We start from the raw sequence: 266,338 nt of genomic DNA on the forward strand, positions 1-266,338 counted from the left end.
ATCCGGTATGTTCTGTCACCTGCAATATGAACGCTCAAGCATGATTGCTAATTTCGTCCAAAGTTCAAATCGGGTGTGGTTCATTCTTTTGTTAATTGAGACGATATCTTCCTGTTCTCTTTTGCTATTTTGACCATCATGTTGTGCTTTAGAAAGACTGCTGTAACCTCGATTCTTGTGGTGGAATGTCTGAATTTTGGTCAAACTCGGGTCGAGATCGTGGTGGGACGTGCACGTTCGCCCGCCTTCGAGTCCTCGTGTCAGAACATTCCTGTCATGTCTACTTCCCGCCTCGACCTTGTCAAATTGTGATACACACGAACGAACGAGAGAATCTGGCTTCTGCTCTAGAGGATAGCGATAATGGCATCGATATTGAGCCGCAAACGTGACATGGCGTACCTCACTTTCTTCCTCATCCATATCCCAGTCATGTTCTGTATGCAAGCCCACGAAGTCATCTGGATTCCAGACCTTACGACAGTTGACTGATGAAAGGCCGCAGGCGTGGATCTCTACCCACTGTATCCAACTTCACTTCGGCCACCTTTCTTGGACAAAATCCGACATTTCTACATCGAAACGTACCATGATCAGTTCTTCATCAGTCCGCCGGCATGGTTCACGATGTACATGTGGATGGAGCTGCTGTATCACACGCCATTGAGCGTTTGGGCTATCAGTGCCCTTTGGAGAGGTGCTCCGACTTCAAAGCTCATTCGTGCAGACCGTATTCTGACCTTGTGACAGACGACAAGCGATTGCGCATTCACCTTTTGGCCTTTGCTGTACAGACTGCTATAACGACTAGTACCTGCATCGCAGACTACCTGAGTTGGACCACCATTAGTAATGCTCAAAAGCTTGAGCTGGGCAAGCTATATGTGCCGTACCTGGCCCTGTGTAAGTACAGTAGCGAACTTGATGATGCTGTTGCTTTGAGCTGATGACCACTTTGACAGCAATCTTCATGGGCATCGACATGTACGGCCGCCTGACGAAGGCTATAGTCGGGAGGATACCACCGGTGGACAAGAAAGTGCTTTGAGTATAGAATACTAGGAGCTACATAATGGCTACGATGTCTACTAAGACTAATATGTATCTAGGATAGGTTAGTCTCGGGGCATTGGGGCCTCGAGGGACGTATATAGTTGCTAATCGTACGCATATTAAGATATCCCTTCTTTCGAATATATCTTTTCGCTATCGTAAGGGAAGCCTTAGCTAGAGAATTAGCCTACGTAACGGGGAACGGGGAATGAGTGAAATATAGCTTCGAGACAGGCGATAGACGAACTCGAGATAGCAAAAGACATCTTCAAAACAGGTGATAGAGGACCTCGAGGTACGGTATAACTATGAAATTTCGTGTACTCGTACTAGTAGCTGCTGACTTGCGGCGGACAAATGTTAAAGTAAGGTACATGCATGTCAATATATCTACGGTTGCTGGAAAGGCCAGTCGACATACCATCAATTGGCTGACTCAAACGCTGTTGTTCCATGCTGTACAAAGAAGAAAAGGAAATTATATCATGAATGCTTCGTGGGAAAAGCACGTCGCATTTCTAGTAAGGTGTCACGCCTTGGTATTGAATATTCCCATCTATATCCATTTCGATGTTGTTGCGTTCGTCGAGTGTGAACCGATCAATGGCCGCGACCACCGGATGCCTGACCACGACCGCCGCCGAACAAGTTGTTGAAGAATCCTGAAATCTGGCCGGCGATCGACTGGATCTCGGCTTGGCTGGGACGACCTTGGTTCCCTCCAAAGCCAGGACCACGGTTGCCTTGGCCAAATCCGGGAGGACCAAAGCTGGGCCTACCGTTGGCGCCGGGGCCGAAGCTGCCAGGGCCTGGGCGACCAGGGCGACCAGGCTGGACTGGTGGGCCGAAGGGACGGGCGGGCTGGGGCTGGGGCTGGGCGGGCGCAGGTGCGGGCGCAGGTGGTGTCGGCGTGGATGCCTGATCTGTCGTGGATGTGACAAGAGTGCTTGGGGACTGGCTGGTGGTAGATGAAGACGATGTGGATGCAGAGGTGGTGGTTGGGACGGCAGAGGGACTAGATGAGCTTGAGGTCTGCGAGGTCGTGACTGGCGCGCTAGTGCTGGAGGAGCTGGTCTGGCTTGTGGACCGGCTGGTTGTGGTCTGGGCCGCTGTGGAGCTTGCAGAAGATGACGTGGCAGCCGAAGCAACCGATGTGCTGGTTGAGGCCGGGCCAGCAACATTGCTGGTTGAGGCAGAGCTGACTGAGACGGGGCTCGCAGATACAGTGCTGGTAGAGGCGGGGCCAGCGACGTTGCTGGTCGAAGCAGAGGATGTCGCAGCAGTGCTGGCGGATGCCGAACTACCCGAGGACATTCCAGTTGAAGCTGTTCCAGGCGACACAGTGCTGGTTGAAGCTGGACCGGCAACATTGGTGGCCGAAGCAGTGCCGGTGGATCCTGAGATAGTGCTGACGGAAGCTGTGACGCTTGCTGTGGAGCTGGTTGAAGCAGGTCCAGCAACATTACTCGCCGTCGCAGTAGACGCAAGTGAGCCTGAGCTGGATGTGCCAGACGCGGCACCCCCGATAATGGTGGTAGAGGCAGATGCGCCACTAGTAGTTGTAGCGACGGAGCTGGGAGAGGCTGATACCGATCCGCTGAGTGTCGGAGATGCAGTAGCTGAAGCAGAGACAGAGACTGTTGCAGAGCCAGAGGCCGCGCTGGTAGAGTCCGAGCTGGTAGTGTTCGTGCTGGTACCGTTCTTTGCAGCGACCAAGGCTGCAGTAGCTCCAGTCAAGGGGGACAAACCAGTAACAGAGCTGAAGAGCTGACACTCGCCTGAGGTGACAGTGATGGCCATACAGTCCGCATTACCGTCACAGGAAGCCATGCAGGAGGTGACTGAAGCACTATTATCACGGATCTTGAGCGAGCTGGCAATCTTGTGGCCAGTGTATGATTGATCACAAGCTATGGAGTACACACTACCCACAGCGTCGGTGTAGTTGCCGCCATTGCTGCCTGGGCAGACGAGGTTGTTGGCAGGCGTCGCTGTCGAAGTAGCTGACGTAGATGTCGAAGTTACGTTGGCCGAAACCGACACGGAGACAGAGGCGGAGGCACCGCTCGCATCGGTGGCAGAGATTGATGCCAGATCGGAAGATGTCGTCGTAGCAGCGACGGAGGTGATGTTGGCCGAGTTTGAGGCCGACGCAGAGGCAACATCAAGGCTTGACACAGTCGAAACAGCCCCAAGCGTGATCGTGGTAGGGCCAGTCAACGGGATAGACACAGAGGTGGTCGAACCACCAATTACGGTCGTAGCGTTCGCGCTGTTGACAGGGATATCGGCACTGGCGGATGCCGAGACTGTAGCAGGGTCGGCAGCAGGTGTAGAGGCGGAAGTGCTAGTCGCCGTACCGTTAACGCTATTAGCTGGGACAGTCGCGCTGGCTTCCGACGAGCTCGTGGTGGAGTCGCCTCCAAGGACGATAGTCGTTGGGCCAGTAAGCGGAATGGAAACGGATGTGGTCGAGCCGTCAAGGGTAGTAGTAGCGTTGGCACTGTTGACTGGCACGCCGGAGCTGGCCACTGGCACATCAGAGCTTGTGGTGGTGTTGCCGAAGACGGCGGATGTTGGGTTAGTGATGGGCGCCGAACCAGTCGTGGTAGGATCTCCAAGCGTAGTGGTAGAGTTAGCGCTGTTGACCGGGACTCCAGAGCTAGGGGCAGCGATGATGGAGTCGGTAGGAAGAGTAATGCTTCCGCTGTCTGTGGTTGTCGCATTGGCGCTGTTGCTGGGGATCGAGGAGCTGACTGTTGTTGTGGCGTTGGATGCCGGATCGTCGGTAATGATAGCGGAGTGGGTGTGGACTTCAGTCGTACCATTGGTAGTACATGTGGTCGTGAATGTCGTGTAAGTGTTGTCCGCAAGACTTGTCCCGTTCGCGCTGACTGGGGAGCTGGTGATTGTAGGATCACTGCCAGTGCCCGTGGGTCCAGCAGCATCTGTGGTGCCATTCGCGCTGTATAGTGGGCCAGCACTGATTGGTGCAGTCGAAGAGGCAACGGTTGCATTTGCACTGTCTGTTGGGATAGCGCTGGCGCCAGTACCGGTGATCAATGGTGTAGTTGCGTTCACAATAGGGAGGCTGGCTGTGACATTGGCACTGTTGGTGGGCTCTGCACTTGGGTCAAGAGTAGTTGTGGCGTTCGCCGAATTGATCGGGCCGGCGCTGGCGCCAGTACCGGTGATCAATGGTGTAGTTGCGTTTACAATTGGGAAACTGGCCGTGACATTGGCGCTGTTCGTGGGCTCTGCACTTGGGTCGAGAGTTGTTGTGGCGTTGGCTGAATTGATCGGACCAGCGCTGATCGTTGGGGAGGTGCTGTTGTCGGTCACTGGTGCAGAGTGGGTGTGGACTACCGCAGTGCCGTTGGAAGTGCACGTGGTCGTGTATGTGGTGAAGCTGCTCTCGTACGGCGTTGTGGCATTCGCGCTGTTTGTCGGCAGAGCGCTGACACCAGTTCCCGTAATCGCCGGCGTAGTGGCGTTGATGTAAGTTGGATCGGCGAGTGCAGCCGTGGTCGTGGCGTTTACGCTGTTGATTGGGCCAGCGCTTATCGTGGCATTCACCGAGTTGATGGGGTCTGCGCTCACGGTGGAAGTGCTGTTGTCAGAAACAACCGCAGAGTGCGTGTGAATTGCCGTGGTGCCATTCTCGGTACACAAAGTTGTGTAAGTGGTATAGCTCGTCGCAGCGGGAGTAGTGGCGTTTGTGACGACAGGTGCGAAGACTCCCGTGCCAGTTGGGCCAGCAGTTGCAGTAGCATTTGCAGAGTAAATTGGACCAGCGCTGACAGTGGCATTAGCAGAGTTTGTTGGATCACTGCTAGCAGTCACGGTTGCATTCGCCGAAACAATAGCCGAGTGAGTGTGGATAGTTGTTGTGCCATTTTCGGTACAAAGGGTTGTGTACGTCGTGTAGCTCGTGTCCGCAGGAGTAGTGGCGTTGATATTGCCTCCCAGAGTCGCATTGCCAGTCGCAATAGGGTCAACGCTTGTAATGGTGGCGTTGGCGGAATTGCTCGGGAAACCACTTGTTGCGTCCGCTGTGGCATTTCCTGTGACGACAGCGGAGTGGGTGTGAATGGTTTCAGTACCGTTCTCCGTGCATAGGGTCTGCATGTGTATTAGTATTTTGGATGTGCATGGCTCAAGGGAACGTACAGTGTAGGTAGTATAGCTTGTCGGATCGGCGACGACTGGTCCAGCAGTAATGGTGGCGTTCGAGCTCAGTGTCTGCGATGCAGTAACCGTGGAGTTGTCTTGCGCTGGGCCCGCGACGGGTGATGTGATCGTAGCATTAGAGCTTGCAGGTGTGGTGTTGGCATCCACGGATGCCGTAGTAGAAGTCGTGGAATTATCAGTTATCGTTACCAGTTCGGAATGAGTGTGAACCACCGCCGTGCCATTTTCGGTGCCTGTAGCCCACCATCAGATACTGTTCAAGCCTTTGCCTGATGAAGATTCTTACACGTAGTGGTGTATGTAGAAACAGATGTATACGTATCCCTCTGATACACTCTTGCCTGGCCCAATGCCGCCAAACCCAACACCGCAAATCGATACATCTTGTTGTTAAGAAACGACGGTGGTGACCTGAAGCGCTCTCCTCACCTTGCACAAACTTGCAAGTGGCGAAGAAGTACGCTGTGGTGAGAGAAACGAAGGACTTTGCAAACGAGTGACAGGACTATGCCCAAACAACAATACAGAAGAACAAGACGGACAACGTCGAAGCAGAAGGGCCAGATGTGAACGAGAGTATATCCTACACGGAGATCCAAAGATGGGTACGGACTGGGGCGACTGCAACGGCCTGTCGTCAACGACATCCAATTAGCAAACGGCGGCTCTGCTACCGCCGCCATAAGGAGATGAAGCCTCCATGCAAGACCTGCTGCTGCTGCCGAACGCGAAGTGGGTGCTTGCCATATCGAGCTTGTGGACGCTGGAGTGGACTCAAGAACAGGGGCCGTGAATTGATGATTTTTCGATCCAGATAGCTGACACAGGGTAGTCCGCATGGCATGAAGTCTGTGCTGTCGTCAGAAAGAGATCAGTGTGGCACCAAGCTAGCCTGATTCATGCGTGGTCGCGATCCAGGTACCTGAAGTAGACCGCGTCTAGAGACTTTAAAATAGGTTGCACGGACTAGTATGTGTGGAGCTACAGCAGACCCCATCATGATGGCCTGGACGAGGATCTACGCGAAGATCTCGAAATCTGTTCAACATCAGATTTTCATCTGCTTCGGCTGATCTTGAGGATGTCATTACGAAGATGGCACTATCCTGCCGCCTACACCACGATGACAGCTAAAAGATGCTGCGTGCGCGGCACCTAGGCAGATAGCGGGAGGAGAGATGAAGGGGCTTGAAAGTGGGTTCTGCTGCGAAAGGTTGAAAGCCACAGCTCCCGAATTCGGGTGAGGTGAGGCGATTATAGTACGGGATGGACCCGAGCGCGCCGCCTCCCGCCGAATGATCTGCAGGATGTCGCGAAGTCTTGCACATGCCAAATCTTCGCCCAGCGAAAACATTTCTTTGCTTTCATGTCTTGTCAGGCTTGTATCAGGATCTCGTGTCTTGCATTCTACTAATCGTCGGTGGCACTCTAACGCTGTGCAAACAGACTCTTCCTGAACAACGTTTCGTACCACCAGCTTGTCATTGGAACGTGCCTCGCACAACGTCTGCCCCCTGGTTCGGCCGGAGCAAAACGCTCCGACTACCTGGGCTGGCTCGATGTAGAGCGCCACCTGAAAACCACGCTCCTCGGTCTGTCCACCTTGGGCGTCACTTGGCAGGAGATACGCGAGCCCATCACGCCAAGCAGCAGTGTCGCTTGAAATCACCCTTCGAAGCATCTTGTCCTCCTCGGCATCATTCCACCGGCGCGGTGTCAGCACAGTGGCGTGCACAGCTTTGTCGCACAGGAAAGACATGCTGGTATGAGCCTCAGACACGTGTGATTACTTTCAGACATTAATGTCTTTCGCCATTCCGAATCAACATTTCGCACTTCAGCTTGACCCGTCGTTGCAGCTCTGCATTCACGATTTCTGGATATGGTGATGATGATCATCATAAAGCCATTGTTATGTCTACTTCGTTAGCAACCTTATTAATTCGGCTCTCGCTCAATCTCGGCTCTGGTGCAGTCTGATACAGCCGAAACAGACACAAGGAGGATCAGAACGTGCAAAGCTGTCCCATCCTCAGCCATCTATTGACATTGAAAACAGCCCCGATACGACATCACAGTCGAACGCTGGCTGACCTTTCAATTGTCGCAACACATCAAGGTAGACGTACTTATGCCGTCTCGTTGGCTGCCAACATAGGACGGAACCGAAATCCATATGCATGACCCAGGGTACAAGAGAAACTTCCGCCAAGCTCACTCGCCACCTGAGACGTCCGAAGTGAATACCTTCACGAACCGTTGGCAGAGCGTTCGCCATCTACGTTGGCTGTTCCACATCATTTCTACAATAGGTATGTACATGAAGTCGTAAATTACAAGGTACAACCGATCAAGCCGTACATGCTGGTGCGTTCTTACTGGTCTTGGTGGACGTCACGAAGATCGTGGATGTGCTCTTGAGAGTTGTCGTTTTTGTCGAAGGAGGAGGCGTCACTACAATCATGTCAGTGCCATAATGGGATGATGGGGCAGGAGGAATAGCTCACCAGTAACAGTTGCACTCTTCAGGCTGGACGTCTTTGTAGAGTAAACAGTACTTGTAGTCGGATCGATGGTCGAAGTACTGGTGACGGTGGTGATTGCTGACTTCACCACTGTTTTCGTCTGACGAGCCGCAGTGACCGTTGATTCGATCGTTGAGGTCTTGTAGCTCGTACTCGTCCCGACACCGCCACTTACCGTCACTACAGAAGACTTCGTGGTAAAAGATGTTATCGTGGAAGTGACGGTGCTCTGCTTGAGAGTCGTGAGCTTGCCAATCGTACTCGTACGTGTGACAGTCTGATAGTCAGTCGATCCAGCGAGACTGACGGAGCTCGTCTTGACGTATGTGAGGAGAGTGGTATAGACTGTGCTTGTCACATGTCCTGCAGCTTGGTTGGCAAGCTGTCGGCGGACTTTGGAATCCACAGAAGGAATGCACTTCAGCGTTGTTGTGCTTGCTTTGGTCGTGGTCTTGATGCTCGTAACTGTGACGCTTATGGTGGATGCTTTACCATCTACAGTCTTCGTTGCCGTGGGCGCAATTGTGATGGTGGTGCTAAGCGTAGTAGTTGAGCCTTGGAAATGTTAGCATGGCTACCTCAGTCATACAGAACAACCATTACCTTTGGGCGAGGAAGTCACAATGATAGTGCTGGTACTGCCCTCGTCATCGGTGATGGTGATTGGCGCTGGCGTAAGGGTCGATACCAAGGATATGGTAGTCGTCGCCTTGACTGTAGAAGTCTTCCCAGCCACGGATGTTGTGGAAAGTACGGTCGTGGACTCTTTGCCTGTTATAGTGGTTGTAAGAGCAGCTGGCGTAATCGTGCTGCCAGCGTCCTGAGTAATTACGGTCGTTGCAGTTGATGTGACATCGGCGGAAGTGAAGCTGGTGATGAGCGTCTCCTTGTCTGTGACCGTCTTGGTAGTGTAAATCGTGGTCAAAGGCAGAGTGCTTGATGAGATCGTGCTGGACGATACAGAGCTGGTGCTGGTAGAAGTAATAATGGTAGCTGTAGACGAGACCGTGGTGCTGGCGCAAGGCGCAGGTGCAGAACCGATTCCCGGGACGAATGGCTGAACATCAATACGAGTGAAATTGATCCAGTTGGTCGTGGTGAAGAAGTTGCCAAGTTGGAATTGGGCCACAGAGCTATCAGTCAGTTGCTCAGAGAAATTGGCTCTGTTGCAAACCGTGGCGCCTGGCCCATAGTTATGGTACTCCGCAAATGTGACTTGATCCGTCTGAGGCGAAGACGTGGACCACTGATTCCAGCCAGCAGCTTCGATCATGCCATCCAAGTACGAGTCGATGTAAGCCACACGCGCGAGATCGTTCCAGGGACGACCAAGGCCAACGCGCTTCAAGCCAGACTGACCAGTAGCAGGAACAATGCTACATTGATCGAAGACAAAGCCTGCTTGCGTGGTATTGGTGGCACGCTTGTCAGCTGTGATGTTGATGTCATCTTCGTTAGCCGCAATAGTAGAATTCAAGAAGTAGCCACTTCCAGAGCCCCAAATGAAGTCGATAGAGCCTGCAATATAGCTCTGGAAGGCAAACAGGTAGCCATTGATGAGAAGTGTGTCCTGGTTACCGTATACTTGGCAGGAGTATAGCGAAGCATACTTGCTGCTCTTGACGGCAAAGCCGAGACTTGCGATGTCCTGCTGAGTGCCGTTGTCATTACGGAAGTTGATGTTGTAGGCGTAGAAGTAGTTGCCAGTAGCGTAGACCGTTGCTGAATCAGAGTTGCTCTCATCACTTTGTGTATCGACACCGTAGGAGAAGGTAATAGTGACTTTGTTACTGGAGTAGTCGGCCGTGGATTCACTGTAGCCTTGGAAGATGGTCGTGCCAGACTTGTTGACGACCAAGTGCTCTTCGTACGATCCCGGATGGATGAAGATGGTGGCATTAGTCTTGCTCGAAATTGGAGCTGCATCGAGAGCAGCTTGAATAGTATTGTAGGTCGTGACACCATCGATAGGGGTCTTCGAGACTACGAGCGCGCCAGCTGGTGGTGTTGTGCCGTCGTAGGTAGAGTTCCCGGCGACAGTCACATTATTGCTGCCTGTGCCACTTCGGATTGATCCCTGGCTGAGGCGTAGTGATCGAATTAAAGTAGGTCAAGTCGATCCATGAGGTACTGTCCATGACGGAAGCCAGAGGATACGTGTCTGTCGTGAGTAGGGTGCAATTCTGGAAAGCTTGACGAGCGGGAACATTGTTCTGCCAAGCTCCAGGACCGACATTAGCATACTCAGCAAAGGTAATGTGGTCGGTACGAGGGTCGGTGGTACTCCAGACCTTCCAGCCAGAAGGCTGAATGCATTTGTCGAGGTAGCTGTTCTTGACAACCACGAGAGCATATGCGGAATACGGCCTGCCGAGGTAGATAGACTGGGTCAAGTCGACCGTAGCATCGGCAGCAGCTGTGAACAAACATTGGTCGAAAATGTAGCCGCCGATTGCAGTTGCGGAGGCTCTACTTTGTGCTGTCATGGCGGAAGATGCCCTCTTGCCAGCTATGGTGCAGCCCTTGAAATACGCCTTGCTGTAGCCCCAGATGAAATCAATTGCACCTACACGATTAGTATTAGCAAACCGAGCTTCGCGAGCATATGAGTAAATAGTACCCACCCTCGATGTAAGAGTTTTCATAGTACTGATAGCCATTGGTGGCGCCCGTCAGTAGAGTATCCTGCCACCCAATCATTGATACCGCATAGAAGCCAATATCGTTGCCATAGATTGAAGCTGCTAGAGTGACATAGTTTGACTCGAGGCCATCCAGATTGTCCGAGTTAATCATGTTAATGTTATACCACGAGATCCTGTTGGACGCAGTCGAGATGGTGGCGGTCTCTGCATCTGAATGACCTACTGGCAGGGGCGATACAGACAGTCCGCGCGAGAAAGTAATCGTCACCGTGTTGTTCTGGTACGAGTAGCCTGGATTGGCTGTAGTATAACCGATGAGTCGGACAGCGCCGGGACGGTTGATAGAAGGCACTTGCTCAGTGTAGGCGCCGGCATAAATGAACAAGGTCTGGTTTGTATAGTCGTTCGGCAGTGATGCTAGGGCTGCTGTGATGTTGGCGTAGGAGTTCTTTACCTGACCATTGGGCGAGACGAGAACGGCGCCGGCTGGAGCCTGAGTACCACTGTCGGGATGAGCGTTGATGGAAGCGGTCGCAGACGGAATAGAAGTGGTGGAGTTCGAGCTGGTATTTGTGGTTGTTGATGGTCCAGTCAAGGTGTATGATGGTATATAGTTGTAAGCGGTCTGATCCAACCAGCTAGTATCGCCAATCCAGGCTCCCAGTGTGTAGCTTTGAGCCTGAGCAGAAGTCAAGTTGGTGGCGAAGGGAGCTCGTTGGGTACTGGACTGCCACGAAGATGGTCCGCTATTGTTGTACTCTCCAAATAAGACTCCATTAGTTTGTGGGTTGTTAGTCTGCCATACAGACCAGCCAGCACTGTTGATCTGAGAGTCAATGTAGCTGTTCATGTAGACTGCGATGGAGAAATTGCTATAAGGCCGTCCGAGGTAGCTCAAACCCAACGTGCTACCATATGTTTTCGTGCCAGTAATGTAGCACGAGTCAAAGACATAACCTCCGGGAGAAGTGCTGGTAGATCGCGATTGAGCAGAAATGCAAGCACCTGGCGTGTTGATGGCGATGTAACACTGATGGAAATATGCTGTCGAGAAGCCCCAAACCTATAATGTGTGTTAGGATACGCTCGGCCAAATGTGGTATTGTGTCATCTTACAAAGTCAATACTGCCTTCAATGTAGCTGTTGCTGAGTACTTGTATGCCCTTGTTGGCCAGAAGCGTATCCTGGAACCCGACAAACGAGCAGCCATAGGCGGCAATATTGTTACCATAGAAGTCAGCTGCAAGTGCTGCAGTATTCTTCGTCTGAGGATAGGTGTTCACGAAATTGATGTTGTACACTGCCAAGCAACTGTTATCGTTCGTCTTCTTCGCATTGATGACGGGTGTTGTCTCATCTAAACCAGCTGAGGTAAGCTGACCATTACTGAACTGTATGGTGACGTTGTTGGAGGTATAGTCCTGGGGCGCAGATGTCTCTCCAATCAAAGTCACTTTGCCGTTCCTACTGATGGAGACTTGCTCGGTATAGACTCCAGCCTTGATCTCGATGGTCTTTGCCTGATTATCGTTCGGAAGAGCAGCAATAGCGGCAGAGATATTGCTGTACTCGCAAGCGCCTGGGAACTTTGACACGACCAGTGTTGCGGACGGAGCACATGCTGCAGAGCTCGTCGTGGAGACGGCGATAGATGATGCAGTGATGTTATTGGCAAAGACCGATGATGTCGTCAAGAAAGCAGTGGACGTGATGGTCGACGATACGCTACTAGTACTGCTGGAAGTGCTAGCAGAGGCGACCGACGTTTGGGTGCTCTCGCTGTTCTGGATCGCAATGAGGACGCTTTGATCGATCCACCCGAGATCCGACGTAGCGTAAGGAGGAAAGCTGTCAGCAAAGACCGAGCCAGCAGTCCATTGACTCATCTGATCTGCGGTCATGAGATGGTCATAGGAAGAGCGAGACGCCGAGTTGGCGGAGAATGCACCGTTGCCAGTAGTCTCAAACTCGCCATAGTAGTCGACATAGCTTGACGAGGTTGGGTGCACGCCAGCTGGCGCAACAAGAGCAGCCATCGACGTATTTCGAAAGATCGCTTGAGAGCCGGCACCATTAGGTGCGGCTAGATAGACGTAGCCGTTCGACGAGCCACTCTTTTGCACAATGGAGCACGTATCGAAGACAATGGTGGAATTGTAGAAGACATTGTTGATCTAAGACACTGTTAGCGAGAGCACTCAAAGTCATAATGATGCGTTCGTCCTATACCGAGGCGCCCTTGGTGTACACGAGCAGAGCATTGCTGTTGAGCGCTGTTATTGTAGTGCCATACACGTACATCCCGGGGTAGCTGTAGAAGACTTTGTCGGCGCCTTCGATATAACCGCCCGAGATCAAAGTAATGCCTAGGGAAGAAGTGATAGCACCCTGTCCGGCGGAGACGAAGCTGCAATCGTAGAAAGCGTTTTTGGTGCCACGAATGGACACAGCATAGGCAGTACCTGTGGTGTTGCTGTTGACGAAGTTGATATTGCGCCATGATATGCCTTGTACGTTGTTGCTCGCGACTGTCAAAGGACCAAGTGGATGGCTAATGGTAACGCGGTTCTGCGAGTAGTCGCCAGGAGAGGAGTTCTCGCCCACGATAGTCACGGTCTGGGTGGCCTGTACGGAGACTGTCTCTGAGTATGTGCCGGCTTTGATTGTGACGGTAGGGTAGCCAGAGTTTTGGGCATAAGATAGCGCTGGGCTAATCGCGGTGAACTGGCCTGAGCCATCTTGTGCTACTGTGATGGCTGTGGTGGATCCAGGTATCGAGGACGACGACAGTGAAGTCGAACTGGTCAGTGTTTGAGAAGCGACTGTGTTATTACTTTGTGCTGCTGCATAGGAGAGGAAAGCCGAAGCAATGAGAAGAAGATGCATGATGAACGAATGTTAGGTCGCAAAAGCGACAATGAGCACACAAGCAGACGAAGTGATGATCGAGCAGTCCTTCCTGGTAGATGGATCAGTCAGTCAGTACATATAGTGACTCAGTCAGTGTGCACATCGACCAATGCCGCGGTTCCTGATTAGCGACCACACTATTAGATCTGGCGATGATCCACCACCACGTGGAAGAACATGGTGCCAAATGCAGACGTGACAGGCCTTGTCCGTGCAGTCTAGCCGTGATTCTGCGTGATGGCAGGCATTTTTACGCAGGTACAAGCTTGTACAAGGCGGCACCCAAGACGGAAGCTAGTCTGGCTAATGGAAGATCAGTGGCGAAAGGTCGATTCGTCCGCTGCCAGGGATAGCACCCTCATGCTGGCGGAAAGTGGTGCCGGCTCTATCTTGCCATCTCGACTGCTGTCATGGGTTGGGACATGACATTATGTGCCGCGAGGCGTGAAATGCCGTACGTACAGCAATCCTCACCATGACCCCAATGACTCCCATCTTCTGATCTTGTTGCAGCGAATGCTCGTAAAGATGGTCGAGACAGCATCCGCGCCTGCTGTATCTGACTCGTGAGCACAGAGTCTCTCGATTGGTGGAAAAAACCCACGTCCAGTGCCGCCATCTCAGTTCGCTTGCGCAGGCCCCAGTAAACAGCCCGAACAAGCTTCCATTTTGAGCCTCACAAATGACCGAACGGCACAGCGGCAGTCCGTCGGCGTCAGATCCAGGCTCCTGAACGTGAGGTCGGGGGCGACATCAATCTGCTGTGGTTCCCTTTCGTACGTTGTGGAGTCGAGCTAGAAGGAAAGTAGAAAGTGGGCACGGACGAGTAAGTGGACGAAGCGTAGGGCTGATAATCCGATCCTTAATCGAGGCCGTGGCTCATGAGCAGACGGAGTTGACGAAAGCGAATAGTGTGGGATCGGTATTTCTCGAGACACATTAATAGGTAGTGGCAGATTATACACATACAAAACTCCACCAATCTCTATACCGTAATCTTGGCCGACACTACTCTACATGCCAAAGAATCGTCTGCGCCGTTCAGTCCTGTCGCCTTCTCGTTGAGCTTTCTTGCTCGCACGCCTGCCCAGACGAGCCTCAACTTCCCTGTCGTCCAAATACTCAACGTTAGGTCCCTCCACGGCCGTATCACCCAAGACATAGCTCAGCCGACGCGAAGCATGCTGTGTCCTCCTAGAGGCACCTTGATGGGCATCCCGACGGTCCCCTTCATCACGCATCTGCTCGCGTGCAATAACTGCCTCGCCATGTTCGTGGAAGCTGCTGTTCCGGCGTGATGCTGCCGGATAGTGGTGGACCGTGACTGGCTGGGATGGTGGTGGATGTGTTGCAGAAGGCGACCTTACATCTTCCCGATATGTTCCACTTCGTCCTTCAGTCGCGCCTGTTGTTGATGCGACATAGCGAGCGCGAGCATCAGCATCCCGCCGAAGCTGGTCGTCAGCATATCTCGCAGCTTGATCCTGCTGCTGCGCTCTTGCTTCCGCCTCTGCACGTTCTCGAGCCATCTGCGCGAACTCTGCATCAACGAGGGGATCAGACTCAATCCCAGCTGGGCTCTTGTCACGCTGGCCGAGTAGTCTTGCTTCCGCCGCTGCTCTATGCCGCTCACGGGATGCGTCTCGTCTGGTTTGTTGTCGTCGCTCCGTCTCGACGAGCCGGGCGCGTTCGATGCGTGCTTGGCGTTCCTCCTCGCTGTATGAGCTCTGCCTGCTGTCGCGAGATCCGCTCTGATCAGAGCGTGGCCGTACATTGCTCAGCCCGACATCACGTCTGAGGTTCGAGAACTTCGGCAGCGAGCTCAAACCAGGCGATGCAGATGTGCCGCTGGTCGATGATCGTGGTGATCGTTCTTCTGTAACGATGCTAATGCTAGGACGTTGTGGCCGCCCGGATGGTGTCAAAGGCTCGTCGAGCTCGACGGTCGTGCTCGACAAGGACGACCGTCGGGTGCTTTGTGGTCTGAACTGTGCAGACCGATGGCGTTCGTTTTCCGTGGCTCGAGGAAGTTCGAGTGATGGCACCCTATCGTATACAGCGCTACCATCTGCCGCTACTGTCCTAAGGGGTGTGCCATAATCCGGACCCATGGAACGAAGTGGGCTATCCCTTCTCGTTGGCATTAGGGAGGGATGTAGCGGTGGCGAGGGTGCTTGCGGGCGACGCTCGACATAAGAGATTGGCGAAGACGAAGAGGAGTACTCGGCGGGCGACTGGCCACCATAGGTTTCACTCCTGCGAGTTGAGCCGCGCCTGCTTGACCGCCCAGTAACTTCTCTGTACGTATTGCGGCGACCGTTGAAGCCCTCCGTGACCAGTATAGCATCGTTGTTGGAGCGGCTCGATTGGCTGGGGCGACGTTCGACAGTAGTGGCACTTTCGACGTCACGCATCTGGACGTTGCCGCATGTACCAATAGCGCGAGCTTGGGTGCACCTGATGGTCCTTTCGTACACACGAACAGTATCGCCAGACTGGTAGGTCCTCCTCTCGATAACGCACATCAGTACTTGTTAGAGGTACTGAAGGTGCCTAGATGTTGTCGAGTGTGGTTGTGCAGGCTGCGGCTTATTAGGTCGATCTGCTAGTGGTGTGCTCTGTTTCGAGAGTGGTGTTGTGGCTTTCCGAGTCGTCAGTATTGTTAATGAGTTGCTGTGAGCAGTGGAAACGTCGTCGATGTGTTCTCTGGTTCCTAGTCTACTCCGCGGATGCTGGAGGAGGTCAGGCCTTTCTTATATGGCGAGGTGACCTTGGTGACTTTGGGCACTGTGTACTGAAATCGATATGCTTGTAAGCTGAATCAGTGGTATGTATGTCAGAGTGGAGGATGTGTATGTACAAAGGAACTAAGCAATCACAGTGAGAGGCGTATATGCACAATGTATGCAGGTCCCATGAGGCTCTTATGAAGATTCACGAGTCGGAGCCTGGCGTCAGTAGTACACCATGTGAGCCATGACACCACAGTACACTTACTGTGGGCCACTGGGGCCGACATCATCGTAGGGCTCGGGTCGTTGACGGGAGGCCATGCTGTGCAGGAGAGTTTGCATCTCAGACGTTTGCACTGCCCGGTGTCCTGTCTGTGCGGGCTAGAGCTGAACTACAAGTGCATTGTTATTTCGACGCCAGTCGTAGTCGGCGTGTCGCTTAACAATCCTCGGCATGGATTTCATGATCCGATGCTGGTCACAAGAAGGTGAATTCAGTTGAGGCCGCAGGGAAAAGAATCTCGTGCCTGAGTAGACCCTGTGTTGGAGACAGAAACCCGCATGTCCATCGCAGCGTGGCGTCCTCACCAGGCACGCGCTTTTCGGTAGCATAAACATCCTGTGGCACGGTCGTAGAGTTCGACAGTGCCATCACGAAGCCGAGAAGTGATGGTCGGAGTGTTTCGAGAAATGGCATGGTGGGTTAAATGACGGTAGGGTGCTTTTTAGGGATTGTTCTTGTGGAGGCGGAGCTCGACTTTTCGAGGCTGAGGCACTCACGCCTCTCAACTTCACCACAAGCGAACTCTCACAATCTTCACTTCCACCCGCATGAGCATGCACACTACATTGGTAAGCTACACTAACAATACTCGCACTGGTGGACGTGCTACACTTGTGGCCCTACGACCATGCCTTCACTCTTCTACGACCTTGTTGCCTCGCCACACCTCCATCGTCAAGCGAGTACGCGAGTCTGCTGGCTTGAGGCGCATTTGCGCACGGCTTGTTAGTATCTCTGCTCCATCAGCATGACTTTCACTCACCAGCCACATCTAATACCCATGACCGAGCAATGTTTGCGTTGAGGTCATTACCAAATCGTCTGTGACCCATGACCAGCTGAAGTGGCTACCCAGACATGTAGGATTGCATGTTGCACGGGCAGTTATGAGGCTGATATGCATGAGGAGTCATCCTGCCGCCACTCGCACGGCTTGTGGATGTGTGCATGAACTGCTGGGCCTTGCGCTTTTTGCTCTCACGTGCTATTGAGATAGTTGGGCTGTTCTTATACATGGTCCAAGGTACTCTGTTGTATCAAGATTGGCTTGTGTGCTTTGACAAAGAGTGACACGCATCGGGTACACTGTCACGAGTGATTCCTCAGCTCTGAAATTGAGGCAGCTCGCGAGTCCACGCGTACAGGATGCTCTGGACCTCAACATTGCCATGCACAGTGGCCTGGGTCAGAGAATTTCAGCCGAACCGTTCTTTGCAGTTCTACCATGAACGATGATCCTCAAGAACTCAGCTTCCCCACCTCTCATATGACACCCAAGCACATAACAAAGCACGTGGGTATCCTCTCAGTCGCCAAATGCTTCAACGCTTTTTGCACAATCAGATATCACGAACCAAATGTCATCCTTCTTATCCTCGCAGGCAATTTCAATCGAAATTCTTCATTCAGGCGACCTCGCGTGCTTAAGCCTTGCCTTCCCGCCTGTTGAAGTAAGAAAATCTTGTTCGCCAACATTCTATCGTTGACACCCAACTCAAAGTCAAGCAAAAAGCATAATGAGACCTCCAGATTCATGAGCTGGACCCTGCTCACACCACCGACCTTCGAGTAGCGCTCTTGCGTCCACTTGTTGTCCTCTATTGCCTTAGCTGCAACCCGAATAGACGCCAGTGCCAATCGATGTACCGTGCGGCTGGTCGAGGGCACCATAATATCTGCCACACAAAGTCGATGACAATATGCAGCAGCCGCCAGGTACACGCCTGCAGAATGCGGGCAGAAGTGATGTAGTCGTAGAAGGTAGTCAGAGAGCGTGAATTGTGGTACGGTCTTTGAGAAGAATCGTCTCGCTATGGCAATCCTCTGGACCGTGGTGTCCTCGGCATCTGCACCCACTGTAACCGTGATGGGCTCATGCGGATGTGCTTCAGGCGAGCCGATGATCATGGCACATGTGGTCTCCGGTGATGATGCACGTCGAAGTATGTCATCGTCTTGCCTCGGCGTCACTGGTCGAGAGACTGGTGGAGTTGGCGGGACATCGCCCATTGCATCTGCCAGAGTCTGCAGAGCATTGACGAGCATACGCAGCGCTCCAAGGCCAGATAATGAAGTGATGTCCCAATCGCTGCTCTCCAGCTCCAATGCTTCGTCGGACTTCTCAGTCAATGGACACTGGGCGTCTTGTACATTCTCTTCAGCCCTTGGCTCAGGTGGAGGTGGTGGAGCACGAGCAGCAGCCTGCTCTCTCGCATCTCGGTCCGACCTGCCATCTTCCATGCCTCGTTCAGATATCACACAATGCCGGCCGGCAGATCTCACGTGTCCATGAGCTGAGCCTGATCATCTGTCAAGCTAGACGTCGCGTGGAGGTAGTGTTGATGAATCGTCCTCGATAGCCTGGATGAACACATTGGAGTACCTGCAAGACATTCGAAGAACGCGAAGAGGCAATCAAAGTACACTCTTCACCTTTTAATGAGGTTCGGTACTTGCAGGGTTATGTAGCTGTCGTCCAAACAGCGATAGGTAGCTAGCTGATTCGCGCCGTCGAAGCACCGCAAGACCGAGCTGGCTCAAGGCTTATTATTCTGCGGGAAGGTGGGATCATCGCCGGTGAGGTTTCGGCAGAATGTGACTTCACTTCACTTCATTTCGACATATCACTAATTACTCGGTTGCAATATCGCGCGCATTCTGCCAGAATCTATCGCAGTACTCTGCCATAATTGTGTGCGCGTGAGACATCGAGGCGATGAAACCCTCCACCTGCCGGCGTCGCGTGAGTAGCAGAGTTTCTCTCGAGCCGAAACACGACGCCACATGCGACCGCTTCTAGCCTTCTGCATACACCCACAGGGTTCATACGCCATATATCGTAGAGATTGTTGCGGGGTTCCTTAGGTCTGTCTTCGAGCCGTCTGACGTTGCAATTGCAGTCAGTCGCCGAAGCTCCCTTCCTATCGACTCAACATCCGCCAGGTGGCTCTGGACAGGAGTTGCTCGATGCATGGTGAACGCGTGGGCAACCATAGCATACACGGAATGGTTGACTCACGAGCTGATCCATTCCAACTGCTTCTGATAGAAGGCTCACCTGTTATTAATGAGGCTACGGCATCTCAGGATAACATGTACTCCAGGAAAGCATCGATGGCCATTGTGTCAGCTCGCAGACGTCCTTACAGCCCAGGAGTCTCAATCGACGCTGGCTAGGCCGCTCATCGTATGAAGGCATCAGGATCTTGGCCTTGGATTGCGAATCCTTTAGATTGCAAATCCTACCCTGCGTAGGATCTTCTGATGGATGTCAAGCAGAATGCTCTCTCACTGTTGGCTCACATGCTACACCGCCGCATCTCTTTTTGGATGATAACAGCTTAGCCAACCTCGCAGATACCTACGTCATGGGCTTGCTTCCGCCCCCCCCGTAGAGGGTAGCAGCACAGCTGTACGCATTCCGGACCGCGCCCAAGGCACACTTGGCAATACCGTCTGGAGATCTGTCGGAGTTTCCATCCAGCGAAACGTTGCACACTACTGTCTTTTAAACGACCATAACATGTCGACAGAATGCAGCAAGCAAGGCTACTCTGACGCAGCGACTGGCCGATTGCCACGCCTCGACTGTATGCCAGCACATAATCCTGTCAAAACCAACTTCGGGCGGGTGGCTCATAATCTGCCAGACGAATGATGCGCACACATATAGCGAGGATGCTATGAATACAGAACAGCAGTACTCACGTGAGCTGCTCCGAGTTTACATCCACGGCGGCTGCGGATACGAGCCGCACACATGCAGAAGCCGCTAGCGTCGACGTGCCTTCCTGCAAAATTAGTGTGACCTTCGCGACCCTAACACACGCGTGCTTCTTGCATATGCCGCCATAACCACCATCAATCAGTCTTGTCGTCACCAAGATGGCCGACTCACTGCAGCGCTTTAGTGAGCACATGGCACAATTCGCAGCACAGTGTGATGCCCTTCGCAAGAAAGGCGCCTCCGTAGCGGAAACCGCTCGAGTCCAGCAAACAGAAATCGAAGACCAAATTTCCGCGATCGAGGCTCAAGCCACCGGACCTAATTGCAGCTCGAAGGGCGGCTTCGTGGACAGACGTGGACATTATCAATAACCTTGCTACAGGCTCTGGCTCGATCATATTGTGCGACAGGTCCGGCACAGACACCTACCGCGGCCCCTAAGCGTCTTCCTTCTCCCGCCCTTTCGAAGCACGTGCCCACCACTGGCTTTCAGGAACAGCAAGCAAGAAGCGCTGAGAGTGTCACCACCCCGACCCAAGTGGACACCAGGTACGACTCACCGCTGACTGGCGCCCCTGACGCACACTCTGGCGACTTCGACGATGAGATCATTGTGAGCTCACAGAATGCACTTCCCGCAGCCACGGCATATCCGATCATCCACGAGAACTACCCCACTGTTATTCTCCTCGAAGCAGGCTGGACAGAGATCTGGTGCGGTGACTGCGGTGCCAATTTCAAGGCTCATCATCACAAGTTCCTCCCGGGCTTGCGTGGACTGCATGGCCATTGGATCAAAGCGCACAGAGATCAGCATGTGGATCACTCAAAACTCACGTGCCTAGCAACCTGCCGTAAGCGCCTTGTGTCGCCTATGGACGTTGAGCTCATGCGGCGAGGGGAAGAGCCGGATGTCGTGATCCTGGCTTGACGTGGCCTTATCGTCAGCGCAAAGCTACCTGGCACGGCCAACGCAGCTACGTCGCAGAAGCCGGCTGTTCACCTTCCAAGCGCCAGTAGTGATGGAGCACGAAGGCCTCAACCATCATCCAGACAGCAAGGTCTTACTGCACGCGAGGCTATCACAAACAATGAGCAGGTTGCATCGAAGGAGGGACTCACGGAGTACGAGGCTTATCAAAATATCATGGCACACGCTGGTGCCGAGGGCAACCCGCCAACTAAACGGAGGCGCACCACTGGGAGGAAAATCTTGAGCGTACAGAAGTGATGCGCACAGTTCCGAGGAAGTGGCAGGGGGGACTTGACCGGGCTTTAGCCATGATCACTTCCGTCATGAATCGTAGTACACGCATGCGATTCCAATGAGGAGATTTGGAGGATCCCGACTGGTCTACCAGATCTGGACATATCGAGGCCGATGCATGGACGAAGTGCGTTCAGCTTGGCAGTGGAGATGTAAGGGATCATGGTTGGCGGAGACCACCCCAGGAAACGAGCAAGAGAGAGCATCAACCGGACACCGGGCAGTACTCCGGTCTTGCTTCGTATGTAAACATCGTAAATTGACCACGGTACATGTCTTCAGGCCAGTCGCCGCGACGAAGCCTGCTCTGCATCCTGTCAAGACCCATGAGATCAAGGGAAGACCAGTCCACACCGCGTGCCACCCGGCATGCTACTACTAGACAAGGCTACTGTTACTGCGAACATAGCGATGCATCATCGCTCGTGAGGACAGTTGGTCTCAGTCTCAATCGCTTGTGACATCGTGACAAGCGCCCTTGACCCCCATGGCCCAATCATGTCTACACTACAAGTGCGAAGAGCACCCAGCCACTCCCACACATCCGGAAGGCACGACCAGGAAGACTTGCCCAGGTGGCATGTGATCGCGTCCCTTTCCCCCAAACAAGTCCATGCGGTACATATAGCAAGCAGCCTGTAGTTCCTCGCCACACCATATCCCGCCATAAACTGTGCTGCCGACAAACAGACAGGCAGTAAGCAAGTGTGAACCGCATGCTTTACCACGCCATCGGACAGGACATCCGACGTGCGACAACAAGAGCGCAATTCAGGGTTAGAGAAATTCACAATCTTCCTCCAAATCATATCTTCGACGACGAGAATGTGCAAGAGGGCATGCAATCAGCTCGTAGGTGTGCGCACAGGTCGTCACGGTATGAACGTCGTATGAGAGCCAAGGTAGAGAGAGACAGAGCCTTGTGATTGACTCAAGTACACCATGACCGTCAAAATCCACGAAGATCAAATGAACGACAAAAAGACACGAATGCGCGGGAATTAAATCTGGTTCGGGTAAGGAAGTTGGCCGATCAAGCATGCACACACCAATTAGCAATTGGCCGAATAAGCAGCAGGTGACGTTCCACGGAACATCTTGCACTCGGTAATCTGCCTGGGAGAGCTCGCACGATCGGGCAGCTGATATGGAAAGGGGAGTGCTGTTCCATATTTGTAGATAAGGTAGCTGCTTCCGTTCAATCTACCTATGCGTGCTTGTGGTGCGGACGGGCGAGCTACATTTCTAGCGCAGCCGTATCACACCACCACAAAGCCGCAGATGATGACTCTCCGGCGCATGTGAGGACAGGCCTTCACGACCTCCGGCCCAGCGTAGTGTCGGTCGGGCGCCGCACAAACGCCGGCTCGTCCCATGTCCACTCACCCATGCTATGACCTCCCACCCCACCTCACCTCCACACAATCTCACCGCCATACCCACCCCTCACTCTCTTGTTCCTTAGACTTCTCAAACCAACCCCCTCGCCCCCGCCTCCCCCCAAAAAACCCCCATCCGCCAAACCTTCCTAACCAATACCTCCGCCTCCTCCCCCAACGCCATCTCCAACCCCCCCACGACCTCCCTCGCTCCTTTTCTCTCCCTCAAACCCCCTAAAACAGCCTCCACCAACATCGCCTCCCTCACCCCCAAAAACCCCTCCACCAACCGTCCACAATACGGCCGGATCTCCTCCTCCAGCACCCTCTCCGTCAGGAACTCGTACTTCAATGGCGTGGCGAAGAGTTCGTCGACATTATTCGGGATTTCGGCCGCGAGGTCCCGGCGTGCGGCGGCGCGTTCAGAGTCCGTGAGGTCTTGGCCGCGGGTGGGGACGTTGGTGTAGTCGGCTGCGGAGATGGGTTTCAAGGTGGGCCGTTTGGAGGTGGAGTTTAGAGCGGCGTCTTCTTCGTCTTCGAGGAGACCTTCGACGTCGGCTAGGGCGGTGCCACCGCGTTTGTTGTTCGTCATGGTGGTCGCGGTGGCTTGCGCAGTGCGTTGTCGAGCTGCCACGTTGCCGAGGGAGATCTTGAGGCCGGGAGCCGCAGTCGCCTGAGCGCTGCCACCGGCGGCGCGCGCCGCGAGATCCTGAGCCGTGCGGTCGAGGAAGTCGTCAGCCATGGCGTTGCTCTCCTCTCGTCTCATAGCCAACTCCTCTCTCTCTTCCTGGCGATCACTCGCATCCCGATACTCCTCTTGCTGACGATAATTGCCGCGTTTGCGCAACCAAGACGAGCGATCGAGATAGTAGTCTTCCCTCCCCATCCGCTCCTCCTTCGCATCATCCCATTCCGCCAGACGCCGCATGACATCGTTCTTCTCCTGCGTCTGATTCCTCGCCTCTCGAGCGTCGCGTTCGCGCTCTCGAGCCAGGGCTGTGGCGCGCGAATTTTCACGACCCTGGTAGCGACGCTCGGCATTTTGGAACTTCTCCTCCCAGACATCCTCCTTGAGCTTTTGTTTGCGCTCCTCGACCGCTTCATCGGGCTCGGAATCGTCTTCGGCTTCGTCTTCGGCAGGTTGTTGCCCGTTTGTGGAGCCGTTGGCGCCGACGAAAGCCACGCCGTTCGCATAATCAGATGGGAGCTGAGCGCCTCGGTAGCCTTTGGGTCCAGACGGGACTTGCTGACCTCGTGGCCCAAGCGGTATATTGCTGTTCAACTCTGCCACGGGCTTATCCGGATCTCCATTCCGATAACGTTGGCGCGCGTGCTCAGTACCCTCGTCCCTTGCCATGCGCTCGAAATCCTTGCGGCCTGAACGATCACGAAATCTCTTGATCTCGGCAGCCACGGTGGCGCGCATCTCGGCAGGGATATCCGAGAGCTCATCTTCGGATGCTACGGGAATGGTAACAATGTCCTCTTGGTTTGCGAAAGAGTCACCGTTCGTCATGTTGGTATCGCCATTGGCATCATGTCCATGCATGACCATAGCATTGGCGACGAAGGCGTTAGCGTTGGTGATGGCGGCCAGACACTGTCGAAGATCCTCTTTGCACCCATCCAGTCGGAACTGGCGAGCGTCGTCATCTTCTTTGCGCTTCCCCTTCCACTCACTAATGTAGTCCCGACTCTGCTCGTCCACTACCACGAGCAGTCTCATCATCTTCGCCTCACCTTCATCGTTCTTGACCACTTCCCCCTTTTCTATCACCGGGACCTCAATCCCATCACTATAAATAGCGTTGGCCGCCTCCAACGACTCCACGTCCTCGTACTCGGCGAAGCCAAACCGACACAGCTGATCGGCCGAGTCTCTCGCCCTCGTCCAGCGTCGTAACTTGCCCGCACACCTCAGCACCTCCTCGATTTGACCATCCCCGGGCGCACCTTCCTTCAACCCTCCGACAAAGATGGTCCGAGCGACTTCCTCGCGAGTGGGTGGGTGAGTAGCCTGCATACTATCCCTGACTGCCTGCCTATCCCTCTCGACATCTCGTCCGCCTCTATCTCGGTCATCTCTGCTTGCACCCAAGCCTAGTCTTCCTCTCCCGTCGCCGTCCCTGCCTCTCCCGCCTCGTCCGCCTCCACGATCGTCACGTGCTTGTGGGCCATCCACGCCGAGACGGATGGTGGAGGCGTTCCAGTTAATGTTGGCGGGCATGTTGGGTGGAGGTTGGAATTGATTCGGCATTGCGCCGGGTGAGTTGGCCGGCATGCCGCCGGGTGGTGCGAAGCCAGGAGGAGCGCCGTACTGTGCCTGTTGACCACCACCATATGCGCCTGGTGGAGCTCCGTAGTAGGCCATCTTTGAGGTGTGCTCGGATCAGGCAGGCTCGCGTACGTGTGACTGTGCTACTGCTCTATAAGATGATGTGACCAGTATGAAGCCTTCTGGACCTACATGGACAGTGAGTGAGTGTTGAGGGCACGTGGTAGGTAGCGGATCAGTCCAGTCGAGTCGTCCAGCAGAAGTTGTATTGTGTTTTGTGGTCGACCTCACGATCTTCAAATGTTCAGCTTGGAGCTTCAAGCACGGCGCGGAGAATCATTCTGCCGAGCACTCCCGGTCGTTTGACATGTCCGCAACGCTGCATACAGCGATGTAGCATTCGTGCCTTCCCTTTCAATAGTAGGCAGGTCTGATACAATGGAGCTCTACAAAGTCGGCGAAGCGTTCATTCGCTCCTCGCAACCGCTCCTTCCCTTTCTAGCCCCAGCAGCATATCCGCGCCTTCCCCAGCGAAAAGCCATCGAAGCCGTAACCCGACACTGCCAAACAGCACGCCGACCCTTGAGCACCACCCCTCCTTCCCGAGACGACCGCAGCAAAGCTCCACGGCGTTCACCAGATGATTCCGCACCCGACTTCGACATCGCCGCCCTCCTCGACGGCGCTCTCGACGGCACCAAAGGCACCCCCTCCGCCCCGGCAACCCGAACCTCGCACTTCAAATCCAACTCAGCGCAGCAGAAAGACAACCCTCCCTCCACCGCCCGCTCAGCCTCAATAGACCGCTACGCCCCACCACCCGGCGACTCCATGGACGACATTTTCGCCGCCATGAATAAACAAGCCAATCAGAGCACCCGTATCAGCTCCTCAGCTGGTGGCCGTCGAAGCACCGCAGACTACGCCTCCCTACTCAACCCCCGGGACACCTCCGGCCGCTCATCTCGGAGCTCGGCCTTATCATCATCCATCAACATGGACGCCAATGCCCCCCTACCCATAAAACTCGGTCCGAGTGTAGGCCGGACAGTAATTGTCGACCAAGCACGCGGAATGGACATCGGTCGTGCCTTCCGAAGCTTGGAAGTGCAGTGCGCGCGGAATTCCGTGCGGAAAGACTTCAACCGACAGAGATTTCACGAACGGCCGGGCTTGAAGAGGAAGCGGTTGAGGCAGGAGCGGTGGCGGAGGAGGTTCAAGGAGAACTTCAAGGGGGTCATTGGATTGGTGCAGAGGATGAGGGCGCAGGGGTGGTAGATCAGGATCAGAGGGGTGTGGAGTGGAGTGGAGGGGCTGTACATCTGTGCGAATTACTGTAGGACATGCAGAGGAGATGATTGGTAATGGCTGTGTACATGTACATCACAACCGATGTCTAGCGTGTACACCACATCGCTGTACATCACACTCAGCCTGTTGACCACCACATCTTATAGCTACTTTAATCGAGCGGTTGGTCTCCTTCCGACATCCCGCACGCTCACACTCAAACCCATGGATTGCTCTTTCAACAACAAGGTACATAACAAGGTGTCGAGTGACTAACGACGGGTGAGTCGAGGCGAGCCTCCACATTTCGCAGTCGTCTTTGCCATCATCTCTCTACAATGCTCGTCCGGCCTCTGCGGCCTTTGGAGCTTCGAGTCTTGGCATGAATTCAGCCAATCAGCATCGACCTTCCGGTCTCTGTGGCCTCTGCCATATCCTGATGACGATGAGGTTGAGGAATGGCGAAAGTGACCTCTGCAACTCGCTGGGGTGGCGTATATAGACCTGCCCCCTTCCTTCCCAGTCATGACCACGCATCCATCTCATCTTCAAAGTCTCTCTCGTGATCCAACAAGCGAGCGATCTGTCCCCTACCATTAAAGCAAAAGCCATGCCGACACCACACGATATCGCCCGCTTCCTCAGCTGTCAAGCTCTGGGCACAACCACTCTACCTCAAATCGATCTCAAAGGCAAGACCTTCCTCATCACGGGCGCGAACACCGGTCTTGGCTTGGACGCTGCGAAACACCTGCAAGTAGTCCCATCCACCCATCATAACGGTGACCAAAGCCGCTGATAGATGGACTCTTCACACACAGAGCCCGTCTGCACGCCTCCAATCTCATTCTCGGCTGCCGCAACCCAAAGAAAGGCGAAGCAGCTAAATCCTCCATCCTCAGGGAGACGAACTGCGAAGGGACCACAACAATCGAAGTCTGGGAAGTCGATCTCGATCACTACTCCTCCGTCCGCGCCTTCACATCGCGCCTCAAATCGCAGCTCCAACGTCTCGATGGCTTCATAGCGAACGCCGGGATCGAACTCACCGCTTTCGAGACATCGGAGGGATTGGAACGAACACTGACGATTAATGTCATTTCCACGTACCTCACGATCTTATCCCTCTACCCACTCTTGCAGTCGACAGCGGAGAGGTATAAAGTCGACACCCATCTGGCGATCGTAGGGTCTTTGATACACTATTTCGGTCCAGACACCCAGCTCGATGTCCCCGCGGGGGAAAGTGTGCTTGATGCTCTGAGTGATCTGAAGACAGCGGATATGGGGTCCCGATACCCCTTGAGCAAACTCATGGTCCATTTAGTCTTCCAAGGCATGCTTCGACACCTCCCCTCCCCTTCCCGTACAGCAGACACGAACGGCACCATTGTCAACCTCGTTAACCCAGGCTGGTGCGGTACCGAGCTCGGCCGCAACAAGGATGGTAATATGTTCGAAAAGGGTATGTTCGCCATGATCGGCCGGACGGGGGAAGAGGGTAGTCGGACACTAGTCCATGGTGTCATCGCTGGTCGGGAAAGTCATGGTCGCTACTTGTCTGAGTGTAAGGTCAAGCCGCAGAGCTCTTATATGGATAGTGAGCGTGGACAAAGAATGGCCGAAACGCTATGGGAGGAGGTCGTGGGGCGGATTGGAAGGATTGATTCTGAGGTTGTCAAGCCTTTCCTGTAGAGACTTGTGCTTTTCCTAGATGGATGTGGCTCGGCTTTGTCGTTGATCAGGGCGTCCCAGTCCAGCCAGGAGACACCGTGCTCGGGGTTCAGATCAAAAATTGTCGTAGCCGATCCACCTTCGTCTTGTGCTGCTGGTATTGTACTGTCGCTGAACAGAGCATTGTTCTCATTCAGCCAGGCATCTAGATCATCCATACCATAGATCCTCGGCACATCAACGTCGGATGCACGACCATCATTCCCGTCAAAGGCCAACTGTACCGCATCGAGCTGAGCTGGGTTTGACAGTCCCTTTGGCGGTAGTGCTAGATGCTCACTACGCAGTCTCGTGACCCTCCTCAGCAACTTTGCAATCGGCTTCCAAAGCATCCCCTGATCAGGATCATCATTCGGCAAACACGAATACCTCCTGAAGATCCCACACGAAGCGACAAATGTCCTATTGGCTTCCGGACCAGACGGGCTTCGACACAATTCAGCTAGAGCCACAGCTAGTGCGTACAACGGCGGCCATTCCTTCCACGCCCAGGGTGCTAGTTCACGGTACTCGAATCGCAGATGCCGTTCTAGCACGTCTGTCGCGGCGAGCATGGGGTTGAAGTCATCCCAAGGTGGGATGGCGTTGTATTGTTGGATGAAGGGTGGTCGACGGAGAAGGAGGCGTGTACAGGCGAGGATGGTTTCGGCGGCGTATCGAGTCAGTATCTCGATCGGACGGGCACTGCTGAGGTCGATGGAGAGGTAGCTGCGATCGTATGAGGCTTCGAGGTCGTTGAAGATTTGCAACTTTTTGTTCCAGCTTTCCCAGTCTTGTTCGTTGGTGCATCGAACATCACATAGTCTCTTATGGCAGACCATGGCTTGATTCGTCATGGTCGTGAAAGTCATGTCTGTGAACTTAGGACCATATGATGGCTTGGCTGGAGGCGTGATGATCGACATGCATTCCACGTCGTCATTATCTAGGGGTGGCGGACCAAGAGCGCTTGCCCTTATCATAGGCGCGGATCCTCGATCGAGCGTGGCCTGTGTGTCCATGATGCATATGCTATACCACAGTCGTCTACGAGACTCCAGCGTCTCAAAGTCCATTGTGTTAGGATCCTCCTTCCCAAGCTGTAATGCGCTTGCCAGGCGTACGGCTACAGCAAGCAGTGTCCAATTCAGCGCATGACCTCGGCGTGTCCTCAGTGCTTGCAGATAGATCACAAATGCCTGTAGGCCTCGTACGGTTGGCGCTTCGAGTATCCTCGCTGCGGAGATCGCAGATTCCGTAGCATGCCGGTAGCTATCGAGGACGATATCTTGCTTTTGCCCCAGCAGCTGCACGCACTCGAATTCACTAAGACTGCATACTGCCATGTAGCGGATGGCGACCATGAGAGCTTGTGGCGACGACTGATCTTGAGTACCGATCAGATCTTGCATCACTCTGGGAAATATCACAGGCTTGAAGACGCTGTCCACGCGTTCTCGATACACCTCGAACAGCACATCCTTCAAGCGGGAGTCCTGAGAGAGGCTGTGACATGGACTCAGTCGAGGTGCGGGAGAGAGCAATGATATCATTTACGCTCCTGGCAGGCAGTGGATATGTTCAGCTTCATCTGGTCGCCCGACATAACAGCCATCATCCTCGTCTGGCGTCTCGAGAGCCGCTCGTACAGCCGTCACTTCCCGTGTCAGTGCCGTCCAGAAATCTGCTGCGACAGGATACTCATTGTCCGTCCGGAGATCAGGCACAGGACACCGTCCAGCAGCGATCACGTCCTGTTCATCTACATGCGGCCCAGGAGCTGACCTGTGCTTCAGCAACACTTCCAATCGAGCCAGACGAGTCTCCAGAGTCGCATTCGCGGTTTGGAGTCGCCCGCTTCGCCCTCGTGGCAGACGTGCTCGCTGTGTGGCGTTGCATTGAAGACCGGCACTTTTGCACGCCGAACAGCATGGCGAGGTTTTGTCACAACGTGTCTTTCGTTGCCGACATTGCTCACAGTTAAGAAGTGGCATTGGCTCGATGAATCAAACGTGTTGGGTTGATATATCGTATCGATATGTGCTTACAATCGGCTTTGAGAAGCTTGATAGTGGTATCTTCTGTACCGTCTTGGGGATATCCCCGCAATGGAAAGCCTTGTTACGGTGCGGAAGGCTGGATTGAGCTGGAGACTAGGATGTCTTCATTACTTTAAAAACACCTATATGCATTAGGGCCGACTTAAGAACGGCAGGCGTCCTGTCAACCGTCCAACGCGTGTTGACTCTGACTAGTCACGTAGGTCATGCATGCTATTGATCAAGGAGTGAGTAGAAGACGCACTACGATAATTTGACGATCACAGCCATCATTGTTGATCTCGCATGCCATGCAAACAAGACAATGCATAATAAACGACATCATGGCTCTCGAGCAGCCGCCTCACCTCCAACATCGCCCTCTCTAGGCTCCTCCACAGCTAAACACACCGCAGTAGCATACTCGCCGTCATGACTAATACTAATTTTTGCTATCTGCCCGTCCACGTCGTCATTTTGCAGCTCACCAGGAATCGGGTCAGTGGTGAGTATAGATCTGTTGCGCCCGCTCGGTGTCTCATTTGGCGACAGGCTGTCATCGGGCGACTCCTCGCTGTCGGAACCATCCTTCTGCACGGTCCTGTTGTACGCCGAGGCAGGTTTGTCCAGAATAAGTGCATACAGTGGTCCTGATCTTGGCGGCGGCAAGCTGGGTAGGATCTGGACATGTCGAAAGGACAGTCTGCGATGCCCAACAGCTTTAATCGCCGCCTCTTTCGCCGCCCATCTACGCAAGGTCAAAACGGGCCTGTATCATGGCCACTGGCTTACCTACCTTCCACTCAGATACCTGACCGCCATTGGCAAGTCATCATAGACAACCTCAGGGCCTTGGTGGAACACCTGCCAGAAGATTGCTTGTTCGCGCCACGAAAGAAAGCCTCGGAGGAAACGATAGAGGTTCGCGTGGCCGGGTTGCGATTGTCCTTTCAGTAATATCCCTCGGATGCGCCGCGTGTCCACGATGTCTGTGCCGATGCCTAGCGGGAACGGGAAAGGTCGAGGCGGCATTGCTTTGTCCGTATATATGTACCGATGGATCAAAGTATTCAAGGATGGAGAAGGTCGAGGAGCGACGCGTAAGGTATGGCCATGGTACAGACTGACTGACAGAAGTCGTGTCAAATTTGCAAGGACGAAGAGGAAGGGCGAAATATGAAATGGAACTTGGTGATGAGGAGGACAGGGGCAGAAAAGTGGTGGCGAGAAGATGCCGAGTCGAATAAGAAACGCAGCGACCGAACTATTGCGTACGCACTACGTTGTCAAAACGACAACAGATCCCCCTCCCCATTCTGTACATGTTGAGTCGGCTGCACCGTCCCCAAACCCTGCCCCTGGTTAACAATGTACATCTGTCCACCCTGCTCGCCATGCGTGGCAGCCGTCGGACTTCCACCAAAACCATCATTATCGTTAAGTTGCATGCCATGCATCGAAGCGAACAGCGCATCCGCCTCATCCAGCACATCACCATTCCGCCCGTTGGCAGCGCCGTTCGATTGTATAGCCATCTGTTGCTCAGTCAAGAGTCTCGCTTGCTGCGCCGCTTGCCACGAGGGCATGTTGTGTTTTTGGAGTGCAGGACTATCGATCAAGCGTCTTGCTCGAGCGGAGCGGAAGACGGTGTGCACGGGCTTGAGGTAGACTGTAGCCAGTGTGCCGACCACGAGGCACATTTCCTCCAGCGTCACGGGATCCAACTTCTCGCTCTCTGCGGTGATCGCAGGCTTACCTCCCATTACAATATCCTTCGCGGCCGTGGGGTTGCTGGAAAGGAGACGCCAATACATATAGCCTCTGTCCCGCAAGTCCGGGTTATCCGTGTCCTCAGTCGCCCATCTCAGAACTTTGGGGACCATGTCTTGCCCCTTCGTCGGCCGTTGTATGAAGAGCTTCACCGTTGCTGTCAGAAGAGCAAGCTGCACTTCATGTGTCTCGTCTGGCCAGCTATCCAGGAAGTCCTCAAGCAAGACCTCTGAATTATCTATTCGATCGGCATACTGCCCAATGACCCAGATCATAGCTGCTTTAGCTTCCGGTTCGTCCAGACTATCAAGGTTCTCGCAGAGCGTAGAGATGATCGACTCATACTGATTTGGATATTTTCGAAAGATATTCTTGATCACGACGGTGGCCTCTTGCACGATATAGCTGACCTTTGTCGCCACCAGCTCCAGCAATGTTGTAATACATAGCTTTGCCGCAGGTTCGATCTTGATGGCCAGCTTTCCTATCGCTCGCACAGACTTTCTCACAAAATGCACGTCAATTTCGGTCGCGTATTCTCGTAGCTCAGTCAGTACCTCACGAATGTTCTTCTCAGAAGCAAGCATGAAGATGAGTTCTAGTTTAGTCACCTTGACATAGATCGGATCGTTGTACTTGCAGAAGAAGACTCGGATGTCATTTCGAAGAACCTCTGGTCTTCGCTGTAGAATCAAGAGTGCGTTCCGTAGTGCCAAATACTGAATTTCTGGTCCCTTGCTGAGTAATGTGACCAAAGGCGGACTGAGCTTTGCACAAAGTGATGCAATGGTTTTGTCGGAGTCGATGTAATTCATCAGGTAAAGTATTACGCGTATGCACGTGAGTACCACAGCGGAGTTCGTATGCGATAGGCGTGGCGTTATGCGATCAGCGAGGAGTGCGGCTTCCGAGATGTCTTGAGGGACGTATGATGTGAGTGCTTCCAGAATATATGTTTGACCCCACTCCGAACAGTCGGGCAAAATCTGGACGATCTTACTGGCATTGGCGTAGTCGATAGTCAGTTTGATGCTTTCGCTACGTTCCCAGATGTCCATGAGTGCAGCAAGAGCCGATGATACAACAGTCGGGTTTTCGTCTCGCAGCATCAGATTGAGTCGATCTATTAGATCACTGCTCTCTACCAGCGTGCGGTCGTGATCGTATAGCTTTGCAACGCAGAAAGCTGCAGTCTTCCGCACGTACGGATCTGAGTCTTTCAATAACGACTTCAAGGGTTGTAGCGTCGATTCGACGAATTGTCGCACGTGTATGTACGATAGCGTTCGTAAAGCTAGCGCGCGCATAAGAGGATTTGAGTCTTCAAGGTCCTGCATCAGTCGTCAGCTAATCAGTATCGCCATTAGCACTAGAATTCTATACACACATTGATCAAGATGGGAAGGGCCTTGAGCGCAATCTCGGGCTTCGCTCGTGCGTAGTTCACGAGATAAAGGAAGCACCTGGAGTCAATTAGCCACAATGCCTCGCCGTCCCAAAATCAGCATCTTTGCTTACATCTTCTTGATCTCGAGACTACTGACACCCATGACGCCAATGATATCTGGGAACAGCGCCACCATATCATTGTTGCTCATCGTCATATTAGCCACAATCTTCTTCAGCGCAATCTTCTTGCTACTAAAGTTCTTGTCCTTTTTGCCACCGCTACTGTTGAGCTCGAGGCGAAGCTCCGCTACTTTGCCCTGACGTTGTTGGGTGAAGAGTAAGTTATGGTACAGGGTAGGGATGGGTGGGTGATCGTGGTAGGAGGCTTGGTGCACGGCGTAGGTGTAGGGGATGAACATGGTGGTGGGTATGGCTGCTCGACTTGCGACTCATGCAGGCCATACGATGGGTGCGCATAACCTCCGATAGCTTCAAGGTCTCCAAGCCGTACTTCGACCTCCAATCCGTACTTCGGGTATGCTGATAGGGATGTGTGTATGCAGAGGTGCAGAACTTACTCTAGCAAAGAGCTTCGCATCCTGCCCCGAACTCATCTTGTCCTACTCGACTCCCGCCCAGTAGGACAGGGCAATCACACCCTAATCCTCTCAATCGATCATGCGCCTCTTCTCACCTATCCAGCCAATGCCCTCGAGAGTTGCACCCTACGATAGTGCTTGTACGGATCGCTCCAAAAGCGGGGCTATGCAGGCGCGGGGTGGTCGGCGGTCGCACGGGAGATTGCTCGTGCTATCTCTACGGATGTCGTTGTTGTGGGAGGAGGGATGTGATTCTGCGAATAATGTGTCGAGGCGTCTGGGGAAGGCGCTCGGGATGATGTGGATCTTTACTCTGAAGCTTGCCCATTTAGCGGTAGACGGAGGTGAATGGATTAACGCCGGCACGGCTTGGCATTCGCTGTTCTCACGGCGTCGACCTTGTAGTTCAGAATGCATCCTCTACATCACCAATTACTGCAAAACAGTCCGCCATGACAACACAAGTCACAGTTCCACCGCCGCAATGGCTTGTCGACATGACATCAACCTCCACCGCCCTCACCAAACCTAAAGCCAACATCGTCGACCCACCAGGCTTCACAACCCTTCAATCCAAACAAAAGTCCTCCAAGACCGCCGCTGCACCCGCTCGTAAACAACCCACACCCGAGGAGATGGACACTCTCAAATTGAAGAAAGCTTGGGAGCTCGCGATAGCTCCCGCCAAACAACTCCCCATGAACGCCATAGGCATGTACATGACAGGCAACAGCCTGCAGATCTTCAGCATCATGATGGTATTCATGTTGTTCAAGGGTCCGATCACGGCCATGTTCAGCATACAGAGTACGTTTCAGAGGTTGGAGACGGATAGCAATCGCGGTCAGATGCTGCTTGTGAAGGCGGCGTTTGTTGGGTGTAACTTTCTGGCGCTGGCGTTGGGGATATGGAAGGTCAATGGGATGGGGCTGTTGCCGTATGTCCTTTGCTCTTACTATGGCTTGAATACTGTGCCTTATGCTGACCTACAAACAGGACTACTAGATCAGATTGGCTGGCCTGGGAAGCGGCGAGAGATCCGTTGGAACGGGCTTATTATGTACCGTCCTGATAGCATCGACAGTGTGTTTGAACAGCGGCGAACGGAATAACGTACTTGCAGCACATGCTTTGCAAATCCCTATAATCCACATATCTCCTTGTTGACCTGCAGTTCTATATCGCTGCTCAAGTACACAAGGGTCTATCCTGCGCTCTACTACTGCCCTTTCAATAGAGCGCCCTGAGAGGGAGCAGAAGCATGGAATACACAGTCTAGGCTTTGGAGAATTGTATGAAATTGGAGCCGATGTTGTGATTGAATGTACTTGGAACGCAGGACGAGTACACGCACCCGGTCCTGGTCTTCCAACATTCTTCCCAAGAAAGAGCGTAGCTTGGAACACTGGCAAAAATTGTCACTCCCTATCAGTAGTCTTATCGAAACTAAGTCTGAAATCTGATGCTGATGGCCAGGCACACAGTGGATCAGAACTGCAAAAGGGAAGGCACACCAAGGTATTTTGCCATCCTTACGATGGACTTTCGGATAGTTAGATTTCAAGCTACTTCCCCAAGAATCGTCAGTCCGTCAAGTACAATAAGTATAGTGCAATGCTATCCCGGCCTCTGACCGGCTGCTGCCTGTCCTTCTGGCAGCTGCCCGCAGCGGTGTCTCTTCTTGACTCGGAACATGGGGGTCCACCAGGATCTCGGCTTGGCTCCTACACTGCATCTGCAGACAGGAAATCGTGGTTAGATCACATGAGGGCAACGGGGTTTCCGTTAGATGGCATTGTGTGGAGAGTGAGACTTGACTGTGTCTTACTGTGTTAGGCTGCCCATGTCTTTCCTGCTCTACTATGGCCCAAATGCTCTTCATGAGCCAATCTGCTCGAGATGGGTGAATACGTGCAAGTCTCCATCGTTTTCACGCCGGGTGTCTTAAAGCCTGAGACGAAGCTCCCATCGATTTGAAGAAGGCAGACACGTTCTATTAGGCGTGCTGGTGGGACTTCGGGAAGCCACGATTTAGACGCCACCGATGCCGGCCACGTGAAGGGAGAAACATTATTGCCGTCTAACGCCCATAACTCCCGCGCCGACACCTCCGTCATCAGGCACATTGGCGTGACTCCGTCATCTTCCAAACCAACTTCTTCCCGCAGTTGGTGTATATGTAATACATCGCCAGCCATAGGACAAACGGAATTACAAGTCAGCAACACCACACATGCGGCAGACAAAACCGCTCGGGTCCAACGAATATGGTTGCCGGAGTAGGAGAAGCAGCGGCCACAGGGAGCCATGATGTTCCCTTATCAGGAAGAGGACAAACACAATCGAAGCCGCTGGGAGAGGCGCCAAAGGCATTGAAGGGTGTCAAGGTGGTGGAGAAGAGCACAGGATGGAATACCAAGAATCTGAGCAGTAGGATCATGGTGGATGCTGCTTGCGCCGCGACTGCAGGTGGTATGGTTGCGCCGTTGATTAGTATGATCGATAAGTGAGTAGAGTGCAGCAGTCTTGCTTGAACGCGATGTGCTAAGATTAAGCCCCAAGAGCTATCATCGAGAATGCATCCGGTAAACGCCAGATGATGGACTCGCTCAAAGCATCCTTCTCAACACTACTCTTCCGACCACATCGGTATCTTACTGGCAAACCCTTCCTTCTCATCCTCATGCTGTACAGTGGAACATATTTGACGGCCAACACACTCGATACGTACAAATCGACTGTCAAGAATAGACCAGCGTCGAAAACCACGAGTGGACCTTCCAAGTTCGCAGCCACAAGCGCCGCAAATTTAAGTCTCTGCCTATACAAAGACAGTCAATTCACGAAGATGTTCGGCACAGCCTCTGCTCGCCCAATACCGCCAGTTACATATGCGCTCTTCGCCATCCGCGATTCACTTACGATCTATGCTTCTTTCAATGTGCCACCGATGCTTGCGCCAACGTTGCCACTGTCTGAAGCGGCAGAGAAGTACATCAGTCGTGCGTCCGCAGCTCAATTCCTGGCTCCGGCGGCTGTGCAGCTCATAAGTACGCCTTTCCACTTACTTGGTTTGGATTTGTATAACCGCAACGGTGGGACACCTTTTAGCGACAGGCTGAAAAAGGTTAGACTGGACTGGATGAAGAGCAGTATTGCGCGTATGTGCCGCATTGTACCTGCTTTTGGATTTGGAGGGGTGGTTAATAATGGTATGAGGTCCAGGATCATGAAGGGGCTGGAATAATAAGCGTTCAGCCCTTCTGACCTGAGGATAAAGTCTGAGCCGGGGTAACATGCCGCCTCTTTTGCGCGACCGACTGAGACGCGCATGCCGCGATGACTCTTCTCGAGTTGGGTCTGATCGCGCGAGCGGCATGTGGGCTGGAATTGATTGATTGACACATTGCAGCATCACACCATCAGCGTCTACATAAGCGGGCATCATAGAGGGACGGATAGACTTGTTCATTGAGCGTGGCGAACATTAGAAGGCTATCTGCATGGTGTTGGTGCATGATAATGCAGCGTATTGTGCAAGACGCTGAGAAACATATCTCCTGCTCATTTTCACCTATTCATGATCGCATCCTTCCCCTCATATGCATTTATCAAAAGCAAATAGTTGCAGTAACGTGCCTGATTGCTCATGCGAGTCACTGACAGCCCGTCCAATCGAAATTGCTGCCGTTGCGAGCCGGATAGGCCTGGCAGTCTGGGGATGCATCTCCGGAACCCTAGTCATCGTAGTCGCCGTTAGCGACAGCTTTGTTAAGCCTCTTATGTTGCGCAAGAAGTCAAACATATACACATTTGAAATGGCTGATCCCCGCAGTAGGTATGCGCAGGCTCAGGCCCCGTAGCTGGTCTTAGATCGTGCATGACAGCCCGTCTATCATAGCGGTATCTGACCCGTCATACGACCAATCACTTGTCGACCAGTGCATCGCGAACAACGCGGCATGCCCACATGTCATGGTCAAGCATTCTGTCATACGGTTGATCTGACTTCACTCGTTACCAAGGTGTCGGAAGCCCGAGAATGTGGTTACGCGCGAAGCTTTTAGTTTGCGGCAAGTTTTGTGTTTTTGTGCTTCAATTGACTTCACTTCCTTCTACCTCACTCGATCTTACTCCGCTTCACTCCAAATACCTCATTCTATCTCACCCCTTCCACTCCAACTTACGCTTGATGTCCCCTGTGGACGTCCTGGTCGTGTGTCCAACTTTTTCCACGGCCCCGCATCGGTCTATCGTCCAAGGCCTCATTCAGCGGGTCTATCACCTCAGTACAGCTCAGCAGCTTATGCGTCAGAGGCCGTCGTTCTCCCTCCGCTCCGGACGTGCCAGTGTTCTCACGCAGGCTACGAAGGGTTCGCAGCTACGAAGCAGTCCTCTTTGTCGTGCCGGCCTACCGCTGTACTTTTGGAGTCGTCTACACGATCCGACGACACCCCGAGTCTAATGAGACACCACGGCTCGTCAAGCATTACCGCCGACGTGCGGATTCTTGCAAAGGCTTGCGTCCAACTGCTATCCAGCTGAATTCGATTTAGCCACACAAATATTTGACATGTCAGTACAAGTACAACTTACGCCGTATAGTATAGCTTCAGGCTCTCATCGCGAATCTGTCTTTGTGCTCCGGCTACGAGTTGGGTATAAGATGCAGCTGGCATTGCTGGTGACTGCCCATGGGGATGACCGACACAGGGCCAGAGCAAGACCGTTTCCAGGGTTCTGTGCAAATTGTTCTGGATATCTTCTCCAAGTGATGCGGAAGCTGAGAGTGGTAAGCTTCTGCCATGACTTTGCTGTTCCCACATTAATCTTACTTGGGTTCCAACTACCGACAAATAAATGTCGTCGATGATGCTGAATCTCGTCGAATCCAGCAGAATAAAGATATCCACGTAGCCGCGAGCCGGCTCGAGGGTCCCGATTACTTTGTCGCATAGTGGTGTCGTACCACTCGGTCCATAATCGCAAAGGCTCGGTGAGGTCCAACGAAAGTCGCCCACTGTGCGACTGGAACAGGAACTCCAGTTCAATCATCTGCAGCCAACCGCCTGGCTTTAGGAGTCTTTTCAAGTCCATCACATAGGAGGCCCATCGATCCGTATCAATGCCCTCCGACAGGAAACGACTGTTGATCAAGTCGAAGGACTCAGGCCTCAGACGATCCGCACTATGGTCGGCACTGAAGCGTGCGTTCAGGTTCCATCTCTTTTTGACGAACTCTTGAACTGTTTCCGCATCGCTATCATCATCGTCCTCGTCATCGTCGTCGTCGTCCTCCTCGGCACTATCGCCTAGATATAGGTCAACACCCGTGACCTGGGGACAATAAGTCATTAGTTGCTGGCGGACAATTCGACACAAATTTCAGAGTCTCACATACATCGCACTCATAAGCTCCGTACTGTTCGAGCAGATCATCGATCCAAGCTCCCTTCCCGTATCCACAGTCAAGCACGGCAGGCTCATCGACGCCTGGCGGTGGGAAGTGCTCTTGCGGAAGGACGACCCGATCACCGCATACCTCACGCAGAATACGATTCAATTCATCGAGTCTGTTTCCCTCAGCCTAGCGGATAGCTCAGCACCTGGCGCTCAGCAGGGATAAGGAGGTCTCGGGTTTGTGTGACATACCTCATCGACAGGTATGCAATAGACGTCGTTGAGGAGCGAGAACTGCGCAAAGGTGCGATTTCCACGGGACACTGTTCGATCGTCTCTTGGCTGTTGAACGGTCGACATTCTTCGTGCTCGTGCGAAATATTCGGAGGCTCAGCTTGGTGTCACTCCTGGCACGTCACTTTACGATGTGCAGCCACGTGGTATACATTGTGCTCCCGAACTGTGCCGGGCCTTATGTCCCTACCCGCCCAATGAATGTGACTAACTTATGGTCGAGCGCATTCACTATTTTCCAGGCAGTCCGAACCTATCGCAATAGTGTTCCATGGCCCAGCCACTAATGCAGCGTCTAAAGCTAATTCTCAAGCTGATCGTGCTATGCTAGATACGAGAACCGAGAACTTGGTCAAACACAAACTTATTGGTCAGACGACGAGCTTGCGAGGATGCTGGCAGCTGCTAGCTATTCGATCACAAGGGCATGCGTCTCAATGGCGTATCACTCCTTGGGTGCCTGGATAGCTTGCCCTGGAGAGATTCCCGGAACTCGGTCGTACTAGCAGATAGCAGATACGAGCGGACGATGTCCCAGGACTGACCTTCAATGGATGTGCTGTGTGGTGGGCTGGTCACGCCACGTACAGCTGCGAGTGTGACGCTTCACGACAAAGGTCTTACAGCCAGGTGACATCGGTTATCATACTCAATTATAAGGGTACGCGTGGCGCCAAAAGTGGCCCATTGAAGACGATCGGGCCGCAGCAGTGTGACAGTCTGTCATCTTTTAATCTACGGGCCGCAGGAACCCACTGATGAAGGCCGGAGCTGGAAGCGGTACGTACTTTCTTACCCATGCCTCCGGAAATGTGGTGTACTACTACGTCAGATCATTGGCTCGCTCGACTGCATCCGACGACTGCCTAGCGTGCGTAGGGCGAAGGGAAGCACGGATACGGGGGTTGCACAGCTTCGAGCCCATGACTTTGGGTCTAGGTTTGTTAAACCGAGCAATGCCGCCTCCTTCAATCGTCAACAGCTGTACGAGTCAGCAGCGAAAGCGCACTCCTCTGACCTCGGCGACTTATTCTGAAGACAACGATCAATTCTGGAAGAAATCAGAGCAGCCTGGCTACCTTGCCTCCTGCTAGCCTCCCTCCTAGGTGTCTGCTCGCGCAAGCCAAGGTCCGAGTGTGCTGGTCAATGAGACGCTTGGCCATGCACGACTGAATCAAGCTAGAAGGATTCGGTATACATGCTGTGATCTCACGGAATGAGTCCGCTGAAGACGTGGCCACCGCACGTCCGTATTCTAACCCACAGGAAACAAGCGCCCAAGATGAATGACGATAGTAGCTTGTGCGTTAGTCTTCCCGGCACTTTGCACTGTGCTCTGCTACACAATGTAGTATTGCCTCAGGTTAATGCTCGCAGCGGAGTCTAAGTGAATGAAGTCTACCATCAATGCTAGAGGAATTTGCATTGAGATCTATGGTACGACCTTGTGCTCACGGCGACAAGCGAACAGATCATATTCACGCGAGTATTGACAAAACCTGCAGGATGTTACCGGCAAGCTAAATCGCGTAAGCCGACCACAAGCGAACGTCTTGGAAAGTCATATGATGCGCTTCGATATGACACTATAAGAGTGAACAGCGTCATCCAAGATCAGTAGTGAAGCTGTTAGTCATGGCGCTACTGCGTGACTGCCCGAAACGGGAAGCTAGTTTATGCTTTTGGCACCAGCGGAGCAGAGTGAAAGTCTACTCACAGAGGACAGTCTGTATGTCGCACCTGGTAGCGGGTAGACCGCGTTGTCACGAATTGTATGAATGTTCGCGCTTCGAAGCCGGCGTTCGCATCCCCGAAGCGAATCTTGAGATGAGAAGCAAGTGTGTTCGCTGGCGGTAGGTGATGCTTTAGATCGTGAGGCGCTGGAGATATGCGCACATGACACGTAGAGATAGGCCTCTGCTGCATCAGGATCATGGACACCGTTCTGTTACTGGCGATGCAGGGTTCGGTCTACTCGCAGCTTGGACGACCGCCTGCAGGCTCGCGTGCTCGCTTACTATCACAGAGTCCGCAGAAGCTCTCGTCCTCGAGCGACCTCGCTGGGTGATAGCCCGAAGCATCTATGAGAGCGCCATCTTCGCCTTCGCCACCACCTTTCCACTCTCCACAAGCTCCTCCGTCCATGCCTAAACTCCACTTCAGGAATCTACCCAGCTTCGCCTGCATCGTCTCGATCCGCTCGATAGTCGTATTGTTGATCTTGTGGAGCTCCGTCAAAGGCTTCTGACCGCAGTCGGCCTCAAGACGTCGACGGAGCTCGCGTTTCTCTGGTGTCGCCCACCATTTCGCCCGATCTGTCTCGAGTGACTCGACAGCGGCCGCCAGCAGACGTAGAATCTCCAGCAGTGCTTCTGGGATGCTTTCGCGGTTGGTACTGGCTGCTTCGTTCTTGGCGTACTCGTCGTGAGATGCTTCGACTAGGAAGTTGATGTCCGTGATTTATGCCTCGAGTGGCTTTGGCCAACGTGCTTGCGCAGCGGCCAGCTTGATACCACAGATTTGACACATTCTGCTTGGGAGTGAACACGCTTCTGTGTGGTCGAGTCGCCAATATGTGCTAATGCTTCGAGGCGTCGAAGTCGACTTTCGAGGTCGATTACGAGGGCGAGATCCTCTTCTCCTGAAGTAACGGCCATTTGAAATACCACGGCTGCGGAGTCAGTCACTTACGAGGCACCTACTGCAGAAGAAGAACGGCCAATGACGGATTTCGTATGGTTGCGTCAGAGACCAAGACTGTAGTGGCGAGAGATAAAGTTGTGAACAAGAAGTGCTTGGACCTGCGCCTGCGGTAAGGCAGCACGCGCATATTCACTGTTTAGCCCTGACATACACTCGGTCTATCTAAACATTCACCTACGCTGGCTAGCACACCACTGCCCAAAGCGGCCTGGGCATTTCGCCTTTGTTCAGACTCGGTCGCCGTGTCTGCGGATCAAGTCTCAAGCCAACATATGCTTCACGCCGCGCCGGATTGCCGGTGGTGACGGACCAGGTCTGCAGGCCGTAATAAGCGGCAATGCTGTGGACGAGGTAACGACTGCAACATGAATCAGCGGATGTTCGAGGACGTTCAACAGTGGATCTCCCATACCCGAAAGCTGCACCATGATCATCAACCAGACTCTGGAAGATGAGCTTGTCTTTCTCCAGCGTCTCCTCGTCCTTTTCCCGCTGCCTCTCATCACTCATCACACCATTGCGACCAACGAACACAATCTCCTCGTCTTCACTATCAGGATCTATCAACCCTTCCTTCTCTAGCTCCGCTTGCTTGGCTTCCCACTGCTCGATGAAGCCTCTTACTTCCGCCTCAAGGTCCTGCAATAGACCCTTCGCGCCACGAGATTTCTTGAGCTTCGTGCGCAACTCACGCGTCACCTTCTGCACCTCGGCATCTTCTTTGCTCTGCGGTGCCCTGGCGGCTTCTGCTCGCTTTTGCCTTTCTCGTGCTGTGCGGGCGTATTCGGCGTCCCACAGTGGGGCAAGGAAGTACGGTACTGTCTGACGTGGGTGGGTAGGTTGGACTTCCCAATCGCTAGGGAGCGGCGGCTCTGCCCAGGGATTGGACAGCAGTCGATCGTTCTCCCATTTCTGCCTCCGTCTACTACCTTCTTTGCCCTTTAGTAGCGCATCTCGGCGATTCAAGCTGTCGCGTCTAACGGGCTGGCGCCGCTTGTATACTGTGTGGACAGCTTCAGCTCGAGAGCGAGGAAGTGGGTCCTGGTCGACGCTGTCGTCTAATGGTATATCGATCGTCACCGTCGCACCGCGTGGCGTTCGTGCTTTCGGCGTAGGCGATTCGATGGAGACGGCGCCGACAGCATCCGCAACTTGCGATACGGCCCAAGCCTCGACTCGCTCAATGGATGAAGGGGCCGCCACGCGTTCTGGCGTCTCGAGCTTGGTTTGGAGGCTCATGATGGATATCTGGATTCGAACAACTTGCGGGACTATGGATGCAACAGTCTATACAAGGACACAGCGATAGAAGAGTATGATGGTGAAAGATGCCTGGGACAAACACCTGATGGTCATAGTCACCATCTCGTATCGTCATCTGGAGGGGCCGTTTACGGGTCAGATTGAGATCTCCGGGAGCCAATCAGATCTCGTGCTGGCCACATGTTGGCGGATGTCTCTTCCGTCTCATCTTTGTGACTCGAGTCCCTGTCTCCAGAGTCATCTGTATAGGGATTGTTGGGAATGATGGCAAGACTCACACAGACGGCCACGCTCGCCCTCATACACGAGACCAAGTCACCTCGCGGCCTCGAGGAATTACAGCGTCTGCTTCATCTTCGACACTAAGCTATGCGGGTGACGGTGCATTATTACAGCATGCTATTGCTGGAAAGGAGGGCTTTCGACCTTTAAAACCCTCCCAGGCACCACTACCGATCGAAAATGCGGTCCTAGGCAGTATGCAAGGCACGACTACGGCGCGTGTGCACGTTTGGCCGGCCACTGATCCTTCTGTTATCTTGCCGTTCGTTCCGAGAAGATCGTCTCCACGTGGTTCCAACTTGGCAAGCAATTCGCTCGAGAGTCGAAAGTATAGGGTGCGCATCGTTTGTGTAGCGTATGCAGAAAGAGCTTTCGCAACCATGAATCGTGGTAAGCTGCGCAGTACTTATATGAGTGCCAAGTACCGCCAAGGTAAGCTTGTTCCCTCATTATTGTACGCGGCACACGACACTTGCAGTGCGAATTACTCGTCATTATGGCGTTCAGTTCAGATGACCAAGACTATGCGGGCGAGAAGAGGTTCGCCGGACGAGATGTCCAACCTGCTCCGGACAATGCTGTCGCCAATATTGACGACCCAGAGGCACCCTCCAAAGAAGTCTCGTCCAAACGGCAAAGTATCAGCGATCTGTTCACGATATTCTGCGCCGGATTTGCGCTCATCAGCGATGGCTACCAAAACAGCTTAATGACCATGACGAATGTTGTCCTCAAGGCCGAGTACGCGAAACAATACACCTCCAAGTGGAGCACCCAAGTCTCTAATGCTCTTCTTGTTGGCGAGATCTTTGGTCAGATCATCATTGGCTTGACGTGCGACTATCTTGGACGAAAGACTGCGATTATTGTTACGACGCTGATGATTGTCTTCGGCGGTATCCTGGCTACTGCTTCGAATGGCCATACCATCTACGGCATGTTCTGGATGTTGACTGTGGCTCGAGGCATTGTAGGTTTCGGGACGGGGGGTGAGTATCCTGCGTCATCAACTAGTGCTTCGGAAGCTGCGAACGAGAGCCGCTTGTCACAGCGTGGACCTATCTTCATCCTGGTCACGAACCTGCCATTGTCCTTCGGAGGTCCCTTGTCGGTCTCGATCTTCCTGATCGTTTTGTCGGCCGCTGGCCAAGCCAGGTTGTCCACGATATGGCGGGTCTGCTTTGGTATTGGTATCATCTTCCCATTTACCGTCTTCTACGTAAGTGATCCAAGGCATGTCGACCGCACGCGTTGCTGATCATACGTGAATAGTTCCGCTTGAAGATGCTTAACAGCAAGCTCTACCGCCGTGGAGCCATCAAACGTAGAGTACCATACCTACTTGTCTTACGCTACTACTGGAAGTCTTTGATTGGTACTTGTGGAGCATGGTTTTTGTACGACTTTGTAAGTTCAGAGCGGAGCTTTTTGCTTCACAGACAAGGGCTGATATCTGGGAATAGGTCACGTTCCCCAACGGTATCTTCTCTGGCCAGATTATCTCGTCCGTCGTCAACAAGCACGACAATATTCGATCCACCGCGGAATGGCAGCTTCTTCTGGGCACCCTCTCATTGCCAGGTGTGTTCATTGGCGCTCTTCTCTGCAACCGTCTTGGGCGAAAGAACACCATGATGCTCGGTTTCGCGGGCTATCTTGTCTTCGGCCTCGCCGTCGGCTGTTCTTATGATAAGGTCACCAAAATTGTACCGCTCTTCGTCATCCTGTACGGCTTGATGCAGTCGAGTGGCAATCTTGGACCTGGGGATATGCTTGGCCTGCTATCGTCCGAGTCTTACGCTACTGCTGTAAGAGGGACATGCTATGGTATCTCTGCTGCCCTTGGAAAGACTGGCGCAGCTGTTGGCACGCAAGCATTTACGCCAATACAAACCCATCTCGGCAAGCGGTGGACATTTATCATCGCTGCTATTTGCGGTGTGGCTGGTATCCTGGTCACCTTTTTCTTCGTGCCCAATATCAAGGGAGACGATCTGGCAAATGCAGACGAGAAATTTCGACTATACCTCGTCAGCAAAGGCTGGGATGGCGAGATGGGAGAGGACGATCTTAAAGCTCTCGCGGATCAGGGCATACCCGAGAGCGTTATGGAAGACGCGGAACGAGAAGGCAGCATTGCCAAAGCCATGTAGATGATCTGACATGAGATGGTCTGATTTCAACACTACGCCTTGTGCGCTCCACCACTCATTGCCTCCTCATACTCCAGATCTGGCTGAAACTCCCAGTACAGAGCCTCAGGGTCACTGGCCATCTCGAATGTATACTTCGCCGCCTCTTCAGGCACATAGACCTTCGGTATGCCATTTGCGGCAGCAGCGTCAACTAGAAGCTGGACTTCGCAGCTTCGCTCCATCAATGTGTACATGTAAGCGGCCTCGTCCACCGTCGAACCAACCGTGAGTAGACCATGGTTCCGTAGAATCATGCCTTTGCCGCATGGTCCGAGCGCTGCAGCTAGTCGCTCACCTTCTTCAGCACTGAATACGACACCTCCGAACTCTTTGTATACTGCCTGAGCGGCGCCATAGAAGTAGGTAACATCTTGATTTAGCATCTCGAGAGGTCGTGCAAAAGCTGAGTAGGCTTTCCCTGCTGGACTATGGGTATGGCATGCAGCAGTCTCCAATCGTCAGCCGCAATCAATAGCTTCGAGGAATACCGGTGCGACTTACAACGTCAGGACGTGCTTTGTGGACGGCGCTGTGAATCAGGAAGCCCGCAGCATTAGCTGGCCGCGACATGTTTCCACCAATAGCTTTTCCATCATAGTCTACCAGTATCATATCATTCGCTTTGAGTAGTGCAAAATGTCGTCCGAGACTGAAGTGGCGAGACGTATGTCAGTTGCAGGTCTCGTCAAGACGAAAGTCGTACTGACGGGTTTGTCCAAAAAGCATGAGGATGTTCTGGATCTCGAACGCTGATGTGGCCGGACATGCCTTCTGTGTATCCTTTGCGAGCGAACACTCGGAAAGCAAGAGCCATATGCTCTAGCATCCACTCGCGATGACCTGCAAATGTGGGATGCTTCGGGATACCTTGATCACATTAATTTTGACATTCATGCTCTTATGGCTCGATCTGGTCTACCTGGCAACGAGACGCCTTGTGAGATCATCTCTAGCGCAGACTTCTGCTTGGGCTGAACTTCATTATTCTTCGTAGGTACAGATTTGGCCGTGATATGAGAGTCTGATTCGGTGTATGTCGACACCGCTGATGGAGCCATTTTTGATGGTGAAAACGAGGATAAAAACTTCGCAGTGAGTCAACAATGAGGTATTAGCAGCTGTTGGGTTTCAGCGTTCAGGAGATGTCAATGATGAAGTAGGGAAGAGCTTGATTTGTTGGTCGTCGAAGGGCGTCGTTTAACGAAGTCTTGGTATGGGGTTGACGACCGGGCCGGTCGAAATGTGGAGCTCATGCATGCTGCATCTTCACTATGTTCGTCAACACTCACGTAACGGTAACTCTGCCAGTATCTCCATCCTATGAGACATGAGGAGCGCAAGTGGGTGGTTGGCGACATACGTGCCTCGATGAGTTGCTCAAAGCACAATTCGACTCGTCCAATCTGCATATCAATCCCGTGCCGAATAGACAACTGACATACTCAACACTCATCGAACCCAGAAGATGGTAGGCAAATTCGTGTGACAGCCATCATGCTACGCTGACTGCTCAGAACATCGTCGAAGCCAGCATTGGCGACCTGCAGCATGCCTTGACGACGGGGTCGGTAACCAGCGTCGAGCTTGTAACAAAGTATCTACAGCGCATCGTCACATATGACACTCGCGGACCTTGCCTCAACTCGATAGTACTATTCAACCCCAGAGTCTACGATGAAGCCGCTGCCTCTGACGCCAGACGCATGTCTGGGCAGGTCGTTGGCCCGCTCGATGGCATACCTTACACGCTCAAGGACAGCATGATGTATGTAGGCATGACTTGTGCTACTGGCTCGCCTGCTTTCAAGGATCTCCAAGCAAGTCGAGACTCCTTCGTCGGCCAGCAACTTCGCAAGGCAGGAGCGGTGCTTATCGGGAAGACCAACACGCCACCCATGATGGCTTCCGGCATGCATCGTGGGCTCTTCGGTCGGGCAGAAAGTCCATATAACCTCGACTACCTTACCGCTGCTTTTTCATCCGGATCATCGAACGGTTCCGCAACTTCGACGGCTGCCAGCTTTGCAGCGTTCGGACTTGGATCGGAGACAGTGTCTTCGGGCAGATCCCCTGCATCGAACAATGGCCTTGTTGCATACACGCCGTCGCGGACAGTGATCTCGCCGCGTGGCATCTGGCCTCTATATCCGACCTGCGATGTTGTGGTCCCCCATACACGGACGGTCGCAGATATGCTCGCGGTATTAGATGTTCTGACAACAGAAGATGCCATCACTGAAGGCGACTTCTGGCGTCAGCAGAAATTTGTCGATGTGCCAAGAGTGGATCGGCCGCAGTCATGGTCTACGCTCAAAGAGGGTTCTACAAATTCATTGCAAGGCAAACGCGTCGCAGTCCCGGCCATGTACATCGGCGGAAAGATTGCAAATGCCAAACCAGTAACGACGTCCCCTGAGGTACTGGAGCTGTGGAAGCAAGCTCGTCTTGACTTGGAAGCATTGGGTGCCACAGTGATCGAAACAGACTTCCCTCTAGTTACAAAGTACGAAGATGACTCGGCTTCAGGACACGCAAACAATGTGGAAGGATTCAAGCCCGGCTGGAACAGTGTGGAACGCGGCGAGCTTGTAGCATATCTTTGGGATGACTTCTTGAAAGCGAACGGCGATCCTGGTTGTCCTGATCTCAGTTCTGTTGATGGCAGCCAAATGTTCCCAGCTCGTCCCGAAGGCTACCTTCCGGATCGTTGGCTAGAGACAAAGAACTTCATTCACTATCCTTCCCTGGTAGAGCTGGCACGGAAGCGTCATGGCAAGTCGATATGGAGCATCGATGGTATCGCTGAGGCGCTTCCAGCTCTCGAGGCGGGACGCAAGCGTGACCTCGAGGACTGGATGGATGCCAACGGTATCGATCTTGTTGTCTTCCCAGCGAATGGTGATGTTGGTAAGGCTGATCTGGAGAGCAACGGAGAGAGTGCAAGGCATGCGCTCCAGAACGGTGTCAAGTACAGCAATGGCAATCGTGCTATCCGACACTTCGGCGTGCCGACCGTGTCCGTCACGATGGGTCTCCTGAGCAAGTCTTGTATGCCGGTCAATCTTACATTCGCGGGAAAGCATGGCCAGGATAGTGATCTGCTTCGTTATGCGTACGCGTTCGAGCAGCGAACCAAGCGGAGAATAATGCCTCCTGTAACACCAGCCTTGACGTCGGACCATCTCGATCTCGGCCGGAAGGAAATGAATCCCAGCTCGCATCGTCCGCAGCTTAGCCTGTCCATGGTCGCTGCCCGACGAAGCGAGCCTGAAAAGGCCAGCGTATCAGGGGAAGTGCAAGGTCAGCTCGATGACGATGATCTAGTACACGTGTCCCTGTACGTAAAGCATGCTGACAAGGATATGAGCCTTCCGTCGGTAGAGCTTGATGGTGTGAAAGGTCGCTGGAATGTCGACGTGGACATAGTGGAGTTCATGCCATCTCGGCCAATGTATGGTGGGTATGGTGAAGGTGTCGAAAAAGTCGTCATCGTTGTCATGGCGAAGAGCAAAGCAGGAATTGCAGGCAAGTTGATGCTGCTCGAATGAGGTGCAGCAGTGATAGCACGACAGACACCGAAAGCGATCTGGCACAGGTGTGGGATGGAGATGATAGAGTACTTCAACAAGCAACGGTAATTGAGGCAGCACTTGCGCTCATCTATTGTACTTCGAACCATAACCACGTATCTATCGTTACAATTCTGAAAAGTAAGCCTAAGGCTTATACAAGAAATCCCAAAACTAGCAGGGGTATAGAAGTCGAAACAGATCTTTTTACGATGAAGGGCCAACATTGATGCCGGGGCCAACAAGGTTGACAACAGGGTTGAAGTTCTGGTAGGTGCAGTAGCCTTGTACCACTTGCGAGCTCTTGCCGGACTGGACGGCTTGGCCGTTGCGCATGATGGCAACTTCGGGTGTGACACCGTTGCCAAGATCAGATGGGAAAGGAACCATACCGGTGGCGGGCCCGTTGTTGTCGGCCTCGAAGGTCCAGTACTGGTTGCTGCCAACAGACATGGAGATTGTAGACTTCTCCTTCACAAGAGCCCATGCGAAGACGGCATCGTCAGGGTATTGAGCATTGCGCACAGCCGTGGAGGAGCCGCCGGAGCAGGTAGCACCCTTCGGATGAATGCGATGCCAGAAGACAACCTGGTCCATCGTGATGGCAGGTGGCGAGCCGTTCTTCCACCACGAGATGTAGTACTTGGCGATGATACGCCATGGTGCGTGGTTCTGGCCCCAGACGTATGTACCCATGTCTCCGAGCACCACGTAGTCCTTAGCAGAGGTATCTTGCTGGTTGGGCAGATCGCGCAGGTAGTGCGACTCGCAGAAGTCGTTCCAAGTCAGAAGTTCAATGATGTCTGGCTTGACATCATCACCAGTGAGCTGCTTGAAGCGATCGTCGAAGAGGGTATCGCTGTAGGCAACCCACGTATCAAGCGGGTTGCCGTTGTTCAGATCCTTGTACTGCCAAGGTGAGACACCTGAGACATGTATTAGCCCAATCTCCGCTGCTCTGGACTTTCTCGCTTCGACTCACTCATGATGTACGGTCCGGTCTTGCCTTTAGACTTTAGCGCAGACTGGAAAGCCTGGTCCGGAGTGGCAGTGATGTTGTTGCCAGTGTTCAACGGCCAAGCCTGCCAGTCGAAGTATCCATCAATGGACGAATAGTCGTTCATCAACTTATTGGCAGCACCCGTGGCATCGTCCTGGGCAGCTAGAGAGTACGTTGTAAGGGCGGGCGCGAGTGTAATTGCGTTAGATCCGGACAGACTGCTTTTGAGGCCGGCGAAGAAGTCATTGCCATACTGCTGGACTTGGTCGCCACCATAGGTAGACACCAAGATGTTGCTGTTCCAGCGGTAGGTTGCCGAGTTGCCAGCGTACTTCGAAATCATCTCGCCCATGAAAGTCTGATTCCAGTAGATGTTGCACGTGCTGTAGCTCATGTCGAAAGAGTACATGAGCTTGAAGTTCATGGCGGCGGCAGCAGTGAATGCATCATCAATGCGGTCCACTGTCCAGCCAAGACCACCCTGGCAGTCCGGTGGAATCCAGTTGAGCGCAAACCCGTCAATACCGATCTGTTGCGCAGAAGCGATATCTGTCTTCCATTGGCCGACATCGTATGCGTAGGCATTCTGAACCATGAAATGCGCGAACACGTCGGCGGCGGAGGCAGCTCGGACGACAAGCGCCGCCGCGGCAGCTACGTTAAGAGTAAACATGATGATATTGTGATGTGCTGTATGTTGATTCCTGATGGCGTTGAGCTGAAGGCTGAAGGTTGACCGGTAAATGAGTGTAGTTTCGAATCTGAGAATGAGTGTTGTGAAGGAATGGACTGCTCTTCAGAGCATAGAAAATGAATGTTAGTGAGGCAACCAGGCCCAACCTTCCAGAGGCGCGAGTATCGCCGTGAACGATGGTGTGAGTGCGTGAGGTCCAGGTGGTAGGAAGACAAGACAGAAGAACCAGCGGAAGAGGCAGAAGTAAAGGTACCAGTGGTATCCACACGAGTCACGCTCGGGTCGCCAACCAACAGACCGGGGTGGCCAGCCCTGTTCATCATCACGCTGGTGCTGTTACAAAACGGTCTTTGTTATCTTCCACAAAGATAACTCTAATACTGCGTGGAGGCGCAAAACTGGTTTCTCGGCTGATAGTTTCCTTGTCAAGCCTCTTTGTTTCTAGCGACGCGTTGGCGTACGAGAGCAGTTCGAGGAAGCTGTGGGCCTGTCGTTCACGGGGCTTCATCATCAACATCATGCCTGGATCACGCCTTGATGAATCGAGGGTAATACTCATTGAGATGTAAATTAGACACTTCCGTCCGCCACGATAATCACCGATTAGGCCCATCTAAGCATCCTCCAGGAGTAGAATGCCCTCCAATATCCCACGCCCCACCCGTCCTGCCTCCTTGTGTTCCCTAAGATCCGCATACCAAAATTGCACGGGATTCAGAGCGGCGAGACTGCATGAATCTCCGCCACACCATGCTGAAGAGAGTTGAGATCAGGGGCAAGACATGCAGCGGTCCGTCCCTTCGGCGGCTGCAAGGACGCGGATCCTGGCTGGACAGCAAGTAGCGCGGTTTCAGCTAAACGCCTTATACAAACATAAATCGGCGGCTCGGTGCAACCAAGAAATGAGCTCCACGAGTGAGACCGCCCAGGTCGTAGCTGCATCGACATGTGATTGCTGCAGACTCGCACAAAGGCGCATCCGCCAGTCTTCACGAGTGCAGCAAGCATCGCACCTTGCATGCCATGTGCAAAAAGTGTGTTACGAGTGACACTTTTGTACTAATGTTCAAAGTCTATCTTTCAGAATCTATTGTCGGACGTGAAGAGCAGGAGGGCTAGACTGTGCCGAGCCCACAGCCCCAGCAGACCCACCGTAGTCTGCATGGCAAGGATTTCCATCGCCAGCCGATCCTCACGAAGAGGACCTCTCCAAACCAGCCACAGATTGAGTATCGTAAAATTGCTGGTTTCAGTCACCCGGCTCTTGTCATCGACAGCCACACGCACGATGTTGGCCTTGTCCAGTAGCTTCAGTATTTCCCCGACGACCGGTCTCAACGGCTTGTCTTCGGTAAATGTCGCGACTGAAGGTTCTAGTAGTCCTGTCCTTGCGTTGAATCTTGGCAGGCGATGCCTTGGACAGGGTACAATCTTGAATAGCTGTGGCGCGGAGTAGATGAAGTTGAAGATTTGCGGGATGAACAGCAAGAGTAAAGTCTTGCTGAAATGCCCAAGTATTCCGACGACTGCAAAAACCATGCCAGCGAAGTAACAGTAAGTGTCTCCGACGAAGACTTTGGCTGGGAACCAATTGTGCCGAAAGAGTGCCAATGAGACACCAACGAACGGCAGCAAAAGATAGATGCTGAAGAGATGTGAGTCTGCCGCAGGATGCGGCTGGTGCACTGTTGGTGAAAGGTATAACACATCGTTCAGTAAGATCAGGCATGCTATGACGATCGATTGTCCGACTTCGATGCCGTTGACTCCAGCAAGAATGTTGATGCAGTTCGGACAGAAGATCGAGACAGCGCCCATGTAGAGGTAGTATAGGCCACCGAGATCGATCAACTCTCCCACTCCTAGATATTGACGTAAAGGTACCGGCACACTGACATGCGTTACGCCAAAGTCGACGAAATAGAGTGCCAGCATTGGAAGTGCTGCAAAAGCCGGGATGAAGAACTTGTGTCGCCATCGCATGTCGAACAGATCGTCCAGGATACCCAGGATCGTGATGGATGCAAGCGTTGCATACGCGAAGCCATATGAAGCCAGCTACAATTCGTGTCAGTACAGTATGTGTGGCTATCGTTGTCATCTAGCATACCTTCTCAAGTGGGAAGCGATGCAGGAATCGACCATTATCAACGCTGCCCTCCTCCAGTATGCGCTGCTTGTCACCATTCCCAGATGTAGATTCAACGATATGTTGCTTGAAAGCAAAAGGCAAGAAGCTCACGAGCACTAGTAGATACACAAGTGCGCATATCAGGCCCATGCACTCTGGTCTGCTAGGTGATCAGCTCATATCGTTGACATCTCCTTTGCATAACAACCCACATCTCTACAGCATTCTTCTTCGATAGATCGCGACCCTTGAAGCCTCGCTTCATGAATACATCGCCACTCCATCGTATGAGCGCATACGCGAATGCAAATGCAATCCCGCTAACGGCCAATGAGGCGAACAGGGGCTCGCCATCATTCTGCCAGGTGTTGACGAGGACTGCAAGACAAGCTACTGCAAGAAAACCGAGTGAGTATCCCTCGGTACGGCTCAGCTCTTGCATTCTTGCGTTCCGCACTTATGACCCGCAGGCAAAATATGAATGCATTGGGTAGACAAGTGTCCAATTGTGGATGGAGAAGTAAGGTTGATAAGGATCAGCCACGAACTAACGCACGGTGCAGCTCACACGTCAGATCTGGGGACTGTATGTGCACGTCCATCGTCAAGATCATGGATGCGTGCCTATGTCAAACGAATAAACACCATCGGTCGCAGTCCAGAAGATATGGGATAGTATCGCTCATGCTACGCTATAAAACAAGGCAGATTCTGGAAAACGGTATGGTAGCGACCATAGCATGACCATGACGCTCTTGTTTCTCCCAGGCCATATTCCAACCTGCCATGGCGGAACATAATGGTTTCCACCGTCTATCACATGGCCATAACGATCTAGTGCTTGCAACTGCCTTTAACCTGTATGGAACTCGCATGGCCACAGCCTCTTCGGACCACCGCGTCAAAGTCTGGGACTTGCACGAAGCCACAACTCAATGGATCGTGACCGATGTCTGGACAGCTCACGACGCCGAAGTCACGGACGTGAGATGGAACGGTCCCTACGTAGGTGAACACATAAGCACCATTGGCGAAGATGGCCTACTGCGTCTGTGGGAAGAGGATCTCACACAAGCTCCTGGGTCTGGAAGGAGGTTCAAGAAAGTCTTCGAGCTGGTTTCCCCGACGGGCGTACCATTCATGTCCCTGGACCTCAAAAACATTGGAACCGAGACTTATCTGGCGGCCGCCACGCGAGATGGCTATCTGATTGTCTGTGAACCTGAAGACCACGATGACCTCTCTGCTTGGAAAGTGCTTTGGTCAGAATACCTCTGCATGACACCTTCACGCGCAGAGGAGACTGGCTTCAGACTAAGCTGGCATAAAGAGAAGCTGCCAGCCTGGCCCGCAATCCTCGCCGGTCTGGATCGCAAGAGTCTGAGTCTTGCGGTGGCGGTGGGGAACGTTGTCAAGATCTTCCGTTCCGACCACGACCGCAAGCTCTACACTGCTGCTGTGCTAGAAGGCGCGAAAGATCTGGTACGAGACGTCAGTTGGGCGAACGGCAGCTGTCGTGGTCACGACCTCATAACTTCCGCTAGCAGAGACGGCTGCATAAGGATCCATGAACTGCATACGCCTGGGGCCGTATCGCTGCCGAAGTCCGCCACTATCACGTCCGTGGCGAGCCGCCAGGAAGCAGGTGTTCGCACACCGACGACGAAAGCCACCACTACCTCTGGCATCGGTGCAGGACTCGCAGGAGCAAGAAATAAGCGGAAGGATGTCACTGCCCAGCCTGCTGGAGTGGTGAAGCAAGAAGCCAAGCTCGTTGCAGAACTGTCAACGCATAGCGGAGCACCCTGGCGTGTGAACTGGTCTCCAATGGGCGATCTACTGATTTCGAGCGGTGATGACGGGATGGTGAAAGTATGGAAGAAGGCTATGGATGGGAAGTGGTTGGAAGCTGTAGAGATAGACGCACTAAGGGATATCTGATCCCATCCAAGCGAGTTCACCTAATCAAGACGAGCGGGATCTCATTACCCGGCTGAAATGTTGACACCGTGTACGTAAATGGAGAAGTGCTGACACGGCCATGATTTCATGCTCTACCTGACAATTTTCCTATTCCAAGGATGTGCTTACAAGCAAACACATTACAACGCCTCGCTAAACCCTGATCAACTTACACACACCTCTCCATTGTTCCTGTTCTGCCCCCACCAAAGCCTCCTACGTACGCACGCGACCCGTATCACCTTCCCCCAAGCACACCCAAAACCTCCTCCGCCTCCCTCCTCTTCTGCTCCAGCAGATCCTTTCCCCGAACAAGACTAGTAAGGCAAGAAACCACAACCTCCACATTCTCCTCACTCCCCAATACCATCCTCTCCCCCTTCCTCTCGCTCTCCCTCACCCACACAGCGCAAACAAACACCATATCCCCCGCCACAACCCTCCTCTTCGTGCCAACAAACGGATGATCGCCAGAGAAATAAATGCTCTCCAAAGCCGGAAGCAACATCTCACACGGCACGCCCACACCGAGCAGAACATCCACAGCCCAGTGCATTGGAGGCGAATGCTCCTGCGGCTCAATCGCAAAGCGCTCCAACATCGTCAAGATCTTCGAGACAGGAAATGTAGCCTCCGCAAGGTCGAGACGACGACCCATCTCAATAACCTTCGATCCAACCCTCTCCCACGGCAAAGGCCCACCCGAAGGCGCAGAAGCGACAGCGCGATCCCGTTCAGACCGAATCAGTTGTTCCCAGTTCGAGTCCACATCCCCCGGATTCCTATGATCCGCGACATGGAAGATGAGGAGATTGATATCATAGTAACCCGCCTGATCAGCGAACTGATGGAAAAGGTCCGTTACGCTTAGAATCCCTTCCCCTCGCTCCAAGCTTTCGAGGACGGCCTGGCGGCGTTCACCCTGTAGCCGGGAATCGGCTTTCATGCGCTGCAGGATATCGTCTTGGATGTTGGCTACGTCGAGAAGATCCGAGATCTCACGCAAGAGTTGTTGTTTGCTCTGCCGACTATCCATCAATGCTGACGAGCGCGTGGAAGCGTTCGTGCGGGCGCGGCTGAGATAGCCTATTCGCTCTTCTAACGTAAGGTCGAAGTAGCCCTTGGCGAGATCTAGTTGCGTGGCGGCGGCTTGCAGGTAGTCGTTGTGATGGGCGTAGTAGTGCCAGAGCAGATCGGCATGCTCTCGATCGTCCTGGCTCTTTCGTTTGAGGTAGTCGATGACGTGTTGCGTGTCGATGTTGAGGAGGCGGTTTGATTGGCCGTTGGAGACGTACCAGTCGTATAAACACGTCTGGAAGACAGAGTCGTCCGAGCTGTTCACCACGTCGTACGCCTCGCTTCGCCGTCTCGCAGCCAGATTATGCTGTCCTTCCGCATCCGCCGGCACGTTCGCAGTCTGCTGATCCAGTATCTTGATTGTCTCGAAGATGAGCTGATAGCATGCCTCCCTTTTGTCGAAGTCAGCCTTCCGCGCATCTCCATCATTCGAACCATCCCGCAACCAAGCCAATGCTCTCTTCGCTCGGTCCCGCTCCTGCGCGACAATAAGACAAAGCTGGATAGCACCAGCATAAAACGACATCTGGATATACTGCTGCACAGCCCACTGCAAATGCTCCCCACTCAGATTTGCAGCGACCTTCTGGAACAGCCTCTGACTCTCATTCAGCAGCACTCGGCCCGTCTCGCTCTGCCCACCAGCCTCCGAAGCACGCTTGACTTGCTCTTGAGCCTTGAAAATGATGACATCCTCCGCACTACAGAAGGAGCCGCAGCGTCGGCGCAAAGCCTCCGCAACAGTATCAACGTTACTACCATTGGCAATATTGCGGTTGACAATAGCTTTCACCAGCTCCTTCGCCAGCTCACGGCCCGAGGCGAAGACGAAGAGTTGCTCGAACGTGAGTTCCATAGCCTTTCTCCTGCTCTCCTCGGACAGTGCGGCCAGAATATCCTCCAGCCGCTCGTCGAAAAGGACGAGAGTGAAGGAGATACCTTCGACGATACTGCTGATGAGCTGCACGAGGCTGTTCATGGCTCGATGTTCGCCATGAAGTGCGATCTCTTCTTGTCTCGAGCCAGGACGACCCATGGCTTGCGGTCCAGCCAGACCTTCGATGAGCGATCGATTGCGTGCTAGGAGCTCGGACAAGGTGTTGAGTTCACGCTGTATACTTCTCAGCTTGTCCAGCGCGATGGTAGAAACCAACTGAGGTGGCTGCCCAGGTTTGATTGCCTGAACAATGACCCTCGCGGGCCAAAGCGAACGCACGAGTCGCGAGATATACAGTGCCAGGCCTTCATGTCTCGGACTCGGTCGTACACTATCAATGGGCTCTGCATTGCGGTCGACGACAGCATTAGAATTATACTCTGCTTTCCCACCATGGTCAATGAAAGCCTTCCGCGCAGCCTCAATAACGTCGGCATCCGTCACAGCGGTGACTCGCGACTCGGACGTGACGTCCATACCCTGCCCGCATGCAACGGCTAGGGCGGTCGCAGCCGTCTCGCCGCGGCCATAAGCTCGCACGAAACGCTTGATATCGCCATCTCGACCCTCGTCGTCTGTTGAGGCATATCGCATCATGCTAGCGAAAATGTCGACGAGTCGTCGCCGTCGGATCGTCTGTACACCATCTGCCGTCATAACAGCGATCTCTGCCGAAGACTTGTCGAATTGCGTTGCTAGCTCGTTGCCGAAGCCCAGGGGCGAATTCGTGGCGGCGAAGGTAGGTGTGACGACTGAAATCATAGAGTGAGGTGATGGAAGGTCGATCCACTGTCCGAACTCCACGAATCGTGAGCTAAGTGCTGAAGTGTCCTGTGGATTCTTGAGGCGTGCGAAGTCGGGCGCAGCGCAGAAGACACGTTCTCGTCGTGATTGGTTCGGATCTTGCTGCTGGAAGGCTAGAAAGTAGCCAGGTGGTAACCGATGTGCTGCTTGTGTTGGGCAGAGCATCTTTGACGAAGTGTCAATAGTGCCTTGTGGGCCACTATAGGGCTGCACAGCGGTCGAGCTGGAGGCCGCTTGCTGCTGTGACGGGGGTGCGTTCGGATCTCTGGGCGGGAAGCGGATGTGTAGAATCTGCATACTGCTCGGTGCATTTTGTGCATCGGCCTGTCCGCCATAGCCACGAGTAGCTGACAAGTACAACCTGCAGCCAGTGTTTGTAGTGGCCATCACACTCAGCTTCGACGCCTCGGTCGCTGGGATGGTGCTCAAATCGACTATCCGCACATCTTGCGAGTATAGCAGATCCGTCCGTCCAGTAAAGTGTCCAGTATTCTGCAGCAAGCTAGCCAGCGGTCTCGAAAGCGCATGCTTAACACGCTCCTGGACCAGCCAAACCTTGATCTCGCTGTTGTCGCTAAGGGTGTAGAGAAGATCGCGGGTATCGTCAAGCACCAATCTCCTCAGAATTTTCTGTCTCGAGCTCGGTCCAAAGTACTGCCCGACCGTCTTGATGGGCGCAGGCACGAAATCGTAATTACTCCTCGTATGACAGATCCTTGCACACTTCCCTCTGAACCAGCCTTCCTCCTGTTGATACTGAAACTCGTAGATATCCTCACTCCCAGCATCGAGGAAGAAGATCCGGCCAGTCTTGGCTGAGGCCTCAATCTCGCGCACATTCAGGCCCTTGGTATGGATCGACATACGCGTGTTATAGAGTGCAACAGTCTTCGCACCGGTAGAGGTCACCTGAGTGGCCACACCGAGCAAAAGCATAGTATCACTCGTCGCAACCACGAGCAGATGGCTGATATCCTTGACAAAAACACCAGGCTTGGGCTTGATGAGCTTGACGGCCGTGATGGGATGGGTGTTCTCCTCGTAGCCTATCAGTTCTGGGTTTTGTACTGTGTAGTCCCATAGGTACAAGCAGTTGTCCATCACCGCCCAGCAATGGCTCAACCCCGGCATTACTCCCATCTGTAGGCCACCCACTGTCTGATTCGCCTGCTCGATGACGGCAGTGGGCAAGTCGTACATGCGCAACTTTTGAAAGGGAAGCCATGCTGGATTTATGGGCAGCTCATATTCTCCACTCATGCCCTGCGATACCAGGCTCTCGAGGTCAGGGAAGCGCTGCTCCTGTGCCAATGTCTCATTGACTGTCCGAGCCGCGCGCTCGATGGGCGAGATCTGGGGTGTGGTCGAGTGGCCGGCATTGGGATCCGCTGCCGCTGGGGCTTGGAAGTTTTGGCGCAGAGTCGCTGCTTGTGGAGCGAATATTGTGGGTGCTGGCGCTGGTGTGTTGATGAAGCCACCCGGGAGGGGTCGCTGTGGGGTCTGTGGCACCACGACAGCAGCCATGGTGTGTGTCTGTTGGGCGAGTCGTCTCCTTTGCGCTATGCAGCGGTGGTGGTGGTGGAGGAAGTGATATCTTGGTGCCAGAAGCGCATTACCAGTCACTCGCTATTAGCATGTGGTGAATGAGTGTGTTATCTGTACAAAGGGAAGGGCGGGACAGGATTTTCGTAAGAAGCCGGTGGCTGGCTTATTCTACATGTATTGTACGTGTCTGCGACAATAGCAGCACAAAAGTTCACTTCCAAGCTCTTGTCGGAGTCGCGTGGATCGCGTTCACATTCACGCACGGACCAGTATGGAGAAAGCTATACAGTGCACATTGGTAAGACTACTGAGCATTCACTCACACCCATTGCATCTCAACACCGCTGAAATGGCTTCCATCATGCCTCGCTCGCTCTTGCGCCTCTCCACCCGCCGTCCAGCCTACATCTGCGCCCACTGCCGCCACTATGCCACCCCATCGGACACGGCAACACCAGCACCAGCCCCAGCACTCCTCCTAAAACTCCGCTCCGACCTCAAAACAGCCATGCAGCAAAAAGACAAACCCCGCCTCAACGTCCTCCGTGGGGTCCTCGCCGAAGTCACAAACGCAGCAAAAACAAACAAACCAATACAATCCGATATGCAACTGCTCTCCCTCCTCCGCAAACGTGCCGCGGCAGCCAAGACAGCGAGTGCCGAGTTCAGTAGTGCAGGACGGCAGGATCTGGTAGAGACGGAGGAGCAGCAGGCGAGGATCATGGAGGACTATGCCGGTGGGGTGGAGGTAATGAGTGGGGAGGGATTGAGGGAGGCTGTGCAGAAGGTCGTTGAGGAGGTGAAGAGGGCGGCGGGGGGGAAGGCGACGAGTATGGGGGATGTGTTGAAGAGGCTCATCGGACCGGGTGGGACGCTGGATGGGAAGCCGGTGGAGAAGGTGGAGGTGTCGAGGTTGGTCAAGGAGATGATGGGAAAGGCTTCATGAGAAGAGGACGAGTAGCTTGGGGCAGCTTGCGACTGTTCACTTCACTCTCCCCTCATTGTCAAAGCTTAGTCCTTGAAACATTACGCCCGTGGCGAAAGATCGCGCAGACGGGTCACCACTCCAAGCGCTTCTAAGGCCGGTGTCTGCGTCACTTGGCCATCCTGTCGGACTACTACGGATCTCCCGATGTGACGATCTCTCTGGCCCAAGGCGTAAGAAACTCTGTCATGATCAAGACAGATTACATGGCGCACTGAGACGATCGAGCTACGAGTCCTATGGCAGGCCGTGGTTGACATGAAAAGCGGAGAGCACCGTTTCGTGAGCTTTGCGGCAATTTAACACATGGATTGCGAACATCGCTTTCCGCGAGATCGGGAAGGCAAGATTATACTGAGAGCGTCTGCAAGGACTTTCGGAAGATCGTTCGGTGGCGGTGTGGGGTTGCTGTTGTGTATAAGATGGATATTGAACAGAGCGAATAGATATCGCTCACTGCAGTCCGTCTACGAGCATCGCATGTCATGGAGAAAGAACGTCTGAGCACATCATTCTAACCATATCGTATCTCAATGCCTCTTGGGCTCCCAACGCTATGTCATGAGAACACGGGCAAATCATCAAAGCAATTGGCTTGTCCCCTTCCAAAATTCAATTGTTGCGATTACAACCTCACGCTTCTCACACAGCTTCAACTTACAAACAGCCACTTACCTGACCATCAGCCACAACATCTTCCAGAGCGCATAATGCATCATGGCTCCGAAGGCGAAGACGAAGAGGGTATGTCGCGCTCTTTAACCTTTGCCCCTAACCACGCTGATAACTTGACGTAGCCTGACCTTAATTTCCCAAAGCCAAGCCGTGTTGGCAGAGGTCACAAGACTGCGCGCAGGCCTTGGAAGTCATGCATCAGGAGTGAAGCAAACGTCTCCGTTCGACGACTGGAGCAAGAACGTCTCAAAAGGTCGCTTCAAATCGTCGCAGAAGGAGAGAGGCAGGCTCGAAGATCTAGCTTTACATATGCTGCGTGAGGGCACTCTACCCGATGCACCTGTTGATGTGAGTGCTTCTGCCATCATATGTTCTGGTACCCGTGTTGCTTGCTGACGATGTCGAAGAGTGTGCCGGACGCTTCTTCGAGAAGTGCGGCGATACGAAGTGCAAATTACTCGACTTGCCACGCGAGCTGAGAGAATGGATCTGGCGCTTGGCAGGTTGTTGAAAGTAAGCTACTACCGATCTACATGCAGCGACGTGTGTGCCTGTCCACAGCCGACGAGATCAGCGAGCGAGAAGAATACTACCCCGAGCATAAAGGTCGGCGCACAACACGTGAGATCAAGGGCCTTCCGACCCGTCCAGCTGTCGCCTTCATCAATCACCAAGTCAGAGGAGAAGTTCTACCAATATTCTTTGGCGGTAATTGCTTCGTGCTCAACATCAAGCAAGCAAGCGACTGCATGATCATACCTTGGCTCTCACGGCAAAACCATTACTTGAACTATCCTATCAGCCACATAGTGATTGAGCTCGACGTCCGCTCAGACCTACCTAGCACTCAGATCCAGCACGGCGAAGTTGTGTTGAGCGGTCGGCGTGGTGAAGATGTGCAAACGATTTGTGGGAGGGCATTTGGCCGAAAAATGCACGTGCATGTTGCGAGCACGGGTATCTTCAAGCCAAAGCCCTGGTGCAGATGTCGCGAGGTCCGCTTTTCTTGTCACTGCAGATTGTTTGCTTGAATTTCTGTGCTGGCAGAAGGCAAGAGCTGCGAAGACGTGTCTCAGCTGCGGTAGACCGTGCCGTCATCAGGCGCGGCGGGGTCTAATAGGCAGTGGGATGGTTCAGACGAAGAGTGAAAGAGCGCTCAAATGCTAATCATGGCGTGACCGGACATTGCGTTCAGTTACCTTAGCCCATGCAAAGGTGTATATGTCAGGCTAATCAGGCAAAGCACTCGGTACTGATTTCACGTCAATGAGACTCGGCTCTTATCATGAAATGTCTTATTATGTGAAGATCTACGTCTGTATGTATCTGTATATGAACACCAATCGAACAACAGATCCCTCTAAATACCAGAATCATGCTGCAAGTAAGCAGGGTTATTGCTGTAGTAGCTCTCCCAAGCGTTACACTGGCTGTCAAAGTCGGATGGAATATTGCCAACATTCTGAATTTGACTAGCCGACTCCAGGAACTGGACGGCGAGACCCTCGTCTGCGTGCCATGCGATATGGCAGTGCATCAACCAAGCACCGGGATTATCTGTCTGGAAAGCAAGGGCCAACCAGCCATTTGTCGGCAGCATGGCGACGTCTCTCCTGGTTGGGTTGTTGTAGTTCAAACTGTTCGCGTCAGCAGCGGTCCAGGTCGTGGTTCCCGTGCCTAGGACGTAGAAGTCATGGCCGTGGAGATGGATGGGGTGAGGCACAGCAACGTTGTAGGGGTTGCCTGCGACTTCCTGGATGACCCAATATGTCCACACGTTCGCATTGGGCAGCTGGATCAGGTTGGAATCTGATGGAAAGCCGCTGCTACCTGTCCTGACGTACTCCAAGGTCGGTTTGTCCCAATCGATGGACAGAGCCGAGCCGTTGATCTGCCAGTACACTGTGATCGAGCCATCATTCTCATTCTGCTGGAGCTGAGATGTGGTGAGCTCGGTGAAGGTACCGGTCTTGCCAATCGGGACATAGGAGTTCCAGTGAGGCACAAGACCTGACTGATCGTTACATGTCTGCGTGTAGCTGTGGGCGGTGCTAATCGGGTTCTCGGTCTCGTGACCAACATAGGCGAACACGGAACGAATGTTGCCGTTGTTGAAGTTGCTACCGCAGCCGGCCTTGTCCTGAATATCGGCACGGAACCAGTATGCGCCAGGTGATTGATCCGCGGTAATGATCACATCGTATCGCTGACCGATACCAATGAACAGAGTATCAACCATGAACGGCTCCACAGGCACAAAATCAGATGCAATCACTTGCATCTGGTGACCGTCCAAGCTGACCACGAAATGGTTGTCGACGGCGGTGTTCATCAACCGAACACGGTGCTTCTTTCCCTGTGTCAATGGCGTAAGAGCGTACTTGCCGCCAGAGTTGCTGGTCATGGAGCCATTGATCAAAGCGTTATCAGCTTCTGGGGGAAGAGCGTTCTGATGCTCAGCAAGCGAGGCGTGGTAGTTAACGGTCTGGTAGTACCAATCGGTCAAAGGAAGCGGGCCAAGCTCAATATCGTAGTTTGCCGTTGCTGGACCGTGGATCATGATCTGGCCAACAACGCCATCACCGTATTGGCAGGAGAAATGGGAGTGGTACCAGGAGCTACCATACTGCGTAGCCTGGAAAGTGTAGGTCTTGGATTGGCCAGGTGCAAGAGGACATTCAGTTACACCGGGCACGCCATCCTGACCATTGTTGTGGTACTGTCGGATACCGTGCCAATGGATCGAAGTACCATTGTTTTGGAGCTTGTTGTTGACGGTCACTGAAATCATGTCGCCCCAGTTCGCCTCAATAGTTGGGCCAGGATATTGGCCATTGATGGCCAAGACGGGTCGTGTGAAACCATCTGGCGCAAGAGTAACATTTGTAATGTCGAAATTGTAAGAGACAGTGCGGCCAGTGTTGGGCCAATTTGTGTCGAAATCTGTTTCGACAGAAAAGCCGCCGGACCAGCAGTTTCTGGAGCTTGGGCTGTTGGTACAAGTCGAAGTTGGCGCAGCTGAGCTGGTCGTGGAAGCCGTGATCGTTCCGGAAACAATGCTGGACAGCGATTTGGTTGCGCTCGGCGTTGCAGTGCTGAGTTGTTGCCATGTGTCGCTGATAGTAGTCGAACAGGCGGAGGGCACCACAAAGCTGTGGTTCGGGTCTGCCTCCCAGTTGATGGTACCGTCACCAGCGACTGTCACATACTTGTATTGTACGGTAGTACCTGCTGGAAGGTTCACCGTCGCTGACCACAATGGGTTGCTGTTGCTGTACTGGTTGGCACTGAGAGCAACGCCGAGTCCTGGACTCCAGTTCCCAAGCTGGGAGATAGATCCGGTGAGGTTCACACTCTGACCCCATGTCGTCGTGACCAACTCGTTGAAGGTCACAGCTACAGAGGAGCAAGTGCCAGAACCGGAGCCCGAGGTCGCCGAGACCTTCACAGCATAATTGAAGCTTGAGTCGTAGACGTAGCTCCCCACTGTCGGCCCAATGAACGAGCATTGGTTAACCCCAGTGTGGAAGTTCGCAGCCACACAACCCGACTGATTATCGCAAGCCTGCATGCATTCTGCTAAATTCGTCGCCGAGTTCGTTGTGGCGATTGTTGGGCCATTGGTGAACCCCGGGCAGTATACTGTGTATTGCACATTGTTGCTGTCGGTATAGACCTTGTTCGCGTAGGTGGGACAAATGGGGGTTCCGGCGCGTTCCTCCAATGCTCCCTGTGGAATCGCAGACGCCAAAACGGTCGCAGCGAAGGCAGAAACGCGAAGACATTGAGAAGGATGCATAATGAAGGTGATTACAATGGACAAACGATAGGGAGTGTGAGCGCAGAGAAATCTGCGAATAAGAAGGACGACCTCGAAAAGGTCCGCAATGGAAGGCCGAGCGGGAGAGAAGCCAGAGAAGAAGGTTGGAAGTTCATGTATAGGGATCTCATACCTGGACAGTGCGATCCACCTAAGCCTGTCGTTCAAGGTCGCTCCCGTATAGTGCAGCAGGGTTATCGGCCGCCGTCGATGCGCTTGACATATAGCGTCTGCTGGGTAAAGTGGGTTTCACATGGCTAAGCTCGGTGACACGAGCAGGAGGGTGGACAAAAGATGCCAGCCACCCCGAGGTGGCACAAGCGATACGAGCGGTGCGGCCCACAGGAAGCGGTCAAAATCAAGAATCATCTCGGAAGGTAAAAGTTGAAGAAGTATTGCAAGGAGGGGTTGGCCTCTGCGAAAGATAGGAGCAATTTGCGAGGAGATCGCTGCTGGCATATCGACCAGGGGCCCGTATCCGAGATTGGCCGGGTCCACTACTGCAGGAACGAAAACATCCCGCTGCGGAAGGTTTGCCGTTTGAGCCGCGTCGCCACCTCTGTCATCTTCACATCTCGAGTCTGTAGCAGAAAGACGTGCAAGGCGCGCCAGAATGACGAAGACGAGGAGGCGACAAGGCAAGAAGAAGGTCGGTGTGACCAATATGGCTGTTGTGCAAGGACAACCACGCGTGAGATACCAAGGCAAGGCCCATAAACCGTCCATCGTATTAGAGCTTCGCGAATACGCCAATGCAAATAGTAGTAAGACACACTCCACCGCACTGCTGCGAGAGTCACAGACTGCATGTCTCCAAACTTCCTACATCGAGGGATCAATTTTCGAATCGCATGAGCACTAAAATCATCGGCGCTATACCATAACGCCTCGCTCGTAGGGAGACGCAAATCATGCAGGAACAAGAAACCACCCATGACAACCCACAAACTACCCCTCTCAGCCCTTGATGAGCATTCGCACAGCCTCCCTAGCAACATTCGCAGTCGCATGCTGCACAGCTTCAGCAGTACCACTCCCTGTTCCTGCTTCCGCACTGCTCGTACCGCCCTCAAGCTCAGGATTAGGGTAGTACCACGCCGTGACCGCAATCAAGATATAAACCATGACGCAGAGCGCGCCTTCAAGATAGTCCGACTTCTCGTCTCTAAGGAAGTTGCCGACCACGATGATGGCGAGGATGAGGACTACAGCGTCGAAGAGCTCGAAGTTGAGGAGCAGGTCTCGGCCGAGTCCCCAGCCGACAAGGATGACCAGGGGCGTGTTGAGTAGAGCTGTCTGAATGCTGGCGCCCAGGACGTGGGAGAGCGCAAAGTTCATCTGGTTGTCGTACGCTTCGTCCACGGCCGTGAGATGTTCTGCAGCTTTTTCAACCAGAGGGATCAGGATGAGACCAATAAAAGCGTCGCTTAGATGGCGCTCCGCCACCATGAAGTCGATCTGCTGCACCAAGAACACAGCCATGAAGCTGACGAACGTGAGTGCAATGAGCACAGCAATGATAGCCTCAGTAGCCGTGAGCTTCGCCTTGGCAAGATCCTTGTGACGATCATGATCGCGTTCTTCGTCGGCCTCGAGGATGTCTTCGTACAAGCCATGATGGCTTCTAGACTGGAACCAGACGTATACGAAGAAAGCGACTAAGAGGATGATAGCGGCCGCGCGTGAGATTCGAGCCGTCTCCATTGTGAGTCGTTCTGGCGTGACTCGACCTCCACTGAGAGAGGTGTAGTAGATCGTAGGGATGACGAGGCCGACGGCGGCGACGAGCATGAGATTACTACCCACTTCGCTGATCGCCTCGTGGAATGTCTGTTGTGGGTGGAAGATGCCGCCGACGAAGAAGCACATGCCTGGACACGAGTTAGTATCCGCATATATAGTTGCATTTATGTGTTGCATACCAAGACAGAAGAGCAGGTTAGCAAGTATCGATCCCAGAATGGCAGCACGAATGACAGCAAAATTGCCGCCATTGGTGGAGATCAGCACCATGAACAAGATGATCTCGACTATACTGCCAAACGTCGTCTCCAGAATCACGCCCAAAACCTTCGGAATCTTCCTCGCCAACTCCTGTCCACCAAAGCCCACCAAGTTCGCGGCCGGTACCATGCCAATGTAACAGGTGATGAAGACCCAAAGCTGATGCTGCGGGAAGCCAAAGTGCATCACCATGGCAGCGATCGTAAATGGCCAGAGGATATTCGTCCATTTCGAAGCAGTCGATGTGGAGCGGTAGCAGATCTGGACGAACTTGAGAGGATTGAAGCCCTTTCTTCCAGACTCTCCATCAGGCTGAACCCAAGGATGTACTACGTGGCCGGCATGATTGATCTTTTGTCCGTTGTCGTTGTAGCGCGGTAGCTCTTTCTCCTTCGTCTGCTTCTCCCTTGAGCCGTCGTAGCCATTACTATAAGGGGCCTCTATCGTGTCGGGGTGGGCGTCTTTCCTGGTGAAAACTTTTGCACGACCTGGCTTTCGTTGTTTCGTCCCGCCGTATCCCTGCTGCGAGGGTGGTCCGTAATTTTGCTGTGGAGGCCCTCCGTTCTCGATTTGAGGGTGTACGCCGTCCATGGTGGTAGGTAGAGGTCGACAAGCTCACGATATTGTCAAGGAGTCTTTGCTGTGGTGAGCTTAAAAGTTGGTCACCACCTCCGCGGATACCAACTCCTATACGATGTATGCTAGGAAGTCTCACGAGTCAAGGAGCGTAAGGGGAATTGTGAGAGGAGGGTGACTCTCAGGTGGAAGGATGTGTTGTCGATGGCATCAGCGTACCATGTTGAAGGAGTGTAATGTGGAAAAGAACAAACGTGGAACGTGATTTACTGTCATCTCTCTCGCTGGACGCTTTGGGCGCCTGGACAGCGTACTGCATGCGTTGCCAAGCTGAGCCAAGAGGAAAGGCTGATGAGGTTTGCCATGTGGAAGCTCCAGACCGCGCGAATCGCTCTCCCCTGAAGGCTGCAGCCGGTGGCATGATCGGGCAACAACGATCTTGAGACATGATGCATCTCATCATAGTCAGTATTGCATCCGCCTACAGTACACATATATCTACGTTAATGATTTCCTACGTATATCTTGTCTCGACAAGCGATGGGTCCATCGAGCTTGTCCCTCGTAGCTTCGGAGCTTGTAAGAGAGAGAGTTTGGTGACAACTCATGCTGCAGACTTGGCGTACGGCAGCCAAGTGCAACAAGCCTCGAATAACAGGCTTCGGGAAACAACAATCAAGGCAACGAGCATATATAGTGAAACGGAACGACTGCAGGCTGGCAGTGCCATCGTGCTATGATCCAGCATGTTTTTGTCACATCGAAGAGATCTATCCAACTGTGTATCTCATAAACCTATCGTACAGCTCCACAGATTGAACTAGTACAAGCGCAAGGACGGCTGAATGTCAGCGCACAGCATATATGTACCACTTCTGAGTTGACTGCCCTCGCGCAGAACGCAGGCACGGTCGTCCCTCACTCAGGTCCCATCATCAGGCTTCGCACTCCCGTATCCAACATTACCACAGAGCGTCCCAACGAACAGTCCACTACCGGGAGCCATAGGATGATTGGGTCCCGCATCATAATACACCAAAGCACCCTCTCCACAGTTTAGCTCCCCAGAGTCGAAATCAACCGGAAACTCGAGCGTACACTTCCCGGTCCGAACATCCCAAAGACTGGCCGCACATCGATCTGCTTCCGCGCAAAGTTGACAACACTGCGAAGCATCGTCCGCAGTGGTCACGAAAGCCGCACCTCCGGTGGGCGTATCGCTCGCATATTCTAGTCCGAACCCATTCGATGCCGATACCAGAGCTGTAGGCGCACAGCGGGCGTCCTGCGTCACGGTCGAGGAAGCAGTAGCCGTGCATGTCACGGTCGAGCCACAGACGCCTTCTGTCGTTGCTGTGGCAGTGGCGATCGCGTAAGCAGAGCCTCCGGATCTCGTGCTGGTCACAGTGATCTGGGAATAAGCGGTATAGTCCGTGTAGGTGCTCGTTACGCCAGTGGCTTCGATGAAGGTATAAGTACCGCCATATGTTGTTGTGAAAGTTGTGGTGGTCGTGCAGGGCGTGGCTCGAGGCGAAAGACCGAGTGCTCGCCTGCTGTAGCCTGTTGGACTTTTGCCGGAGGTCGTGTAGACTGTGTGGTGCGACTCCTTGTAGCTGTTGAGAAGGTCAGCAAGGTCATCCTTCGGAAAGGCTACGCTGGTTTTCTTACACAGTGCCTGATGCTGTGCAATCAGTGGTAGTAGTGGTCAAAGTCGCCAAGGTCTTCGTGCTGCTCTCGATCGTCAAGAAGGTGAAGGTGCCTAAGTCTTTGGGCGTGGTGGCCGTAATGGTCGACACTGGCGTGGTAGTGTATGAGTCCTGCATGTATCGTTAGTCAAGGTCGTCGAACACCACGATCGTCTGAAGACCATACCGTATAAGTTGGGATGATGACTTCGGTAGTGACGGTGACGCAGCTTGCGCCGTCTTGTGGCAGAGCGTACACTCCTACACCGGCCAGTAGGGCCGCAATAGCAATAGACTGCATATTTGGTAGTAACAAACGAATGACTTTCTCTGTCCAAGGGTCGAACGGCGGAGCACAGAGGGAATGCTTTGTACTTGATGTGATTATGTCGTATCGCAAGTCGGGCCCAATACAAGGTAAATCGCTGATCTACCTAACATGAAACCGAATGCTTCCGGCTCTCAATCAAGCGGATGTACGAGGTCGTCGGACAGTGAGAGCGAAGATAAAATCAACCGCAGTAGTGAATGTATAGATAGAAAGAAGAATCGAGCCTCCTGAAGGTTCACAGTCGTCCTCACCTGTACGAGAGCCTTGCCTCCAACAGCAATACTTTTCTGCAGACCGCAATACTCGTGAACCAATGATGAGGAAAATCTTGGTTGCGTTGGTGCAGCCTGAATTCACCCCAGTGTGTCGATCATCGCAAGGTCGTGCAGATCTTCGTCAGGAACAGGAAGTGTCCATGCAGGCACAACACGAGCGCGGCAAGGACCTTACCGCATGCACAATTTTAAAATAGAAACGGCGTGGTTTACAGGATGATGGCATGGATATCATTCTAATACCTATCTCTATTGCCGTGAAATGTGAATCGAGATGGATCATGGATGGCTGTGAGTAGTCTCACTGCACTCCGACACAGCCCTCGCAACCGGCCTCGTATCAGAGCCTCTACTTGATTCGGCTTCACCGACGGCCTACCATCCCAGTTCTTCAACTGCTCCTGTACTCGACCATCCAACCTCTGCTTCTCAGCCAAGCTCTTCACTTCCCACCGCTGCTTGAACGCCTCTTCGCGTTTCTGGCACTGTCCAATCTGCTCTGCCAACCACCTGCTCGTCCCTTCCGCAGTCCCAGCTACATTAGTCATGGGCAGGAAGTGACCTCCCGGAATTGTCACGGACTTGACTCTCCCGGCTGTAATGCCCCCACTACCACCAGGAGCGGTTCCAGTGGCATTGGTGCGGTCGACGAGCTCCTCGGCATCGCATAATTGACTGCCTTCGCCTAGCAGGAAAAGCGCAGGTGGTCGTAGTGTGGAGAGGAACCTGTATGCGACTTGAGAGTGAGGGCTGTAGAATGGCCAGGTCACAGGGGCTGTAGGCTGGATATCAGGATGCGTATACCGTTGGTCCTCGTCCACGGGTTGTGCGACCGTGATGTGATCAGGATTCGGCTTGATCAGTCCTCGAACCTGCATATGCAGTGGCGTTGTAGGTTTGGTCGAGTTGTCATCAGGAACCGTGACTGTCGGACCGTCTCCCCAGACCGTCTCGAGAAACCTCTGCAGAACTTGTTTGTCCCAGGTCTTGAAGAACGGGCTTCTTCTCGTCGCCTCCTCTGCAGCTTGTCGAGGTGCATACGCTTCGGGCTTGCGGAAACAGTACCTAAGCATTGCTTTGGTGGACGGAGATCGTGTCATGAATATCGGCGGGTCCACCATAACCAGCGCGTCAAGCAGTCCAGGATGAAAGTGAGCCGCTGCCACGAGCTGCGACGCTCCCATTGAATGCCCGATGCCGATGATCGGTTTCGTCATGCTTAAGCGGAAAGTATCGACCATACAGAGGATATCTCTGGAATGGTCGAACCAATGCGGTTCGTTACCGAGCATCTCATCATTGAGCACAGCACTCGTGCCTTGAGCAGTCTGATCAGCTATCCAAATACTGCTGATCGTCATCCTTGAAATGTTGGCATAGCTCTTCGAAGAAAGGTTCGTAAACCTCTTTGTGGGTCGCGTTGGCGTGAGCGGCGATGATGGTGACATCGCCTCGAGCACGTCCTGTGTGTACTTCGCGCGGAGTATAGCTTTTGGTATGGAGCCGGAGGATGTCTTCATGCGAGAGAGCAGTCGCAGCAGGACACTCGCGAATATGTCGGCCCTCGAAGACGTGCTCGGCGACGACAAAGGGTGAATCGAAAGACATAGCGAAAGAGAACGATATGAGGTGATGGCTCTAGAAGTGCTTCAAGACTCACCAGCCTTGGCAGAGTACTCTTACATGGTCACTTTGAAGTAGCTGGCCTTTTCAAAATGCATTCGATGTCGACCGTGTGTGCACTCAGGTACGGCCTCTCGAGTTGGTCGATCTCAACCGGCGACGCAAGCACTGTGTTAGGCAAAAGCAACAATATCTTCCATCGAAGCCAACGCACCACGATGACCTACGCCATTGTGCTGGTTACGTGTCTGGACGTGGGTGAGAAACGGTTTCCTAAATTCTCCTTGAGAGCTTCCAATGGACGCGCCTGTGATCGAACATCGGCCAGAGTCTGTCTCCAAAAGTAGCTTCTCCTACAGTCACCCTTTCGAGTATGTGCACGACTCGCGGCGCCTGACAAGATATCGTATCAAATTTCGATCAGCACACGGAACCAAACGAGCGCTTACAAAGATCTCACGAGGATGTCCACTGGTAACATGCCAGCTTCTTGAGCGATAATAACAGCCTCATAAGAGGTCGTCTCCAACGTACCAGAGCTCGGCCCAAGACGAAGGTGCCTTGCGTGTGGTCAACAGGTGCCGTCCATAGACACAGCAGAGAAAGCAGCTCGTGAGTTACTCCGGTACTACGACCACCTGGTTGGACACATTCCTCAATCGCAACCGTGTAAGTGTGTTTCCCCAAGGACGTGAACATCATATACCATAACTACATACCCACAACACCCCCCACCCACACCTCCCTAAACCAACTCATACCGACCCCCCTTACCACTCCAACGGCTCCGTCTTCTCCTCCCCCCGATTCGTCTTCGGCACAGCCGCAGCATCAACCTTCACCGCCCCCTGCCGATGCCGAGTCAAATATCCACTCCCATCCAACCACGGCATCTCCTCCGTCCTCTTCCGCTCAAACCTCTTGATCTTCTCCTCCTTCTCCAACGTGATGCCAATATCATCCAATCCATTAATCAAACAATGCCGTCGAAACGTCTCCGCCTGGAACTCCGCCAAAACCACCCCCTTCGCATCCTTGACTTGCTGGGCTTCAAGATCGACTTCGATTTCCCGCCCTGCTTTCGCTTCGTCCGCGATCTTGTTCAAGGCGGCTGTGTCCGTGATTTGAAGCGGCAGCATACCGTTCTTGAAGGTGTTGTTGAAGAAGATATCGCCAAAGGAAGGGGCGATGATACATTTGATCCCGAAATCTAACAGAGCCCAAGGAGCATGCTCGCGACTACTGCCACAACCGAAGTTGCGGCCCGTGCAGACGAGGATCTTGGCTTTGTCGTACGGTGCCTGGTTGAGCACGAAATCCTTGTTCAGACTCCCATCCTGATTGAAACGGGCAGCGTGAAAGAGACCCTTGGACAGCCCGGCCCGCTTGATAGTTTTGAGGAATTGTTTAGGGATGATGGCGTCGGTGTCGATGTTGGTCTGTTCCATAGGGGCGGCGATGCCCTTCCATTGGGTGAATTTGGGCATGCCGGCTGTGCTTGAGGGGGCCTTGGATTTGACGCTGTTGCCTTGGCTGTCTTCGGCTAGGTCGAGGATGTTGTCGAGATCTGCATCGCTGTCTGGTTCGTCGACTTGGGGCGGAGGAGCGACATCTTTGGGTGCTTTTTTGGAGGAGGGCAGGGCTTGTTCGTAGCCGGAGAGGTTGCGAACGTCTGCTAGTTTACCGACTAGAGCTGCGGCGGCAGCCATGGCGGGGGACATCAGGTGTGTACGACCACCAGCTCCTTGCCGGCCCTCGAAATTGCGGTTACTGGTTGAAGCACAGCGCTCGCCGGGAGACAGGATGTCTGGGTTCATGCCTAGACACATCGAGCAACCGGCTTCTCGCCACTCGAAGCCGGCGTCCTCGAAGATTTGATTCAGGCCTTCATCTTCGGCTTGACGCTTGACCAGACCGGAACCAGGCACGATCATAGCGCGCTTGAGGTTCGGTGCGACCTTCTTACCCTTGACGATATGTGCAGCGATCCGGAGATCCTCGATACGGGCGTTTGTGCAGGAGCCGATGAACACTTTGTCGAGTTCGATATCGGTCATTTTTGTGCCCGCGGTCAAACCCATGTACTCCAAAGATCTCTTGCAAGCTTTCTTCTTGTCTGCGTCCTCAAAATCATCCGGACCTGGTACAACTCCAGTGATGGGCACCACATCCTGCGGGCTCGTACCCCATGACACAGTCGGTACGATATCCTTGGCGTCGATTTGAACGTCGATGTCGTACCTGGCATCCTCGTCGCTTTGTAAGCTCAGCCAGTACTTGCATGCCTTCTTCCACTCTGCACTGTCGACCTTCGGTGCCAAGGGCCGACCCTTGAGGTACTCGAAAGTGGTCTCGTCCGGAGCAACCATGCCTGCTCGTGCACCTCCTTCGATAGACATGTTGCAGATGGACATGCGAGCCTCCATCGACAGTCCTCGGATGGCAGACCCGCAGAACTCGATGACATGGCCAGTACCTCCAGCGGTACCAATCTGACCGATCACGTGCAAGATTACATCCTTACTACTGACACCATCCGCCAAATCGCCATTGACTTGCACTCGCATATTCTTGCTCTTCTGCGTCATCAGAGTCTGTGTCGCCAAGACGTGCTCCACCTCACTCGTGCCGATACCGAAGGCCAGAGCACCAAAGGCTCCGTGTGTGCTGGTATGCGAGTCGCCACATACTACAGTCGTAGCAGGTAAAGTGAACCCCTGCTCAGGTCCAATGATGTGCACGATGCCCTGTCTCTTGTCACCGAGACCAAAGTATGTAAGCTTGAAATCCTTGACATTCTGCTCTAAGGTCTCGCACTGCAGTCTGCTATCATCCTCTTCCACGAACTGGCTGACGTTCTTGAAGTTCTTCCGTGGCGTGGTGGGGACATTGTGATCAGTGGTTGCAAGAGTGCAGTCTGGTCTTCGTACCTTTCGTCCAGCGTTCTTCAAGCCTTCGAAAGCTTGAGGTGATGTGACTTCGTGGACCAGGTGGCGATCGATATAGATGACGATGGTGCCATCGTCCTGCTCGTCGACGATGTGGTCTTCGAAGACCTTGTCGTATAGCGTCCGCGGACCTTTGACTGCTCCAGGCATGTTGTGGCAAATCTTATTGAGGCCGTATGAGTGTTGGTCTGCTCTCGGTATTTGCGGTAGTAAATGAGCTGGCAGGAGGAAGAAGTGCCTCTCTCGTCTCTGGACACACCTCTGTTGATATTCCTCGACTTCGAAGCTGTTTCACGCCGACACCGGCCTTCTTACAAACATGCTTCTCCTCATTGGCTGTGAGCCATAACCCCGCCTTCTCGTACCTGCGCAACGGCACTTTCGGACGCCGAGCACCTCCGATGATGACGATGGCTGGGGCCAGCTCGCGTGCGCGACAGATCAGCTCGAATCAGGTAGCAACCATAATGATAATACACATTAACACCTTCATTTCTACACCACCCACATAGCAAGGCATCATGAAGGTCACCTCAGCCATCACAGCGCTCACAGCAGCCTCCCTCTCCCAAGCATTCACCCTCCCTTCCACCCTGCGATCCGCTGTCAACCAAGTCGCCTCAGGACAAAACCCTTTGGTACAAGCTGAGCGCTTCCTGATCGAGCTCGAACCCGGCAGCACACAATGGGTGACGGAAGAAGACAAATGGGAGCTCCGAAGCCAAGGCAAGAACTTTTTCGACATTACTGGGACGCCTGAATTAGGTCAGACCCTGGCTGCGAGCGACAAGGCGACAGTCAAGTATCCATCTAAGACGGCTTACAATGATACCATCAGCCCGCTGCTCAAGAACCTGGATAAGAAGTTGATGAAGAAGCACCTGGAGAAGTTCACGAGCTTCCATACCCGATACTACCGCTCCGATTACGGCAAGCAGTCCTCGCAGTGGTTGTTCGACCAGGTCAATGAGACATTGACGGAAGCGGGCGCTGGTGTGGTACAGTTCTTTGAGCATCCATGGGGCCAGAACTCGATTATTGCTACTCTTCCCGGTAAAAGCGAGAAGACGATTGTGATTGGCGCGCATCAGGACAGCATCAACCTCTTCTTGCCGTCCATCTTGGCTGCGCCAGGAGCAGACGATGACGGCTCAGGCACGGTGACTATCCTCGAAGCCCTCCGCGTCTTACTCCAGGACAAGGATATTCTGCACGGCAAGGCCGAGAACACCGTCGAGTTCCACGTAAGCCGCAGCCACCCCCTCAAACTCATCCGCGTAAACCTTCACTGACAATTTCGTAGTGGTACTCAGCCGAAGAAGGCGGCCTCCTCGGCTCCCAAGCCATCTTCTCCTCCTACGAGAAAACCGGCCGGGACATCAAAGCCATGCTCCAACAAGACATGACCGGTTACACCCACGCCACGCTCGCGGCCGGCGAACCCGAATCCGTCGGCGTCATCACCGACTTCGTCGACCCGGGCCTCACGATCTTCATCAAAGAAGTCGTGTCCACATATTGTTCCATCCCATACATCGAGACGAAATGCGGCTACGCTTGCTCCGATCATGCGAGCGCGAGTAAGGCGGGGTATCCCAGTGCGTTTGTCATTGAGAGTGATTTCAAGTATTCGGATAAGAAGATTCATACGACGGAGGATAAGGTGGAGTTTTTGGATTTCGGGCATATGTTGCAGCATGCGCGGTTGACTTTGGGGTTGGCGTATGAGTTGGCTTTTGCTAAGTTTGATTAGAGCGTGGTGTGTGGGGAGGGTATGTGTTGGACACTTAGATACCATTGTGCTGATAGCTTTTGCCAAGTTTACAACATGATCGACCACCTGTCACGTTCTCACATCACTCCTATTGAAGCTTCCTTCATTACGGACCGCTGTCAGCATCATTCACTCGCTTACTCAACTCACCTGCTCACGAGTCAGATACAGCAGCAGATATGGCCGAGCCCTTGATCAGGGCACATGCACTGCATATAAAAGCACGACACATCGCTGCATGATCGACTACAAAGCTTCCATCATCCCACCGCTTATATCTCGATCCCGCGATCCCCACGGAAGAAACACATCTCCCAACATCGAGCATGGCAGCTTTGAATTCAATCGGGCTCTTCACGCAGGCTGGCTGGCTCTACGAAGGCAACTACCCGGAATGGCGGTCGCGTATCGCAGCTCTGGACGCGCTGGAAAATCGCGCGCGCGGGAGTACTTACCAGGAGTTATTCTTCGAGCGGGAAGACCGACTGAAGGCCTTGATGCTCGAGAATCTTTCGCCTCAACTCCTGGATCGTGTACCAGACCAAGATCGCGACACATTTCAGTGTCTGGAAGCCGCCCTGCTCGCTCGTTGCCGGCCTTTTCAACTCTTTGGCCTGCCGGTCGAGATCAGAAGCGCGATGTATGGGTATAATATGCGCATACGCTATGACCTGCAGCATGGGCTTGCCAAGGTCAGTGGGCGAAAGGCCTTCTTCCCGCCACTGCTCTATAGCTCGAGCGCCGTACGGACGGAAGCACTACCGGTTTTCTTTTCCCAAACCCTGTTCTCTCACCAAAACCTCGTCCCTCACCAACCCAACATTATCAACGAGGTGGTGCGCTTCTTTGGAGTCATCGAGAAGCGCTGTTACAGACATCTGCGACGGTTTATGGCGCGGTGTTACATCGACGATTACATGATTTGTTTCGATGTTACGATCACCTACCATCCAGGGGTGGGGCTGGACGTGAAGTTCTCTGACGATGAAACCCGTGAAGACGGCGAAGAAGTCATGGACGAGGCGTTGAGGGAGAGGATCTGAAAGCATGTTGCTGATGTGGAGGGCACGAGAAATATTCTGGGTCTTCAAGGAGAGGCTATTGTTATTGCTATAACTTCTTGCCCGGAGTTGTGGGCGAGTGAAGGATGAGAGGGCGTCTTCAAGGTCAGGAAGATAGGGGCAGTGGTCCGCCCATTCGAGTCCGCTGCTGCCGGTACTTTATGCGAAAGCCGTGCGGATGCTATCTTCTCCCTCATCCACACACAAACAAGTGGGTAGTTCAAGGTCGATATCCGGATTGCTGGTCATCTCAATCCTTCACCAGGATATGCCTTAGTCAAATGCTTTGTTCACAACTTTTGCTTCAGTGTGAAGCCTTCACTTGCACACAGAGCACTCATTCGGTAGCTATCAGCAGCGCCTCAATATTCGTTGTCCACGGAAATGATCTCGTGATCGATAGATCCAATGACATACCTATAAGACTAGGATCGTAAGACTTCTCTCGGTACAGACTCGACCTTACCACTACCACTTCACACCAAGGATGAACTCTCACAGCCGGCTCACAGAAGCGGGCTGGCTCTACGAAGGGAATTTTCGGGAGTGGGAGGAACGCATGATGGCTGTCTGCATCGCAAGAGGTTTCACCGCCTCCCATTTCGGAACGCTGGGCCGTCTGATGGAATTGCCATTCCTGCTTCCACGCCACGAAAACCAGCGCCTAGAGTCTATTCGGCTCCTGATGCTGCACAAAGTCAGTCTGGCGCTGCGTGCACGTATACCGCAGGCCTCCTGCGAAACCGCTCGGTCCCTGCACGCTGCACTGTCTCGCTTCGCTCGCCCCTTTCGTTTCCTGGACCTCCCTGTAAAGATTCGATCGATGATTCACGAGTTCGTCGTTAACGACAAACGTGTAAGAACACGGACGGTGAATAGAGTATGCTATGGTACGGAGTTCTACCCACCTCTTGTCTACGCCTCTAGTCAACTACGAGCTGAAGCGCTCCCAATCCTCTACCAGGGATCAGAATTCAGGTTCTACCGGCCTGGCCGTGGAGAATTGAGCTTGATGCGGGTGTGCAAAAGTGGATTGCGATCGTGAATGCCCAGTATCTCAAACATCCACGGCGTTTCACTTTGAGATATTCGAGCAGCGACGGCGCCCGGGTTTTCTCGCCTTAACATTACATTCTCGCGCAGGACGGAACTGGAGTTGGGGTTTGAACGGCCCAAAACGATTGCAAGCTGTGGGAGGGAATGGAAGAACGCATTGAGAAGCATGTCGCGAGGGTCGAGATGACAAGGAAGGCGCTTGGTCTCGAGGGTGAGGCTATTGCCATGGCATTGACTTGTGCTGCCGGATTGTGGGATGTGCCGGAGTGGGAAGATCTTGAGTAGATCTTCGGACCAGGAAAAGCTTCTACGTGTGGGTGTGAGATATGAGCTCTACGTAACGATCTCGACGAGATGTATGTGAGGGCTAGCGGTCACGCCAGCTAGCCGGTCGCCCATGAACGGTGGCCGTAAGGGACATTTGTGGATGAGCCGGCCATGCTCGCTCGTGCAGTTCGCGGCCAGCTGTGATAGTAAACATCGGAGAAGCAGCAAAGGTGTTCGTATCCGTCTATCACGTCGGTGTAATTGACTCTTCTCATGCATGTCCTGCCCGGATTGTGTTTTGCGCGACCGAGGTCGAGAAATGGGACGCCAAAGCTCATAGGTGGGGTCCAAAAAGCATCTTCTGCGTATCCTGCACGATAACATTGATCGACCTCCATATCCATGCCGAGGTCACATGAATCCCAGGCATGCCTGCCACAAGCGAGACTGGTTGATCTAAAGATGCATAGTCAGATGGTGTAGACAAGAGGAAGGCGCCCTGAAGACACCCCTAGGAGGGAGTCGTAGCGCCACCAGCAACGTCCACTTCTAGACTTTTCATTAGGGATCCGACTGAGTGGTGGAGCCATAGTCCATCAACCAACCTACCTGGACTAAAGCAGCACAAAGATGGAGAAGCGTAGAGTCTGCCGCCATCAAGCTTAAATATCGGCAGGATCCCGTATCTAAGCATATCCTGAGCATGTCCTCCTGCCTATTTCGGACACGCACCCACACAACAGTATTGTTTGGGATGGACTCCGACGCCGCTGTCGTAGTGTTGTCGATCAGCACTAGATACTTGGCTGGCGACCACCCATAGGTCGGCGTACGTCTCCATGATCGTTAAGGATCGACACACAAGCGTATATACTATCTCTGGCCTTCACGGGACCGAGGAAGCAACCTCACGATGCATCACAAGCTGTTCAGGCGTCTGTGGGAAGCTCATATATGATAGTAAGTGGTTCCCGCCAGGACCTCGTTCTGCAGACCCAATGCAAGCCCTTCCTCTCCCTTGCCCTCATCATGCATCTCCTTAGCTTTGTGGCTCTGGGCCTTTCCTCAGCAGCAGTATCGTTCGCTGCACCAACACCTGGCCATGTCTTGCACGAACGTCGAGAGCCGTCATCTCAGTGGACGAAACTTGATCGGCTCGATGGCGACGTGAAGCTACCCATGCGCATTGGCCTCACGCAAAGCAACCTTGACCAAGGCCATGATCTGCTTATGAAAGTAGCCCACCCCGACTCTCTATCATTCGGCAAGCACTACACCTCAGAGGAGGTCGCCGACATCTTTGCGCCTGCGGCCAAGGCAGTCGATACTGTCCGAGCATGGTTGGAATCCGCTGGTATCGAAGCCAACAGGATCAGTCAATCCGCCAACAAGCAATGGCTTCAATTTGACGCCAAGAGCTCGGAAGTAGAGGAGCTACTGAAAGCCAAGTATCACTTCTACGAACACTCTACGTCTGGCAAAGCCAGTATTGCTTGCGATGAGTATGTGGCCTGGTAGCTACGAGACTCACCTATGGCACTGACACCTACGCAGATACCACCTGCCATCACACATCCAGGAGCACGTCGACTACGTCACGCCGGGCATCAAGCTCTACGCCACTCGTGCGCGCAAGCCAGCCTCCGGCGAGATGGAGAAGCGTACCATGATTGGCAGTGGACATAAACCAATCCCACCACCAACCCTACCATTGCCAGGTGGCCTACCCACGCTCGCCACTCTTGCCGATCTTTACTGCGACAAAGTCATCACACCGAATTGTATCATGTTAATGTACAACATCACCAAGGGCAGCACCAGCACTCCAGGCAACGAGCTCGGCATCTTCGAGGATCTGGGTGACTACTATTCTCAGACCGACCTCAACCTATTCTTCCTTACCCTGGCTTCTTACATCCCGCAAGGCACCCATCCTACGCTTGATGGCATCGACGGCGCAACCGCACCAGTCACTGTCGCCAACGCCGGTCCAGAATCGGATCTCGACTTCCAGATCTCCTATCCATTGATCTACCCGCAGAAGTCGATCCTGTACCAAACAGATGATTCTGTCTACGAGGCTAATTACATATACAACGGCTTCTTGAACAACTTTTTGGACGCAATTGTAAGTATCTGCTTTGCGCACATCGACCGCATCTCGCTGACCATAGGGAAGGACGGCTCGTACTGCACCTATTCTGCTTTCAACGAGACTGGCAATAGTCCACTTGATCCTCCTTACCCGGACCCTGCCGCTGGTGGCTATGTGAGTACAATGCCAGAGCCGTGTGTTAGTCCAAGTCCTAATAAACTCAACAGAAAGGCTCGCTGCAATGCGGTGTGTATAAACCCACCAACGTGATCTCCATCAGCTACGGCGGAGGAGAGCAAGACCTCCCTGTGAGCTATCAGCGTCGGTATGCATGTCTCCGCCACTGTACTAGTTCTAGCAGCTGATGACCTCTCCAGTCAATGTAACGAGTTCATGAAACTCGGTATGCAGGGTGTGTCCGTCCTGGTCTCCAGCGGCGACTCTGGTGTTGCACAGCAAGACGCAAGCGGTGGCGCTACTGTCTGTCTCGGGCCACAAAACAAGATCTTCAACCCCGACTTCCCAGCCACCTGCCCATATATCACCACCGTTGGGGCAACATATCTTCCTCCTGGCGCTAAGGCTTCGCAAGATCAGGAAGTCGCTGTCACCCGCTTCGCATCTGGGGGTGGATTTAGGTGTGTACCGATTGCAGGGCGGCATGTACTTCTGACTAACCTGATCAAGCAACATCTATCCCATTCCAAGCTACCAGTCATCGGCTGTTGCAAATTACTTCGCTACCGACAACCCACCATATCCGTACTACAGCTGCACATACAACACAAGCTGTTTCGGCAACAACGGCATCTATAACCGCATTGGCAGAGTAGGTCATTATCCAGCTCATGACCATTCTATAGCTAACACGCACACAGGGATATCCAGATGTCAGTGCTGTTGGTGACAACGTCGTCATCTTCAACAAGGGCCTTCCGACCCTTATCGGCGGCACTTCCGCATCCTCGCCAGCTTTTGCAGCTATCCTCACTAGGATCAACGAAGAGCGTCTGAAAGCGGGCAAGAGCACCGTAGGCTTCGTCAACCCGACACTCTACAGTAATCCAGGTGTACTCCATGATATCACCACTGGTTCCAACCCGGGTTGTGGCGAGGCAGGATTCACGTGCGCCAAGGGGTGGGACCCAGTAACTGGCCTCGGTATGTCGTAGACTTTCTTACCGCCTTTAAGTGATAGGTACTGACGATATCTAGGCACACCAAACTACCCAGCTATGCTCACGCTATTCATGGGTCTATAGGGTGTGAGACTCTTGGAGCGGTATGGCTAGGGGCTATTGAGCTATGCATAGATGTATAGCTACGAATATCAAGACCATGAAAATAAAACAATCACGTTCACCTACAGTCACGTGGAATCCAATAACAATAGCCACAAAGCAGACTGCACAACGTCGTTATCAGTCATATTGCCAGCTATCCTGGTCGTGCTTCTCGCTGCTCGAGCTTCCTTGCTCCCGATGTCTCTAACAAGTACCACGAAGGACACCGTGTGTCAAGTGTCAACGTCTAGCAGCACGTGTGAGACGACAGGAATGATAGTACCACATCTGTGCGACAACATGCCCACATGATCTGTTACAGATGGCACCAGATACCCTCGAGTACTACTGGAAGTATCGTCGAAAATAGTCACACACCGAGGGCGAAGATATATAGCACGGCAGAATCGACGATGGCTCGCGCTGCGCAACTGGAGCCACAAGTCAATCACCATTGCGCTATTGCTGCTCGATGTCTTCCAAAAAAGCTGTTGATAGAACAGCAATGCAACTCATTCTCCTTCCCCTCACGGCCGCCGCCATGGCTATCAACACCACCGTCTCGCGCCTGGGGATCAACTGCAAAGGCTCATCAGAATGCGGCACGAATTTTAATCTGCCAGAGAGGCTATACAATTGTATACACCACCCCTTCTCGAACCCGCAAATCAACATTACCACCGTCCAAGCTAACTTAAGAGTCAGAAATCTCGAATCTCTACAGCGACATCCCAGTGGCTGATGGCGAGCAAGTCGCCTGCTGGGAGCTCATATGTGTCTTCCCACAAAAGACCTCGGGCTGTACGATGGGGGACGTGCAAGCTGGTATCGTCAACATATACAATCATGGCTGCAAGTCGTGTGGAAGCGCGCCACTGGACTGGCCAGTTGGGAATGATGTCAAGACTGGGGAGATCACGATCAATTATGTGCATCGTACTTGCTTTGGTGACAAGGCCAACGGGGTGTGTCCCAGTTTTGCTTGAACAAGGGCTACTGAGTGGCATATACCAAGGGTCCAGTAGCTGTCCGGAAGTAGCTCCAGGTGCATGGGAGAAGGTGTCTCGCTCGTATCATGTTATCAGACGACAGGCGTAAGTCGTAGGTCCCGGATGAGCTCTGTCATGCAAAGAATGGCCCAAAGCATCCCTGCTCGAGACATTTCAATCCTGCGGCATCGATCTCTTGCTCACGACACCATACCTGGACCGTCACACCCCAAGCTTCCTGCCCTGGTATGCAGTCAGTGGAAGACCAGAGCCGGGTATCTTTCATACACTCACAATTTGGTACCCCTGCCGGGACACGACTCCAGTCCAAGCCGACAGGTTTTTTTTTGAACTTCTGAAGGCCGGACTCAATCAGTGTCTGTGGGAACGCAAAGCTCATGAGACCGATCATCAGTGGTAGCTCGCCAGTCAGTCCACCCTCGCCTAGTAATGCCGACTTGCGACTGGTACGATGCCAACCTGGCAGTACTAATTGAGGCCAGACTTGATCTACACGCTCTACCATAAGACGCGGGAACGTGCCATTAGCAGCCATGCGTGATACCATACTGGATCCCGATTGGACACTGAATTTTGCTTCTTGCCACTGCAGTCTGTTGTGGTTGTCTGCCTCATTTTCGCGTTGTTCAGTGTGACCTTCATCGTACATCAATGGCTGCCGCAGGATTGCTTGTCTCGACCGTAGAAAAACTGAGTCTGACTGCTAGCAAATTCAAAAATTATGCTCTGATCGTCAAAGGCTACCGATCGAGATTGAAGGCCACTGAGCAGAGTTATAAGAATTGGAAACAAAAGTGGAATCGCGAGCATGGAGTACTACTCCCAAACGAGGAACTGGAATACGTCCTGGGTGCCCAGCATCTTAGAGATCGTGCCTCAAATCTCGAGCTTCTCCGTTACAGAAACATCAAAGTGGCGACAGCAATCTCGAAGAACGAGGAGCCAGACATAAATGATGGGTCGTACAGTGTTACGGAGGACGACGACCAGAGCTCCTCGGAGCATCGACGCAAGAAACGGCGAGCAGTCAGCAGTGAAGGCCCGATGAAGGAGGACTGGGAGACCTGGGATGTTGCCTGCACGACCGCCAGCATGGTCAGTCGTTCTGTTGCAAGGAAGATCATCGGCGTGCTGTGGCGGAGCGAGCACCTTTCACAATCACTGACCGAGCTCGAAAGAGCCATGAACACACTGGACACACTCTCGAGTGGTGCACTAGAGGAGTTGAGGGCCAAGCTAGACCTAACTTCTACCATATCGCCTGGAGAGCAAGTGCATGCCATATGGTCTATGCGAAACCATAGGGAGAAGTTCTCGTCCATACTCACCCGGTTGCATCAAGAAGTCACCTGGACATCACCAGGCTATGGCGTTGTACTGAGTGAGCCACAAGGTGACGATTGGTTAGACTTGAAGTGTCTGGAACACGAGCGTGTCTTGGCCACCGATCTGCTAACAGCCCAACCACCTTGTTCCGACTCGCCAATCTCCCAACGAGTGCGAGTTCCGTATCCCCTCCAAGCACGTGCATACGTTAACGAAGCAGCTTTGCATATCAACGAGATTCTAAATGGTGCGCTTGGAGGTGAGTCTCTTCTCGAGTGTGGTTTGGCGAAGGCTAACGGTGAAATGACCTGCCGGATCGCAGCGGCACCAGAGCGCCATGGAAGCGGTGCGCGGCACAGGACCTTCGGTCTCTGCACGAGAAGAACGCAGCTCGTGAGCCTGCTCTGCGGCGGCTCGAGCGTGCTCTCGATGCCGTCCGGCTTACATACTGGATGCTGCTCTTGTGGACCACGCCGTGGTCCGAGAGTATATGCACATGTCGAATCACATGATATGAAGACAATGGCACGGCGCCTCTTATGCTGACAAAACAAGCTAGACACAAGAATTCCAGAAGCACGACAAGACTGGACACAGATGCAGATCTGTGGTTTGAGAATCACATTCCAGCGTATAGCAACCAAGACCAGGCTCGAGAGAACGCGAAACTTCGAGCTGAACCCGTCAAGGCTCTGAATGATAACCAGCATCGTCTATTGTGTCTCGGTATGTCGCTATGCGAGATTGCTCTTGGTATGCCAGTCCATCTGGTCCTATTCGCGAGTAATGGTCTCCGTTTCTCTGTTCGCGGCGAAGACACGGACGAGGAGCACTTGCTCGATCTGGTATGGTGGGCGACGTCAAACCATACCAGAGCCGCGGTCGATTGGTGCTTCGCGCATGCGAAGAGCCCCGATGCTGAAGACTTCCGACAAGAAGACATCCTGCTCTTCTCTTCTAGAATTCTTCGACAGCTTCAGGATTGCCACCGAAATGCTACGAAGAACGATCGTCAGATTACGCCAGCGATGGATGAGATCAAAAGCTCTGACGATTCACCACCGTACACCCTCAGCACGCAGTGCAATCATGCTGAGGAACCGCTCTTTCGAGACTCTGTGCTCGATCAAGCCACTCGAGGCGCAGAACGACTGGGAAGTGGAATACACAGACATCACCAAGATCATAGGAATCGAGAGAGCCGCACCGATTCTAGGGGCGGACTCCCAGGAGGGCGCCTTCCAATCCGTGCAGAAACAACTCTGCATGAGCAGTATAAGTCACAAGAGCCGCGATGACGTTGAATAAGCTGAGAGCGGTCGGAATGGACGGTCTTCATGCGTGCCACAGCCCTTCGAATGCGTCCGAATATGAGGCAAAGCTATGAATGAACAGCCACTGGAATGTGTCCAAGTTTGGAGAATTGGTCTGAGCGGCCCCAACAACAGATTGTTGATGGCCTTGAAAATACTCAGCGAGGGCTGGAGCGGTGTAGGAGCTCATGCAAGCATTGGGACGAAATGGGCTCATACAGGACCTTGATAAGTAGCCGCAAATCTACGATGATGAAGCCGCTGACCGCAGCATGCTCCCACCGTTAGGACTTTCTCATTTATCTTGCCGGTTGTTCGATAAAGCGCAAGCGACAAACATGCTCAAGTGGTCCCTCTAGTCCTCTTCGTAGTGCGCGAAGGCTGGACAACCTCTTCCTCAGACTCATCGTCATCGTCGTCGGCATCATCCTCCTCGCCCTCTGGCGCGTCAGATTCGCTTGCAGCGAAGTACTGGCTCTTCAGCGGCGTAGCCTTCTTCGGCTGTCTGGCTCGGGTCTTCGGTGTCGTCTTGGAAGACAGCAGCACGACTCGGGGGGAGAATGGCGTAGATTTGACCTCGTCATCGTCATCATCTGATCCATCTCGAGCGTCAGATGATGATTCAAGGTCCGAGAGTTCAGACTCTTCCTCATCCTTGACGACATGCTTTTGATTGGACTGACGCTTCGACGTCTGCTGAGGTCTTGGTTTGACAGTGTTGTGCTTGGTTTCGGTCGGGTTGCGCTTGATCGGTAGCTTTGCAGGTTCGGCAATGTCTTCTCTGTCGTCCATGTCGTCATCATCACCTGCGGTGGTATGTAGCGACTGGAGCGACGTAGGCGTAATGGGAGCGTGATTCTGCGGAGGCTGCTTGTGATCGATTTCCATCCGGTCCTCGATTAAGAGACCATCGTCAGCTGGCGCATGCATTTCTTCGTCCTCACTGACGGCCATAAAACCACCACCCTCCATATCATCGATCTGTGCGTCCGCCTTTGCACGTGTCTGTGGCACCTCCTCTTCGTCATGTCCCGGCAAGAAGAAGCCACCGCCTTGGTCGTCATCTTCTACCGCATCCTCCGGCGCAGCCTTCGACTTCGAAGCTACACTCTTACCCTCCCGCTTCGCCTTCATAACAAAAGGATTCATCTCCTCCTCCTTCCCACCACTATCAGCATAATCGATCCTCATCCTCTCCAACACTCTCAAGCCCAACAACATCTTTCGCCACCACTGCAAAGCCGCCGCAGTCCGCTTCGTATCCTCCTTCCGCTTGACCTCTTCCTGCTCGACCTTCCACGCATCACGGACCAAGATCTCATGCTCGTCCGCCACCACCACACCAGTGAGAACAGGAACAGCTCTCTGCTTGCCGAACTCGAAACCAGTACAAGCTTCTGCGTAATCGATTTCCAGCCGACGACATAGCTTTGCCGTGCCCTTCAGAGGGACATGCACGGCACCTTTCGGCACCATTGTGGGCATATACACATCCATGTTCCCGAAAGCGTTCTTGGGAATAACACCATCCTTGATCGGATCCGGTATGATCCAATCCGTCTGGTCCCAACTATACAGCCCTTGCTTCAGCTTCTCACCAGTCTCACGCAGCGCATCTTCCATCTCTCGTTTGCGAATAAGTGTCACAGCCCTCATAGGCACTATCTTCATAGGATGCTGACCCTTCTTCAGCGCGCGACCTTCTTTGTGCCATGACTCGACAGTCTTACACGTCACGACGTCCTCGCGGAGGAAGACAGGGAACTCTTTCGCTTTGTCGCCTTTGCCTGCTGTGAACGTCTTGACCGACTCAGAGTCTGGCAAGATAGCTTCTTCACGACGAAGATGCTGCTCGAGGATGAATTCGGCGGACTGCTTGTACCACTGCAGACTTTCCTTCTCGACCTCTTTCTCCTGCTTCTCAGGCTTCTGCGGTCTGAGATCGGTCTGTTCTTCGAGATCATCGGCTGCCGTCCGCTTGTTCTCCGGTCGATCATAATGCGACATCACTGTACGGAACCAGTCATATTCCTCATAACGCTTGACTTTACCTTTCTTATTGTAGACCGGTCGTTTCTCGGCGGGCAAACGCATGCCTTTTGTCTTGCCAGGTAGTTGATGCTTTCTCAGATACCGTACCGTGACATCCTTAGCTGAGCCGTCCGACGAGAAGGCGATCGTATATGCCATGACTTGCTTCCCGATCTCTGCTTTCTTGCCACGCGGCTCAAAGGTCTGCAATAGGTCGTCGTTCGAAGCGATCGTGGACAAAACAATAGGGTCGACAGGTATATATTTGTGCGAGATCGGCGAGCACACCTCGACCCAGTAGTTTGGGAAGGCCAGCTCTCTATCATACTTCTTGTTTGGCTTTCGCTTCATGGTAGCGGGTGTGATATCGATGAGAGAAATCTCATCGTCTTCGTCAACTGCAGCAACGCCTGCATCGGACGGTGCATCACTCAATGGGCTATCAGAGTCATCGATGTTGATTGGTTTGGTCTGATTGCCGCGAATAGATTTCCGAGCTGGTCGATCTTGCTTCTTTGACGACTTGGCCTTCTTGGCAGATGCTTTCTTTGGCGTGATCACGGCAACATCACTGTCCGACATCGCCTCGCCCTTTGCTGCCTGCGTGGCTTTGCTCTTTAGCTTCTTCGCATTGGCTTCTTCAGCCTTGCTGAAACCCAAGCCCACTGGCTGCAGATTTGCCACCAGCCGTGTCTCCAAGCCAAGACTTCGCAGCAGGGCAGCGAACAGCTGCGCGCCAACGTCGCGTGAACCCTCGCATTCCTCAGCGCAGTGTCGAAGCTGGTCTATATTCTCGATACGCTCGCCATGCTCTTCCATATCCGTCTTGTTGGCCTGCCAGTGCTTGATCTCGTCTCGCATCCTCTTGATTGACATGTATCCTTGCTTGCGCAGTCCAGGCGCAGTGATGGTAAAACGCTTGCGCCAGTATGCGGTCAGCACCTTAAGCAGCCGCAGCAGTGGATCTCCAGCACTCATGTTCGGCACACCCTGCTCCGCATGCTCGGCACCATGATTCCAGTCTCGACCATGACCTTTGTCCTTGCCTTTTCGACCTTTCTTGCTTCTTGCCTGCGCAGTAGCGGCATCCTTCTTGGCTTTCAATTCCTCCTTACTCGATGTGCCCATAGCCTCTCGCCACCGAACTACTTCTCGCTTGACACCCTCCGGCAGGCCTTTGACAAGCATCTTCTGTACACCCTTGTCATTCAGCCAGCCATTGCGGACAGTGTTGTGCCACAGTAAAGCCTGGACATGCAGACAGTGCGAGTAGTAACGTGCTGCTTTCTCTTTCTTTGTAGGTCCTTTCTTTAGACCAGGAATCCGCACACCTTCGTCAACCACGCCACCATCGTCCTTGAGCGAGAAGGAGACATCTGCGATCTCATGTTCCGTAGAGGGGCCGGGCGTCGGTTGGGCGGATGAGTGGTTCTGTGCTACGTCTTCCCAGTCCATGCCATCGTCCTCCTCCTCACTCTCATCCGCATCCTCCCCGTCGTTCCCGTCCTGCTCCTTGGCCGTCTTTCTTCGCTTAGCAGCAGGCACATCCTCAAAGTCGTCGCTGTCGGCTTCGCTCACCAAATCGTCATCGTCGTCCGCATTCAGCTCGTCCAGCAGGTTCTTTTTATCCTCTAGCGTCTTTCTACGTTTTGCAGGTGCATCTGCCGTCTCGAATAGTGTAGGCTTGGCGCGTTTGGTAGGAGTTTTGCCTGTAGCTTTATTGTTGCTGGATGGCCTTGGTGCTGGCGATGGAGACCGGGCACGCTTTCGCGAGACGTGTGGTGGCATTGTGCTGATGCATCTAGAGGATCCCCCCCCCCGTTCAATCTACCAAAGTCCAAACCTTTAATCGTGACTTTGAGATGTGTTTCATGTTTGCTCAGACGCGATCGTACCTGCCTCATGACGTATCGAACGCGCTAAGATCTTGCATTAGCGTGAAGGCACGTGCTTCAAGCTGATCTTCAGATAAGATTAGATGTCTTCCTTTTGGCCGACATCGCCCTCCCATGCAAGACGAGACGGAAAGGCTGGAAGAATCTTTCAGCCTCGGTCAGACGATGCGCATGAATCTGCCCACAGGAGCAGACAGACTTCAAGATCTCAAGTTGTGGCGCTTCGTGGACGACAAGGTGGACTCCACGCTAACCAAACGTCGGCTTGAAGGTTTTCGCCTGTCCGTTTCTCCTCATCTAGAACTTCTCACCATCCTTATCTCCAACCTCACCTCTACTTTCTATACCACGACCAGAGGACGAAGAGGCCTAATGGAATACGTGATCGAATTCTTCTCCCTACTTTTGAAGTCCATCCGCTAAACATAGACGTTAATCGTCCAAAGCAACATCTATTAAATTCCTTTTTGCGAAAGCGCCATCTACGACTTCGAGCCAAGAGCATCAACAAGCCATACGCAACAACCGCCTCGCCAAGAATCCTAAGTTATTGCTAAGCCTCACCAAGCTCCATAGCACCTCATCGCCATGTCAGACACCATCAAAACAACCGACAGCGCGACCTTGGCACTCCTTGGCAAGAAGCAAGTCCTCAAGCGCCGCTTCTCCTTCATCTCCCTCTTCGGCTTCGCAGTCTGCGAATTGATAACCTGGGAGACTGTCCTCGCGCTCTTCAGCCAAGCCTTTGACAATGGCGGCCCGGCGGGAGCCGTCTATGGCTTCATCATCGCGTGGTTCTCCACCATGTCTGTGTATACTGTTATCTCCGAGCTAGCTAGTCTGGCACCTATCGCTGGTGGCCAGTGAGTCTCTTCCCACAGCACCACTGCCCAGACGCGTCAACTGCTAATACTGCTCGTGAAGGTACTATTGGGTATATATGCTCGCTCCACCTCGCTATAGGACCGTCTGCAGCTATGTCATCGGTTGGCTGACTTCTCTGGCATGGATCGCCACAGTGGCAACGGAGACTCTGTTCGCTGGCACCATGATCCAAGGTGCCATGGTTCTAGACAATCCAAATTACGAGGGCAAGCCGTGGCAAGGCACTCTTCTGACCTGGGCAGTCATTGTAGGCTGCATCCTCATTAATGTGGTTATACCGCATTGGCTACCAAGATTCGAGGTCTTCATTCTGGTCTTCCATATTGCAGGCTTCGTCGCTATCCTAACAACACTGCTCGTCATGACTCCCCAGCTCGGCACTAACGCTTCGGTCTGGCTTACCGCGTTCAACACCGGGGGATGGCCAACACAAGGGCTGTCCTATTGCGTCGGCTTCCTCGGCAACGTCGCCACTTTTGTCGGTGCAGACGCAAGCGTACACTTGGCCGAAGAAGTGTCGAACGCTGCTCTCAACATTCCTCGAGCAATTCTAGGCGCTATGCTGATCAATGGCGCGGTTGGATTCGCCATGATGATCACAGTCCTCTACTGCCTCGGCGACGCAGAAACAGTATTGGGAACTGCTACAGGCTTTCCTTACATCCAGATCTTCCACAACAGTGTTGGAAATGTCGCCGGTGCCACGGTCATGACTGCGGTAGTACTAGCATTGACTTGGTCTTGCGCCATTGGTATCACGACCACTGCATCTCGCATGACTTGGTCCTTCGCCCGCGACAAAGGCTTGCCTTGGTCGAGCTTCATCGGCAGAGTCAACAACCGCTCTTCCGTACCCGTCAATGCCGTCCTGGTGGTCACTGGTTTAGCTGCGCTGCTCACCCTGATCTATATCGGCTCATCTGTGGCGTTCAACGACGTGATATCCCTCACCATCACTGGCTTCTACGGATCATACTTCCTACCATGCGCGCTTCTGCTCTATCGCCGCATCAAGGGTCAAGTGCACCCCCACGGCACCGAGGTCGAGACTGTCAGCCCAGCTGGTGAGACAAGCCATTTCCCACCCATGGAGGACACATCCGATGCCAAATTTAGCAAGCCGCAAGATCTCGTTCCATCAGTAGGTGCTGGCCGCATAGAAGTAGCCAACGCTCGTCTCATCTGGGGACCCTGGCACTTGCCCGGCGTGCTGGGTATAGCCAACAACCTCTACGCCTGCTGCTACATGATCTTCGTCATCTTCTGGTCCGTCTGGCCGCCTGCCACACCCGTGACAGCATCAACGATGAATTACAGTGTGGTGGTGACGGGAGGGGTGATGATATTGAGTACGATCTGGTATTTTGTTAGAGGGAAGAGGGAGTACAAGGGGCCGTTGATTGATGAGGAAGTGGCTAGTATTATGAGGATTGGGAGTGTTGTTTCTATGTAAATGAGATGAGGCGGGTCGTGGTGCAACGGAGAAGCTCGTTTAGTGGGATTGAGCATGTAGTCAGGTAGAGCGCACTCACCGAGTAAATATACTGCCGTTCTCGTCTTCCTACAAAATTCGGCATGATATGATGCCCGCGATCTCGAGCTGATGCCAAGGCGACCAGAGCGGAGTAAGCTAGACGCGTTGCCTACCGTTATCCTCAGCTGGACATTGCAGAGCGCAGTATCAACAAAGACAACTCGTTACAACCACGGAAGGTGCATCGTGAAGTATGAGCGCTAGCTATTCGCGGTGTCTGGTCGAAATAGGTGCACGTTGATCCATGTCCTCGGTATAGCTCACGATGAGTCGACGGTGAGCATATAAGGTTTGGATCTTGCCGATTGTTAAAAGCGACTTGACTTGTATTATAGTTGTCTTCGAACATAGACACAGGCCTGTGCCATCCACACATTTTCCAAGCGTTGTCAACACACATCTATTAGGTCACCATGTCCGATGCCACATCCAATACGACCAATGTCCCGCCATCCAATGTCGCCGTCAAAGTCAGTGCCATTGACACAACACTGACTTTACACGGCATGAAATGCAGCCACCTATGGCAGCCAACAATCAAAGGTTTTGATTACTTCAGCGCCGGCACCTGGTCGCTTCTCATCGAACACCCATCCGGCCGCAAACTTCTTTACGACCTCGGTTGCCGCAAAGACTGGGAGAACTTGCCACCTACTTTGAACTTGAAGCATTATCTCGACAATGGGATCTTGAAGAAATTGAAGATCGAGAAGAATGTATCAGAGATCTTGGTCGACGGTGGGGTGAGTTTGGACGAGATTGAAGGTGTGATCTGGTCGCATTGGCATTTCGACCATACCGGTGACGTCTCAACTTTCCCATCGACTACCAAGCTGATCGTGGGAGCCGGGACAAAGGCAAACTTCACGCCTGCTTATCCGACCGATCCGAATGCTCAAACGCTTGATTCGGACTTTGAAGGTCGGAAAGTGCTCGAGGTAGACGTTGAAAGCACCACTTTGCAGATCGGAGGCTTGAAAGCATTCGACTACTTCGGCGATGGCAGCTTCTACATTCTCGACTCGCCCGGCCATGCCGTCGGCCATTTGAGCGCCTTAGCACGCACAAACGTTTCGCCAAGGTCCGACTTCATACACATGTGCGGCGACGCGGCTCATCACGGTGGCGAGATTCGTCCAAGCAAAGGCGTGCAGCTACCAGATAGCATTTCTCCATCGCCTGTGCCGGACATATATGCTTTGACCTGCCCTGGCCACTTCTTTGAGCCTATACTCAGGAATGGAAGTCGTGAGAAGCATATCTTGGAGTGGCAAGACTTTACTGCTGGGATGGGTGTGGAGAGGAGATATGCTGGGACTTATGATGAGCCTGTCTTGCGTGAGACTGTGAGCAAGACCGAGGATCTCGATGCCGACGAGAATGTTTTGACTGTGATGGCGCATGACTGGACCTTGAAAGGAGTGGTAGACGAGTGGCCGAAGACTTTAAACTCCTGGAAGGCACAAGGCTTGAAGGACTTGAGCAGATGGAAGTTCTTGGCCGATTTTCAGCACGCTTGTGGGCCTATTCCAGAAGCAAAGTAGGTAAACCCTCAAAATCATACATCTCGGGGCCGGCATCCCAATAGGAGTCGTACCCCGAATCGTCGCCTTCAGCCAGTCGACGGACAAATTCTTCATCACTGTAAGGACCATCAAGCTCCTCTTCCTCGTCAATGGCATCGTAGTCCAGATCCCAAATCGGTTCTTCACGACCTTGGATGATGTAGCGTTCCCACGCTCGTGCCCACGCACGACTTGGTGAGTGGTCGCCCTCATAATGCTTCTTCATGCTTTCGTACGCAAATTCGCCAAATTCGAAACTCTCACCATCGGTCGCTTCCAGCGAGTCACGCAGGCGCACTGTTTTGAGCTGAGGAAGCGTACCGGCGAGCGCCTTGAAACAATCTGGCCAATTGCCTGATGTGAAGCTGACTCCAGCCAGTTCGAGCCGCTGTAAAGTGTCTTTATGTCTGTTGATCAATTTGACCAGTTCTTCTTGCTCGCATGATACAAATCGCAAGGTGAGCGTTTGCAGCTTAGTCCAGTGGAAACTTGACCCCACGAAGTCTCGCAATGGGAGATTAACAGACCTGCCTGGGTCCGTCCCGTAAATCTTCGGAGCCATCACAGACAACGAAGTGAGCAGAGGCGCCGCGGTCACGAACTTCTCGATCTTACGAGCCGCCAATTCGTGCAACACACGTTCCAGAAGATGAGGCTGAAGCTCACCACTATCGTTCTCGAAAACAGGCCCAATGCCCAAGTGAAGCTCACTCAGTCCGCTGATTGCACTGTAGATCTTTAAGCCTCGTTGCCGCTCAGGTCGAAGAACGCGTGTGATATTGGTGCAACAACCAGCGTTCTCAATGGAGTCGCTGATTGAGCTGCTCCTAGCAGTAGTGACTCAAGTTGGTGACAGCCGACGTGATACTTCGTAAAATCCCAAGAGGGCTCGACCATGCCGCTTTCTACAGCTCTGTGATGAGTCGAAAGGCGTAGCTCGTTGCACATCGTCATTTTTATACCATCGAGTCGCGGGCAAGCTTTGAACAGAGCTGCGAAAGCCTCCTCAGGGGTCCGTTGTTCTTGCAGTGTCATTTGATCCGTATATAGCGCCTGAAAAGCATTGTAAGCTTTTTTCAGCTGCACCCTAGTGTGGTGACCCTTGCGTTCGATCTGAGCACGACGGTATACCCGCCTGTTGTGCCTGTCAGTACGTGGGTCGTGCTCTCCCTCGACGTATATGATTTCGCGAAGCCATGCGCGCCACCGTGCTTTTGCTTCTGGATCTTGCCAAGCTCGATGACGGTCCCACTCCTTGTAGGTCATAGGCTCGAAGCGCTCGGCTTCGAAGCACAAATTGCGAACGCCTTGTGAGACTGGACTTTGTGCGATGGCTTTCAGAGTCTCGAAGCTGTCCCGTAGATAGTAGGCTGTAACTTCTACCTCGTTCAGTAGATAATCTGCCCCGACAGCTGCAAAGCGGCGGCTGACGAGGCGAAAGCTTGAGACGTTATCACAATAGCCACATATCTAGTGCAAGAGCTCGACAGGAAGGTCGGTGATCGCCATAGTCTCTTTGTGACGTGCGTGCCCTTGATGCCAGGAAGTAATCGTGAACACGACAAGAGTGAGGGCTGCACCTAGACGAGGGTGCTTCCAAGGGTGATACAAAGCGATGGGCCCCCTGCGAGCAAACAGTACCGTCGAGATTGAGAAACTGTTATTTGACAGCTAACGCGTTGACGCGTTACAAGACGTCCGTGCGCTCGACACGAAACCTACATCCGAGGTAAACCACGCATCCTCAACAGCTGCTTTGCAGAAATGGCACTACTTTAAGCTCCCAAGCGACCTGCTGGACTGGACATGCAGTTTCCTAGAGCCCACCGAAGTGACTGAATGGCGTCTGGTCAGTCGCGACTTCGCCGCCATAGGCGCGGAACACCATTTACCCGAGGTCACAGTATATTGCCTCGACGAGAGCTTCAACAAAGCCAAAAGGCTCTTCGAGAATCCTGCGATCGCTCGTGGAGTCCGATAAGTGACAAGCTTTGTACGTGGACTATCAAGACTATATCATCAAAGGTGGTGCTGTTCCTCGATATCACTTCATCTAAAAAGATGGAGATTTCGATTTATGAGTGATTGACTCGATGCTGTCGATTCGATACGGCCATGTGAAGGATGTTCCGACGCCGAGCACGAAGGGGATCTACAACAGCATGGACCGGGAAGATCCGACGGTACAGCGTCCGCGTGACTTGCAACCTGCTTAGCAGGAGAGTGCCATGGCCTCTGTCAACGGAACGAGTCCATTACTCTAATCTTGATGCCGTACGCTTACCCGCCTCTGTCATCAGCGTCAAGCAACGTGTCCACAGTGTTCGGCAGCCGACTACCAGCGGCCTTAGCTTTCCTCAACCAGACGAGTGCTTTTCGACGCTCAGCATCAGAGCGATCACGACACCGCTGTGCCTCAGCAGAGTCAAAATCGCCGTCCACACCGTAATCGCTGGACTCTTCTTCCGTCTCAGCAGCGTTGGCTATGCTAGCATGAAGATCCGCTACCCAAAGCCCTACCATGCCTCGCAGGTGGAGCAGAGCCACGCTGCTGTCGTAAGGTGGACTGACCATGAGCTCGTCCATCCGCCGAGCAATGGGAAGTGCTTCCTCAAGCTCCTGTCTTCGCGCTTCGTGAACATGTCGTCGGTCACTGCTGTGTGAGCCGTCGTCAGAGGCTTGACTCGAGCTGACAAGAGATTGGTCTTGCTCTGCAGTTAGCTTCCGGCGTCGTTTCGATCGGTGTTGTACCTCGTACACCCATACATTTAGCAGAGCCGGATAGAAGACCTGAGCGTTGATGGTGTGGCGTGTGTACTGAGTATACGGGTACTGCAGAATCAGGCGCTCATAGTACTCCCGAGCCAATCTAAAGCCTTCGTCTGAGAAAGGTTGGTTTACTGTATCGCTCTCCTGGATGAAATCTTCATCTTCGGGAACAGTACTGCTGACGGAGGGCTTCGTCTGCTGATCCGACGCAGCTTTGCGCCGCATAAGCAACTCAGCACCGATACCCCACCGTCCTTGCTGCCTAACATCCATGCCTCTGCCTGCCACTTCAGTGCGGAGCAAAAGGCCCCATGCTCGAGATGCCCGCTCCCAGTCCCCTCGTAGCGTACATGTATGCAGTAAAGTCGTCAGATTGTCGATGTGTCGACGTTTCAGCGACTGACTTTGATCCTCGGCCGCAACCTTGGGCACGTAGAGTGGCGGATTCAAGTTATCAAATTCCTCTTCAATCGAGGGCAGTTGCTTGATGGCTTTCGTAGCAGCATGTGGGAACGGCGCAGGTGGTAGCGCATCTTCTCGACTGAGTCCAGCTACGTGGTATGGATCTGTCCTGTTTATGGCATGGTGATAAGCTGGTTGTGGTGGTCCTGGTGCGCTTACTGGTGGGGGCGAGGATTTGAGGTCGATAATCTCATCGTCGGTAGAGTCTTCATTGTCTGCCTCACGCTTGCGTTTTCGGACTTGGCTGCGTTTGGAAGAAAATGTAGGCTTCCCTCTTACGGGTCGGTATATCGGTGCAAACATGGCCAGGGTCGATGTGGAAGCAAGCCGTGCCTTGCGCCCGTGCTTGTTAGATTGACATCGCCAGCCGCGCTCCCAGCACTTATTCGGCCGCGTAGGTCAGATGTGAAACTTGGCAGACTAATTGCTGGTCAATAATGTGCACGCGCATGCTTTGACGGCGGGTGGGGGTGGATGAGTGTGTTTCTGAGACGTGCATAGGCTAGCGCATGCGGAAAGCGGGAGGGCTGCGGGACCGCTGGCTGCGACAAGAAGCTGGAGACAGATCAGACAGACAGGCGAGGCGGAGCGTCAGGCTTGCATCCACCCACCACGCCCGCGCCGTCTCACTTCCTCCACGCCTTCTTCTTTCTCGTGTGCGCGTGTGCAGTATCTCTCACCTGACCGACTTCTATTCTGCCTGCGAGGGTTGATTGCTTTTCATTGCTAATACTATTGCTCCGATTCTTAACACGTTCCAGCCGGCTTTGAGTGAGAGTGACAAGCGGAGAAGCGGGTTTCAACGACATCAGATATGGAAAGGCAGTAGATGGGTCATATCACGCCACCTTGACCGTGCAGGCGTAGGAGATCATCATGGGCCAGAGCGGTTCACGGCCTGAGCAGAGGCCTGAGGAGGGCAGGCGAAGCAGGACGGGTTGGCAGAACCGGCGGTCGAACATCTTGCAATCGATACGCCAGCCTGCGCTGGTGGAGGAGGATGATGGTGGTTTGTTACGGCAGCAGCACAGTGGCCGCAGGCAGAGTCGATCTCGCCCACGCCCACGCACGACCAGCACCCACCGACTCTCGCAGATGCTGCAGCCAGCCTTGCGAGATGAGGCAGCCAGCGCCGATGCTGCTCACCGGTCAGGTCTACACCGAACAGCAACACGAGTCAGGAACTTGCTAGGCCGATCGGATACACCTTCTCGCTCATATCCTCACCGTCCAATGAGTGAGGTGCGACCGGCGTTGGGTCTGCTCCAGCACCGCACCTCCTATGTCCGTGCCGGCATGAACCGTGACGGTGCTGACTACTACCCACCCCGCCTGCCATCCATTGATGTCAGCTCCACCTTTGACAACGACGCCTTCACTTCTGCCGACGAGCCGGAGATGCTCGCTCGCTCCACCTCCAGCCGTCGCTCGAACGCAGTTTCCACGTTCAACGCTTTACGGTCTAATCGACCTTTCAGACACTTCACCTCATCATTACGGCGGAGACGCTCACCACAGCCAAGTGCAAGAAGAGGAGGCACAGAGGACCAGGCGGCGATGCTCAGTAGGCTACTGTCTGTGGCAGCGGCAGCAACGGCAGCGACACTGATTGGTGACGATCCATCAGCACTCAGTGAGGCTCGAAGTCTCACAACACAAGCTGGCATGGCCGATTTAGGTTCAGGTGGGGAGGATGGGAGCTTTGATGGGTTTCTGCGAGCATTGCAAAATGGGCGGATAGCTTCTGCGTTGAGGCAAGGCGGTGATGGTGATAGTGAAGGCGCTTCACGAGAAGGTCCACTGAACTTCTTTCGCATGTTTCGCTTCGGGTCTGGAAACAGCAGCCCTACGCCACTGAGCACTGGCCTTGGTGATCCAAGCGAGGCCAGTGATAGCATAGGTGCTGATGGAAGGATGGTGCCTATCATAATAGTTGGCATCAGGTCCATCAACCCATCCGCGGGCGGAGCTGGATCTGCAGCAGACGATCTGCCACCATTTATCGATGCGCTTGGCAACTTCCCGAACCCACTTCCTACCACAGCGCTTGGCGCACACGGCCACGATAGCATCGACTCGATACTACGGCCACCACAAAACGGCACATCCTTCCGCCATCGAAGACGAGCTAGCATGGGTGGCTTCGGCATGGGCAGGAATCGAATCAGTGACCGGTTGGACGATCAACGAGACCATCGCTCACCTGACAGAAGGAGAGAGAGGCCATGGAGTGTTGCAAGCTCGTCTTCCGCGTTCGAGCCTCGACCACCACCTGCCACGCCAGCGAGTCCGAGCCCTGAATTGAGCCGCATTTCTAGCAGGAATAGCACGCCTAGCCACTCCCGGCCAGCCTCCTTTGTTGCGAATAGCATACGTGAGCTTGGTGGCGACTCGAGGCGGAATAGTGCGCTGCACCGAGCTTCGGCTGCAAGCCCGTTAAGTGCGCACACAGAAGAAACTTCCTCCTTGCACTCTTCCCATTCTGCGACTAACCTCCTCTCAAACGACGATCAAATCTCGCCTTTCAGTTATCACTCGCATAGACGATCCGATACCTTGCCGAACATCCACTACCCGCGATTCTCGTCCGGCCACCCCCGTCGAAACGGTGTGGTCGAGCCTGATAATCTGCCGCCACTGTCGAGAAGCAGTACCTCAAACGGGACAGAGGAGTCTGCAGCTAACAACACAGGCAACGAGAGCAGATCGACCAGCAATGACAGCCGAAGCTGGATCATCTACGTGCTTGGTGGTTCGTACCCGGAGAACCATCCTATTCTGACAACACCGAGTCTCTTCACCGAGAATCCGACATACGAGGACATGATGCTGCTCTCAGCATTACTCGGTCCAGCCAAGGCACCAGTAGCTACCGAGGAGGATGTGGAGAGTGCCGGTGGAATCTACAATATCAATGTAGCGGAAGTGTCGGAGGGAGAGCTCAGTGACGCGGAGAAGACTGCTGAGCTAGTTGCCACCGCTATAGAAAGCGATGATCGCGTGGAGCTGGAGGCTGGGCAGAGGTGCTTGGTGTGCTTGTGCGACTTCGAGGCGGAGGAAATCGGTCGGAAGCTGGTCAAGTGTCAGCACTTCTTCCACAAGGAGTGCATTGACCAGGTAAGCGTCTCGCGAACCAGAAAGGCTAGTATATATGCGCTAACACAATCTTCAGTGGCTAACCCAAGGCCGAAACTCCTGCCCTCTTTGTCGAGGCCAAGGCGTGGATGAGAAGGAGAAGCCTGCTGATCCTACACCGGACGGCACACCAGCACGACCAGCGGAGCTTAGCGCGTTATGAGCTTCGCATCATGAAGCGCGACTCGATTCTCGTTGACGGCAGCGAGTATAAGATGTTCTTCTTCCTCACATATTGATACCCAGAAGTACGTACCACATCACTTCAGGCGGCCAGAATGTCGTTTTCGGGAATGAACAGAACGAAGGGGCCGGCGCATGACATACACGGCACGGGCATGGAGGGAGCACATTGACGCTCGACGATGTCGAGTGGGTCGTTCCTTCTTAGGTGCATGGTGCAGACACGAGAAGGCATTGAATTGGGCTGGGCTCGGCTTTCACTCGATGGGATCACAAGGAGGAATCAGTGATGATGACGTTATGACTGCGAAAGATTCACTTTCGCTATTGCTATGTTTTGGGCTTTTGATAGCGTGCATAGCGACTCTCTTCCGATCACCTTACTTCGCTACAGCAGTACCACCAAAACCCCATCTTTAATCATTGACCCATCCGTTCTCGACAATCAGCGAGCGCAAGTACCCACCACCGTGGTCGGGGCCTGTGTTGCAGAATCACATGCAGTCACCATCAGCATCAGCACCAGCTTGGAAGCTCACCGGCCTCCCGGTCGCGGCGGACGCCTACTGTTTCACCAAGACACTGACCATTACCTTCCACAACTGCTCAAAGGCGGCCTTAGTAAAAATTCTGCGCCCGTCCCGTTCGTCCAATCCTTTCAATGTTTTCCCCATCCCACGAACCATCTTCTCTATCATAGGCCGAATATTGGGACCGCGGTCGAGTTTCAGACACTCTATGTTAAAGCTAATGGGCCGTTGCAAGTCGTGCAGCGTAAAGATTACGTCGTACTTGCATCAGGCCAGCTGCCATGGAACTCGGCGAAGCTGAATTGACGCATCGAATTGAAAACCTGGTCATTTTGTTGCGCTGAGATCCAGCTTTCGATCTTGGGGCGTCGGTCATGTTGAAAGGAGAATTCCAGACAGTTTGAGCCGTGGATGAGGGAATGTGTTTCCTGCCTCATTTGTCGGCAGGTTTGTGTGAGGGCACGGGTCTGGCGGTAGGGGTGATTGGGGTTGTTGTCCCAATTCATGATAGTGGACCCGTCTTTCAAGGTGGAGCAGTTGCCGTATATCATAATCCTGAGCTCAGGAGGTAGTGCTAGGATGTAGCAGGCAGTGCCGTTAGTCGCCGTTTCTCCTTGGTGGATTGAATTTGCAGCGAACCTGGTGCGGCATGTCGAAGTGTCACGGAGGAGAAATGTTGTGATCAGTGAAACGAGGAAAAGGGTTGGAACCACAAGAGGGGCTGGGAATACGTAGCCTTTAGGGTTAAGCGAGTGAAGCAAGTCATTCGAGCATGTGAATCATCTTCGCTAGGGTGAATGCGATAGTTCGAGCGCAAGTGATAGATATATGCTTCACTGCAATACCAACCTATCTAAGAGCCTGCCCCGAATAATGCTTTGTAGGTCAGGCTGCTCCGCTTGTTGAGTTGGTCGTCTGATGCTACAGCGAGGTCTCAGTGGTTCTGCAATGCTCCCAAGCGTAGCCATCATCATGCTACTCCCGAACCTGGTATGCATCAGACCTCAATGCATTGCAGATTTCTGTTCCTGGGGCGAATCTACCTTTGTCGAGTCCCTGTACGATCGAAGACTCGAGCTGATACAAAGTCGACTCATCGTTCGCCTACCGCAGCTTGCCACAGCTGTTCGAACCCAAGCTTCGTCAGAATCCTGCAACCGTTGCGCTGTTCCAAACCCTCGACGACTCTTTGCATTCTTTCCACAGTAGCCTTGGAATCTAAACTGGTCTCGCTAACGCTGGTGCATCCATCGCAATATTCGTGCTCCCCCAGACTGATAACAACTTGTCTCCCTCCCAGCGGAACGACAAGTGTATTCACACAATCGATATCCTCGCCAAGCCAAGTGTCAAAGCCGACTATCCGAATCAGTCCGAATTCGTAGTCGGTCATACGCGCCACCCAGCGTTCCAGTCATGGGATTCGGCACTCACGGAGGGTAGTCCCGAATGCATTCTTGCCGTAGAAAACGGGTAACGCTTCGTGGCGGATCTGGCGACATGTTTGCATGATGCCGATATTCTCATAGCAGTCGAATGAAGGCGACGCGTCGTCCCAGGAAACGAGGTAATTCAACCCGTCGTTGACGAGGCAGAGCTCCCAGATCATGACACGGAGTTCCGGTAGCAGGCTCAGTAATCGAAAGGGCGTATTTGGAGTTGCCATCGTGTTGTAGGCGACTTGCGAAGTACCTTGAGTCGGCGATCACGTGGGATGAGACGTTGAGGTCGGTCGGTATGATGTATTTCAGCGATGGACTAGAAGATTGAAATGCTTATAGGCTTCTGCTCGTCCCTGGCGATTAGTAAGGTGGTAAGTTAGTTTGTGTTTGCGAGTCGAGTCACATGTGAAGGTAGCGAGGGAGTGAGTGTAGCACTATCACTTATTCAGCATTATACAGCATCAAGACATTACATTATCCCCTCGCGAATGTGCCCGACATGACTCGACTACAGACCCTCGAGTCTCAACTACTCCTCCCCTCTAGCTCGACCAGTAAGTAGCATACGAGCTGACACCCTTGACAACATCCACAAAGTTCTTCGCTACAAGCCTCTGCGTCTGCTCGCTCGGGTGCAACTCATCGTACCACAGGAAACTATCCGGGCTCGTGTTGGCCACGCAGTTGCCACCAGTAGTGTTGCAGTGGTTGACGAAGCCAGTGACATTGAGTGGCGCGGATCCGTTAAGGTAGGCGGAGGGATTGTTGTGGATATCTTGGAACTGGTCGAATCATTAGCAGATGAGCAGATCTCTCTCTCTCTCTCAAGTGGCCAGAATCGGCAGGTTGGACGAAAGACTTACCACATCGTGCACATTATACACGGCGAAACTGGCCCCAGCATACCTCTTCGCCAGCTCGACCTCGTAGGGGGTGCGGTATTTATATAGCGAATTGACAGTGACCACGCTCTCAAGCATCCGCCCAGAGATCTCGCTAATATTCCCACTCTTGTCCGGCCAGTACTGATTCGGACCCACTCCGCCCTGACCAAGGATACCATATTCCGGGGCCAAATTCAACGGTGCCACGTTCAGGATGACGAAGTAACGACCGCCATTGGCATACACGCGATCTAGCTGATCGTACACACAATCGACATAAGTCGTGATATTCGTGCCCGCCACCTGCTCGTCTTGGATCAAGGCCGAGTAGCCCAGGTCATTGGTACCAATCCAGATGGCGTACACGGTGGCATCGGCCGGGTCGTCCATGAATTTCGTTCCGTTGGGGTAGACGTAAGCGGAATCGTTCAGGTAGGCTGGGACTTCATAGCCGGCGATGTCCGGGAACGGGGCATTGATCGCGCTGAAATACCGAGGCGTGATCTCGTTACTGCACACGGCGCCCGAGACGGCGTAGTTGTAGAGGTTGGCGCCGGTGTATTGCTTGACGTACTCGACCCAGATTCGGCCGCCGTCGGAGGCGTGCAGGCTCTCTGGGTTGTTGTAGCCGACGGGTGGTGCGGCACCCTTGTTGTTTATGAAGTAGCCCAGACGCGAGTCATCTGTGTAGCTATCACCGAAGACGACGAGGGAGGTGAAGTTCTTGAGGGTCCATTGATGTTGGGAAGCTACCGGGCTGGGAGGAGCGCCAGGGTGACCGGATGATGGGCCATTGGGCGGACCCCATGGGTTGTTGTGAGGTGGTCCTGGTGGCCAAGCTACGGCTGAGCTGACGAGAGCAGAGGCGAGGAGGGCCGTAGAGAACATCTTGAAATATGTCTGGTGGAGAGGTTGTTTGCGGGAGATGGAAACCAGACGAGACAGAGAAGTTTGGAGAAGGATCAACAAGACTAATATACTTACTCGCAAACCATACATTAACTTCTCAGCCTCGGAGCGGAGCACCCGCAAGGCACAGGCAGACAGCGACCAGACTGACACCATCGTGTCCACAAACTCTACCGTCCGTCCAGCGCCAATCTGCCGCACCTCCCACATGGCAAACACGCTCCTCGTTCTGCCGCGAGCACTACTCTGGAGCGAAAAGTGGCTGCGAGATGAGGTGATGATGTCGGCAAAGCAGTGTCCGGAACTCCGGATCTGGGCAAGCGGGGAGGAGTGTGGAGTCAATGGAGGTCCGTGTCATATCAGGCTAAAGAGTGACAGCCAAAACTTGCCAGGAACAGGAAGTTCGGAAAGTCGGTCGAAAGGCATGAGCATTTGTGGTTTGATCGAGATTATCAGCCGCATGATGATGATGACAGTATTGAGTCGTCGAGGTATGGTGAATTAATAGATTATTATCGGTACACATCAGTCATGTACTTTCGCTTCGTACCAGGCATTTTGCAGTCGAAGACTACGATTCTTACAGTCGTCCAGGCTCACGATACTTCATCACACCCCTTCCCTTGAACTTCACCTGCGGCTCATGATCGTCATGCCCTTCTCCTCCTCCCCCTAGTCTTCCACCATCACCAAGTCGACCCTCGTCCTGCTGCTGGTATCCACGACGATCGCGCGAAGGACGATATCGATCATCCTGTCTTCTTCCAGCATAGTCCTCGCCGCCTCGTCGTGGACTAGGACGGTATCTATTGTCGTCTCCGCCATAATCGCGTTTGTATCGGTCGTCTCCGTACTGGTTCGGTAGACTCCTCCGCCTTCGCTCGAACTCGCGCGGGTCCTCTGCTTCGCGCTTCTCTCCCGCGTGCTCCTCTCTTCTATCCACGTGTCGGCTTGGAGACTTGCTGCGTTTTCGCTTGTGCTTCAGTACCGGGGACTGGGAGTCCTCGTTCCCTTCCTCTTCGCCGGTGGTTGACAGTGCATTCGAGTCTGATCTTGATCCTGATCGTGCCCGAGGTCTTCCACGCAAACCTTCGTCGACCTCGTGGTCGCTCTGTCTTCGATTTCGTGGTTTGGGTGGCTCGGGACTATCAGCCATGTCCTCGTCCGACTGATTGCTCTTTCTTCTTCGACCTCTATCCCCACTAATTGATTGTGTAGGCGGCTGAGGCTGTGCTTCAGTCTTCTTCTTCTTTCGCTCAAGCTCGCCGCATTTCGCAACCAGCACGGGCTCCAATGGCCTGTCACCCTTATCCACGTCGACCTCTGCGATCTTCTCCAGCACATCTTGTCCAGATACTAATCGTCCAAAGATTGTATGCTTGCCGTTCAGATGAGGACACGGCTCGAGAGTAACGAAGAACCTGTAGGCATCGAACAGTCAGCAACTCAACCCCGACCAGGCATGGAGTATATTCAGGTTGCGTACTGACTACCATTCGTATTCTTTCCCCGATTAGCAGAACAAACCAACCCCGCTGCATCCATCTCCCGCCAGTCCAAGTTCTCATCATCAAACTCTCCATCGTATATGCTTTGCATGCCAGTCCCGTCACCATTGGCTATATCGCCGCCTTGGATCATGAACTCGTCGATGACTCGGTGGAAGGGGACTTGTTGGAAGGACATGCCATTGTGCTCGCCGGTGCACAGTTGCCTGAAGCTACACACATATTGTGATTAGCATGGGCAGCTATGGTGAGCTTAGGGTTGCGACCATACTTCTCGCATGTCCTCGGTGTCTTGTCAGCAAAGAGCTCAATCGTCAATCGACCAGCCGGTTGCTCTCCAATGTTGATATCGAGAAAGCATCTCGGCCGCTGTACGTTAGCCGGTACGTTAGCCATCTTCGAGATGCAGTAGTGATTTTTGTGTTAGGCTACCATATGACTGGCAGATCTTCAGCTCTTGTGACTCGCTGGAAACATCTGCCTATTCACATGCAAAGGCTCGGAAGCCCTCGGATCCGGATGTGGGGGCTGACTCATTTGCGGGCGACTTTCGTTCTCTTCTATTGGCAATTGCTGAGAACTTCGCCTCATTCATAACACGGACAAGGTGGCGTGTCATGAACGAGCGAGTTGTGAACGACCGAGTGCTTACGCCAGTACACTAGTAGCAGTAATAAAGCATTAAAGTGGGTCGGGCTTCTGAGGGTCTTCAAGCAACATGCTGCCTCTCATTCAAAATAATGATACACACGACCCGCACAACCCTTGATCATCCCCTCTTGCTCGTCCGCCGACGAGCAGCTTTCTTCTGCAAATCAAGCTGTCTCATACTTCCCTTCACCTTCTTGCGCTCCTTACGAGCCGCATGCTTCTCCTGCATCACCTCCTCGATCGCCTGATCATCCCTTCGCTTCTGCCGGGCAGCTACTCTTTCGTCTTCAGCATCCTCTACAGATTAACAAACGGTCGGCGCGTCATTGACTTTCTTGACCGTATGTTTGACCGGTATCAAATCCTCGATATCATCGTCCCCGACGAGAGCGGAGCGGAGACGACGATCTTTCAATGCCGCAGTGCTGGCGCGGACATTGGCCAGGCGCGCGTGAATTTGACGCTTATGTCTTCCCGAGGCGTCTAGGATAGGAAGACCATAGATGGTGACCTCCTGCTCGACACCCTCCTTCGGCTTGACGACCATCCGATATGGCGCCACCGTGCCAGGATGAGCCGGGACCGATCTCCTCAAAGCCCGAGTCACAAGTTCCCCGCTCAGGAGATCGATCTCACTGCCCAGCACAGAATGGCCACTCCTGTCCGACCACCGAGCCATCTGCAATTGGATCTCCAAAGCATCCAATCGGCACCACACACAACGTTTCTTATGGCCTGCTGGCTCACGATCGCACGACGATGCCCGGATGCGCTTGGCCATGTGCAGGTATAGTCGGGCATAAGTTGGGCCTACGAAGATCCTTCTCAAAGTCCCGGCGGAACACTGTAGGCGGTGAGGAAGGGGCTGGCCGTTTAGTGCGGAGATGTTCTTGTGCCAGATCGTGGGCGGGAGCTCGACGGACGTTAGTCCAGGCAGATTGTGTAAAGCTCTGAGGATACCTTCACCGATCTCCGGGGATATTCCATCAAGCCAGCCAGTTGAAGTGAACGACAAGTTACGGATCTTGAGCCTGACGCTCTGAGGCATGGTTTGACGGCGAGTTCCGGCCCAAGGATTCCGTATCGCATTATTGGGCTTCTGTGGCCCGATATCCAGGAGGAGCATACCCGCGTCATCATAGCAGAAGGTATTCCGCTTCCAGAACAGTCCCTCCGTCTCGTGAGAAATCTGTCTGTTGACACGCTGGAGACCCAGGTCTTTGCGAGTGCGACATAGCTCCTCACATGCCTCGATGTCATGCCATGGAACATTGTCCTCTAGGTGGATGTTCAAGGGCATGAAGACTGGCCTTTCGCAATCGGCATTGAGATCGCGGAAAGCGCAGCCGGACAGGTGGCGTCGGTGCCAGAGTGGTTGTTCGGTCAGGACTTCGTGGTAGATGAGGTCGCGGAGCTCACGGGGGAGGTCAAGAAAGGCAGATCCCTTGGCGTGGATGGTCAGGATTCGGAGCCCATTTGGCAAAGTCGCCATATCGATGTCCGCCATGTTTGATTCACGGGTGGCCAAGTCATGCGGACTAGAAGAGGTTGTTGGAGAGAAAAAGGAATGCACAGCTGCAACTGACTATGGCAGTTGCAGGATTGAGAATGCTCGACGACGTGAACCGGAAGCTATCTTACTTATACCTGATCTCATAGTGACTTTATCCACATGACGACAGCCTCGCTATGCGGTGGCTGCTTTCGTATGTCTGAAGATGCTTTGCTCCGTGTGAGAAAAGGTGGGAGGGTAAGCAGGTATCCTCAGATTGCTACTGAGCGAGTGTCTGCCTTCCGACTTGTCCCTTACGATTCGTTACGGCAGATACCAACAGGTGGAAGCATGAGTCCAGTGAATCGTAGATGGGGCCTCCACTTGTGACTATACATGTGTGTCGGATGAAGTGTGTGCGACTTCTCGTCGACATGCAGGCGAACAGCGCTACTGCAGGAACGAGCCATATATGATCTAGCGCCAAAAGCGATGCGGAGCTCCAGCTACCACTTTCGCGACCAGCCATTCGCATGTCAAATGAATGATGGATGAACCTCGTCGCATTCACTGACACTCTCGTTACCCGCGAACCAACATCAGTCGATCATTGTTGCGTAGTCGCTCACTTGTTTCCCTCTCATTGTCGCGACACCACCACCAGCACCGCCACCATAACATCTTCCGTGATCACGACGACACCACCTCACCCAACCGCGATACTTGAGTGAGAAGCAATGGTGGACGCGGACGAGATCATCGATGAGGTGGTCGGCGACGAGGAGATGGGAGAAGCGACAGGGCTGGACCCGACTGAGGCGGTGGATGCAGATGACGAGCCGACAGGGTTGGAGGACATTGAGCCAGATGTGCCTGAGCGCACCACCTTCCTCGAGTAAGCGCGAGACGACAGCTCAAGGCGCATACAACGCACGTCGCTAAGACATTGGGCACAGCTACCTCCGCTCCCCAATCATCCAACTCGTAGTCGGCCAAGGCGCAGAACAAACCACCCTCTCCGCCCACCAAGCCCTCCTCACTAAATCCCCCTGGTTCGCCGCACAAGTCGACGTCTTCTCCAAGACTACCACCACCCCCCGCACCATCGACCTCGCAAACGACGACCTCCAAGCCACCTCCAGCGTGCTCGAATACCTCTACAAATCCGACTACTACCCCCGCATGACCGGCACCCAAAGCATGGAATACGACACCACCGTCCCCCAACCCGACAACGACGGCATCGGCCTCCTCCGCCACGCCCGCGTCTACAGCCTCGCGCAACGATTCGGCCTCCCCGCGCTAGCGAGTATGGCGCACCGCAAAATCACCCTCACACAATCCACCGCCCGGGGCGAAATCGCCTACGCCCGTTTCGTCTACACGGAGACGAGTCCCGACGATATCACGATCCGGAAACCCGTTGCGCATTTCTGGGCCACACGCAGTCATGTCTTGCGACATGAGGCCGAGGCGGAATTCAAGCGCATGTGTCTCGAGTTCCCGCAGTTCGGGTATGATGTCCTTAGTCTCGTGCTCGATCAGCAGGAGAAGCGGAGTGCAAGGGCGGAGGCGCAGAGTACCGCTCCGGCGAGCGGGAGGAAGCGGCAGAGGGTTAGTGGGATTGTGCCTTGAGTTCTTGCTGTTTTGTTGGGGAGAGGGCGCTGACGATGTGGTGTAGATGATCTAGCGCGGCGGACTACGAAAAGCCGAGTGTTAATGATCTAGTGAGCTTGCATGTGTGATTATAGCTTTCCTGTGTTGATGGTGTACAGTATGCCAATACTCTACCTCAAGGTACCCCCTCGGCACCTCTTCAATTCCGACATATCAAATCGCAACTTTACGATCCCTGCGCGAGTACTAGGCAAAGGCCCTTGAGGAAATGTGGATTAAGTATAGCACGTCTCTAGCAGGACTCTTAGTATTGTTCGTGCCGAAGGCCGATGGGGGTTCTGTGATTGTGCATTTTTGGCTGACTATCGAAGGCTGGATGCAAGAACAATCAAGACTCGCTGACTGCCTGCACACTCATCGATCACCCTTCGACATCGCGAGAAATCACTGCTTGGCTCAGGCCACCGCTGCTAAGCCATACTCATCTACCAATTCTACCGCTAGAACTCTCACGAAACATGAAGCTGCCAAGGTGGTAAGGATATCCGCTGAGCTCCTGAAGCTACCGCATTTTATGGAACCAACCTGCCGGGATTTCTGGAGGAAACCATGGAATCGCACAGGAGTCCCTTATCGACCCATTCTCATCCACAATTCCACCATCCTCATCTCACGGATCATGAGGCTGACCAGACGCTCAAGAACACTTGCTTTTGACTCTTCCACATACTCACGACAGGAATCTCACGAAACATGAGGCTGTCCAGGTGGCGTGTGCACATCTGCTTCTAGCGCACGTGCTTCCTGTTCGCGCTGCGGTGTCCAGTCCACGACCCGCCACAAGAACGTCGGATACTGGTTGATACTGGGACCTTGTTGCGTAGTAAAGATGTGTAGCTCCGAGAGCATCTTAGCGCCGTAGCCGCCCTGCGGGCTTTTGTGCGAGGCCAACAGCCACGCCGCGGCCTTGTTCGGATCAGTGCCTAAGATGGCGGCGAAACAGCTGTGGCGTGGTTAGCTCGATGGTTTCGGTGCTGATGTCTACATATAGATCTGTTGCAAGGGTAATAAGGCTTACTGATCCCCCGCCTTCAATACGAGGCCCGGCCAATGCGGAAGGCCCTGGGTCCCGGCGCGGAGCACGAGGCACTGCTTGACCACCGACAACGTCTCCTGCGACAAGCCTGCATGGCCCATGAAGATCACCGTGTTCAGGTTCCTCAGGTTATGCGTCCACGTGTCGAATGGGGCCGCTTCGGTCCATCGCTGGTTCCACGCATATCTTGTGCGCTGCTTTTGCTCCTCGAAGAACAGGATGTCGGAGAGGTGGTCGGGATGGAAGAGATGTGCGCCCGGTAGTAAGAGTCCCGACGCTCTCAATTGCTCGAACCTGGCCGTCGGCGAGAGGGCGTTCTGGACTATGATGATGTTGGCTGGGGCGTTGAGGATGAAATTATATCGAGCGCCAAAGGCCTGCGGATCGAGTCGTTAGCACTTCTATGGTCTTTGGTATGGCCCTGCTAATTGAGGGTCTTTCCGTCTCACCGTGGCCTGTGTCGGCTTGTTGTTCTCGTAGGACATGTAGACGTGGTGGTCGGGGCGATTGCAGGGGTCCGGACAGATCTGCTGGTAGAAGTGCTGGAATCCTGGATCTTGCATCGCATCTCGCGGGGACTTTGCATAGGCCCCGGCAAAGTGGCGAGACCAGTATTTCGTCATCTCCGAATGGGTGTAGTAAGCGTTGTCTAGGCCTTGCTTCCCGTAGATCCTCTGGTATTGCTGCTCCGCGGCTTGCTCCGACGCCCACATCAGGCCATTGAGTATGCCGCCTTTGGTGGCGTAGCTTGCGACGTTTACATCTGCACAATGGACTGGCATTGCACGCTCGTCGAGGATTGCATGCTTGGTGTTGTTGCCGGACGACGGCGGTAGTTGACATCCTTCGACATCGGTGGGACCTTTGCCTGCAGGTCTGTTACGTGCTGCCTGACTGTCGACAGACTTTCCGTCGAGAGTCGATCCATACTCCGGAAGTGCAGCTGTTGCCGCGGATGTGATGGCTAGGAAATATATCAAGCTCGGTATAAAACCTAGCATCGTGCTTGGAGATCCTTCCCAGGCCCGGGGATGTTTGGTGAGAAGACTTTCAGAATGCTTGGAAGGATCGAGGGAAAGGGGGATGTGATTAATGGAAAGGCTTCTGGTTGAGAGGTAGGGCGTGGATCTTTATACCAGTTGGCCCTGCCTGCCAGCACGAAGCCATCAGCCAATCTCGTGGTGATGACAGCTCATAGCATGTCCGAGTCCCTAGGCCAGCGCAATGCCCATGATCACATAGCCGGGAATCATATGATGGCAGATGGTTATAGGAGAATACTATTACCATGCCAGAAGACCGTGATCCGTTCGACAAGGCTTCACGGCCAATGCTGCACGGAAGCATGAGCCGAACGTACTTTGAAGCATTTGATAAGTACGCACCTGGTCTACACACGGCGTGATTTACATCACCAGTTTCGTCTTCTGGAACTATCAGAGCGCATGTCCATTCAGCCTCAAATATGTATCAATGGCCAAAATCGCGGACTAACACGAGTCCTGCAGCAGCCAATGGTGAAATCTCCCACTCGGTCGTATCTCTTTATCGCCAAGAGCATGTCCTCATTAGCACTACCTACAACCCTCCCAAGTTTCCATAGCATAAATCGTGAAAAGGTACGCCTGAAAGCATAGAACCACCATCATACCATCGGAATACACCAGTCTTCGAGAACAGAACACCATAGGACTCTGATTACGTATTTCTCAGACTCTGCGCACACAATGAGCGACCACCCTGTCGACTCAGATTATTTCTCGTTCGGTGGTGTCCCGAGCAGGATTCTTCCCGCGGTGCTCATCGTGCTCCTCCAGTTCGTGCGGAGGTCGATGCAGCTGTACACCGAATGTGTTCTTGAATGGCTTTTGTTGCTCTGCCAAAGCTTTTTGCTCCAATGCAGCCGTGTATGGGGCCAAAGACCACACAAATGTCGGAAGCTGCGGCGTCTGCCCATTGTCGTTCGGAGCATCGGTGGTGAAAACCCGTACACCGGTCAAGATGGTATGGCCGAGGCCGCGACGGTAGTCCGGACTGTCCCGGTGCGATGCTAGCAACCAGCCGATCATTGTGTTTGGTTTCGTGCCCAGTATGGTGTAAAAGCAGCTGGAAACCCGTATTAGCGTTGTACTTCTCATGGGAGAGAGCTGGAACACTATGCGCAAGCTCACCTAGACCCAGCAGTGAACTGTACCCCGGGAAATGCTGGAATCTTTCCGATCTGCATGCCAGGTTCCTCAGGACCCATTTCTTGGTAGACACACTGCTCGACAGCCTGGAGCATGTCCGCACGCATAGCAGCACGAGCCACAATGATCTCTTTCAATTTGCCCATAAGGCGCTCCAGATCTCGTCGTCCATATCCCCAGTTTTGCCAACGGACGGTATATGGGTGCTGTCCATGCTCACTTCGAATAGCAGCGAACAGAACATTGGATCGGTGATAAGGGATAGGTAGCATCGGCTCTATCTGGGCCTGAGCAAGGTCGGGCATTGCAGATTTCAATAGCGCCGTTGGCGATTGGGCCTCCTGGATTGTAATTATGCCCGCTGGGATGTTCATGACGAAAGCCAATTTCGCTTTCGTGACCTGGCAGACCGGTCAGATACGCACCACTGGACTGGTCTAAAGACTGCTTACATGTTTCTCCTTGTCGACCGTGACTTTCCCAGCCCCTGATTTGTCGTTCACCCAAGTGACAAAGTAATGAGCCCCGGGAACATTCATATTGTGCGGGCAGATGTATCGATATGCGGTCTGAAAGTCTTGTGCTTGGAAGTCAGTAACCCACTGTTGCTCACTACTCTGAGAACTCCAGTACTGCTTTAACTCGTTCGCCTCCAATAGCGGAGCTTTCAGCCCGTGCTTGTGCGTCCATTGCTGGTAGATTCGTTCCGCATCATTCTCGTCGGCCCACATCAGCTTCATCAGCTGCAAGCCCGTCTCCATACACTCTTTCGTGTTGATCACGCTGGGATTTGCTTGCGATGCTGGCAAAACACGCTTTGTATGGTTGGAGTCCTCGTTCTTCGCTGATATCCACGAATCACTGACCTCGGTGGTACGGCTCTGCTCACGGGAGTTAGAAGTTGTGAGTCGTGATAGTCCATCCTGGGGTAGGGCAGCTGATGTGGTGAGTGAGGGTGTGAGCAGTAGTACGAGTAGCACAGGTACAAGGAGGACCATCGTGACCAGAAAGGACTTTGAGATGTGCGTGTAGATGTGACGCAGGACTGGCGGGATAAATGTTGCACGGATGCCCACCCTGTGCAACCCTCTGTGGTCGCAATCAAATTGTGTGGAGGATGTCGAGAAGTTGGGCCATAGCCCCTTGTTTATGGTGCCAGATCCAAAGCGCCAGCGCAGAGAGTCAGAAGCGGGCAGCAGCCCACCTTTCACTCTAGTATGTCGTTGCCAGCACGCGGACACAGCACAGCACCATGTGGCAAGCATTTGCAGAGCGGCCCGCTTATGCTTCTGTACCAAAGATAGGAGACCTTAGCAGCGGACGTAGCAGAAGGCGTTCGCGGACACGTGTATCCCAGTTTCAGCGCTTGAGTATGTGCACAGACATACATCGTGGACTAGATTTGCGTGATATCTCTTGGGCGTATGCCTTCGCGTTGTGTGACTTCAAAGCCATACAAGTCTACGCCGTCCTCGATCCGCGTTTGTGAGATCGCAAAAACCAAGGTCTTTGGGTACCGTCTGACATGGTCGATCAGGCCTCATGTAGAGGTCCGTAATGAGGCGTGGCGCGGTGCCACGGCCACTTCTGAATAGTGATTGATCGATGGAGTTGCGTTATAGTAAAAGAGATGACAAGAGAGTGTCGTGTCGGGAAAGCCTCACGGCAGCCTGGAGGAAGGGCCTGGGCGCGGAGACGTCCGGGTCACCATGGAGGAAGGTGCCATCGATATCAGTATACTGCTACATACCATTTCATACACCGAGCGCCTCGCTCATTCAATCGACTCTTCGTTGTACTATGAAATAAAACATAAGCAGTCCAGCCCAACATAGAACACGAAAAGGGGATACATAGCCAGCGCAACCCTGTTCTTGACAACGCCACTGCCACCTAAGATGCTGACACCTGCGGCTAGTGACCAGAGTCCAAGAACGCTGTACACTGGTATTCGGACGATGGTCGGTACTCGTAATGCACTGAGTAGCGCGGCGATGACCAGAGGGAAGAGGGTGTAGCCGATAATGCAGACGGATTGGAAGAAGGAGCTAGCATGGATGTCAGTGAAGTCATGCTGGTTGATGAAATGGGAGGCACGTACATATTGCCTCCGAGTAGCTTGATTTGCATCGTGACGATCGCTTCGCCCAGCCATACTGTGGCAAAGACACCACTGAAGACCAGTGACCGCTGATCCTCTCTTGCGTTGAGTGAGAGAAGGAATGATAGCAGCAGGCAGAATAACAGTGGTCCCCTGTCATTCGTGTCAGCAAGTGGTCCTCCCAGTATCACGACCAAGGGTTTCACAATAACATACCACAGATCCCAATCTCTCAGCCCTTCACTCATACCGCCCTGCAAAACAGCATCTGCATCAGGCCACCTGCCCACCAGCCCTCGCAAAGTCTCAACACCACCCGCGAGACTGTTCCCATCTCCTCTCTCCGCACCGCCCATACCACCACCTCTCTGCATCATACCACCAAGCAGGTACTTAGGCCAAAGCACCTGCCTCATTTTCTCCCACACAGCCAGCAGATCTCGCCTTAATGTCTCCCATACCGACTCGTCGATAGTATTAACAGGTGCCCGTCTGTCTTCGCCAGGTATTGCCGAGTTCAAGTAGCCTTGGGTATTGTTCGCTGCGCGGTTGTTCTGGTTGGCTTGGGTGGAGGAGATGTTGCCGGTCAGGGGTGCGCGGTCGGAGGTATTGATCGGGTCGTCGAGGTCGTCGAGGGTGGCTATAGCCGTCAGTATGTGCGTCAGTACTCTGGAGTGTTCCTGACCTTACCGTCATCAGGATCTATCAGATCGTCGTCCTCCACTGTAGGTGAGTCGTAATGCTCATATGGGTTGCCTGATTGGCCATTGTTGCTGCCGGGTCCTGGCATCATCGCAGCCATTGTCGATGTGAGTGTAGTTCTGAGCTTTTCTATCTTCCTCCAATGCAGTTTTTGACTTAAGAGACCTTTAGATGGTAATCCTACTCTTCTCCGAAACTCAAAGCTGCCTGAACTTGACGCGTTTCAGACAGTGGGCGCTCCCGTCTCGCGCCTTCCCAATCTGCATCGACGCTATCACATGATCGTTCATCCTCAACTTCACTCTACTTTCTTCCTACTTCGCACTCCAACTTCATAAAACATCATCTTCCACGACATACTCGGCTTGGCTAAACACCTTGCAGTCTAGCTATGGTCACCAGATACCGCTGCCCATAAAGATAGGACGATTTCACTAAGTACATTGACACGCAGAACAAAAGCCGATATGCATCTGCAAACGGCCGAGCGAAAGTGCTGGAAGAAGATCCACATATCTACACGTGATCGATTGAATGACTGTGTGGAAGCTTGCGTTTGCAATGATTCCAGACTTCTTGCAATAACCACGGCATTGTCTTTACACCCCTGACAAGTAGTGCCTCCGCCACGAGATGGAAGAGCAGTCTGGTCTGACGTATGCAAAGTCCGGCGATTACTGCATGTCGCTGGACTGCTGTAGACTGAAAGTCAAGGAATATAATTGCGGCACGATCGAGGTTTTCGACATCTCTAGTCTACCTCTCCTCGACGGCGATGACAGTGCAGCCAAGTACACGGGACCTACCATCCTCAAAGTCTACTCCACGAGGCAAGTGGCCACAGATCTCGTACCAACAATTGGAGTTGGAGATCTCAACTGACGTGCATCCAGCGAAACACCAGAAGCTGACGGCATATCAAGGAAAGACGAACAGAACAGCCGTGCACTACTCGTTACAAAAGCCGAGAGGGAGGCCAATGCATTGTCCTTACTGAACAGAATAGGCTGCGAGCACGTCCCAAGACTCCTGTCACGATGGATCGAGTCAACCAGGGACGATGAATCCGACGACAGCACCGAGGGTAGCCCTTGCAACGGCTTCTGCGACTTCTCGCTCAAGCACTACATCCTCATGACTAAAGTCCCTGGCATCACGCTCGAGTCTGGATGGGATCGGCTAGCAGTTGACGAGAAAGTCCAAACAATAAAAGCCTTTGTAATTGCAATAGCATCTGTGCAGAAATGTGGCGTCGACAATGGCAGTGCTCACCTCGGCAATGTGATCTGGTCTGAGCAAGAGAATAAGTGGTAAGCCTACTCGACCAGCACAAACCTCTCTCTCAGCACTCTCTGATTTGCGTATAGCTACATCGTCGACTTCGAACGTGCGACGTACAAGCGACACAAGTTCAGGTCGACGGACCCAGACGATTGGGGCATGTACTAGTAGCGCTGGTGGTGAGGCAATGCTGGATGATGGAATGAAATGGTCGGTGAGCATACAAGACTGGACTCGCATGCATCAATGTTTGCGAAACCCCGGCTTCCGCACGTACGACTGATCGGCATCTACTACGCAATTGGATCTGCTGAGAGCAGATCAGGCTTGCAAGAAGTGATACGCTTGGTGCAGATGCTCGATAGATCATCTTCACAACATATCTCACCTTGACTCACCCAGAGGCACAATCTCAAAACTGACGCTATGACAATGATTCCGCCGTCCCTTGAACGGCTGCACCTTCCCATCAGCACTTGTAGCTCGAGCGATAGCCGTGTACCTCCTAGGCTGCAGATTCAGACGCAGAAGAAAGCGTTGCCAGCTCATATCAACTCGTGGCTCAACACGAGCAGCCTCCCAAGTCTCACCACCGTCGACGCTAACATCCACACATTCAACAGGCTCAGCATCCCAGCCCCAACCTTCAATGAGCACCTCAGGGCCCTCGACGATGACGCCCGTTCCCGGCCTCGTAATCATAGAATTAATCTCAACCTGCCAAACCGGCCTCATACTTCCCTCAGGCCCCTCAGGATCAACCTCATTATAGAGTACCGTCGTAAACGGCCCCATCGCACGACAATCCTGCACCGTGAGCTTAGACAACCACTTTGTAGAATTCGTGCCAAACCAACCCGGCACAACCAATCTCACAGGGCCCCCTCGCTCTTTACCAAGCGGGCGCCCATTGATCTCGTACGCTACCAATACCTCCGAACTGAAAGCTTTGGCGATCGGCAGGTCTTTCTGGTATCTATCTGCGTTTACCCCGGCGAAGGAGCCGCGGTCTAGGCCTTCGGACCAGATGTGCGAGGCGTTGGTCAGAGGGCTGGCGAGGCCGAGGAGGTATGCGAGTGGGACGCCTGTCCATTGGACGTTGCCGATGCGCCAGAGTGCTTCGGTGGCGGGTTTGAGAGGACTACCGTAGCATTCGTGGAAGGCCGTGATGGTGTGTCTGGGCATTGTCCGAAGCTGCTCGAGGTTAAGGGCAAAGGGGTGCTCGACTAGGCCGGTGATCACGAGGTGCCATTTGGATGGATCGACGACGGCGGCGCCAATGTGGATTGTCTGGAAGAGCTTGTCATCTGGTGTTATGAAGGTGTCTAGGTCGTGGGGTGCAGGTGGGTGACGGATCGTGAAGCCGGCTGGTTCTAGTGCTACGAATGCTGCGCGCTCTTCATCGTTGATAGGCACAGGTAGGTAGTCCTTCGCCAACAGAGTGGGAACAGTTGTGCTCGTGGATGCGGCCATATTGGAAACCTCCCTGCTTGAATACAGCTGGGCGCATGGCTGCTGGCTATCGCGCTTGCCAGCAGTTGTTCTCGACAGATAGTGACGACTACGTCAAGGCTGTCAGGGGAATCACTGGACAAGCGTTGGACGGAGACATGGAGCCGTTATTGATCCTGTGAAGTCCTACGCCTCATTGAGAATGACAGCCCTACATACCTCTGCCACCACGGCAGACGCACGAGCAGAAGTGAGATCCGAGCTCGGTAAAACCACTACTGCACAAGTACCTGCGTACCTACCTTAGTGGGAACAGTAGTCAGCTTTGACGTCGCTATTGCATTGACACGGTCCGACAACGAGCCAAGACTCGGTGAACTAGAATAATAATCAGCATGCCATGCAGACAATCGGTTCGACGACGTCTCTTGACATGTGCAAATGCAAGAAGAACATGTGAACGACGTTGAGAGATAGCGAGCTGGCAGCTGACAACGTTGAGAAGCATGCGAGACTTCTGATGGTGTGGAGAGGGCTGCACTTCTGAACACGCTCTCACGGTATTGCTGTTGCCTTGTAAACGATACAGCCAGACGGCCATGTCTTCTTTCATCTCTACGGCCGGGTGTGTATGTCATTAATTATTACCTTGTGGCAGCTTGATGTTTGCCACCGCGAGCTCGGATGCGGGTGCAGTAGGGATGATTCAGCCTAGACAGGCTTCCAGAAGCAGGTCCCTGAAACGCGGTCTTCCCCAGATCTGCACGTCCGGCGCCTCAGCCGGTACAGACAATGTTTGCTCGAGGGGGCGACAAGATGGTTGAGACATGATTCTACCATTTAAACACGCACGAATTAAACAGTAAAGATGCTGGTAGCGTACAAATATGCCAGCTGTACAGCTCCATCCTCTTCTCGTGACGTGAGCAGATATCCCGCTGCCTGTAGCGATGCAAACGTGAGCTCGCGTGTCGTACGATATTATTATTGATGGGAATCGCCCTGCCGAACTATGACGCAAAGGCAGAAGTCGTTGAGCCATTGCACCAATCATGTCTTAGCTCCGAAATCTCTCGGCCGTGACAAGCCCAGCGACCCTTCAGCCACACACACCGCCGAGATCCAGACACGCCAGAAGTGTTATTTCTCGGCAACTGGGAGAGATCGAGTGAATGAAGTGTTGAGCTGCGGGCAAAATCGCCTGGGTGGTGCTCTGTGTTATTTCCCCACATTTTCGCTTCCGTCACTGGACGAGTGATTCGCTTCAAAAGTCTTTCGTGCCACTTGTCTCTGCATTGTCCTTTCCTCTCATACCACCTACAACAATATCACCGGCCACCTCTCACCTGCCGACTTGCTCACTTTCGTTACCTACTGCGAGTGCACTTATCTGCTCAGGCTCGAGCACAACTACATCCCACCTTTTGCAGAGATATCACTACCTGCAAGCATAGCAGCATAACCAGCGAGCTACTCACCTACCACGACCACGATGCCTTCGCATCAGCCAACTGCCGGCATGATGGCTGTGGACCCGGAATTCCTCTCCTCGCAGCCATCGCCGGCCTCCAAGCCTGCACCTCAAGAGCCGGTCAGGAACAAGAAATATGACCCCAAGAAGCCACACATCACCGAGACACCACTCACACGAAAAAACTGGTACAAGCATGTGAATTGGCTGAACGTGGTGCTCATCGTTGGCATCCCAATAGCCGGATGCATTGCTGCAATCTGGACACCACTTCGTCTTCCTACCGCCATCTGGGCAGTTGCATATTACTTCGCCACTGGCCTCGGTATCACAGCTGGCTACCATAGGCTATGGGCACACACATCATACTCTGCGACCGTCCCATTGAAGATCTTCTTGGCTGCTGTTGGTGGCGGCGCCGTCGAGGGCTCCATCAGGTGGTGGGCTCGTGATCATCGTGCTCATCACCGCTACACCGACACCGAGAAGGATCCCTACAGTGTTCGCAAGGGTCTGATATACTCGCACTTCGGCTGGATGTTGATGAAGCAGAACCCAAAGCGTATCGGCCGCACCGACATCTCCGACCTCAACGACGATAAGGTTGTTCAGCTCCAGCACAAGCACTACCTGAAGGTCGTCCTCTTCATGGGCTTAATCTTCCCATGCCTTGTGTCTGGTCTCCTCTGGAATGACTGGCTCGGTGGCTTCATCTACGCCGGTATCCTCCGCATCTTCTTCGTGCAGCAGGCCACCTTTTGCGTTAATTCTTTGGCTCACTGGCTCGGCGACCAGCCATTCGACGACCGCAACAGCCCTCGCGACCACATCATCACCGCCCTAGTCACCCTCGGCGAAGGCTACCACAACTTCCACCACGAGTTCCCATCTGACTACCGCAACGCTATCGAATGGCACCAGTACGACCCGACCAAATGGTCCATCTGGGCCTGGAAGCAAATGGGCCTCGCCTACGACCTGAAGCAGTTCCGCTCCAACGAGATCGAGAAGGGCCGTGTGCAGCAACAACAGAAGAAGCTCGACCAGAAGCGCTCCAGGCTCGACTGGGGTGTGCCGCTCGACCAGCTTCCGGTCATGGAGTGGGATGACTACGTCGACCAAGTCAGCAACGGCCGTGGCCTCATCGCCGTCGCTGGTGTCGTGCACGACGTCTCCGATTTCATCAACGACCACCCTGGTGGCAAAGCCATGATCAAGTCAGGTCTCGGCAAGGACGCCACCGCCATGTTCAACGGCGGTGTCTACAACCACTCCAACGCCGCGCACAACTTGCTCTCAACCATGCGAGTAGGCGTTATCCGCGGCGGCATGGAAGTCGAGATCTGGAAGCGCAATGCCGGTGAGAACAAGGATGCCATGATCGTCAAGGATGGGAATGGTAGCCGTGTTGTTCGTGCTGGCGAGCAGGTGACTAAGGTCTACTCGCCGCCTGCCAGCGCTGGCGCGGCATAGATGGATGATGGCAAGGAGAATTTTGTTTTCTGAATCGGTTCGCGTTTGAGCGTGAGGTGTGCTATGGATTGGCGGGAGGCGAAGGGACAATGTGTTCCGATTGATTGATAGCAGCGAGCTTTTCTTACGTTCGCTTGTCAATAGATTTGCCAGACGATACTGATGTCTGATGAGAATACCAACCACTACGTTGCACAAACTCTTCACTTTTCGTCCATCTCCTGCCGAATTACAACAAACCTGTGCATCGACGCTGTAACTGACATGAAGCCGTATGCGTGCGCGATGACCGATCGAGTGAGAGTTGGTGCGGCTTGGGTCGAATCACGGTACTGTCATAATTTTCGATCATCACACCATCATATACTGCATTACTATGCGATATTGTCGTCCGAGCTGCGGCTTACACGCGTACTGCCTTCCAACCGCCAGTGTGATTATTCAGATTTCTGCATCTGTGGTCACGGTACTGGTAGACACAGTCGTGTTTCAGGACAGTCCAGTCAAATACTGGCGATATTGCTTGTCAAGCAGCGTTCAGTGGTATATTTCGACGACGACGATTGATACCTGGCATCTGCATCCTGCCAAGCTGACCAGCGGAGAGTGCTGTCGAAAGTCGGTGGAGGAGGGATCAAAAGGGCACGTCTTGGCATTGCGGAAGTTCTCCGCTCGCATGTGAAAAGCTTCCTTCGAAATATTTCCCATCGGTACAGCAGAAATGTTCGCAGTCAAAGGCTGGTCGGTCGACAATTCGACGCTGAAGCCTCAACTAGAGGTCTTCAGCAAGGCTACAAATGCAAAAGAGCCTGCCGCGCCGGGAGAAGGCAAGAAGAGGAAGCGGAAGCGCAATGAAGCCCCAGCAGCGCAGACGGAGCAAGATGTGGGCAAGTTGTGGGAGCAGCATATCGAGGGCAAGGATCCGTTGAAGGCGAAGAAGAAATTGGAGAAGGCGAAGAAGAGGCAGAAGCTTGATCAGCCGAAGGAGGCTGCTCAAACACATGGAGTGGTGGCAAAGGCACCCGAGGTCACATCGCAGCAGGATGGAGTGAAGAAGATGAAGAAGGACAAAAAGTCTAAGAAGTCTGGCCAGCCACCTACCGAGAAAAATGCAGCACCAAGTGGCGAACAGGCCAATGCTGTGGTAAAAGCAGCACCGCCACCAATACCACAACTCCCCGCTACAGCAAAACTCACCCCCATGCAAGCCGCCATGCGCCAAAAGCTCGTCTCAGCCCGTTTCCGCCATCTGAACCAAACACTCTACACCGCCCCCTCCGCTACAGCGCTCTCGCTCTTCGACCAAAACCCAGAAATGTTCGAGGACTACCATGCCGGATTCCGGCAACAAGTCGAGGTCTGGCCGGAGAATCCACTGGACAATTTCGTCGCTACGGTACGGACTCGAGGTGCTGTCAAACCTCCACGCTATCATGAGAAGAAGGGAGGGAAAGGCCGCGCCCCCCCTGCACCAGAAGTCAATGCAGAGGAAGCGGGCAAACCGACTGTCTTACCCCGAACCCATGGTACAGCCATCCTAGCCGATCTCGGTTGTGGCGATGCCCGCCTGGCGCAAACCCTCAGTGACTCGAACGATCTCAGCACCCTGACTCTCAAAATCCACTCCTTCGACTTGCATAGTCCTTCCCCACTAGTGACAAAAGCCGATATTGCCAACCTGCCCCTCGGAGACGGAAGCATAGACGTCGCAATCTTCTGCCTCGCACTCATGGGCACGAACTGGATTTCTTTCATCGAGGAGGCTTATAGAGTGTTGCACTGGAAAGGCGAGCTGTGGATCGCGGAGATCAAATCAAGATTCGGTAGGGTGGGTAAGGGTGGTAAAGTGGTGGAGCATAGTGTCGGTAGTAAGAGGAAGGCGGCTGTGATGAAGAAAGCTGCTGAGGCGAAGGCGAAGGTAGATGAGGAAGTGGACGAGCAGTCCCTCCTCCGCACTGAAGTTGATGGGCAGGAAGTCGTCAAGCAAGAAGAAACGGACGTGACGGCTTTCGTGGAGGTTCTGAAGCGGAGGGGTTTTGTGCTGAAGGATGGGGAGAGGTCGGTGGATCTGGGCAATAAGATGTTTGTTAAGATGGAATTCGTTAAGGCTGCTGTGCCGACGAGGGGAAAACGTGTTGCGGATGCTGAGAGGGAGAGGGAGAGGATGGGTGGTGGTGTTCCGGCGCAGGAGAAGTTCAAGAAGAAGAAGTTTTTGGCGGAGGAGGGGAAAGAGGGGGAGGAGGTGAGTGTGGAGGAGGAAGGGCGGGTGTTGAAGCCTTGTTTGTATAAGATTAGGTAGTGGTTATGAACATGAACAAACACTAGATCATAATCGGCCGTCCCGTCTCCTTGATAGCGAGACTTGCTATTCATCATATACAGCTTTTTTCCGCATTCAAACCCCGGACAAAAATCAATCCAGACTCCAGTCATACACTCATCTTCATCGCAATCCCCTTATGCGGCTCATACCCCACCACTTTGATATCCTCCACGTGCCACCCATCAACCTCACACCCGGCCGGCCTCGCCACCTCACTCATCTCCAGCGTCGGAAACTCCCTCGGCTCCCTCTGAATCTGCTCCTCCAACGCCGCGATATGATCGACGTAGACATGCGCATCCCCCATCGTATGCGTCAGCGTTCCCGGCACGAGATCCGCGCATCGTGCTAGCATGTGGGTGAGGAGGGCGTAGGAGGCGATGTTGAAGGGGACGCCGAGACCCATGTCGCAGGAGCGTTGGTAGAGGAGTGCGTGGAGGGTGCCTTTTTGGCTCCCGTCTTCTCTTATTGGGGAGGTGGGGGGGAAGGAGACGTAGAATTGGGCGAACATGTGGCAGGGTGGGAGGGCCATTTTGGTCAAGTCCGCGGGGTTCCATGCAGAGAGGATGATCCGGCGATCGTAAGGGTTCGAGCGGAGTTTTTGGAGCACGGAGGCTAGTTGGTCGGTTCCTTGGCCTGTGTAGTCGGTCTGGCAATCTTGGTATGAGGCGCCGAAGTGTCGCCATTGGAAGCCGTAGACGGGGCCTAGATCGCCTTCTGCTCGGTCCGTCAGGCCGATGGAGTCCAGGTAGGCTCTACTGGCGTTGCCGTCCCAGATCTTGACGTTTTGGTCCTGGAGGGTGGCGGCGTTGGTGTCGCCGGAGATGAACCAGAGGAGTTCGGCCAGGACGGCGCGGAAGAAGACTCGTTTGGTTGTTAGGAGGGGGAGGATCAGGGTTCCGTCGGGTTTTGATAGAGTATATTTGTGTTGGGGTGGGAAGGGGAGGGAGCGAGTTCCGGTTCCTGTGCGGTCTGGGCGGTGTTCGCCGTTGGTTAGGATGGCTTTGATTAGGTTGAGGTATTGGTATTCCTCGTGCTGTGGCGAGGGTTGAGGTGAGGGATGGCCGTTGCTATTGGGTTTGGTTTCTGGGATGAGGTCTACTTTTGGTCCGCTGGCTGGGCCGATGTCTATTGTCGCCGCTGGTGCCATTCCTATTACTCGATGGTGTAATGATATGGGTTTGTTCTGGACGACGCGTCGTGGCCGTGGCAGACGCGACTTGGTCGGAATTACTTCGGCAAGACTGACGCCATAGGTCTATGTGGCTTGACTTGGACATAGATACTGTACTTTTACTATCGACTGTCACATGCAACAACCAAACACATAACATCCATCAAGCATCCATTTCTGTTGTCGCATCAGTATCACCATCGTCAAGATGGTGCCAGGCGATCGTAAAACCCTCGTGTCCTGGTTGCCAGATGTGCTCCTCCTCATCGGCTTCGTAAGTGCTTGCATAGAACATCCACCCTCTTCGTGTAAGCACCACTAAAATGTTATGTTATGTTTTCAGCCCATCCTCGCCTACTTCTCCGTCCGCGAAGTGCTCAAACGTCTCGATCCCGACGCTGGCGCCAAAGCCGAAGCCCAGCAAAAAGCCCTAGCAGCGAGCAACCGCCTCCAGTCCATCTTCTCCAACCACGACCGAGATGACGACGACGACGATGAACCCCGTGATCAAGACGAATATGGCGACGATGACGCCGCATACCGGGAAGACAGAAGAGAGCCATTGGTCCTCACACCCATGGAACAAACAATAGCCATGGAAGTTGTGACCCCCAACGAGATCCCCGTGACATTCCAGGACATTGGCGGTCTAGACGGAATCATCGAGGAGTTGCGGGAAAGCGTCATCTACCCGTTGACAATGCCGCACCTCTACTCCTCCCACTCCAGCCTCCTCACCGCACCATCAGGAGTACTATTATACGGCCCACCCGGCTGCGGCAAGACCATGCTCGCCAAAGCCCTAGCGCGAGAGAGCGGCGCAAGGTTCATCAACCTCCATATCTCCACGTTAACGGAGAAATGGTATGGCGATAGCAATAAACTCGTCGCTGCTGTATTTAGTCTAGCCCGGAAACTCCAGCCGACGATCGTGTTTATTGATGAGATTGACGCTGTGTTGGGACAGAGGAGGTCGGGGGAGCATGAGGCGAGCGGTATGGTTAAAGCAGAGTTTATGACGCATTGGGATGGTTTGGCCTCGAGTACACGTGAGGGAGGGAGTCAGCGGATCTGTATCCTGGGCGCTACCAATCGAATCCAAGACATCGATGAGGCTATCCTGAGACGCATGCCCAAGAAGTTTCCCGTGGGATTGCCGAATGCGGGGCAGAGGCGCTCGATCTTTGAGTTGACGTTGCGGGAGACGAAGGTCGACCGGGGTGTGGGACAGGGTGGGAGAAAGAAGGCATTTGACGTCGATATGTTGGTCAAGTTGAGCGCGGGCATGAGTGGGAGTGATATCAAGGAGGCTTGTCGAGATGCTGCTATGGTGCCGGTACGGGAGTACATCAAGATGCAATCGAGAGAAGGGCGGAGTATGAGGGGTATCAGGAGTGAGAATGTGAGGGGTCTGCAGACGGAGGATTTCTTTGGGATGAGGGGGAGTGTTGGGGTGGGGAATGGGCTGCAGAGAAGGAGGACGGGAGAGGTAGAAGATGAGGATAAGATGCTGGGGACTGGGAGTGGGAGTTCGAAGGGCCAGCAGGAAGAGGAGGAGGATGAGTGGAGGGATGTGGAGGACCCCGATGAAGTGGACGTGGAGGATGTGAGACGGTGAGGGAGACATTTAATATGCTTGGACGATGTTTCGGAACATCCTTTCTTCCGGCCTGCTAATGTCTACTCCGTTCCGGATACACTATGCCCGCCCCTCCTTGCGCCAACTCGAACCACACGGTTGAGGCTTGAGTCGAACGCGGTGATGTTGGGCAGTCGGACAGTCCAGTCGATGCCGAAAGGAGGTAAACCAACGAATCAACACAAAAGACTAGACGACACTCCATGCCAAGCTCAGCAGCGATATGCGTCCGATTCCATGTTTGGATCTCCACCGCCATGCTAGCCTCCGTTCTCGAACCTCGACTTTTCGCCATATGATCAGCAACCCGAACACCACCAAAGAGAGACCCTGGCCCTCTCCATCGATACCCTTCCACCCGCCATGCCAGCCCGCCCGGGCCCCATTCCTGCTCAAGTCACACCAACACCAACCCCTTCTCCATATCAAAACGGCATCCTCACCCCTCCCGGATGCAAACACTCCTGATACAGCGCCTCCCTCCCCCTCCCCGCCTGCGTTTTCGCAGCCTGACTCCACGGTTCCGTCTCCACGCTCTCCAACGCCCACAGGGCCTCAAGATCGCTCGCCTTGAGCTCCGCTATGATTTCCGAGGAGGGGTGCTTTTCCCCATGGGGAGGAGGGGTGGGCGGGAGGCCGGAGGGGAGGGGGAGGCCACATGTGTAGCCTTCTTCTGTCGTTGGTCGCGTCCCGTTTGTTGAGTCGGTGGTGGTGCTGCTGCTGGTGTTGGTGATGTGGGTAATATGCGCCTGAACCGAGCACCATGCTGCTGTCCTTTTGCCGGCCCAGAGACGGGTATTTCGCTTATGCCTCTCTAGGACGTCGATCTGGCTTTGCAGTTGGTGGAGTAGGAGGGTCCACCATTTGACTTTTGGGTCTTGGTTGGCGGACTTGGCTTGGCGTTGTTTCTGCACGAGCACGGCGCGCTGGAAGAGGAGGTGTTCGTTAATTTCTTGCGTGCTGGCGTGCTGACTCTTGCGGCTGCCGAAGCGGTGGTGGAGGATGTAGGGTTCGATGGGGATGTCGGGGACGTCGAGGTCTGGGGGAGTGGAGTCGGTGGAGGCGGTTGAAGGTGGGGTGAGAATGATGGATTCGGGGGTGAAGAAGTTGAGATTGGGGCTTGAAGGGGATGAGCCGGGTGAGGGGGTGTCGGCTATGGACCAGGAGATGGCGGAGTCGGAACTCGAGACGGTCCAGGGACCGTTGGAAGCTAGCAGGGAGCCGACCTGGCTGGAGGCGATGGTGGAAGTGTCGAGCGAGTAGTTGTTTTCTGAGGTCGATGACTCGCCGAGGAGCTCGAGAGCCAGGGTTACGCCGATGTGGTTGGGGTCGAGGCCGGAGGGGCGGGAAGAAATACTGATGTTCGATGGCGGAGACATTGTTGCTGTAAGGGGCTTTCTTTTGATGGTGAGGTTTTGGCTTTCTTGGGGAAACACAGTGCCTGATTGTCGATGTGGGACAGCGACTTGACGACTCTAATTGTTTTTGCATACGATGGAACTGTTCTATCTGGGCAGGACGACGCCTGTATATACCCTGCTCGATGAGGCGAGGACAATATGAAGGGGCTGCTTTCGGCTGCAGTCCACGAGTGAGGATACTTGCTTACCTCTAGCTCATCATACGAGGTCTGAAACGGAATCACACTTTGTGAAGACAAGATGACTATAGGGAGCTACGAGACTGGTATGCATTGTTTCTGTAGCAATTCTATGCTTGATTTTACTATGGGCGCCGCGAAGCAAAATCAGGTGCGACGAAAAGCATATAGTAACCTCGCGATCACAGACGACTCGGCCTGAATTCCTGTTCTCCAACCACTAGTCGCGGTACGCAAAACATTCTTATCTTCCTTCAAGCTACTTGGAGGACACCGCGTCTCCACTTCTCGACCACCCCTTCCGACCTAGACATCTCATATGTGGGACGCGATCCACAGACCTCCCTCTTGAGTCGAAGCTGCGCACTTTGGTACTTCACCAGCCCTTCCTGATCAATGCCGGTATATGCCTCGCCGAACTTGACGGGCGCGAGGAGATAGTATCTTCCTTTTGGATCCCAGGCTTCCAGGACATCACTTGAAAATTTCTCGTCTTTCTCAGCGAAGTCTGGGAGGTGAGTGAAGGCCTCCTGGGCGAGGTATTTATTGTTGTGATCTTGGAGCTGCTGGCGCTGAGTCTCGACCCATCTGAATACTCGGTCTGGTGTTGAGACGCCGTAGCCGGCGATACCTGGGTCTGCTTGCGCATTTAGGATGGCTATACCTTCCTTCAGTGTCGTCCGCTTGCATGAGGCGGAGGAGGAATCGCAAGATTCTGGGGTGGTGTCTTTGTGGTCACTGGTCGTCATGAGATAATGAGGGCGTTTGACAGGCATGGTTGCAAGCTGTGGTGATCTTGGCTTCGGTTTTGACATGGACGATGGTAGTCGCTGCGAGGCAGAGATCTGGATGTGAGAATTCTAGACATGACGAGCAGGGTCATGAGCGACCTGGATATATACATCTTGAGATGGGGTTGAAGACAACTACGCGGCCAGGCAATACGACCTTTCCCAGCAGCGTGGCGAAATGGGCCACTATGACGGAGAAAAGATGGTAATATGAGGACAGTAGAAAAGACTTCGTGACGCTTACATACGACACTGGATTGTATGGCCTGAAGACAGAAGGGTCCATATATTTGGCTTCCAGACCACGTGCCAGACGAAGCTTAAGCTGACTGCGGGTCTCTGAATACTCACCAAGCAACGCCATGACCAGGTGAATTCTGCCCGATATACGTCGTCATGCTCTGGTGTGCGATGAAGTGCGTAGACGGTATCCTTAGGATGATGCGAACGAAACGTTGGTAGAGCCGTGGTCGAAAGCAGAGGCTAGTGGCTTGGCCAGGCGTGGAGATTTAATCGTGTTTCCTTATAGACATCTCAATCATACTCACATGCATGAGCCTTTCACTTCTCGGAACACAGCACGCACAAGTCATTCGCCGGCCGAGTAGACGGGACCTGTTAGCTCCAAGGATATGTGTCGTCTTCAACGTTCCAGCTCATGGTGAAGTGCAGGCCGTGAGTGACATATACAGCAACAATTGCCAGAAATCCAGTGACCACTTGAAGCGTCGAAGTAGATACACGAATGGACGTATATGTGTCAGATCGTCTCCCTGATAGCACATCAAAGTCTCCGATTTCAGCTACAACAACCAAAGGGGCCAAGCGCCCGAATGCTATCTACGCGACAGAAGTCACCCACGGGGCAGAGCGCCGTCAAGATCAGCGCAGCTCGGGAATTAGCACGTCTCAAAAGCTGAACATCATATGATTCCAGACTCGGTGGCTGCGCGTCGTCGGCTTTTTTCAAATTTGCAGTTTACCGGGAATTCGGGTGAGGTGATACCCGAGTCGACTGATATTGATAGCCCTGTCAAAATCTCGGCAGTGGCTTGCGTCGCCCACGACCCTGCATACCCACGTGCTATATCGAGCCACGAATACGCTTATGGAGAGAGTCCTTTCATCTTCTAGATCTGGCTTCGGTTGGAATGCATGTTCTGGTCCGAGACGTCTACAACCATCCACACCGACCAGGACTACAATAGATATGGAGATTTGCAAGCCGCTAGCACGGTAGTGTCTCATGTGCATCACCTCAGAGGTACCACGAGTATAACCATGCAGCAGTACCACACTTCCACCATGTGTGGCGCCGATCTAGCCGGTAGAGCGCCAGCCACTGTAGACGGCAATGGCGGTAGCAGCTACGACAGGATAGAGCAGGCCAGGACCGAGGCCAGTCGATATGCTCAACTCAAAGGGGTTGTAACATGAGCTCGTTCAGAAGCGGCAGCTGCATCTGGAGCATGTGGTCGCTGGCGCACAGGGGATGCCGGCAGTGGAACACGACTTGTAAGGTCCTCGCATAACAGATTTTCAGACAGGTACTAAAGATCATCTTGCCTGTGACGCCTACGACGCTCTTTCCTTCTATACCACATTTCGTCCATCCGTCCTCACATCTTGGTGGACTGACCTCCGCACTACTTTCTTGTGTCAAGCAATTCCTCCTGACTGACCATCATCATACGCTGCAATGCTACTCCCACCCATGGACTCGAAGAAGATCAGGCCAAGCGTCCTAGTCCGAGAGCTCACTTCATCAAGCTGTTCCACCCTCGCCACACTCAGTAGTGACAAGGCCGGCGGTACCAAAGAACGCACCAAACACACAACCCTTGAGCATGACGATCGAAACCCCAGCAACCCAGCCCCCATCGAACCTCATATCACGATCCTGGGAAAGGGCAGAGAACTCCTGGCTTTCTCTGGCGGATGTGCCCGCACATATCTCTCCGATCTACCTAGCCGACACAAGAGCCTGTCCAAGGAAGGGGATTTTGCCCATTACGTGGTGCAGCCATGGTATCAGTGGTTCGGACGTAACAAGCGGGTCACGACATCTCCCACTCTGAACACGATCCGGCTGAGGACGTGCGATGGGAGCCATGGTGACAAGACACTCATCAACGGCGGCAGCTTCAATTATGCTGGTATGTATAGTATGTCAGCAAAGTACGAAGAACTGCATCGAAGGTGCCTGGAGGATCTGCCAGTGAGCGGTCGGGATGTGCCACTGATCGAAGACGCTTTGAGGAAGGAGGTGATGGAGTTTTGGGGAATGGATTGCTGTTTGACGACACCGACTGGCTATCAGTCTAATATGCTCGCACTACCCGCCATCCTGACTTCGGACTGGCTGGTCCTGATGGACGAAAAGTCGCATAGCTCTATTCTGACTGCAGCACGGATAGCGAATACAGGTGGTCGACGCAGGTTCAAGCACAACGATATGTGCGAATTGGAGGAAATGGTGAGAGTTGCAGCCGCTGAACAGTACACGAACGTGATGATTGTCGTCGAAGGACTTTACAGGTAGGCCGGGCCAACGGCTTCTTATGAGATAGCATGAAACTGACGCACCACCAGCCTCGATGGCAACTTACCAGATCTCGGCAGTTTGTATCGACTGAAGACTCGATATGACTTCGTATTGGTCTGCGACGAAGCCCATTCCTTCCTCTCCATTGGCAAGACAGGTCGAGGTTGCCTGGAATGGTGGAACGATACATATCCCGACGATAGCGTACCAGAAGACCTGATCGACATCCGCACCACAACACTGTCAAAAGCTGTCGGCGGCGTCGGCGGCATAGTCTGTGCAAAGCAGCAGTTTGCCGAGCGACTCGCGAGCCACGACGAAGAGCTCAAGGCAGAAGGAGAGTCGCTCTCGACGTCTGCAATGTTGCAAGCATTGTGGGTTCTTCGACAACCCCAACGACTTTGCAGCAACCTCCACCGTGTGAGAGCAATGTCGATGTTCTGCAGGCATGAGTTGCAAAGGGCCGGGGTCATGGTGTACGGCGAGCCGTCCATGCCAATACTACCGATCCATGGCGGCCGTCCGACTAAAGCTTCCAAGCTTTCCTACGAACTTCGCAAGCACGGAGTGGCAGCGACCCCGTTCAGCAAGCCTGCCGTACCGATGTGGCAGAGTCGAGTGAGGATTGGTATGTCGGCGGGATTTTCTGATGCGCAGGTCGGTGCGCTTATAGACGCCATCATCCGGTCATGCGAGGCAGCTGGTGTTGTGAGTTCAAACGTCGTTTCTTCATCCCGGCGTCCATTTGCCCAGCACGTGGCCATGGCGGCCAGACACCCTTGCTATGACCTGCTTGAGCAAGAGACACAAAACGCACTTGATTCTCTTCACAGTCTTCTGGATGCGCAGAAAGCGCGATCGATTGCTCTTGCCCCGCGGTTAGATGCCGATGCGAGATCTCCAGACTGCCTGCCCCAATCTATGATAGACGCCGGCCACATCGTCCGCCGCTCATATGGTCTCGGTTCCGGTAGCTCACGGTGGATACTAGGCACATACCCCGCGCACCTCGAAGTCGAAGACCTTCTTTGTAAGGCCACGAGCCAGACAGCAGCCATGACCTACACCAATACGGAAGCAGGACTCATGTCAAGTGTCGCTGCTGTTTGCAGGACTATTAAGGGTCGTAAGAACCATCGTGTTTTGCGGCCTGCCATATCCTCGCGGGCGATCGTCGATGGATGTCGAATCGCTCGGCAGTCATCCGGCGTTCTTCATGCAGTGTACGAGGGTATCGACGACATGCTCGATCTGGCCAAAATCTCGCTGGCTGGAGGAAGTCACGTCACGCTCATTGTCGACCTTGCTTTTGCCCCAAAGGACTTCCTGGCGATCTTGACACAGCGCCTGCTGTCATTGCGAAGCAAATTGAAGCACTTGACAGTCTTTCTCGCCAACATCGACATAGCACAGATATGCTCACGGCCGTCCTCGTGCGCACTCCAAGAGCTCGTAGCGCTCTGTGCCAAATTCAACGCAGGAATGTTGCTATTCGGTTCGTTCTTCGATACTTTCGGTCTTAAGGGCGCATTTCTCGCGGGCGACTGTGCGATGATCGAAGAGCTTCGGTATACGAGCAGATGTTATGTCTTCACCGCCGCCCCAGCTCCATATATGATGGCTATGGTAAGCGCGGCGCTCGTGGAGAAGCTATCCTAGGCTTCGCGATGTTGAGAGATGCATTGGGTGGCATCAAAGCAGAGGCCTGTTTCCAGGACGACCTGCCATCTGTCCTTTTCTGGGGGAGTCGGGTGAAGTTATTTGATCGTTTTCAGTTCCATAGAATCGTAGACATAAAGTCAAGATGAGCTTCCGCTGTGATCCGGAACTCAATCACCATCCTCGCTGCCTTCCTCGTCCTCGTCTACAAAGCCAACTTTGGTCTTGACCCTGGGCTCATAGCCCTCAATAGCAGTACTCGAGACATCTGCACCATGCACGCCCGACAAAGGCTTATGCACAACACCAGCCTTCTCAACGATTTGATCCAGCATAACTTGATTCGGTCTGAACGATGTAGCTTTTTCGCCGCGTTCGAGGGCCAGCTCATGAATGGCATTCGCCACATCATAATTGCCGTTCGGCACAGAAGAATCATCTTTCGTCACAGGTGCCACCACCCCGACAACATCGGGCAGCGTGATAGAGATACTGATACCAGGATCTCGCTCCCAGACCGGAATCTCACTCAGCTGCGTCTTGACAAACGCCATCTTCTTCGCACACGCATTTGAACAGAACCCCATCTTGAACTTGCCTACTTTCCACTCTGCATCCTTGCCTAGACTCACGCTCCGAGGTTCGTTGGAGCAGAGAGGCCATCCGCATTTCCCATCAACGACACGTTCTTCTATCAGTGCGTCCAGGTCCGAGGGTTGGAAGGGCTGAATTAGGACGATGAATTTTGATGCATCTACTTCGTCTCCCGTTTGATGCGATGTGGTGGGATAGTCTAGGAGTACTTGGATGGCGTTCACGATCCGGATTTGCCAGTCTTTTTGGGCTTGGATTTTGCGGGCGTGTTGTAAGGCGAGGGTGTAGTTCTTTTGGTCGCGGGCGGATTTTGCTTCTGCTTCGTCTGGTCTTGGTCCGGGTTGTTTCAATATGGATTTTACAGGGACCTTGAATGCCATCGTCTTGGGGAGCCGTATGCAGGTTGTTGCATGATACTGTAGATGGACAGTCTTCGTAGTCGATATCTTGGCTGTGGTTTGCTAGTCTCGAACGCCACAAAAGCTTAGGCAAGCGGCAATTGCCTAAGGTTGTCACAGTCTGAAACGCGGGTTGGTTTCGTCATCCTTCGAGCACGAGGTCGTCGTTCTGCTGTACCTTCAGCTCTGCATAATTCCCGACATATTGCATGCGTGGCATTCTGGAAGCATAGCGTTGACAGCAAGCACGTTATCGCAAGGCACACACGATCGGGAAGAGCAGATCATCGAGGCCTCGGCGACCTGTTACATGCGCATTAATATTGGAAACAAGCAACCGTCGATCAAGTGGAGCATTTGCGGAGGGAGCCTAGAGCTGATCACTTTTGGTCGACTGACGACAATAACAACAACAACATATACGAAGGTCCTGGCGAGCAGATATCGCACTCTGCGACAACATGGCGGGAATGCCCTTCAAGGTGAAAGCCATCTACGAGTACACCAGCCAGCATGACGACGATCTGAAGTTTCCCATTGGCCAGGTCATCAATGTCACGGAGCTTGAGGGCGACGACTGGTATGTGGGTGACTACACGGATGCCTCCGGGGCGAAACATGATGGGTTGTTTCCCAAGAACTTTGTAGAACGATATGAGCCAGAAGTGCCATCGAGACCTGCGAGGGCAGCGCGGCCAAAGTCAATGCTTCAGCAGTCTCAACCACCACAAGCACAAGCAGTCCCTCAGCCTACTCGTGGACAGGAAGATGAGGAGCAAGAGGATGTACCCGTCGTACCGGCGGCTTCTAAGCCACAACCACAGCCACCATCTGTAGACATACCCGAGCCAAGCAGAAAAGATGAGGAAGTCAAGTCACCACCTTCAGCTACCAGAGAACCTGTTGCTCAGGCCACACCACCAGCTCCGAAACCAGCGCCTGCCGAATTGGCTGCAACATCCACAGCCAAAGCCGGTCCTCCTCCCATCGCACCCAAGTCGAATGCATTCAAGGATCGCATCGCAGCTTTCAACAGTGCAGGAGCTGCTCCGGTTGCACCGCTCGGGACGAAAGCGCCTCGCAATGACTACATTAAGAAGCCATTCGTCGCCCCGCCGCCCAGCCGCAATGCATACATACCACCAGTGCAGAAGGTGGAGCCTGTACATAAACCATACATACGCGACGAGGATCCAGAGATCAGACAGCGAGAAGAGGAAGATCATGCGGCCGCGGAAGCAGCTGGGTTGACAGGTGACTCGCATGGTCCAGCTGCAGAGGATGAAGAAGACGCACCAAAACCGATGAGCTTGAAGGAGCGTATGGCGTTGCTACAGAAAGAGCAGGAGGCTGCACGAAATAGACATGCTGTCGAAGCCCCGAGAAAGAAGCCACCGGTCAAGAAAGCATCCGAGTCATCCGAGCGATCCATCCCTCCTCCAGTGCCAGCTCATGAAGCTGCGGAGGAAGGTGAAGGACTTGAGCGTGTACCTACTCAGCGAAAGTCATTGGATGTCAACCGAGAGCGACCCAGGGTACCTTCGTCCCAAAGACGGCCAGCTGATCCAATGTCACCTTTGCCCTCGGCACCTGCGCACGAGATCCTCAGTGGTGGCGAGGAAGCAGACCAGTCTGGTGCTGGTGAGCTGACCGAGGATGATACCGGCACAATCGGCCCCGGAGATGACGAAGACGAGAAGCCACTCCCGGGGCCCAGAGCGGCAGCTGCACCGTTGCACGGAGCTGATGTCGGCAACGAAGAGGATACGATCGAGAATCAAGGCGATGACGAAGAGGAGGAGCTTGATGAGGAAGAACAGCGTAAGCAGCGCCTTCGCGAACGCATGGCAAGACTAGCAGGTGGTCAACAAGGTGGCGGACCCTTTAATCCCTTTGGCATGCCACCAGCTGCAGCTCCAGCCGCGAAGAAGCGCTCAACCAGGGAGAAGCATCCTGAAGAGGAAGCAGCGGCTTCAGCACCTCAGATACCGCAAATGCTCGCAATGCCGGGCATGGGCGGTGCGATGCCGAAAGTACGGAGCCCGGAAGTCGAGGAGCCCGATCACATGAGCAGAGCTGGGACGATACCGAGAGATGTCGAGGCGGATGACGAGAATGAGGAGCCTACGCCACCTAGACGGTCGACGACGATGGATCGTGGCGAGGCTCCTCCTGTGCCTAAAGGTGAGATGCACCCCAGAACTGTTCTGCGTAGACGAAAGTCCGTTGTGGATTTTGGCCGTTCGGCCGCGGGGATGTGCTTGCAGGCGTGTAAGAACTTGAGCTCGCCTAATTATAGAGTCGAGATTGTGAAGAGGACGAAGTGCTGTGAGTTACAGGCCGTTTGAGCTTGCATACTCAGCAGATCATCTCAACTTTTGTTCTTTGTGAATCACTCAATGGCACGCTGACATGACTACTGCAGACCGCCCAGTCCCGGCAGCACCACAAGAACGTGCCGTACATCCTTTGCCACCTAGCGATACCTCTAGACCAGTACCTCGCCCACCGCCAACAGAGTCCCGGCCTGTCCCGCCACCTCCACCTGCTGCTGCGCTGACATCGCCTGGTCCTGGCTCCGAGTCCGATGATGAGATGTCTATGCATGCGAAGCGATCCTCGACTGAGCATTCTGGAATTGAGCCACCATTGCCTATACGAACAGGCGCTCCACCTGTGCCTGCTCGTGAACTGCCACAGTCACCCGGCAACAAGCGTATATCGGCCTTTGGCAACGAGCCTAGCTCTGCAACATCGGACAAGAGAGCAAGTCGTGTGCCACCGCCTGTGCCTGGCAGCGACATAATGTCGCCAGGTTCGCCAAGACCGCCACCACCTCCACCACCGACTGCGGTGCCGACGAGAACCAACACAGACTTTCTGGCAGCCGCTAACGAGGAGACGGAGCGTGGCGAGAGTGACTACGAGGGAGACTACGATACTGATATTGCTTCAAGTGCACCGCACAAGGACGCGCTCAAAGGTCATGCTCGTGAGCCAAGCGACAGCACGACCGCTGACGAGATGACACCCGTGAGCTCTCCACCTCCACTACCGCAGCAGAACGCTCCTAGAGCTGTGCCGCCTCCTCCACCACAAGCTGCGCCACCGAAGTCTAGACCATCTATGGACACACCTAGAGCACCTCCGCCTGTGCCGCCACCAACTGGTAGACAAACGCAAGATGATGATGACGAGTACGATCCATACAAGTACACAGAAGCATCAAGAGCACCGCCACCACAAGTCCCAGGCGCTATACCCATCGCAGCACCACCAATACCGCCTGATGTGCCTTCAATGATCCATGAAGAGAGTTCCGCAGACGACATGCCGACTCCTGGTCCAGCACCTCCACCACGAAGGTCAACTGAACGAGCGCCGCCACCACCTCCAGCAGCCGAACGTGCGCCACCTATGCCGCCCGTCTCAACGCAACCACCACCCCCTGTACAGCCAGGTATTTCGCGCTCAGCGACAAGGCAATCAATGGACACTCAACGTCAAGTCAGTGGAGCAAGGAGATCGATGGAGCAATCACGACCGGCCGGTGACCAAGGCCAAATGGCGCACGACCTCGACCTGAGCCAAGACACACAATGGTGGACAGCACCTCAGCCACTCCCTCCTTCCCTCCAGGCGCGCAACGGCATAGATATCCTATCGGAAAGCGAAGAAAGCCAGAAATCGCGCCGAGGAGGCCGGACGACGATATCGAAGGATATCTATATCCTCTATATGGATTATAGCCAAACGGTCATAACCGCGCAATACGACTCCAAAGACCCCTCCGACATCCAACTCGAACAACGACATGAACCTCCGCCACCAAAGCCGAGACAAGATCAGCTGGAAGATTACTGGCAGCGTTTCGGCCGCAGAATAGCGGAACAAGTCGGGAGTGTGGGACACAGCAAGAAGGATAGCACGGTCAGCGACGGCACTCCTGCCGCATTACCACTAGAATCAATCAAAGCCCACGCCGACGCCCTCCTCCCAATCGGTACCCGCGCCTACGGCGCCCTTGTCTACGCCAACCTGGCCAACGCCTCCATCCTCCAAAACGACGAGATCCGCCCCGGCGACATCATCACCGTCCGCAACGCAAAATTCGAGGGCCACCACGGGACGATGCGGCAGAAGTACAAGGCTGAGTATGGGACTCATGCTTCTGGGGCGGGACATGTGGGGGTCGTGGAGGAGTGGGATGGGACGAGGCGGGCCGTGAGGGTTTGGGAGCAGGGGAGGGAGAAGAAGGGAGGGGTGAGGAGTGAGAAGTTGAGGTTGGGGGATTTGAGGAGTGGGGAGGTTAGGGTTTGGAGGGTTGTGGGGAGGGAGTGGGTTGGATGGGCGGATTGATGTTGGTGACGGGTAGTATTGATGTATGGATGGAGGTGTTAATCGAGGTTTAGAGGTGTCTGTGAAGAGTGCGTGTAGATAGTTTTGTGCAGCATTGGATCTTTTCGCATCGTTCTTCGTCGCTTTACTCGCACGACCTGATGGTACTTGTAGACTTGCCTGGTTATGGACATGGAGCATGAGACTGGTGAAAAGGTGAAGAGCGCACGAGAGTAAATGCGACCTAGTTGTACAGCATCTTGACTGCACAAATGCTCGAGACAGGGGCAGTATACATGCGCACACGCAGCTTCTGTAGACTGATCGCATCCCCAGGAGACGACGGAACAGGATCTTTCAAGTTGCCTCTTCGGGTTAGTGTCTATCAAATCCAGTGCATAGTGTGCGTAGCCAGAATACAGCGGGACTGCTCGTCTGTCTGTGGCGCCCACAGGAGGAGGATTGCCAGGAGAGTGCTCGAAGGAGTCTACAAGAGGCATGAAGCGCGCTTCTCCTCCCTAGCATGGGGAATTGTTTGCTGTATCCTCGGGGGACGACTAGGCCGGAGACGACTGGCTGGCTCTGCTTGCTCGCACGCGCCTACGCGCCTATGCTGACGTGTCAACATCGATAATCGAGTCGTGAGGGCGGGCCAAGTGTCAGGCGTGCTGGTGCTCTCTACGGGGCTTCGTATAAGGCTTACGCGTCTGTACCTCGTCGTGCGAGGCTGCGCTTGGTCGGGGCCAGGGCGCGAGCAGTGATCGAAGCAGTCCGGATCATCGCTCTTCATGCCGAGCAGCCAGCCTCTCCGCGCCAATGGTGGCTAAGAAAAGCTCCGTATGCAATCCTCTCGGCCCGATGTCGTGCATTTACGGGCGAGAGAACGCATGGTCTGTCTGTAGCATACTAAACGGCAAGAAGCAAATCTCAAGATTGTGCTCCTTTGTGCTCACATCCTACAGGTTTCGAGATGTGGTCTGGTCCTACTGCTGTAAGAAGACTGTTGACACGGGTTCCTGGGCCTTGGGAGTCTTGCTGCCGCGCGTGCACGTCGTTCGAGCAAGGTCTGACTGACGATGCACGTCTGACAGGCGTATGTCGTGGCCCACAAGATCCTGTCTCGATCACGGTTCCATTCGCATCCTGCAGCGAACCTTTCCCCAGTAGATGTGCTCGAGCGTGTGTGATGTTTGCGTTGCGCCATTGATGTTGTCCCGGTCGTACAGCGTCAGCAATCCGAGCAGCGATTGTAGCCATTGTAAATTCGTCGCCGGAAGATTTTGAACAGCGTGCTCTTGTGCAACAGGCGAAGGCAGAAGATCCGGATGGTCGTCCCAGTCAGTCGTCGTCAGCGTACGTTTCGAGTTGGTGAACAGCTAGGTCCTGTGATGGCGGGAAGCGGGTCCATGGCCTGCTGTGTCCGGCAATAGGATGTGCGAGCATTGCACAATTACTGGATGCGGAAGGTTGATACTCGATGCGGTTGGTGTAGGCAAAGAGCGTATGTGGTTGTTGAGAGCGAATTCATGTGATGCTTGGAAAGGTAAATTATGCACAGAGGGACAGCACTTACAATATGACCTACGAATGGTTTTGGCATGACACAGACACATGTCGACCAGCTTGTTGTCAACACGAAGCGGCTGCCAACGATTGAGGCTGCGGCTCAGGACTGTGACCGATTCCTGAAAGAGCTTCTGTTACAGGTCCTGCAGACTGCCATCGTGTGTGACACCAACTTCTGTCAATGTTGGGCACCTTACTATGAAGTGTGGAGCAAAACTTTTGATGTGATTCAATTGTCTTATACAGATCTCCACGCCAGGCACGCAACTTCCGATCCAGACAATGAAGTGTTCGGCCAAGCGGCAGAGTCTGGTTGTAAGCTACCAATCCATCAACCACAAGATGAGGGCGTTCCTTTCAATCAAGTGTCAAAAGGTAAGTCGACCGTGTCAGTCACTAAGGCCAGAACTGTGGGGCCAAAGTGGCGGTGACGGTTGTACTTATAGGTGCCAGCGCTGTCCTGCAGCCAGCCGTGAAAGAGTCCATGGATCTTCTAGAAGACAGCAAATGAGACACATTCCAGGCTAGGCAAGCCATGTCTATGCATGGCGCAGTTTACGGCGTTGACTGGTGATCTGAGCCCACCTGAAACAGTATCATAGGGGGTCTCTTTGTCGTAGCCAGGCAGGGTCCCGTTCAACGATCCGAATAGAGTGTGCGACGGCTCCGAATGACCTGATTCTGGTTTGGTATCCAATGATTACTGGTCTATTGGTGGGGGATGTTATCGCAATCATCTGCGAAAGAAAGACGAAGTAAGAAAGTGGCAAGTCCAAGGATTCCTCGCCGATGCCGCCGCCGAAGAACGTATGAGAGATGGAAGAGGAGTTGCAGTTTTGCACGGAAAATGTTCGGTGGACCGTGCACTAATTAGCCTGGAAAGCCGCCACTCATCCCACACTCCAACTCCACTCTCCGGTTGGTCTTCTCCACCGCTATTTTGCAGACGACCCGGTGCGGATGCATGGTGGCTGACAGGGTGGTCGATCGCCCAAGGGATGCGCGGCAGACTTCTGTTTAGAGCCGGCGAGCACGGGATGGAGTACTCGACGACGCTGCGCATTATTGACGGGATGAGATCGTGGTGGACTTGTCATGGCATTGCGCGCTGCAGCCAGCGCCACGAATACATCAACATCGTCAGCCAATCGCAGCCCTCCTACAGTGCTGAAGAGGCTTGTTTGAGTGACTCGAATTGCGCAATGTGGCGGTTGATTGCGCTGCGGAGTGCCAACAGCAAGCTCAGACAACCACGCTGTCAAAGCTCCGCGTGACCTTCCGCAGCACAGTGCCCTTCGTGACATGTTGCCAGACTCTCTGAAATGCCTGGCCGGATGTATGGGACCTACAGGTGCTAGCCTCGCAACGACCTGCATAAGCAGTACATCGGCAACCGGGCCGACCGGAAGAGGCATCAGGGCATCCTTCTGGTAGGCTCGCGAGCTGCAGTGCCGTGCAAGCGGCTCCAATACATCCATGGTGACGATCATACACCAGGTCGAAGAGGTGGAGCGATTCCTAGCCCGTCACTCGTGCACTGCCTATAATTTACAGGGAGATCGAGGCATGCAGGCGCGATGCGGCAATGCGCGAATTGGATAGATTGCCATGATCGACTTACTAACGCGTCGCTTCTGGCAATCGATCTGACTCGGCGGGTGTAAAGGAGCTAGCCTGAGACGCTGATCCTGCTGGCATCAGGTTATCATGTCAAAAACTGATGGTTGATTGCTCCTTGCGTCGCAGGGCATAGAATAGTCCGCTTTTGGGGAGACCAAGCTAGCTATGCAGCTTTCCACTAACCCTGCTACTAGAGGAGGTCATGGTCTGAGCTCGGTCAATACGATCTGTTTCCGAGGCTGACTCGACCCAGTATGCTGGTAACGAGAGAAGGCCTGAGGTCGACGCTTCTCTTCTTTGTCGAGTAGGCGATGACGGGTGTTGGAGTGCAAGGTCGGCAACCCCTACCTGTCATATGCAGACCCGCCAACCCGCTGCAAAACATCCATCTCTCTGTTCACCGCGAGCAAAGTCCCTCGCCTCTTTGTCCTGCAAAGATCTGGTCAACATTTGTGGAGTATCGATTGAGATTGTCCTGTCCTCTTGCTAGTCCCGGTTGGGAGCAGCAAGGTCGTACAATACTCATACAACGGACCGAGAGACTCGCGGCAGCAGTGTTCGAAGCCAAGTCGTCGCCTGACATCGAACTCGCCGATACCTTTTCACCATTGTCTACATACGCCAATCTTGGCACGGTTGTGTCGGACGCTCCAGCACATTCAGCGTCTAGGGCGAGCATTCCGACTTCGACGAAGTCACCTCAAATAATCGATGTCAGTCCTCGCAACACAACACTACGACGAATTCGACACACCACACACAAGCACCCACCGTTAATGTCAGCATTCGAGCATCGCCAAGCTTCCCACAACGTTGCGATCACTGACCCAGCTGCTTGTGCTGACTAGCGAACACTCGTCACCTAATTTGAAGATTCGAACATCTGCAGGGTGCTTTGCGATAGGTCTCAAGACTACATCCACTCGAGTCGACCCTTGGGCACCGCAGTGGTATGTCCAGCATCCAGAGGCGCCCTGCTATGCAGTCATGGTGCTAACATCATGCAGTTATCTACGACGTGCAAAGAAAGCACATCGGCAAACGCGAGACCGAACTCAAATCGAAATTGAGTGTGTCGTCCAGATCGCGCGTGTCAGCATCCTGGATCTCTTATCTTCGCGGCTTCGTCACTGTACGTTAGGTTGCGCGCCGTTGACGCTTGCGCTTCTAGCGAGCATCGTAGCTTCGATTGCGCCCGGCCCGAACAATTTGGCGCATTTGCTGGAAGCTTGGACCGGCGACCAGATATCCCGCCAAGACTTTCCTCGAGTCGAGTCTCGCAGATAGACTGCACAGTCACGAGTCCAGTGAGCGAACATCGACGTGCAAAGAACATCTTGGTATCCTGCGCCAGAGAAGAGCAAAATTCGGAACGAAAAGTCGGGAAGAACGATCAGAAATCGACGGAAAAGCGCCAGCTTTATGCTCGTACCTATGGGTACTATACTAGCCATGGAACAAGGTAAGCTTCAGCTTTTGATCCCTGGCGATCGAACCGAGCATCATCATCAACCGCCACACCGCCATTATTGCTGAATTTCTGAGCGTCAATACGGAAATGCAGCTGGTGTTGTTGGTCTTGCTTGGCTTTCTGAGACCATAAGGAAGATGGAATATTCGGCGCTACAAAGATTCCTTCGCGTGAAGGTGTCGCAGAATCACAGCTCATGCAACGCCGCTGTGTGACACAAGGACAGCCTCATCCGATGCACACAAGGCAGCGACCATTCAAGCCAACCAGATTTTGATTGACGTTCATTCTTTATTCTCGTCACCCACGCACTCGACGCGCATCGAATTCATGCCGTCAGACCGTAGCTAACGTTGCTTGCAGCCTCGATTCTTCCTCACCCAATACCAATCCAGAACGACTACTCTCTCCAATCAGAGCAAGACTCTCTGTCTGATCAATTTACAAGCCATGCACATCGCCATCAGCCGATGAGTGCCGGGCCCGTGGATCAACTAAGACGAGACATGGTTCTGCCTCAATCGAACACGGCATCCTATGCTTTCACGGCAACTAATCACCCGCATGGACTCCGCTTCGTGCCTGATCGTGGCGTAGCGTCAGACGCAAGTCGGTATGTACTCCTATCCTATTGGCCCTGCCCGTAGCTGCACTGCCCCTCTTCTTCATGTCAGTCGTCAACGCTTCTGCACGGTCGACCAGCAAGCTCTGAGTCCTTCTGGCATTGTTCAAACGTGTGCACAATCGACTGCTGTAACGCCATGGCTCCCAACCAGCTCTTACAGCTCCGGTGATCTGGTTGTCCAATGGGAGGCAAGCATTGCCGTCCTGCAGCAGATCACACGACGAGCCATGTCGCATTCACAGAGTCCAGAGCCTTGAACTCAGCCTTACACGATACTTGCTTCCAGGTGTTACACTTCTTCGCGACAGTGTAACAATATCCTCCCATATGTGAGGTTCAGTGTAGTGGGCGAGCTAACCACTGCTACACAGATATCAGTCGGGCGCACACTTTACTGACTCGAGCTCCGGCTCCTTCTCCACTAGCCCGTCTTCAGCAGCCTCGTCGCTCGCGAACACAGCATATCCGGCGAACCATTACACAGGCCTCACCAGCTTCACTACGCCTGTACTACCACCCCAGTCGTTCGTGCCCAGTCCTTATGCTGGTGCTCGTGTACCCTCACTGTACGTCACCTCCCGTGTACCACGCCCGTCGATTGCTCACTGGCAGACTGCCTGATGCTCACATGCTACTCACAGGCTAGAGGCCTCCACCTCGGGCATGCTCCCACCCTTGGCACGATCCTCGATAGTGTCATTAGACAGCACTGATTGCGAGGCGTACGGAAACGCAGCGGCGCCATTCTTAGCCCGCTCACATCTGTCATCCCCAGGCCAGCCAGGGTTCGCGCCCTACCTAGAAACGCCACGCACTGTACTGTCAACTTTCTCACCACCACTCGGACCGTACTCGGCCATGGCGTCCAACACTGGTTATGGCACCACCCAGGCCGAAAGCTTGAACTTCCCATGGCCAAATCTGGAAGTGATCATGGAGATGACATGCGAGGGTCAGCAGGTAACACCCGAGGTCCACGCAAAAGTGGAAAAGGGGTTCTTCCCAGCACCAAACGATCACAAATGGACGTGTTATCGACGGAACTACTTCTCGGTGACATGCAACTTTGAGCTCCACCCAAACATCATCAATGGACGTCTTTTTCTCAAGCGCAATGGCACCAACGAACAGGTACAGGCCATGGGAATGCGACTGTCTGCAGCGGTCGATGGACCAAATGGCAAGAGCATCGAATTGATCGCGCACACACCGAAGCGTGACAACGGCCCGAAGAACCCAATCACGGTGATCAAGGTCGCGCCAACACCCACCAGTGGCAGAGCGGAGCACTCACTGTCACCTAACGCAGTGTACCAGCTGCCGATGTCGACGTTCCATGCCACCGGTGCTGTGCCGGGTGTCTTTCTGCCTCTGCAGCATACCAATGATCCTGAAAATTCCCCGGCGACTGTTGGCACTTCGCAATTCTCGTCGCCGAGCTATGGCGGTTACCCGGCGCCAGCTTCGTCTCATATACAGAATCCCGCCCAGCATATCAGTCACACGTTCGAACGAGTACAGTTCAAATCAGCCACAGCCAACAATGGCAAGCGACGTGCCTCGCAGCAGTACTTTCACCTGATCGTTGAGCTCTTTGCTGACGTTCGGAAACCCGAGAGCGATACTGCAACTTGGGTTAAGGTTGCCCAACGCGTGAGCGACAAGATTGTCGTGCGTGGAAGATCACCAAGTCATTACCAGAATGAAGGTCAGCATGCACATATTGGGCGTGGTGGTAATGCCAGTGGTGGTGGGTACAACGGCTCTGGTGGAGGCTACAGTGTCAATTCAGGTGGCTTCCGTGGCGTTAACGGTGGCAGTTATGATGCTGGTATGGGACACGGTACTGGAGGGTATCGAGGTAAGCAGTATGGTATGCATCCAGGCTCAGACGGCTCCGAAAGTAGCCCGGACAGTATGGAGGATGGTGCGGTTTTGAACGATCACCATGCCGATGCCACCATGAGCGACGCTGAGCATGCCGACATTCATGGCTCGAACAGCTACCTATACTATCCTGGCACAATTTATGAGGGCATCACACCACAGATTCTACCACCGCTGGCCAAAGTGGACTCCTTGGCTCGCTACACAACCGATCCGAGACAATATGCCGTCAAGACAGAGTATGCTGATGCTGTTCCCGGTGCGCAATGGTCGGTTCGCGGCTGTCGTCCATTCCAGGGTGTCGAATCAAGTCGTGGCTACTATCCAGACCTGTCCGGTGCCTCAGATGGATACACCTGAACAACCAACATACCATCGCCGTAGTCCGAAAGGATTTTTCCTATGTTTGCATGTGTTGCGTTCGAACAACGGCCACAAGGGAGGCATACTCTCGTCCTCATCTTCCGGCTTCACGAGTATCGACCTGTCGATGTGCTGGCCACGACGACCTCGTCATTCAACCACATATCGTGCGCCCGTGCAACTCGCTCTGCACGTCTACATGGCCACAGCATCGATAGGCCCACCTCGCAACTATAACACAACACATTACATTTCACTATCGCTTCTCGACAGGGACACGATATACCACGGAGCGCATCCCGAGCATGAACTATCATTTTAATGGCATGGACAGAACTTGGAACGGAGTCGAAGCGGCATTGCACGGCGCACCGGAAAGACGGGACAGGGACAAGATAAATGAGGAAGACCACATACGTGGCTCGGCCGGGCATAGAGGTGCCCGCCGTCAAGTCAAAAGGCGTTCGTCGCTTGATCGATCATGATTGGATGGTCTCTGACGGCGACAGTAGAAGTATGTCTAACGTTGTGCATGATATTACATAGAGTATGATGTTGATGTTGATGACAGTGAGATGAGGAAGAGATGGATTGGAACAAGGAAGACGAGGGAGGTGTTTGCGTGTTCGTGCCGACTCCGGGTAGTGGGAGGCTGGCTGTGTAGTATGATACCTATGTTCAGTCTTGTATGAATGGAGGCCCTACTCTTAAACTTACTGCCACCTTTTCATTATCCTGTCATCAAATGATTCTACACCTACCTATCTATGCATACATCGTAGGGTATGGTAGCTTGCCAAATCTCTCCACCAACAGTGTCTCGGTGAGCCTCAGACACTGCTCCTGCAAGCCCGTCTCCTTGGCATTATTTGCTACATCCGTGACCTTGCAATCAGGCACAATATACGCTCCGTCCAAGTTCTCACCCACCACATCCTCGTGTGTAGTAGCAAACAAAGCTGGCCGACAGCCCTCGCTGACGGGATCCTTCATGAATGGCCTGACCGCCGCGACACCAATCTTGCCCAAAGTGCCATAAGCTTCTTTCGCTTGCTCAGGCTGATCGGTATTCACACCTCCCGGGTGCGTGGCTATGAAGAATGGAGGCTGTCCAGCACTGAGACCAAGCTCTGACTTCGCTTTATGCGCCACTAGCGACTTTGCCAGACAGACCTGAGCAAGCTTGGTGCGATTGTAGAGGTTCGCGGCTCCAACGTCCTGGTTGATCTCAGCTTTATCGGCGAATTCGACGCTTCCGGTGTTGATGCGGTGGAATTCTGAGGACTGGTAGACTACACGACTGTGGGGAGTCTTCAGTAGAGCGGGAAGTAGCATCATCATGAGATGGTGTTGCGCAACAACGTTGACTTGGAAGTGGCTGTCTAGACCATCTTTCGTCTCGTTATAGACGCCCACGCCTAGGCCAGCGTTCAGGACGAGAGCGTCCAGTTGATCGATTTCTGAGGCCAGCTGCTTAGCTACCTGGTCGGTCTGGGCCAGGTCTTCGAATTCGATTTGGATTGAGTGAATCTTGGAGATGTTGCCGTAAGACTTTAGGCCTTCCTCTGCTTCTTGGATGTGCTCTTCTTCTTTGCCGAGAAGGTAGATCTTTTTGGGATTGTGCTCGAGGAGATGAGCGACGATGCCATAGCCTGATAGTGTCAGCGAGTGTCCAATCTGGATCTCCTTCTCTCTCTGACGGAGGAGACCGACCGATGCCTGAGCTACCTCCTGTGACCACATATACTTTGCCACTGAGGTCTGGAATATCCTTGGATGGATCGAACTTGTTACTGCCAAGTCCTAGCATGGTGAATTGGTCTGCGGATTGTGAGGGAGGATTTAGAGGATGCGATTAAGAGGAGATCACTTGTAAAAAAAAGATACTGTCTAGGCATAGACAGTATGACAATGATACAAGCCTATTACGTCAATACTGTGTGTGACGAGGTGTTATTGCATTTGTTGCTGATCAGGCCTCGGGTTCCAAACTTCGGTCATGCTGTTCTCGAAGTCCACGTATTCTGCTACAGTACTAACTAGACCCATCGACTTCATGACCGCGCACGAGACCGTCTCTTCTCCCCCATTACCCCTAGATATCATCTTGTCAATGCTGTGGTGAAGTGTGGAAGATGTCTCTCCGTCACAGTGACGGTCAAGATGCACTCCACACAAGGCCAGAGCCGAGCCGGCCTTGCCTTGAGCCGCAACCATGATTGACTCGTGCCCACAACCGGCACAGTTACGTCGTTGTTGTCCGAACAGTTGTTCTCCAGTGTACGGAAATGGGTTCCTCCACAGATTGGCTCACTTGGGCCTTCTCGCCATCCATCTCCGCAATCATTGTCACACTCATATTCAGCTTGACACTCCCGATACTAATCCACTCATATCTGTACCGAAAAGCTGCTGCGAAGGAGCTGCCAACATTACTTCTACTAGGGCCGAGTGGTGCTGGCAAGTCTGCTTTACTGACACTTGTACGTCTGGCATGCTGTGGAGCCCTGTTACAAAGCTAATGTCAATTCAGTTCGCCAACGGTATCGCATCAGCAACCCACACAAGCCAAGAGCCTCAAAGCGCCGTCTGCCAGCTTCCGGCCTCGACAACAACATCCGAAGACCGTTACCGATCCGAGAATGACACTTCTTCACGAGCACAGCCGAAGTTTTTGCTTCTCGATACGCCAGGTCATGGCAAGCTTAGGCATCACGCAACTTCCACCCTGACCTCAGCAGCAGCGCTGAAGGGACTGCTATTCATGGTAGACAGTGCGGCGGTGAGCTCAGCCAGTGGATTGACAGAAGCTGCGGAGTACCTACACGACGTATTACTGCTTTTGCAAAGAAGACATACACAAGGCAAGACCTCGAAAGGACCACAAGCAGTACCCGTGCTTGTGCTAGCGAACAAGCAAGACGTGTTCACGTCATTACCATCGACCATCGTGAAGACTAAGCTGGAAGAAGAGATTGGGAAACTCAGGCAGACGAGGAGTAAAGGGCTACTGGATAGTGGTATTGGCATGGATGATGATGCTAGTGGTGATGAGGAGGGTAATTGGCTTGGCGAATATGGAGCAAAAGAGTTCAGATTCGCACAGATGCAGGAACATGACATTGAGATTGATGTCATGGGGGGAAATGTGAAGGGAGATGGTGATGAGGCGGGCAAGGTGGATGAGTGGTGGTCGTGGATTGGTGAAGGCCTGTAATTTCCTAAGAATCTGGACTCTCGACAGGCTTTTCTTTACACCAGTGCTATGAGACCGTTGAGACCAACACAGTCGCCGCGTCCCAACATCCGCTCTGAGCAAGACTGTCACAACATCGAAATGGTCGGTCACCAGGTGTGCAGGCAACTTCGGAGTCGAGGCAACCTACCGCTCATTGATTCATGTTGTTCGCAGAAGGAGAACCCACTGCTCACTACATCCGCAGACACATGTCTAGGAACACGCTAGTCACCGTAGCGGTCAGGCCCGGATGCCAATATTGAGCACCAGCTGTGACCCATCCCACGTTCCAAGCATCGGCTCAGCCATATATGAATCGCCAACCTGCATCTCAAACCTAGTCCGAAATACCAGGAGTTCGATCGTCGACTGAAAAGGGCCATTCTACATCGTAATATCACCAATCAATAATCCACTCACTAGCACCACTATCCCAGAATTCCTCACAAGCAGCCTTCAACCCGAAATTCGGCCTCAGCTCATCGATCGTCAACGGCTCTCTCGTCAATGGATCCGTCGGACTTCGCTTCAAGTGCTCATAGATCGTCGCCCGTTCATACGAATGACCCGTCTTCGTCATCACGGGATCGTGCATCGGCTCAAAAGTAATTGTATCGATAATATGGTCTGGTATCTCTCTGGCCTTGTGGTTGGCTGGATCCGCTGCTGCGAAAATGGTGTGGAGTTCGGCTACTTTGTGGTCGAAGGCTGATCGGATCTCGGCTGCACGTTCGGAGGCTGCGATATTACCTACATCGCCACGCTGGAGTTGCAGAGTGATTTCGCTTTGGTCGCGCTGTCGTTGAGAGTCGAGAGTGACTTCTAGTTCTGCGCAGAGGTCGCCTCTTCTACGCAGACGCTCTCGTTCCCGGGAGGCGAATTTCTGCTTTTTGCATTTTAGGACAAATGCGGAGAAAGTCTCAAGGTCCTTGGGCGAGATCTTGGCTGCTGGCTGTGGATGCAGAACTTGATTGTAGGCTGTTAGTGCCGACGACAAGGCTTCGTTTGGATGGTTGAGCGATAGTTGTGCTTGTGCTGAATATTGTCAGCAGGTGGCGCTGAAGACATACCATGTCGGCACAGAGCAATCGAGAGCCTCCTCAGACCGCTGAGTATATCACAGGGCATACCCAAGAAATAGAAAGCCTAGTCGTGACGTTAGTTGTTGGCCGTATTGTATCGATCGTCAATGCTTGACATACCTTATGATTCTGCCCACCTTGCCCCTGAATCTCAATACTTTTCAGACTATCGTCGACAACTCCATCATACCTCTGCAACTTGAGCCGTACATTTGCACGGTTTGTGAAGATTAGTGAGTTCCTAGAGTACCTGTGTATCGCCTGCGAGTAGAAGTCCTCGGCTTCTAAATATTCGCCATTGCGGAAAGCGACGTTGCCTTTTTCTTTGAGTTGTTCTGCTGCGTAGGATGCCATAAATCGTTCTCAGGTCACAGAGTCGCTGACATAGGTGAGACGACAACTTGTGGCGTGTTTGCGAATACGTGTGTGAACAAGGCACAGGTGTGGTGTGCTTGCTTGCTTGCTTGCGAGGCTGTGCACGGCTGGATTTGGTAAGCGTTTAGCGTACATTCCTCTTCTAGAAGCATCTGTGAGCTTGTATCGGTCACCTGACTAGATTTTCACGCAAAGCAACGTGGATTGGTGAGAAGATGCAGGATGTATATAAAGACATTGTTGTTACGAGGGTGTGTTCTTCTATCTGTCTATATCTACGGAGACGCTGCCCCAGGACGCCAAGGCTATGCATTTACTGTACAACATGCCAGTGGTGACTGCCGTCCTCATCGCACAGGTCAGTGTGTACAAAGACCTGAAATATCCTTGTTTTGCGTGAGAGAGGGGGTCTTGCGTTCACTAGCATCCTCTCATACCCTATAGATGGCATCACTCATCTTCACAACCTGAGCCATCTCCGCCACGTCATGCACCCGCACAATCTCGGCACCACCCTGCACAGCCGCCGTAACAGTCGCAGCAGTGCCCCAGGTCCTATCTTTGGCCTCCGCCACGTCTGTCACCTTTCCTACGAAACCTTTGCGACTGCTTCCGATCAGCCAGGGCATGTCACGTAGGTCGGCCCTTTGACGCAAAGCTGGAAGCTCACGCAAAATCTCCAAATTCTGGTCTACGGTCTTGGAGAAGCCTATGCCAGGGTCAAGAATGATACGCCAGCGCCGTATGCCAGCTTCTTCCGCGGCTTGTAGGCGAGCTTTGAGCTCAGTGGCTATGGTTGGTATCAGACCGGCTGGGTATCGCAAGTTCTCCTCATTCTGCATAGTGGCGGGTGTGCCGCGCATGTGCATTATGATGTATGTACATCCCAGTCTCGCAATCGTCGGCAGCATTTCAGCATCGAGGAGACCGCCAGATATGTCGTTGATGATATGCGCTCCTGCCTTGATTGCTGCCTTGGCCACCGAAGCGCGGTAGGTGTCGATGGAAATGGCTATGTGTTCAGCTGCTGGAAGCGACTTGATAGCCTGGATGGCGGGTAAGATGCGAGTGATCTCATCTTCAGCAGTGACGTCCGGGGCATCGGGTCTAGAGGATTGGCCACCAATGTCGATGACAGTCGCACCTCCGACTACGTGAGCTGAAACGCTTGCTTTGAGGGCCTCGAGATCGGTAGGCTCATGGACACCGCCATCGGAGAACGAGTCGGGGGTCACGTTGAGGATGGACATCATCTGGGTTCGGCGCTTCGGAGCACCAGTATTGACTGTGGCCTGTGGTGGGCCCAACGAGACCTGGGAGTACATTGATGGTGTACTCCATGTTTCCATGCGTCTTAGTAGCGCCTGAGCCGAGGCGCGCAACGGCTCTATACTACCTAATCCTAGGCTAGATGGAAGCGTCAGTCTTGGAGGTCTTCACATTGCATTGCTGCCGTGCTTACTTGTCCAACGGTCGTAGCACAAACTCTCGTTCCTTCAGCAGCTGATGGGGTATAGTCAATCGTTCGCTTTCAAAGCGATCGCTATTGTACAGTAGGATATCAAGATCAATATTCCGCGGTCCCTTGTCGATGTGCTTGACTCGGCCAAGGTTGAGCTCGATCGCTTGTAGTCTGTCAAGCAACTCGACTGGAGGAAGCTGTGTGCGGACCTATGATGGTCAGCAGGAGGCAAGCCATCAATCCACGGCGTTCCAAACGTACCTGGCAAACGCCGTTCAGAAATCGGGCCTGGTCTTCTACATACATAGGCTCGCTTTCGTATAGGTTGCTTGTACGCACAATCCGCATATCGGGCCCATCGTCAATAGCGCTACAAGCTCGCTCAATTGCCTCCAGTCGATCGCCAACATTACTTCCCAAGGCGATAATTGCTGTGGATTCCTGGTTCGTGGTCACAAGGCTTGGTGTAGTATCAACGCTTGGTCTAGAATGACACTGTCCAAAAATAGGCTTGCCATCGAGCGAGCGAGACATCAATGTCACTTCAATGGCGGTGGGAGGCATCTGGAGCCAAAGCAGTGCAGCTTCTTCTCGCACGTGGCTCGCTATGGTCGAGGCGAGCTTGCTTGGAGAAGAGTTGATATCGTATGATGCCATCAGAGGCCGAAGCGCATCTGCCAGGGATCCCATGGTCGGTGACACCTGGGCTGCCGCCACGTCGTCCGTAAACTGATACATATCACTCTCGAAAGTCGACCGCAGAGTAAGTCTCACGCTACAAACACGGCTTAACGAGCCGATGCCCCAGGCCAGCCCAGTGATTATAGGAAGCGTGATCTGCACAGTCGTTGTAGTCCGCTCGTCGAAATCATCAACATTGATCCTGGCACGGAACTGTCCTTTGAAGGTGTGCTGTGACCTGGAGACATGATCTTTCTTCAGTGCAAAGACAAGTGTGGTCGATGGTCTGTCCGATAAAGCGCTGCGGACTGAGGTGGTGATTGACACCAAGTCTTGTATGGAGCCAGTTGCTCCATTCAAGGATGCTGTCGTCAGTAACGTAGACATGCTGTCTAACGTCAGGTCCTTGGCCACTGTGACATCTTCTGTGGACCACCAAACACGAAAGAGCATCAGTGCAAAGCCAGTCGCCTTCGTCAGAGCGGGTGTGCTAGAAGAGTCAGCAAGCGGCTAGCACACACTCTGTATCGCAACAGCTCACCTAACATCAGACTCGCTCTCAGCAAACACAGCTCCTTTGGTCGTGTGAAGAGACATACCACGACTTCCACGATCACCATTGGAATGTTCAGCGGCGCGTTCATTGATTCTGTCTCCAGAAACTTCTTCGAACTCTGCCTCATCATAGCTACTTGACTTTTTGTCATCAACAGTACCGAGAGCGCCCGTCGCTTGGTCTGACACATGCCAACCATCTCCCTGGTCGCTCGAGTCATCGACGGCCGGGTCATTCTCCGATTGCGCGAACGTATCGTTTCGTTCTGACCATCGAGCTCTGCCCAAGACTCGCTGTCTGTTGGTCAAGGTGAGAGTCATGCTGGTGACCTGGAAATGGCTTGGAAAGAGGAGATGCTCACGTAATACGACCTGTGCCAGCTGTGTCGCTACGCGATCATTCAAGTCGTTGGCGACGACGTCCAACAGTCGAGGCGTGATTGCAGCTTGTATTGCTTGAAGTACACTGGAAGTCTCCAGTGCGAGGTCCACACTTGGACCGGATTCCATTCGCTCTACCTTGTGTGCGGTAATACGCATTTCTAGCCACACTTGCTGGCGTGATGTGGATGACTTCAGGAGACGATCAACGGACAGCGAAGGTAGGCGGATCATCCAACGACCATTTATCGCCACTACATTCGCATCCACCCTAGGTGGTGAGATGATCAGCTCGTTTCCTAACTTCAGCGTACCACTGGGAAGCAATGATTTCGCTCCAGCTGACATGAATAGATGGATGAGCGCTCCCTCTGGGAGAGAAGTCATTGTGGAGATGGCAAGGGTCGAAAGGAAGTCCAGACCTTGCAGAGAACTTCGCTCAGCATGCTCTTGAATCAATCGATCGACCATATCGCAGTTGACATGCAGTGCATTGGGAGTGTGCTTGGGCGACCAGTCGATTGTATAACCTAATTTCTGGCAGCCAATCCTTCGGGCGACAGCCGAAAATCTGTGCAAAGGTCAATACAGGTTCAAGAAGATTGGTCAGGATACTCACTCTGATGAACTTCTACTCCGCACTCGAAGTCTCTCGTCTCGATTGACGTACGCGGCGCGTGAATCAATATGGCCACTTAGCACGACCGACGCGCCAAGGTTCTCACGAAGTCTCTGCCGGGTTACAGCCATCGACGACTGACCGTTGATCACAGGCGACCTTGCGTTGCTAAGCTGCGGCTGTCTTGCACCAACCTCTTGTATGTCGGCCAATGCCGTGCTTGCGATAATATGTGGCTCAGACGTACTTGTAGGTGCCGCTATGACAGCAACTTTGACAAGCTTCGCGCCGGGTAGCTGATCTACTAAAGTGCGTAGCAGAGCCTCTGAGACGAATGACGCCGCCGATCGAGCAGATGCGAAAGTCATGCCGCCAAGCACTTGATCTATCACCACACGAGTGGCTGTAGCAAGCGATCGTACAGACTCAAGGGGTGCTTGGTCCACGTTTGAGTCTCCGTGGTCTGGTGTAGACATCACTTGCTGTGTATACTCCAGTCGAATAGTGCATTGCATGTTGACCGGTAGAGAATTGTCGGCGATCTGCATTGTGAACTCTCTCTTGTAAGGCAAGTTGACATATACGGTAGGCCTGGACGTCATCGCAGTATTTCTAGCGACTATAGCTATCGGAAATTGCGCAATTGTTTCAGGCATTCCCATAGAACTGATGGAAGCTGGCGAGACAGGGCCCGGCATGTCTGCGTTGATCTCAAGGACCTCCAGATCTGAATAGCCACTGGCCAAGCTCGTGGCGGCCAGCATCCACAGCCGGAGGCCACATGATTGAGACCTTTGGCACAATCGCTCCACATGTTGCACTATGTCATGGCCACTCGGCAGCTCAGGAGTCGTTTTCGGATGAGCCGCTTCGTTAGTTCTCATGGAAATCTGTATACCATGAAATCCTAGCTTGCGAGATGCCTCATCAGACCTCAAACGTCAGTCTCGTGGGTGAGCTTGGCAAGGAATGGTCTTACAATTTCATGTGTGAACTGTATCTCGCAGACAAGCCCCTCACGAAAGTCTGTGGTCTTTCCAAACGATTCTGAATGGTCGCATAGCTTCTTGCGCTGCTTCTGGCCGCTTGCGACGACAAATGTGCGATGGTTCTTTTGGCGAAGGACAGGCAGCGTGTGCTCGCATTGTGCTTCAGTCTCTTAGGTGCTGACGCGACACCGCATGCGTTGAGCCTAACTATCATGGGTCGACTGGACCACCTGCTTTGCCATACAGGCGTCGCTGATGGCCCAAGTCTTGCTCTCGCTACAGGCCATGGCATCCTGCTTGTCAATAAGTACGTAGCAAAGCTTCGAAGTCATGAGTCGTATTACATGCTCCTACCGTAGCCATATGACTGTTAGGCGACCATATCGGAAGCGTCGCGCGTAGATAGATAAGCTTGAGGCTTGTTGCAAGGGTGGCGGTAGTCCGTCAATCGTGTCATCGCGCGAACATCAAGCAACGCGCCTCTTTTAAGAAATGTTAAACTTCTGCTTCGGCGGTGGCCGTTCCGTCAGCCGAGCGAGCACGTATTGACCCCACACTTCTCCACATCGTGCTTTCACGTGGGTACTGTGGTAACCACTTCGATGGCGAGGAGGTTCTCATGCGAGAGTAGCAAGATCGCGACAGTGACTGCGATAGACATCATAGATAGAAGCTTACATGTACACATGCGCTCCGGCCAGCAAGAATCGGCCATCTGGTCAGTGCCGTGTGAAGCAGATTGAACTGATTACCGAGGAGCCGAGGCTCGTACATCAACTTATGCAACAAGCCTCCGCATGTGAGCACCTACCTGCCAGTCCCTCCTACGTCCTCTCTTATAGAAACAACACTCTTTGCACTACCAGCATTAGACACAGTACTGCAATCATGGCCTCTCCACGTATGTGCACTCTCATCCCACCACTCAGGACAGCCCAGTTGACAGTGCCTCGCAGAGCAGATCCGCACCACGACCACCGACCTCCTCAGGATCAACCACCCGATCATGCTCGCAGGCATGAACGTGGCGGCCGGTCCGAAGCTCGCGGCAGCCGTCAGTGATGCAGGAGGTATTGGTGTGATCGGTGGTGTTGGCTACACACCAGACATGCTCCGCGAGCAGATTGCCGAGCTCAAGGGCTACTTGAAGGACAAGAGTGCGCCATTCGGTGTCGATCTCCTGCTTCCACAAGTCGGTGCTGGTGCCAGGAAGACGAAGTAAATTTCCTTCTTTCACATCTACTGCATCAGCTGACACGTGATCTCCAGCTACGACTACACCAAGGGAAAGCTCGATGAACTCGTCAGCATAATCATCGACTCTGGCGCCAAGATGTTCGTCTCCGCCGTCGGTGTGCCACCAAAACATGTCGTCGACCGCCTTCACGGCGCCGGAATCTTCTACATGAACATGATTGGCCACCCAAAGCACGTAAAGAAGTGTCTGGAGCTCGGCGCCGACTTGATCTGTGCCCAAGGAGGTGAGGGAGGAGGCCACACCGGCGATGTGCCCACCACCGTCCTCATCCCTGCCGTCGCAGCTTTGTGTCGCGGGAAGACGAGCCCGATGACTGGCAAACCTGTGCAGGTCGTCGCAGCAGGCGGTATCTTCAACGGCCAATCCCTGGCAGCCTCCCTAGCCCTCGGGGCCACGGCCGTTTGGGTGGGAACCCGCTTCGTGTTATCCGAAGAAGCCGGTGCCCCGAAAGCGCACCAAGAAGCAGTCCGCACCGCCGGCTTCGACGACAATGTCCGCACAATCATCTTCACTGGCCGCCCACTTCGCGTACGACGAAACCCATACATTGATAACTGGGAGGAGAACCGACAGAACGATATCAAGGAGCTGACTGGTAGGGGTAGAATCCCCGTCGAGGCGGACTTGGAGAGGATGGGTGACGACATTGATGACGAGACGATGGACAACGCCCGACCATTCTTGATGGGCAAAGTCGCGGCTGTTGTAAATGAGAGGCAGAGTGCGAAGGTAATCATTGATGACATGGTCAGGGATGCTGTTGAGGTGATTGCGAAGAGCAGCAGTGCTGTTATTGGGAAGAGTAAGCTATGAGCTAGTAAAAACTCACGAATCATCTCCGCCTGTCAGAACCATCCTCTCTGCTCTCGCCTTCCTGACCCAACCATCCCATGAGGCTGTGCACTCCAGCGAGCAAATTCTCATGGAGCTGCGCCAGCGTAACAGTCTATCGTCTGAGGCTTCCGATTTTGCATTTCAAAAGCTCGAATTACTCGTTACAGTGAGGCATCAAACACTTTGCTACCTCAATAGAAGTCAATTCGCCTCGGCTATGCGTCGTCAACCCTATATGCAGCGTCACCGTCCTGTATGCCAAATCCTCTCCTGGTATTTTCGGCGAGGGGACATAGCAGTACCAATTTGCGTGCTGCTCATTGCTTTACTGCCAGCATGGCCGTCCGAGGCGCACCACCAGATTCGTCCGGATTCTCGTTTTCCGAACAGTTGATGCACTTGCCGCCGCTCGCTCCGGTATCTGACATGCTGTAGTGACTGCGCAGCCGATGTACTGGCCATCTGCATGCCGTTAAAGCCAATGTGTGGCTTCGAAACCCAACGAAGATGCCACTGCTGTCATCAGCGCGAAGATGGCACCCTTGTCCGTCTATCCAACGTGACCCCATCATCCTCCTTGGCCATGTCGAAAGCTGCTGACCACTTCACTTGTTCTTGTCGATCACATGTAATCTCGGCCATGCCTCGTTCAGCTTCTGCTTGTCCTGCTCTGAAGGCACAAAGCCAAGTGCTTCTTCTGCCTTATCCGAGACGAATATTCCAAACGCGGCATAGGCCATGATGCCTCCGCCGATCATCACACGAGTACGGGTGCTGAGGCCACGCCAAGATTGCCAGAGAGGCATTGTTGTGTTCCCACGGCTTTGTGGTCTGAGACGGTTAATTGTAGGTGCTTGGAGGAAAGGGAAAGAGGATGTGGCTACAGGTCAGCGCGAATGTCAATGCCACGACTTGTGGCCTACGTGTCGACTTGGCTCCTTCTTCGCTCCTTGACGACAACATCACTTCAACATCAACGAATGTTTACATATGGTAGCAAGTATGCGAAGGCAGCAGAGGCTAGATCTATGTCTGCATGCATCTCACGGTCCATGGTCCTTATGAGACAGCGAACTTAGCAGCACCCAGGTAAAGTTTTGTCAAACCGGGCTGCATTTGCAGACCCGCAAATGATCCTCCCAACCGACCTCCAACGTCAACAAGATATTATTACATGTGCCACTGCACTTCTCATATCCTCGATCATAAGTGGCGACTCAAACCAAGACCTCAAGCAAAATGGCGCCAAATGCGGTCGACTATATCGCCATCCAGAACACCATTTCCCGGTACTGCATCGCGCTTGACACCAAGAATTTTGACTTGTTGAAGCAGGTCTTCACCGAAGATGTCGACACTGTGTATCCTTTTGGCGGACAACGGAAGGGTGTCCAGCCAATCATTGATGCCATCTCGAAAAGGTCGCTTCCTTCAGAAGATCTTACCACAACTAGACTGCCTGCTCATATTTCTGCAGGCTAAGTCCAGTGACACATCAGCACGCGTTGACGACGCAACACATCGAGATCGCAGCAGATGGCAAGTCTGCTGAGTCGACAACGTACTTCACGGGGATTCATTTTGGCAAAGGCAAGTGGGACGGAAAGGAAGTCACAGTAAGCTTGCGTCGTATTCTATCGAGGCGTGCCCTGATTGACCCATTGTGTAGGCTTGGGGTAAGTACGACGACCGCTTGACCTTGATTGAGGGCAAGCAATCACTTCCAGGAGCGAGCGGCCAATGGTTCATCAGCAGACGGGAGGTGAGCTTCTTCGGCAGACTGGGCGAGGAGGGCGTCATGGATGGCGAGTAGACAGGCTGTGCTTTCTCGCGGCATTGCGGATGCGACCCAGCCGTCTGTGTTTCTAGTCGTCCAAGTAGCGTATCATGATGCGAGTGACTTTCTAGAGCTGATTGATTTCGTCTCGCGAATTGCTACTCCATCTGTCCTGACGGATGTGATACGTGTTTGCCGATGAAGGGCGTTGCTGCTCTCGCCGACTAACGATTGGACATCGACTACTATGCTGCTCATTGTAATGCCCGTCGCGTCAGGCTCGATCACCAACTATGACAAGATGAACCGAGGAAGGGCTAGATACATACGGACGTGAACATACCAGAGAACGGAGCTTCGGGTTCGAAAGAATGCTCGGCAGACCGAGGTGGTGCGGCACAAACAAGCTCGTTCCTGGTCAGCTTGCGAGATGAGCCGAGATCACGTGAGGATGACAGAGCCGTCCATCGACAACTACTTCTGAACCGATCCTTGCCATCACGACTTTCATCTCCAATGGACTGATCTGCGGGCGACTTCGTAAGTAGTACCGACGTTTTGACTTTGGTACCTGATAGGACATATGCGTGATGCGGCCACTCTAAATGCATGCCGAGACCATGCGACTTCAGCCGACTGACTCCACGAGATGGACTGCTACACTATACGCCGTGTCTTCCCCAACGGCATCAGCGTAGAACTCGATGCCCGGGGCCGTAATCGCAGGGCATGAGAGCAGCGTTCAGCTGGGATAGGTATGCGCATCCGTAATGGGCAGTTCCAGTTACGGATATGTAGGAAGCCAATCTTCCAGACGCCCAACATGTTCTGGACGTGCATTGCTATCGCAAGCTATATTGCTACATAAGTCTCTCGCCCGAGGGCATCTCTTCTAGGACCTGCACCTTCGTCGCCCACACTCTCACGCTCGGCACAAGATGCCTCCTCGCACCAGCGACCGATCGATCAATACATGCCGCTCATGCAGGTACGGTAGACTTCAGCCATGCTTACACCTTCATGATCTGATACAATGGCAGGCGCCGCAAGATACGTTGTGATCGCAACAGGCCCGACTGTAACCGTTGTCGGGAGGCTGGAGCTGTGGTGAGTTCTGCCATTTTGCCTGTCGATCCTGGATCGCCATATTGGACAGAAGGAGTAGTGCGCGGCCGAAACAGCGGACTAGAACTGCTTAGAGGCCGCACACGGATCCAGCAGACACGGTACTTGTGGCTACAGGCTATTCTCTTATGTCACACGGCCGGTCTTTCGCGGTACTGCACTCGCCTTGATGTGGCGGGATGATCAAGCAACTCTGCGCCATATCCGTCCCTTGAGTGGTTCAGGCACAGGCGGCGATCTACCCAGACCTGTCCGTAGTCAGGTGTTTGCCCTAAGACCAGAAGCCCTGTTTCTGGCTCCTCTTCGTACTTTACATCACTCAAAATATACACACTTTGTTCGCGGACACCATTGACTAATTTCGCCGCTGTAGTGCGTTTACGAAGACCAAATTCCGCAGCTACCACCCACGTACAAATTCGTGTGTAAGTTTAATGCCCGTGGGCGATCAGGTGATGGAAGAGATGCTTATATTCCTCCAGCTGAACGACCAGGAGAGCCGTCCGATGTATGCCAAAGGGATGATGTCAACAGCGAGTATGTATCCGATGTCTCGGTGTCGGCGGAAAAGCTTCTTTCCATCGAGGCTCGCGTAGAGAGTCTCAGTAAGATGGTTCGAGAGTTGCAATCACAAAGCACCAGTGGAGTCACGAGCTCCGCTGCTCGCTCGGCGACAGACCTTTCGAGTCCAAGCAAGATTGTTTCGGACTCTTCGATTGACTTGATCGGACATTTGTCCAGGCAGGGTGGTGACAGGATGCGATATGTTGAGCCATCTTTTTGGGCAGTAAGTGCTCAAAAATTAAACAGCGTCTGCAGCGATGCTGAAACTTCTCAGTCCATGTGCGAGGAAGTCTCAGAATTGGACGAACTGCTTGGCAACCAGGCTAGATATCTACTGCAACCAAGCGCTGATGGTACGGGAAAGCTCAGCTTCGAGGAAGACGAGGGCTTCACAGTTCGCGGTGGTGATGTCAGACCGAGTAGCCAGAATCTGACTACTCACCTTGCGCTCGTTGGAAATATCGTAGCACAGCCACCAGCATGGAGCTACAATGAACGGATTACTTCGCGGACTGTAGCTCGCAATCCGGACTTTCTACGCCAGCTGCCATCCAAGCGCAGATGCGATGCGCTGGTGGAAGGCTACATCAACGGCTATCATCCTATGGTGCCTGTTATTCACGTCCCATCTTTCCATTACCGATACGAGGAGTTCTGGCGTACGCGGACAGACCCTGATGCATCTACAACAGCATCCATGTCCTTCGCAGCACTGCTTGTGACTGTGCTGTACGCGGGATCGGTGGCATGTCCATCGGCGGTCTTTTCGGGTGCAACTGGCGCGCCTGCTCCTGAAGAGGCTGCAACTCAGCTACATATCCTTGCTTTGAGAGCATTACGGCTGTCTAACTTCCCCAGAACGCCAACACTTGACTCGTTCCGTGCGTACCTCATCTGTCAGTCGACGTGGATGCGCGAGGAGGAACCACTGACTTGTGTGGCGTTCGTGGGTCTAGCACTGCGAGTGGCCACAATGCTTGGTCTGCATAAGGACCCGTCCCGCTTCGGCAGCATGAACCCGATCGAATGCGAAGTCAGACGACGAGTCTGGTGGCAGCTTGTACATATCGATGTCTTGGTTGCGATCGCATCAGGACTCCCTCCGATGGTCGATCTCAAGGCTTGGGACGTGAAGGACATTTCAGAGCTGAAGGAAGAACATTTTGGTACACAGGTCGGTATGGAATACACGCAGGCTATCAAGAGCGGACTGCAAGAGCCTGATGCGGCCGCAGATCCACGCGACCCGAGGAATGCCTCCATGGTGTCGACGGTCGGCATACTCGTGGCAGGGAAGCTGCGAGCTACTCGTAAGTCGAACTGGATCTGCAGACGGACGACCTGATGCTGACAGTGCGGCAGTGGTCCTACGACGCACTCTGGCAATGCTCTTCACTGGTGCTCCTCTTACCACGTCCGACCTGGTAGTCATGCGTAGCGAGTATCGTCTGCTCGGTGAAGACCTTCGCTCGCGGATAGCACGTATACCAGAGCCACAACCTGGTGACCTAGGCCGGTCTGCTATGGGCTCTACGTTCGAGAACAACTTTGCCTTGAATCGGTGGGCTCGCCTTCTGCTCTCAGCGTTCGTGGACGAGCAGTACTGCATTTCTTTCCATCCAGTGATCAAAGCACGAGTCAGCGAAGTCTGGCCAGATCTGTACCCTCAGTATGTGGTGCCACGAACTAATAGAACAGTTGCGATACTGACTTAGTTGGTAGAGCCATACAGCATTGCCGAGCATTCCTCAATAAATGTGCTCAGATGGCGTCTGTACCCGACTTTGGCGACTTCCAGTGGAGCTGGCCCGGGTAAGCTGATCCTATGTCCTGCTAAGAGCGTCGAAGCTAATCCGTGTACATGTAGAAACCATCAGCCACTGCACGCAATCACGATTCTGCTTCTTCACCTCGTCCAAGGTCCAGATGGTGAAGATGCACGAGAAACCCGCAGAGCCATTGATATTGCCTTTGCGCTCTGCGGCTCTAATGGAGGCATTGTTGCAGGAGGATCTGGCCCAGAAAATATCACGAAGCGTCCCTTAACCGAAGGTGGCCAGGAAGCCTGGAGCTACTTCAAGCGCCTGCGATCTAAAGCCTGGCAAAAGGCTGGACTGGATCCGGACGTATTCTGGACACGCGAGCAAGCTGTACGATTCTGCAACGGACATTCGGAACCTCAGCTAGTGGCACAAGAGCATAGGCCTATATGGAACGAAGGCTATCCAGGCGAGCTACAAGATGCGAATGATTTAGCTGGCCACACGTTAGCGACTACCGTGGGCTCCCAGGGCGACATGGAAGTAATTATGAGTCCGCCGAACATCGACTGGACCTACCTCGACGCTGTGTTGGGCAGTGCACAGAATGACGCTGTTCTGGACTACGGCCCATGCGAGGATGAGTCGGGTGAAGATAGATGGGTACCATAAAGCTTACGCAGTGCGACACTATTTTCCCTGATACCTGTGGGGCTCTGTGTGAGCAAGTGCGGACGACAACTTGTCTGCTCATTCGGGATAGCATACATCGGAACCAGCTCGCGTAAATACGCCCGACCGTAATTGCTGCTTGTTAGGCGTGCGCTGGCCGGAGCATAAGAGTTCATTTCAGGTTGTGTGCAGCATGTCTTATTGCACTCTTGTGTCCATGTCTACCGCGCAAAGTACGTCAGGAGCTCAGCATGCGAGTGGATGTCGTGGTCAAGTCATCCAATTGGACTTGCACGGCACCCGGTAGGAACAATATCGACTCCAAAGCTTGTGAAATGTCACCGACACGCGACCTGGAGTCAGATTGTTAGGCTACGGCTTGGGCACACCAACCATGCAGTCGAATATGACTCTATTCATGCATCGCGCCCTTGCTTGTTAGCGGCCGCGGAGGCTCTGGATTACGATGCCAAATAAATTACTGAGCTCCCTAGAATAAGGTGTGTAGAGTTTTAGAAAGTGTAGATTGCGCACAAGCGGGTGAAGCGGATGAAGCGGGCTATACCCGGAGACGTTGGTAGTATTTTGGTAGAAACGCATTTTGTGTCTTGCGTCAGAGACATGAAAATCGCTCGCACAGCGGCCCATGCGGCTCAGATTAAGCATTTCCTGGCATCAAACGTTATGGCCATCGTCCAGCTCCAACAAAAAGTGCCCGCAGAATGTCACTCACGTTGCCAACGACGGCTCTTCAAGTCGATGAACCACTACGTATTATGCCTGCTTTGAGGCAGCGATCTGTCACCGATGGCGGCAATACGGGGTCCGGACCAAAGCAAGTCTCGGGCAGAGCCAACTGTAATGAGCGCCTATAAGTTCCACGCCTGCTCGTCGTGGGCAGTTGTCCAAGGCAATTCACTATCCAGCGACGAGAGGCGTAACGATCCAGGATGGCGCGTGGTCAACTAATCTGTCTAGCTGCCTCGTTCCTTGCGATTACCACATCCTCAGTAACTGCACAGAGCGGATCCCCTGCCAATGGACCTCCAAGCAGCGTTCTCCAGGCCTGTGCCGCCTCCATGGACGGCCAGCTCCCGACCCCGACTCCACCAGGCTTTAGTTGGAACGGCGTGGTGCGGCGATACTATGTAGCAGCCGAAGAGGTCAATTGGGATTATGCTCCCACGGGCGTAAGCATCCACACAACGCGGCACCAAGTACAGCTGCTGACGAAGGAGATTACAGTGGGATAATTGGCTGGGAGTACGTACGTGATGGTACACCGAATGTCATGAACTTATGTTGTATAGGTCCCGCTTGAGAAATCGCCACGCGTGACGATGTCTGGTGCCCTACAGTATGGTACCAAGTGGGAGAAGGCGCTATACCGCGGCTATACGGATAGCTCGTTCACGAATCACTCACAAGAGCCTCTATGGCAAGGTGAGCTATCTCACGCCTGCAAGACTCCACGAGTACAGAGAAAGCTTACACAACGAAGGTACCCAAGGTCCCACCATCCGAAGTGAGGTGGGAGACATGATCGAGATCATGTTCGTAAACCGTCTTAGCACGTACTATGCTACGATGCACAGCATGGGCCTAGCATGTTCGTCGGCCGCTGCATACACTCCACCATCGTGGCCGCTGACGTGCCATTAGATACTAAGTACGCCGAGGGAGCCGACTACCCGAATAACACAGCACCTGGTCAAAACGTAGTCGAACCTTTGGCTGAAGCTGTACACCCGGCGGATGCGGGCGTACCGCCAAACGACTGCGTGGTGTACAAATGGATGGTGCCTTCACTTGCAGGCCCAAACTTCGGCGAGCCGGCCAAGGTCAATCGCAGACACTGGCATGCTTTCATCACGCCATTCACTGACGTCTCACAGGTGCACTCATATCACTCCTACGTTGCAATGCAACAGGACACAAATGCCGGTCTGATTGGCCCTCAGATTGTCTATGCACCTGGCATGATGAACTCGACAATGACGAAGTATCGCGAGATCCCGCTTCTCTACATGATCTATGATGAGGGCGACTCCTGGCTCTCCTCGGTCAACGCCGCGAAACTGCAGAGTCAGGGCCAGACTAGTTCTACTCGGAGTACTGGTACCGGTGCCCCTCCATCCATCGGGTCATACATCTCCCACGGTCAATCTCAATCGCAAGGCGGTCAACCCAGTAGCGGCCAAGGTCAAGGCCAGGGTGGAGGTCCTAGCTTCGGTACAATAGACACCAATAATCTGTGGTCGGGGAACCAGACAGTATGGCAACCTCAAGTGACCAACCTTGCTGGCTCCGGACAATTTCAGGGGGCATCATCCTTCTACACAATGAATGGCTATATCTTCGCCAACAATCCGACCTTCGACATGTGCCTCAACGACAACGTCATCTGGTATGTGAACGCGTATGGGTCAGCATCGCACGTTTTCCACATGCACGGTAACGGCGTCATGTACAACGGTGGCGGATATCCCGCGGTCAGCATCAATGACGGTGTTGGGAAGACGTTGTACATGAATGCTACCGGTCAAGGGAAGTGGCAGGTTATATGTCATGTGAGCTCAGGATCGTTGCTGCATTCTCCAGACCATTAAACTGACGCGAGTGACAGGTGAATAATCACCATAGCATGGGAATGGTCAGCAGTAAGTTCAGCTTCGTATACAAGGAGTCGGATCTCGTCATGCTAATATAGATGCTCTTCAGATTACCAAGTCTGGCCTGCCGGTCAATGCCCGCTACCATCGCTTGTGTAGAGGTGGCATGACAACCTCTACAGTACGGATGCGACGAAGGTAGCGCGGCAATCCTTACTTCGCCTCCTCTACGCGTCACTATCCGCCATCGTAATCAACTATTCACTTCAGTACGCCTCGGAGGGGATTGCTTTTCGCTGCCTTGAGGACTCAGCCTTGATGTTGTTGTGATCTACGACTATTGAACGGTCTATTCAGCTAGTGTAAGATTGCTCGCACCAAACCCAATGCAATTTCCTAGGTGCCAAAGGAGAGACTATGTATCGTGTTAACATTACTCATTCAAACCCTCACGGTCACCACATACTACGATTCTGCACTTTGCTTCTTGCGTCGTCTCTCCCCCATTGTTATGACGGCGATGTAACCGGAATACACAACAGCCACAATAACAATATACGCAATTTTCGCCCCTGTCCGCCGCCCACCCACGACCCAGAACCCAAGAGCACCATTCACCATACCAAGCGCGATACCCACACGTCCGGTAAAGATATGCACGTACGAGACTGCAGTACGTCGCCCCTTCTTGATGAATTGTCTATGGTGTAACCAGCCGCCCAGAGGTTGAAAGAAGAAGAGTCCGAGAAGAACAAGACCGATGATTGGATGAGCGATGTCGATACCAGTACGGCTGAAGTTGCCTTGGTTGACGGCGAGGTAGATACCGAGGGCTGCTGCTGCGACGAAGACGATGTAGGCTAGTGCTTGCATAGCAGCATGGATCCAGATGACGGACTTGAGGTTGGCTAGACGGATGAGTATAGCACCGCCAGGAAACAATGCCACGAAGGCGATACCTGCCAGACTGGCATGTACAAGCAGGATTATGTTCTGAGAGTTGTTCGAAGAAGAACTCGATTCGCCACCGCCGCCGCCGCCGCCGCCGCCGCTCTGAGTCGTCGTGGTGGTCCCACTAGTGCCACTAGTGTTCGTGGCATTGGACGTCTGTGCGGCCAAGAAAGGGTTCTGCGAGCTACCACCAGTAGCCTGCGTGAGATCCAATTGAAGCGATCCGTGTTCATCATGCTGCTGTATCGATGTCGCAGCATCGTTCGTCGCCAACGCCGAGCCTTCCTTATACGCATAGATCCAGTTCGAAGCGCTATCCGTAGGATTCATTGTTCCGCCAGACCAGGAAGTACATCCAGTGCATCGGATATTCGCCGTCATGGTATTGCCCTGCACCCCGCTGCCCTCGAGTACCATCACAGTACTCTGGGATACTTCGGTGGGCATGTTGTGACGACTTGCCGAGCGCTGCGAGATCGTGACATTGCCGCCGTCTGCAGAGGTATACACGACGAACATATTCGTGCCTCTCATCTGGCTTCCTTGTCCAAGAGCGGCCCAGGAGTACGAGGTCGGTGCTGAGATTCTCAGGTAGATGTCTCCCGAGCCGGACTGTGCAGTCGAATCCGGTACATTGACCTCAAAGCACAAATTCGTACTGGGGCAGTTTTGCAGGACTTGTGCATTGGCACACAAAGCTGTCTGAATTAGATCGATATCTTCTCGACAGAGTCCATTGACTCACATCCAACGACAACCAGAGCGGCAGCCCATGCTGGCAGATTCTTGCACGAGATCTGCATGATGCCAGAGAGCGATACTTCGACCAACAGGAAATCTCAGGGGCCTTAGAAAGGTATGTGTCGCGCCTCTGGTATCCTTAATCACAGATGCTCATGCCCGAGGCCAACTTACATACGAGCGTGTTGATCAGGTGACATCAGGGCGGACATGCATCATCGAGGCTTAGGCTTTTCGACAATCCTCTTATCGAACGATACTACATCTCTTCCTCATACCAAGATAGACTTGGCGCTAGCGATTGGGATATCGTGGTTGGCAGATTGGCTTTTCTGTGGGGGTGGGGATGAGACGCGTGCGTATACCAAGAGGCTGAGACTTTTCCTCAAGCTTGGAGCTGACGAATGCCAGTTTCGTGATAGGACATCGGTTTCTGAATGGCCATTGATTCTAAAAAATGATCTCTTGTATGATCGTTGCATCGGGTGGGTTTGTAGGCACTACGCGCAATCAATGGTGATCGATGTAAGAATTTAGTCTGGGCAGGAGACCTTTCTTTTTGGTAATGGTCAGGATATGCTATTTGGAGCTCGTACAGCTCGTACAGCTCGTCCAGCAAGATGCACGATCATGCAGAAGTCGGATGCTGCATGTGCGCTAGGTCTCTCGAAGAACAACGCCAACCCAGCTACGGCAATTTTCCTGGTTATCATCACGTCTCTCACACTGCATGGCCATGCACTGCCTCTATCGTTGATCAAAAGCATTCCCCTGCACAATCGACCCCCCTGCGTCTCCAAGGCCTTCGATAGCTGCAAGATAAACAGTGTCAGCATGGTCACACAATAATAGATTAGAGGAACGGCAAACTCACGTCTCTGATAACTCCACCCAGCAAATTGCTGCTGCATCGTTTGGCTCAGAACCGGCCCATCAACATAACTGTCCGTCGGCGCCTCAGACGTGAATTCCTTGTCGAAGTTCGCCGTGTCTCTCTCATCCACGACACTCGGCTTGAAACTAGGTTCGTACTTTCTGTCCAGCAACTTTCGCCAGTCGATACTGTGGAAGAAAGGATGGGCCTTGATCTCCGCTGCGCCATTGGAGCCTAGACGGCGAGACGCATCGCGGTCGAGGAGACGAGTGAGGAGGTCGCGGGCGGCTGGAGGCACGATCTCAGGGCCTGGGAAGTGGAGAGGTTCGGCGAGGATTTTGCGGTACATTTCGTTTGTGTTCTCGTCATAGAAGCTGTGTAGAAGTCAGCATGGTATTTACATTCACTCTCTGTGGTTCACAACTTACGGTGGGAGACCAGTCAACATCTCATACAACAGCACACCAAGCGTCCACCAGTCCACAGCTTTCGTGTACCCCTGACCATGCAGCAACTCAGGTGCAAGATACTCAGGTGTACCACAGAAGGTATTCGTCTTGTCCTCATCCTTCATATCCAATTTGCAAAGTCCGAAGTCACATAGAGCAATATGGCCAACGTAATCGACCAGAATGTTCTCAGGCTTCAGATCACGGTAGATGACGCCGAAGCCATGCAAGCACTCCAACGCGCACAACAGCTCAGCAGCATAGAACCGTGACCGATTGATATCGAATCTCTGCTCTCTTTGTAGATGATGGAAGAGCTCGCCACCATTTACAAAAGCCAAAACCAGATACAGCTTCTCCGGGCTCTGGAACGAGAATTTCAGTGGAACAATAAAAGGATTGTTGATTTGTGCCAACACGGATCGTTCAGCCAGTGTGTGCGCGACTTCGGATCGAGATATGATATGTTGTTTCCGGATCGTCTTCAGGGCGTAGATTCGCGATGTGTCCTTCTTCATGACCTGCATGACTTTGCCGAAGCTACCCTTTCCGACGACCTTGAGCAGGTCAAAGTCCTCGATCTTGAGCGATCGTTGTCTGTTCTCCACAAACTTCACACCTATCCGAATCGCACCTGTCCCGTATTGAATATCGTGCCATTGTACACCCGAAACTGTGCCGTTGTTTGGAGGTGGCATTGCGCCAGTCTTGCCATCTTTCTTTACGTTCTTGCCGTCCGCTGCCTGTGCCTGTTGTGCGCCCGATTGTGCATCCTCAGTGTAGCTGGGCTTGATACTGCTCGTGCCGATAAATATATCTTGTGCTCGCCCAGCGTTTGGTGGCGCACTCGGGTTGCGGATGTAGAGTGACAGGTTGAGCTCCGTAGATCTGCTGACATCGAACTTGTACTGTGTGCTCTCGCCGCCCCATACCGGATTCTCAGGCGATCCACCTACAGCGTTGACAAATACCTGCTGCTTGTCATAGTCCACTAGAGCGTACGGTAGGTATTTGCTGTTGTAACGGCCGTGGCTGGACGGTACCGAGTTGATACCACCGGCCGATGATGCCGGCCTGTAACTGCTCTGCTGCATCTGGGAAGAGCCTGGCCTCGCACTGTTACCCATATAGCTGCCCGCGAAACTGCCGGTGCTCATGCTCCCGCCATGATTTGGTCGTGCTTGGAAGGCTGCCTCAGCGCCTGGTGGCAGACTGAAGCCCCGTCCTTCCTGTAATGTAAGGATGAGTATGCCTGGTCGCGCTGAGGCTACGGGTGGCGACATCATGGTCTCGGAGGCAGTAATGCCATTTGAGTCTGCGGCGCCATTGCTGCTGGGCGGTGCATTGGGGGGTTGTGCTACGGGCGGTGTCGCTGTGCCGGCAGTGGAAGTGGTGGATGAGGGTTTAGCGGTAGAGTCGTTGATGATGGTCGATTGCGAGGAGGATCGGGAGAAGGTGTTTGCGAGGGGTGCAAGATGTGTCTCCTTGAGTTCTGCAATGCTCGTTAGTACTCGACCTGGCCATGTATGACGCTCGGAAGCTCGTGGTGGTGATATGGAGACACGACCTACTCTTGGTGAGTTTCCACGACATGATGATGGAATATGAAGGTCAAAAGGATGTCTAGTGTTAGAGAGTGTCTACGTCGTCCCCCACAACATGTATAGTTAAGTCTGGCCGCTGCCACAGTGAACGCCCTCTTGATCTACCCCTCTTGGCGTCCTTCTGAAACGATGCCGGCTTTCGTAAGCGGATCCCGGTCGTTCACGTCTTTTTCGTTCACTCTGTGACACATGCACGCTTCGTGGAATACAATGACGCCCACGACTGTAGCATAAGTCGGATATTCGGATGTCAAGAATAGACTTAGGGGCATATAGGTATGTAGGCGTGATCCAAAGGGAGAGGCTGTGCAAGACCGAGGGCGGTCACACGCGGCTGGGCCCGCCACGCCTATCGATAGCATTAATGCAACCAAGAGCAGAAACCCACCTCTAAGATTGCCAATTGTACAATCTACCTGCAGATTAAAACGACATTCGATCATGTATAAGCAGTAGGTGTCCATCATTTTCATCACTCAGAAGCGCAATGGCCTACTACCCCGTTATTCACCTGGCCCTGAAGCTGAGAGTAGACGCCACCTGCAGCTCTCCACAACTCTCACAATTTCCTTTTGATCTGGCCCCTCACACACACAATTCAATCGCAGAACTTACAAACGCAGATTTACCATAGAGGGATATCGTAACTTGGACGAAGACCGCACGAGCCCAAGAATTTCCAGGAAGCTTGTAGAGAATCTCGTGGACTCGCCTTCATCGCTTGGCGTCCAGTTACAGGACAAAGTTCCGTTGCTCTTGTAGCCAACCTACTCAACAACCTCTGGCGGCCACCATGGCAAGCTATACCATATCCAACCTCCCCGCCATCTCCGCCGCTAAGTTAGCCGACTCTTTCCGCGCCAAAACACCTGGAATCTCCATCATCGACGTTCGCGACAGCGACTACGTCGGTGGCCACATAATGGGCTGCCTGAACGTCCCAGTCAATACACATGACTACCGTATGCCTGAGCTCGTGCGCACACTTCGAAACCAGGATATCGTCATTTTCCACTGCGCGTTGTCGCAGCAACGGGGACCGGCGAGTGCGTTGAGGTATTTGAGGGAGAGGGATCGGATGGCGGAGAAGGGGGAATTGGGGATTCGGAAGGATGGGGAGGACGTCCAGAGGGCGCAGCGGGTGGTTGTGTTGGAGGGAGGTTTTGTTAAGTGGCAGGAGACGTGAGTCTTCTTTTTCGTTTGGATTATAGACTAGCCTGTTCTCCTGAACTGTGCTGACCATTGTGTGCTAGGTATGGGATGGATACTGAGTTGACGGAGGGCTATGCCAAGGATCTTTGGGACGACAAGTGGTGAATCGGCGTAGCAAAGCTTCACAGCTTGCTTGCGTTGCAGCGAGCATGTCATGTGTTATGGTTTGTGATGGAGTTAGCTCTACAAGTATGAACGGACGCTCGTGACGACCTCGGCCTGTGTGGCTGTTGCTAAGAGATAGATAGAGGTGCGAATAGAGATGTACCATCCTCGCGTTGACACTCTTTGGACCCTCATATCTTGTCGGCGTCAACGACAATCTTTTCGGCGATATAATTGTTGATAACGCACCGATAGCAGTCCTTCTATGTTGACGTCGACTTCGACATACCCAAGTAACAGGCCATACTTGCTGCCAAGGTGTCGATGCATAGCTTGGAACAGAAAGCGCCATTCCAGCCCATGAGTCTTGCTGTGAGAGCTACTGTTGCTTGCATACCAGTCAGCCTTGTGCGAGACTTCAGACACAGCATCTTCTGCGTCTCGGTTTCAAGACACGCACAACGACGCGAGGAAGTCAACCACCATCTGCACCTCCGCCAGTCGCCGAATCTTCGGCCGCGCCACCTGCCTCAGAAGAAGGACGGCGTGAGGAGGAATAGCTTTCCACGAATCAAAGCGTAAGCTTATTGTTGCGGACAGCGTTATGCCGTAGCGAGCCCCTCGGTGGGGATGTTTTTGCCAAAGTACATGCGCATGTGCAATAGTAGAGTGAGCCATAAAGTAGTCGTGGAGCCCGGACGACTTTGAGAAGGGTCAAGTATAGTCTTTCGTGTTGTCCATACCAATCCTGCAACTCTCCATCCACGGGCAACACGCACGACTACTGCTTGCCAGCCATTGACTCGACCAGAGCATACAGCAACCATGGTCACCATCACAGGCGCGACGACGCGTGATATACGCTTTCCAGTGAGTCTAAGTTGGCCAGCATAGCCTACAATACACTAATTGAGCTATAGACTTCCCTCGACAAGACCGGCAGCGATGCCATGAACGCAGCGGGCGACTATTCCGCCGCCTACGTAATCCTCCACACCGACGCCAAACACGAAGGCCACGGCATGACCTTCACCATCGGCCGCGGAAACGAAATAGTCTGCCAAGCCATCCACCTCCTGGCCCACCGTATCGAAGGCAAGACCCTTGAGGAGCTCGTAGCAGACTGGGGTAAGACATGGCGGTATCTAGTCTCTGACTCTCACCTCCGATGGATTGGGCCCGAGAAAGGTGTCATTCATCTAGCTCTCGGTTCGCTGGTGAATGCAATTTGGGATTTATGGGCGAAGGTGCTGGGAAAGCCGGTATGGAGGATCGTGGCGGATATGAGCCCGGAGGAGTTTGTGAGGTGTATTGATTTCAGGTATATTACTGATGCTATCACACCTGAGGAGGCGATAGAGATGTTGAGGAAGGAGGAGCCGGGAAAAGCACAGAGGATTAAGGAGGCGGAGCAGGATAGGGCTGTTCCTGCTTATACGACGTCAGCGGGGTGGTTAGGCTATGGTGAGGATAAGATGAAGGGACTGCTGCAGGAGACACTATCGAAAGGCTATCGGCACTTCAAGCTCAAGGTTGGTACATCGGTTGAGCAGGATCGGAAACGATTGAGTATTGCTCGAGAGGTCATAGGCTACGACAAAGGCAATATCTTGATGGTGGACGCAAATCAGGTATGGTCCGTGCCAGAAGCCATCGAATACATGAAGCAATTAGCGGAATTCAAACCCTGGTTCATCGAGGAGCCCACATCACCAGACGACGTCTTCGGCCACAAGCAGATCCGCGAGGCATTGAAACCATACGGCATCGGTGTTGCGACAGGCGAAATGTGTCAGAACCGGGTCATCTTCAAGCAACTTATCGTACAAGGAGCCATCGACGTTTGCCAGATTGATGCGTGTCGGATGGGAGGCGTGAACGAGGTCTTGGCCGTTTTGCTTATAGCGAAGAAGTATGGTGTGCCAATCGTGCCGCATTCTGGTGGTGTGGGACTGCCGGAGTACACACAGCATCTCAGCACGATCGATTACGTGGTTGTGTCGGGCAAGCTGTCGGTGCTGGAGTATGTGGATCATTTACACGAGCATTTCTTTCATCCTTCCGTTATAAAGGACGGGTATTACACCACTCCTACGGATGCCGGATACTCTGTTGAGATGAAGCCAGAAAGCATGGATCGTTTCGAGTTCCCTGGCAAGGAGGGCGTGAGTTGGTGGAAGAGTGATGAGGCGAAACCTATTCTTGAAGGCGAGAGGATTTAATGGAGGGATGAAATAGATTTCAAAGCATATCAGGGAGCTTTTTGGCTGCTCGTCGGCCTATAGTCTGTACCGTCATCTGTTTCTGCTGTCTAGGTCCGTGTCACATCATCTCACAGCTGAAGAGCTGGTGGTCGTAAGAAGCTGAAATCTATCAGCGACAAGGGTGCGGCCGATGCAGCCCTGGATCTGCTAAATCCGGTTGTGGTTGCGGAAGTGTAGGCGATGGCTATCATGCTCCATGTCTGTCGTCCAGTCTGTCAGTAAGTAGCAAGTGGCAATACATCTGGGTTCTTTGAAAGCACTCCTGCCCACCTGTTGCATCTGCGAGTTTAGTTGAGGTGCACCTCGAGATCTCTTCCATACTTCGTGACTTGTAAAAGATAGTGGGAGCGTGTACATTCGCGATAGTGGAGATCGCGGCAGATGGTTGATCAATAGACTCCAAGCAAAGTACCCATAGAAACTCCTTGCAATCCCGGGCAACACAAAGCCCTAGACCTCTGCACCACCCGCCTGTCCAGCATTCCCAAGCAAACCAGCCTTCTCCCCATACCCAGCTTTCTCCGCTAACTCCCCTCTCCTCACAATCTCCTCCCGTTCCTTCGCCTCCTTCTCCTCCTCCCGCTCAATGATAGCCATGACCCTCTCATGCGGATTCCCAGATCCACCACCATGACCAGAGACATATCCCGAAGCAGAAGTGGCGACACGCATCTTAGGTTTCTTTGGCTCAGGGGGAGGCTCACTGCCGCCTATCATGGGGTAAGGATTCTCTGCGCTCCAGCCCAGGAGCAGAGGCCGGAAACCGGAGTCGGTTAGGGAGGTGAACATTTCGTGCACGAGGTTGGCTTTCCAGAGCGGGTAGTTGCGGACGCCTTGGGCTCCGGCGTGCTGTGATATCCATCAGTGTCTGTAGCTCGAGGTTTGGTCTAGTGTGGGTGGCGTACAGTATACCATATTAATCTCAAGTTCCCAGGCTCCAGGTCCGGGCGATGGGTATATGATATCCAGCCCATCCGTATGAGGCCATCAAGGTGATAGGTTTGATAAGTTGACATCTTGTTCTCTTCTGGTGAAGGCTTGATATGCCGGTTGTCGAAGAGGATGATCATCTGACCAGGATCGTATGCGCCGGCGGTCCGAGGATCGAAATTCTCGAGATTGTTCGCCATAGTCGAGGACTTTGCTGTAGAGGACATGCTGGCTGTACAGAGTTGCGAGAGTGCCTTGATGGTATGAGCCTCTCACTCCCAGTAGTATCCTTTGCGGAGGGGTGTGATGACTTTGTTATCTGGTCATGCTTGTATCCTCGCGCAGATGAGCTTGAGGGCTTATTATAAATGGTCGTGATTACCTACGCTCAACTATGATCTGGAGTATATCAGCTTTTCACGCGCTTCCGATCTAGCCGTATACCGAGTTCCTTTGGTGAGGCTTTTTCCGAGATGAGGTGTGGAAGTGCTTGCATGTGACTGCGCGTCCCAAACTTTCATGCTGGCGTTTCTGGCGCGCTTGGACCGCGTGTTCGTTGTGGCGATGTCGTCACCTGCACTGGTCTGAATGTAGATGAATGGTCGCACATTTGGTTCAGCGTCCCGACTGCGAGAGGGAGAGATGGACGCGTGCTAATGGTGATATGGAGTGGAGGGAGTACAGGAGTTCATCGGCAACATGGTCAAGCTACAAGCAGCTACGGTCTCGAACCAATTGGTGCATAAGCGGAAGCGCAAGAGGCCGGCGGAGGAACAAGTGGTGGAAGTGGAGGATGGCGCAGAGGCGACAGGTAATACGACTGATACAACGAGTGTCACCACAGTCCCTACCAAGACACACGATGGCGGCAAGAAGCCTCGCCGAACACCCAGGAAAGGGGACAAGCCACCCCTGGAGAGGCACAACTCATCTACGCTCGTCGAGTCCTCTATTCCCTGGCCTGATGTCTTCACGAAGCTTGCTCAAGTACACAGAGCTCTAAACCTGGTCTACACCTTCTGCTGTACACGTAAGCACTTGGCGACCACATACGATACGATCAAGAGTGCTGTCGAAGCCAACATCAAGCGGCCTCTTGATATAAAAGACATTGCCAAGGTGAAGCTCCTCGTACCCGGTGCTATCAACTTCCAGTATGTCGACGAGCAGATGTTGCAGGTTGCACTCATGGGTGAGGAGGATCTGCGCAAAGGCAAGAGAGCCAACGATATGTTCCCAGAAAGTCCACAGGAAGAACGCGCGAGACGTGCTGCGGCGGGCAAAGATGATCACACTGAGGTCCTGCTGTTCGAGTTCATCGATGGTGATCTGAAGAGGCAGGTCACAAATCCGAAGACAGGCGAGATCGTTCGAGCCCACAGAAAGCTACGGGAGGAAGACCTGAAGATGCCAGTCTTCAGCCAGAAGCAGATGATGAAGTTGATCGAAAAGCGAAATACCAAGTTCGCGTCGGCGATCAATGCATGGTTGAATGAATGTGCTGAGACTGGCATGGATGCAGTGGAGCGGCTGGAGCAGGAGCACATCGCTCTAATACCTGCGCCGGCCAGAAGCAGAGAGGCGACCCCAACACCAGTAGACACATTGCCAAAGAGCATTCCGACTGAGCGTGAAAGCATACCGTCCATCATCGAAGAGCTCAAATCTTCCGAGTGGTACACGGGACAAATCGTACCTGACGGTCACCGCGTCTTCGATCCACAGTCACCTGTGTACGGTGAGCTTTCATTCCCGCTTAGCCAAGATTTGGTCAACGCCTTGTACAACACTCGGAAGATCGAAAGTCTCTATAGCCATCAAGCTGAGGCCATCAATGCTCTGCATGAAGGTCAGAATGTGATCGTGGCCACCTCTACGAGCTCAGGCAAGTCACTCATCTACCAGATACCAGTCCTGAATGCATTGGAAAGCGACAAGCAGACTAGAGCGATGTACATCTTTCCCACCAAAGCCCTGGCGCAAGATCAGCGGCGGAGCTTGAAGGAGATGCTTGGGTATCTACCTGGACTCGAAGATGTTGTCTGCGACACCTTCGACGGCGACACGCCCATGGCTGAACGCAATCAGCTTCGAGATGAAGCTCGTATCATCTTCACCAACCCGGATATGCTGCACATGACCATCCTACCACAAGAAGAGAAATGGCGACACTTCCTACAGAACCTGCGATACGTGGTCATGGACGAGCTGCATGTGTACAACGGACTCTTCGGCGCCCATGTCGCACTAATCATGCGTCGGCTCAGACGGATATGCGCGGCGGTGGGAAACCGCAAAGTCAAGTTCATCTCGTGCTCAGCCACGGTTGCAAATCCACAAGAGCATATGCGGACAATCTTTGGCATCGAGGATGTCAAGCTCGTGGACTTTGATGGATCGCCTAGTGGTCGTAAGGAGTTCTTGTGCTGGAATACGCCGTTCAAGGATCCTGGTGACCCGAGTAGTGGGCGAGGTGACACATTCGCGGAAACAGCTCGACTATTTTGTCAGCTGATCTTGCGAGGTGTGCGTGTCATTGCTTTCTGCAGAGTGCGAAAGCAGTGTGAGATCTTGACTACAGCTGTGAAGAACGAGCTCAATTCGCTTGAACGATCAGAAGTCATGGCACGAGTTATGGCTTATCGTGGTGGCTACACGCCTCAAGACCGTCGACGCATTGAAAAGGAAATGTTCGAAGGCAAGCTCGTCGGCATCATCGGCACCAACGCTCTCGAGTTGGGCGTCGACATAGGATCTCTGGACGCCGTGGTCACAGTCGGCTTTCCATACACCATCGCCAACCTCCGTCAGCAGTCCGGCCGAGCAGGTCGCAGAAATAAGGACAGCCTGTCAGTCCTCATTGGCGACTGCTTCCCAACAGACCAATACTTTATGCAGAACCCAGACGAGATCTTCACGAAACCAAACTGCGAACTGCAAGTTGACCTTACAAATCTGCTTGTCTTGGAAGGCCACATCCAATGTGCCGCCTACGAAATGCCCATCAATCCAGACGAAGACGACAAATACTTCGGCAAACAATTACCCTCCATCTGCTCCGAGCGTTTGCGAAAGGATGATCAGCTTGACTTCTACCACACAGCCGAGCGCTTTCTGCCATACCCGAGCCGAACAGTAGCTATCCGAGATACAGAAGACGACCATTTCGCTATAGTCGACACCACAGCAGGCCGTAACGTCGTGCTCGAAGAACTAGAAGCAAGTCGAGCTTTCTTCACAATCTACGAGGGCGGCATTTTCCTCCATCAAGGCCATACCTATCTAGTGCGGGAAATGAATACAGATCGTATGATTGCTAAGGTCGAACTTGTACATGTTGATTGGACGACTCAGCAGAGAGATTTTACCGACATCGATCCCGTTGAAACGGAAGCTATAAGACGCATACCCGGCTCGCTAAGCCGAGCTTTCTTCGGCTCGATCAAGATCCTGCAGAACGTCTTCGGGTTCTTCAAGGTAGATAAGAAGCGCCGGATTCTGGATGCGGTTCAAGTCGACAATCCACCCATCATCATCTTCAGCAAGGGTATGTGGCTAGACGTCCCTCGCGGCGCGATCGAGATCCTGAATAGCAGGCGTCTGAATCTGGCGGGAGCGATACATGCCGCTGAACATGCGATTTTGAGTCTGATGCCGAACTTTGTGATCAGTATGCCTGGGGACGTGAAGACGGAATGCAAAGTCGCTATCAAGGAATTCGCGAAAAAGGAGACTTCACGGAAGCGACCGGCGAGGTTGACGTTTTATGATGATAAGGGCGGCCAACATGGGAGTGGAATAGCGGCGAAAGCGTTCGAGTTCATTGACTTGCTGTTGAATCAGGCTTGTGACAGGGTGGAGGCTTGTCACTGTCATGAAGGGTGTCTGGAGTGCTGCTGTAGCGAGAGGTGTCGTGAGGCGAATCAGGTCATGTCTAAGGCCGGTGCAGAAGTCATACTCAAGTCTTTGCTGAACAAGGAAATTGATGTGGATAATCTGCCGTGGGGCCCTGATGACGAGAGGGTGCCTGCTGGTATCGAGACCGTTGTTTTCGCTCAAGAGATCAGGCCGAGACGTGGTGCGCAAGTTGAGGTCATTGAGGTTAAGAGGGAGGAAGGCGGGACGAGGAGAGTTACTGTTGATGTCGCGGACGGAGATGGGGCTAATGGTGGAGGCGATGACGATGTTGTAGTGATCAAAGACGAGCCGCCTGACGATGGGAGATGAAAAGCACGGCCATCATCGTCTCATCTGGACGGCTAAGCATATGTACAGGCCGCATCACGTCTAATTATGAAGCACGACGTAATGCCAAATTGGACCACAAGACCTCGGTACACGAGTCCGGCCACTCCACGTCGTGCGATCAGGCTTGTTCCTCCTCCATCTCCTTCATCACCTTGACGCGCATCGCAACCTCCTGCTCATAACCCATCTTCTGCTTCCGCAGGCCCTTCCATATCCCCTTCGCAATCTCAATATCCTGCTCCATCTCCAGCTCCCGCAGCTGAGGCGTCATCTTGATCTTCCGATTGATCTCCCACATCCAGAAAGTGTTGGCTCGTTCCTGGCTATCTCCCAGCGGCCTCGTCTCCGACTTGGAAAACTCTCGATGGATTATCAGGTATGGATTCTGCCGAATAGTACGGCAGGAGGCGGTGAATTGCCCGGGGTCATTGCCTTGCAATGTGAAGTGGTAGCTGGAGGTCTCACGGCTTTCGAAGGACCGTTCCGCCACTGCTTGCTTCGCTTTCCAGTGGTCTAAGAATTGACGGATACCGGATGCGATGTGGAAGTATCGGTGCTCGACTTGCGTTACTAAGCCGCCTTTCACGCCGACGAGATAGGTCGGCAGAGTTGTGAACTTGTACGCCCACCCTACGCTTGCATTCGGCAAGGTCGTGAGATGCGCATGCCGATGGCACAAGATCCGTGGCAAGTACACCGCCATGAAATGCTGGCAGTTGTCGGATGGTAGAGTGTACTTGGGCTGGGTCTTCATGATGCCTTCGCCGATCTCTTTCAGCACGCGGTGGCTCATGTGAGTACGACCAACATAAATCTTTTCCGTAATTTCGCGGTCGGCTAGCCCTACACGATGAATGCAGGTGAAACGCGAGAAGGCTTTGACGCCATCGCCATACATCTTCTCGCAAACCTAAAGCTCAAAGTACCGGCCACCAACTTCCACTGCCCAGTGCTGTTCGGAAGTCTTTGAGCCCTGGAAATGACTTTGTGGTGGAGAAAAGGCGTGGCTCGACTTCGTCGGCAATGAGCCTGTCGGCACGTCTGCCTCTGCTGGCGAGTCAATTTGTGGCGAAAGGCTTTGATGGCTTGTTCGCACACCGTGATGCACTGCATTAGTCGCCTTGCTGTCGTATCCTGATTTCCTGTGTCGTATCTCTGGAGCATTCTGTAAAGAATCTGTGTACGCTTTAGCCGGCATTACACCTGGTGGCGAAGGATACCCGGACACGAATCGTGGTCGGCCAGAATCTCGACGACGGCGACTCTGCTGTTCCGAGGACGAATTCGATGTCTGAGGCTCTGTATCAGACGTCTCGGCGTTGTTCGACGACAAAGCAGATGCGATCATCTTTGCGCCTACTGTCAACACATTCTTGACTTGCTTTTTGAGCTTTGCTGCTCCTTCGTTGTCGTCGTCGGATCCGCTAGACAAATCATCCCGACTATCGCAACTATCCCAGTGAGACCGATCATGTCGTGAGGGCTCCTTCCGCTTAGATTCCGACCGCATCGATTGTCCGGACCTTATCGAGGCAGAGCTTCGCATGGCAAAAGGTGGCATGCTGTTGAACACACTGGACACGCCACTTGGTCCTACCTTATGACGTTCATTGTCGGCCACTCTCCGTAACTTGGAGATGACGAGGTATACCCTTTCATTCTTCCTGCTAGCAACTTCATGATTTCTCATCCGTTCGATCCAGTCCCAGAAGTCGTCGAATTGCGTCGTTCCAGATTGCGCATAGCGTTGTTTGTGTCGCTCCCAGTTCTGCATCAAATCTCCCGTCATCATTCAATCGCTTACAATCAGCCGTTGGTACATCCTGTCCCACCATACCGCTGACCTCCATGGTCCTCATATACTCATATCCCACGATGACACATGTGAGGTTCGCAAGGCGACAAGATCGTGCGGCCTCAAAAGCACAGCCTTGCCAATCCTGCCTTTGATTCGGCAACTTCACATCAGCTGCCTGAGTTCCGCCACAATAAGACCTTGGCACATCCTAACATATCTTCCGAGGTCCAGAAGTGACTCACTTGTCAAGTCGAGCCATCGCGAGCATTGTCTCACAATCATTGTGCGTTGCCTTAAATATGCTCTGCCCATCTGTGTCGGAACGACCTGCCTGAGGAGTAGATGTCGTCGGTCTCGAGGTCGCTGTACCTCGACAATAATGACTACAAGTGCAAAGCACCATCTTGGGGATGAACTCAGCAAGATCCTGAGCTGGCTTGGAGATCTATTCGTTCCATGGCAATGGACCGAAGGCACCATCTCGAACTTCTTGAATGCAGAAAGCGAAGACGACAGACGGCTACTGACCAACCTATTCGTGACCACGACCTTGTCAAATTACAATACCATGGGCCTCACGATGTGTGACCAGTCGCCTCTTCACAAGCCCTGCTGATACATGTTCATAGTCCGCACTCGTTGCCGGCGTCATATGTGGTGCATTCTCCTGGTATAACATCCAATCCACGCACTGGACCGTCAAAGCAATATGGTACTCTGGTCTGGTATTCGCCTTTGCTTCCGTGAGCGCCACTGGCTTATGTAGCGCCAGCCTTCTGCGGTTACAATGCCACTCGCAAAGTACAGCGCACATTCGAGCCGTGGTAGGGTATCAGAAAACGAAGTCATCGCCTTGGGAAGCCAGGCCTCTTCAACCATGGATTTGGGGCTGTCCTGGACTGCTGCTCAAGGTGAGCATCTTGCTGTTTGTGGTTGGTCTGATGGTAGATCTGTGGAACTATGCTCTGACGAGTGGTATGCCAGGGCTGACGGAGGATATGAAGGTCAGTTAGCAAGTCCAACAAGAGGCTGAAATATTTGTTGAAAAAAAAAACAGATCGCAATCTTTGTTACGTGTGCAGCATCTGTGGCACTGATGATCTACGTGACGGCAGTCGTAGGACTGTTCTATAGGACGATCCGCCATGTAGACGATACATAGAATCGTAATGTTCTTATGCGTAATGTAACCTGGTCAATGAATGTGAGCAATGCCCGATCCGACCCGTATCCCAACCACCCGGCGATTTTCACATACCTCTAGTCTCCCACTAGCCAGGCCAAATCGACCCACGAGCAAAAAAATGACTACACCTACTGAGAATCGAACTCAGACGCATCGGCTTATTAGACCGATGGCCAGACCACTGGCAGGTACTATAAAGTACGAGTGCAAGCATGCAAGTCGAATAAATTAGTTCGAGTCCATACACCCAGGAGAATTCGAATCTCCGTTGCCAGCTGACTGTATCAGACTGGTGTCCTGGACCGCTAGACGATGGGTGTAAATGCAATGCTGCTTGATAAAACAGTCAATCTGCTGGTACGATTACATGGTTGTTGTAGTGAGGCCGAGGATCAAGGGATGAGTCAGGAATGGTTATATGACTCCCTGCAAACTAGGGACCTTGTGTGCATTTCGATTCCGCTTCGCTTATTTGCGAGCCTGATGTCTATATACTAATCCTATGCCTCATCCACATCTGAAGATACACTCTTCATCATGGTCATGAATTCATGAACAGACCTCCAATAGTCCTAAAGCTTCGGCTCATGTTTTCCTTGTGCACCACCCTGCATTCACGAAAGTCCAGCCTTCTTCTTGAAAGCGTTGATGAGACCGCTGGTACTGCTGTCATGCTTATCTGTCTCTCCAGACTCGTTCAACTCCTTCTCAATACCCTTGGCCAACGCCTTGCCGAGCTCGACACCCCATTGATCGAAGGAGTTGATGTTCCAGATCGCGCCCTCGACGAATGTCAGGTGCTCGTAGTAAGCAATCAGAGCGCCAAGAGTACCTGGAGTAATCTTCTGAGCTAGGATTGAAGTGGTTGGGCGGTTGCCAAGGAAGACTTTGTGTGGCACCAAGTCGTCTGCTGCGCCTTCAGCCTTGACGGTGTCGGGTGTTTTACCAATCATAAGGGCCTCAGATTGAGCAAAGAAGTTGGATGCGAGCATCTTATGCAGTTTGCCGTTCTCGACTGGGTTGTGCGATTCGGCGGGCATGATAAAGTCGGTGGGGATGAGTTTTGTGCCTTGATGCAGGAGCTGGAAGAAAGAGTGCTGGGCGTTCGTTCCGGGCTCGCCGAAGAGAATCGCACCAGTGGTGTACTTAACATAGTCGCCGCTGCGGGTGATGGCCTTGCCATTCGACTCCATAGAGAGCTGCTGGAGGTAGGCTGGGAAGCGGTGCATGTATTGATCGTAGCTGGGACAAGATCAGTATGTGAGTATGTTCCTGATGTGTTAGTACTTACGGAGCGACCAGATGTGTCTGAGCGCCGAAAAAGTCGGAGTACCACACGCTGAGCAGACCACCGATGACTGGGATGTTCTCCTCGAGCGGCGCAGTGCGGAAGTGGTGATCCATAGCCTGACCACCGGCAAGGAACTGGTGGAAGTTGTCGTAGCCGATGTACAGGGCAACGGACAGTCCGATGGCAGACCAGACGGAGTAACGTCCACCAACCCAGTCCTGGAATCCGAACATGTTCTTGGTGTCAATACCGAACTTCTCGACCTCCTTGGCGTTCGTCGAAAGGGCGGCGAAGTGCTTCGCGACGTGGCTCTGCTCCTTGGCGGCCTCGAGGAACCACTTCTTCGCGTAAGTAGCGTTGGTTACTGTCTCGGCAGTGGTGAAAGTCTTGGAGGCGATCAAGAAGAGAGTCGTCTCGGGATTGCTGTGCTTGAGAGCCTCGGCAATATGGCTGCCGTCAATGTTGGAGACGAAGTGCAATTTCATGCCTTCCTTGCCATAAGGCTTCAATGCCTCGGTGACCATAACAGGACCAAGATCCGATCCACCAATGCCGATGTTGACGATGGTGTCGATTGCTTTACCTGTGTAGCCCTTCCACTCGCCACTTCGAACCTGCTCAGTGAACTCCTTCATGTGGTCCAAAACCTCATGTACCTCATCAACCACACTCTTGCCATCGACCTGCATAGGCTCCTTCTTCACATTCCTCAATGCTACGTGGTAGACTGCTCGCTTCTCCGTGAAGTTGATCTTCTCACCTTTGAACATATCCTCACGGAGCTCTTCAAGCTTGGCATCTTGTGCGAGCTTGATGAGCAATGGTAGGGTGTCGACGGTAATAAAGTTCTTGCTGAAGTCGAAGAGGGTCTCGCTGCCATCAGCGTCGTTCTTGAAGGTGCGGGAGAACTTCTGGAAGCGCTTGGGGTCTTTCTCGAACTCGGTCTTGAGGACCATACCACGACCGAGCTTGTCGTGGTGCTCCATCAAACTCTTCCATGCTGGAAGCTCGTTGGCTTGGGAGAAACCTGGCATTGTGGCGGTTTGTGGTGTGGATCTGAAGTATGAGATGGTAAGTGAATGGTCGAAGTACAAGTGAACACGAAATGACCTACGTAGGAGTGCGGTTGTGGAGAGTAAAAAGTAATGCTCACTATGCAGACAGCTTCGGATGCTCGTGGAAAATATTGAGACCTCGAACGAATGGCCAGTGACGTTGAGCCGCCTCTTCGAATGTATGGCGGGGTGCTCGTGGAGGGAATAGTGGGTCTTCCTTGCGCGGATAATGTGCTTCGAGACGCACGTGCAGTCCTTACTAAGGATTGACAGCGACTGTGCCTCCCAGACAGCACACATGTATATCCTAACATCCTGATTACGACATTCTTACAATGGCACACCAAATTGAGACAGCTGTATCGAGATCACGATGTGGGATCTGGAGCACTGGAGATGGGCCGCCATCCGTACCATTGTCAACACCAGACTCTACATCACTCGCTCGTCCTGGCTAGCACCAACCACGCAGCCGGAGCAGGTGAAAATCTATCGAAGTTGGCTCTACGTCTATCCATGCCGAGTCTTCCTACCTCAAGACCACGATTCTCAAGCCCATCCGAAGCTGCCCCTTGTGATTCGGGTGCACGGCGGCGGCTTCATGGTCAACAACCCTGCAGTAGACGACCCGTTAGCACGCCACCTATCAGACAACGCCCACTGCATCGTCGTCAGTATTGACTACGGCAAAGCTCCCCAAAACAAATTCCCGACTGGCTACGAAGACGTAGTCGCCCAAACCCTAGCAATAATCGATGACCCGGAACTCCCGATAGACAAATCTCGGGTCGTGTTGTCCGGAACGTCAGCAGGCGGGAATCTTGTCCTCGGCGCCGCTCAAGATGCTCGTCTCCGTGACAAGCTGATTGGCATCAATGGCGTCTGTCCCCTCGTAGACATCGAACGAGACGCTGCCACGAAGATGGCCACTCGTCCTGATCCGTCCATTCCAGACTTCATAGGCGACACTTACGACGGCATAGCTAAGCTCTACCTTGACGGCGCCAACCCACCGAATCTACGTGATGTGCGACTTAGTCCCATCAACTTCACTTCTCGGCAGGATCTACCGGCACATGTATTGTTGGTTGGAGTCGAGCACGATATGTTCTGTCGCGAGGCACAGGACATGTTCGACAAGCTGAAGCGCCTTACCCAAGGTGGCAACGATTCTGAGTCCGTGGAGTGGCATAAGGTTGCTGGGCAGGTGCACGCATTTGAGAACTTCCCGATCAAAGACTCGGTTGAGAAGGAACAGAAGAGGGTAGAGGCTGTGGAGCAGATGTACTCTGATATCGCGAAGTGGCTGAGGAGGGTGTTTGCGTATAATGTGTAGGGGTCTGCAGTATTAATACTCTGAGGTCAGCTCGTGTGCACATGTCTAAATTGACTTGGTTTGAGCTCTCGTTTCACAGTGTGATATGCTGTGACTCCCATCCCAAAAGCGCCTCGACCTAATGACTCTCATAGTAATCAATCGGGAACCCAAGAGCAACACACTCCGGCTGTCCATCATATACACTAAACGGCTCCTCAACAGAAGGATACTCCAGCAGTCTCAACGTCAAATCGCCTTCGCTTACAGGTCGCCACGTGCTTCCGCTCCTCTGTAGCTCCGCAGTCGTGTTCGTGAAGCCTCTAGCTTGCAAGTACGCCATCTCAGGAGTAGGGTTGTAAGTACGAGCAAAAGCCGACCACGTATCGACGATGAATTGTGACATCGGGATATCGTTCTGATCACGAGGAGGCAGGCCGTTGAAGATGACGGAGCCGAAGACGTAGTAAAGCTCACCGGAGTGGCATTTGAAGTATTCTGCTGATGGGTCGCCGTATGGATGCGAGGGTGTGATAGGTGCGTTGCAGACTATAATACATCAGTACCTATTTTCCAGGGTTCAAACATCATGTTGACGTGACTGACCTGGATAGTTTGGGCTGTAGCCGGATAGCTGATATGAGCGATTGAACTCATAGAAGTACACTTCTTCGAAGACGTCGTGCTTGACCTGTTGCAGTCGTCAATGTTACATCCTGAGTCCACCGTTATGTGATGGACTTACCACGGAGTATGCTGTAGCCTCGTCCAGACAACGGAACTCGCTGTCAGTCGATACCAAAGCAGACGTATTGAAGATGTTCAAAGTCTGATTCGCGCCGCTCGGTTCCGGGAACACTGATAGCGGGCTGATGGTGCTCAGATTGAAGCCCTGTGCAGTCAAGAATGTTGTGAGACTCTGGTTGGCTGCAGGGTAGCCAATAAATGCCGCGCCATCATCTCTCATAAAACCCATGAGCACTGGAACGTGCGCGGCAGGCCCTGTACCATTGACAACCAGCTCATCAGTCACGAGATATGTGCCATCAACGACCAGGAAACGCGCAACTGTGGTAAGGTTGGCGATTGTGAAGGGGCCGAGCTTCCTAAGGCAGTCTACCTGTGACGCGGCGTTTAAGCATCCTGTAGCATTGAGGATAGGTGTAGCAGCCGCCTGGACCTCCTGATCGATTGTGTAATACTGCGAGTACGTAGTCGCATATTCACCACCGGCCAAATTGGACTGTGGAATAGCAGCGGCGTACTTGCCAATGGCAGCTGGGCTAGCGAGGAGAGCACGCACGCTGGCAGCGCCTGCTGACTGTCCGAAGATAGTGATGCGGTTTGGGTCGCCTCCAAAGTCTTTGATGTGAGCATGGACCCAGTCTAGAGCAGTGATCTGATCAGCAAGACCGAAGTTGCCTTTAGTGACCCCGTCCTCAAGCGCCAGGAAGCCCAGTGTACCAAGCCGATAATTGATGGTAATCACGACTACGTCCCCTCGAGAGACAAGCGAGCCACCATCAAACGTGGGATCACTACCGGTGCCACCAGTAAAAGCGCCACCATGGATCCAGAACATCACAGGCTTGAGCTTGTTCGAAGTAGTCTCACCAGCAGCAGGTAGATATGGAGACCATATGTTCAGGAACAGACAATCTTCTGCCCCAACGTTGCCGCCCTGCACACACTCAGAACCGAATGACAAGGCATTGGAATGGCCGGTACCATTGTAAACGGTACTGTAAGTGAACCGCTCAGGCTGTGCTGCATATCTGACACCCTCGAAGCGGAAAGCGAAACGATCACGAAAGCCGGTGATAGTCTGGGAACCGGTACCGACAGTCGTCTGCCATTGCGTGGAGTTGTCGGCGTATGTGACATTGCTGAGTGGTGCGCTCTGGGTGCAGAGTACTGGCAGTGTGGTCGGGCAGGACTTGATACCTTGCATGCCGTCGCCTGTAAAAGTCTTGCAGTCGGGTCCGTTCTGGCCTGCGATCCAGTATGGGCCACTCTCGCCTTCGTAGCAAAGAAAGTTGAGAAAGTCGCCCTTACTTTCTGTCGGAGACCAGAGCTTCTCCCCCAGCGCAGCGCATGCAGCTTGAGCTTGCTGCTCGGTCATGGCTGTGGATAGCACGATGGCAGCATCTTGGTGCATGGACATGTTGCCTGTGCTCGGTATCAGTGTTTCGACAGTCTATAGTGGATGGGCCTTGGCTCGTGCCTACCATAGAGATCGTTATGAGTAACAATGGTCATATCGCTTTTCATGGCTACCGGAGTTGGTCCCTGGCCTGGCTTAGGTCCTGAAGCTGGTGGTGCCTGGCCAGGGTGACCCGGCCCTGATCCCCATGGGCTCCAGCCAGACCATGGACCACCAGGTGGTGGCGCTGAATGTGAGCCTGGCAGGCCCCATGGCGCTGAAGAAGGACCTTGTGGGTGAGCAGCAGCAGTGCCGAGGATGGTGAGAAGGACGATAGAAGTAGTACCCGCCATGTCTGCAATGACCTCGATGAATGAGATCAACAACAACGAAAGGACCTACTTATTCTAAGCAACGGCTTGTCGTCCAGCCTGGAGGTTCATCAGACTTTATACTTGGCAGATCGTCAGTATGGTGCCTGACTAGCCGCGGCCACATGGAAGATACGGAGCATACTAAGCCGCCTTTTGTGGGCCATACTTTGCGATGCTCGCGGACACGATGGTGTGGCTGTCAAGATCCTCGTATGGACGACATGCCGGCTTGTCTACCCCACAGAGCAACCTGGATCAGGTCGTCATCAAGCATACTGAGTGGACGGAAAGTGGAGTACCGAATGGTCTCTGCGTTCGTGATATTAGCCGGCGTGTGTTGGTCGCAAGCGCGGTGCTCCAAAGTAGCGTTGTTGAGGGAGGGGCATGATCTGTCTTTGGTGCGTTATGAGCTGTGCGAAGCACATCCAGTGGCTGGCACCTGTAGGTCAGCAGCATTAGGTGTTGGTTCCTAAAAGTCTGGCCGCATGGATCATGGCAAGACTATTATCATGTATCTTGCTTCCTTCATCGAACTTGATGATGGAAGACAGCGAGGAGGTTGCTGGTGGAGAGTTGAGCAGTGAGGTGAGTAGGAGAACTGCAAGCCGACGTGAGGCGACCACGACGCGACTGCTTTCCAGTTCATCAGACTGCACCTCATTTCGCAGCATCACACACCGCCCTTTCCACGACTTGGAACGTCACGTCGGAATCTGATTAGCATTCATCTGATCTCCCACAACTTCCCGTTTCGGCGATGCACCTTGCATTGCCTTTCTGCGACGCCGTCTCGTTGTTCGTTCGAAACCTTCCACGCTTGCGACTTTCGGACCAGAGCCGCGATCACGGGACTCACACTTCGACTACCGACACGCCAAGCTGATTATTCGGGGCGTAAGCTTCGCATAAGCCGAAACACCAAGTAGCGAGATGAAAGAAGCTGATTTGTTGGGTGGTAGATTACGAAGGACTTTCATGCAGCTTCTAACTTCTTCAATGCTAGCCTCACCCGAATCGCTCCTTCCTCTGAACCAGCGCGGGGCGTCTTATCTGCAACACTCTCTTGCCTTTCACCAACCCTGACCGCATCACCATCATCGCATCGCACCTCGCAGCTTCAACACGCTCAGGAGTCAGGACGATGCAGCACGACAGTCAGCGTCCCGGTGGCGAATGGTGCACCTCGGCATGTTCCCATCTATCAATATATCAATATATCCCACCAAGATCCACGACTGTGCAAGCCTGTGAGGCGAGCACTGATGAGCAGGCCAGCTGCACACACACCTGACGCCATCCGCTTCTAGCACTAGTCGCGCTTGATTGGCCGAATTTGTGGGCCCGTGCACACCTGCGCTCTGGTTCTGCTTTGTGTAGTCCAAAGCAGCACTCTCTCCTCTCTCTTACCCCCCAATTACACCCTCACATACCCGACCACTCACTCTTTGACCTTCCCTTTCATCACATTGCCCGCCTTACTGACTCTAGCACCCGATTCAACTTCTTGCGGCACGCCGTGACCACGAATCATCACCCTCGCGTCAGTCTCGAACACGCGGTCGCTTTGGAGGCCACTCGATACCGCCATCCACCATCCAATACTCTTGATGATTGACCCGCACGAATTGCCATCGCACGAAGAGGTGTCTTCAGGACGTATCGCGTCGGCTTCGTACTGTAAAGCGGCTGCTGTCGCCTTGAAACGGGTCTGACTCCTCCGTGAAGAGCCTTCCCTTTCCGGACAACCACACTCAAAAGTCCGCCAAAGGCTTGCGTTTTCGACACCATACACCTACACGACTTCCTGTGCCTTCGAAAGGCGCCATACTGTGGCCTACTCGCCATGCGACGCAGGGCAGAGCAAGATCCTGTCACCTGATACCCTCCTCTCATCACACCCGTACAGGCGTGATAGCATGACAGAAAGCCTCTACCCCGATACGACGTCCATCGGTGTCGAGCCGGTTCGCGCTCCGCTGCCGCATGCATTTCAACACTCGAGGAACTTCCACGCACAAGTCAACGGCGGCAATTTTGGCGGCGCGCAAGAGGACGATGGTCAGATAAGCTGCTTCTGTGGATACTCGGACGACGATGGCAATACTGTTGCTTGCGACCTCTGCAATCGATGGCAACACACCATTTGCTATTACCCAGAGTACGAGGGCCGAGATTTACCGGACGAGTTACAGCATTTCTGCATCGATTGTCGGCCGCGACCTGTTGATACATTTTTGGCTCGGAAACGTCAGCAGGCTAGAGTAGAACAACAGGACCCATATGGCTCTATCAGGCGACAGGCGTCCAAGAGTCACAAGAAGAAGATCAAGGACGCCGTTGGTTCGCCATTCGCGAACGGTTGGCCTCTGGACAAAGTGCGACACGATCGCAACAGTGCCAGTCCAAGAGATCTGCCACCACCCGCGAAACGACCAAAGACAAGTCATCGTCCATCGGATCAAGTAACAGGCCCGACCAAAGGTCACTCTCGCAAGCGCACTGTCACAAATACGCAGGGTCGCAGTGCGTCACGCTCACCTGAATCTCCCATCAGCTTGTACTCCGAGGCATTCCTACGCTGCTACCAAGATGATGATTGGGTCTATAGCGATGCTAACGTTATGGAAGACCTGGACGTCACGAACTCCTTGAGCCGTTGGCTGCTGGAACCTGACGACAAGTTTTATGGAGCAGTCGGTCATTATAAAGCTGAGGTACTTAGTAGATGGGATCGTGATATCGACGACATACCGAAGCCTGCCTTGGTAGTACAGGAGCACCATGACCCGACAGTCCGCGACCAAGATGGAAACTTTCCTGCGTGGAAGGTCTTGACGGTCCAAGATCCTGTTGCGGATACTGGGTTCATTGGCGAGCTTCGCGGTCGCATTGGCTTCAAGGAGCACTACAGAGCAGATCCCTCTAACCGCTGGCAAACCTTGCGACATCCTGAACCATTCGTTTTCTTTCACACCAAACTACCCCTCTACATCGACGCTCGAAACGAAGGCACAGATCTTCGGTTCGTGCGCCGAAGCTGCACTCCAAACTCGAAGATCCAGGTTCTTATCACCAATGGCACGGACTATCATTTCTGCTTCATGGCTACGAAACCGATCGAGCCTGGTGATGAGATCTCGATCGGGTGGGACACTTCGGACAGTTTGTTTGGACGCGCGGGCGGTGTCGAGTCAATGACATCGGTTTCGCAACAGGAGATGGGACAGCTGTCGCAATGGATATCTATAATTCTTGCCAATTGTGGTCCTTGTGCATGCCAACAATCACCCAGCCACTGCTTACTAGGGCGTCTTGATAAACGCTTCTCGATCGCTACGCTTGATGGAGACGAGGCGCAGCCGGCGAAGATGCCGAAGGTAAAGAAGAAGAAGGCTCGTCACAATATGTCACCATCCGAGACGCATGCATTCAACAGCCGATCGGGCAGCGAAGCACGAAAGGTCGACGCGGACGACGAACCCACTGACTCGCGGTCTGCGTCTGGATCTGCCGGGCGAAACTCAGCCAGTCGCGACAACACGCCCAATACGCATTACTCGGCGAGTGGCTCGTTGTCGACCATGCCTGAACTATCCGAGCGTGAACGCAGGAAGGTCGCCAAGGAAGAAGAGATGTTCAGACGGCAAGAGGAGGAGCAGAGTGGCAAGCAGAACAAGAAGAAGAGGCATAGCGCCGGTTCGACAGCGACGACACCTGGTCCTTCCTCAATCAAGCACGTCAATGGGCAGACCTTCCCATTAAAGTACGCTGATGCTGGTACCTCGCGGCAGGCGGGACTGCCGACTGCGCGGTCCCTGAGTGGTAGGCCACCGAAGAGCGGGACACAAAAACCAAGCACGAAGACTTTGGTCAAGACAATGGCCCGACCTGCACCGAGTTATGTCGACTCGGGAACCCAATGCGACATGGATCAAGAGGACACTCATAGACGAGAAGCCGAGTATGCGGTAGCACCACGCTGGAAATACATTTCTCTTACGCAGAGGCTGCTCAAACGATGCGCTACCAACAACGTCGTGCAGAAGAAAGCAGCGTCAAGCATGTCGCCAGCACCCAAAAGCGCAGAAGGTAATGAGGGTAACGCCGCCAAAGGCTCGAAGTCTAGTACGCCGGAAGAGGTTATGAGGCCTTCTCGTGGCACGACCGCAAGTAACGGAGCTGTCGCTCAAGACATTGACACGTCAGACGCTTCACCAGGTGACATGGACCACGCGTTTCCACCCATCTCGGAGCTGAAGCCGCCTCTTGGCCTGCCATACAAGGACAGCTTGAAAGAACCTCACAGCTTCGTCGAGCCGCCTGCGCCTCCATGGCAGCCGCAGGAGCAGGAATATTTGGCCTCACACGATATCAAAAGCGAGCTGCATCACAATCTACACAAGCCGGAGATGCATGTCGCGATGCCACCTCCAACTCATGTTTTTGGCAGCACGTCGAACGGCAGCAACGGCACTTTCGCACAGTCTCCTGCCGGTCTGACACCTTCAGCATCACTGTTCCCGCCTGGGGTGACCGCGGCCGTTAATCCCAGTCCTGCTCGCAAGAAGATGAGTTTGAGCGAGTATCGACAGAGGAAGAATAAAGACCGCGAGAGTGAGAGCAAAGGCGACCGAGAGAGCTCACCGGCTTCAGTTGCCTCCGGACCCATCGCACCATCACTCCTGCATCCTTCCTCTGAAGCAGGTGTGAATCACAGCCAGGCAATCGAGGACGATGTCGAGATGAAAGATAGTGCCAGTGTTGGAGCTGGCTGAGACCGAAAGTCATGGACGACTTACTTCACTGCTGGAACATCATCGGGTTCTTTTACTCGATGGGTAGCATCGGATGGGACGGGTGGGATATGATGCATATTTTAGCGTGGCGTGCGGTGTTTTTCCCCCCTTGACCTTTCACACTCAAAATCTTCAGCTTTTTGTTTTATGACGACGATACAAGACTCCATTTCCACGCGCGAGTTGTTTCGCGAATGTACTCTACCAGCTACCTCTCTAGCAATCATTAGACAGCATTGATGAGTATGAAATGTGCAGAAAGCAACAATTAACCAAGTCTCTGCCAGGGCATCCTTGACATTCCTATGTGCTACTATGGAATGGGATGATCACAAGCTGTGGTGATGCCAACAATGTGGCGTTCCTCTCCTTCGCCCCTGAAAGCATATGTCGTCAAACCACCCACGATCCGTCTTGCCTCGTCACCATGCAACACTGTTCCAGATCGGCATCAGTCATGTACATTGTAGCACCTTTTCTAGCTCTACGTAGCAGCACGCTGTAGCTGTCGCTGCTGTCCCGCCTCTCCGTGCCACAAGTCGCAGCTCAGCGATCAAAGGACGCCCTGGCTGCAGCTCCACTAGGATCGTAGTGTCTCGAGAGAGCGATCCGTATTCGCAGGTGTAGAAGCGAGAATGCTGGCTGGTCGTGGTGCTGTCTCCCTGAAGTACGGCGATGAGATCCGAACCTCGCCATCAATATCGTCGTCGTCGTTGGTTGAATTGACATGGTGGCCTTTCGTCTTCTTCGGTGTCTTCCTACGGACGAGATTTTTTGGCGTGTCGAAGGGGAATACCGTACTAATTTCCTCGTATTGCTGGCCCTCATCGTCGTCCGAAACGGTAATCACCTTGCATTTAGTGGCAATCTTGGCCTTTCTAAGTGATGGTGTGTACGCAGCCAAGTCTTTCTCGTTGTCGTAATCATTTCCGAGACCACCATAACTGAAGTCAACTAGAAGCTGACCGCGACCATAGTCCCAGGTATCGGTGAACTCACGCTTGGTTGAACCACCTTTATGTCTGGTGAGGTCAGGCTGGGCTCTGGCCGCTATAATTTCTGCTTTCTCGGCTGTCGTCTCCGGGACAATCGTCTGCTTGATGAGCTTTTGTCAACATTGATAGTCTTGTCGCTACCTCGTGTGAGCTGCTCGTGCTCGCGCTCGGTAACTTCACAGACTTGACAATGCTCCCTGCACGCCATGACATCGTCACCAAAGTCCATACCGTGAGCTTGACGGAGGTGGACGTAGAATGCCTTGATGCCATCCAGAATACCGTTTCTCGAAGTCAGGTTGTTGGGGAGATTCGCATGGCATACCCGGCACTCAAGTATGTACCAACTGCCATTAGGACGCTTGACGGCGCAGCCATATAAAGACAGACGATTGGTGTATTCACCTTCCCAGTGCCAGAGAACGTTCGAGTAGTCGTTGGCTCGGTACTGGAGGGAACCGGCTGGCTTCTCAGGATTGCTAGCTTCTATGTCCTCTTTCGTCTTGGTCTCGCTTACAAGCATAGGTTGCCGGGCAGACTCTGCACATTTCTCCGAGAGTGGTGAAGACGATGAATTGAGAAGGCCGGGGACTGTTAGAGCTGTGGTATTGTCAGTCTAGCTTCCATGTGGGTTCATGTCGGGTCGCTTGGGAAAGGCTTTCAAGACACTTCGTGAATGGTGTGACCTAGTGGCAAGAAGTGTAGGCCTACAATATGGAAGGAGCAGGTCTTGGAGGTGAGGATCGCTGATATCTGAAGAGGTGCCCAAATACTTGCTCAGTTGACGCGTACGATCTTGAATAGCCTCCGTATCGATACACGCGGCCTCGATCACAGCCTCTTGGTGCGCCTGAGCTACTTCGAAATCCTTCTTTGCCTCGTCGTATTGATGTGCCACACGCCCAGTTATACTTTCCACATCCTCTTGCGAGTCTTATAGCTTGCTGAGAGCCGTCAAAATGGCTTTACCGATGCCCGACGCCATTGGGGACGCCCTGGTAGTATGTATGCTATTGATTAAGATTTGTGTGCGATGCAGCTTGTCAAGCAAATAGCTCAAACTCTGGTACGCGTGTGTATAGTAATTCGGGGCGCTAGTGGTAAACTTGGCGTGCCGCGAGCCAATCGTGCTGAGAAGAACGCATGGGGTATCGCACGGACCAGCTTTTAGCGCGGAAGAGAGTGAATGTGAGATGGAGCTGCAGAGACAACATTTCCGTACTGGATGGACTGCGCGGAAGATGCTGCGAAAACCTGTGGTCAGACAGCGTGATAAATCTGATCTGAGTATCGTGAAATCTGATTTTTACAGGACTTGCTTGTGATCGTGATTCTCATGTCGAAGCTATGGAGTGTCGTTTCCTCTGCTTCCTTGTTCTTGCCTTGGGTTGGTGGATGACCAAACTCCATATGAGCTGCTTCTCGGCACGATGTTGGCCCGATGTATTGTTGGCTTGTGCTTGGATAAAAGGTGTGCTTCGATATCATCCGGTATACAAGATAGTAGCACGCACTGCTCCATCTCTGCTTTGCCGCACTCACCTCGGTACTACTTCACGCTTTAACATTCCCGGGTAGCACTGAATGACAGAGCAACTCATGTTGAGCAATATCAACCAAATTTTCACTCGGCGCCCTTCCCACCCTTTTCAAACAACTTCTCCACCATGCTCCTACAAATCGGATGATAAAAGTCCCTATTCTTCTCGAACGTCTTCTTCGCCAACCCCGCATCAACCTCGATCAGCCGTCTGAATAGTGGCCGCACAAACTTCATTCTTCCAACTCTCCCAAGCAATTCCGCCGCAGGCTCATAGATCTCCTTAGCTTTCGCCACGAGACCTAAGACATAGAATCGCGAGACGAGCTCGATGTTCTTGGAAGAAGCGTAGCCGTATGCTTGGCCCATCGTATGGATATGTTCGGGTTTCAGAGGTGTTGAGGACGATTGGAGGCGTTCGAGGAAGACGACAGATTGATTCGACATAAAGTTCTCGATGTCTTTGCTGCTGGGCTTCCAATCTCCAGCATTGCCCTCATTGAGAGCCGTCCATTTATCCGCGAGAGCGTAGCACTGATCGGCCAATTCGGTGTCAAAGTCTGGCTTTGGCGGCAGGCCAGGCTTGTAGAACCAGGTATCCCAGTCGACATCGTTCAGCTTCTTACTCGCTTCGGCATCGTTCTCGAAGAAAGAGAGAAGCATAGCTTTGAACTCGTAGGAGTCGACACTCCGTTCCCGGAACTCCGTAAAGTAGTGCGGGATGAACTTATTCCACTTCTCGATGCCGACTAACTTCTCCAGATAGTACAGAAACGTGAAACCCTTCTCGTATGGTATACTGCTGAATGCGTCATCCGGATCCTCGCCCTTGAGACTAGGGATAAGCTTGGTGAATTCGTGATCCTCACCAAACTGCTTCACACTGTCCTCTAATGCCTTCCAGCCAATAATAGCGCTGAAGTCTCGATACTTGTCACCACCATGGATCAGAGATTGTAGTCGGCGCTCAAGATATTCTGTCCATCCTTCGTTCAGCCAGAAGTGCTCCCAGCTGGCGTTGGTGACAAGGTTTCCGGACCATGAATGGCTGAGTTCATGAGCAATAACGTCGACGTTCTGGCGATCACCGCTTACTACTGTTGGTGTGGCGAAAGTAAAGATGGGATTCTCCATTCCACCGTAAGGAAAGGATGGTGGTAGGACAAGAACATTGTAGGTCGTCCAGGCGTAGGGGTAGACGATCTTCTCCGCTGCTTGAATATAAGCTTCTGTATCTGCTTCGAATTCCCATTGGCTGGCTGTCAGCTCTTCAGGACCAGTCCAGACGGTCGACCGTGGACCGATGGATGCAGAAGCAATATCGCCGGAGGCTATAGCGAAGAGGTACGACGGCATAGGTATCTTTTGATCGAATGTGTAGAGTAGTGTTCCCGGCTGGTTGTCCTTGCCCGGCTGAAAGTCGCTGATGCCGGCGGGTAAGCCAGATGCCAATACAGGAAGTGGAGACCGGATGTTGAACGTATATGTGGACTTCACATCCGGAGTGTCTTGGCAAGGGAACAGTGATCGAGCGTGGATGGCTTGACATTGACTGAACATGTATGGGTGCTTCTTGTTACTTGTTTGAGCCGGTGTGAGCCATTGTAGAGCTGTGCAGGAGGATGTGGTCGCCACGTCGATGCTCAGGGTCAGTTCAGAAGAAGATGAATCAGTGTGCTCGTCCTTCAAGGAGATGGTGAGTGGCGAGCCATATGGCTCTATCCTTTTGGTAGCCAGCTCGAAGCCGGCTTGCTTGTTGTTGGCCTTGACGGCTGAAACCTCAAGGAAGCTGGTGTCAAGGATGACTTGATTGGCATCTGGTGCGAGTTTCTTCAATGTCAGATGCACGGTACCCTTCAGACGCTTTGCTTCGAAGTCGATGTGGAAGTCAGCGGTCGTATGCTTCATGCGCCAAGCATTGTAGTTCGATAGAGTGTTGGGATCTCGTGGCTGATGTATGCTGGCTGCTGCTGCTTTGGCCACAGAGTCTGGTGCTGGTGCTGGTCTGATTGCCATGGCTGCGTATCCTCGATTGCGTGGAAAGCAGGCTGGCTTCTTGCTATCGAGATTGTGTACGATTGATATCGATCGGCGAGCAACGAGGGTGAATCTCGAGAGCAAATTCATTCGATGTCCTTAAACGAAGAGGAGGGCCTGCTGTTCGGAGTGCTTCTTGGCATCACGAGATCTGGCGTGCATTAGGAGTGGGGCGACATGCGGGAGCAGCCGGCGCAAAACATGGCGCGTTGAAGCGAGTGATCATAGCGTCGCTCAAGCAATTGCAGTCTGTATAACGATACCGCTAGAGAGGATGTACTAGTAGACCGGTGAGAACAAAGCATATGGCGCGTCTACGTAGTGCTCCTTCGGCTGCACCATCGCCTTCGGCCGCTCAGAACAAACGCCAGGCACTGCGAGAGAAAACGAACACGACGCGTAGCGCAAAGACGGCACCAGCACCGGTATACGAGGACGATGGCAATACAGATGGACTGGTCAAAGACGCGAAGACTCGACGTGGACGATCAAAGAAGAGCTCACAGGCTCCCGAAGAATTGGTCATGACAGGCGGACTTGGACTGCAGACATCTGATCCGCCGGCTGTCAGTACAGACGAGCTCGCGAAGAGCGATGCGTCCGTACCGCCTACGGTCAAGCCAAATAGACGGCCGCCAAGGATGACACGGAAGCCGATCCAAAACGAAGCACAGAGTAAGGTGCTCGAAGGATTGAAAAAGCGGATGCAGCATCAAGCACGAAAAGAGACTGGCGAGGACACGATTGTGTTGGCTGCTACAAAACTGAACTCGATCGATGCCGCGCCATCGTCTGACTTCCTCTCTGCGGCTCCAGGACTGGCGCGACAGAGTATTCGACTGGCACGTGATCTGTCCGAGTACGACATGCCTACCTCTCCGCCACCAGCAGGCAAATCGAGCTCTGCCAAGCGTAAGCGTTCGTCCGTCGCTGCGCCTCCGACATCTGTCCTGCGACCCCAGCCTACACCTGCCATGGACACTAGCGTACTCAAGAATTTCAGGCGCCGGCCCAGGCAGCCGAGTATGCTGGCCATGGTACAACAGCGAGCTGCTGGTGCGCGACCCTCGAATGTGAATGCGACTACGATCATGACTGCAGAGGATGCCAGCGTATATGACTTCGATATCGGGACCGACGACGATGAGGAAGCCTTTGCGCCAAATGCAGAAGGCACGCCAATGCGACTTGGTAAGCAAAAGAGGAAGTCTGCAAGTAGTAGTGCTGTAAAGAAGGATGCCACGAAGCCTGCCTCGCGATCGAGAGCTGCAATCAATAAGCGCAAATCGGGCGAGGCGGATCTATCTACAGGATCTCTGAGTACATTACGAGCGAAGCGCCAACGTCCTGAAACGTTTGCTCCCGAACACGACGATGTTGCTGCTGATGAGGAGCATGATCTGGCCTTCGTAAACCATCCAGCAGCTTCTGCTACGCGGCGCTCGACCACAGCTTCTGCTCGCGGGCCTACACCACCCGCGCTGGAAACCACAGACGATGTCCAGATTATCAATCCTTCCCAGTCTTCGCCACCACCTTCAGTTGGGCTACCAGACGACGAAGGACGTAGAGACTCATTGGATGACTATGTGGTACCTTCGACCGAAGAGCAGCACCAGGTCGAGCCCGAAGATGAGCAAGTAGGAGAGGAGCTTCACGACAACCCCCTAGCTGATGTACCGAATGGGACCATGGCAGAACCTGCTAGCAGCAGTCCTGGCCCAAACCCTGTTTCCGGCACACAGCAGCGTCTTCGAGAGGAGCTAGCCGATCCGGTCACACAGCTCTCACCACAGCCTGAACGACGAAAGAAGCCAGAGAAGGTCAAGCAGATGTCGACAGCTGCGCTGCAATCACTGCTTCCGAAGCGAAGACAGCCTGCAAAACCTCGACACCGAAAGTCAGAGTACGACTTCACGTCCGACTCTGAGAATGAGGGCGGGGTGGAGGAAGTCGCGGTAATCGATCATGACAGCGAGCCGAATGGCAGGCGGCGAAGACAAACAAAAATCACACCAGCTAAAGGTAGACGAAAAACTGCCACCGCTCACACAAAATCAGCCAAAACTGGCAAAGCAGGTAAAGCTCCGGCCACACGCGCTCGAAAATTCACAGCCGCATCTGCAACGGACAAGCAGCCGGTCAAGACATATGGGCGCAGGACTACAGCAGCCACGACCTCAGACAAGGAGAACAACGATGGCTTCGAAGATCTAGACGATGCAGACACCACCACTAACCTGCCAGAGCAGAGTATGTACGAAGCCACGAAATCGAATGAGCTCGAAGAGGCGAGGAGGAAGTTCGCAGAGGTCGATGAATGGGATATGGAGTTTGAAAGTCTGGGGGATGAGGAGCATAGAAGTTCTAGTCAGGGGTGGCGGTAGTGATGAGCTGTAGTGATTGAGCTGGTGCGACAACGCTAAGGAAATGCTTCACGGTCTTGATCGACTTCAGTACATGTAGTCCGGCTAGCTGCCAGATTATATGATAGCCTCACAAACCTAGATCCTGATACCCAAATACCAACGTGATATCTGTCGTTGCGGAAATCTCTGCTACACTAGACTCCATGCTGCAGAGACTCATGTATGCCGCCAGCTATGTCACGATCATATCTTTTGACTGAGCCGCGCTCGCGCCTCGTCGTCCCTCAGCCGCACACAGAACGCTCTCAATGAACCCAACACGCCACGCGGAGTATACGCCCTCGTTCTGCGGCAGTCTACCCATCAGAACTTTCGCCTTCTCCCTGACCCCGGCATCCGTACAGCGAGACGCGACACAGTAAAGCGGCTCAGTCATGCCCATGCCAGGACTGAAATATGCTGTCTGCGGCATACGAGTTGCTACGAGTCTCTTTGGCACACATGAGATCACCTCTGACACTAGTTCAACGATAGCGCGAAATTGAGCCGTGAACTCGCTCCATGCGCTGCTATCGTTGTTTACATTCTTGACAGTGACCAGAAGGGATCCGGAAATGTGGTGAGCTTTGAGCAGACGGCAGGCGTTGAGCTCATTGCGGGTCATGTACTTGTTACTGCTTGACAGGAAATCCGTGAAGGCCTTTTCCCACTGTTCGAACCAGATTCGATACGCATTCTTGGTTCCACCAAGCACTTCTGCCTGATCTGATTCGTCATCGTAATGCACGTTGGTCAGCATGTAGTTGCTTATATTCGCGATGGCCCGTTCCAGTGCTATACGAGCGGCCGCAGCAGACTCGAATACAAGTACGTCAGCTGGGTTAGAAGTGAGGAAGTGTGGCAATGGCACTGGGTCACCGGTCGAGTCGCCGAGCTGTATTTCATAATGCGAGAGGACTGGGTCGATGGCGCCAAGACGCGTAGGATACACCTTAGCATACTGCCGTGCGTTCCGCAACTGTAATGCTAATTTTCGGGCGTGGAGTACATGCGGCAATGCTGCTTGACGCTGGCCCTGAAGGTTCTCAAAGGCTGCGAACAGGACGGAAGCTGTAAGCACCCGTAGCAGCTCGACGTCGTCCATCGACTCTGCAGGTCGTATGAGGCTTTTTATGGCATTGTTGCATTGGCGGAAGCCGAACGTAAGCAAGCCATCTGTCTCGGTGCTTTCCCGTAGTGCTTGTCTCCGTAAGTGGTACTCGTGTGATGCGCCAAGAGCGGCGACCAAGTGCATAATTGCTTGATCGTGAAGGGTCGCTCGTAGGAGGTCAACTCGATAGAAATCTGCGTCAAACCTGTCGTTTATCAGCATTGGAATTCGAAGTGGTCCTGAGTTAGTGCAGCAGGCAGATCAGTTCTGCGACGCCTGGCACTGAAGGAGAAGGATATTGCTGTCGCTGCCCAGACATATATGATCTTCATACGATGCTCAAGACTTACCACCCAGATAACTCCAGAGCACTCATGTTACAGAAGAAATGTAGACTCTGGCGTTCTCGATTCGTGGCTTGCCAGCTGACATGTATGTCGCGTACAACTATGTTACGATCGTGTCTTACATAAAGACCAACATCATGTCGATTGGCGTGCCAGTCCGTGGAACTATTTTGTCGACATCCAGAGTTCTTGGAATCACACGGTATCCCTTCAGCTCTACATGCTAGACAACCAGTGCGGATGACCAGTTTGCTTCTCACACTCATGCCGAAGTCCAGGTGACGAAGTCAAGGGTTTCATCGATCCAGCCACCGAAAAGCGAGCTACCTCCACCAGCAGTCGAGTTAGCCATCGTGTGCATGCTAGTCACGGATGGTTATGGTTTCGAAGGGTAAGATGGAGCCCGCATGAATAGACGGTCGAAAAGCGCAATGCAGCTGAGTCACCGCCACCGATCCACGCTCGGCGCCGAAACATTTGGGTTCGACGTCTAAGGGTTACATGCTCTCACCTCCTTCTGCTTTCAAGCGCAACAGCACCTGCGCTGCGAGAAAAGACGGCGCGGCAGAGACGCCACATCGGCAGCCCACGTGCATAGCTGAGGCTTAGAAGGCAACATCTGAAGAGGTAGAGAAATGCTCTTCGAGCGAGGCAGTACCAGATCGCTGGACGCGCGAAAACGGGCCTGGCTGATGAAGAGGAGCATCTTGTCTGTTTGATTTGCTGAAGGATCGTCGACTCTCGGCTGCTTGTCTTTGCTTGCTTTGATGGCGTCGTGCGACTCTGGGTACGAGGCTTAGTGAAGCGTTGGCGGTGCTGCAGGCTCCCGTTTCAAGTTCCACCAGGATTGAACATCGGGTCGGGTCCGCGAGACAATCTTCTGCGATGTCCAAACTCACCGCTATCACGCAGTTACCTGGCAAGATTGACAATAACCCCGTGGGAAGTTCGTCCACAGCTTTTCCGTGCCGCCTTCCAGATTGGCCTTCCAACTGTAATAGCGCTTTGGAGACTGTAACGGCCATACAAGAAAGCAACGATACTTGAGATATTAGCCGAGCTGTCAACGAAACCGGCAACGTGAATGAAAAGGTAACACATGGCGTAGTCCGTGTGCCTGCCAAATCGAATTGCAGAGCTAAACCTTAAATTCCAGTCTAAGCACGATGGCAAATGCGTCTTCGTCACATGCCCGTCAAGCAAGCTTCACAGCAACATCACTCGAGCCACCATCTTTTCGCAACAATCTCCATGACAGCAAAACCCCGTAGGTGGTCGTCATGCACTCGACCATGAAGAACACTGTCACACTCCTTGTGCTCACAGCTGTGAACCTCCAGACAGTGTTCGCGCAAGATTGCTTCTACCCGAACGGTGATCTCTCGCCAGGCGACGCAGCTTGTCTCCCTTCCGGCGGTCAGTGTTGTCCTTACCAGTGGGACTGCCTTGGTAACGGACTTTGTCGTCTACCGAATGGGACCGACTATTACCTGTACGGAAGGTACACTTGTACCGATCAGACCTGGCAGTCAACTTCGTGCATGGAACGCTGTACGAACAACAACACAGCCTCTGGAGACGAAGCGCTGCTGCAATGTGACGATGGTAGCTGTAAGCGCTGCGAGCTGGCCACACTCTAGGCGAACGATTCTAATACATTCCCAGGGTGCTGTGACGGCGACCGTAGCTGGAACTGCTGCAGGAAAGATGGAACCGAGTACTTTGACCTGCCGGCAGGGAACTCGATTGCTAAGATAACAAACGCTCCCAACCCTACGTCTGCGCCAACCTTGCAGACAGCCAACTCTCCCGCCTCGAGCATAGGTATGTGACTTGCTTTCGACCCTCAGTTCCAGTGAATAGCAGTTGAACTGTGCTCTAGGTAGAAGTGGCCCGGATGTTGAGTTGACTGCCACGCCGGGTGCAGAGACTAGCACTCAATCAACTCCACAACAAGCGATGTCCACCACCAGTTCGCTGACCTCACCGACTTCATCAGCCTCATCAACCTCAACCACTGGAAACACCAATTCACCATCACCCACTACTCACAGTGCTTCATCCACAGTCACATCCTACGGTGTCATCACCGACATCGGTGGCTCACTAGCTACGGTCACACTGGTCACTACTGTGCAAGGGACAGTGCCCACAGATAAAGCTTCCACATACCAGACAAAGTCGCCCTCGAGCAATCATCCGGCGCTGATAGTAGGGTTGGCAGTCGGCATCCCAGTCGGGCTGTTGGCTTGTGCTTTGCTGGCATATGTTATCTGGCGTCAACGCAAGTCCAAGGGACAGGAGTACACATCGCCTCCACGATCAGACGACACAGACGATGCCATGAAGGACAGATTCGGCTACCAAGTAGGCCACGTAGCACCAGATGGAAGGGCACCGGAAATTGACTCATACCCTGTGGCTATGAGCCGGTCCAGAAGTAACCGGAAGAGCGAGCTGGAGGGCTCAACACACAGTCCAGCGATCTCTGTCGGAAGTGCGACACATCTACCCGGCTATAGTCCAATGAGTCCAGGTCTACGCTCTGTCAACGAGGAGCCGGCTGAGTTGTGGGGTGGGTATGTCCCGTATAGACCGACCGTGACGCAGATTCAAGAGGAGGAGCCGAAGATATCATGATTCAGCAAGGTCAAGGAGGATTGTAGGTGGACTTGCATGGTCTGTTGTACAGTAAACGGAGATGTCTATACTAGTTGACAACATACCCTCCGTCCACAACAAGCGCAGAACCCTGCACGAAGCTAGCCTTGGGACTTGCGAGGAAGAGCACACAGTCTGCCACCTCTTGTGCAGTGCCGGCTCTGTCCATGGGTGCTATCGATATAGCCGAGCCTAGCACATCCATGTTTGGCCTTGTCATTGGAGTGTCGATGACCTGCAATCAAGTGAGCACGAAACGTCCCTGATCCTACCATAGGTGAATACATACGCCCGGACACACGCAATTGACACGTATGTTATCCTTCGAGTACTGCTCGAACATCAGCATGTCCCACACTTTCTCGCAAATTGTGATCGTCCTCACATCGATAGCGTCGCATCTGGTCATACTAATAACGGCAGCCTTCGATCCACAATATGCGGCTTCTCGCTGTCAGCCATGACCTGTCCTGAGATCCACAGATTTCGATACTTACGAGCAGCAGGTCTTCCAACAATGCCCAACTGGCTAGCAATATTGACCACGCTCCCCCTAGCCCCAGGCCGCCCATCATGAGTAGGCAAAGGCTCCTGCTTCAGCATCTGCATAATTTCCGCTCGAGAGCACAACCAGCATCCTCGATAGTTGATCCCATTGATACGATCGAACTCGTCCGGCGTCGTAGCATCAGATCGCTCGTTGTTGCTCAGCACACCTGCCACATCTTAGCAATCACATGATTCATGGCATATCTCACGCAGGCTGCCGATACCAGCGGCGTTGCAAGCATAGTCAATCCTGCCAAATGTCCTAACCGCCTCCTCAGTCATATGTTGGACAGAGTCCGCCAAAGAGATATCGACTGGTACGACCAGGACCTTGGCATCAGAACTCGCTGCCTTGATCTGATCATTCGTGGCGTTCAGGCCATCCTGATTGCGGTCTGCGAGAACAATCCTGCGGCAGCCTTCGGTTGCGAAAGAGATGGCTATGGCTTGACCAATGCCTGGTTATTTCAGCCATGAATCTTCGTTACTAACTTGGGGATGTCATACCACTGGCAGCGCCAGTAATCAGGGCCACCCCAGGAAAGAGTGAGTTCGTCGTGGTTGAAGGCATAGCAGGTATCTTTGTCTGTGTCGACTGCAGAGGACAAGACTTGATGTCGACTGTAATCAATTTGCTGTGATGGTGAATGCATGACGCACTTCCTCAATGATCTCGCAAGCAAAGACACGATTTGCGCATTCGGCAGTAGAGAAAGGTAGATGGGTACGTAGCGTACATAATGGTGAGGAACAGTGTCACAACAAACAGCTAGTGAACTCAGCGATTTATTACACACGTTACGAAATCGTACCCATATTATATATACAGGTTCCCTTTCCAAAGGAACAAAAGGAAAGCGGCGGCCAGCCATACACCCTTAGTAACACAATCTTGATCTTGTATCGAGGGAACGGCGGCCGCAAGGCGGGTTTGGTATCTCGTGTTTCAAAACATCTTCCAAGTGACTGATCATAGCAAAACTTCAGCAAAAGCTAAAGCGCACGAATCTAGTCGTCATCCTCGTCTTCAGTAGACTTGGTGGCGAGCACAAATCTGCTCTCGCCGTGCTCGTCCTTCTCGTGCCTGAGCGCGAGCTTGCTGAGGTGGCCGATGATGTTCTCCATCTGGGTATCGTGCATACTGCGGTTCTTGCGGCCGAGATCGGCAAGCGCAGGGATCTGGTTGAGACAGAAGTATGTGATGGCGAGGATGATGATGACACCGATCGAGTATGCCCACACCGACACAACGGTAACGACGGAGGTCCAACCGTGAGGTGTTTGCTTGTAGTAGTAGGCACCCATTGGATTCGGGTAAGGAGGGGTGTGGAGACCACCATCAGTACCGTGCCATAGCCATCCGAAGATACAGAAGATCGTGGCGAGCACATCGACGAAGAAGATGGCGCTGACCAATTGCCAGGATGGGAAGGTGGCTCCACCACGGGTGACGAAAATGAGCCAATTCTCGGTAAGAGCAACTTCGAGAAACAGAACTTCCTGAATGTTACCGAAATTGACGATAATTCCGCCGTTGGGCAAGAACATGGTGCCGCGGACGATCCAGGTCGCAAGAGCAAGTTCAATACCAAGGATGACCGAGATCACCCAGATCTTGGGCAATTGCCACTCGACGGGTCGAGGATCGGAGTGCGCGTTATCGTAGGCAATGGCGACGGTTGCCAGATCGGCGAAGAGGGCGATGAAGACGATCAGATCGGCGGAGATAGTCTCTTGAATGATGACCATCGAGGTGACGAGGTACAACTCCAAGTGAAGACACAGAGCGATACGGTACTGAATGTAGGACTTCATGCGCTGGAAGATCTGGCGGGCAGTCTTGATGGCGAAGACGATGGTGCTGAGACCGGGAGCAAGGAAGACAATATCGGCGGCGGCCTGGGCAGCTTCGGAGGCACCCTCAACAGCGATACCGCAGTCGGCCTTCTTGAGGGAAGGAGCATCGTTGACACCTGTTGATCGTTAGCGACGAAGTGATATGTATGAAGTCTAGGCTGAACTTACCGTCACCAGTCATGGCAGTCAGATGGCCACGCTGTTGCAGCATCTCGACTACCTGATACTTGTGCTCGGGGAAGACCTCAGCGAAACCATCGGCACGCTCAACAAGGTCGTGCTGGGTTGTGCCGGAGAGACCACCGTGGATGAGCTTCTGAGAGTTGTAAACCTTTGTGCCGAGAGCCAACATCTTGCAAGTCTCCTTGGCGATAGCAATGGCATCACCAGTCAACATCTTGACTGGAACACCAAGCTGCTGGGCCTCGACGATGGTCTGAGCAGTATCCTCACGGGGAGGGTCGAACATAGAAAGCATACCCAGGAGGACCCACGGCTCATTGTTTTTCTGGTAAGCGACACCGAGAGAGCGGAAACCACGGCGAGCGAATTCGGTGGCCTTGTCCCTGAACAGGTCTGCGGTCTCCCTAGAGCACTCGGTCAAGTTAAGAACGGCCTTGGGAGCACCCTTGGCGCAGGTGAAGCGATCGCCGCGGAGGGTGACGATACAGGTAATACGCTTGGAGACAGGGTCGAAGGGAGTGAATTTCTCGGTCTTCCAGTCGTCCTTGAGGATGTCACGTGCCTTTGGGTAGCGCTTGAGTGTCAAGATGGTGACCTTGTCAATGGGATCAAGGGACTTGATATTGTGGGAAGAAGCCAGGGCAGCGCAGGCCATCATCCAGTTGACATCCTCGCCCTCAGCGACGTATGGCTCACGGATAGAAAGCTGGTTGGCAGTGAGGGTTCCGGTCTTGTCAGAACAGAGCACATCGACACCAGCAAGAGACTCGATCGCGGTCAACTTCTGGACGATAGCCTTCTGCTTGGCCAGATAAGCGGCACCGACGGCGAGTGTTGTGGTGGTGACGACAGGGAGACCGACCGGTACGCCAATGATGAAGAGGATAAGAGTGTAGTGGAGCAGGTTATTGTCGGACGCTTCGGGAGTCGCAAGCTTCAAGTGACGGAAGAAGCCACCAATCCAGGCAATGAGGACCCAGAACATGACCAGGACGAGAAGCGCTGTACCGATGCTGTTCATGATAGCCTTGAAATGACCTTGGTCCTTGGCACCTTGCACGAGGGTGGCAGTGCGACCAACGAAAGAGTATTTGGCGGAAGTTGTAGCGACAGCGTAGGCCTTGCCACGCTTGCACCCAGTTGTGTAGTAGACCACATCGCCCATGAACTTGTCGACAGCGAGAGATTCACCAGTAATGGCAGATTGATCGGTGGCGATGATGGAGTGGCCCTGTTGTGCGACACCCTCATCTTCGTCACCCTCCTTGTCCTCCGAGCCAGACGGATCCTCCTCTGGGTTGAGCGCATGCTGCTCACGAAGCTCCTTGTACTTCTCGAAATCACCGGGAGCCTCGTAGTCGCAGATGAGACGGGCGTCAGCTGGGACGGTCTGGCCTTCCTCAATGACGATGATGTCACCGGGGACGAGCTCACGAGCCTTGATGTCCTGTTCTTGACCTTGACGGATGACAATCGCCTTCATGGCGATATCACCCTTGAGAGATGCGACGACATCGGCGGCTTGCTTTTCTTGGTACCAGCCGACGGCGGCGTTGAGCAGAAGAATGGCGATGATGACACCGAAATCAATCCAGTCACGAAGACCAGCAGCGAGGAGGACAGCGACTTCCATAGCTGCCAAGAAGTTAGCGTGGGCTCGTGGCTGCAGCGACGTGCATGAATGGTCGGGCCGAATGATGGTCGTGCGCCCGTAGCTCCACGCCCGCTGCGACAGCTCTGCAAAAGCAAAACAAAAGCGCGCAGAGCCATTGGAGGCGACACGGGGAAGATGAACGCGTGGATAGCGTGCAGAATGGTGAGCAGAGACTTACTGTAGAGAATAGGGCCTGTGAAGAACATCAAGAACTTGATGAAAAGGTTCTCCTTCTCAGTCATGATCTCGTTGAAGCCGCAGCGCTTTCGGCGGTTCTCCACGTCGCTAGTAGAGAGACCTTGCTTGATATCGGACTCGAGCCACTCCTCGGGTACGACGCCGGCATCCTTGTCGGTGGCCTGCGAGGAGTTGCCTGACCGCCAGAACTGTGCGGGTGTTAGTGAGCGCGTCAAAAGATCGGCTGTATTGTTGTGAGGGAGCTGCTGACCTGCCACCACGCCTTGCCCTTCTTCGCATCCTCACCATCCTGAACTTGGTTTTCGGGACTATCGGCCGCCTTGGGATCTCTGTATGTAGAAATATACTTTTGGAGTGCAGTGTACTCGTCTGTCGGATAATCCATGTTAGAACATGCTGGGTGAGGAGCTGTTGTCAAAGCAAAACATACCTAGATCTTCGATGTTGCCGGGAGCCTGGGACCACTTGCGGGATCTACGTGAATCTATGGTTAGCTGCCGGCGTCCTTGCTTTGTGTTTTGCTCTTCGAGCAGAAGCTGCGGATTGTCCGGAGGTGCGCCTACCTGTCACCAGCACCAGCAGCGTGCTCACCGTTCTCCAGATCCTTATCGGAAAAGCTCACACGAGGAGCTGCCATGATGACTGTCGATGCTCCAAATCAATGGCACCAGCTGACAGCGTTGAGGGGAAATTTTCGCGAGAAGCAGTAGGGAAGAAGAGCTGCGAGTGTGCAAAGCGCAGAGCTTTAAAGGGAATGACGAGATTCAGCGACGATGCGAAGCGGGAAGCACCGAGCTTCGTCAGCGGCTACCGTGGGTCCGGCGAAGTAACTTTGGCTGCTGCAGCGATCGGATTATCCGGAAGTGGTCAACGAGGATAATTCAAGAACGGGGTGGGAGACGGTCTATCGCACGCTACAGCCCTCTTACTTCTGTCACATCGTGAGCGACTTTCTGCATTCGTCCTCCGGAAGCGCACGAACAAGCTGCAAAGCACGCACTTTGCTTGCGCCGGTTGGGAGTGGAGCTGCCAGAAAGGCCCGAAAATGAAGCGTCCTAACGTCGTCACAGACCGATCGCCTACCTTGCCTGTCGTGCCGTCTGCCGTCTCACTTTCTACTATCGCTGGACGCAGTATAGTTGGCCGTCTGAGCGCGGGGTGCGCACTATCTAACGAATGAGAAGACCTGCATGAGAAAGCTTAAGCCGCACCTCGCAGATGCATCCTGCAACAGCTCTACGATCATGACGTCCAGGGCGGGATGTGCTGGGTAAGTCGCCTGCTGCTGACCAGGTGAGCTCATATCGTCCTCATGCTAACCCATATCCGAGTGGATGGATCAGAGCGACAAATCCTGCACATATTGCCAATCTCATGACAGGTACGACTTAGACATGGTCAAAGCAACCGCCGACTTGCGAACTTGTTCCAAGTGGGCCAAGCGTCTCAGAGTCAATTTCGGGGCGGGCTCAACTGGGCCTCTGGCACGCAACGGACACACGAGCGAACAGACTCTGCAGGGCAACAGCCGGCTCCAGTTGACAAACAAACAGATAGAGATTGGCTGCAGGGCATGATTACAAGCAGCGATTGCTTTGCCGGATGGATAAGGAAAAGCTTGGATAGGCTGTCGTGACTATTGCATTTACATGAGACTCGTCCGGTTCACAACTTCACCATGCCTAGCCCAGCGCCACGGCATGGTGGCTGCCACAGCTTCGCGTGCGTTGAGCTTCCAAAGGCGTGTTGTATTCACAGTGCTTGGAGAGACAATAACAATAACCACGCAGATGCCGGCGGCTTTTTCGGCTGTTGCTGCTGATGCCGTCCTGCTCCGATGGCGGATAGGGCTACGTCTCAGACTGCATCGCTATAAGAATTTTCTCACGAAAGTGCTTGTTTGTAGATCTGGTTCTAGTTCACCGCCGGAAACTCGGGCTCTTGTGTCCACCCTATTCTGCTATACGAATTTGCCGTGAAGACCAGCCTCGCGCCGCCTGTGGGCAAACGCATCCCAACAGAAATCCTAAATCGCGCACTCTGCCAGAAAAGCCGTTCAATCCGAAACAGATGGCTTAACATTCTCTTGTACAACGTTGCCGCGCTTCATAGCCAGAAGATGTCGCACTTTGCCCTTGGCTGTGCCAGCGTGACTTTATCGATTCTTCGTGTCCCGTACATGTATACCGCACACTACTGAGTTTCGTATTCGACCGCGACGAACTTCTTTCGTAACCCACGATCGGCCATACCTGCCAAGAGATCTGCTGGCGCCGTGGCACTTTTCTTCTGCGACGCCAATGTCACATACCAAGCTGCCATGTAGTCAAGTGACAATCTTGGTCTGGCTTGCTGCAGCGTCAAGCTAATCTGTGTCAATGAGCGTATGAAGAGCTGTCGTCTACCTCCAGATGTTGTGTACGAGGCCGTGAAAGATACTGCCTGGAAGTATCAGGATCTCAGGGATCTATCCACGACCTCACTCCCCTCGGGGCAGAACCAAGGATTCTTGTAATATAATCAATTATCGCTAGCACTGCTTCTTATGAGGCTGTTGACATCTACACAGGACGTTCAACCTCGTACCAACTTGCGATTGATTTGAGAACATCGACCACCTTGGAGGAAGGGACGTTCTGAAAGTACAGCGGGTCCTCTTCCCCTTCCACCACGGCAATGCACGTCGAGCAGAGCTGCCATGAACGGTAAGCAACACGTCACGGTAGGTCGTATGGCTATCTGGAATCTCTCCATGGAACGACAGGCAATGTACCACATCAAACCACATTCCAGGCGCTTCCATGGCGACAACCCAAGAACGACCGTCCAGAGTACCACATCACCTTCGGCCGTTCATGCAATCGCCAATTCCAGGTTCATCACTAACCACACAAGCTCCACATTCTTACACGATACCTAAAAATCGTCCTCACGCAATACGCTGTCAGCCGACCAGGTCTAAGAAGAGAATTCGCACGAAATTAAAACATCTGGTGCTAAAGACGCCAGCAGAGACTCCCACCTCACAGCACGAAGCCACGAAGTCTCCTGCCCGCCCGGCAATGATGCGCATGAAAGACTCGGACGACTACATCACCGCCCGAGCTGCCAATCCTTGGACCGGCCTCATATCACCTAGCTGCGGAAGTCCTTCGCCTCAGCCACGTACCCCTGAAACCCCGGGCGAGGCACTGAAGCTGCATGGGAATCTTCCTCCGACTCCTACTCCTGCAACCAAATTACGCCCTGCATTGAGCCGTGCCAATGAAGGCAGGAAAGTCAGTGCTGGGACTTTGCATAGGTGGCGAGCAAATGCTAATGGCTGGGTGTCGGATTTTGGAGGCACTGTCGCGTCACCCAGGGGCTGTGATACAGTGGCGAAAGCGGATTTATCCAGGACCGCGCCACGAAAGGATCTAGCAGACGATAGCTTTGTCGTCAATATGCCGTCTGCTCGCGAACCGCAGCCTTTCGCCCATCCAGGCTGCACGGCATCGCAAATCGCGGCCCTCGAGAACCACAGACAAGACGAGCTTATGGACGGCAGAGCTTTCGGCAACATTACCGCGGCATCTTTCGCTCCGTTCGCCTCGCCAAAGATGCCGCTTTATAGAGGTCGACATACAGATGAGGATAGGATTCTACGCACCGTACATGTATCCGAGGCGTTCCGCAGCGTCTCTCCACCAGCACATGTTGCGCCAACACCTCTCCGCAAGCCAGTCCATCCCCGTATGCTCCTGCAACGGGCGGATGCAAGGGACTCGTCGCCCACTATGGTCAATAAATTAAAGCAGCACGACTATGCGGTATTTGGAGCAGATCAAGCTGGCAACAGTGCAAGGCGTGATCCACGACAACTGCCGCCAATGAGATTCGTTCATCCGTCGATGGTCGCAATACCGCGTCACCGTACTCAACCACCACAACGGCCTGGAAAACGAGTATGCTCACTCGGCTGTGAGCGAGAGGGCAATACGAAAATGTGCAGCGAGCGATTGCACAAGCCGAATGCCACAAGTCGCTCGGTATCTGCAACTTTACTGTTTGATGTTCATAACCATGCATCGCCTTCAAATGATGCGAGCGGCAAGTATGACAACATACTCACCGACTGCTTGCGTACGATCGTTCTTGGCGTGATCGGTATCTCCAAGCACATACATCCGCCAGATATGAAAGCGTTATCTGCGCTATGTCTGAGGAGTGCTACGCCACAGCAGAAATTCGACGGGCTCAAAGCTATGCTACTCATGGTCTCGCAGGTGTCTGCCTTTCTGTTGGCGTTCGCGGTGGCCTGGCGGCTAAGTATGCTGGTTACTCAACTAGTGGTCGTTGTGCTATGGCCTTTGATCATCCTAGTGAAAGTGGCGAAGTGGCTAGCGAGTGGATGAGAGCAGATTTTGCGCATAGACCACTGATATCGTCCTTGCAAAAGCCGCTCCGTACACTTTAACTGCACCTGGACGATGACCTTGAGTAACTGCCATAAATCACTTATGTAGAACACGATCTACCCAAATCAGAGCCCTGTATGCAGGTAGCAGAGACATCACTCCTCCTGATAACTGAACTGATCAACGAGCCTTCACAAGCATCACCTCGATCTGTAAGTTCCAGGACTTCTCGCTTCAATGCAATAACCCTTTGACCCATGCAACTATAGAAAGGCGTTGTGGCATTTCAATGAGATTCCCGAGATGTAAGTTGGAAGGACTCAGCAACATCGAAAGAGTAGTTGACTGTAGGCTAGCGTCGTCGTCGTCATGTACAAGATCATTCTTGACGTACAGGTACCGGAGGAGACTATTACACTCATGACTGTGCCTGACAGGACTATGCAGCCGTAGTCGCGGCGTATGATCAAGTGAAGTGCTTGCAGAGTCGAACCAGCCGTCCGGTATATGCTAATAAGGGACCTCTTAGGTGCTTTACTAGAGTTGGACACCGTGGCCGTCATGATTTCGAGGTGGTGGTGTCGTATGGAGTGGTCTGCGGAGCTGGCGGCGAACATTCGCGTGTGGTCCGTGCAATCTCGTGACGCCATGCATGCACAGTTCAGATGAGATGATGGAGAGAGGCGAAACGATTTGGTGTTTGTTAAGCAGACGGACTTAAGCTATTTCATCGTCTGACTCTCCCTTTCTTACTCGTCCTGCCTATCTCGGGTTGGCCATAGCCTGATCTAATCCATCTGAGTCCTTAAGCATTCCTTAAAGGAGGGTTCAGGCAGGTCACGAGAGCAGAAAGGATGGTGTACGGACGAAGCGTGGCATGGCGACAGTCACTGCAGCAAGCCAGTCGACGAGCATACAATACATCAACATGTAGAGCATGCCAGGCGCAATTGCGCGCATCGCAAATAGCTCCAAAATCATTGCGGGCGACGACAAGACCGCAGACGATACAGTTACGGACTACTTTGGCTGCCTCACGCGACTTCACATCCTCCACCGCAAGGAGGAAAGAGAAGCCATCTGATGAAGACGCCAAGAACGATATTGTTGACAAGCCAAGGCAGGAGGAGGACAGTAGCGAGGCGAAGGGCAAGTCATCCGAGCCAGCGCCGATCCCAGGCGCGGCAGATGGTAAGGCAGCAGCAGCAGGCAGTGGAGGCAATGGTGGCGAGTCGGGATCTGGATATAGTGATGGTGGTGGGCGTGGCAAGCGTGGCAAGATAGCCGGAAGAGAGCTTGTCAAGCCATCAGTACCCGATGTCTACCCCCAAGTGATGGCGATACCCATCGCACAACGACCATTATTTCCTGGCTTCTACAAGGCGATCACGATTAGGGATCCAAACGTCATTGCGGCAGTCCAGGAGCTACTGAAGCGAGGTCAGAGCTACGTGGGTGCATTCCTGCTCAAGGATCAGGATAGCAGTCAAGATGTTATCAATGACCCAAGCGAGGTGTACGATGTAGGTACATTTTGTCAGGTGACGGGCGCATTCCCAGCGGGTCATGGTGAGGACAGAGCTTTACAGGCTGTATTGTACCCACACCGAAGGATAAAGCTCAGCGAGCTCATACCACCAAACCGCAGCCCACCTGCTCCACCAATGCCGGAGCAGGCACCTGCGGCCAACATCGAGGCCACGCCATCAGAAGAGCAGGGCGAGCAACCGGAGACAGACGAACAGAAGGGTGGTGTAATCGCCAGCTTCGAAGAGCAGAACAAGGATGCCGAGCAGCAAAAAGCGCTCGAGGTAAACTCCCCAACCGCCTTCCTCCGCTCCTGGCCTGTCAGTCTCGTCAATGTGGAGAACCTCGCCGACGAGCCATTTGATAAAAACGCACCCACCATTCGCGCCCTAATCTCCGAGATCGTGAACACCTGCAAAGACATCGGTAACGTCAACCACCTCTTCCGCGACCACGTCAGCGCATTCGCCATGTCCCAATCCGCAGCGAATATCGCCGACGAGCCAGCCAAACTAGCCGACTTTGCAGCCGCAGTCTCGGGAGGCGAGATGGAGGAGGCGCAAGCTGTACTTGCAAGCTTGAACATCGAGCAACGGCTCAGCAAAGCACTAGAGGTGATCAAGAAAGAGCATATGAATGCCCAGCTCAGCAGCAAGATAAGCAAAGATGTCGAGTCTAAGATACAGAAGCGACAGAGGGAGTACTGGCTCATGGAACAAATGAAAGGTATCCGCCGCGAGCTGGGCCTTGAGAGCGACGGCAAGGACAAATTGGTCGAAAAGTTCAAGGAGAAGGCTGCTAAGCTCGCCATGCCTGACCCAGTGCGAAAGGTCTTCGACGAAGAAATCAATAAGCTTGCGCATCTCGAGCCGGCGGCTAGTGAGTTCAACGTTACACGGAATTATCTCGACTGGTTGACGCAGATACCATGGGGTCAGCGCTCGGCAGAGAACTTTGGCATCAAGCATGCACGAGAAGTCCTGGATGAGGATCATTATGGTCTTAAGGATGTCAAGGACCGTATCCTGGAGTTCATCGCTGTCGGTAAGCTGCGTGGGACTGTGGAGGGAAAGATCCTGTGTATGGTTGGGCCTCCCGGTGTGGGCAAGACGTCGATCGGGAAGTCCATTGCTCGAGCGCTGAATCGACAATACTACCGCTTCTCCGTCGGTGGTTTGACGGATGTGGCTGAGATCAAGGGACACAGAAGGACATATGTTGGGGCTTTGCCTGGTCGCATCATTCAGGCGTTGAAGAAGTGCCAGACTGAGAACCCGCTGATTCTGATCGATGAAGTGGATAAGATTGGGAGGGGTCATCAAGGTGATCCTTCTAGTGCTTTGTTGGAATTACTGGATCCGGAGCAGAATAACAGTTTCTTGGATCATTATATGGATGTGCCGGTTGATCTCAGCAAGGTGCTTTTCGTCTGCACGGCGAATATGCTCGATACTATTCCGAGGCCGTTACTGGACCGTATGGAAGTTATTGAGCTATCTGGATATGTGGCCGATGAGAAGATGGCTATTGCTGAGAGATATCTTGCACCTCAAGCCAAGGAGACGTCTGGTTTGAAGGAGGTAGATGTGGAGCTCGACAAGGAGGCCATTCACGAGCTGATCAACAAATACGCTCGCGAGTCCGGTGTCCGAAACCTGAAAAAGCAGATCGAGAAAGTCTACCGCAAGTCCGCACTCAAAATCATCCAAGATCTCGGCGAAGACGCCTTCAGCGAAGAGAAAGCCTTGACACCAGAAGGCAAAGAAGCCCAAGAGGCCTCCAAAGAAGACCAAACCGACGCCAAAGACACTCCAAGTGAAGCGCAAATGGAGAAGGAAACAACAGAAATCCCTCGCGTTGCGCTCAAAGTCCCCGACTCTGTCCACGTACGCATCGACAAGGACAACCTAAAAGACTACGTCGGCCCACCCGTTTTCACCGCTGACCGCCTCTACGACACCACGCCCCCCGGTGTGGCTATGGGCCTTGCCTGGACGCAAATGGGCGGCGCAGCCTTGTACGTCGAGTCCATCCTTGGCGAAGCCCTAACATATTCGTCCCGCCCCTCCTTCGAACGGACCGGCAACTTGAAAGCCGTGATGAAAGAAAGCACCCTCATCGCCTACTCCTTCGCCAAAGGCCTCGTAGCCCGCCGATTTCCCGGCAATAAGTTCTTCGATAAGGCGAAGGTGCATTTGCATTGTCCTGAGGGGGCGGTGCAGAAAGATGGTCCCTCCGCGGGGATCACCATGGCGACGAGTCTGTTGAGTTTGGCGTTGGGGAAGGAGGTTGATCCGACGGTGGCGATGACGGGGGAGTTGACTGTTACGGGGAAGGTGTTGAGGATTGGCGGGTTGAGGGAGAAGACTGTCGCGGCTAGGAGGGCGGGGGCGAGGATGGTGGTGTTTCCGAGGGATAATTTGAGTGATTGGATTGAGTTGCCTGAGGTGAGTTTTCGTCTCGTCTGTAGACTTGCCACTGAGAGGCATTGTGACTGACTTTGTGTTCGCAGAATATTAAGCAGGGGATTGAAGGTAAACCTGTCGATTGGTATTCGGATGTTTTTGATCTGGTCTTCCCTGGTGTGAACGCCGAGGAAGTGAATCAGCTGTGGAAGAAGGAGTTACGGAGGCCATCGAAGGAGGAACGAGAGGCGGAGGAGCGGGATAGTGGGTTCGAGAGCGACTAGGGGGATCATAGAGGGATGACTTTTGTTGTGAGGGTCTCGCATTGTGTACTGTATGGGAGACGATGTTTGGAGAAGCTAGCTGGTGGTGTTGTGGTGTTCTGTCGTCAAATGTGCATACTCGTTGTGCCAGCAGTGGTCATTAAGTGCAAGATCAAAAACATAGAATTCCGCTCTTGTATATAGATGTGCGTAGTTCGTCATTAGTGCTTCGCACGAGCCGAGCTATGCTGCAGGACCTGGTTAATGTAGATGCTTATGCTTCCGACTTCGTGCCATTCTGTAGCGTTAGTATCTTACATGGTTGGTCTTCTTGAGTTAGGACTCGAAGACTTGGACGAAACCGAGTTTTTGTCAGAAAACGATCTTCCTCAGTCAATATCTCAAGCCTCGAGAAGCCGCTGGGCTGAAATCGTGCTGGTGCGTAGCGTCTTGCAATCGGCTACTGTTGTGCTAGACAATAGTCCATCGAGCAATGCAAAGCAGGCACATTGTGTCGCACAGCATATCCTTCAGCCATCGATGGCTGCACATAAAGCAACCGGTATGCCGGCTCTCCCTCGTGCGTCGGTCCGAAGGCATCGACAACCGAACGGCAGGACCTTCCCTAATAACTATCCGGTGAATTATGCACCAATCATCTGCGGCATGCGATCACAATCAACTGCTAGCAGATCACGCTGATCAAGAGCGTAATAGGCAGGACTTCTGCCCGACATGCCTGCTTCGCGGGAGGATCGCCACGCGTATCTCAACCTCTGTTTGTCAAGGCTCCGGGGTACAAATGCATGTACCTGGCAGCACGAATGCGGGAGGATGAGTTGATGCATATGCCGTTTGTGGTAGGGATTGCATGTCGTGTGCTGCAGTGAGCGCTGGACGAGCCTGCATTAAAGTCGCGGCGTTGTGCTCTCGCAACGATTTCGTTCCGTTATCTGATTACAGTATGTATGAACTGAATCGACGACCGGTGACAGCAACTCTATTTTGCGCACTAACCACGTTCTTGTCTTTCAGCTAGCCACGAGCTCTGTGGGTCCTGCTAGCGCCTCTGCCGTCACACAATTTTGACTCTGGAGATCGATATGCCGGCGGTTATACTGTATCAATACACTATACTCGATCTATATGGCACCGCACCAATTCTCGCCGATCGAACAGACTTGACTGGTCAACGTGTGAGACTTGTGCTCAGGCAAAGGCGTCAGAGTTGTACTTCGTGAATTCCCACCTGAACTCACACATATTGCAATCTCAAATCAATAGCCATGTAGCTGGCGATCTTAGGCACGACTTTAGGGAAAGTCGGGTTGATTGGAAGCAGATCGGTCGTCGGAGGCGTACAGCTGTTACCGGACGAATTGCTCCATCCGTTAGAGGCACGCAGCCCCGTCTTCAGATATGTCGACGGGCAATGCCACTGCGGACTGACGATCCCCTGCAGCTTACCGCCCACCCGTTTTCCGTACCATAACGGTGGGACCAACTTAGTATGGACGACTTTCGCAGCAGCTTGCGGCTTTCGCAACTGGTCGAGATAGAGCGTAAGACATGTAGAAGTGATAAGGTAGCTCCCGTTAGCGTCTGCCTGTCACGGCCTCCCACCTGGCGCAATCGAGCGCCGAAAGCACAAGCCTTCTGTCGAACGTGTCCGATCGGATCATCTGTAGCAAAGAGGGGCAGCAATGACACTTTCCCGGGATCCCTGCAGACATCGTCCGTGAGAAAGGTCTCTGCGACTTTGTCTGTCTTCGATCAACCAGCTTCAATAATCATCCTTTCCCAGCCGTGGTGAACTCGAAGCTTATAAGCTTTCTCCTCCTCCAATTGTCTCGGCGTATCTGCGCTGTCGTCTGGATAGGCTCGGTCATCACCTGCACGTGCTCCTGCACGCCCCGAACCTACGCCGTGCTTCTCCGCATACGCGACTTTAAATTGTCGGCGTCCTCCTACACATCATGCTTGTCTAGAACATCGCAACAGCCACGCAGCTGATTGTGGCACGCTCGATTGATTACGTCTGGACATCTCCGGTGGCTCACGGACAGGTCTAGCTCGTCCTGCCCACCGATAGGGTGCCCACGAGGCTCTTGAGTGCGCGCAAGGCTGTCGCGCGCTGAGCATTGGACGATCATCAGATTTCTTCTTTTCTCCCCTATCGTGAGCTATGCGCCTTTCGCCCAGAGCTGCGCACTTCGATTGCTAGAGACTCGAAGATAGCCAGTCGCATGGCTCCGGGACGCGAGCGCGACGACTCCGATGGCGGCGACGACTCTCAGGGCGAGGAGAACCTGAGCACTTTGGCAGCCCAAGAGCAGCTTCGAGCACGTCTGTCTCGCAAACGCACGAAGACTGGCTGTTTGACATGTCGCAAGCGTCGTATCAAGTGTGGCGAAGAGCGACCCGTTTGCCGAAACTGCATCAAAAGTAAGCGGCACTGCGAAGGCTACAACCAGCGTGTCGTCTTCAAGCAGCCTTTCTACGACTTTCAGGCTGCACCAAATGGCGCCGCTCATATCACGTTCCAGGCTGGACTGCTACCAGGGCCAGCGACACCGTTCTATGCTGGATTTCCACCACCGGCCAGCGGAAATCTTGTGATGGCACAGCTGCAGCCACGGCCGGTAGAGCAGTTCGTACCCCATGGTGACCAAACACACTCGTTTCCTGCGCCAGCTCAGCCGCAGATGTATCATCAGGGGCCTTACTCGAATGGCGGTGCAAACCATGGCGCGGCGACACTATTGCCAATTCAGCTGTTGCAACCACACCCGCCTGTACCTCTGCCAGTAGCCATGCAAGCCGCGTCTATGCCCGCGGCACATCACTATCCAGCTCCACAGTACACCGGCTACAATTCCGAACCTGTCCACGCACAGTTCCCTCCCAACGGCTTCAGCCCTAATGCTCAGAGCCATCAATTTGTGTCAGCGCCATTGATTCCTGCGCAACCCCCGCCAATGGAGCAGTTGCAACCTCCGCAGCTTAAGCAGATATATACACCTCCCCTGTCCGCTACGCAGTCGGAGAGGACACCGCCTTCCCGGGCGGCCACTGGCCCCAGCTTCCGCCGGTCAATGCAGAGTCCGCGGTCGGGTCAACAGCAGTATCCAGTGCGGGCTGCCACGCTCAACGGAGACCAACGAAATTATCCTCCTCCCCAGGGATATGCTCTGGGCCATCCTGTCACACCAGAATATTATGAGCATGAGACGCACCTCCCTTTGTCTGAGTCGCCAACCCAACTTTTAAGCCAAGCAGCCGTGGAGGTTCACGATGAGGATTACTATGATGTTCAGTCAGACGAAGAGATGGACATCGACACGAAGGCGATGGTCGCAATCGGCCGGACGTCCAATGGCCGGCTTAGTCGAATCCTGGACGGCAACCACATTACGATACATGATTCGCATACCAGGAGATACGATACATTCTTGTACGATGGTATGGTGGAGAAATACCGAGTCGAGGAACATGCCAACCCACTCAATAATCCAGCTACCGCAAGAGTCTTTGCACACTTCATATCCGTGACAGGTCCGAGCCTCTCCATATTCGAACGACATCCTCGGAATACATCTGTACTCTTCACGACGGGGCAGATACCAGTAACGCAGCAAGGCCTCTGGACATACACTATGCCGCTCGCAGCATTGCGCAATCAAGGTCTCCTCCATGCCATGCTAGCACTCGCGAGTCTACACATCGCGAGACTCACCGGGGCATCAGTCACACCTTCAATGCAGCATTACGCGTGGGCTCTCAAGCGAATCCATAGCTGTGTTGGTGACCAGAAGAAACGTCTCAGGCTCACGACCGTGGCAGCTTCAATGCTTCTAGGCTTTTACGAGATTATGACGGCGGATCATATGAAGTGGAATACTCACCTAGCAGGCTCGAAGCAATTGTTTGTAGAGACAGATTTCGTGTACATGATGCAACAATTTCGGCATATGAAGCTCGATGCCCGTGCTCGAGAGCAGATGGGACAGCGGCGGCAGTCGACTTCACCGATCAGTCCGTCACCCGACGAGCTGCTGGATCAGATACCAGATGTTGACGAGCGAGTCATCAGTACTTTCGCCGGAAGAGAAGTAAGGTACGGCGATCACGGGCAGGTCATGACGCCAATCTCATCGATCCCACAAGAGCTGGATCTGAGCAAGTTTGAGATCCTCAAGGACCTGTACTGGTGGTACTGTAAACAGGATGCCTATCAGAGCATCATTAGTGGCAACCCTCTCCTGTAAGTCTCCGCACAGAGTCTAGATATCGTGTTCTGACCATAGCTAGGATGGACTTTAGCCGCTGGGCGGATTGTCCCCCGCGAGCACAGCTTGGCAGGCCAGACGCTATATATGGCACTTTCGATCACCTCGTACTTCTCATTGGACGTATCGCGGATTTCGCAGCACGCGATCGAACCCGAAAGCTCAAGCAGATGGAGCTGAACGGTGGACAATGGAGACCTCCATCTGGTATGCAGATGCCTGCACCACCTCAAGTCCCTCCCGCAACATCGGTGTCGGCCAATGATGGGGGGATAACGAATGGACACCATATGCCGTACGCACCCACGCAGGCGACACCAGCACCAGTACCAGCGCCACCAATGTTCTATGGCATGGCCCCTGCACCGAATCCGCATGTACAAATGCCCTCTGCTTATCATCCAGCCTTTACTACGCCGATGTCAAAGAAGGCCACCCCGCACGACCCATTCGTAGATATCCATATGGCGACGCAGGCCGCCCTCCACGAATATGGTTGTATACGAGCCGCCTTGCATGAATTCCAGGCCAGCCTCGGTGAAGCATTCCAACCGCTCTCGCCAGAGTTCCAGCTGCCGTACGAGACTCCCTTTGGACTATCTGTGTGCTATCGATCTTTCGATATTGCTTGCCTGTGGGCCATATACAATATGACCATGATCATCGCCATCCGATCACATCCTCATATGCCTCCAGCAGCTCACATGGCAGCTGGCGTCGCAGCGAAGGATACCAAGCATCACGCAGAGGAGATTGGCCGTATAGTCGCTGGAATCGTACCCGGACCGGCAGACCAACCTCTCAATCCTAGTCTTGGCGCAGCATTGTGCGAAAGCTGTATGCCATCCTTTTTCGCTTCGGTACAGTATCTTGACCATCAGCAACGAATTGTGACAGTCGATCGCATCTATACCATCGCACATCGGACTGGGTGGGGTACGGCAGAGCTGATTGCTAGTGGATGTGAGACAGCTTGGGTCAAGGCCGCAGAGGCAGGCCGAGGGCCACCGTATCAGAGACTCTTTGCTCGGAAGCAGCAGAGTGATGACCCTAGACTGAATGGAAGCTGGGAGCGGTTGGACCCTAACGCGAGTCCAGATGACAAGGATGATACTGATCGGCGGCATGTTCGTCGCAAGGCTCAGGCGAGGTTGAATTGGGCTATTGGGATCTTAGGAACTGCTGAAGATAAGCCCTTGATTTAGGCACATTTAGCTTCTCGCGGCTGAAAATGTCCTAGCCAACCATAGTACGAGAATAATACTGACGATGTCCGAGTTTCAATTACTGACCACACGATCTTGCGGCAGACCACAACAAGCCGGATTTCGTCCCAATAGATTCAAGTAGTCATCATTGAGAACAATGTTGAGAGTACCTAGCTCGAACGCGCATAGATGCAGAAACTCGGTCTAACGGCCTTTGGGAGTCCTCTCTACTGGCATCTCCGCTATCTCGTAGTCACCATGTCGGCCCAGCTCGACCGGGTCATGCTTGCTCGACATTTCATACACCTCGTGCAAATTACCGGGAGCTTCATGTAGGCCCAAGCCTGTCTTACGAGGAAGATGATGCCATCCTGTATACGCGTCTTCAGAGTCTGACTTCCCATCGACCACAGTCAATCGCTCCATACTAGCCGCCTTGCCTTTCCTTGCCTTCTTTCGTCGGAGCAGTATGAGTATGAGTATCCCAGCGATCAGTGCCAAGCCGAGCACAACACCGACCGCTGCGCCAGCGATGGTTCCTGTCGATGCTTTGCTGGCTGGTCTCGCAGCGGACGTTGTGCTGTTGCTGCCGCTTTGCTGGGGTACGCTACTGGTACTGTTCGAGCTCGGTGATGTGGCATTACTGTTGACAGTAGGCTCTTTGGAGCATTGCCCGCCAACCGAGATCAGCCTGGACTCGGTAGTTGGGTTTGCTTGCCATAGTGTGAAAGTGCGAGCGTCTAAGTCAACCATGAGATAGGCTGCCGATAGAAACTGCATACCAATTATAGGCGGGTCATTTGCATTGACGCCGTCGAGAGGATCGATGAGTACCACGTCTGCTGAGCTGTTGCTTTGCCGTGCACCACTCGGGTCGATATACTGATCAGGAACCACAAGTACGTCGTTCTTGACCCTGAAACTGAGATCACTGTTGAGCACAATCGTGAGGTCGCCCGAATAACTGTTCTTGTCAGTGCTTCTCGCGCCTGCTGGAAAGCTCTGGACCCGACTCACACGGAACCAACTTCGTATGCTGGAGTGTACCAGTACATGCCGGATGTTCGATTGACCGCGAAAGTCTCCGTCAGGTTCTCGAATCGTGAATAGTAAGGATTATCCGGCATGTTCATCACCACGGGAAAGTCGGGCTGTATACATGCTGACAAACTGGACGGCGACAGAACGCTCGATGTTGTGCCATTTGGAAAGTCAAGTATCACGTCCGTGAGTGTCAAGTACATTCCAGACGGACAGGGAGCAGTCCAGTTCAACAGTGTGGAAGTTATGTTCGGTCCTGTGGTCTTTGCTGCATCATAGCCTCCGAACACGATTTGTCCGTCCATTGCCACGTTTGTATTTGGATTGTCGATACCCCACCAGTATGAGTACGTCCTAGACGCGATGTGACCTGCATCTACCAGCGCATTTAAGAGAGTCGAATTTGCGCCAAGTCCAATGTTCGCTTGGCTATCAAATCTGCCACCAAAGTCAAAGCCAGGCATACCGAGAGGGAAGTCCGTGAGCGATTGATTGCCAATACTGAGCGAATCGGTGACCCAGTCGTTATACCATATGTGTGTGCCGACCGCCCGGGCGATGTCGCTCGCGTCTCCCCCTGCTGCAGCTACGTCCAAATGGCTGTGAGAAGTCAATGAAGTGGCTGGATTGTACTGTCCGCCGCGCTGAGATAGACATTGTGCTGGCGTTGACCCATTGAAGCAAAATGGCGAGCTCGTGTTGTATACCCAGGTATCATTGAGATATCTGGCGACTCAACGTTAGATGTGGATCGTACAGCTCGAGATGAGTTGCTCGTACGCGTGAGGTAAGAACGATATGTTTTGCGCTGGTGTTCCTACTGCGATGGGAATGCCTCTCTTGCTGTGCCCATTGGACAACGAAACGTCTGTGATCGGAAGAGCGAAGGCTTGTGACTTTGGACAGTCACAAATGACAAGGTGTGGTATCGAGAAGGACAGAATGGTGGCAACATGCTGCCACGGAATTCGTAAGACATGCATACTGTATTCCTCGAACGAAGAGAGCAAAGGACACAACTGTCAACAAAAGACTTGGAAGCGTCCGGCACCCAGGTAGTAAAGTAAAGTAGCAACCGGCACCGCCAGCACTTCCTGTGGCCAGGAAGTGGTCGCATAGCCTTGTGGACGCTGTGCTCTTCGTGCGAGCGACAATAGATTGGCTAGGACTCTACTCCAAGCAGCCCAACCACGCTGCGCCATTTGGACAGCCAATAAGAGAATTGTGGGAGCTGTGCAGGCGCTGAGCCATCGATTGCTATCTTGCTGTGCCGCCAGGGTGCGTTCAGAGTGCTGAACGCTTTGGGTGCGTCGTTCACAATGACCAGAACTGTCACGGCATGTACTGTACTTGGTATCCATGTCATGCTAAATCGCTGCGACCGTGAAATGTGATAGAATTCTGTTTGCATAAATGCATCGTTGCGAAGGAACGGACTTCTGCGGCTGTTCGGTGATGAATGTGACTGCCCTTGGGCGGTCGTGTCGTCCCCGGTAGCACGGCAAAGATTTCATCTAGGTGCATCAAGTTCACACTTGTGGCTTGGGCGGGCTTTTCAAGGCGGCGGATGATTCGCTGAAATTGGCAGGCGAGGTTACAGCCCGCGCCCCGTAGCCGCTGAACAATGTCAATTGATTTCTCCTGCCTTTCGCCATCGGACTCATCATAATCTTGTCCCTGATAACGGGCTCGCGGCTGCCAGAAAATCACTCGAGTATGGAGTGGACTTGATAAAGTACAAGACCGACTTCAAGTTGCCCAGATAACACCAGAGGACCGGCTAGAAGCCCATTCCGCGAGAGTATCACGCCAAGCAAGCTACGAATGCGGACGAAAGACATGCGCTCAACCCCGAAGAGGTTGATTGTTGCACTGGCTGCCTCATGTGCATTCGTCATATTCTACTTGACTTGGTCAGCTGGGGAGGATAGAAGCTCTTTCTCGTTCAGTAAGCTATGCCAATGAGTACGATGATAGCATTTCTCTAAGCAACACACAGGAGATCACAATGATGCGGTGCTGAAGGGCAGACGACAGGCCATCGAAGGAGCATTTCAACATGCCTGGGATGGCTACTCTGAGCACTGCATGGGCCATGATTCGTTGCATCCAGTCAGCAACACTTGTGATGACGATTTTGGCGGGTGGGGCGCCACAGCTATCGATACATTGTCAACTGCCATATTGTTTGAGAAAGAAGACATTGTCCGGCAGATCATGATATTCATCTCCAAGCTCGACTTCGCAAAAGTCACTGGCGGGTCCAGTATTCAGCTCTTCGAGGTGACGATTCGCCACTTTGGGAGTATGTTATCCGCGCATGACCTGCTACATGGACCTTTCTCGCATCTAGTAAACGACAAGACGCTGCGCGAGAGCTTGTACACTCAGATGGTCTCGCTTGGAGCAGCTCTAAGCTGTGGATTCAGTACGCCTTCGGGCATCCCACGAAATTGGGTAGATCCAACGAAATGCGCTACAGACGATGGTCAATCAAATACAGTCGCTGGTGCTGGATCTCTCATACTAGAGTTCGCTAAGCTGTCTGAAATCACAGGCCATCAGCTGTACGTGGAACTCGCTAAACGAGCTGAGCAGCACCTTGTAGATCCCCACCCAGTCGAGATGATGCCGTGGCCTGGAGTGTTGGGCTCATTTGTCAGAGTTGCAGATGGGCAACTGATGGACATGAAGGGGAGTTGGGGTTCTTTAGCAGACTGTTCGTTACCACGCTTCCTCTACGCTCAGAGTACAAGCTGATATGTTCAAGCATTTTACGAATATCTGCTGAAGGCATATATATACGACAGTAAAGCATACGCTCCTTACCTCGAACGATGGAAACTCGCTGCCGACTCCACGATTCGTTATATAGCGTCGCATCCCTACGGCCAACCACAGTACACTTTCCTACCATATTGGGAGGGGAAGAAGCTGTTCAACGCGATGGATTCACTGTCTTGGTTTGCGGGCGGCAACTTCATCCAAGGTGGTATGATCACCAACAATCAAACCCTTATCGATTTTGGTCTTTCAATTGCCGATACTGGTGGTGCGATGTACCAGATGACGGCCACAGGACTCGGTGGCGAATTCGTCGTATGGACTGATGATTGCAATGATGGTTTTCGAGAACAGTTCCACTTAGAGGACTGCCACGCGAACAACTCCATACAGATCACAGGTGCAGAATTCAAGCTGAGGCCGGAAGTCATCGAAAGCTGGTACTATGCCTACCGAGCCACGAAGAATCCTAAGTATCGAGAATGGGCATGGTCGGCTTATCGGGCTATCGAACGAGTATGCAAGACCGGATCTGGTTTCAGCGCAATCAGCGACGTGAACGCTCCTAACGGCGGCAAGAAGCTTGATCAGATGGAAAGCTTTGTATTCGCTGAGATCTTCAAGTATCTCTGGCTGATGCATCTACCTGTACGTGCCGTTCAAAGACCTCACTGGCGGCAGGGCTAACGTGCTCTAGGATCATAATGCAGACTTCCATATGCAAGATAGCCGTACTGGAGAGCACAATACCTGGGTGTTAAATACTGAAGCTCATCTGTTCAAAGTGGCCGGTCCGCCAGTTTGAGCCGCACCACGAGGCAGTCGCCTCGTCAGGGACATAGTCCATGACCAGGCCACACCCAATTAACCACAGGTAGCGTGCCACTGCTGCACCAAATCCTTCAGTTGGCAGTCGGTACACCACTGGGCGCCGCCCTCCCGCCGGCCAAGATGGACCAGGTTCTGCCAGGGATGCCGCGGCATGAGGAAAGTCAGCAGAGACCTTGATGCCGATCTTGTACTCGGTGTACAGCAAGCACATGCTGCAAGCATTGGTTCATGCTACAAATGCTACGACAACACCAACTGCGAGGACTATCATCGGCCAACGCAATTGCGACTCATGTGCAGCACTTCCAGCCTGCCTTGGCGCCGTATAATTGAATCTGGCGTCAATGCATCCGTCCTCTTGTACTGGGAAGGCATACGTGGCTGGATTACTGGCATTTGACGGGATGTACCCGTCGGCAATACCTCTGGTACAGGGGCAACGTCAGCATACACTGCCAGACCATGTACATGATTGCTTTGACTCACTTCCGATAACTCCAAGTATCTATATCCCACTCCGTCTTCCACGTCCAGAATATCCAGCCTATGGATGACTGGTTCGCACTACTCGGCGAATAGGCGACCATTTGAGCTTCTGCTAATAGTCTATACCACGTTCGTCTTGCCTGGTCATCGCTATGGCTCTGTGGCGAGGTCACGGTGCTGGCTCGAATATCTGTTGCATGTTTGATTAGCGACTATTAATCCAAGTCATAGTCTAGCGTCTAAGACACACTGGTTTGCAAACTCCACTCGCCGACCACTGTTGGTGGAATGCCACTGGACGGATTTTTGAGGGTCTTGCCCGTGTTGCAGATCGCGTCGATGATTTGCGACTGTGTGAGATTGTTGAGGGGCGCGAAAGCGTAATATTGGTGTGTATCGACTGTGAGACTAGTCGCAGGCTCGTTGGATGTGCTATCCGCCGGGTTGTAATCGATCCAATACTGAGGACCCCAAAAAGCGTCTAAAGGTCTTGTTAGCTTACGCACATGTGTTGTGTTCGGTTTGCGGATCGCTAACCATGTATCGCCACGTTGGGTAAGCCTTCTTCACTACTATTATGTACTACGCTGACCCCATCCGCATAGAAGTTTTTCAGCTGCTCCATCGAAAACCGTGCCGAGCCTACTCGAGGTTCGTTGAGCAATTCGATACCAACGACGGTATCGTCATACTTTGGTTGAGAGAACTCCTCGGTCAAATTTCGAAGCACGTTCAGACTCCTGTCTGAATTTGAGGTATTCGTGGCAAACAAGACAGGTCCGATCAAGCCAGAGTTATCCTGGCCATTTTGTGAACCCGGCGCACCATGAAGGTCGACATATACTGACAGTTTGAACTCTCTAGCCCATTGCACAGCTTGTATCAAGTATGGATATTGGCCGGACACATAAGGCTCGCTGTCAAGGATATCGACAGCCCAGAACCCGAGTGGAATACGGACCGTATTCAAGCCAGCCTTTCGGATATCGTTAAAGTCATTTCTGCTGTAGAAGCCTTTCCAGTGTTGCTGTAGCGTTGAAAGACACTTCTGTTTGCCAAGCAAGTTGCAGAGGTTCCACTCGTCTGCGGCATTGGTTGACTCGTATAAGGACGGTGTGATCCATTGTTCAGTAACGAACCAGCCCCCCAAGTTGACGCCCTTAATGGCTTCTCCTAAGGTTGTAGCAGCTGCCCATTGGAGTGCTAGACTAATCAAGAGCAGAGACGTTGCTCCGGCGTAGCATTTAAGCATTCGTTGTTATATTCGGGCGTAGTGATACTGCTGGCGATAGAAGTTCTTGCGTGATGTGAAAGATTACGGTCCGCACACGCCATGATTGCCTTGCACGTCCAGCATGTTTAGTGCTTGGGTGGTGTGGCGAAGAATCAGCCAAGTACATATCGGACGTCATCTTCGATAATTCGCTTGGCGGTCACATCTCTTCTGCGATTCCGACCTCCCTGGCATCATTAGCTCACGCACCAATGACAGCTACCATCGCCGCAACAATCGGTGCACGGTACACTATTCCTAGGACTACACAAAACGCATCTCATGAAGTAAGAGCGCGATTGACGGTAGGAAATTCAAAAGGCGCGCGAAAGTGCAACGCCGTTGGCGAGGTGGAGAGGACTCCTTTTCGATATCCATTCTCACCAGACTCGGCGCTCGTTATCTGCACAGCAAGAAGTAGAATAGCTCCAAACCATGGCGGGACGCCTGAGATACGCAGCTGTCTGCCAGTAGTAGAAAGCACATACGTGTTATAGCGTGGTGCCGCTCCTGCCTTCGAGCAGCCGGTATTCAGCACGATATTACTGGAGTAGCCTGCTAAGCTCTCCACACTCGAAATAGGGACTTGCATATCAGCATCAAACCCTGCATATAGCAATGCGAGATCTGGATCATGGTGTCTCCGGTATGTTTCGGACCCTACTGTCGTGAGGCCAGCCGCAGCACGCGGAAGTGTCCGATATAAGGAATGGGTAGAAGACACCAACACTGGCCTTGAGCCGCCGCTTGCGATGTGCGATAGTTGATCTATACTACAGGAGCTCAACACAATCACCATACTGTACAGTACCGTCGCAAATATATCTTTGTCCGGCCCAGTAGCTCCTGCTTGCTCACTGTGTTTCGCGCATGTGCAGGGCATGACCTTGTTACCAGATGCTATTCGAATGAAACGACTGCTCGTTGGCCGGCCTACATGGGACTCGAGGGGCAGCATCGCGGCGTGGCACTCACAACCATCATTGGCGTGAGGTTTGTTCATTAATCGTTACAGCCGATATGGCTCAAGGCGCACCAAAGAATCCGGCTTGCTGTCTGGATATTAGCAATATATTTCAACGTGAAGTACGGAATCGACTTACCAAACACTGCTCGCAAGGATCTCCGCTCTCGCCGTGCATCACGAAGCCGTTACAGTTCCGGGCTGCGTAATAGTAGCATCGATGAGAATTCTTCTTCCTCGTCACTGCCAATGGTGCCGGTGGCAACGGCTTCTCTCGTGGTAGGGGCTTGTCTGTCAAGTGCCTCAATGAAGTAGTCGAAAATGATGTTTGCAACCGTGGCAGAGATGGTCGACGACGGGCTTCAGAGTGGGTGGAAGTCATTGGAGAAGCTGCGCGTAACGGTATCTCTGTAGCATGAGGATGCGTCCGTCGGTTGAAGATGTTGCGAAACTTATGGCCTTTGCCAAAACTCGACTTAAACGACCTTATCGAGCCATGATCGTCGGATGCTTCCTCGAGTGCAGGCGTTAAAGGGCGAGGCAGCGTTTGACCCAATCGGACGTCAAGACCGGAGTAGTTCGAGTTGACGGAAATGCTACTATTTGCAGAGTGCAAGCTCGAGGTAGAGGCTGGAAGGGGTGGGCTGTCTCTGAAGAGGTTGTCCAAGTATGCTGGACGTGTACCGCAAGTCGACGGTCTGGGTAACATCATCACCATGTTGATGGCTGCGTCAATCGATGCAAGTCAACAATGTTGAAGCCGGTAGAGAAGTAGTTGTCCGTGTTGCCGCAGTTCGAATGATATATTTGGGATCGTTTGATTTGTGTGCAGTGGTGACTCGGTAAGGACTGTCAGTGAAATGTTGCAAGTAGAGCAACCCTACGAGGTGCGAGCGGTCGTAATAATAATGGCCTTGCTGGAGGAGGACAAGGAGGTAAACCACCTTGGATAGGCTACGGCAGATTCTAAAGTCAAATGCCTGATCATCCTGCACGAATACGCTGTACGGGTGCTCTCCTCTCCACTCGAGCCCGAGCGACTTGAGTCCTTCCAGTAGTGAACCGGCCGATCAACCTGCCCCCAGGCATGCAAAGCGCGGGTTCAAACCATGGCGTCGGTGCAGATTGTGCCCAAAGCATGTTCCTTGCGCAGCAGCTTCAGCACAGCCGTCTTTAGTTGAGGTTCGCGGGATGCACGCTATAGTCGCGTACGTGAAAAGCAGGGGAAGTGGCAGTTCGCGCTTGTTCATCCCGCTGCAAAGCCGTCTGATCCTCCGGGTAGTATATGCAGGGCGTTACGGTTATTAATATGTGCAAGGTTAGCATTGTGCAGTAACGTAGGCTACGAGCGAGTGTGACTTGAGTCGGACGTCCTCGTCCTGACTGGGTCTGTTATTATGATTGCTCAAAATACGACCAGTAGCTCGACAAGCTCTCCGGTCTCAAACAACGCGGCCACGAAGTCAATATACCCCCTTGAATCACTTGCCCGGGTCCAAAGGGAGCTACCATGCGGTTGAGTCAAGAGCTTCCGGGCCTTACGGCATGGTAGAGCCTAGGTTCGCCGACAGTCCGACTTTGACCAGGCTCTGTCAAGGACTGGAACTAGTATGTTCATGCATAGTAGAGATGATCAACGTTCATGCTGATGAATTTCTGATCGCATGTTAGCCATGGCATAGGCAGGATATTTATTGGGACTTGTACGGTCAAGTAGATCCGGTCACCAATATATCCGCTCCCTTATCAAAGCACGACTCATCCTTCTTGTGAGTTCAAGTCGAAGGCGCAAGAAGAAGGGGCTTCGGTACCTGAACGGGACTTCCCAAACTCTGTTTGCCCACAATGCAGATCATCAGGACGGATTAGGCCAAGGTGGCCCGAAGTGGATATGTCTCACACGCCACCTGGCTCAAAGAGTTCGACCAACTCCACCACAGCATAAGCACTGAAATTTGTGCATACCGAGCCAAAAGTCATTAGACGTGACACAAGGTCAACATGTCGATCGACTCGTGTTCCTCAGGTACAGCAAGGCATATTTAAGTGTCAATTACGATCATCGCGCTCGAGCACATACAGCAGCAAATGCTCGTCTAGCGTACCTCGCGTGCACACCCTGAATTGCACCCATGCCACCAAACCTGAATGGCTCTCGCTGAGTCGCCAGCATCCTCCGTCCGCTCGTACGGTCCTGACAGTCATCATCAACTCTGTTGGCCTGTGCACTCGCCAGCGAAGCGAGGTAGACAGAGTGGCCATCCATCTTCGCCTACAATAGTTGCGAGTACGACCAGCATCGTGGCCCGTGGGCGAAGAGAGTTTTGCTGAAACACCTGTCACCAACTCTCGCGCATACCAACTGTGCGATGTAAGGTCGACAGTAGTGGCCCGGCCTCTCGCCACATGTGATGAAGCTTCAAGACGCTTTCAACGACCCCGAGCGTGAATTTGATGCTGGAGGTTGGCCTAGATGCAAGACTGAGCCAGTATATGTTCGATTGCTAGAGTGGGCTCGTGACCTGCTCGAGACCTTGCATGACTCAAACATGCCCGACACACAAGCGCGACGTCGTCGCGATTTTGCTGACGCGGCAGAGACTATGTGTCTTTGGCCCTTTGTATCTCGAAGTTGATCATGCACCGCGGCACGTGCCTCACACCGCCGTAAGGTTGCTAAGATACTGAGGTAGGACTTACCGACTTCATGCATTGGCGTGCATTGTGGAAAAAAATAAATTCCACCTGGCCGACCTATGGGATTAATCGTTCTGGCAGCCATTCTTCTCAGGCTTGCAAGTTGCAATCCTATCACCACGTTCCAGACAAAGCTGAACGTCACGAGCAGTGACATGTCGGTGGTGACAAGCACTGATATTTGGACGGCTCAAGAAGGCAGAACGCAAGACCTTCCAGTCCTTTCCGTCTAGCCGTCCTCAAGGCACCGAGCCCACAGCCACGAATCACCGTGATACTTCCAGCGAAAGCGAGCCAGATCGGAGATAGACAATCGCCATGGATGCCACTGATCCGGTAATTCTGTTCCTGTCCTGTACAGTATTGCTACAAATACGGAATCGCTGACATCCTCACACGTACAAAATCTGGGTATCACAAATGCCGCCCATTTTCCCGCAAGCACGAAAGAGCTTGATCCCACAAAACCCCACAGCCAGTCAACGCTCTTAAACTCCTTGAATATGCTTGACGCTCATCTCCCGCTCGCAATGCCCGGGTAGTAGTAAATCGACACAAGATCCCAACACATCAAACGCTTCGTGCAATAACTCCCACCTTGGCTGCTTGAAGCTCTCGCGCAATAGCAGCATCAGTCCTAGGCACGAGTTCCTATCCTTCAGCTTCTCGAGATCGTCTGGACTTGCTACGCCACCCGTGCGGACAAGGTAACGCTGCATATCGTAAATCTGCAGTTCGCGGGTGGTCAAGGTGTAGTTGGACGGCCGGATGGGACCATCTAGAGCGTACCCATACGACCACACGATGAGTAAGGCAAAGTACAAGATCCATGGTCGGTTGAGTAGATAGTCGTCCCGCGCACTGTATGTGAAAGTGGGTACTTGAGGAGTATTCGCTCGCTTGGCTGCCAATTCTTCTTCTGGGATCAACACCTCGCACAGGAAGCGCAACGCGTAGAACGTGGCGTCTCGAGCCCGAGCGCTCGGCGCCCATTGCTCGCGCATCCGTCGTTGTACCACTGCGCGATCCGCGTCCGTCACCGTGCGGCCTAAAACCCTTTCTGAACCAGCGAACACGAGGCAATCGACAATGTCAACGTGCATAGCCATGTGTGCGAGGCTGTGTAGACACGTGCGGGACTCGAAGACGTTGTCGCGGTGATCGATACTGCTACGGTCGGTCGCTTTTGGGTTGCAGACTTGCAGCCAGTGTTCGTTCTTCGAAAGACTGTCATCGAAGTCGCGGCGCCAGAAGTCGAATGCGCGAGTGAGCGGGCTGCGCCATTTGATCGAGCTACCCAGTGTCCCAGCTGCGCCGAGTGAGGAGACTTGAAGATCACGCTGGTTCATATGCCAGCTCACGTTGAGAAGCCCGGCCATAAGCACGACTCGCCCGAACGTGTTGGTGCGAACCTTCTGCCCGTTCAACGTGCGCTTGATGCCGTCAATAAACGAGGTGGGCTTGAAGCCATTGGCTGCCAGGCTTGCCTCAACTCTCTGGACCTCAGCACTACTTGTTGCTGCCCACAGAGCCTCATCGCATGGTAGTGGGAGTCTTAGATCATGCGGTGACATGACAGCGGCATGACCGAACAGGGTGGCATGGGTCGAGTCGATAATGAAGGCCGCAAAGGCAACTCGTCGTGTGGCCTCAGCTGTGATCCACCTGTTCCAGAATGCATCTGGCGTGTTCTGCCCACTTGTGTTGATGGTCCCGTCAGGTCCTGGTGGTGTTCGTGTCGGGTCCTCGCCATTCTGCGGTGTCTCTGTGGCGTTTCTGCCAATCAGTGACGAGCCCCGACGCATCACCACAAGTGTCGTAGCGTGGTGTATGTGTGCTCTTTCATGCAATGCCTTTGTGCTGAACATCTTCTCGAACAGCTCGAGCAGTAGCAACGTCTGAAACGTCCACAGCTTTGCGGTGGGTCGAAACTCGGCATCCTTGAAGACTTCCCATCGTACATGGTACGCAATGAAGAACGAGAGCTCGGCGCTGTTGACCGTTGTTTCACCAGGATGGGTTCGCTCCAGACACGTAGCCCCTAGACAAAACATAGCCAGCAGAAGCAGATCTGGGCAAGTTTCAGGATTGAAGGTAGGCCTATGCAGGATAGGCATTTGCTGGTGTATGTGCATCCAGTAGCTGGACAGATATGTCTTGAGCATATGCAGGCTCATCACATGGTGAGGATCACTCGAATCGCCCATAAGGATGTCACCTTTGGTTCTTCTTTCAGGATTCTGCTCAACATCAGGCCAGCTATTGATGAGATCGACCAATCGTTGTCTATTCTTCTCACTGATGTCACACTCGCGCATCTGGATATCAAGACCATTGGTGGAGGGCACTGCGCTGAGTGGTTCGCCTGGCAGAGATTGCTCTCTAGGTGTGCCGTCGGGCTCAAGCTTTGGCAAGGGCGCGTTGAAGACTGCAGGGTTGTGCATCGGCATCGGTCCGGGCGGAGAAGGCTGCAGAGCTTGTAGGTCGTTACTACCGAACAAAATATTGAGGTAAGCATCGTCGAATACGGTTGGAGGTGATCGGTTGAAGCCGTCGGTGTTGAAGACAGGCATAGCATAGCCCGTTGCTAACTGCTCAATGGCATTGAACTGGAAGTCCATAATGCTGTTTGTTCGGCTGTTGGGAACAGGATGTTGGTCAGCCGAGCTGATGCTTGGAGGAGACATCATGCTAGCTGACCTGGCATTGCCTGCGGGCGAATACACCTGAGGGAACCCAAACGGAGGCAGCGATGGCAGATTCGAGTAATTGGTAGGCGAACGTAATTGATGCGCAGTCGCAGATGGTGACGGATAGGGCTGTTGCGCAAATATGGGCGTCGCTGTGGGCGGTGAAGACAGCGGTGGAGGCTGCATGGATGTCATCGTGTTCGGATGATGGACATTGTACACTGGCGTGACAGTGGTGGGACGAGTATAACTGCCGTCGAAGCTGAAGCGTCTTGCACGAGGTGGTGAGGCAGGAGGACCGTATGGCGGCTGGACACGGCCACCGTCCCCCATCGCCGGGTAGGTGTGATACATGTTGTTGGCCGTCATCTGAGGGTCGATCGGAGGACCATTTGCGCTATGCATGTTCGTCGCGTTATTGGCCACGTGAGGAGCATAAGACGCGTGCACTGCTTCCGGTGGGTGGGAAGGAGCGATGGTCGACATGGTCGTTTCCGCGTAGGCAGGCGCGGAGTGCACTGCATGTTGCATAGTGACCGGCGAGACGTTCATGGTGACGTTGCCTGAGGTAGGTGAGGTTGCACGAGAGGTATTCGCGGTCACGCGCTGGCTGTTTAGGAATGCATCCTTCCGTTGAAGGTGAGAGCCTTTGGCAGTGTGGCGCTCTTTGTGTCGAGCGCACAGGTCGGCACGCACGAAGTGTCGCTCGCACCCTGGAAAGTCGCAACGATAGATTTGTTTCGGAGTGTCTGCGTTTGGTCAGTATTGTCCACATAATGCACACGACATGACATGCGACCACATACGGTTCAGTTGGTGCCTATACAGATGTTCCGCCCGCGAATATGATTTCCCGCAATCCGAGTGCGGGCATTGGTACTTCTTGTCACTGTTCTTAATGACCTTCCTCCTCTTCTTCGGCTTCGAGTCTGCCAAATCGTCGACCTCAAAGGCAGCGTCTTGATCCTCCTCCTCCTCCTCCTCCTCCTCTCTAGATCCATCCTCGTCGCCGTGCACACTGGGCTGCGGTGCTGCCGTACCACTATCGCTCGAACCTGTGGTCATGCCCGTATTCGTCCTCTCCAGGCCAAGTACGGCGGTCGTCTGCTCGCCTTTGGGAACCATGAGGATTGATGTGTCGGTAATTGGTGGACTCGTGACCGGCTTCGGTCGGCATGCTCGAGTGAGTGCGTTGCGTTCCCTCCTATGATCGTCATGAATCCGCCATGTAATGCAACGCAGTGAGCTGGCTTGGTAATGGTCAGAGACAAGACCACGTGCTCAGTGTAGGCACCGCGGGCGGTGCGCAATGATCTAGTGGTGCGAGAGAGGAGTTGCTAGGTGGAGGCGGGCTGCGATAGGTGTAGACGTGATCAGCAGCAAGTGGCATGTGGCCTAGTGTCGACAGGGATCTTGAAAGCAACTTCTCCGCATTTGCCAGCAAGGCGGGTCTCGAAAGCACGCGGCAATGTCGGCCCACTGGCGGAGACGTGGCGCAGGCCTGCTACCGTAACTCTCGACGACCAGAAGAATTCTTCCTTGGGTACGATCGAAAGCACGTCCAAAGTATATACCAACGTCCAACGCTATAAAGTCGTCTCGTAAACGTTTCCCAATCGTGGCACTTCCCTACAGCATCCTTCAAAAATCGCCAACGGAGATGCAGCGACGCTTAAGAATATTCTGCAGCACCCTCATGAGTACGTAAGTGGACGGCTGCTCATCAACAGACCAGATGACCTAGCGCACGAGCCCAGGCAGGGTAGATCTTCACCACTGCAACACCACTGCACGCGTAACTGCAAACGCACTCCTTCGCTCCCTGCTCCAAAGCAGCAAAGACCGTCTGCAGACCATCTCCGCTGTGAGGCTGACGGCTCGATCGGTCAGGCTGAGGTGCAGTAGCCCGCGCCGCTTGTTTCCTTCGAGCAACCAGTGGCGGAGACAGACGCCACCCAGGCCCAGGGTTTACATAACCCATCTCATCATTCTCATCATGCGCGCTTAACGCCCATGCGACGGGATCTTGCAGGCCTCTCGAAGGGACCCACAGGCGACCTCCGATAGCATGCTTGTCGCTGCTTGCATAGGAGGAATGCGATGCAGCCACTCGGAGGGCATTGCGCGAGAAAATTCTTTCACATCCTTCTACAGGCATTCTGAAACGGCCATACTGCTTGCTGGGTGACGACTGTGCTGCCGATCGCGCAGCACACATGCCGTAGGGCAGGCGGGGGTGCGTATCACTCCTCCTGGCGTCTAGCTCACGGTCTGGAGAAAGTGAAGTCACTGCACGAGAGACCCACTGATGTGCGCTTGGCCGGGTGATGATCATCTTGGGTGTGTGCTGCCTCCCGGTTTGTGCTCGACCCCTCCCAGGCTCTGACCGCTCGGAGTTGCTGGTCACGCTCATCCTTACATCGAGGTTGCAGACGGGAGTGCGCGAAGTGGACCTTTGGCTCTCGACTGTTCGTGCCCTTACCGGGCTGTCGGTACAACTCAAGGTTACGGCCAGGACAATAGCGACATCACTTCATCGAGTGATCATAGTGTCATTCTCGAAGCACAAGTTCGCATGTTTCATGCCGATCAAATATACATCAATGCGTGGCCGAGTCCAGTTCTACTACTATCGGCGCAGCTGCGCCTCTGGCCACGAACGGAAGGCGAACAAGAACCACGATACTGCAAGTCGCTCTCTGAGGCTTGCTCCCTGCACACGACTTGGCAGTATCACCTTCACCGCGATGGCAATCGTTATGCAACAAAAGGTCCGATTACAATAGAAACCGACAGACTGGACAATGGCGTCGACTACTGCAGAGCCGCAAGGTACAGACACGGTTCACTGACGCTAACCATGCCAAATCCTCAAGTGTCAAAAAATCTGTCATGCGGGACATTTTTCGCATGATCTGGCCAATTGAAGCCGGTGCTTGGTACACGCAACGCCACTGGCTTGAGTATAGCTCATGTTTGGTCGGCTCCTTTGCCGAAATGCTCCTATGGTCTGCTCGGTGGGCGACCGAAAGGCCGAGGGACTTGCGAACAACGATACAGTAGACTTATGCCGAGACTGTCCGGCTAGCAGCCGGCGTACACTAAATCCAACGGCGGGACCCAAACATGGGCAAAAGGGTCTGAGATTCGTTTGATTCTGGGTGCAGTAAGAACAGGTCTGCCCCTGCCATGATCAGCAGTTTCAGACAAGATCCCTAGGCAGTAAGACATTTCTCCAACATCTGCTGGTTTCTGCCTAGGCACCTTGACATGTACACCCGGGATCCTCCCGTGGTTTGGAATAACGCAACTGTACCGTGCTGTAACGGTCTTCGGCCGTTACCCTCTTTCAGACCGGGTTCGCATTTGGCCTGGCAAGCCGGGATCTGATCAATGAGTACGGAGGACCTCTAGAGAACCCTCGAACGTGCCGCCCGATGGAAATGCTCAGGGGACACATATCTCCACAGGGCCGTGGTGGCTGACCTGCCTGTTGTCGACAAATTGATGAGCAGGACCGCATGTCTCAATAGGCGCATTGATCTTTGCCGCACGGTTTGTGTGGTGTCTCGTAGGATGATGGAGTTACGGAGGTTGCATACGTGCGCAGCGCAGGGCGTAGCGACCACGCATGTGGCAGCCCGCGCAACAAGCCATATGCAGGAGCTTGTGGTGGCGCTGCTTCCTTATTCGGCCTGCATATTGTAAGAGGGCACACTCCATCCCGTCAATTTGGCGCTCGGACGTCGACATATCATGCTGCCGCTTCCATCGATGCTTCTACATCTTCATGTACTCGGCAATACTATCGGCGGTTTTATCGCCCTAGTCAGTGGGCATCTCTATCGATCACCGGAACTGCCTCCGCTCATCATTTCTCTACAGCACGACCACCTCAACCACAAATATCAGGATGCGGAGGCTGGTATACAAACATCCATACCGAGGTACCGTGATAGCACTTCGGCGTGCGCGAAGCAAGATGAGGCCTTGTCATCCAGAACCACGTCATTCTGCAAATGCGAATGAAGCCCAGGCTGTGGAAATCGCTCAGTAACGCAGGGACAAAGTGCTATGCCGCGATCGATACTGTCGGTCCACAACACCGCAAGCCACTCGCTGTACATGGTACCAGGGACGGCCTCAATGATCGATGGTAACACTCAAGTCGTGCCGCAGCAATGCAATGCAACGACGGTTCAGGAAGCAAATGCCTGTCCAGAATCTTGGGGACGTCTTTCCTTAGACGGCCTTGGAGGCTTGAGCTGACACGAAGGAGGGCTGCGATGGCTCCGTCGGTAGTCGCTAAGATTGCTTACTATTCAGCGACGCGGCAGTAAACGGGTCGGTCAACCCGGTCCACGGGTCACCTCATGCACAATTTTCGGTCTAGTCAATCTCAGCATACATGATCCTGCAACCTTGGGGCTGTCGCAGCCAGTACAACTGCCTTGGCATAGTCGGGAAAGATGCAGCAAGGCAGGACATTTTCAGTGTGAACCTGGAACAATTGAAGAAGAATTCTTGGTTTGTTCGGCCACTCCCACAGTGCATGGTGTAGTAGACTAGGCATGCGAGTGTTTCTTCACTCTGCCTAGATCTATGGTCTGACTCGCCAGAAGGCCTTTATGATTATCAAGAGCACCCGGTTTCCATTGCGAATTCCTTGTGGAGCTGGAACCATGGACTCGCCTCGCTCCCTCCTGCTATGCCAAGCAGGAGGGCTCTAGAGCGCCAGCCTCCCGCTCATACATGTCATAGATTCCAATCCCATGATGACGCCGAGTAACCGGCCGAGAAAGTTTCACCACGAGCACGAGTTCCGCCACAGCTCATTCATGCGAAGCCTGCAATACTGGGCACAGGCATTGTGATGCCGTCCTACGACATGAGGGGGTAAGGGGCGCTACTTTCAGCTGCCTCCATCATGCTGTCCTCTTCAGGACGACGCATTTCATTCCAGAAACGGTAAGGGCGTACTTTTTTTTCTCTTCCGTCCTTTCTGCTACATCCTATGACCACAACCCGGACGTTATGCTTTCATTTCTTGAACAGCTAAATGACGAAAGGGCCAGATATGCTCGGATCGAGCGGCTTGTGGGCTATCCATCGCTACTGCATAATTCACAGAGACGCTGCAGAGGAAGTAGGACCGATTGCTAGTGGCCTGGATGATCAATATCATAGATAGTCAAGGATTATGACTATGCGGTGAACTTCCCATCCTTCGCACGATTTGCAAAGAGGAATAGTCTTCATCTCGATTGGTTGCATCGGGCATGGTATGCTCGTGCACGGCTTGCGTTGTGGATCCCCAGGGACGGTCATGAAAAGCTGAGTGAATCGTAGGATGCGCGAATCTAGTCAGTGTACTTTTGAGACAGATTGGCAGGAGATGACAAGTCTGGATGTATGACAGTCCGAAGGCTCATCGGAAGCAACTTACGTTTCCTCTGCCGACCGTTCCGCAGCCTATACTCCTTGCAACATGATCCATCACACCAGACCAGGCAATCAGGGGTAGGCTTTCGCTGCTGGAAAGGTCGATCCGAGACAACGGGTTTGAACAAGAATTGCTCTATCTGACGCCACTTCGAATTCACGTACACTGCATCGCACACGAACGGGGCCGCAACACATCCCAGCCTTGATGCTACGGATTACATGCCCAGTGGGCTCGAACATTTCGATCTGCATGAATCTCAACACAATCATCGAACGAGCGTCGCCCATGAGAGAGTGTACAGCGGTGGTCCGGTAGTGCCATTCTGGCAATGGGAAGAATTGAAATGATCAGCCTACATTTCCGCCTCAAGTCACGCCTGCCGCATAAAAGCTGTGCAAACAGCAGGAAAGGAAGAGGTTGCCAAGCCTGCGCACCTGTATGCGAGCATTATCCATGCCGTTTCTGTGCCGTCTCACGTGGGGGCAACGTGTCATTGTCAAGCGAGGTTCTGCCCGGAGAGTATTACTGTACCGTTGCATGTGAGCACGGATGATCATCGACTAGAAGGAGTGGAAGGATTTCGCGCCCTTCGAGACTCGTCCGTCATCACGGGATGAGGAGTGCAGGGAACGTATCAGCTTAGTTCATCCCTGCGTCGCTCGGATTCGAACCTTGCTGTATCGGGAAGGTACGCAAGCAGATATGGACAAGCATTTTGATCCTTCAAGCTAAGAAGGAGACGATTGATGGAGAGCCATATAGCACTACTGTACGAAGGCTCTCGGCTCTGGAGATGCCATGGGTTTGTAGGAAGACATGCTCCTCATCTATCTCATCTAACCCGCTATCGTTTACGCTAACAAGCAGCGCGAGTCCGCTATGCCGTGCGCGTGTGCTATGCTCTCTATGCCATGCAGAGTCCCATCCTTCCCTTCCTTGGATCGTAAAGATGTTAGGACGCGACTCTATTCCCGGTCACATGCTAAAAGAAGCTCCACAGCCTGGTCGTGCCTGGAATCGCAAGGACCGATCAACACGAAACGCGACAGGAACCTCATGAGGCTGTCTTCGCGCCCTTATCATTAAGCTTCACCGCTTTCGCCCCGTGCGCCGCTCCGTTCGTATGGGTGTAATAATCATCCTGCTGTCGTTTCCTCTCCTCGCTCACCCCATCATTCCCACCACCACCATTCCTCTTCCAACCTCCTTCTCCCTCAGCCTCAAGTCCCAACTTCCCCGTCGGCGTCCTTCCAACCCCCTCCCAAAACACCTTCCTCTCAGCCAACACTTCCCCAGCCCATTGCCTCACCTCCGCCGTCTGAATCTTCCCCGCCACGCGCGTGAACTCCCCCAAATCCAACCCCCCTTCTTTCTCCCGCTCATACTCCATCATCTGCAGCAAAAGCTCGATCTTATCCACATCATGAACAAACACACTCTCCTCCGTCCCCGCATCCTCGTATTCCTGCCACAACGCCCTGATCCTCTCCCCCTGCGCCCCACCCCCGTCAACCTGACATAATAAATCCTTGGTGAAGAAATCCATCGTCCCGGCCTCCCGCCGACTCTTCTCCCCCTTGTCCACCCCATCCACGGGCGTGATGTCACCTACGAGTGCCTCGGCCATGTCGTGCACCAGTGCCATTTGCACGCATTTCCCGATATCTAGACGTTGTGATAGAGAGGGTGGACATAGCATGGTGATGATGGACATGCGGTACATGTGATCGCTGATGCTCTCGCCATGGTCGATGCCGAAGCGGCGCCAGCCTTCGCGTTTGGTGGTTTTGAGGCGGGTGAGGAGGTGCATGAAGGGGAGGGGGGAGGCGGTGGTGGGTTGGGGTCGCGGGGTGATGGTGGAGAGGACTGCGTTTGGTGTCGGGTTAGTTGTGTGGAGGGAGGGTTGTGTTTGGGCTGTTTTGTACAAGTGCGCACCTTTGGATGCATGATGTTGTTCACGTACCAGTCTCGGGCGTCCATTGCGCTTCTACTATCTGGGAGGGGGTGAGGAGGCCTGATTTGTCGTCTGTTGCTATTAGTTACTTTCATGTCGACTATATCACTGTTTAACATACTGGGTGGAGCATTCGTTTGAGGCGCCTCTTCCACTTTGCTGGGAAGCATTGCGTCTGTTGCTCCACTCGTTGTCGCGGATGATGTATGCGATGTATGCGACTCTTCCACTCCGTACACGACGACCAGCAGCTCTTGTTATAGGCCACCAGCAATCAATTATTATGCAGTGTTTGCTGGCTCAATCAATCAATCGCCAGGGCAATAGTGATCAATGATTTCCTGCAGGGATGATGCTGGTGCCCCACAGCTCGTGCCCTCCCACTGTTTACACTCCTCTCTCACATGCGCATTTGAAGGCCGTTGTAACCGTATCATGAGCACGTGAAGCTCGAGACATGATAACGTTGGCTTATCGATGAGATGAAAGAAAAGAGATTATAAACATGGAAGCGTCGCAAGGTCATCGCCGTACAGCCTCCACCAAGAATGCCACAGCAGCAAAACTCCACCACCACCACAACCCCATCATAACCCTCTTCCTCACCAATCTCCGCCTGCTGGACCTGGATCTCCTCCCCGACTATCCCACTCCTACCCCCACCGCTGCCACCTTCCACCCCCACTCCGACGCCCGCCTTCGAACCCGAACAACCGAATTCGCCCTCTACCACCTCTTCCGCCTCTACGACCCGGCGACCACTGCCGAAAAGCTGCGACCCTTCTACCCACCCCTCGAACCACTGCAGAGCATCAATCTCCGCGCTGCTTTGTTCAGATGTCTCAACGAGCTGAAAAAGAATGGTATTCTGGGTCGGGAGACAGTGCTGAGGAAGAGCTTAGTTGAAGAATGCAGTGGAGATAGATTATGGGAAGTCTGTCTTGCCTTTTCTGCCGTAGTGTTGAGGAAGGTGGTGTTGGAGAGGAAGAAGACGTATGCGGGGCATAGACAGGGTGGACCGGTTGCGGAGAGGTTGGGGACGGGGGCTAGTGGGTATGGGAACGCTGCGAGGGAGGGGTTGTTGGTGTCGTTGGGGTTGGCGCATAGAGTTTCGCTTGGCAGGCAGGTGGAGGAGAGGAAGAGGAAGGCGGAGGGGTTTACAAGGGTGTTTGAGCGGTTGGGGGAGAAGGGGGCGGAGTTGGAGGAGAGGAGGAAGGTTGTCAGGGAGAGGGAGAGTGCCAGGCCGAGTGAGAAGAGTCTGAGGAGGTTAGAGGGGGTTGAGGAGAGTATCAAGAGATCGTGGGTGGGGAGTGAACAGCTGCGACATGTTCTGCTCGATGGACAGACTGAGAAGGATGATCTGCTTTACAAGTCTCTTGATGCGAGTAATGGTACTACACTTCCCTCCACCCACGCGACTACAGGTCTCCTGCAGACTCTGTCGCGCACGGTCGATGAACAGAACGAGCGTGTTCGTCGATGGCAGACTATACACGACGACCTCCTCGCGAAGAAACACAGCAGATCGAAGAGCTCGGCCACTGCAATCGAAGCGGTGGGTCTTCGATTCGAAAAGCATCGCGATCTTGGTCTGAGAGATGCGCCTATGCCCACGTCTTCTGCTCCTCCACGACAACGGAGCGATAGTGCCATGAAGATGTCCGCTCAGTACGACGACATCCTCACTTCCATGCGAGAACAATTGCGACATCAACGACAAGCATCCGAGCCTTTGTCTCCCAGTGGCAAATCAGCAGAGGGCGCTAACAAACCTCAAACACGTCCACGTCCCTCCCGCCACTCAAGCCTGCACATCTCCACCAGCAGCGAGACGAAAAATAGCACAATTCCCGGCGCCCAGGACCCACGGCCCTACCTCCTCCTCCTCCAAACCCACAACCGCTCCCCCTCCGAAACCGCCGTACCCATGCGTCGCCCTTTCCACGTCTCACGTCGCAGCAGTAGCATCAAGCCCTCCCACCCTTCACGCAGCAACAGTAGGAGTTATACCGCGCCGAAAGTCGAAAGTCAACGCGGCGTCATTCCACTCAAAAGCGAAGTCTTCTCCCCTGTTAAGAGCCGAGTGGGAAGCTGGCATGGTGGGAGTGGGGATTGGAGTGCGCTTGGGACGCCTGTTGAGACGCCTATGGAGGAGGAGAGGGAGGTTGGGGTTGTGGTTGGGGTCGGGGTTGGGGTTGGTTTGGCTGATGGGAGTAGGGGAGGTGATGAGGAGGCGCAGGCGGTGTCGCATGATAGTGGGGTGGATATGGGGATTGTTAAAGAGAGCCCGGGTTCATCGTGTGATGATGGTGAGAAGGATGTTGTGGCGGCGGGTCATGCGGCTTCGAGCTCGCCTACGCCTCTAGTCGCCACTGTGGCCGCGTCGCCAGAAGCTACGAGCAGCAGCAGCAGCAGCGGCTCGCAGTCGGCCTCTCCTTCAGCTATCTCTGCACCAGCGCCAGCGCTAGTACCAGCCGTTCGGCCCTCCTTGGCCGAGCGCACACGCATGTCCATGGCTTTCCGAAGCCTGGAAGACGTCAAGGACGTGAGGAAGTCTGAAGTCGACATTCTCCCAATATCGGCCGAGGAAGAAGGAGTCAACGACGACAGTGGGGATGTTAATGCTAAGCAGAAGAGACGCGAGACGTTGCTCGAGCGGACACGGCGATCTATCCTTGTAGCTCCTGCATCCGCGTCTACAGCAGAGGCGACAGCGGCCAAGAAGAAGGACAAGCAGAAACCATTGCATACACGTGCACGCAGCTCTATCCACCCCGTCAACAACACCGGCAATAACCATCATACGACCGCCCACAACAGCCGCCGCTCTTCCATCCCAAACTTGCTGCTGGAAGAAGAAAACGAACACGACGACAAGGGTGAGCCCGGTACAGAAAGTGTAGCGACACCGAAACGCAAGCTCCGTGACATTACGCCCCGCGAGCAGCTGTTCTCCCCTGATGCGGAGTATTCTAGTGTTTTCAAGCCCAGGCCGAAGATTAAGATGAGTCCCGTGTTGAGTCCATTGGACGATGCGGAGGGGGATGAGCCTGGATTTTGGGTTTGCGGAGGAGAAGGAGGCTAGAGAGGGAGAGCGGGAGGGGCGTGTTGGAAGGGGTAGCCTAGACTAGCCTATTGTCTACCTGCTGGTCGAGATGGTGTACTACAGAAATTTTCCCACTTCCATCATGCATATTTCAGGAGATTGAATCGAGGCATGGGTCATGCATACTGTCTCTGTTTCACAGGGATGCCCGCTTCTGCTTGTACTGCTACCGCGCTGAGAGAGGGGGGGGGGGTAATGTTGATGTTTTGTTGACTCATAGCACCGACTGATTGATGGGCTGGATATGTCATACATTGCTCCCCTCCGGACGCATCGATCAGTCCGCTAGAGTCTTATCGTTACGAGAGGAAAAGGTACATCCGCGATCGATGGCGGCATTTGAAGAAACCTCTTCGCAATTTGCGCTTCGAGGTCTGCAATTGAAGGGCTTGCCTCCATGATCAACCCCTTTGCTCTGATTGGAGATATGAGGATTCTCGTCATGGTGCTGGAAGCCGCTATTGCCTGTTCTGGGGACATCGCAAGCCGTCGACTTCGACTTCGACCATGGACTGCCTGATCATTATATAAACCCCTCGCACGTCCCGTAACCCATGAAAGCTCTCGGGCTCAGCGAGCCAGAGTCCTTCCTAGGCTAATGGGGACTTGTGCAGATGATTCGTCGCTACGAGTGGCGACGTTGCATTTGCGTGCACTTCAGCCAGCATAGATTCAACGACCTCCCGACTAGGTTCGCTATAGTTCACACACGTCCTCCTCGCATGATACTTCTACATCCTGCTGTACATGCTCTCCTTCTGCGGCCTTACATCGATCTCATGCGTCCACGCACTACGTTTCTGCTTATGCAGAAACCAATACGTCTCGGCCAAATCCGCCGGTTGCAAGAGAAAAGACTCGATATCGTTGAGCTTCTCCTCCGCGCCCTCCCTTGCCCATGCCCGACGCCTGACACCGCCGATCAGCTTCCCGTCCACTGGCGCATCGACGACGATAAATGCAGCGTGAATGCCTTTGGCTTGGTATTCGCGCGTGATGATCTGACATAGAGCACGAAGACCGAATTTCCCAGGGGAGAAGCTCGAAAGGCCTGGTACGCCGCGTAATGCTCCTGTGGCGCCGGTGAAGAGGATGGTGCCTTGTTGTTTTGCAAGCATATCCGGCAAGACACGTTTTGTCGCCCAGAAGGCACCGAAGAGATTGATCTTGGTGAAGTTTTCGAACTCCTCGCTTGTCGTGTCGAGGATGGTCCTTCCGTTCACTCGACGGGCGCCAGCATTGTATACCAGGACGTCGACCGAACCGAGCTCGTCTTGGATTTTGCGGAAACTTGCGTTGACCGAGTCCTCGAGACGGAGGTCGGTGATGTAGTACTTGGCGGTATCTTTCCCGTAGTCGGCTTCGATGCCCGTTACCATGTTCTGCAATTTATCTTCTGTTCGTGCGAGTAGTGCGGCACAGAAGCCTTCTGCGACGAAACGACGTGCAACGGCTTCGCCAATGCCTGGGCCGGCACCGACTACAGCGACGACAGGTCGTTTATCACTGGTTGTAGCCATATCTGCTTTTGTGGGAAGGAAGATGATCCAGGTGGTCAAGCGACCCGAAACATATTTGCTACAAGATTAAGGTGTAGCTACATCTCGGCTCGCCAGATTACTGATCACGACACTCACTACAGTTCACCTTGCGGGGTATGGCAATAAAGTTTGAGTTCCATGATGGCCCATCTATCAGTCATATCATCATTCAATAGTGTACGTCGAGCATGAGAGGCCGATCTCAGACTCCCAGGCCGTGGGAATGGTAGGAGTGTCGGCACCCTCAACGCCTCGATCCATAAGCGACTACTGAACCAGCCAAGCCAGTGTTCGTTACGAATCGCTCCTGTTTGTTGAATTGTGCTTCCGCTATAGTAACGATGCAAACTTGTATAATCGTGAAAGCCGACTGCTTTGTTGGCCCTCCAGAGAAGGATGTCACCATCAATACCACAGTTTCCCTGACCCGGGCGCTCAGATTCCTTTCCCAATACACCTCTACATGCAGGACTCTGATTGCCTTGTCCACGGACTTCGAGTTCCCAGTTCCGTGACGTTCCTTTGACGCCTGTGTCGTATTTCACGGCCTTCGAAGCCCTCAGCCTCACAGAGTTTGGCGAAACAGAAGGCATGAAGCATGCTTTCTTGGTGTCCATCATTAGCGCGACGGGCAAGGTAAGTTGCTTGCGTGGCTGCGTCGAAAGCGGATGGCACACCAGGAAGGTCATGGCCGGAGAGCATAAAGTAGAGGTGTCGAAGCAACATCCGCCGCATGTCGCTGACCAGTCTCTTTCTGTTCCCAGTAGCTGTGCTGCAGTTAACGGAGCAAAGCTCACACGCGCCGTGATCCATGTCGAACCTCATCGATCTACTGGCGATATAAGCTCTGCGCTCCTTTGTAGTCATGAATTGGCAGCTATCTTATATAGGACAGTAAGCTCGTCTCCGGCTGCTACCGGTCGAACAACGTGGCAGATTTATTGCACTTCTTCTAACCCATCTCTGGCCACAACGATCCGGGTAGTGGTGTTTGGCAAGCAGGAATGATTCAGACGGGATGACAAGCGGAAAATGAAGATTCTGTTATCGCAAGTCCAAGTATTTGCGTAAATGATGCGGTGTATGCGACTGGGGTGCCGGACCGCGGGTGGTAAAGCATCGCCTGGGTCGCGGAGAGAATTGAAGACTTGTCTTTGTGTCGCATTGAGACTGTTGTAAGCTGCGGCGATGTCACTATCGCCTATCTGCTTGGAGCTTTCTGTGAAGGACAGAAGTGGCGTCTCCACGTACAGGATCGTGCCAGGTTCCAGAGACACCTTGGCAAAGAGACCTAAGCCATCGCCAGACGACTCGCGGAGCTCGAAGAGCGTGCTTGATATGGAGACGCTGTCGTTCGAAATGAGTCGAGAGGCGAGTATCTGCTGTAGTGTTGACGTCACGACGAAGTACTAGCAATGACTGCTGGAGTGATTCCTGCCATGGCTGCGATTTATATAGTGCTGGGTCCCGACAAGCAAGCAGATCGAACATGGCCTGCTCAGAGATGGTGCAAACCGTCTCAATCGCAAATATCATAGATGTCCGACAACTGCACGCGACGGATGTGTGGTCACACTTGGGCTGCTACATCTGCGCTTGAGATGCTCGGAGAAGCAATTGCCCTGTCGATGTAGATTGAAAGTAGTCGATAGCGGAGACGAGTGCGCCGCCACCGACCACCCCTGACGACTCATCGTTCTGGCTGAAGATCGCCATGAATTTTCGAAGCCTGATCTTAGACTCTTTTGACGGACAGTCAGGATAATTGGTTGTAACACCACTCTCCAATGTATGCTTAGAAACGGATCTTGGTTACTTTCCGTATTTCAACTGTGCAAACATTCCCTGTCGGCGTCCGCCCAATCAGATCACCAGAAACGAGATTCATGTTCAAGGTCAACTCTCGTATATTCGCCACGTGCTTGGCCGCGAAATATTGTATCCAGCACTTCTAGTTCCCCACCCATCTCCTCATGCCGCAGTCGAAGGTCGCAAGCGTGAGCTTGTAATGGCATGCTGTGTTGTAGTAGGTAGGTAGGCTTTCGGCCCGCAGCTGTCGCGAGACCTGAGTGATGCTTGGTGGCGGTAACTCCAGCGGGACTGGTCCAGCATGGGTTGCACTGATAGCGGGTTCGTAGATGCAGACACGAACTTCGACAGGTAGATCCATGAAGCGAAAGGAAGGCGAAATTTCGGTAGCCAGGGTTGACTGCACGATACTGTGAGATAAATTGCGCGGTTGGTGATAGAGCTCCGAAAAGACTAGGTGACTGCGTGTACGTGTGCAACAGCAGAGTGCGAGTGATTGTGGCGGAGGCAAAGACCGACAACGCATCTGAAAATGCGCTAGTGGTGCCTACTTTCAGTCAGCAGACTCGCTGTCACATGTCAGCGGATGGATGATAGGCGAGTTTTGGACTTGAATGCTTTCGTGATACTCCCAGCGCCTCGCTAATCTCAGAAATCGCTCCATAGATATACACATCTCTCGTATCCAACCTAGTCCCGCTTCCCAGGTCCGTAGTAACCGTTGCTGATTCCATACCCTCCCAGCCCTCCTCCTCTTTCAATGCCACCAACTCGATCCTTGCCGTGTGATTTCAGCCTTCGCGGCAACTCCACGCCTCTGAAATAAGCCAAGCATATGGCTGCCGAAGCACCAGCAGAGATCAAGCAGTAGACCAGCGTACTGAATGTCAAATGCCCACCAACGCCTGTCCAGCCAGATGGTAGGCTCGTATTCGGATACCATCGCACGCTGAACCTCAATGGCAAGCTGTCACCGATGACTATCCTCGTCGGCGGCTCTCGTGATATACTGTATGCCGTTGCTGCCGCAATCGTACCAGGCGCAACACTCTTTGGTGCTGCATGAACCAGCACATTCAGACTCGTGCTCACATGCAGATGGCTCAATTGTAAGGTCCCTGCCAGCGCGACCACCATAGGCGTGTAGACATCTGACAGACTGCCCTGACCTTCTGTCAAATCCGTGGTACCCTTCTCAAACTCCTCTTTCGATGGCGAGGGTGGTAATGGTTTGGTTGGTATGCGGCAGGTCAATGGAGCGTCATTATGTACATAGAACTCCAGTAGGTGGAAGAATGGGTCGTCTACGAAGTCGATTGTACAGTTGATGTCTTTCTCCACGCCGAAGATCAGTTCGAGAGGCTTGCCTGTCTCGTTGCATATCGGAAAGGGCGTATAGAGGAGCTCTCCTGAAGCATCGGTAATGTGTTCGCCAGTGTCACTAGTGCCGATTAGTATCTCCTGTGCACCAACTGATGGATGATCTTTCCACGTACGTCGTCCTGTTCAGACAGCTCACGGGGATGGTTTGGCCAACTTTGTAACCAGCTTGTGACAGTGGTGTTTGTGATGTTTCGGCGGCAGCTGTGGAGGTGGTACACAATGCGGCATACAAGACAAGAATCGAACGCCAAAGGAGCGGCAGCTGTGGCACAGCCATTCTGTCGATATCTACAACAAGTCTCTGACCCAAGGTAGAAAGGCAGGGTTGGCACGTGAACAGAACAAGCGCATGGTGAAGTGAATGCACAATCCAGGGTCCGGGGCCGATCTGAGTAATATGTCTTAGCGCGGCAACCTGGCGAGAATCAGGGACGCGCGCGATGGATTGGACTTCTGCCTACACAAGTGGCCTCTGCTCAATTGACATATATACGATGCAGTCCCCTATCAAGTCCACTGAAGTTCGTACCCCACCCCCTTCGAAATGGTCAATCTCGACGAGGACCTGTACCGCCAGATCATCTTTCTTGCTGGCCAGAGCTCTCGCGATAGCTCACGGAGGGACCAGATCTGTATCGACATATTACGGACATGCTGTCTCGTCTCCAGGACATGGCGAAGACTGGCACAACCAATCCTCGAGCAGACAATCGTTCTTGATAATGGAGACCAGCTTGAAAAACGTCTTCTCAACCGATCAAAGAAGGAATTGCGCTTGCTTCGGGACCTCGTCATAAGGCAGCCTGGTGGAGGACACTGGGAGATGGATGTGCAGGCCATACTCAATGCTATACCGACCGAGAAGCTGAGAAGTCTGCTTTTTTTCGAGGATGCAGGACGCTACCGCTCGCCACCATTTGACGACCGAAGTGTCATTGGTACGGCCGTGTATACGCCACCACCACTAAAACATGATCTATCGAGCCTGCGCGAAGCACTCCTATGTAACATACACGGAGGGTCTTCCTGGCTACCTCTGCTACAGGTCACGCCAGCACTGAAAGACTTGACATTCTATCATGCCGGATGGTCCGGACGATCAGAATACCAAGGAAGCCCTTCGTACCTGCCAACCCAACCGCCACCATTTTCCCTCCGGCGTTTCGAGATCTTTCGATCGCATATTCAACCTGAACCATTGCGATGGGCGCTTTCCAAGAGCGTCGATACCCTGACCCACGTAAATATACGGTTTCTCCAACGTGAATGGGACACCTTCATCACCATATCTGCACTACGCGAACAAGGTCAGCTGCCCAACGTCACCCATCTGACCATAGAGTCAAGCGAGGATAGGTGCAAAAATTTCGATTGGCATTTGTCCGATCCCTTGTCAAAATGGTCCGGGATAAAAACAGTATACATGTTCGGCGATGACAGCAAATGCCGAGGCGCCATCGTTCACGGCCTCTCAGAACTTCACCCAATCCCGCACATCGAGATGGGTGTTGGGGATATGCGTTTGCACGAGTTCAGAGCCCTCTTCAGACTACGGAAAGGTAAGTTTCAGAGAAACACGAGGTTGAGACTTGTCACGAAAGCACCACGATGGAGAGCTCGTGGAGGTGGTGGATACATCCATTGGGACTGGGAGGCCCCTGCTTATTGGGAGGAAATGGAGGAGGACGCTGTCGAGATTGCGGCGAAGCACGGGGTTGTGCTTGAGCTTGCCAGTACTTCCCTGTATGCATGAGCTGCTTTCCCACCCAACACGTGTAAAGGCCACGGCACATCACTGACCTCTAGGGTTACGAAGAAAGTAAGAGTAACGGAGAACTTTTGTAGATTGAGCTGAGCTAAAGTATCTAAGCCCGGATTTTCTGGATATGGTCGATCGCCTCTAGGACTACATCTTGGGTTAGCCTTGACATCAACAACACGCGTAGTATTCAACTCACGATAGCCGACAAAGACCTTGGGGTTCTCGGTTGCCGGGAAGTGGCCTAGACCTTTCATCGCTTGATGCTTGCCGCCCGGAATTTTGTCGCACGTCGCTTGGGACCTATGGTGGATGTGAGGTTAACAATCATTCCACATCACAAATCATGCTCACAGCCATTGATGACTTACATCGCTGGTGTGTTACTCCAGTCATACTCGCCAGTAAGCATATACACTGGACACTTCTTGGTATCGATACCAGCCATCCTGTCACGACCATCCCAGCCGCCGAAGTAGAAGTCAAGATCTCCATGGAAGATACCATAGGCTTGGGCGGAATACAAGTGCCAGATGAGTTGTCGATTGACCAGAGGAGCTGTGGGACTCATCATGCCGTAGACCCACTCTGGGTTGAACAGGGCTTGGTTGACGTATGGTGAGCGATCGTGCCATTGCCTCTCCATATTCAGGTAGTCACTTCCCTGCAGAGGGATTGAGCCGACGGCACCGACTTCGTCTGCACGAGCGGCGACGGCAAGGCAGACTTGGCCGGCCATGGAAGCGCCGCAGATGATGGGCTTGTTGAGGCCGAGCTTCTTGACGAACGCTGCAATGCAGCCGACGTAGGCGTCTTCGCTGTTAGTGTGCATGCCTGGCGAGCTGTGTAAGCGTCCGCAGTTGAAGTCACGGGGACTGTTGGGTCACTTACCTGGCCAGTAGCCTTCGTATGGGAACGACCTTCCATGAGCTGGGAGATCAAGAGCAGTCATGTGGCACTTCTGCCTCATACGCTCATCGTTGAGTACACCATGGTACTGGCGACCATCGCTACCAGCCGTGTGCAAGAACACGATTTCCTGATCACCTTCACCGGACTGCTCATAGAATACTTTGCATCTGCCCCAGACAGGCGCGCTAATGTAGGTGTATCGACCAACGATATGATCCTCATCGACCTCGGGCTCCTCGTCTGCTGGGGTTGGACCAGCGTATGCATCATGCAAGATCTCGAGAATACGGCGCCAGACATGTGTCCATTGCGCGAAGGCATTCTGATCGCCTTCGACCTTAATACCTTCTTGCTTGATATTCATCCCGAACATCCCCCAGTATGATTGGTACTGTAGCTCGGTCAGTGGACCTGAGATAAAAACTACGCCTCGACGCAAGCACGACTTACTGGGGCAACCGGAGTGGTTTTCATAAACTCCTGCCATTGCTCAGGAAGCGCGGACAAAGTGAAGAGGGCATCACTTGTCTTCCCAGTGCTGATATCCGCTTTACCATTGGTCACGGTCACCAGGACCGTGTTGGGCGAGCCAGACGACTTGATACCAAAGGTAGCAGGGCCCTCAATGGCATTACTGGTGGTAAAAGCGCTGAGTTGCCCATCAGATTCCGCAGCCTTGTTAGCTTTCTGGAGAGAATCGGATAAAGCAGCTGGCAAATCGGCCCATGGGTGCGAGGAACCACCGTTCTGCATTTTGGTGTCTGTTGCTGCTGCGCCGTTGGTTGTCTTCTGTCTTTTGTTTGAACGAGGAGGCATTGCGGTCCGTTACGGATGTGATCGATTATGTCTCTTAGGCGGGAATATCGTACGTAGGATTGTGAACGAGGAGAAGCTACAGGATGCTTGACGTAGCTACGTACTCATTCTTATACCTATATACGAATACTGATCGACGTAGCACTGCCAGCAACGCTCCTGTGAGCATGGGTCGTCGCGGTCGAGCATCGCCTTGATCGTCTCTTGGGTGTATTACCAGGGTTGGGGTTGTGGGGTAGCTTGAGGTCGTCGCGGGGCAAGCTGCAGGACTTGAAGCCAAAGTCGTTGCCCTGATGGTCAGGAAGGTCAACTCCGGGCAGGCGGATAGCAGAGGTCGTCCAAAAAGATCCTACAGGTCCAAAAGATGCCTCAGGTTGGGACTTGTTATTTCCGTCCGTGTCGGCTCAAAGCTTTCGAACCACCGTTCGAGTCTCCAAGCTTGCCCCGCATCACGTCGGCTCTGGAGTGTTCCTATGTCGCTGGCACTGACGTAGATGACAATAGTAGTGCTTGTAGACTTCAAGAATCATGCTCACTTCCTGACTTGTAACAGCAGTAATCTATCAAGCTGGCTCGACAATCCAAACGACGAAAGACCGACAGTACCTCGATCAAAACTGTCGATATTGCAACCATGGCGTCAGATCTTCCTTTCAAGGTATGCCGCTGCGGCTCTGAGAAGCGTGTTGAGGAAGACGACGAAGGCGATATTGACCAACTGACATCCTACAGCTGAGCAACCCTGAGATCTTCCGCACGAAAGCTCTAGTCGGAGGCGAATGGGTTGAGTCAAAGTCTGGCAAGAGATTCGATGTGTATGGTCAGTTGGGGCTTCATCAATTAAATTGTGGCACGCAGCAAGCTGATATCTGACAGATCCTGGCAATGGCAAGGTATGGGCGACAGCACCAGACTGTACTCCAGACGACACCGATGCCACTGTGAAAGCCGCCCACGAAGCCTTCCAAACATATCGGAAGGTCAACCCAAGGACTCGTGCACAATGCTTGTTGAAATGGGACCAGCTCATTCGGGAGAATCGTGATGATATTGCCAAGATCGTCACATACGAGACTGGCAAGCCGATCGCAGAGTCCCAGGGCGAGCTCGACTACGCCCTTGGTTTCACATGGTGGTTCGCTGGTGAGGCCGAGAGGGTGCAGGGTACCGTCCAGACACCCGCGGCGCCAAACCGACGAGTCTTTACTGTCAAGCAGCCGATCGGAGTAACAGTCGCGCTTGTCCCATGGAACTTTCCAATCGCTATGATCTTGCGAAAGGCGGGTGCAGCTCTGGCGGCCGGGTGCACCATGATTGTCAAGCCGAGCCCAGAGACACCCTTCTCGGTTTTGACGCTCGCGTACCTTGCTGAGAAGGCTGGCTTCGCCAAGGGTGTCTTCAGCGTACTTCCCACCAGTCTCGACGGTACTCCAAGCTTGTCGGAGTCGCTGTGCAGACATCCGTTAGTCAAGAAGGTCACCTTTACTGGCTCGACTCGCGTTGGCAAGCTTGTAGCCAAGATCTGTTCCGATGGCTTGAAGAAGTGCACTTTGGAGCTGGGCGGCAACTGTCCATTCCTGGTCTTCGACGATGCCGATCTCGAACAAGCGGCTGCACAGCTCATGGCTCTCAAGTGGCGACACGCCGGTCAAGCTTGTATCACAGCAAATCGTGTGTACGTCCAGAAGGGTGTCTACGAGAAATTCACCGAGATTCTAGCGGAAAAGACTCGCCAGCTCAAGATTGGACATGGCGCGAAGGATGGAATCACGTTGGGTCCTGTGACAACAGCTCGAAGTCTAGACAAGGCACAAGCTCAGGTCGAAGACGCGACCAAGAATGGTGGCAAGCTTGTGATGGGCGGCAAGAAGTTGCACGGCCAAAGTGGATACGAAGGATACTTCTTCGAGCCCACGATCATCACAGGCGCAAAGGATGGCATGCTCATCTCTCGCGAGGAGACTTTTGCTCCCGTTATGGCGCTATTCGAGTTCGATACCGAGGATGAAGTGGTCAGGCTCGCCAACGATACAAGCATGGGGTTGGCTTCGTACTTCTTCACCAAGAACATCGATAGAACCTGGAGATTGTTGGAGAACCTGGAGGCCGGAATGATAGGCATGAACACTGGAAACGCATCGGCTGCCGAGTCGCCATTTGGTGGTATCAAGGAAAGCGGATATGGCAAAGAGAGCGGCAAAGACGTGGCCATCAATGAGTACATGATCACGAAGACCGGTACGCTTACTCTCAGCGACCATTATTGAATACTCTTCGGCGGTGGGGTAGGTCCTTATGGTGCTGTAGTTTGATAACACCTGTAAGAAAAGGTCAGCATTGCTTTGAAACGCTGCTAGCTTGAGCTCTGCGCGTGGGATCTGAATCGTGTCTGTGTCCTGTCGACTTCCTGGGTCAATAGATTTATCACCACTCCTTGCATCCTATGTAACGATCTGACTTTGCAGGATGACGGCGGGGTGTGACGGTAGTAGCACCACCGACAAGGTGGAGGGCGAATGGAACATGGACATAGAAGCACATCGCATCAACGATACTCTTCACTTCACGCCCGCCAAATGACTCTCGATCGCGTCAGCTTGCGGATGGTCACATGGTATACGCGCAAGATCTGTATGCTGGATGGCAGGCAACTGTCCGGGGATGCGACCAGCCAGATTCGATGAGGTGTCCCTTTCGCACATCTTGTGCTACCCGCCTCAGGCGCATGTTCGATGTGCGCCTTGTCGCAGGTGTTGTGAGCATCAAGGAACGCAAGTCATCCCTCAAGAAGGCTTGACAGGACAGCGTGCTCTTCGGCAAGACAGACGTGTTCTATGGCGACCTGGATATACCCTCATGTCTAGGCCTCGCCGTCCAGGTTCGAAAGATAGAGCAAACCAAAGGTAAAGCCTCTGCTCTTTAGCATCAAGCACGCCATCTCATTGCTAGCATCCGTAGGAAAGTGCCTTGTGTGTACGAGTACGGAGAGCGCCAGACTCCACAGAAATGAGTTCCACAATCGGGTGGATTCGGACGAGACTCTGATCTCAATTTTCCTGACGACGTCATGTGATGCCGACGTGGCCGGCCTCCTGTCGATTGCAATAAAACTCTTTGAACGAGAGTCAGGCGTGCGATCTGCACAAAGATATCCGGAGGGACAAGCTTTGCATCAAGACGCCACATCATCCAAAATACACATGTACGACCCATCACGCCGTGACTCCACATCTGCACGACTCACGCACGCACAGCAGCAGAATACCGGACGGACCGGGCTCGCCTTGAGCCTCCTCCACAGTGATCGACATGCGTGTTGCGGAGAGAGCTGCTCAGGGAAGATAATCATGTCCATCTATATCCCGCGTCTTCTGCAAACCGATGGTGCATGCTGTATGTAGCCGATTGTGTGTCTTACAACAGGCGGCTCCTCGTAAGCGACTAGAGTCCATAGGCTGAAGAAAAGACGAAGGATTTGTGGTGCTACCCACCTTCGAAGTTGTGGTGGGAATCCAGGATTTGATAGGCCTCCCATTATTTGCATGTGCTTCCACGACTTTAGCCTATGGACGAAGCCATTGCTCCCACGAGGCGTGCGTGCATTTCACCCCCACGAACTCCAGGAAAGCAATTGTTGACTGCAAGGGATGTAGCGTTTCCATCTACTGTAATGGTGAGACAACGTGGTACAGCTGGGATATCAGGCTGATGATGTTCGCGGCGTAGCTGAAACTTACGAGAGACTGTTGCTTGCCGTGAGACATGGGAGAACGCGTGGCCGGCCAGATACAGTACTTGGGCTGCGAGTTGTTATCAGAGCAGTCCTAGACGAATTACGACACGTCGGCCTTGCAAGCATTCGGCCCTCGTTGACTGTGACTATATGCAGGTGTGTAGGTAGGTGTACGTGATGCTTGTGTCATTGGACGTCAAGGAGGCTGCTGGAGATTCGATCGATCTCTTTGTAATGGATTCGAACATAGCCGGCATCATTTCTGTCAGGACTCTGCCCTTCTAACATCGTCTCGAGTATCAACGTCCTTCACTCCGAATGTGCTGCGGCACCCAAACCCACGAAGTGATGCCGCCTCGTGCCGAGAGCTTCTCCCGTTGTTCTAAGGCAGGGCGCTTCCTCGGCGCCGATGAATCTTCGTGACTGTGGCTGTGGCGCCGACGTCTCGCCATCGACGAGACACGGCATCACAAATACTGTAGCAAGAGTGATGATTGAGAACCTTGATCAGGTGCCAGCAGCCTGTGTGTTCGGACAGTGCGATTGCAAGTGTGCTTACCACCAATGCTCGTTCTCCTCCTGCTGCCCACTAAGAAGCCCACTTCGGGCAAAATCGCGAGTTGTGCCAGTCGCCCCACGGGTTGGTTTTACTTGCTCAGAGGGTCTGTCACAAGCCAGATTTGAATTGTTCGCCATGATTCACGTGATTTCTGCACAGGAATTTGCCATCACAGAGTTGTGAGCGAACGTCATACACTGCTTGTCAGCTCTAATCGCAACAAATTCCACGTTGCTTCTCCGCATATCGAACGACTTTGTCCTTGAGGAGGTACTCCGTACGGTCTGGGGTTGCCGAGGGAGACGTATCGCAAATCCCGTGCAGGAAGGCAATCACACATCTGAAGCGGTAACGCAGGAACCGTACCAGGAAAGGAGGGCATCGCTGGCCGCCTATCACCGCTATCTCTTCCTCATCAAAACAGTCCCGTCGGCACAACTGGGGGGGCATCCAAGCTGCATACGCTAAGATTCTGTTCCGGGATCACTTTCCCCACGCACTCTCCCGGTCCTGCTTCGATCTGCCTTCGTGCCTCTTTGCTTGGCGGTCTCATCATCACGGTCCCTCTTCCGCTGAACTTCTTTCAGAAAACTCCCACTCGCGCGCTGAGCTCGGCATCATCCCTTGCGGTTGCATCTTGACCACCCCCGACCCCGGACGCCTCCGCATTACACTGCATCATTCCTTTTCCCAGGCTTACTTGACCTTTGCCCTCAGCCAGCTAGGCTGCTCCTTTTCACATGCTCTCTCAGCTACTGAACCCGGAGCACCACGCGCAGGCCCAACAACAGACAGCGCCCACGACGACACAAGAACCACAACAGACGTCATCTGGCTACTCAACACCCACTACGCGTTCACCACACATGGCTTCCGCCGCGCTCGGCGTGTCGCCGATGTCGACCGACGTCAACATGAGTATGAACATGAGCGACGAACATCGACCAGACTTACCCCGCCCTTACAAGTGCCCGCTATGCGACAAGGCCTTCCACCGTCTTGAGCATCAGACTCGACACATCCGAACGCATACTGGGGAGAAGCCACATGCTTGCCAGTTCCCAGGATGCACGAAACGCTTCAGCCGATCCGACGAGCTGACACGACACTCGCGCATTCACAACAACCCGAATTCGAGAAGAGGGAATAAGCAACATGTCGCGGCAGCGGCGGCGGCGGCGGCAGCGATCCAGAACGGCATGCAGAATGGTGTCTACGACAATGCTACAATGCAACAGCTCAACCAGCTCAGTCAATTCGGCAACCAAATGAATCAGATGAATGGCATGCAGCAGCACAACCAGCTCAATCAATTCGGCCAGATGCCTTCGAACGGTATTGGTCAGATTAATGGCCTGCCTAACCTCCAACAGCAACTCAGTCAGCAGATGAATCAGCAAATGAACCAGATGCCGGGCATGATGCCACCTCCGCCAAAGCACTCGAACTCTGCGCCTGGTTCGAATGTGACTTCGCCGAACGTCTCACCTCCGCATTCATATGCGACCTATGCAAGCAATCCTGGCTCCTACATCACGCGAAATGCCAGTGGCGACATCAGTCCGGCTGCTGGCAACTTCCAACAGAGGCCGATGGACATTAACCTGCTGGCGACTGCAGCGTCTCAAGTCGAGCGCGAGAACAATGCACACATCCCGAACCAGCATCTGTCTTTGCCCAACAGCAGATATGCGACGCCTTACCACAGCCATCCGTATGGCACTGGTCGCATGCCATCGCTCTCGTCTTACCACTATTCTTCAAACCCGACTTCGCAGCCCATGTCTCGCTCGCATTCTCAGGAAGAAGATGACCACTACGGACACCGAGTCGCGAAGAAGTCGAGGCCAGGAACCCCACAATCGACTGCACCACCATCTCCAGAATTCCCGCACGAGTCTACATCCCCCACACCGGACCACACTCCGCTCGCGACGCCTTCGCACTCTCCACGACTACGACCACAGTATTTTCACAACGGCGTTCAGCTCCCCACTCTTCACGACTTGTCTCTGCATAACCAGCCACCACCAGCGCTTGCGCCTGTCGAGCCGTCAGCTGACGGTCATCAGCCGTACATTCCGGCTCAGCATAGCGGGCTGCGCATCAGCGAGATCATGGAAGCGGGAGATGGCGCACAAAGAAAGTTGCCCGTGCCCATGGTCGCATCAAAAGACAACAGTCATGCCAAAATCAACGAGCTTAGGGAGCCTGGTAGCGGCATGAGCAGTGGTCAGAACAGTAGTCGAGCAAGCGAGGCGGGCGATTTGCAGGATCGCATGTGATGAGCGAGCGACAAAGAAGGCCGCGCCTCTCGGAATACTGACTTCGGCCACGGGACTGAAGCCATACACTTGTACGGTCTTCATGCTGCATACTTGGGTTTCCTGTTTTCACGCGAGGAGTTCTAGCGATAGATTGGAACGGCGAATGGGAGGCGAGGGAGGGTCGTCTTTGGTCGATGAGTCGCAAGACTGTTATGGAGGTATTTGACTCACGGCTGCTGCGCTTTGTGGTATTCAAGATACCCACGGCACTGGTTTCTGCCGTCTTCGACATGCTGGTCAGGAAATTGCTTCACTCAAACCGCGCGCCGTTTGGCTGTGCGATGCTTACATAGGTGCGCTCAGGTAGCATCGGCATAATACAATATTACTCTGGCATCCTTCTGCCCCGGTCTCACGTATTTGCCGCATCTCCTTGCCGTCTTGGGCCTCCTCGTGATCATCGTTGATCACTGCATGATTTCTCCACGTTCTCCGCGATGGCGTGCAAAGCTTCTTGCGCCGCCTTCGATCCGGTCGTTCACTATTGACTTTCGTGCCTTACCATTCTCTGCAACACTCCACCTCTCTACTACTACAAGCGAACAAAGCGAGATTTCTGGAGACCATAATACGTACTTGGCTTGCGACACGTTTTCGTGAAACAGATCGACTGCCACGTATACCGATTGGACTCCTGCAGGATCATTGGACGCCTTGCGACAGCTACAAAACTGACACGTCGTCGCTGCGCTACATCGGCTGCCGGCAAAGACTTTGCGCAAATCCTACATCCGCACACAATCCGAGGCAACTGTTGAGGTGACCGAACCGATCTTGCTCTCCGTCATCGTGCGATTCTGCTACCAGCCCGACTCGAGGTCTTTCGGCTTCCCTAAACAAGAACCTCCCGCGGAAAACACACCTGTATCCATCCCACCACAAAACATGTAAACAGAGTTCCCCAGAAGAACCATGCACCCCAGAAAGTGCCAGGCTGCTGGGTCTGTAACCTTCTTTTTTTTTTGCTTGCTTCCTAATCTATCGGATGCCTTGTCTCCTTCTATCATTTCGTGCATCGCGTCCCACGGCATTCAACACACCCTTCTCCAATAAAGCAGGCTGCAGCTGTCCTCAACAAAATGCAAGGCTCTCGTCATCCTTCTCAACAGTTTGTGAATTTACGTTCTTATGATGCGAGGGTTCGGCATCACGTCATCACAGCAGCTGGGACTTGTCATTTCACATGCAAGCTGGCCGCTCGCTCGCTCGAGAACTCTGTTCGTCCGCACCAACGTACGCTAGAAGGCGTGTTTTCCCAAAGCATCCTCCGCGTGGCGGACTTCAGCCCGAGGTCGTGATAGCCGAACGCCTCTGTACGAGATCTAGACTCTGCTGGAAATTGGAAGCTGCGCAGCGTGGGGGTGGAATTATGGGGATCCTTTCCGCATTCCTATTCTTCCGGCGACCACGGAAGAATTGGTTGCGCTGGTCATCAACAGGGAAGGTCAAAGATAAGCGTGCGTGGTGGCTGACTTCTGTGCTTCGCTACGTGGTCTTTTTTCATCTGCATGCATGTGAAGACCGCGATAATGGTGGGGTGCAGTAGTAGCCGAGGGTACGTATCTTTCCTCCAGATTGGTGGATGCCGGGTAAGTGGGTGTGGATGGAAGTGGAGGACTCGTACAACTTGGGGCCACGAATGACTTCTTGCGATACGGTACCTCGGACCGAAGCACGTGTTTGCCTGGCTGAGTAGCAAGACAAATGCGGCTCATATTAATGTGACGTCCGCCTGGACTTGGTCGCGAACTCGCTTGTGATCTTGGACCACCGCAACGATGGGCCGGCCTCCATGGAGGACGCGGTGCGGGCATCTCGACATGGTCACCAAGCGTCTGGAAACCGAGGAGATAAGCAAATGAAGCGGCGAGGAGCAACAGTGGAAGGACCGAAGATCCTATCTGTGCTACCTTTTCTCCCGTAGGACACCAACGTGCACCACGAACCCACTACCTTCCTGAAGCCCACCGCTCAGCATGTTGTCAGGCAACCTCCAGACCCGGAACGATCGCATGAATGTCTTGAGCCACTGCTCAAACACTTCCGATTGACGCAGCTGTTGTGCTACCAAGCAGACTGTACTACCTGCTGAAAGATTTGACTCCGTGACTGCTTCACTCCGTAGCTTGCAGATATCCTCGCATGTCTGGACCAGCGGATTGATCAACGCGTAGTTGAAGATACAATCACATGCGATGACAACATCGACGCCTTGGCGCAGGTCGTTGCTGGCTAGATGCCTTTGAACGTCGTCCTCCTCCCAGTCAAGAGCAATGACCTGAATGCTTGACGAGGGCTGCCGCACTTTGCTTGCCTTCCTGCCACCGTGGCTTTTTCGGTCGGACCGATGGCCAGCATTCGCATCGATGTTACTCCGCAGCAACCTGAGCACATGTTGTTGATCCGTAGCCACAACAGCCTTGACTTGCGCAGCTAGCACAGTTGCCACGATCCCAGAGATGCCAGATCCCAGCTCAAGTACCGTGCTGTCATGGTCAAAAAGTCCAGCGTTGAACAGCGAGCTGCGAGGATCTGCAAGCCACTCTGCCACCCGGACGGAAGATTGCCAGACCACAGCACCAGTAGTGCCTTGCTCGTGGCTCGATTGCAGTAGTCCGGGGGACTGGGTGATGGTGTAGTCTTTGGCCCCAATGGTGATCTCGAGGGTCTCTGCCTTAGCATCAATCATGCCAAGATTTGGTAAGGCGGCTGTCTGTGAGAACAGATCGAATGTTTCTGTGAAGACTTAGCCTTTGCTATCATGAACGAGAGGTGTGCATTTGTCTAACCTTCATCGACATGTACGACCTCGTCCCCTAACTTGGCCAAGAATTCGCTGAGAGCCATATTGCCCTCGAGTCACCTGAAGTCGAGCATTCTTTCGCTTTGCTCTTCGCTGTGCTTTGCGCGTAGTCGTGTATATAAGTTGTCAGCATTCTTGTCCGCGTTTTCCTCGATCCTTATGCGATGCAACTTCATCAACAGCAGTGCTTGCCACTCCCTTGGAAACGTGCGTTCGGCAGCGTCTCTGAGCTCTGACCCGACTGTACCCTGCGAACGACCCCACCAGCGATAACGATAAGGATAAAAGTTCCATGAATGTCAATCAAAACTTTTGACCAAATACAATGTAGACCATAACAACCGCCAACATGGCGACATCCGAACTCCCAGAGTGGAAAGCTAAGCTGATAGAGCTGGCTCTCAAGTCCAACATCCTGACCTTCGGCTCCTTCAAGCTCAAATCAAACCGCATATCTCCATACTTCGTCAACTGCGGACTCTTCTGCAAAGCCAACCTAATTCGAGCAATCAGTACAGCCTATGCTCGTCAGATAGACAGCTATGCCAAGGAGCACCCGGAATGGGGTTTTGATATACTCTTCGGACCGGCGTATAAAGGTATACCGCTTTGCGTTACCACAGCAGAGAAGCTAGCGGGTGAGGACGAAAGCAAATGGGGAGACATCGCATACAGCTTCAACCGCAAGGAGGTCAAAGATCATGGCGAAGGTGGCTTGATGATTGGTGAGAGCATGAAAGGAAAGAGGGTGGTCATTATCGACGATGTCATGACGGCTGGGACTGCTATTCGCGAGGCAATCGATATCATCAATGGGCAAGGTGGGAAGCTGGTCGGTATTATCGTGGCTATCGATAGGCAGGAGAAGATGCCTAGTCAGAGTGAGAAGGAGGGTAAGGGCGACGATGGGACGCCCAGGGGTAGTACGATCGCTGAGGTGAGGAGGGAGACTGGTGTGCCTGTCATGGCCGTTTTGACGCTGAGTGATATGATTGCGGGGATGAAGAAGTTGGGACGGGAAGAGGAGATGAAGCAGATGGAGGAGTACTATCAGAGGTACAAGCCATCTGATTGAATGCACACTGGCAAAACGAACTCGAAACCAGCATAAGCATGGCCAATAGTTTATCTGCGCCTGCCAAAGCCACAGGCTCGACCATGCCTGTCACATTACGGACACTGGTGGAGCGAATAGATGCTAGAGTGGCAAGCCGTGGCAACGATGAGCGATGATAACCGAGAAGGGCCCGAAGCATTTTGTACCGATACTAGCAAGCTGTAAAAGTATAACTACAAAGATCATTGAGTACGGCATTGCTCCTCCAGAAACGCCCAGCAGTCATATCACATACCATCATTACCCTACCTACATCACCCACCCGTAAGTAATTCTCATCCTGATCACAGATTGGAGCAGCAAGCCTACTTCTGGATCTTGCTGACTTCGTCCTTGTACTTTTCCGTGATTCCCTTGCGGTTGAGCTTCTGTGCAGAGGTGACGAGACCCTGTCATACGTGTTAACGACCGTTCGAGTATCACAACAGTTCTATAATGACTTACGTTCTGTGGCGTCCACTCCTCATCACTGAGCACAACACCCTCGATCATCTCGATACCAACCAGACCACCCTTCTTACCAGCTGCCTGCATCTCCTTCAGTACAGCAGCATTCACATCCTTGTTGTGGCAAAGGTCCTCTAAACCACTGCCCTTGATCCCGTTATTGCTGGCCAAGCTCTTGAGAGCAGGCTCAGCTGGCACGACGATAGCAACAGGCTTGCTCTTGCTCTGATCGGCATATACGCAAATATTGCCGACGACTGGGCAACTGCGATAGATGGACTCGAGCTTCTCCAAGGCAATGTATTCACCATGCGCCATCTTGACCAAGTTCTTCTTGCGGTCGATGATCTTGAGCGAGCCAGCTGAGTCGAACTCGCCAATATCGCCAGTCTTGAACCAGCCATCATCAGTGAAGGATTCCTTGGTCTCCTGCTCCATGTTGAGGTAACCCTTGACGACAGAAGCGCCACGGATCCAGATCTCGCCTTGCGGTGGGCTGTTCGTGCTGAAGTATCCAGCGTCTGCGAAGTCGACGAGCTTGACTTCCACAGAGCATGGCATCTCGCCCATTGAGGAGTCGGTCCAAGCCAAGGGGTCCATGAGCGCACCCATGGCAGCCGTTTCGGTCAGGCCGTAACCGATAATCATAGGTGCGATGCACATCGAGATGAAACGCTGAGTGTCCTTCGCCACGGGTCCACCTCCATTCATCGTGATTCGTAGACGACCGCCCGTAGCTTCTTGAATCTTCTTGAAGACTACGGAATCCATCAGGCTCGTGCTGACGCCGGACAATGGTACGTAAGAGTTTGCCATCAGGAAGCTTTTCGCCGTGAAAGCACCCCAGAACATGTTCTTGACAATCGGGTTCATCTTCTCGACCTTGGCTTGGATACCCTTCTTGACGGTCTCCCACACGGCTGGCACACCAACCAGGATGGTAGGCTTGAACTCCGCGATGTCGCCACGGCAGTTGCGCATGCTCGCGTCGGAGATTGTGCGAGGGTTGCCATAACCCATGGTGCCTCCCCAGTAGAGGCAGGCAGACTCGAAGACAAACTCCAAGATATGTGCTTGTGGTAGGTATGTGAGCAGACCATCACCCGGGCCAAGGTACTGTCCGACGATCGAGTCGACACCAGCAATAGAGCCGAGCACGTTCCTATGGGTTAGTAGGACACCCTTGGGGGCACCAGTACTGCCGGAGGTGTACATGATACAGCATAGATCCTCTGGCTTTGGTGGAACTGGCTCGACCATGTTCTCCTCACCCATCTTGATGAGCTCGCTAAAGCTCTGCACTGACAGAT

The 266,338-nt window shown here is 53.3% G+C and overlaps 99 protein-coding genes and 2 non-coding genes across 101 annotated transcripts in view; 45 read left to right on the forward strand and 56 right to left on the reverse strand.

The window, feature by feature from the left end:
- Positions 1-1,653: 1,653 nt before the first annotated feature.
- Positions 1,654-5,627, reverse strand: LTS14_008867 (uncharacterized protein; the record flags this gene model as incomplete). Its single annotated transcript, XM_064841552.1, has 3 exons — positions 1,654-5,175; positions 5,224-5,477; positions 5,531-5,627. The coding sequence occupies 3 exons, from the start codon at positions 5,625-5,627 to the stop codon at positions 1,654-1,656; spliced, it is 3,873 nt and encodes a 1,290-aa protein (XP_064690715.1).
- Positions 5,628-7,594: 1,967 nt separating this feature from the next.
- LTS14_008868 (uncharacterized protein) lies at positions 7,595-13,301 on the reverse strand (the record flags this gene model as incomplete). Its single annotated transcript, XM_064841553.1, has 7 exons — positions 7,595-7,698; positions 7,752-8,324; positions 8,373-9,824; positions 9,901-10,335; positions 10,394-11,477; positions 11,531-12,589; positions 12,645-13,301. 7 exons carry the CDS (start codon positions 13,299-13,301, stop codon positions 7,595-7,597), a joined length of 5,364 nt encoding a protein of 1,787 aa, XP_064690716.1.
- Positions 13,302-14,338: 1,037 nt separating this feature from the next.
- LTS14_008869 (uncharacterized protein) lies at positions 14,339-16,378 on the reverse strand (the record flags this gene model as incomplete). Its single annotated transcript, XM_064841554.1, has 2 exons — positions 14,339-15,791; positions 16,323-16,378. 2 exons carry the CDS (start codon positions 16,376-16,378, stop codon positions 14,339-14,341), a joined length of 1,509 nt encoding a protein of 502 aa, XP_064690717.1.
- Positions 16,379-17,687: 1,309 nt separating this feature from the next.
- Positions 17,688-18,581, reverse strand: LTS14_008870 (uncharacterized protein; the record flags this gene model as incomplete). The annotated part of the gene is made up of 1 exon (XM_064841555.1): positions 17,688-18,581. One exon carries the CDS (start codon positions 18,579-18,581, stop codon positions 17,688-17,690), a length of 894 nt encoding a protein of 297 aa, XP_064690718.1.
- A 1,644-nt stretch (positions 18,582-20,225) lies between these two features.
- On the forward strand, positions 20,226-20,998 carry LTS14_008871 (uncharacterized protein; the record flags this gene model as incomplete). Its single annotated transcript, XM_064841556.1, has 2 exons — positions 20,226-20,421; positions 20,478-20,998. The coding sequence occupies 2 exons, from the start codon at positions 20,226-20,228 to the stop codon at positions 20,996-20,998; spliced, it is 717 nt and encodes a 238-aa protein (XP_064690719.1).
- Positions 20,999-22,804: 1,806 nt separating this feature from the next.
- On the reverse strand, positions 22,805-25,084 carry LTS14_008872 (uncharacterized protein; the record flags this gene model as incomplete). Its single annotated transcript, XM_064841557.1, has 1 exon — positions 22,805-25,084. One exon carries the CDS (start codon positions 25,082-25,084, stop codon positions 22,805-22,807), a length of 2,280 nt encoding a protein of 759 aa, XP_064690720.1.
- A 342-nt stretch (positions 25,085-25,426) lies between these two features.
- LTS14_008873 (uncharacterized protein) lies at positions 25,427-26,266 on the forward strand (the record flags this gene model as incomplete). Its single annotated transcript, XM_064841558.1, has 1 exon — positions 25,427-26,266. One exon carries the CDS (start codon positions 25,427-25,429, stop codon positions 26,264-26,266), a length of 840 nt encoding a protein of 279 aa, XP_064690721.1.
- Positions 26,267-27,867: 1,601 nt separating this feature from the next.
- LTS14_008874 (uncharacterized protein) lies at positions 27,868-31,062 on the reverse strand (the record flags this gene model as incomplete). Its single annotated transcript, XM_064841559.1, has 4 exons — positions 27,868-29,497; positions 29,549-29,771; positions 30,399-30,778; positions 30,827-31,062. 4 exons carry the CDS (start codon positions 31,060-31,062, stop codon positions 27,868-27,870), a joined length of 2,469 nt encoding a protein of 822 aa, XP_064690722.1.
- Positions 31,063-31,316: 254 nt separating this feature from the next.
- Positions 31,317-33,608, reverse strand: LTS14_008875 (uncharacterized protein; the record flags this gene model as incomplete). Its single annotated transcript, XM_064841560.1, has 3 exons — positions 31,317-33,131; positions 33,188-33,263; positions 33,319-33,608. 3 exons carry the CDS (start codon positions 33,606-33,608, stop codon positions 31,317-31,319), a joined length of 2,181 nt encoding a protein of 726 aa, XP_064690723.1.
- Positions 33,609-34,240: 632 nt separating this feature from the next.
- LTS14_008876 (uncharacterized protein) lies at positions 34,241-34,860 on the forward strand (the record flags this gene model as incomplete). The annotated part of the gene is made up of 2 exons (XM_064841561.1): positions 34,241-34,725; positions 34,785-34,860. The coding sequence occupies 2 exons, from the start codon at positions 34,241-34,243 to the stop codon at positions 34,858-34,860; spliced, it is 561 nt and encodes a 186-aa protein (XP_064690724.1).
- Positions 34,861-36,055: 1,195 nt separating this feature from the next.
- On the forward strand, positions 36,056-37,035 carry LTS14_008877 (uncharacterized protein; the record flags this gene model as incomplete). The annotated part of the gene is made up of 2 exons (XM_064841562.1): positions 36,056-36,294; positions 36,351-37,035. 2 exons carry the CDS (start codon positions 36,056-36,058, stop codon positions 37,033-37,035), a joined length of 924 nt encoding a protein of 307 aa, XP_064690725.1.
- A 1,373-nt stretch (positions 37,036-38,408) lies between these two features.
- Positions 38,409-39,548, reverse strand: LTS14_008878 (uncharacterized protein; the record flags this gene model as incomplete). The annotated part of the gene is made up of 3 exons (XM_064841563.1): positions 38,409-39,125; positions 39,190-39,375; positions 39,441-39,548. The coding sequence occupies 3 exons, from the start codon at positions 39,546-39,548 to the stop codon at positions 38,409-38,411; spliced, it is 1,011 nt and encodes a 336-aa protein (XP_064690726.1).
- A 1,905-nt stretch (positions 39,549-41,453) lies between these two features.
- LTS14_008879 (uncharacterized protein) lies at positions 41,454-42,011 on the reverse strand (the record flags this gene model as incomplete). The annotated part of the gene is made up of 2 exons (XM_064841564.1): positions 41,454-41,920; positions 41,969-42,011. The coding sequence occupies 2 exons, from the start codon at positions 42,009-42,011 to the stop codon at positions 41,454-41,456; spliced, it is 510 nt and encodes a 169-aa protein (XP_064690727.1).
- Positions 42,012-42,368: 357 nt separating this feature from the next.
- Positions 42,369-43,424, reverse strand: LTS14_008880 (uncharacterized protein; the record flags this gene model as incomplete). Its single annotated transcript, XM_064841565.1, has 2 exons — positions 42,369-42,543; positions 42,598-43,424. 2 exons carry the CDS (start codon positions 43,422-43,424, stop codon positions 42,369-42,371), a joined length of 1,002 nt encoding a protein of 333 aa, XP_064690728.1.
- An 802-nt stretch (positions 43,425-44,226) lies between these two features.
- Positions 44,227-45,883, forward strand: GIT1 (Plasma membrane permease, mediates uptake of glycerophosphoinositol and glycerophosphocholine; the record flags this gene model as incomplete). The annotated part of the gene is made up of 3 exons (XM_064841566.1): positions 44,227-44,949; positions 45,003-45,137; positions 45,194-45,883. The coding sequence occupies 3 exons, from the start codon at positions 44,227-44,229 to the stop codon at positions 45,881-45,883; spliced, it is 1,548 nt and encodes a 515-aa protein (XP_064690729.1).
- Positions 45,884-45,915: 32 nt separating this feature from the next.
- On the reverse strand, positions 45,916-46,983 carry LTS14_008882 (uncharacterized protein; the record flags this gene model as incomplete). Its single annotated transcript, XM_064841567.1, has 4 exons — positions 45,916-46,374; positions 46,427-46,574; positions 46,633-46,792; positions 46,845-46,983. The coding sequence occupies 4 exons, from the start codon at positions 46,981-46,983 to the stop codon at positions 45,916-45,918; spliced, it is 906 nt and encodes a 301-aa protein (XP_064690730.1).
- Positions 46,984-47,390: 407 nt separating this feature from the next.
- Positions 47,391-49,473, forward strand: LTS14_008883 (uncharacterized protein; the record flags this gene model as incomplete). Its single annotated transcript, XM_064841568.1, has 2 exons — positions 47,391-47,393; positions 47,440-49,473. The coding sequence occupies 2 exons, from the start codon at positions 47,391-47,393 to the stop codon at positions 49,471-49,473; spliced, it is 2,037 nt and encodes a 678-aa protein (XP_064690731.1).
- Positions 49,474-49,701: 228 nt separating this feature from the next.
- On the reverse strand, positions 49,702-51,167 carry LTS14_008884 (uncharacterized protein; the record flags this gene model as incomplete). Its single annotated transcript, XM_064841569.1, has 2 exons — positions 49,702-50,420; positions 50,477-51,167. 2 exons carry the CDS (start codon positions 51,165-51,167, stop codon positions 49,702-49,704), a joined length of 1,410 nt encoding a protein of 469 aa, XP_064690732.1.
- A 1,101-nt stretch (positions 51,168-52,268) lies between these two features.
- On the reverse strand, positions 52,269-53,469 carry ALG7 (tunicamycin resistance protein; the record flags this gene model as incomplete). The annotated part of the gene is made up of 2 exons (XM_064841570.1): positions 52,269-53,246; positions 53,299-53,469. The coding sequence occupies 2 exons, from the start codon at positions 53,467-53,469 to the stop codon at positions 52,269-52,271; spliced, it is 1,149 nt and encodes a 382-aa protein (XP_064690733.1).
- Positions 53,470-54,105: 636 nt separating this feature from the next.
- LTS14_008886 (uncharacterized protein) lies at positions 54,106-55,260 on the forward strand (the record flags this gene model as incomplete). Its single annotated transcript, XM_064841571.1, has 1 exon — positions 54,106-55,260. One exon carries the CDS (start codon positions 54,106-54,108, stop codon positions 55,258-55,260), a length of 1,155 nt encoding a protein of 384 aa, XP_064690734.1.
- A 259-nt stretch (positions 55,261-55,519) lies between these two features.
- Positions 55,520-59,623, reverse strand: LTS14_008887 (uncharacterized protein; the record flags this gene model as incomplete). Its single annotated transcript, XM_064841572.1, has 1 exon — positions 55,520-59,623. One exon carries the CDS (start codon positions 59,621-59,623, stop codon positions 55,520-55,522), a length of 4,104 nt encoding a protein of 1,367 aa, XP_064690735.1.
- Positions 59,624-59,816: 193 nt separating this feature from the next.
- LTS14_008888 (uncharacterized protein) lies at positions 59,817-60,590 on the forward strand (the record flags this gene model as incomplete). The annotated part of the gene is made up of 2 exons (XM_064841573.1): positions 59,817-59,823; positions 60,046-60,590. The coding sequence occupies 2 exons, from the start codon at positions 59,817-59,819 to the stop codon at positions 60,588-60,590; spliced, it is 552 nt and encodes a 183-aa protein (XP_064690736.1).
- A 2,074-nt stretch (positions 60,591-62,664) lies between these two features.
- lcc1_1 (laccase, multicopper oxidase, benzenediol:oxygen oxidorectuctase) lies at positions 62,665-65,103 on the reverse strand (the record flags this gene model as incomplete). Its single annotated transcript, XM_064841574.1, has 1 exon — positions 62,665-65,103. One exon carries the CDS (start codon positions 65,101-65,103, stop codon positions 62,665-62,667), a length of 2,439 nt encoding a protein of 812 aa, XP_064690737.1.
- A 978-nt stretch (positions 65,104-66,081) lies between these two features.
- On the reverse strand, positions 66,082-67,719 carry LTS14_008890 (uncharacterized protein; the record flags this gene model as incomplete). The annotated part of the gene is made up of 2 exons (XM_064841575.1): positions 66,082-66,995; positions 67,047-67,719. The coding sequence occupies 2 exons, from the start codon at positions 67,717-67,719 to the stop codon at positions 66,082-66,084; spliced, it is 1,587 nt and encodes a 528-aa protein (XP_064690738.1).
- A 907-nt stretch (positions 67,720-68,626) lies between these two features.
- On the reverse strand, positions 68,627-69,690 carry LTS14_008891 (uncharacterized protein; the record flags this gene model as incomplete). Its single annotated transcript, XM_064841576.1, has 3 exons — positions 68,627-69,317; positions 69,373-69,521; positions 69,577-69,690. The coding sequence occupies 3 exons, from the start codon at positions 69,688-69,690 to the stop codon at positions 68,627-68,629; spliced, it is 954 nt and encodes a 317-aa protein (XP_064690739.1).
- A 541-nt stretch (positions 69,691-70,231) lies between these two features.
- On the reverse strand, positions 70,232-71,443 carry LTS14_008892 (uncharacterized protein; the record flags this gene model as incomplete). The annotated part of the gene is made up of 2 exons (XM_064841577.1): positions 70,232-71,342; positions 71,400-71,443. The coding sequence occupies 2 exons, from the start codon at positions 71,441-71,443 to the stop codon at positions 70,232-70,234; spliced, it is 1,155 nt and encodes a 384-aa protein (XP_064690740.1).
- Positions 71,444-72,388: 945 nt separating this feature from the next.
- On the reverse strand, positions 72,389-74,716 carry LEU1 (3-isopropylmalate dehydratase; the record flags this gene model as incomplete). Its single annotated transcript, XM_064841578.1, has 1 exon — positions 72,389-74,716. The coding sequence occupies one exon, from the start codon at positions 74,714-74,716 to the stop codon at positions 72,389-72,391; it is 2,328 nt and encodes a 775-aa protein (XP_064690741.1).
- A 371-nt stretch (positions 74,717-75,087) lies between these two features.
- LAP1 (Leucine aminopeptidase 1) lies at positions 75,088-76,319 on the forward strand (the record flags this gene model as incomplete). The annotated part of the gene is made up of 2 exons (XM_064841579.1): positions 75,088-75,810; positions 75,870-76,319. The coding sequence occupies 2 exons, from the start codon at positions 75,088-75,090 to the stop codon at positions 76,317-76,319; spliced, it is 1,173 nt and encodes a 390-aa protein (XP_064690742.1).
- Positions 76,320-76,666: 347 nt separating this feature from the next.
- On the forward strand, positions 76,667-77,383 carry LTS14_008895 (uncharacterized protein; the record flags this gene model as incomplete). The annotated part of the gene is made up of 1 exon (XM_064841580.1): positions 76,667-77,383. One exon carries the CDS (start codon positions 76,667-76,669, stop codon positions 77,381-77,383), a length of 717 nt encoding a protein of 238 aa, XP_064690743.1.
- Positions 77,384-79,753: 2,370 nt separating this feature from the next.
- SED1 (Tripeptidyl-peptidase sed1) lies at positions 79,754-82,081 on the forward strand (the record flags this gene model as incomplete). Its single annotated transcript, XM_064841581.1, has 7 exons — positions 79,754-80,226; positions 80,279-80,993; positions 81,047-81,144; positions 81,197-81,457; positions 81,507-81,648; positions 81,698-81,980; positions 82,035-82,081. The coding sequence occupies 7 exons, from the start codon at positions 79,754-79,756 to the stop codon at positions 82,079-82,081; spliced, it is 2,019 nt and encodes a 672-aa protein (XP_064690744.1).
- A 1,682-nt stretch (positions 82,082-83,763) lies between these two features.
- On the forward strand, positions 83,764-84,835 carry LTS14_008897 (uncharacterized protein; the record flags this gene model as incomplete). The annotated part of the gene is made up of 2 exons (XM_064841582.1): positions 83,764-84,697; positions 84,798-84,835. 2 exons carry the CDS (start codon positions 83,764-83,766, stop codon positions 84,833-84,835), a joined length of 972 nt encoding a protein of 323 aa, XP_064690745.1.
- Positions 84,836-84,977: 142 nt separating this feature from the next.
- LTS14_008898 (uncharacterized protein) lies at positions 84,978-85,746 on the forward strand (the record flags this gene model as incomplete). The annotated part of the gene is given in 2 exon segments (XM_064841583.1): positions 84,978-85,501; positions 85,521-85,746. 2 exon segments carry the CDS (start codon positions 84,978-84,980, stop codon positions 85,744-85,746), a joined length of 750 nt encoding a protein of 249 aa, XP_064690746.1.
- Positions 85,747-86,093: 347 nt separating this feature from the next.
- On the reverse strand, positions 86,094-89,570 carry LTS14_008899 (uncharacterized protein; the record flags this gene model as incomplete). Its single annotated transcript, XM_064841584.1, has 1 exon — positions 86,094-89,570. One exon carries the CDS (start codon positions 89,568-89,570, stop codon positions 86,094-86,096), a length of 3,477 nt encoding a protein of 1,158 aa, XP_064690747.1.
- A 695-nt stretch (positions 89,571-90,265) lies between these two features.
- LTS14_008900 (uncharacterized protein) lies at positions 90,266-92,015 on the forward strand (the record flags this gene model as incomplete). Its single annotated transcript, XM_064841585.1, has 2 exons — positions 90,266-90,540; positions 90,653-92,015. The coding sequence occupies 2 exons, from the start codon at positions 90,266-90,268 to the stop codon at positions 92,013-92,015; spliced, it is 1,638 nt and encodes a 545-aa protein (XP_064690748.1).
- A 494-nt stretch (positions 92,016-92,509) lies between these two features.
- On the forward strand, positions 92,510-93,640 carry LTS14_008901 (uncharacterized protein; the record flags this gene model as incomplete). The annotated part of the gene is made up of 1 exon (XM_064841586.1): positions 92,510-93,640. One exon carries the CDS (start codon positions 92,510-92,512, stop codon positions 93,638-93,640), a length of 1,131 nt encoding a protein of 376 aa, XP_064690749.1.
- A 2,276-nt stretch (positions 93,641-95,916) lies between these two features.
- On the reverse strand, positions 95,917-97,195 carry LTS14_008902 (uncharacterized protein; the record flags this gene model as incomplete). The annotated part of the gene is given in 2 exon segments (XM_064841587.1): positions 95,917-95,926; positions 95,946-97,195. 2 exon segments carry the CDS (start codon positions 97,193-97,195, stop codon positions 95,917-95,919), a joined length of 1,260 nt encoding a protein of 419 aa, XP_064690750.1.
- Positions 97,196-97,768: 573 nt separating this feature from the next.
- On the forward strand, positions 97,769-100,266 carry LTS14_008903 (uncharacterized protein; the record flags this gene model as incomplete). The annotated part of the gene is made up of 2 exons (XM_064841588.1): positions 97,769-100,009; positions 100,078-100,266. The coding sequence occupies 2 exons, from the start codon at positions 97,769-97,771 to the stop codon at positions 100,264-100,266; spliced, it is 2,430 nt and encodes an 809-aa protein (XP_064690751.1).
- A 2,458-nt stretch (positions 100,267-102,724) lies between these two features.
- On the reverse strand, positions 102,725-104,185 carry LTS14_008904 (uncharacterized protein; the record flags this gene model as incomplete). Its single annotated transcript, XM_064841589.1, has 3 exons — positions 102,725-102,964; positions 103,046-103,966; positions 104,051-104,185. The coding sequence occupies 3 exons, from the start codon at positions 104,183-104,185 to the stop codon at positions 102,725-102,727; spliced, it is 1,296 nt and encodes a 431-aa protein (XP_064690752.1).
- Positions 104,186-104,555: 370 nt separating this feature from the next.
- Positions 104,556-105,879, reverse strand: LTS14_008905 (uncharacterized protein; the record flags this gene model as incomplete). The annotated part of the gene is made up of 3 exons (XM_064841590.1): positions 104,556-105,396; positions 105,507-105,695; positions 105,755-105,879. The coding sequence occupies 3 exons, from the start codon at positions 105,877-105,879 to the stop codon at positions 104,556-104,558; spliced, it is 1,155 nt and encodes a 384-aa protein (XP_064690753.1).
- A 559-nt stretch (positions 105,880-106,438) lies between these two features.
- Positions 106,439-107,979, reverse strand: LTS14_008906 (uncharacterized protein; the record flags this gene model as incomplete). The annotated part of the gene is made up of 2 exons (XM_064841591.1): positions 106,439-107,672; positions 107,945-107,979. The coding sequence occupies 2 exons, from the start codon at positions 107,977-107,979 to the stop codon at positions 106,439-106,441; spliced, it is 1,269 nt and encodes a 422-aa protein (XP_064690754.1).
- A 384-nt stretch (positions 107,980-108,363) lies between these two features.
- LTS14_008907 (uncharacterized protein) lies at positions 108,364-109,261 on the forward strand (the record flags this gene model as incomplete). The annotated part of the gene is made up of 2 exons (XM_064841592.1): positions 108,364-108,521; positions 108,583-109,261. 2 exons carry the CDS (start codon positions 108,364-108,366, stop codon positions 109,259-109,261), a joined length of 837 nt encoding a protein of 278 aa, XP_064690755.1.
- Positions 109,262-109,987: 726 nt separating this feature from the next.
- LTS14_008908 (uncharacterized protein) lies at positions 109,988-111,340 on the reverse strand (the record flags this gene model as incomplete). Its single annotated transcript, XM_064841593.1, has 3 exons — positions 109,988-110,246; positions 110,322-110,716; positions 110,789-111,340. 3 exons carry the CDS (start codon positions 111,338-111,340, stop codon positions 109,988-109,990), a joined length of 1,206 nt encoding a protein of 401 aa, XP_064690756.1.
- Positions 111,341-112,087: 747 nt separating this feature from the next.
- LTS14_008909 (uncharacterized protein) lies at positions 112,088-113,526 on the reverse strand (the record flags this gene model as incomplete). The annotated part of the gene is made up of 3 exons (XM_064841594.1): positions 112,088-112,445; positions 112,511-112,929; positions 112,981-113,526. The coding sequence occupies 3 exons, from the start codon at positions 113,524-113,526 to the stop codon at positions 112,088-112,090; spliced, it is 1,323 nt and encodes a 440-aa protein (XP_064690757.1).
- Positions 113,527-114,326: 800 nt separating this feature from the next.
- Positions 114,327-115,431, reverse strand: LTS14_008910 (uncharacterized protein; the record flags this gene model as incomplete). The annotated part of the gene is made up of 3 exons (XM_064841595.1): positions 114,327-114,576; positions 114,630-115,269; positions 115,320-115,431. The coding sequence occupies 3 exons, from the start codon at positions 115,429-115,431 to the stop codon at positions 114,327-114,329; spliced, it is 1,002 nt and encodes a 333-aa protein (XP_064690758.1).
- A 1,034-nt stretch (positions 115,432-116,465) lies between these two features.
- LTS14_008911 (uncharacterized protein) lies at positions 116,466-116,780 on the forward strand (the record flags this gene model as incomplete). The annotated part of the gene is made up of 2 exons (XM_064841596.1): positions 116,466-116,641; positions 116,699-116,780. The coding sequence occupies 2 exons, from the start codon at positions 116,466-116,468 to the stop codon at positions 116,778-116,780; spliced, it is 258 nt and encodes an 85-aa protein (XP_064690759.1).
- Positions 116,781-116,996: 216 nt separating this feature from the next.
- Positions 116,997-118,085, reverse strand: LTS14_008912 (uncharacterized protein; the record flags this gene model as incomplete). Its single annotated transcript, XM_064841597.1, has 1 exon — positions 116,997-118,085. One exon carries the CDS (start codon positions 118,083-118,085, stop codon positions 116,997-116,999), a length of 1,089 nt encoding a protein of 362 aa, XP_064690760.1.
- Positions 118,086-119,556: 1,471 nt separating this feature from the next.
- On the forward strand, positions 119,557-121,008 carry OLE1 (stearoyl-CoA 9-desaturase; the record flags this gene model as incomplete). The annotated part of the gene is made up of 1 exon (XM_064841598.1): positions 119,557-121,008. The coding sequence occupies one exon, from the start codon at positions 119,557-119,559 to the stop codon at positions 121,006-121,008; it is 1,452 nt and encodes a 483-aa protein (XP_064690761.1).
- Positions 121,009-121,729: 721 nt separating this feature from the next.
- On the forward strand, positions 121,730-123,333 carry RRP8 (25S rRNA (adenine645-N1)-methyltransferase; the record flags this gene model as incomplete). The annotated part of the gene is made up of 2 exons (XM_064841599.1): positions 121,730-123,250; positions 123,304-123,333. 2 exons carry the CDS (start codon positions 121,730-121,732, stop codon positions 123,331-123,333), a joined length of 1,551 nt encoding a protein of 516 aa, XP_064690762.1.
- A 104-nt stretch (positions 123,334-123,437) lies between these two features.
- Positions 123,438-124,481, reverse strand: TMP1 (Thymidylate synthase; the record flags this gene model as incomplete). Its single annotated transcript, XM_064841600.1, has 1 exon — positions 123,438-124,481. The coding sequence occupies one exon, from the start codon at positions 124,479-124,481 to the stop codon at positions 123,438-123,440; it is 1,044 nt and encodes a 347-aa protein (XP_064690763.1).
- A 232-nt stretch (positions 124,482-124,713) lies between these two features.
- Positions 124,714-126,123, forward strand: MSP1 (mitochondrial dynamin GTPase Msp1; the record flags this gene model as incomplete). Its single annotated transcript, XM_064841601.1, has 2 exons — positions 124,714-124,779; positions 124,849-126,123. The coding sequence occupies 2 exons, from the start codon at positions 124,714-124,716 to the stop codon at positions 126,121-126,123; spliced, it is 1,341 nt and encodes a 446-aa protein (XP_064690764.1).
- A 446-nt stretch (positions 126,124-126,569) lies between these two features.
- LTS14_008917 (uncharacterized protein) lies at positions 126,570-127,523 on the reverse strand (the record flags this gene model as incomplete). The annotated part of the gene is made up of 1 exon (XM_064841602.1): positions 126,570-127,523. The coding sequence occupies one exon, from the start codon at positions 127,521-127,523 to the stop codon at positions 126,570-126,572; it is 954 nt and encodes a 317-aa protein (XP_064690765.1).
- Positions 127,524-127,998: 475 nt separating this feature from the next.
- On the reverse strand, positions 127,999-128,520 carry LTS14_008918 (uncharacterized protein; the record flags this gene model as incomplete). The annotated part of the gene is made up of 1 exon (XM_064841603.1): positions 127,999-128,520. One exon carries the CDS (start codon positions 128,518-128,520, stop codon positions 127,999-128,001), a length of 522 nt encoding a protein of 173 aa, XP_064690766.1.
- Positions 128,521-130,249: 1,729 nt separating this feature from the next.
- LTS14_008919 (uncharacterized protein) lies at positions 130,250-132,739 on the forward strand (the record flags this gene model as incomplete). Its single annotated transcript, XM_064841604.1, has 2 exons — positions 130,250-131,073; positions 131,128-132,739. The coding sequence occupies 2 exons, from the start codon at positions 130,250-130,252 to the stop codon at positions 132,737-132,739; spliced, it is 2,436 nt and encodes an 811-aa protein (XP_064690767.1).
- A 170-nt stretch (positions 132,740-132,909) lies between these two features.
- On the reverse strand, positions 132,910-133,713 carry LTS14_008920 (uncharacterized protein; the record flags this gene model as incomplete). Its single annotated transcript, XM_064841605.1, has 1 exon — positions 132,910-133,713. One exon carries the CDS (start codon positions 133,711-133,713, stop codon positions 132,910-132,912), a length of 804 nt encoding a protein of 267 aa, XP_064690768.1.
- A 479-nt stretch (positions 133,714-134,192) lies between these two features.
- Positions 134,193-138,090, forward strand: LTS14_008921 (uncharacterized protein; the record flags this gene model as incomplete). Its single annotated transcript, XM_064841606.1, has 2 exons — positions 134,193-135,915; positions 136,157-138,090. The coding sequence occupies 2 exons, from the start codon at positions 134,193-134,195 to the stop codon at positions 138,088-138,090; spliced, it is 3,657 nt and encodes a 1,218-aa protein (XP_064690769.1).
- Positions 138,091-144,209: 6,119 nt separating this feature from the next.
- LTS14_008922 (uncharacterized protein) lies at positions 144,210-145,598 on the forward strand (the record flags this gene model as incomplete). Its single annotated transcript, XM_064841607.1, has 2 exons — positions 144,210-145,212; positions 145,237-145,598. The coding sequence occupies 2 exons, from the start codon at positions 144,210-144,212 to the stop codon at positions 145,596-145,598; spliced, it is 1,365 nt and encodes a 454-aa protein (XP_064690770.1).
- Positions 145,599-146,366: 768 nt separating this feature from the next.
- LTS14_008923 (uncharacterized protein) lies at positions 146,367-147,411 on the reverse strand (the record flags this gene model as incomplete). The annotated part of the gene is made up of 2 exons (XM_064841608.1): positions 146,367-147,253; positions 147,315-147,411. The coding sequence occupies 2 exons, from the start codon at positions 147,409-147,411 to the stop codon at positions 146,367-146,369; spliced, it is 984 nt and encodes a 327-aa protein (XP_064690771.1).
- A 478-nt stretch (positions 147,412-147,889) lies between these two features.
- On the forward strand, positions 147,890-148,818 carry LTS14_008924 (uncharacterized protein; the record flags this gene model as incomplete). Its single annotated transcript, XM_064841609.1, has 2 exons — positions 147,890-148,084; positions 148,135-148,818. 2 exons carry the CDS (start codon positions 147,890-147,892, stop codon positions 148,816-148,818), a joined length of 879 nt encoding a protein of 292 aa, XP_064690772.1.
- Positions 148,819-149,236: 418 nt separating this feature from the next.
- Positions 149,237-150,275, reverse strand: LTS14_008925 (uncharacterized protein; the record flags this gene model as incomplete). The annotated part of the gene is made up of 3 exons (XM_064841610.1): positions 149,237-149,874; positions 149,910-149,985; positions 150,042-150,275. The coding sequence occupies 3 exons, from the start codon at positions 150,273-150,275 to the stop codon at positions 149,237-149,239; spliced, it is 948 nt and encodes a 315-aa protein (XP_064690773.1).
- A 452-nt stretch (positions 150,276-150,727) lies between these two features.
- Positions 150,728-154,758, reverse strand: FOL1 (trifunctional dihydropteroate synthetase; the record flags this gene model as incomplete). Its single annotated transcript, XM_064841611.1, has 5 exons — positions 150,728-151,703; positions 151,759-151,967; positions 152,020-152,929; positions 152,981-153,946; positions 153,995-154,758. The coding sequence occupies 5 exons, from the start codon at positions 154,756-154,758 to the stop codon at positions 150,728-150,730; spliced, it is 3,825 nt and encodes a 1,274-aa protein (XP_064690774.1).
- Positions 154,759-155,871: 1,113 nt separating this feature from the next.
- LTS14_008927 (uncharacterized protein) lies at positions 155,872-157,054 on the forward strand (the record flags this gene model as incomplete). The annotated part of the gene is made up of 3 exons (XM_064841612.1): positions 155,872-155,884; positions 155,940-156,201; positions 156,253-157,054. 3 exons carry the CDS (start codon positions 155,872-155,874, stop codon positions 157,052-157,054), a joined length of 1,077 nt encoding a protein of 358 aa, XP_064690775.1.
- A 1,260-nt stretch (positions 157,055-158,314) lies between these two features.
- On the forward strand, positions 158,315-158,888 carry LTS14_008928 (uncharacterized protein; the record flags this gene model as incomplete). The annotated part of the gene is made up of 3 exons (XM_064841613.1): positions 158,315-158,496; positions 158,553-158,691; positions 158,745-158,888. The coding sequence occupies 3 exons, from the start codon at positions 158,315-158,317 to the stop codon at positions 158,886-158,888; spliced, it is 465 nt and encodes a 154-aa protein (XP_064690776.1).
- A 1,699-nt stretch (positions 158,889-160,587) lies between these two features.
- Positions 160,588-162,973, forward strand: LTS14_008929 (uncharacterized protein; the record flags this gene model as incomplete). The annotated part of the gene is made up of 4 exons (XM_064841614.1): positions 160,588-161,851; positions 161,904-162,210; positions 162,264-162,353; positions 162,409-162,973. The coding sequence occupies 4 exons, from the start codon at positions 160,588-160,590 to the stop codon at positions 162,971-162,973; spliced, it is 2,226 nt and encodes a 741-aa protein (XP_064690777.1).
- A 950-nt stretch (positions 162,974-163,923) lies between these two features.
- LTS14_008930 (uncharacterized protein) lies at positions 163,924-165,744 on the forward strand (the record flags this gene model as incomplete). Its single annotated transcript, XM_064841615.1, has 7 exons — positions 163,924-164,163; positions 164,219-164,236; positions 164,284-164,416; positions 164,636-164,814; positions 164,869-165,543; positions 165,600-165,633; positions 165,695-165,744. The coding sequence occupies 7 exons, from the start codon at positions 163,924-163,926 to the stop codon at positions 165,742-165,744; spliced, it is 1,329 nt and encodes a 442-aa protein (XP_064690778.1).
- A 306-nt stretch (positions 165,745-166,050) lies between these two features.
- On the reverse strand, positions 166,051-167,339 carry LTS14_008931 (uncharacterized protein; the record flags this gene model as incomplete). The annotated part of the gene is made up of 2 exons (XM_064841616.1): positions 166,051-167,234; positions 167,282-167,339. The coding sequence occupies 2 exons, from the start codon at positions 167,337-167,339 to the stop codon at positions 166,051-166,053; spliced, it is 1,242 nt and encodes a 413-aa protein (XP_064690779.1).
- Positions 167,340-168,024: 685 nt separating this feature from the next.
- On the reverse strand, positions 168,025-170,193 carry YPK2 (Serine/threonine-protein kinase; the record flags this gene model as incomplete). Its single annotated transcript, XM_064841617.1, has 4 exons — positions 168,025-168,089; positions 168,152-168,525; positions 168,580-170,092; positions 170,172-170,193. 4 exons carry the CDS (start codon positions 170,191-170,193, stop codon positions 168,025-168,027), a joined length of 1,974 nt encoding a protein of 657 aa, XP_064690780.1.
- An 804-nt stretch (positions 170,194-170,997) lies between these two features.
- ibp1 (Cdc25 phosphatase Ibp1) lies at positions 170,998-171,521 on the forward strand (the record flags this gene model as incomplete). Its single annotated transcript, XM_064841618.1, has 2 exons — positions 170,998-171,386; positions 171,458-171,521. The coding sequence occupies 2 exons, from the start codon at positions 170,998-171,000 to the stop codon at positions 171,519-171,521; spliced, it is 453 nt and encodes a 150-aa protein (XP_064690781.1).
- Positions 171,522-172,346: 825 nt separating this feature from the next.
- On the forward strand, positions 172,347-173,743 carry LGD1 (L-galactonate dehydratase; the record flags this gene model as incomplete). Its single annotated transcript, XM_064841619.1, has 2 exons — positions 172,347-172,391; positions 172,442-173,743. The coding sequence occupies 2 exons, from the start codon at positions 172,347-172,349 to the stop codon at positions 173,741-173,743; spliced, it is 1,347 nt and encodes a 448-aa protein (XP_064690782.1).
- A 492-nt stretch (positions 173,744-174,235) lies between these two features.
- On the reverse strand, positions 174,236-174,942 carry LTS14_008935 (uncharacterized protein; the record flags this gene model as incomplete). The annotated part of the gene is made up of 2 exons (XM_064841620.1): positions 174,236-174,634; positions 174,691-174,942. 2 exons carry the CDS (start codon positions 174,940-174,942, stop codon positions 174,236-174,238), a joined length of 651 nt encoding a protein of 216 aa, XP_064690783.1.
- Positions 174,943-175,414: 472 nt separating this feature from the next.
- HRQ1 (ATP-dependent 3'-5' DNA helicase) lies at positions 175,415-178,942 on the forward strand (the record flags this gene model as incomplete). The annotated part of the gene is made up of 2 exons (XM_064841621.1): positions 175,415-177,239; positions 177,297-178,942. The coding sequence occupies 2 exons, from the start codon at positions 175,415-175,417 to the stop codon at positions 178,940-178,942; spliced, it is 3,471 nt and encodes a 1,156-aa protein (XP_064690784.1).
- A 139-nt stretch (positions 178,943-179,081) lies between these two features.
- LTS14_008937 (uncharacterized protein) lies at positions 179,082-180,752 on the reverse strand (the record flags this gene model as incomplete). The annotated part of the gene is made up of 2 exons (XM_064841622.1): positions 179,082-179,873; positions 179,901-180,752. The coding sequence occupies 2 exons, from the start codon at positions 180,750-180,752 to the stop codon at positions 179,082-179,084; spliced, it is 1,644 nt and encodes a 547-aa protein (XP_064690785.1).
- Positions 180,753-182,069: 1,317 nt separating this feature from the next.
- Positions 182,070-182,148, reverse strand: LTS14_008938. The gene has a single exon. It is a non-coding gene; the product is annotated as a tRNA-Ile (tRNA).
- A 41-nt stretch (positions 182,149-182,189) lies between these two features.
- On the reverse strand, positions 182,190-182,267 carry LTS14_008939. The gene has a single exon. It is a non-coding gene; the product is annotated as a tRNA-Ile (tRNA).
- Positions 182,268-182,561: 294 nt separating this feature from the next.
- PGI1 (glucose-6-phosphate isomerase) lies at positions 182,562-184,272 on the reverse strand (the record flags this gene model as incomplete). The annotated part of the gene is made up of 2 exons (XM_064841623.1): positions 182,562-183,189; positions 183,239-184,272. The coding sequence occupies 2 exons, from the start codon at positions 184,270-184,272 to the stop codon at positions 182,562-182,564; spliced, it is 1,662 nt and encodes a 553-aa protein (XP_064690786.1).
- A 394-nt stretch (positions 184,273-184,666) lies between these two features.
- Positions 184,667-185,629, forward strand: LTS14_008941 (uncharacterized protein; the record flags this gene model as incomplete). Its single annotated transcript, XM_064841624.1, has 1 exon — positions 184,667-185,629. The coding sequence occupies one exon, from the start codon at positions 184,667-184,669 to the stop codon at positions 185,627-185,629; it is 963 nt and encodes a 320-aa protein (XP_064690787.1).
- A 118-nt stretch (positions 185,630-185,747) lies between these two features.
- LTS14_008942 (uncharacterized protein) lies at positions 185,748-188,104 on the reverse strand (the record flags this gene model as incomplete). The annotated part of the gene is made up of 4 exons (XM_064841625.1): positions 185,748-186,157; positions 186,215-186,299; positions 186,354-187,777; positions 187,837-188,104. The coding sequence occupies 4 exons, from the start codon at positions 188,102-188,104 to the stop codon at positions 185,748-185,750; spliced, it is 2,187 nt and encodes a 728-aa protein (XP_064690788.1).
- Positions 188,105-190,041: 1,937 nt separating this feature from the next.
- On the forward strand, positions 190,042-192,900 carry SET3 (SET domain-containing protein 3; the record flags this gene model as incomplete). Its single annotated transcript, XM_064841626.1, has 1 exon — positions 190,042-192,900. The coding sequence occupies one exon, from the start codon at positions 190,042-190,044 to the stop codon at positions 192,898-192,900; it is 2,859 nt and encodes a 952-aa protein (XP_064690789.1).
- Positions 192,901-193,501: 601 nt separating this feature from the next.
- Positions 193,502-194,901, reverse strand: LTS14_008944 (uncharacterized protein; the record flags this gene model as incomplete). Its single annotated transcript, XM_064841627.1, has 4 exons — positions 193,502-194,026; positions 194,101-194,516; positions 194,709-194,840; positions 194,886-194,901. 4 exons carry the CDS (start codon positions 194,899-194,901, stop codon positions 193,502-193,504), a joined length of 1,089 nt encoding a protein of 362 aa, XP_064690790.1.
- A 639-nt stretch (positions 194,902-195,540) lies between these two features.
- LAP2 (Leucyl aminopeptidase yscIV) lies at positions 195,541-197,472 on the reverse strand (the record flags this gene model as incomplete). The annotated part of the gene is made up of 1 exon (XM_064841628.1): positions 195,541-197,472. One exon carries the CDS (start codon positions 197,470-197,472, stop codon positions 195,541-195,543), a length of 1,932 nt encoding a protein of 643 aa, XP_064690791.1.
- Positions 197,473-197,798: 326 nt separating this feature from the next.
- Positions 197,799-199,880, forward strand: LTS14_008946 (uncharacterized protein; the record flags this gene model as incomplete). Its single annotated transcript, XM_064841629.1, has 1 exon — positions 197,799-199,880. The coding sequence occupies one exon, from the start codon at positions 197,799-197,801 to the stop codon at positions 199,878-199,880; it is 2,082 nt and encodes a 693-aa protein (XP_064690792.1).
- A 214-nt stretch (positions 199,881-200,094) lies between these two features.
- LTS14_008947 (uncharacterized protein) lies at positions 200,095-201,388 on the reverse strand (the record flags this gene model as incomplete). The annotated part of the gene is made up of 2 exons (XM_064841630.1): positions 200,095-201,217; positions 201,363-201,388. The coding sequence occupies 2 exons, from the start codon at positions 201,386-201,388 to the stop codon at positions 200,095-200,097; spliced, it is 1,149 nt and encodes a 382-aa protein (XP_064690793.1).
- A 1,930-nt stretch (positions 201,389-203,318) lies between these two features.
- Positions 203,319-203,999, forward strand: LTS14_008948 (uncharacterized protein; the record flags this gene model as incomplete). The annotated part of the gene is given in 2 exon segments (XM_064841631.1): positions 203,319-203,938; positions 203,954-203,999. 2 exon segments carry the CDS (start codon positions 203,319-203,321, stop codon positions 203,997-203,999), a joined length of 666 nt encoding a protein of 221 aa, XP_064690794.1.
- A 1,578-nt stretch (positions 204,000-205,577) lies between these two features.
- On the reverse strand, positions 205,578-209,098 carry LTS14_008949 (uncharacterized protein; the record flags this gene model as incomplete). Its single annotated transcript, XM_064841632.1, has 6 exons — positions 205,578-206,542; positions 206,595-208,346; positions 208,442-208,649; positions 208,712-208,830; positions 208,892-208,935; positions 209,025-209,098. The coding sequence occupies 6 exons, from the start codon at positions 209,096-209,098 to the stop codon at positions 205,578-205,580; spliced, it is 3,162 nt and encodes a 1,053-aa protein (XP_064690795.1).
- Positions 209,099-211,526: 2,428 nt separating this feature from the next.
- Positions 211,527-212,855, forward strand: LTS14_008950 (uncharacterized protein; the record flags this gene model as incomplete). Its single annotated transcript, XM_064841633.1, has 1 exon — positions 211,527-212,855. One exon carries the CDS (start codon positions 211,527-211,529, stop codon positions 212,853-212,855), a length of 1,329 nt encoding a protein of 442 aa, XP_064690796.1.
- Positions 212,856-213,712: 857 nt separating this feature from the next.
- On the forward strand, positions 213,713-217,074 carry PIM1 (ATP-dependent Lon protease pim1; the record flags this gene model as incomplete). The annotated part of the gene is made up of 2 exons (XM_064841634.1): positions 213,713-216,832; positions 216,898-217,074. 2 exons carry the CDS (start codon positions 213,713-213,715, stop codon positions 217,072-217,074), a joined length of 3,297 nt encoding a protein of 1,098 aa, XP_064690797.1.
- A 2,225-nt stretch (positions 217,075-219,299) lies between these two features.
- LTS14_008952 (uncharacterized protein) lies at positions 219,300-222,547 on the forward strand (the record flags this gene model as incomplete). Its single annotated transcript, XM_064841635.1, has 2 exons — positions 219,300-221,317; positions 221,365-222,547. The coding sequence occupies 2 exons, from the start codon at positions 219,300-219,302 to the stop codon at positions 222,545-222,547; spliced, it is 3,201 nt and encodes a 1,066-aa protein (XP_064690798.1).
- Positions 222,548-222,754: 207 nt separating this feature from the next.
- On the reverse strand, positions 222,755-224,055 carry LTS14_008953 (uncharacterized protein; the record flags this gene model as incomplete). Its single annotated transcript, XM_064841636.1, has 2 exons — positions 222,755-223,514; positions 223,568-224,055. The coding sequence occupies 2 exons, from the start codon at positions 224,053-224,055 to the stop codon at positions 222,755-222,757; spliced, it is 1,248 nt and encodes a 415-aa protein (XP_064690799.1).
- Positions 224,056-225,679: 1,624 nt separating this feature from the next.
- Positions 225,680-227,180, forward strand: LTS14_008954 (uncharacterized protein; the record flags this gene model as incomplete). The annotated part of the gene is made up of 3 exons (XM_064841637.1): positions 225,680-226,310; positions 226,362-227,023; positions 227,073-227,180. The coding sequence occupies 3 exons, from the start codon at positions 225,680-225,682 to the stop codon at positions 227,178-227,180; spliced, it is 1,401 nt and encodes a 466-aa protein (XP_064690800.1).
- A 751-nt stretch (positions 227,181-227,931) lies between these two features.
- Positions 227,932-228,944, reverse strand: LTS14_008955 (uncharacterized protein; the record flags this gene model as incomplete). The annotated part of the gene is made up of 2 exons (XM_064841638.1): positions 227,932-228,173; positions 228,230-228,944. 2 exons carry the CDS (start codon positions 228,942-228,944, stop codon positions 227,932-227,934), a joined length of 957 nt encoding a protein of 318 aa, XP_064690801.1.
- Positions 228,945-233,114: 4,170 nt separating this feature from the next.
- On the reverse strand, positions 233,115-236,441 carry LTS14_008956 (uncharacterized protein; the record flags this gene model as incomplete). Its single annotated transcript, XM_064841639.1, has 2 exons — positions 233,115-236,065; positions 236,123-236,441. 2 exons carry the CDS (start codon positions 236,439-236,441, stop codon positions 233,115-233,117), a joined length of 3,270 nt encoding a protein of 1,089 aa, XP_064690802.1.
- Positions 236,442-241,816: 5,375 nt separating this feature from the next.
- On the reverse strand, positions 241,817-242,886 carry LTS14_008957 (uncharacterized protein; the record flags this gene model as incomplete). Its single annotated transcript, XM_064841640.1, has 3 exons — positions 241,817-242,628; positions 242,726-242,788; positions 242,838-242,886. 3 exons carry the CDS (start codon positions 242,884-242,886, stop codon positions 241,817-241,819), a joined length of 924 nt encoding a protein of 307 aa, XP_064690803.1.
- Positions 242,887-243,221: 335 nt separating this feature from the next.
- LTS14_008958 (uncharacterized protein) lies at positions 243,222-245,801 on the forward strand (the record flags this gene model as incomplete). The annotated part of the gene is made up of 1 exon (XM_064841641.1): positions 243,222-245,801. The coding sequence occupies one exon, from the start codon at positions 243,222-243,224 to the stop codon at positions 245,799-245,801; it is 2,580 nt and encodes an 859-aa protein (XP_064690804.1).
- Positions 245,802-246,553: 752 nt separating this feature from the next.
- LTS14_008959 (uncharacterized protein) lies at positions 246,554-247,503 on the reverse strand (the record flags this gene model as incomplete). The annotated part of the gene is made up of 2 exons (XM_064841642.1): positions 246,554-247,400; positions 247,460-247,503. 2 exons carry the CDS (start codon positions 247,501-247,503, stop codon positions 246,554-246,556), a joined length of 891 nt encoding a protein of 296 aa, XP_064690805.1.
- Positions 247,504-249,862: 2,359 nt separating this feature from the next.
- Positions 249,863-250,832, reverse strand: LTS14_008960 (uncharacterized protein; the record flags this gene model as incomplete). The annotated part of the gene is made up of 2 exons (XM_064841643.1): positions 249,863-250,613; positions 250,669-250,832. 2 exons carry the CDS (start codon positions 250,830-250,832, stop codon positions 249,863-249,865), a joined length of 915 nt encoding a protein of 304 aa, XP_064690806.1.
- Positions 250,833-251,099: 267 nt separating this feature from the next.
- Positions 251,100-252,308, forward strand: LTS14_008961 (uncharacterized protein; the record flags this gene model as incomplete). The annotated part of the gene is made up of 1 exon (XM_064841644.1): positions 251,100-252,308. The coding sequence occupies one exon, from the start codon at positions 251,100-251,102 to the stop codon at positions 252,306-252,308; it is 1,209 nt and encodes a 402-aa protein (XP_064690807.1).
- A 112-nt stretch (positions 252,309-252,420) lies between these two features.
- Positions 252,421-254,042, reverse strand: LTS14_008962 (uncharacterized protein; the record flags this gene model as incomplete). The annotated part of the gene is made up of 5 exons (XM_064841645.1): positions 252,421-252,461; positions 252,514-252,617; positions 252,686-253,148; positions 253,206-253,617; positions 253,677-254,042. The coding sequence occupies 5 exons, from the start codon at positions 254,040-254,042 to the stop codon at positions 252,421-252,423; spliced, it is 1,386 nt and encodes a 461-aa protein (XP_064690808.1).
- Positions 254,043-254,676: 634 nt separating this feature from the next.
- LTS14_008963 (uncharacterized protein) lies at positions 254,677-256,309 on the forward strand (the record flags this gene model as incomplete). The annotated part of the gene is made up of 3 exons (XM_064841646.1): positions 254,677-254,700; positions 254,775-254,862; positions 254,919-256,309. The coding sequence occupies 3 exons, from the start codon at positions 254,677-254,679 to the stop codon at positions 256,307-256,309; spliced, it is 1,503 nt and encodes a 500-aa protein (XP_064690809.1).
- A 2,891-nt stretch (positions 256,310-259,200) lies between these two features.
- On the forward strand, positions 259,201-260,619 carry LTS14_008964 (uncharacterized protein; the record flags this gene model as incomplete). Its single annotated transcript, XM_064841647.1, has 2 exons — positions 259,201-259,252; positions 259,400-260,619. The coding sequence occupies 2 exons, from the start codon at positions 259,201-259,203 to the stop codon at positions 260,617-260,619; spliced, it is 1,272 nt and encodes a 423-aa protein (XP_064690810.1).
- Positions 260,620-262,567: 1,948 nt separating this feature from the next.
- Positions 262,568-263,508, reverse strand: RKM5 (Ribosomal protein lysine methyltransferase; the record flags this gene model as incomplete). The annotated part of the gene is made up of 2 exons (XM_064841648.1): positions 262,568-263,397; positions 263,451-263,508. 2 exons carry the CDS (start codon positions 263,506-263,508, stop codon positions 262,568-262,570), a joined length of 888 nt encoding a protein of 295 aa, XP_064690811.1.
- Positions 263,509-263,813: 305 nt separating this feature from the next.
- Positions 263,814-264,539, forward strand: URA5 (orotate phosphoribosyltransferase; the record flags this gene model as incomplete). The annotated part of the gene is made up of 1 exon (XM_064841649.1): positions 263,814-264,539. The coding sequence occupies one exon, from the start codon at positions 263,814-263,816 to the stop codon at positions 264,537-264,539; it is 726 nt and encodes a 241-aa protein (XP_064690812.1).
- A 347-nt stretch (positions 264,540-264,886) lies between these two features.
- FAA4 (long-chain fatty acid-CoA ligase) overlaps positions 264,887-266,338 on the reverse strand; it is a gene marked incomplete at both ends in the record, with an annotated part of 2,281 nt that continues 829 nt past the window's right edge. The window contains 2 exons of the mRNA XM_064841650.1: positions 264,887-264,970; positions 265,026-266,338. The exon at positions 265,026-266,338 is cut by the window's right edge and continues 829 nt beyond it. Of these exons, the coding sequence (XP_064690813.1) occupies positions 264,887-264,970; positions 265,026-266,338 (1,397 nt within the window). The remainder of the gene's footprint in view (positions 264,971-265,025) is intronic.

The sequence above is a fragment of the Recurvomyces mirabilis genome, assembly GCF_035927965.1.
Source record: "Recurvomyces mirabilis strain CCFEE 5264 chromosome Unknown scaffold_28, whole genome shotgun sequence".
In the NCBI taxonomy this organism is placed as follows: domain Eukaryota; kingdom Fungi; phylum Ascomycota; class Dothideomycetes; order Mycosphaerellales; family Teratosphaeriaceae; genus Recurvomyces; species Recurvomyces mirabilis.